Source organism: Hemiscyllium ocellatum, chromosome 2 (assembly GCF_020745735.1).
Source record: "Hemiscyllium ocellatum isolate sHemOce1 chromosome 2, sHemOce1.pat.X.cur, whole genome shotgun sequence".
NCBI classification, from domain to species: Eukaryota; Metazoa; Chordata; class Chondrichthyes; order Orectolobiformes; family Hemiscylliidae; genus Hemiscyllium; species Hemiscyllium ocellatum.
In genome coordinates this window covers 41,149,243-41,437,600 of record NC_083402.1, presented here as the reverse complement: position 1 = coordinate 41,437,600, position 288,358 = coordinate 41,149,243, and the positions used below count along the sequence as shown (strand labels likewise).

At 40.4% G+C, this 288,358-nt stretch overlaps 1 protein-coding gene and 1 pseudogene across 2 annotated transcripts; one reads left to right on the top strand and one right to left on the bottom strand.

Annotated features, from left to right (window-relative positions):
• Nucleotides 1-57,577: 57,577 nt before the first annotated feature.
• Nucleotides 57,578-57,908, bottom strand: LOC132827207 (large ribosomal subunit protein eL33-like; annotated as a pseudogene).
• Nucleotides 57,909-154,787: 96,879 nt separating this feature from the next.
• Nucleotides 154,788-286,115, top strand: tnpo1 (transportin 1). Of its 2 annotated transcripts, none has more exons than XM_060836187.1 (25): nucleotides 154,788-154,862; nucleotides 193,986-194,099; nucleotides 194,752-194,827; nucleotides 205,938-206,087; nucleotides 209,943-210,049; nucleotides 224,243-224,376; nucleotides 227,794-227,875; nucleotides 231,081-231,203; nucleotides 231,687-231,805; nucleotides 236,313-236,373; nucleotides 238,207-238,375; nucleotides 239,880-240,032; nucleotides 240,918-241,143; nucleotides 244,861-245,032; nucleotides 247,167-247,253; nucleotides 252,607-252,714; nucleotides 254,230-254,388; nucleotides 254,474-254,561; nucleotides 254,702-254,800; nucleotides 258,314-258,409; nucleotides 262,162-262,237; nucleotides 263,280-263,379; nucleotides 267,288-267,362; nucleotides 272,497-272,635; nucleotides 279,929-286,115. In XM_060836187.1, the coding sequence occupies exons 1-24, from the start codon at nucleotides 154,854-154,856 to the stop codon at nucleotides 272,602-272,604; spliced, it is 2,691 nt and encodes an 896-aa protein (XP_060692170.1). In that variant the 5' UTR covers nucleotides 154,788-154,853; the 3' UTR covers nucleotides 272,605-272,635; nucleotides 279,929-286,115. The 2 variants fall into 2 exon arrangements, with proteins under 2 accessions (XP_060692170.1, XP_060692179.1); XM_060836196.1 differs by lacking the exon at nucleotides 154,788-154,862 and adding an exon at nucleotides 193,736-193,866.
• The last annotated feature ends 2,243 nt before the right edge of the window (nucleotides 286,116-288,358 follow it).

Here is a 288,358-nt window from a genome sequence, read left to right as displayed (position 1 = left end):
AGGCTGCAGAAGGACTTAGACAGGCCTGGAGAGTATACAAAGAAGTGGTAGATGGAATATAATGTTGGAAAGTGTGAGGTTATGCACTTTGGTAGAAAAGTTAGAGGCATAGACTATTTTCTAAACAGAGAAAGGCTTCAGGTACCTGAAGTATAAAGGGTCTCAGAAGTCCGAGCTTAGGATTCTCTTAAGTTTAATATACAGGTTCAGTTGGCAGGTAGGCAAATACAATGTCAGCATTCATTTTGAGAGGGCTCACATTTGAAATATTTTCAGCAGCTTTGAGCCCCATTTCTAAAGAGGAATGTGCTAGCATTGGAGGGACAAAGAACAAATAACAAAGAACAAAGAAAATTTACAGCACAGGCACAGGCCCTTCGGCCCACCAAGCCTGAGCCCATCCAAATGTACTGTCTAAACCTGTCAGTCAATTCCTAAGCACTTGTATCCCTCTGCTCCCCACCTACTCATGCATCTGTCCAGATGCATCTTAAATGAATCTACCGTGCCTGCCTCTACCACCTCTCTGCTGGCAACACATTCCAGGCGCCCACCACCCTCTGTGTGAAGTACTTGCTGTGTGTATCCCCCTTAAACTTTCCACCTCTCACCTTGAATGCGTGACCTCTCGTTATGGAATCCTTCACCCTGGGAAAAAGTTTGTCTCTAACTACCCTGTCTATACCCTTTATCAATCTCAATCAGTTCCCCCTCCAATCTCCTTTTTTCTAATGAAAATAAACCTAACCTACTCAACCTCTCTGCATAGCTAGCACCTTCCATACCAGGCAACATCCTCGTAAACCTTCTCTGTACCCTCTCCAAAGCATCCACATCCTTTTGGTAATGTGGTGACCAGAACTGTACACAGTATTCTAAATGCGGCCAAACCAATGTCCTGTACAATTTTAACATGACCTGCCAGCTCTTATACTCAAAACCCCGTCCTATGAAGGCAAGCATACTATATGCCTTCTTGAGCACTCTATCCACCTGTGCAGCAACCTTCCGGGTACAATGGACCTGCACTCCCAGATCTCTCTGCCCATCAACTTTTCCCAAGGCTCTTCCATTCATTGTATAATTCGCTCTAGAATTAGTCTTGCCTAAATGCATCACCTCACATTTGTCTGGACTGAAATCCATCTACCACTTCTCCGCCCAACTCTCCAGTCTATGTATATCCTCCTGTATTCTCTGACAGTCCCTGATGCTTTCTGCTACTCCACCAATCCTCGTGTCATCTGCAAACTTGCTGATCATACCAACAGTGCCCTCTTCCAGATCATTTATGCATATTACAAACAACAATGGCCCCAACACTGACCCCTGTGGAACACCACTAGTCACCTTTCTCCATTTCAAGAAACTCCCTTCAACTACTATTCTCTGTCTCCTGTTGCTCAACCAGTTCTTTATCCACCTAGCTAGAACACTCTGCACACCATGTGACTTCACGAGCCTCCATTAGTCTACTATAGGGAATCTTATCAAACGCCTTACTAAAATCCATGTATATGACATCAACAGCCCTTCCTTCATCTATCAACTTGGTCACTTCCTCGAAGAACTCTATTAAGTTGGTAAGGCACGATCTCCCCCACACAAAACCATGTTGCCATTCACTGATAAGCCCATTCTTTTCTAAATATAAATAGATCCTATCCCTCAGTACCTTCTCCAGCAACTTTCCCACCACCGACGTCAGGCTCACTGGTCTGTAGTTACCTGGAATATCCCTACTACCCTCTTGTACAGGGGGAAACATGAGCAACCTTCCAGTCCTTCGGCACCTCACCTGTGTTTAAGGTTGCCACAAAGATATCTGTCAGGGCTCCAGCTGTTTCCTCACTTGCCTCCCTCAGCAACCTGGGATAGATCCCATCCAATCCTGGGGATTTGTCCATCTTAATAACCTCTAGCTTACCCAGCGCATCTTCCTTACTTTTGTCAATGTGATCCAGACTAATCAAACTTCTATCTCTAATCTCAAGATTCATGTTCCTCTTCTCAGTGAACACTGATGCAAAGTAATCATTCAGAATCTCACCCATTCTCTCAGGTTCGACACACAGCCATCCTTCATTATCCAATGGACCAATCCTTTCTCTAGTTACCCGCTTGCTTCTTATATAACAATAAAATGCATAGGGATTCTCCTTAATTCTGCTTGCTAAAGCTATTTCATGACCCCTTTTAGCCCACTTGATTCCTCGTTTAAGACTTGTCCTACTCTTCTGATATTCCTCCAGAGCCTGTTCTGTTCTCAGCTGCCTAGACCTTATGTATGCTTCCCTTTTCCTCTTGGCTAGTCATACAATTTCTCCAATCATCCATGGTTCACGAATCTTGTCCTTCCTTTCCTTTGACTTCAACAGGACATAGCTGAAAATGTGTTGCTGGTTAAAGCACAGCAGGTTGGGCAGCATCCAAGGAACAGGAAATTCGACGTTTCGGGCCAGAGCCCTTCATCAGGAATGCAGAGGAGATGACCTGGAGATGACTTTTTACTTCAACAGTACATGCCTATCCTGCACTATCTTTAACCTATCTTTGAAAACCTCCCACATCTCAAATGTGGACTTCCCTTCAAATAGCTGTGTCCAATCCACATTTCCCAGCTCCTGTCTAATTTTGATATAATTGGCCTTGGCCCAGTTTAGTACTCTTCCTTTAGGACCACTCTCTTCTTTATCTACAAGTATTCTAACAATTATGGTCTCCATTCCCAAAGGAATCCCCACCACAACTTCTACCACCTGTCCTGGCTTGTTCCCCAGTACCAGGTCCAATATGGCCCCTTCCCTCATCGGACTATTGACATCCTGCTGTAGAAAACACTTCTGGACGCTTTTTAGAAATTCTACCTCATCCAGATCTCTGACGCTAAGTGTATCCCAGTCCATGTTGGGAAAATTTAAATCTCCCATCACCACTACTGTATTGCCTCTACATCTTTCCATAATCTGTTTACTTATTTATTCTTCTACCTCACGCTCACTGTTGGGAGGCTGTAATATAGTCCCAACAGTGTAACTGCATCCTTCTTATTTCTCAGCTTCACCCATTATGTCTCACTACCCACGACCTCCATAGTGTCCTCCTTTAGCACAGCCTTGATATCATCCCTGACCAGCAATGCAACTCCACCCCCCCCGCCCCCTTTTACCTTCCTCCCTGTCCTGTCTGAAACGTCTATATCCTGGAACATTTAGTTGCCAATCATCATGCCCTTCCTTCAACCAAGTCTCTGTGATTGCAATAACGTCATACTCCCAGGCACCAATCCAAGCCCTAACTTTATCTGCCTTACACACTACTTGCATTAAAGTAGATGCATTTCAGGCCACCAGTTCTTTTGTGCTTATCTGCTCTCTGCCTACTCTTCCCTTTATTAATGCTAACTTCATGATTTTTACAGTCTCCAGCCTCCACCTCTCCCCCAGACGAGGTTCATAAAAATGATCCCAGTGATGAAGGACTTGCCATATGAGGAGTGATTGAGGACTCTGGGACTATACTTGATGGAGTTTAGAAGGATTTGGGGAAGATCTGATTGAAACTGACAAAATACTGAGAGGCCTGGATAAAGTGAACATGAAGAAGCTATTTCGAATGGCAGGAGAGACTAGGACTCAAGGGCACAGCCTCAAAGTGAAGGGTCAACCTTCTATAACATAGATGAGGAGGAATTGCTTCAGTTCTGACTTATTGCTGGAAAAGTCATTCAGTGTATTTAAGACAGATAGACAGCTTTTTGATTGGCAAGGGAATCAAGGGTTACAGAGAGAAAACAAGAGAATCATATCAGCCATGATTAATTGGTGGAGCAGACTCGATGGGCCAAATGGCTTAATTCTAGCCCACAATATCATTGGGGGGGAGTTCCAGGATTTTGACTTAATGGCAGTAAAGCATCAACAATATATTTTGAAGGCGAAAGTTGGTACTGGAGACTAGAGTCAAGATTAGAATAGTGCTGGAAAAGCACAGCAGGTCAGGCAGCATCCAAGGAGCTGGAAAATCAATGTTTCCGCCAAAAGCTCTTTATCAGGAACAAGGCTGGGAGTCTTGGGGGTGGAGAGATAAATGGGAGGGGGGTGGGGCTAGGAGGAAGGTAGCTGAGAGTGCAATAGGTGGATGGAGGTGGGGGTAAAAGTGATAGGTTAGAGAGGAGGATGGAGCGGATAGGTGGGAAGGAAGATTGACAGAAGGGGCAGGTCATGAGGGCGGTGCTGAGCTGAAAGGTTGAAACTGGGGTAAGGTAGAGAGAGGGGAAATGAGGAAACTGGTGAAGACGACATTGGTGACCTGGGGTTGAAGGGTTCAGAGGTGGAAGATGAGGCGTTCTTCCTCCAGGTGTCAGGTTCTAAGGGAGTGGCGATGGAGGAAGCCCAGGACCTGCATATCCTCAGCAGAGTGGGTGGGGGAGTTGAAATGTTCGGCCGCAGGGCGGTGGGGTTGGTTGGTGTGGGTGTCCTGGAGATGTTCTCTGAAGCACTCTGTGAGTAGGCGTCCAGTCTTCCCAATGTAGGGGAGACTGCATCGGGAACAATGGATGCAGTAAATGGCATGTGTGGAAGTGCAGGTGAAACTTTGATGGATGTGGAAGGCTCTTTTGGGGCCTTGGATGGAGGTGAGGGGGAAGGTGTGGGAGCAGGTTTTGCAATTTCTGCAGTGGCAGGGGAAGGTGCCAGGTGGGGAGGATGGGCTGTTAAGGGGGCACGGACCTGACCAGGTAGTCGCAGAGGGAACAGTCTTTACAGAAAGCGGACATTTTGAAGTCAGGATGGTGTGTGGCTTGGAGGGGAACATGGTGGAGTAGTACAGAGAAGGGCCATCCTTTTATCTGTGGGAGCGCTAGAGGATGCAGACCTTGCCAGTCTAGCCCAAAGTTGCCACCTGGCTCAGTGTGTGTCCATGGCCCGGAGAAATGCCCAACCAAACAGAAGGTCGATGGCCTTCTACATTCTGTGAAGCTTCGTGCTATCATCTTCTGTCTGCTATTTCATAATCAGACTAACTCCACCACTGCATCCACCACCTGCTAGGCTCATGGTCTCCCATAAAACTATAAAATATCAGAGCAGCAGCAGGCCATCAGCCCATCGAGTGTGTTTTCTATTTATTGTGATTATGGCGCATAATCCTCAAAACCACTTTCCTGCCTTTTCCCGAAAACCCTTAAATTAATTAAAAATCTATTTCAGTCTTGAATATTCTTAAAGACTCTCTAAGGTAAAGAATTTTTTTTTCCTTTTATATAAGAGGACTCACTAAACCCTCTGTGCAGTCTTTCTCCATTTAAATAATATTCAGCATCTCTATTCTTCCAAAAAGTCCATAACCTCACATTTTTCCACATTATATTCTATTTGCCAAGTTTTGCCCTTACGCTTAACCAGTCTATAAACTTCTACTGACATCTTGCACCATCCTGACCATTTACCTTCCCACAGATTTTTGGGTTATCAGCAAAATAAAATTTCCTTGTCCTTTCCTTGTCCAAGTCATGATATATATTGTGAATAACTGTGATCCCAGATCCCAATGGTACTCCGCTGGTTACAGATTTCCAATCTGAGAACGCAGCCCTTATCCCAATTCTCTGACATCTTTCAGTTAGTCAAAGCTCTAGCCACACAAATATACTACCTCCAACACCATAACATATTATGTTACTAAGTAACCTGATGTGTGGTACCATGTTGTTCACACCTATCTACAGTATCAGATTGTAAATGTGGCAGCAGCAATGAGGATCTCTCCCTCATCCCACAGTATATGATGAACCTAGGACCCAGGAAAGCACCAGATAGACCTTGGTGTGCATGCCCATTGCTGGATAAAGTGCTTAAGAAGACACATATGGTATCTTATTATCAGAGGCACTGGATTTTAAGAACAGAAAGATCATGCTGAAACTGTGTAACATGTTGTTTAGGCCACAGAGAGTGTCGGTGCAACTCTGGAATCCACAGTATAGGATGGGTGTGATTGCACTGGAGAATGTGCAGAAGAGATTTGACAGAGTGTTGTCTGGCTGGAGAGTTTCAGGTATGTAGAGAGATCAGATAGACTGGGGTTGTTTTCTTTCGAGCAGAGGAGATAGAATATAGGGGGTGGAGCAAAATTATTAAGATGTATAAAATTGTGAGGCACTTTGATGGGGTACTCAGGAAGAACCTTTTCTTCTTGATGGGGCAGGGTGGGGGTGAATGACTGGGGCAGAGATTTAAGGAAAGGGGAAGAAGGTTTGGGAGTATGAGGAAAAACTTTTTCAGTCTGAGGGTGATGGGAATCTGAAACTCACTGTCTGAAAGGGTGATAGAGGGGGAACATTTAAGAAGTTTTTAAATGTACACTTGGGACGCTATAGGCAAGTGCTAGAAAATGGGATTTGAATAGTTAGGAGGTTGTTTATGAAGGATATGGATGAAATGGAATGAATGGCCTTTTTCTGTGTTGTACATCCCTCGGACTCTATGAGAACCCCACTCCAGTTCACACAGTACCCAAGAAAGACAGCCTCATGGTGTGGGCATTTTTATGGTCCAATGTGTGAAGTGATCATCTCCTGCACCTTGTGTAGACTATGGAACCAGGAAGGTCATGGCAACTAGCAACTGCGATAAATCCATCCAGGCCACAAGACATTGCTTGTACCTCAAAGCCATTTGCAGTGTGATTTGTAACATGAGTGATGCAGTCAAAAAGTGTTTGTGGCATGTAATTTTAATCAATACAGAAGGGTAATGTGCAAGGTATGCACACAACATTTTGTGATCACAGAGGTTCTCCACTTGTACTGTGTAGATGTCTACTTAATGCCCTTTGAAGGCCTTCAAAATGTAGAAAAGTCAAACCCCCTTCCCCAGCGAAAAATAACACTTACTCTGTCCATTCCAGGCATCCATTTTCATTTCCATGACCCTTTTACAATTTGAACGATGATGGAAGGCTAGTCTAGTGCTTCACCTCTCAGTCTAGGTGACACCCACTCTCTCCCCCAAACCTTTATGTTCTTTTCTGCCTTGTCCACTCTGTCAAGACCATTGGCTTAATCTTTTTGCACATTCCCACCCAACTAACTTTACCCCTTAAGCTCATGTATACAGCTTAGGTTATACCAAATACGTTGTATCCACATCAAAGCAAGTTTGGTGGTGACCAACAATGATCCCAATCCTCCCTCAGTGTCCATTCCCATGCTTTAACACCTCACCCTTGTATTTATTGAATTGCTCGTTTATTCCGACAAATATTACTCCTCTCTGTATCCTGACAATTTACTTCCCCAACATCTCCATCTCAATAGTGGTCCCATTAACTTTCAGTGGACAAACTGCCTGCACTAACTATTTCCTAAACACAATTCTGTCCAACCTGGAGAGACAGCCCCAGCTGATGATTGACTGGATCCTTGACTGATCTCTATGCAGCTGAGTCCAAGGCTAACTTGGTGCAAATTCCTGTGAGGGTTGCATTGGTTGTCAGTACCACCTGCAGCCCACTGCCCAGACAGTAGAGTATGAACCTGATCCTGACTACCCCAACCAGCTGACAGGCTGTATACAAGTTCATGGACGGATATCGGTTGATGTCTTTGACTTACTGTACTGGCACCCCCTGACTGAAGACTATTTGATTTGATTGAACTGAGGACTATTCCTCTTAGATTTTGACATGGCCATTTGATTGAAGCACATGCATTGGTATGTTTTCAGCATATATTGCTTGCACTTAGTGTAGGTGTAACATTGATGCAAGGTATCCGACAGCAACAGATCCAAGCCCTTAACTGATCACTGCTGACAATCATGACAAGCTTCCTGGCTTTATGTCTGCATTAAACAGCAAGGCAAGACAGAAAGGCCCTGAGAGTTGAAGTTCTAAAAGAGGCTATAAAGCACAAAAGAAGAGGGCAAAACAGAGTTGCTATAGTTATCTAAGTAGTTGCAAAGTGAATGAGAGCTGAGACAGCAAGGAAGAGCCAGGTGTCACTGCTCTCCATCCAATTAAGAATTGTGCCCTTTTAATTCATTTGTGCTAAAATGTACAACTTTACACTTCTCTACATTAAAGTGGACATTCACTGTGTCCATTCAGTCCACCAGCCTATCCAGGTCTGCTGAAATTTTGCACTGTCCTCCTGACAATAGCTCCTTCTTATGCAATAATTGAGATGAGTTATGAACATTGGACAGAATCTTCCAAGTTCCGTGGAAGCAGGTTTAATAGCAGGACTGGGAGAGAATTTGCAGATGAGGACATCTGGTCAGTGTGCCAAGTCACCTTCCCTCTGGGCAATGTTCCTGAAGTAGGCAAAAGTGAGGACTGAAGATGCTGAGATCGGAGTCAAGATTAGAGTGGTGATGGAAAAGCACAGCAGGTCAGGCAGCATCTGAGGAGCAAGAAAACCAATAGTTTGGGCAGGAGCCTTTCATCAGGAATGAGGTTGGGAGCCTTCAGGGTGGAGAGATCTTCCTGCTCTTTGGATGCTGCCTGACCCGCTGTGCTTTTCCAGCACCACTCTAATCTTGACAATGTTCCTGAAGTGGCAAGCAACCAGCTAACTGGCTGTGGCAAAAAAACCACTTATTAGTAATTGGGAGGTTAATAAGGGGCACCGGGTGGACTCTGCCAGAGTCTTCCCAAGGTTGAAGAGGCCTCCTGTAAGACTGGGCTCCAGGTGACATGAAAAAGCGAGGCTCTATTCCCAGTATGGAAAGACCGAGGGCCCTTGGTCGGGAGTGGGTTAATAGGAAGGGGAAGCAGACAGATGAAGGAATTCCTCAGCCCCATTTCACCCACATGGTCATTCCATGTACATAGTACAAATAGTTCCTTGTTTGTCATTAAATTCCCTTCTTATTTGTGATGACTTAATGTCAGTGGAGTGGAATAAAAGTCCCTCTTTGGGCCTTCTGTGTGCTCAAATCTTATGTTAGAAAAAGTTTCAAAAAACACATTGCACAAGAGGGTAAAACAATGTTTCTTATTGACTCTTTCCGCTTTCTCTTATTGATATTTTCTCTTTGTTCTTATTTTCTCTTCTCTTTTTTTACTTGGTTCATTGTTATGTCTTATATCTTTACCTCTTTCATCTACATTTCCCTACTGTATAGTTCCTCGTGTTTTCTCTGTCACTTCCATTATCATTGTTATTTGCAATTTTTCCTTTCAATGATGTTCAAGTTCTAGTGCTTTCCTCCAGTGAACTGCTTCCCTGCAGTCCTAAACTTACACGGGTAAGTTCTGTAAGTTGAGTTGAGGGTGGGATTTTCAAAATTATGACCGTAACTTAACAAACAAGGTGACTAATGATCTCTGTCTTTGTTGTCGGTAACAAATGAGTGACAGAACCATAGAAAAGTTCGAGCACCCCTCTAATACTTCAAACAATCACCTTCTCCAATCATCTGTGCCACTGATAATCAAGCTCTTTGTCAGGAAGAAACAGGGATCTTCCATGTACCCTGCATCCAAGGCCCCACTTATTGACTGAGGGTATGATCCTTCCACAGTGTCCTCTTCCTCTGTGGTCCTGAGTCAAGTAGACCATGAAAATGGAATCGCTTCCCACATTTAGCCCATTGATGGGACCTCAGTGCAATAACAACATCCAGGCCAGTGCTGAGCAAGTACATGCTGATATTCTGAATGGGAGGCTCATGCCTCAATTTAAGTATGAAGTTTTTTTATTGTGCTTAAATGATCTTCCAAACTAAAAATATTCTAGAACTGTATTGAGCTGGAAAGTCAACAGAAAAGATTAAGGATCTTAATTCCTGAATTCTTGTCTATATTTTTCCATATGCTTAGAATTTCAAGCACAAATTGTAACCAATGACCTTGATCTAGAGTTGATCAGGTCAGTTATGATTATCCACGTGCAAGTGAATGAGGTTTTAAGTAATTTTCTTTGATGTTCTTTGAAAGAAAGAAATTTCCCAGTTAACGGGATTGACTAGTTAAGAAAATGTGAACTAGATGAATCTGTTTTGGGCCTAAAAGCAGCCTTAGCTTTGTTCAAAAGTATTGTGAGATTAGAAAAGCCAAGGAAACTCACAATATGTTTTCTTGTGATGCAATGTAGAGATTTTGAAGGTCAGTGAGAAAATTATACTCCAATTATAGACTTGCTGGTATTATAGAGAACAAAACCGTCTCACAACAGCAATAGGGAAAATCAGATTTCACATCATCGCAAGTCTTGCCTGGTGTTGGAGAACCCAGGATAATACAGGGAACTAAAGGAGATTCATGAGAAGTCCAAGACTGAACTATCTGGGCTAGTACATTTGATTTTTTTTTAAACTAATTTTCTTTGTGGAACCAAGAGGTGCAATCGCAGCCTTCCCAGCTCCATTATAGGTCCCTGGATTACTGCTGGATATGACTCATCTCAGGCTGGGGATGGCCTTGCCTCCAGCCCAGCCCTGGATTCATCTAATGATCCCCAGCCTCTGAGCCCATTGATCCTACTCCTTTCTTCTACCATGACTTGTACAGCTGCCTTTAAAACCATTTCATTATGTTCCATTTTCAGGAGTTCAGGATTTAGCCAATTTATTCTATTCCAATAGAAAGTATGGACAGGAAACCTCCTCCTATGCTGGTCTTGGAATGACCAGGAAGTGTGTGAGAGTGCCCTGTGATGATTCAGCTTTAAAGTTGCCTCCTGTTCTTAGGGAAATACTTGTCCACACCTTGGCAGTTTTCTTGACGTTCTGCCAAGATCTGGATCTTGGTTTTGAAATCATGCCCATAAATCCGAGTCATAATATTTTAGTGCATTGGGCTGGTAGACAATTTTCCTTTCCCCTGAGGTGGCAGGAGAGGTGGAGAGGAAGGGCATATAATGGGATGAGTTGGCCCTGGTGAGACACTCACGCCTTTCTCATCATCACACTAATTAATTTCTGGACGAAACTATTCGTGGATGGCCTTCATAATCCACAGTAAATTAAGGCCCGAAATGGCTAATTAATGGTCATTAATTACAATCACAATCTGCCTGATTTCCTGCCTTCCTGATGGACTGAAAAATTGTTAGCTTCCTGAGTGGGAATCCAGGACACAGATTGCCCAATTGGAGCAATCCAAGGCATAGATGTGAGCCAAGGAGGTAACCTCTGAAGGCCAACCCCTTATTCTTGTTTTCCAACCTCTAGCCTCACAACCCTGCTTCACATGAAGATGATGCAAATGAATCTCAGAAAGGATTAACAGAATCCCTACAGTGCACAAAGAGGCCAAATCTGCACCAACCCTTCAAAGAGCATCCCTCCAGACCCCTTCCACTACCTTGTCCCGTAACTCTGCATTTACCATGGCCAGTGCAACAAGCCTGCACATTACAGGGCAATGTAGCATGGCCAATCTACTTAACCTGCACATTTTTGGACTGTGGGAGGAAACCAGAGCATTCAACAGAAGTGGGGGAAACATGCAAAACCTCCACACAGTCACCCATGTCCCTGGCTGTGAAGCAGTAGTGCCAACTGTTGGACCACTATGGTATCTATTCTAAGTGCTTGAGGACCAATAAACTCTGACTAGCCTCTGATTGGCCAGCAGTAAAGGTTGAAAATGTGTTGCTGGAAAAGCGCAGCTGATCAGGCAGCATCCAAGGAGCAGAAGAATCGACATTTCAGGCATGAGCCATTCTTCAGGAATCCTGAAGAAGGGCTCATGCCCAAAACATTGATTCTCCTGCTCCTTGGATGCTGCCTGACCTGCTGCGCTTTTCCAGCAACATATTTTCAGCTCTGATCTCCAGCATCTGCAGTCCTCACTTTCTCCTTCCAGTAGTAAAGGTTGACAATTTCAACAATGTCTAAATGTGAATCTCCTGAGACATGAGTGTTTCCCTATGTCAAGAGAAATGATGGTCTGACTGTAAACCCTGTGTTGAGAATCTGTCCTCCTTCTAAGTCCATCTCTCTGTCCAATGCCCATGAACTATACAGTAATATATAGCAAAACAGTTGGTGCTGGTGCTGGTTGCTATCTGTTGATGGTTGTGGTCCTCTTGTTCCTCATTGGAGATACAAGCTGCTCCCAGGCTGACAGCAATACAGTGCAGTTCAATGTGAATGGAGCACATGAGGGGGGAGCTGACTGCCGAGATTTCCAACCTGTCAAGTATTGAAAACACGGTCTTGAAAGAAATGGCATAAAGAGCACACTTACACATAGGCACATCAGCTTTTTAATTTCATAGCTTGATTGATCCCCAGCAATCAGTTTCACTGACACTGTCTTCACTCTGAGTTAACCCTGGAAAATTACAGACAGCTTTAGAAATGGGTGCTCTTAAAATCAGATATCCAGCTAAATTGAAAGTTAATTGTCGTTATTCAAGGTAAAGTCACAGTCCTGTTCTTTCATTAGAGAGAAACAGTTGGTTTAACTTGAGGGTCACCAGGCCTCAGGCTAGGGGTAAAGGCTGAACCTTCATGGTGACCTTCAGCCAGTGCAGGAATTGAACCCATCCTATTAATACTGACTGTATCACCAACCAGTCAGCCAGCTGAGAGAACCAAGCCCCATCACTTATCTGATGGTTGCATAGGAATGCACACAGTCAGAAATGTGCATAGGATATACATTTTCTGTTTGCAATAAGGCATGATGGTGCAAGTTTTGTTTTTTTTAGGAAACTATTGAAGTGGATATTTTGGCAATTGAAAATTGCCATTGGTGCGGGGGAATTGCTAAACTATGAGATGGGATGTAAACAGATAGTGGCCCTGCATCAGAGACAAATGCAACAGGATAAATATTTAAATAGACACCATATTATAACTATATATCAGGACTGACTTTCAACCTTGATGGAATATGTTTGAGGTCCTTGCGTTGCTCAGGAATTGTGAAACTGATCAAGAAAGCAGTTTGGGTCATGGGAAAACAATCCTTAGCATAATCTTAGGACATCTCTATGGTTCGAACTAAGACCTTGATGTTCTACTAGAATGGATAGGGGATTGACTGACTGACAGAAGGCTGAGAATGTGAATAAAGCAGTCTTTTTCAGAATGAGAGCCGGTGACTAGTCTTGTTCCACAGGGACCCACGTTGGGACCACGTCGACTCACTTTTTACATTAATGATCTGAGCGAAGGAACTGAGGGCATTATTATTCAGTCTGCAAATGACACAGAGATAGATGGAGGAATAGGTAGTATTGAGGAAGTTCGGAGGCTACAGAAGGATTTGGACAGGAGAGTGAGCAGAGTGGCAGATGGAGTACAGTGTGGGAAAGTGTGAGGTTATTCCCTTTTGTAGGCAGAATAAATGCGGAAATGCTTCAGATATCTGAAGATCAAAGTGACTTGGGAATCCTAGTTCAGGATTCTCTTCAGGCTAACATGTAGGTTCAGTTGGCAGTGAGGAAGGCAAATGCAATATTAGCATTTGTTTCAAGAAAGCTAGAATATGAGAGCAGAGATATACAACTGAGGCTGTATAAAGTTCTGAACAGACCACATTTAGAATATTGTGAGAAGTTTTGGGCCCCAGATCTAAGGAAGGCCTTGGAGAGGGTCCAGAGGAGGTTCACAAGAATGATCCTGGGAATGAAGGATTGTCATATGAGGAGAGGTTGAGGACTTTGGTCTGTACTTGATGAAGTTTAGAAGGCTGAGGGGGAGATTTCGTTGAATACAGAAAGGCCTGGATAAAGTGGACGTGGAGAAGATGTTTCCATTAGCAGGAGAGAATTGGAGCCAAGGGCACAGCTTCAGTGTGAAGGGACAGCCCTTTAGAATGAGGATGGGGATCAGCCAGAGGATTCCAAACTTGTGGAATTCATTGCCACAGAGGACTGTGGAGATCAAGTCTTTTGGTGTTTTTAAGACAGAGATAAATAGGTTCTTGACAGTGAGGGGATCAAGTGTTATGGGGAGAAGGGGGAGTTGAGAAACATATCAGCTTTGATTGACTGGCAGACAGGTTCAATGAGCTGAATGGTCTAATCTGCTCCTATATCTTTTGTTGACGCCATAAAAATGCCAGGCAATGACCATCTCCAGAAGACAGAATCTTACCATTGGCCCCTGACATGCAATGCATTATCATAATTGAATCCCCAACTACCCATATCCCGGACATTATCACTGACCAGAAACCAAACTGGACTAGCCATATAAATAGGTTGGCTACAATGGCAGATCAGAGACTAAGAATCCTGCAACCAATAACTCATCTTCTGACTCCCCAAAGTCTGTCCACAAGGCACAAGTCAGAAGTGTGGTGGAACACTCCCACTTGCCTGGATGGGTGCAGCTCCAATAACACTCAAGAAGCTTGAAACCATCCAGGAAAATGCTGCTGCTTGATTGGCACCACATCCACAAACATTCACTCCTTCCAGCACTAACACTCAGTTACGGTGACATGCACCATCTGCAAGATGCACTGCAGAAATTCACCAAAGATCCTTAAACAGCACTTTCCAAACCCATGACCACTGCCATCTAGAGGACATGGAAACACCACTGCCATCAAGTTCCCCTCCTATACAGTCACCATTCTGGCTTAAAAATATATTGCTGTTCCTTCACCATCACAGAATTTTCCACTTGTTGAAAAATGTGGTGCTGGAAAAACCCAGCAGGCCAGGCAACATCTGAGGAGCAGGAGAAATTTGAAAGAAGATTTCTCCAGCTTCCTCATTTCCTCTCCCCCCACCTTATCTCAGTCCCAACCCTCGGATTCAGCACGACCCTCTTGACCTGCAATCTTCTTCCCGACCTTTCCGTCCCCACCCCCTCTCCGGCCTATCACCCTCACCCTCACCTCCTTCTACCTATTGTATTCCCAGCGCCCTTCTCCCAAATTCCCTCCCCCCTACCTTTTATCTCAGCCCGTTTGGCACACCAGCCTCATTCCTGACGAGGGGCTTATGCCCGAAACATCGATACTCCTGTTCCTCGAATGCTGACTAGCCTGCTGTGTTTTTCCAGCACCACATTTTTCAACAAGTGGAAAACCCTGATAATAAAAGCTGATATTGAGAAAGTTAACATCAACATTAACACTTTGTGCCCAAATCTCTCCCTTGAAAAAGAAAAGGGTCAGAAAATCACCATTTTTATGCAATTGACAAACAAGAGTCACACTGGACTTGAAACGTTAACTGTTTCTCCCAGTATAAATGTTGTCAGACCTGTCGAGTTTCTCCAGCACTTTCTGTTCTTATTTCAGATCTCCAGCATTTGTAGTATGTTGCTGTTATTGGAGAATCCCCACTATCTTCTCAGCTTTTTGAAATAGGGGATTAGATGCAACCATTACAGGTTACTTTAAGTAGAAAACAGGATGTAACACAGCAGTTATACAGCATAAAAAAACATGCAATTAAGCCAACGAGTGAATACCATTCTAAGTCAGGCAGAAGGTCTGAAATAGTTCATACTTTTTTCATTTCTTAATAAGATGTGGATGTTTCAGACTTGGTCAGCCTTAAGTGTCATTAATAAGGTTTTCTGATATTCACTGTGGAATGTGGGTGTCACTGACCACACCAGCATTAATTCCCCATTCCTCGTTGGCCTTGTGAAGGCTGAGCTTCCCTTTTGAACACGTGTAGAACATGTCTTGTTGATATACATAGACAATGTCATTAGTGAAAGCGTTCTGGAATTTAGGCCCAGTGATAGTGAAGGAACAGCAATATATTTTTCAACACTGGTACTCCAGCATCTGCAGTCCTCACTTTCTCCAAGGTTTTCCACTTGCCTACAATCCACTGTGATCAATCCAGAAGTGAGTTTGATCATGCCAGTTATGAGCAATGCCACTTGTGGTATTAAACTCCTGTCAACCCCAGAACCCACTGCCCTCTGGCAATTATGTGGTCGCGATAGCATATCGCTAATGTAACTAGACTAGTAATAGGAAAGTCCACTCTAATGTTCTGGGGAAATGCATTCAGATCCCACCACGGCACCTAGTGGAACTTGAGTTCAATTAATAAATTTGAAATTGAAATCTGGTAACAGTGAACATGACAACTATCTCCAACTGTTGCAAAAACCCATCCGGTTCACTATAACTTTTAAAGAATGAAATCTGCCATCCTTAGTTGACCCGGTCTAAAATGGGACTCCAAATTGATAGCAATGTGGTTAACTCTTCACTGAGCATAGCAACCCACTCAGTTCAAAGACAATTAGGGATGACCAGCAAATACTGGCCACCCCAGTGTGTACATTTGCCATGTTTAACTGACAAATGAGGCATTTTTTTGTACAGGATGCACAGTGTAAAATCCATTAATTCTAGGAAAAGTAATATCAATAACAACAGTATGGATCATTGCACTGAAAAGCCAGTGACACAATTTATAACAATTGAGGAATGGGTAACTTTATAATTTTGGGGTTTGAGGCCATTTCCTGTACTAACTGTACAATGTAAGCTGATCTGGGAGCACTTCACAAAAGATTTTGTCTTTAATGAATCCAGGCTACGCCCCAGTTTGACAATATACAAAGCTCCGTGGCATCTGAATGTTTCCAGTAGGTTGCCCACTGCGGGTATTGTTGACTGTGCATGGCTTTGGAAGATTTTTCAGCTTGAGGTCAGTGCGACAATCTCGCCTTTCCTTGTTTTGTTATAAGCAAATGAGAAGAAGAACAGATGTCTTGAAGTTCAGCCTGGTAATGGGCTGGGAGACAAGAAAGCTTTGGTGGCAGAATAAAAATGGAAAATGAAAAGCTGATCAAAACACATAATTCAGTCTAGGTCTGTGGAGAGAAAGAGCAGGACAATGTAAATATAAAATGAAAGATAAGGAAAGTTTTAACAGAATCAGAGAAAAGGAGGTGGACAAAGAAAAAGTGAACAAATAAGGAGCAATTTCAAGCACAGACAGGAAGTTAAAAATGTAATCTCTTTGAGAGGCAAAGATTATTAGATTATACAAAACATCAACTGAGCCAGAAGAAGCATTTGCAAAATTAAAGACATAAAGAAACAAAAGAACATGCAGAGAGCGAAGCCAGTAGAGGCCCACCTAGGGACCTTCAGTATTTAAACATTTCTGCTGTTTGGCAAAATACAGGCACTGGCCATCCCATAGCTCAGTGGCTTTGCACTTAATTACATACAGTTTAAAGACATGCCATAGCCAGTGCAGACTCTCACCAGGTCAATTCAACAAATGCTGGTCAAAATCTAAGGGAACAATCGTTCCAGTCTGAACTGGTAGAAAATCCCATCACCACTGAAACAGATCAGAAACATAGGCGTGTACTCCCCACCATTTTCTAACCATTAATTTTACAGTTCCCTGTGAAAGACAAATGATGCAATTACATCAACCACAAGAGAATCCCATTACCATGATAATTAGTCACTTGCATTTCTTGTGATTTGCTTTTTATATTGTATTCACATTCAGCATAAACGGCAGTTGTGAAAAAATGTTGACAGATAATATTTGACATACTTTAGTTATATTAAATTTTTTGCTTAAAACTCTAAAGGATAGACGTTTACCCTGTACTGTAGTGCAAACTGTGAGAGTTTGGATCAACTGCCCATAATACAGAAGATCTGATATATAGTTCTTTTATCACTGCAATGGAACTAAGTGTCATGCACTACACAGAGTAAATGGTCGATTCAGTACTACTCATTTTGCACCATTGCCTGAGATTTCTTTCTGACAATCAGCATTTTGGTGGTAGCCTCCTGAGTAGTTCAGCATTCCTGTTCTTAGCTGAGGTGACTATCTTTGTAATGCTCTGTGTTCTTGTATGTCTAGCAAATGCTTTCCCATTTTGTCATCTCATTCTGCTGCCCAATCCCTCCAGGGATGTGTTGTGTTAGTCAGGATGATTAAGCATGTCTTGATGTAAGGGCCTCCAGCTTGTTAAATGATATAAATGTTGAACATCACTCACTGCTTGCTGTGATAGAATATACCATTTCAAAGGCAATAGCACCACATTGAGAGCTTATGCTGTGAGAATACCTTTGAGCAAAGCAAGCATGAAAATGACCTTCCCACTTAATTTGATTCTTAAAGCCATCACTCTGAAATTTATTGCTGATATCAGTTAATAAGGAGTTATGGTAGAACTTGTAACAACAACAAATGAAATATTTATTTTCAAGAATATGGAATGTTTTTCTGTAAAGTTGCTAATAACTGTACACAAACCACATCCTGATAATGAGTTTTGAGAAGATTTGTAGCTCAGGTTGAGGTTCTGGATGTAGGTTTGCTCGCTGAGCTGAAAGTTTCATTTTCAGACATTTCGTCACCATACTAGCATCTTCAGTGAGCCTCCGGACGAAGCAATGCTGATGATTCCTGCTTTCTATTTATATGTTTGGGTTTCTTTGGGTTGGTGATGCCATTTCCTGCTGTGATGTCATTTCTTGTGGTGATGTCATCTCCTTTTCTTTTTCTCAGGGGGTGGTAGATGAGGTCTAATCAATGTGTTTGTTAATGGAGTTCCAGTTGGAATGCCATGTTTCTATGAATTCTCATGCATATCTCTGTTTGGCTTGTCCAAAGATAGTTGTGTTGTCCCAGCCGAAGTGGTGTCCTTCCTCATCTGCATGTAAGAATGCGAGTGAGAGTGGGTTATGCCTTTTTGTGGCTAGTTGATGTTCATGTATCATTGTGGCTAGTTTTCTGCCTGTTTGTCCAATGTAATGTTTGTTACAGTCCTCGCATGGTAAATGACATTAGTTTTGCTTGTCTGTATAGGGTCTTTCAAGTTCATTAGCTGCTGTTTTAGTGTGTTAGTGGGTTTGTGGGCTACCATGATGTCAAGGGGTCTGAGTAGTCTGGCAGTCATTTCCGAAATGTCTTTGATGTAGGGGAGAGTGGCCAGGGTTTCTGGACGTGTTTTGTCTGCTTGTTTGGGGTTTGTTGCTGAGAAATCTGCGGACTGTGTTCATTGGGTAGCCATTCTTTTTGAATACACTGTACAGGTGATTTTCCTCTGTTCTATATAGTCTCTCTGTGCTGCAGTGTGTGGTGGCTCATTGAAATAATGTTCTGATGCAGTTTCATTTGTGGATGTTGGGATGATTGCTTCTGTGGTTCAATATTTGGTCCGTATGTGTTGTTTTCCTGTCGATGCTGGTTTGAAGTTGTCCATTGGCTGTTCGCTCTACTGTGACATCTAGGAAAGGCAGTTTGTTTTTGTTTTCCTCCTCTTTAGTGAATTTTATGCCAGTAAGGGTATTATTGATGGTTTCCTCTAATTTGTTTCATTCAGTGGTGACAAAGGTGTCATCCACGTAGTGGACCCAAAGTTTGGATTGTTAGCAGAGCTGTTTGTTTGAGTCTCTGCATTACTGCCTTTGCTAAGACCCCTGGTATCAGAGATCCCATGTGTGTTCCATTGGTTTTGTTGTTGAAGGTGAAGTGGGTGGTAAGGCATAAGTCCACTAGTGTGATACTATTGTCCTTGCTGATGAAGTTGGTGGTGTTTGGTGTGTGTGTTTTTGGTTCTTCTAATAGTGTGGTCAGTGTTTCCTTGGCCAGGTTGATGTTGATTTATGTGAAATGGGCTGTTACATCAAAGGAGACCATTATTTCATCCTCTTTTATCTTAGTGTCTTTGATGGTCTTCAGGAGTTCTTGGGTGGAGTGGATGGAGTGGCGTGAGTCTTCTAAGTCTTTTAGTCTTTGGTGTCGCTCCTTGGCCAATCTGTAAGTTGGTGTTCCAGGTAGTGAGACGATGGGTCTGAGGGGGCTCCTGGTTTGTGAATTTTGGGTAATCCGTAGAAGCATGATGTGTTGGATCTGTCCGGTTTCATTTTTTGGAAGATTGTTTTATTTATTTCTCCAGATTTCTGAAGTTTTTTGAGTAGGGCTCTGATTTGGTTCTCTACTTGTGGGGTCGAGTCTATCGCCACTTGTTAGTAAATATTGGTAATGGCAGTAATGCGTTCACTTTTTCAATGTAGTCTCTTTGGTTTAAAATGACTGTCAAGAGTCCTTTGTCACAGGTAAGATAACAATGTTTTTATTTTTTTTAGTCTTTCTAGTGCTTTCCTTTCTTGTGTATTGAGTATGTTTCCTTCTTTTTTTCTGCTTAATGTTGGTGTGACTACCTGTCTGATAGTTTGCTGGGTTTCTTCTGTGAGTTGGTTGTATTTTTAATAATGCTAAGAAATCTTTCTTGCCCACAGCCTGGAAATTGTAATTTAATCCTCTTAATAAGACAGCTTCCCACCCTGATTTACCATCCCCTGCGAAAAAGAATAGGAAATGACATCATCACAGGAAATGACATCACCAACGCATAGAAACCCAAACATATAAATAGAAAGCAGGAATTATCAGCAGTACTTCATCTGGAGGATCGCTGAAGATGTTACCTGAAGATGGTGACAAAATGTCTGAAAATGAACCTTCCAGCTGAGCGAGCAAACCTACATCCACATTCTAATATAACAAAGATTCTGCTTTTCTGTACAATATTTTTTCTCCTCATCCCAAACATTATCTTTACTTGGCTACTATTATCAGACATATACAGTCATGTATAGCCTGCCCAAAGGTAGGACCTTGGTTTATTATCTGTTGATGTTTCATCCTAAAGCATTTTCTTCACAGATCTTTTTGTCAGTGATAGTTGGCATGACCTTCCACTCTCAGGACTGGTCGCAAGCCTAATATAGTTGAAATGCTAATCAAAAACATGGCGCTGAATCTTATGTTTTTTACGCTAAGTGCGAGTTGTGTTGCGTTTGATGGAAGGATATTGACTGCAAAGCCTTGCGAGCTTTCTCACTCTATCTTACCAAACTCACTGCATTAACTACCTACTCCACTCCTATCACATCTGTCACATTCAATTCTGGTCCCAGATTACCATGTATCTTGTTCAGACCACCAAAGCACATCCAAGAACAGGTGGCAAAAATGTTGGACCTGAGGAAGATGGCACTGTGATTCCCTAAAAGGGATCTGGAGGTCCTGATGAAACAGAGGGCTGTCCACTTCCTGGAGGACAGTCAAAGGAGGCCAAGACACCAAACTCTGGCAGCCTGGTCCAAGGTCTCCACTCTGGTCAGTACCCTATGAACCATCTAAGTGCCTTTAAAAGATCAATGACCTTCTTCACTGCACCAGGGCAAGTGGCCACACTCCTCATTCTGTCACCTCACTGCTACTGCACCAACCTCCCACCAAGGCTCATTCTTGTGACAATCTCAAGGGCAAATACTATCTTCCTTCCACTGCAACTCCCATATTAACTCCACTGTTAGTGCCATCCACTGCACCCCACTGGCTGCAACACCTTTTGTCTCTGTGCCTTTCAGATTATGGAGTCAAATCACCAGTATCTGCACCATCTGAGCCACCTATGCTTTCTCCTCATCGAATGAGAAACTGCCGCCTCAGAGGAAGCCTGAGATATTTGTATCATCGATAGTCATAGGTGAGGTGCCGGAAGACTGGAGGTTGGCAAACGTGGTGCCACTGTTTAAGAAGGACGGTAAAGACACGTCAGGGAACTATAGACCGGTGAGCCTGACCTCAGTGGTGGGCAAGTTGTTGGAGGGAATCCTGAGGGGCAGGATGTACATGTATTTGGAAAGGCAAGGACTGATTCAGGATAGTCAACATGGCTTTATGTGTGGGAAATCATGTCTCACAAACTTGATTGAGTTTTTTGAAGAAGTAACAAAGGAGGTTGATGAGGGCAGAATGGTGGACGTGATCTATATGGACTTCAGTAAGGCATTTGACAATTTCCCCAAGGAAGGTTAGCAAGGTTAAATCTCATGGAATACAGGGAGAACTAGCCATTTGGATACAGAACTGGCTCAAAGGTAGAAGGCAGAGGGTGGTGGTGGAGGATTGTTTTTCAAACTGGAGGCCTGTGACCAGTGGAGTGCAACAAGGATTGGTGTTGGGCCCTCTACTTTTTGTCATTTACATAAGTGATTTGGATGCGAGCATAGGAGGTAGAGTTAGTAAGTTTGCAGATGACACCAAAATTGGAGGTGTGGTGGACAGCGAAGAGGGTTACCTCAGATTTCAATAGGATCTGGATCAGATGGGCCAATGGTCTTGAAGTGGCAGATGGAGTTTAATTCAGATAAATGCGAGGTGCTGCATTTTGGGAAAGCAAATCTTAGCAGGACTTAATAGTAAGGTCCTTGGGAGTGTTGCTGAACAAAGAGACCGTGGAGTGTAGGTTCATAGCTCCTTGAAAGTGGAGTCGCAGGTAGATAGGGTAGTGAAGAAGGCATTTGGTATGCTTTCCTTTATTGGTCAGAGTATTGAGTACAGGGATTGGGAGGTCATGTTGAAGCTGTACAGAACATTGGTTAGGCCACTGTTGGAATGTTGCGTGCAATTCTGGTCTCCTTCCTATTGGAAAGATGTTGTGAAAATTGAAAGGGTTCAGAAAAGATTTACAAAGATGTTGCCAGGGTTGGAGGATCTGAGCTACAGGGAGAGGCTGAACAGGCTGGAGCTGTTTTCTCTGGACCATCGGAGGCTGAGGGGTGACCTTATAGAGGTTTACAAAATTATGAGCAGCATGGATAGGATAAATAGACAAAGTCTTTTCCCTAGGGTGGGGGAGTCCAGAACAAGAGGGCACAGGTTTAAAGTGAGAGGGGAAAGATATAAAAGAGACCTAAGGGGCAGCTTTTTCACACAGAGGGTGGTATGGGTATGGAATGAGCTGCCAGAGGATGTGGTGGAGGCTGGTACAATTGCAACATTTAAGAGGCATTTGCATGGATATATGAATAGGAAGGGTTTGGAGGGAGGAGATGTATCAGCAATCAGGGACTTAGGCCACATGCACAGGGAGGACCAAGAAGAGCAGACAGAATGTAGGAGGCAGTGACTCTCATTGAAGTAGTGCAGCAGTGCAGTGAGTCATACAATCATCCAGCTGCCTCCATGAACAGGTTGCAGCTGCTGTTGGAGATAGAGTCATTGAATATTTCTCCTAATTCATGTGTTTGAATGTTTGTGCAAACATTTTCTCTTCAGTTCATACCATCAGCAAACTTTAATAAGTTACAGTTGATCTCTTCATCTAAATCATTAAAATAGATTGCAAAACATTGAGAATCCAGCACTGATCTTCATGATAATCTGTGAGTGACAACCAACAAACTTAAAAATAATGTTTCTTATTCTGTTTTCTCTCCTTTAATTAATCCTTTCTTCAAACTAATACATTATCCCAACTCAATTAAACCTTATCATGTTTTACAACCTTTTGTGTGAAACTTTATCAAATGACTTTTGAAAAGTCAAATACCCTACATTAACTGGTTCCCCTTTATCTAGACTGTGTATTATATCTCAGAATACCAACTCATCATGCGTCAAGTGGAGGCCACTAAACCCAAACATCATGAAAATCAGTGATAATCAGAAACAGCCATGTCTACCAGAGTTTAAGGTAAAGTTTTAATTCAGACACATCATCTGATTTAAGATAGGGCAATCAGACTAATTATGAACTATTCTTATTCTCTGTTCCAGTTCCAGCACTGGCCTCAGCTGAAGTTGAGCATATTCAGTTGTAAACCTACCATGAATTGGCCTGAAGTTGACCCTATGTTACAAAAAGTATCCAAGACATATGTTTAAATGTCAAAAAAAAGTCTTTGTTCCTTGCATCTACTTGGCTGAATTCCTATTTGTTACCCTGAGGCCTCAGTGAATTTCTAAATGTGCAATGTGTAAAAACATTATTCTTTAGTCTTTCCAAAACTTCCCTTTGGGGTTCTGAGAACCTTCATGATTTGTTGGAGATGTTTGCGCAGGGACGGTGTAATTCAATTCATGGGTTAAGGAAACATTGGAAAATTAATTGTCCAATTAAATTTCAAAAGAAAACAAAATCAGTCATACCATTGTCACTATTGTTAAAGATTTATTGGAAGTGGAAATATTGAATAAGCACAGGAAATTTGTTCATTTAGTATCCAGGAGAAAAGTTATATAGTAGGAATGGCCAGTGAACCTAAATGAAACATAGAAAATATGAATAAGAGTAGGCCATTTGGCCCTTTGAGCCTGCTTCACATTCAGTTTGGTCATGTCTGATCATCCTCACACCATTTGATTCCTTAAGAATAGTAGGCTGGTTTTGGCAAGGGATTTTAACTTTTCAAATATGGACTGGGACTGCCATAGTGTTAAGGGCTTAGATGGAGATGAATTTGTTAAATGTGTACAAAACCATTTTCTGATTCAGTATGTGGATGTACCTACTAGAGAAGATGCAAAATGTGACCTACTCTTGGGAAATAAGGCTGGGCAGGTGACTGAGGTGGAGAACTTTGGGGCCAGCGACCATAATTCTATTAGTTTTAAAATAGCAATGTAAAATAATAGACCAAACCTAAATGTTGAAGTTCTAAATTGGAGGAAGGTCAATTTTGATGGTATTAGGCAAGAACTTTCAAATGTTGATTGAAGGCAGATTTTTGCAGGTAAAGGGACAGCTGGAAAATGGGAAGCCTTCAGAAGTGAAATAATGAGAGTCCACAGACAGTATATTCCTGTTAGGGTGAAAGGAAAGGCTGGTAGGTGTAGGAAATGCTGGATGACTAGAAAAGTTGAGGGTTTGGTTAAGGAAAAAAAGGAAAGCATATGTCAGGTATAGACAGGATAGATCGAGTGAATCCTGAGAAGAGTATAAAGGCAGTTGGAATACACTCAAGAGGGAAATCAGGAGGGCAAAAAGGGGACATGAAATAGCTATGGCAAATGGGGTTAAGGAGAATCCAAAGGGATTCTATCAATACATTAAGGACAAATGTGTAACTCAGGAGAGAATAGGGCCCCTCAAAGATCAGCAAGGCAGCCTATGGAGCCACAGGAGACGGGGAGATACTAAACGTATATTTTGCATCAGTGTTTACTGTGGATAAGGACATGGAAGATATAGAATGTGATGAAATAGATAGTGCCATCTTGAAAAATGTTCATATTACAGAGGAGGAGCTGCTGGATGTCTTAAAAAGCATAAAAGCGGCTAAATCCTCAGGACCTGATCAGGTGTACCCTAGAACTCTGTGGGAAGCTAGCAAAGTGATTGCTGGGCCTCTTGCTGAGATATTTGTATCATTGATATTCACAGGTGAGGTGCTGGAAGACTCATGCTAATGCATTTAAAAAAGGTGGTAAGGAAAAGCCAGGGAACTGGAGACCTGCCAGCCTGACATTGTTGGTGGGCAAGTGGTTGGAAGGAATCCTGAGGAACAGGATGTACATGTATTTGGAAAGACAATAACTGATTAGGGATAGTCAACATGGCTTTGTGCATGTTTCATTGAACTTGATTGAGTTTTTTGAAGAAGAAAGAAAGAAGATTGATGGGGGCAGAACAGTGGACGTGATCTATATGGACTTCAGTAAGGCATTCAACAAGGTTCCTCATGGTAGACTGATTAGCAAGGTTCGATCTCAAGGAATACAGGGGGAAGTAGCCATTTGGATACAGAACTGGCTCAAACATAGAAAACAGAGGGTCATGGTGTCGGGTTACCTTTGAGACTGGAGGCCTGTGACCAGTGATGTTCCATATGGATCAATGCTGTGTCCACTGCTTTTCATCATTTATATAAATGATTTGGATGTGAACATTTGAGGTATGGTTAGTAAGTTTGCAGATGACACCAAAATTTGAGGTGTAATCGACAACGAAGAAGTTGACCTCAGTGTATAATGGGATCTTGATCAGATGGGCCGATGGGGCTGAAGAGGGTTCAGAAAAGATTTACAAGGATATTCCAGGGTTGGAAGATTTGAGCTATAGGGAGAGGTGAAATAGGCTGGGGCTATTTTCCCTGGAGCGTTGGAGGCTGTGGGGTGACCTTAAAGGGGTTTATAAAATCACAAAGGCATGGATCAGATAAATAAACAAGGTCTTTTTCCTGGGATGGGAGTCTTGAACGAGAGGGCATAAGTTCAGGTTGGGAGGGTAAAAATTTAAAAGGGAACTAAGGGGCAACTTTTTCACACAGGATGATGCGTGTATGGAATGAGCTGCCAGAGAAAGTGGTAGAGTTTGGCACAATTACAACATTTAAAAAGCATCTGGATGGGTATATGAAGAGGAAGGGTTTAGACGGATATGGACCAAGTGCTGCAAATGGGACGAGATTAATTCAGGATATCTGGTGAGCATGGACGAATTAGACTAAAGGGTGCTGTACATCTTTATGACTGTGTAACTCTATAGCTAAAAAAAATCAATATTTTCACCTCAACTGTTTTATGTGGCAGAGAATTCCACTGGTTCACCACTCACTGGGTGAAAACATTTTTCCTATCTTAGTCCTAAATGGCCTACTTTTTATCCTTAGACTGTGACCCCTGGTTCTGGACTTGCCAGACATTGCGAACTCCTCTCTGCATCTGGGTCTGTCTCGTCCTATTAGAACTTTATAGGCTTCTACAAGGTTCTCCCCTCATTCTTCTAAACTCCAGTGACCATAGTCCGAACCAATCTAGTCTCTGTTTGTAAATCACTTGGGCCAGCCCAGGAATTAGAAAGCATCTTGAAAGAGGAAACAAAGATTATCCAATGTCCAGATTTTTATTTCTCTCTTGGAAATGGACTTGTACATCAGGACCCTGCAAAATCTCCATCTTAGGATCTGACACTCACCCTTTTGCCCAGGGACCTGACACCATTTCTGCACCAACAGACCCCCATCTCTGGAAGTGTCACCATACCTTCCACTCTGGTATTCAACAACCCATTTTCAAATTAAGCATGTTCTATTCGCTCACAAGAGTTTCGATCACAAATTTCTATACAGTAGCAGCAGTGAGCAGACCCTTAAAACTGGAGACACAGAATCACACGTGCCTACAGTGAAGCTCAGTGACAGCATAGTGTCCTAGCATCATAGAGATCTACAGCACAGAAAAAGACCCATCGGCCCATTGCATCTGCACCAGTCAAAACAATCACCTAACTGTTCTATGAGAAATAATCATTAGGCTAACCCTTCAATCTGAACCCAGAATAAGGAAATATCTGAAGAGGAACTCAGCGGAGCTTAGGCTCAGCTAGCGATGAATATTAATGCTTATCTCGGCCTTGAACTGGGGAACCAGAAAACCCAAACAGAAGCTGAAAAAAGCATGAGAGATGGCCCATGGCTCAGTGTATAGTAGGGAACAGGGCGACATCAATTCGTTACAGTGAGTAAAATATTACAGGAATTGAAATGACTCAGAGGTGAGGAAGAAAAGACATTCAGAAAGTTCACCCATGATAAATTTGCAAAGAGACAAAGTGTTGTTCAAGCAATTAAGGAACTTCACCAGATGGAAGCTAACCCAACCAGTCTTATAGGGGCTGTGAGTACATTCCACAACTGCAGTCGCACCACAAAAAATTAAACACTGCTCATGGCAGTCTGTGAGAGTCCCACTAGAAGGGGGTAACAGCTGGGAGGCTGAACTCTATCTGGGAGTGTAGCAAGTCCATAGCAAGACTTCTGACTCTGCAAGCGGATAAGGTAAATTTCTGGTATGCAGAGCTTAAGTAAATTGCCAAAGAAATATATTTAATTTGGACATAGGACGAGATGTAGCACCTTTTTGGATGCTTGATCATGATAGAAGCCAAGAATCCTCAAACCAACTTCCATTCTACTTTGGGGCTTGGGAATTAATAGAGTCAGAATGAGGGACCAGACGCAGGCCAAACTTCATTCCAATGAAAATGAGATTACAGCTGTCATGTATATTATTTCTAATTGGTAGCATTCTTTATTAAGTATATATCCATTTAGTATAGCTTTAGATATTCTTGAGTTACAAGCATTGAAGATGACAGCCTTGACTCAGTGCACCAGCAATCACCCTCCACTGCAGGCCCCTGGCATTACAAAGCAGTGAAAGAGAATTTTCATTTCTCTCAAGGCAGAAGCTAAAAATGGTGAGAAAAGAAGGCACCAAGGAACTCAGTGATCAGCTACCAGGGTGCAATAATACCATGGTTTATGTTTTCAGCTGATAGTTACGGAGAAGGAAACCAACATTCCACACATTCATTCACTGAAATTTGAGACTTTGTGCCTTCCTCTAACCCGGCTGTATCTTTTGAAGAGACTCAGTCCTTTCTTGAAAATAATTAAGGAAAGCGGTCAACTATTTTTTTCCAGGGTCTACCAAGGAGATACAGCGACTGCAGTTGCAGCCACAGTTCAATGGAGAAATTCCTACCACTACTACTGCCGCTGGAAAGCAAGAACAACCCCTTGCACTAGTTTAATTATTAAAAGCAGCAAATGAAGAACCAAACATTTCTACAGCCAGCTGAGTGACCACAGAGTCTGAGATATCTGGGGGAATTGAATTCAAAATAGATCTTCCATTATGCAAGATGAGATCTCAGAGTTTCAACATAAATTCAGAACCACTGAAGCTTCAGGCAAAATGGATGATGCTGTGCCTGCACAAACAGAAGCTAATTGTATGGACTGTCTTTCCAAGTATGGACAGAGAACATCAATCTAATAGGCTTAACACAACAGCTGAAGAAAACTCTGTTACTGTTAATGAGTGATGACCTAGTCTTTCAAGAGGAAACCTGGAAAGAGAGAGAATGAGAGACTTCACTCCCTTGTTAATGATGGAAATCACCTGCAGCATAAGGTTGGCTATTTGAGTATATCTGCAGATCAGAATGCTGGAGTATTACACAGAATTCCTGTTGATCCTGCTCTAGCAAGTTGTCCATGTTGGTAAAATCCTACTTTCTCATGGAATCCCCACTCAGCAGCCTCACGCTACAGCAAGTGTTAACTGATCACATGAGCTACAAAAAGAGAAATTCCAACATTAGGTGTACTGGTGATATATTCATATCCTCTTTTATGGCCAGTGAAATGCAAGTGAAAATGACCCCTCAACCAAAAGCAGCTTATGGTGGGAGCAGTGGTCGTGGAATAGGAGTGGGGAGGGCAGAGTGGATTGTAATGCCAAATGTTCATGGCTAAATGTTCATGGATAAAGAGGGCTTCATAAAAAGCCTCTTTTATGGTCAGAGAGGTAGAATAAAGGGAATTAAAACTTTATTCTAAGTATAGCTAATGAGCATATACAGAGAGTTAGGTTATCGTGACATTGGATCACACAGAACAGGAGCCTGGCTCTATGGATAAGATGTCCTTTCTTACATCCTCTGCAAATAGTTAGGATCAATAAAGCTTGCACTGTTCATGTACAAGGGTGTAGATCTCAAATTACTACATCAATCACGTGCAAAGAGACTGGGTTGAATGACTAGTGATCATTGACAACTGCACATTTAAGGAGCATAAACACAAGCTAATGAGGATAACAAGGGAAAATAATCAATGGGAAATGTAAATTAACTGCTTTGGGTTTACAGGGTACAATATAGGAGAATGATTTCTGAATGCTAATCTTCTTGAGATAATGTGAAGTAATTTGCTTATGATTTTATCTATTTTTTATTTTTACTTGATATAGATGACTGCTGAGACCACATTTGCAATACATGTCCAGTTTTGAGCATGCCTCCTTCAAAGGGATATCAATACGCTGGAGAACCTTAAGGGAAAACAACCAATAGGCAACTGCCTGATTGCAGAATTAAATCATAAAACAATAATCAATTTGCTTTCATGAGAAAAACTAAGTGACCATCATCTAAGTTCTTGAAATGCCAAGAGACATAAATAATGTAGATATTATTTAAACAGGTTTTTCGACATAAATCCAAACAAAAACTTAGCTTAGTAAGAGTAGCAAGGTTTCTACTAATAGCCAAACACTAATAGTGTGATACCTTTATGTTATAAAAATTAAAGAATAATAAATGGTGGAAAGTTTGCAAAGTACTACTCCTTTTGCATTAGTAATAAATCAGGGCAAAACTGGGCAGTGATTTGAAGAAAAAGTCAAAGGGAGACCTCTAGTGTTCACTTATGTACTTATTCTACATTTAATTATGGATGGATTAACTATTTTAATTATTCTATGTCTTGAAATATTGTAATCATTACTGCATTAATCATTAATTTGTCCGATAATACATTAGTGAGTAATTGCTATGGAAGTTGTAGTCATTCCCCAGAACTCTAAAACTCTGTGTCAAACTCTAAAATAAACTCTATGTTCTGTGAATAGTTACCTCAGGAGAGTTTTCATTGTCATACCATACTTAATAGGAGTATTTTGTTCTGAGATATTTTTGTTTAGCCTAAATACTCGTGGCAGTGAGGAGATTATATTTTAAGACCAGGTCCATAGACAGTGATATTGACTCAGCTCGGACAACGATTCATAATCTCTCAGTCAAGGTTTGAAACTTTTAATTAGAGGCTGACAATAAGTTTGAGTGAATAAATTTATCTTACTTGGAGGGTAAAGATTCTAGAATGTTTCTTACTATTCTTACTATTATTTCTTACTATTATTTATTTCTGGCTTGCAATCCATTATACCTTACTTCTCATTTCTAATATCACAGCTTAGTTCTCTTTTATCCTGCAAAGTTAGCTTCAACTGTCCTCAACAACATAAACAAATCTTTCCAAAAAGACTTTGATTACAGCTCTGTTTTAGGTGCAGTCCAATTCATTCTTACTGATTCTGCCTTCCAACAATTGATCTCAATATCCCAGGGACCTAAAGTCCTCCCTCCAGCATCATCCCTCCAGCTGAGCAATAATTTGCTGTATTGTCCTACTTTTATACTTAATAACATGTGGCACCATGAGTAATCCAGAGTCTTTGATCTTTGAGGTCCTGGTTATTAAATTGCTTCCTAGACCCCTGAAAGCTGCCTCACTCTCTTTACTGTACATGTTGTTGGAGTGACAATGAACCAGAGCCTCTGGCTGCTCGTGCACCACACATCTCCATCACCACGATTCCTCAAAATGCTCTACAGCCACTTACTGACGCTCCAGATGAAATAGTAGTGAGGACTATAACATTTGTGGGCGGCACGGTGGCACAGTGGTTAGTACTGCTGCCTCACAGCGCCTGAGACCTGGGTTCAATTCCCGACTCAGGCAACTGACTGTGTGGAGTTTGCACATTCTCCCGGTGTCTGCGTGGGTTTCCTCTGGGTGCTCCGGTTTCCTCCCACAGTCCAAAGATGTGTGGGTCAGGTGAATTGGCCATGCTAAATTGCCCGTAGTGTTAGGTAAGGGGTAAATGTAGGGGTATGGGTGGGTTGCGCTTCGGCGGGTCGGTGTGGACTTGTTGGGCTGAAGGGCCTGTGTCCACACTGTAAGTCTAATCTAATAGTGGATTGATATACTGTATGCAATATAATGTACTGTATTAATGAGCTGTAGAATTGCCTGCTGTTTCCTTAACTATAGAAAGTCTTATCACTATTGTTTTCCCAATCTCCTGACTGTACTCCCAGTAGAGATAAACCACCATGGTGCTCTAGACCTAGCTCCTAGATGAACTCAGAACTCAATATACATTAGAGATAAGATGCATTTAGGCAACTCTTGCACTGGACTTCCTCGACAGGCAGATGATCACCCACTTCCTTCCTGCTTGCATGATTCTGAACTACAGGGTTACCTCATACAAAAAAATGTTATCCATGTCGATCACAGCCTCGCAGTGACTCCAGCTGGTAGTCACGTTCTGAAACCTGTATTCTTTTATCTTCATTCTGTCATAGGATTTGGGCCTTGCCAGCAAGGCCAGGATTTATTGTCCACCTCTTAATTGCCTTGATCTGAATGGATTGCTCAGTCATTTCAGAAGACAGCTAAGAGTCAATTACATTGCTGGAAACCTGGAGTCACATATAGGCCAGATCCTCTGAGGAAGACATATTTCTTTCCCGAAAAGAAATGACTGAACCAAATGAGTTTTAAGACAAACTAATGATGATTTTACAGTCACCACTACTGAAGCCATTAGTGATTTTCAGTTCCAGTGTCATTTATTTACTTAACTTAAGCTCCATGTAGTCCTGTTGTGGGATTTGAACTTGTGTCCCTAGATCATTAGCCAGACTTCTGGATTAATAGTCCAGTGATATCAATATACTGCTGTCATCCCACAAGTTCTTCCAAAAACATGTGGTTGAACAGGACATGGGAACTATCCCAACTTCTCTCATGGAAAAGGATGTATCTGCCATGGACTTGAGGTGACCTACCATGCTTTGATATTTTAGGCTAACTGAACATGACAAAATTAAATAAAGATTTACATGATGAATAGTTTATCTTCTTCTTTCAGCTTCTCCTATTTTACATTGGGTGCTGTTGAGACGAGTCTTGCAGTTACTTCGGTTCCTCTTCCCATCCAGTTGCATCTTTCATCGTGCAAATTATTAGGAGAAGTAGGCTACTCAGCCCCTTGAGTTTATTCTGATGGCTACTCATGGCTCAACTGACCGCATCATATCCTGCCTATCCCAGTAATCAAGGAGATGAAAGGTTATCAAGACTTCTGAGATCTGGTGTCCCAGTACATGAATTGCACATGTTCACCAAGTAATGATAAAAGCTAATAGAATCTAATTATTTATTACGAGAGGAATTGAATACAAAGGGGAGACTGCATCTGGAGCACTGTGTACAATATTGGTCCCCTTTCTTCAGGAAAAATTTACGTGTCTAATATCATGACTGGATGAGTTGTTTTATGGGGATGGGATAGCCTTGCATATTCTGGAGTTTAAAAGAACAAGGGGCAACATAATTGAAACTTCATCCTGAAAGTTTTGACAGTGGGGATATGGAAGAAATGTATCCTTTAGTTGGGAATCTAGAAGTAGAGGTCACTGTTAAAAGTAAGGATTGTCCGTTTAAGATTGATTAAGTCCTCATCTCTGAGTTGAGAGACTTTATGACACTATCTTTCATCCTCTAAAGCAAAGTGGTGGAAGAAGAGCATTTGAATGTTTTCAAGGCAGAGGTAGATAGAATCTTGATAAAGAGGTGAAAGGTTATGACCCTTCATCAGAACCAATGGAGGGGGTTGCCAAAATGCATAGCTCCACCAAAATCGCTTTTTAACAAATCACCTGATCATGAGAAAGGGAGGCAAGAAAGGAGGGGGAGTGATGTTTTTGATAAGGCATAGCATTGCAGCTGTACTGTGGGAGGATATTCCTGGAAATACATCCAGGGACGTTATTTGGGTGGAATTGAGAAATAAGAAAAGGATGATCACGTTATTGGGATTGTATTACAGACCCCCTAATACTCAGAGAGAAATTGAGAAACAAACTTGTAAGGAGATCTCAGCTATCTGTAAGAATAATAGGGTGGTTATAGTAGGGGATTTTAATTTTCCAAACATCAACTGGGACAGCCCAGTGTTAAGGGTTTAAATGGAGAGGGATTTAAGTTTGTACAAGAAACTTTTCTGATTCAGTATGTGGATGTACCTACGAGAGAAAGTGCAAAACCTGACCTACTCTTGGGAAATAAGGCAGGGCAGGTGACTGAGGACTGACGTGTCAGTGGGGGAGTATTTTGGGGCCAGTGACCATAATTCTATTAGATTTTAAATAGTGATGGAAAAGGATAGACCAGATCTAAAAGTTGAAATTCTAAATTGGAGGAAGGCCAATTTTGACGGTATTAGGCAAGAACTTTCAAAAGTTGATTGGGGGCAGGTGTTCGCAGGTAAAGGCCGGAAAATGGGAAGCGTTCAGAAATGAGATAACGAGAGTCCAGAGAAAGTATATTCCTGTTAAGATGAAAGGAAAGGCTGTTAGGTATAGGGAATGCTGGGTGACTAAAGAAATTGAGGTTTTGGTTTAGAAAAGGAAGGAAGCATATGTCAGGTATAGACAGGATAGACCGAGTGAATCCTTAGAATAGTACAAAGGCAGTAGGAGTATACCTAAGAGGGAAATTAGGAGGGCAAAAAGGAGACATGAAATAGCTTTGGCAAATAGAATTAAGGAGAATCCAAAGGGTTTTTACAAATACATTAAGAACAAAAGGGTAACTAGGGAGAGAATAGGACCCCTCAAAGATCAGCAAGGCGGCCTTTGTGTGGAGCCGCAGGAGATGGAGGAGATTCTAAACGAGTATTTTGCATCAGTATCTACTGTAGAAAAGGACATAGAAGGTATAGAATATGAGGAAATAGATCGTGACATCTTGAAAAATGTCCATATTATAGAGGAGGAAGTGCTGGATGTCTTGAAACACATAAAAGTGGATAAATCTCCAGCACCTGATCAGGTGTACTCGAGAACTCTGTGGGAAGCTAGGGAAGTGATTGCTGCACACATTGCTGAGATATTTGTATCATCGATAATCACAGGTGAGGTGCCGGAAGTATGGAGGTTGGCTAACGTGGTGCCACTGTTTAAGAAAGGTGATAAAGACAAGCCAGGGAACTATAGAACAGTGAGCGTGACATCGGTGGTGGGCAAGTTGTTGGATGGAATCCTGAGGGACATGATGTACATGTATTTGGAAAGGCAAGGACTGATTAGGGATAGTCAACATGGTTTTGTGCATGGGAAATCATGTCTCACAAACTTGATTGAGTTTTTTGAAGAAGTAACAAAGGGGGTTGATGAGGGCAGAATGGTGGACGTGATCTATATGGACTTCAGTAAGGCATTTGACAATTTCCCCAAGGAAGGTTAGCAAGGTTAAATCTCATGGAATACAGGGAGAACTAGCCATTTGGATACAGAACTGGTTCAAAGGTAGAAGGCAGAGGGTGGTGGTGGAGGATTGTTTTTCAAACTGGAGGCCTGTGACCAGTGGAGTGCCACAAGGATTGGTGTTGGGCCCTCTATTTTTTGTCATTTACATAAATAATTTGAATGCGAGCATAAGAGGTAGAGTTAGTAAGTTTGCAGACGACACCAAAATTGGAGATGTAGTGGACAGCAAAGAGGGTTACCTCAGATTACAATAGGATCTGGACCAGATGGACCAATGGGCTGAGAAGTGGCAGATGGAGTTTAATTCAGATAAATGCGAGGTGCTGCATTTTGGGAAAGCAAATCTTAGCAGGATTTATACACTTAATGGTAAGGGACTAGGGAGTGTTGCTGAACAAAGAGACCTTGGAGTGCAGGTTCATAGTTCCTTGAAAATGGAATTGCAGGTAGATAGGATAGTGAAGAAGGCGTTTGATATGTTTTCCTTTATTGGTCAGAGTATTGAGTACTGGGGTTGAGAGGTCATGTTGCGGCTATACAGGACATTGGTTAGGCCACTGTTGGAATATTGTGTGCAATTCTGGTCCCCTTCCCATTGGAAAGATGTTGTGAAAATTGAAAGGGTTCAGAAAAGATTTACAAGGATGTGCCAGGGTTGGAGGATCTGAGCTATAGGAAGAGGCTGAACAGGTTGGGGCTGTTTTCCCTGGAGCATCGGAGGCTAAGGGGTGGCCTTATAGAGCTTTACAAAATTATAAGGGGCATAGATAGGATAAATAGACAAAGTCTTTTCCTGGGGTCGGGGAGTCCAGAACTAGAGGGCATAGGTTATGGGTGAGAGAGGAAAGATATAAAAGAGACCTAAGGAGCAGTTTTTCATGCAGAGGGTGGTACGTGTATGGAATGAGCTGCCAGAGGGTGTGGTGGAGGCTGGTACAATTGCAACATTTTAGAGGCATTTGGATGGGTATATGAATTGGAAGGTTTTGGAGGTATATAGGCCGGGTGCTGGCAGGTGGGACTAGATTGGGTTGGGATATCTGGTCGGCATGGACATCTACCTCCATGCTATACATCTCTATAACTTTATGACTCTAGTATCAAGATTTTCACATATTTCTTCCATGGTCATGGATCCGTCTCTTTTATTTTTCTTTTTCTTGCTGCATTTTATTGTCTTTGAGCTGATAATTTGTCTTGTTCATTAAGTTAGTGAGTAAGAGTGCAGATTCACAGGATTACAGATTCTTGCAGTTTGAGTTTGATACACCTCCTTAGTTTAAAGAGGAAAAGTACATTTGTAATACACATCAGCTCATCAACTGTCCTTCAGTTACTTGTTAAATATTTTGATTTTGAAGCTCTGTCTCCAGACTCCATTTCGCAGAGGATAAATCTGACCCTAGCCAGCTGTGACATGATTTTCTTACACGGTGAGATGAGCCAGGGTTGATGATAGACAAACTTACCAATGTACAAGCTCATGGGAAAACTTGATATCATTGAGGCCTTTACAAATATAACAGCAGTGGAGTATTTCAATAAGTTAAATAATATAAAAGCAAAATATTGCAGGTGCTGGAAATCTGAAATAATAACATAAGTGCTGGAGAAACTCAGCAGTCCTGTACCTTTGGAGAGAGAAACAGAGTTAACATTTTGAGTCTGGTATAACTCTTCATTGGAACTGGAATTGTGCAGTTTAAATGCCTTATTTATTCATCATTATAAGAATTAATAATATATCATAAAACAATGATACATTTATGATGAAGGCAAATTTCATTCCTGCCAATTCATTCATTGCTCTCTGAATTTGGTACTTGTCACAGTGAGTGTACCTACTGCCACAACAGCAGTTTAAAAAGGCAACTCATCACCATCTTCTTTAGGTCAGTTCGAGATGGGCAATTAATGCTGGTCCAGCGAATGACGCCACATCTCATGAAATAATTTTTTTTAAAGCTACAAATGATTGCATTATAAAACAAAGAACTACAGATGTTGGCCATCTGAAACAAACTGAAACAGAAATCACTGGAGAGAGAAACAGTGATAGGTACACTGAGTCCAGCAACGCTTCTTCATTCTGCCAGACCTGCTGAGTTTCTCCCGCATTATCTGTTTCTTTTTGTTTGAAAAGGTCACTTTGATTTAATCACAATTCATTTATCGGTGTTGTTTCAATGCTTGCTTTTGCACCATCTTTGAGATATTTCGATTATATTTATAAACCAAATAACTGACATAATTCTTAACTATTGCTTCATGGGGTTAACATTTAGTGGCATATGAATACCTATTTCTACTGGAATAAATAAAAAAAGGTCTAAACTCTTGTTCCATGACTCATGATTTCATTTTCTGCCTTGCTCATTGCGCTGTCCTTGTTGTGATGCGTTTGATTAACTATCAGGCTTCACTCTTCTTGATGATTATCCATCCACTGTCCCTCTTTTATTGACTGTTGTGATTGTGGTGTTACTTTGTAATATTGGAAGAATGAAGACTTTATAAAGAAACAGGGCATCTTGACCTCACTTGGATTCTTAGGTTAATGTGCCCTATACACCATGTGGACTGCATTAACTGTTTTCCATTGCAGCTTATTGAGTGGTGGTAATCTGCCTGCTGTTTGCTTATGGTCTGTCTGAATTATTTTGTTCTATTTTCTGTTTTGTCTGTATGACACCAGCAATAAGGACACCATGTGAATGAACAAAAAACTTAGTTCCCACATTATGCCACAATAGCTGTAAGGACAGAGACATGATACATATCAGTCTTCCACAAATTAAATCTTTGTAAATCAGTTAAATATCAAGTGGAAATAGAAGTAAGTGTTAAAATTAGAAAACTATACTGAAACAAAATGTGAGATACTAAAGGAGCCATAAAAGTCAAAGCGACCAGCAAGATGAAAGACATTGGGAGCATGCGAGTGGTATGGAGCTCAATCTCATTTTAAAGAGATTTTAAAGTGTAGAAATAATGCTGGGGGGTAAAACTGCACAGGTATTTGTCAGGGCTTGGTGGGGGTGGGGTGGTGGAGTGAGTTGAAATAATGCCTCTCAGAAATAGAGAACAAAGGAACTGGGCATTAACATGTATCTAGGGCAGGATGAGCACAAGGAGGATATTGAGCATGTGGAACATGGTGAATTAAGATCCCAGTAGATATAAGATGTGGATGGTATAGAATGGAAATCAGGGCAGGCAAAGGACAGGGAATAACAGAATAAATACAGCAGATTTAAAGAAGGCTGGCTGGGCATGCAAAGAGTTTATCAGGACGGATGAAGCATTTAGAGGCACATGAGGACAGGAGGAGTATGTAAAAGGAGTATTCACTCAAAGGGTCTGAGTCTTTGGAATGCTATAATCCAGAGGGCATTGACTGCTTCATTGTTGAATATATTTAAAATTGAGATTGACATAATTTTGAGACCTCGGAGAATAAAGTGATTTAGAAATGCAACGGGAATGTGAAGGCCACTAATCAGCCATGAGAGCAGGCCTGAGGACTGCTTTAGTCTATTCCTGCTCCTACCTGTGATGTGCCTCTGTTTTTTTTCTGGAGCAGGTGGAGTTTTTCTGGTTAGACAGAATCGGGGCAGCTGAAATCTTTAGATACAACATAAATCAACTTCAGGATTGTCTACAATTTTCACGCAAAAGTGGATCCTGTAGTTATGAAAAAAAAATCTATGGAGGCCTTTCAAAGATGATATGCTGAATTTTCAGCAGATATCCACTGAGTGTTAAGATCTTCTGGCAACAGCATATAGTAAGATGAGTCTAGAATGAGAAGGACAGCATAGGGATTCTACTGGTTGTTAATAAGGCATGTTTGTTAAGATATGATGGAAAATCTCACTAGGTCTTGAGGTGAAAACTCCTCCAAAAATCTTGAAACAACTTGGACTCAGCCAAAAAACATATTTTTCAACTCATTGTAGCAGTAATGATGACACAATGCTTCTCGATGTAAGGATCAACTTCTCTTTGCAGAGCAGATCCTGATGATGAATCAAGGCATTAAAACATTCTACACTTATAAATTTTCCCAATTCTTCAGCAGGCTTCGCATTTTCTTCGTGGACTCTAAAACCTGGCATGATTTTGGCGAGTTTTGAGGGTAAGTGTGCATTTTACTGACTAGGCATTCCTGACCTGCAATAAGGCCAGAGAACAACATTGAGATGTTAGGAATATGGATGAAAATTGGATTTTCTCCAAAACAATAGAGCTACAACTCACACATCAAAATCTCCTCAGCTAGATGGAAATTTGGCATATGTTCTCCTGCAGTAAAGTAAAACTCTGAAGTATGAGAAGAGACGGTAGTCGGCTTGGTGTAGGAATAATCTCATCCTGCACTGAAAATTCAGAAAACAACTGGCGCCAGATTTCTGAGCAAGAGCATGAACCTGGATCCAAACAGATCAAAACCATCTTAAAATAGTATAGGCCACGAGATCACAAACTGTATTCATATCGGTCCATAGTAGACTTATCCTTTGGGAGAAAGCAAGAATCAAATTGAAGAAAAGATACAGCAAAGAGAAAGAGGCAAAAGAAAGAGAGAGAAATAAAATACATATCCTTTTTAACGTCCTCAGGAATAATTAAGTTTTGAAAAATGAGACACCACAGTTAATCTAATTAATTACCAAGTTATCGTTTGCTTGGCAACAATTAAGTACTTAACGTGACTCATAACCAGAGACAGCAGGATCCAACAGATAGAGCTCTATAGCTTGATAGTGAAGGAGGGTCTGCACGACATCATTGTAGAGGCGGATGATACGTTGTATGCGGAGGTTGGTGGGGTGGTAGGTGAGAACCAGTGGGGTTCTGTCTTGGTGGCAGTTGGAGGAGCGGGGCTCAAGGTCGGAGGAGCGGGAAGTGGAGGAGACTCAAGGGCGGAGGAGCGACTGGTTCTCACCTACCACCAACTGCCACCAAGACAGAACCCCACTGGTTCTCACCTACCACCCCACCAACCTCCGCATACAACGTATCATCCGCCGCCATTTCCGCCACCTCCAAACGGACCCCACCACCAAGGATATATTTCCCTCCCCTCCCCTATCAGCGTTCCGCAAGGACCACGCCCTTTGTGACTCCCTCGTCAGATCCACACCCCCCACCAACCCAACCTCCACCCCCGGCACCTTCCCCTGCAACCGCAGGAAATGTAAAACTTGCGCCCACACCTCCACACTCACTTCCCTCCAAGGCCCCAAGGGATCCTTCCATATCCGCCACAAGTTCACCTGTACCTCCACACACATCATCTATTGCATCCGCTGCACCCGATGTGGCCTCCTCTATATTGGCGAGACAGGCCGCTTACTTGCGGAACGCTTCAGAGAACACCTCCGGGCCGCCCGAACCAACCAACCCAATCACCCCGTGGCTCAACACTTTAACTCCCCCTCCCACTCCACCGAGGACATGCAGGTCCTTGGACTCCTCCACCGGCAGAACACAACTTCACGACGGCTGGAGGAGGAGCGCCTCATCTTCCGCCTGGGAACCCTCCAACCACAAGGTATGAATTCAGATTTCTCCAGTTTCCTCATTTCCCCTCCCCCCACCTTGTCTCAGTCGGTTCCCTCAACTCAGCACCGCCCTCCTAACCTGCAATCCTCTTCCTGACCTCTCCGCCCCCACCCCACTCCGGCCTATCACCCTCACCTTGACCTCCTTCCACCTATCGCACCTCCATCGCCCCTCCCCCTAGTCCCTCCTCCCTACCTCTTATCTTAGCCTGCTTGGCTCTCTCTCTTATTCCTGATGAAGGGCTTATGCTCGAAACGTCGAATTCTCTATTCCTGAGATGCTGCCTGGCCTGCTGTGCTTTGACCAGCAACACATTTGCAGCTGTGATCTCCAGCATCTGCAGACCTCATTTTTTACTCGAAGACTATGGCCAATACCCCAGTGAATTCCATTGTCACTTCCTTCAATATACTTGGATGCATCTCATCTGGTCCATGTGCCTTGTGAACTTTGCATACAGTTAGTCTATCCAATACTTGCTTCTTATGAAATTTGAAATATTCTAGAGACTGGATGTCCTCCTCTATCAATGTGGGCTGGGGAAGCACATGTATTTTTGGTAAAGACAGATGCAAAAGTATTCATTTAATACATTAACAATGTGTCCTGCTTCAATGCGTATATCCTCTTTACCTAATTGACCTGACATGTCCTTTTACTAAACCTTTATTAATTATATGCCTGTGGAGTTTTTGGGATTTCCTGTTCTGTTAGCTGCCAAGCATCGAGTCATAGAATCATAGAGGTGTATAGCATGGAAACAGAAACATCAGCCCACCTTGTCCATGACTACCAGTTATCCTCATCAATCTAGTTCTATTTGTCGGTATTTGGTCTATATCCCTCAAAACCCTTCCTATTCATGTATCCATCCAGATGCCTTTCAAATGTTGTAATTGTACCAGGTTCCACCACTTCCTCTGGCAGTCCATTCCAGACATGCACCACCCTCTCCATGAAAGTGTTGCCCATTAGGTCCCTTGAAAATTGTTCCCTTCTCACCTTAAACCTATGCCCTCTGGTTTTGGATTCCTCTACCCACGGGAAAAGACCTTGGCTATTCACTCTATCCATGCCTCTCGTGATTTTATGAACTTCTATAAGCCCACCCCTCAGTCTCTGACTCTTTAGGGAAATTAGCCCCAGCCTAATCAGCCTCTCCCTATAGCTCAAACCTCCAACCCTGGCAACATCCTTATAAATCTTTGCTGAACTCTTTTAAGCTTCACAACATCTTTCCTATAGCAGGGATACCAGAATTGAACACAGCATTCTAAAACTGGACAAACCAATGTCCTATACAGCTGTAACATGACTTTCCAACTCCTTTACTCAATGCACTGACCAATAAAGGCAAGTGTACAAAATGCCTTCTTCTCTACCCTGTCAACCTGGGACTCCATTTTCAATGAACTATGAACCAGCACTCTATTATGAATGAGGCTAGAACCCCCCTCAAAATATCTTAAGAAGGTATCCCAGACCCTAACCTTTTCTTGTTTCAAAGGCAGATGTGAAGCAGGTATTCCACGTGGCTCTTAGCAAAATAGAATTTATTTAGATACTAAAGTTCAAACATGAACAAAAGAAAATGGAATTCAGAATAATTTAACAGTTTGCAAAGGTAAGCAACACAATACAGCAACTTAACTCAGGAGCTGGTCCAATTCCTTAACATGCCAGAAACACACCCCTTGGCAAAAGGTAAATTCAAACACAGGTTTTTACAGCCAAGAGAGTTTTCAGAGAGAAAGTCAATCAGGAACCATCTGCTGAAGCTCGGAATCTTTCTCCACTGCAGCAGCTTCTGACTGTTACAACTAAAAGAAACTAGAAACATCCTGAACTGGGAGAACTGATCACTTCCATGCCATTGTTAAACTAGGCTCAAGCCCAGACAATTCAGCAACTCTACCTTTATAAGTTCTCTTAAAAAACACCCAAGGACAAAATAGCCTTGTTAAAGGGGCAGCATCGTCACAACTCCAAGGTGTCTTTGTGCAGCAACACTCCTCAGGACTTTATCATTAAGTGCATAAGTCCTACCCTGATTTGCCTTTCCAAAATGCAGCACCTCACATTTATTTAAATTAACTTCCACGTGCCATTTCTTGACCCATTAGCCCATCTGAGCAAGATCCCATTATACTCTGAGGGAGCTCTGTCACTTTCCACTACACCTCCAATTTTGGTGTCATCTGCAAACTTACTAACCATACCTCCTACGTTCACATCCAAATCATTTATATAAGTGGCAAAAACCATTGGATCCAGCACCAAACCTTGCATCACACTGCTGGTCCCAGGCCTCCAGTCTGAAAAGCAGCTCTCTGTTTTCATCATCCCTTTTTGTTTCACTTATTTGCTTTCTTACCACCCTTCTACACCTTCAACAGCTTTTTAATTGCATTTTCTAACCAACAACTATTGTCAGCACACTTTCTTTATCATTATCTAATTTCTGCTTCCTTTTTTATCCAGGGAGTTCTGGATGTATCTGGCCTAACTTTCTTTCCCTTTTGCAGGAATATGCCCTAACCATCTCTGCATTGAAAGAAGCAAACAGTTCAGCTACAGTTTCTCTTGCAAACATTTGGCTTCAGTCTATCAGCTCAATTCCTTAATTACTCACTGAAGTCAGCTGAGTCCCAGTTAATTATTCTTACTCTGGGCTGAACATTGTCCTTTTCCATCATCATTCCAAACTTCATGATACAATTATGACTATCCCCTAAATGTTTACCCACTGACATTTGTTCTACTTTACCCACTCCAGTCCTAAGATCCAGGCTTAGAAATGCTTCCCTTCTCATTGGACTGACACATACTGATATGATTTTGCCTCCAAGAGTGTACTTTACCTGGTGTGGGAATGCTTTTCTAATTTTTTTTTGTTACTTACTTTAGTTTTGAAGGGAAGAGAGAGGAAAAATTTGTGTTTCAGGGAGACTGATTTGTAACTATTAGTTACATAAAAACACAAAAAATGGGGGAGATACTAAATGAGTATTTTGCATAAATATTTACTGTGGAAAAGGACATGGAAGATATGAGATTGTAGGGAAATCGATGGTGACATCATGAAAAATGTCCACATTACAGAGGAGGAAGTGTTGGATGTCTTGAAATCCATAAATGTGGATAAATCCCCAGGACCTGATCAGGGGTACTCTAGAACTCTGTGGGAAGTTGGAGAAGTGATTGCTGGGCCTCTCACAGAATTATTTGTATCATCGAGAGTCACAGGTGAGGTACTGGAAGACTAGAGGTTGGCTAACATGGTGCCCCTGCTTAGAAAGGTGGTAAGAATAGCAAGGGAACTATAGACCAGTGAGCCTGACCTCGGTGGTGGGCAAGTTGTTGGAGGGAATCCTGAGGGACAGGATATACATGTATTTGGAAAGGCAAGGACTGATTTGGGATAGTCAACATGGCTTTGTGCATGGGAAATCACGTCTCACAAACTTGATTAAGTTTTTTGAAGAAGTAACAAAGGGGATTGATGAGGATAGAGCAGTAGATATGATCTATATGGACTTCAGTAATGTGTTCGACAAGGTTCCCCATGGGAGGCTAGTTAGCAACTTTAGATCTCACGGAATACACGGAGAACTAGCCATTTGAATACAGAACTGGCTCAAACATAGAAGACAGAGGGCGATGGTACAGGGTTGCTTTTCAGACTGGAGGCCTGTGACCAGTGGAGTGCCACAAAGATCGGTGTTGGTCCACTACTTTTCGTCATTTATATAAATGATTTGGATGTGAGCATAAGAGATACAGTTAGTAAGTTTGCAGATGACACTAAAATTGGAGGTGTAGTGGACAGCGAAGAAGGCTCAGATTACAACGGGATCTTGATCAGCTGGGCCAATGGGCTGAGAAGTGGCAGATGGAGTTTAATTCAGATAAATGCGAGGTGCTGCGTTTTGGGAAAACAAATCTTAGCAGGATGTATACACTTAATGGTAAGGTCCTAGGGCGTGTTGCTGAACAAAGAGACCTTGGAGTGCAGGTTCATAGCTCCTTGAAAGTGGAGTTGCAGGTAGAAAGGATAGTGAAGATGACGTTTGGTATGCTTTCCTTTATTGGTCAGAGTATTGAGTACAGGAGTTGGGAGGTCATGTTACAGCTGTACAGGAGATTGGTTAGGCCACAGTTTGAATATTGTGTGCAATTCTGGTCTCCTTCCTATCGGAAAGATGTTGTGAAACTCGAAAGGGTTCAGAAAAGACTTCCAAGGATGTTGCCAGGGTTGGAGGATTTGAGCTACAGGGAGAGGCTGAACAGGCTGGCGCTGTTTTCCCTGGAGCGTCGGAGGCTGAGGGGTGACCTAATAGAGGTTTGCAAAATTATGAGGGGCATGGATAGGATAAATAAACAAAGTCTTTTCCCTGGGGTCAGGGAGTCCAGAACTAGAGGGCATAGGTTTAGGGTGAGAGGGAAAAGATATAAAGGGGCAATGTTTTCATACAGAGGGTGGTACATGTATGGAATGAGCTGCCAGAGGATGTGGTGGATGCTGGTACAATTGCAACATTTAAGAGTTGTCTGGAAGGGTATATGAATAGGAAGGGTTTGGAGGGATATGGGCCGGGTGCTGGCAGGTGGGACTAGATTGGGTTGGGATATCTGGTCAGCATGGACGGATTGGATCGAAGGGTTTGTTTCTGTGCTGTACATCTGTATGACTCTATAAGAACGAGGATCAGGTGTAAGCAATTCAGGCCCCCAAGTTTGCTCTACCATTTAATGTGATCATGGCTGATCTTATCTTGCTCTCAATCCTAGTTTCCAGCCTAGTCCCTATAACCTTTTAATTCAATATATATTTGTATCTCCAACCTTTTTTTATTTTTTTTAAATCAGATATTCCCAGACATTTCTTGCATCTTGAAATAACTCACATTCAAAGCAAAAGGAAATTATGTCTGCTTTCTTGGTGGTCAATGCTCTTTGGAACTTCATTTTCTCCAGCACATAGCTAAAAGATGCCCTTGGACCAGACCTAAGAGGTATGTCACATCTCAAAAGTTTATTTTTCATTTCTTTTTGCAGTTCTCACTGTCTCTTTTACTTTCATCTGCTGTTCTTTATGTAATTCCCAATTCCCAAATCTATATTATTTTTTCTATTTTTGTATGTCCTTTTTTTCCGATTAACATTGTCTCTCGTCTTTTGTTTTGTCAACTATAAATGACTTAGTAAGTATAAAAAGTTCTTCCCTCATTTTGAGGTGTGTATTTATGTATTAAGCTAAATTCTTCTTTGAACAGCTACCAGTATTTGCCTATATTTTTGCCCAATATTGGTTTTGAACACTGTGTAGTCTCTATCTCATCCTGTTAAAGTTTGCTTTCTTGGCTACCTGAAAATTTTCATTTCACTTCTCCAAACTTTATATTGAATTCAGTCATTTAGGTTCACAATTTGATAAATGTTTCTTTATAGCTAGACTATAAACTAAATCTATCCAAATACTCATTACTAAATTGAAAAGGTCCTGCCCTCTTGGTGATTCTAGACCTTTATCCTACAGGTACTCAAGGAACTCACCACCTTTCTGACCTGAGCCTCTCTTCTATTCCCTATCTACATGAAAGTCAAAGTCTCACATTAGAAATTATTTTTATTCTACAGGTCTCTCCTTTTGCAGAATCAATGCACTTTTACTGCCTCATTGTTGTTATCAAGGGGCCCATAGACAAGTCCTATTACATTTTTAAGAGGGCTCTCATTTTCCAATTCTAACATTCTTGGCTCTATTAATTGATTACCCTAGTAACATTGTTATGACACAACAAAGTTATGTTTGACATTATCTTCCATGAAACAATATCAAAGCCTTATTTGCTTGTTATTGATTACATTTCAAAAGGAGGTTATTAGTTACAAAGTTCTTTGGGGCATCTTTATAAAGTCCTGTATGAATGTGGTTCATTCCTTCAGGATCCTACACAGTTTGCACATTAAATGGTTGTATCATGATATTATTTTTATCAGTGAGGGAGACATAAATAATGTATGTTTGTCACAACTCGTGGTATATTCATCCTACTGTAAGTAGTAACTATATGCAGCCGTATATAAAGCTGTGGATCTGATAGCTGATAATGCTATGTTTCAGATTATCTACTCTCATCATTTGCCATGGAATTTAATCATAAGGTTAAACTGAGCACATAGACATTACTCTTAGTGGTAAAGTATATTGTATCAGCAGGCAATATAGCAAATCCTTGACATAGCGTGGCATTTAATTATCTTTTTGACGCTTTCAGGTAATTGATGAAGAAAGGAGCTGAGCTTATTTAGTAAAGATAATCAAATGAATGAACATAAATTAGAAAGGAAAGACTTATAATTATATAAAACATTTCATGACCTCAGAATGTTCTAAAGTGATTAAAGGCCAATGCAGTGCTTTGAAGTGTGCCATGATGCTATAGAAACATAACTCAATATAAAGTCTAATACAATAACAAAACAGTTCCTGAGAATACATTAAAGATGGTCGGTCAGGTGATGTGTCACAGCACGTGGGTGTTCCTAGACACCAGTATGGTCCCAAACCAACACATCTGAGGCAAGTGATGGACGTTTCAGCAGCTTTGGCTCAGAGGTTTTGAGCTGGAGGCTAAGCTATAGACACTGTAATGCATCAGGGAATGAGCATGTTACCTGGATTCTTTGTACCAGAAAGCAGTTACTCTTCATATGGTAGAATCATTTACTTTTGCCAGGGACAAAAGAGTGTGATTTCAAGTGAAGCAGGTCAAAGGACCTAGACGGCAGGAGCTCAGAAGCATCCGCTTTTGTAATTGGCCAATGGGTTTGAGATCCTTTCAGCTTGGCTGGATGAGAATGAGGATTGGGGGTAGTTGAGCTATTGGACCATGGTACTGTGGTACAGGAAACCATCCAAGAGTGGAGAGTAGGAATAAATCTAGTGGTCATGAGGGCAGCATGGTAAAGAGACTTGGCACTGTTCTCGGCAGCAAAGAGTGTGACTCCACAAGAGGCAGGACAAAGAAAGATAGTCAGTTGGCAGATGTACAGTTAGTATGAGGTGATAGGTGGAAAACTGAGAAGCAGAACCTCAAAGATCATAAAACCGTGCATTATTTCTTGAGCCAAATGGCTTATGGCAAATGAGGTTAGAGAGACGAATGTTTAGCTCAAAGACTTGTGGGAGAAGTGGGTTTCAATTTGTGTCTAACAAGAGAATTAGAGAGGATTTCAAATTGAATAGGAGGTGAAAGGATCTGAAATGGTGAGATGTGGTAAATGAAAAAGAACAGTGAAGGCCAAAGAGAAAGGTATTATTACAGAAAATAATCAACAAACTATGACAGGAAAAAATAGGAAGTATGAATCTAGAAGTCAACCAACAGCAAAGACTGGAAGTTACAAACATTGTAAAATGGTAAAACTAATGGCTGTTTCTGAATGTACATAACATTCTAAATATAACAGCAGAACCGAGACTGCAAATGGAAATGAATAAGTATGATCTGATAGCCATTACAGGGTCATGACTATAAAATGACATGGATTAGAACTGAAAAGCACAGTTTGTGCTGTCCATGTGGCACCCTCCTGTAGGAACGCTGTCTCGTTTCTACTGTATCAGTTGTATATGATAGAAATGACAAATGAAAAGCTACTCTGCTCGACCCTGCTCTGAAGGATGCAAGCATTTATGAATGAAAGGAAAGTTTGGAAAAGTAGAAAAGTGACCCTGATCATTAATAACAATATCAGCACAATAGTGCAGGATGATTTAAATTCAAGAATTCAGGATGTGGGGCTGAAATTTTCCAGCTACAGAATGACACGGGCATTGATGAGCAAGTTGGGAGAATTGTTTGAGATCAGCAGTAAGAAGATTCCCAATGTCAAGAGAAAATGGTTCCATTTTACAAACAAGTGTCGAACGGTGTGACAGGATTCTCACCAGCGAGCAGCAAGAGACCTATTTTCATGTATTAGTGTGCATTAACATCTCATTGTTATCTATAATCGCACCTCATTGATATGCAGTTTCCCATTCTCCCACCGACCAGATAAGAACTAGACAATGACAATTCCTCACATGAATGTTAGGGCAGTAACCTGATGACTCCAGTTTGCCACTTGCCCTCCTGTGCTCCTCAGGGCATACTGGATGGACAGTGAATTTATGTACCTCTTCCCCCCAGGATCTTCAGCTCCCATCAACAAAGGTAGGTGACAAAACCCCTCTGTCCAACATATCGGGGGCAATTGACAGGAACTGTCCAGGGTGGGTGTGTGCTTTCAGCATGTGCAGATAAATGTGCTTCAAAGATGGCACTAGGGCCAGGAGTCCTGGAAGGTGTCAGCAGCAATCAGTACTTCTGCCTGTGGTAGTGAATGGGAGACACCACAGGGACTTTGTGCATAAGTAAGGAGGTGCATTTGGGAAAATAATATAAGAAAACTTGCTGGGGCTCAGGGAGAGAAACCCTCCATGCAACTATGCCATTCTGGTAAAATTATTCTTTTTATTTCAAAAATATACTTTATTCATAAAAATATTTTGATGATCTGTACAATTGGTCATGCCACACATATGTAAACATTCCATTTCTTTGCATACAGAGATAGAGTAATCATTTGTACATACAGGTCTGTACATTTACTATCCATATATTTAGCTGAGGCGTCAGCGGAGCCCACCTACTGCGTCAGCCCCCTGTTCTTGGGCAGGCAGACGTTACACGGTGGTCTTTCCCCACCGTGCCTTGGCGGCAGCTGCCCCAGGCTTCAGCGCGTCCCTCAACACGTAGTCCTGGACCTTGGAATGTACCAGTCTGCAACACTCAGTCGGGGTCAACTCCTTCAACTGGATGATCAACAGGTTTCGGACAGACCAAAGAGCGTCTTTCACTGTGTTGATGATCCTCCAGGCACAGTTGATGTTCTTCTTGGTGTCATCCCGGGGAACAGATTGTAGAGCATGGAGTCCCACGTCACGAAGCTGTTTGGGATGAACCTCGACAAACACCACTGCATTCCTCTCCAGTCTTCCTTTGTGTAGGCACATTCCAGAAGGAGGTGTGTGACAGTCTTGTCCCCTCCACAACCACTTCGAGGGCAGCGTGCGGTGTGGCAGAGAGTCCGGGCGCGCATAAAGGATCTCACAGGCAGAGCCCTTCTCACCACCAGCCAATCCATGTTTTGGTGCTTGTTGGAAAGTTCTGGCGATGAGGCATTCTGCCAAATGACCTTGACAGTCTGCTCAGGGAACTACTGAACAGGATCCGCCCTCTCCTTTTCCCGAAGGGTCTCAAGGACACTACGTGCTGACCACTTCCTGATGGACTTGTGGTCAAAGGTGTTTTTCTTCATAAATTTCTCTACAAAGGACAGGTGATATGGAACGGTCCAACTACTCAGAGCGTTCCGAGGCCAGGCCCATCCTTCGCAACACCGGGGACAGGTAGAACCTCAGTACGTAGTGACACTGGTGTTTGCGTACCGGGGATCCATGCACAGCTTGATGCAGCCACACACCATCAGGGTGAGGGTTGCATTGGGTGTGTTTTTTCCCCGTTGCCCAGATCTTTATATATCGAGTCCCTTCGGACCCTGGCCATATTTGATCTCCATACAAAATGAAAGATGGCCCGAGTGCCTGCGACGGCACAGGTTCTGGGAATAGGCCAGACCTGTGCCACATATAACAACACTGACAGTACCTCACACCTGATGACCAGGTTTTTACCCGCAATGGAGAGCGACCGTAACTTCCATCTGCCCAGTTTCTGCCTCATTTTCTTGATACGCTCCCCCTAAGACTTGGTGCACAGCCCAGCCCCCCACCCCCCACCGTACCAAATACCCAGCACCTTCAGGTGGTCAGTCCTGACGGTGAAGGGGACGAAGGATTGGTCGGCCCAGTTCCTGACGAGCATAGCCTCACTCTTGCCTCAGTTGACCTTGGCCCCCGAGGCCCGTTCAAACTGGTCACATATGCACAACAGTCTGTGCACAGACAGTGGATCTGAGCAGAAAATGACGACATCATCCATGTACAGGGAGGCCTTAACCTGCAGCCCCCCGCTGCCAGGAATAGTAACCCCTCTCAGGCTCACATCCTTCCTGATGGACTCGGCAAATGGCTCTATGCAGCACTCAAACAAGGCAGGAGATCTGCCTGACTCCAGATCTGACTGGCAAACTTTCTGATTTGGGCGGCACGGTGGCACAGTGGTTAGCACTGCTGCCTCACAGCGCCTGTAGACCCGGGTTCAATTCCCGACTCAGGCGACTGACTGTGTGGAGTTTGCTCGTTCTCCCCGTGTCTGCGTGGGTTTCCTCCGGGTGCTCCGGTTTCCTCCCACAGTCCAAAGATGTGCGGGTCAGGTGAATTGGCCAAGCTAAATTGCCCATAGTGTTAGGTAAGGGGTAATATGTAGGGGTATGGGTGGGTTGCGCTTCGGCGGGTCGGTGTGGACTTGTTGGGCCGAAGGGCCTGTTTCCACACTGTAAGTCTAATCTAATCAATCTAATCACCCATTGATTGAGACTGCACCGACAACGTTGGTGTAGAGCAGTCTGATCCAATTGCAGATTCCCTTCCCAAAGCCCATTTTGGAGAGAACATCTCTCATACAAGTATGTGATATCCTGTCAAAAGTTTTCTCCTGGTCCAGGGTGATAAGGCAGGTGTCCACCCCCCACCCCAGTCCTGCACGTAGGCGATCGTATCCCTGAGGAATGCGAGACTTTCAGCGATCTTCCTGCCCGGTACACTACAGGTTTGGTCAGGGTGGATCCATTCTGGTAAAATTAAGCATATGGAAACAGCTTGGGTAAAATTGAGAAATGATAGAGGCATGGAGTCAAAGTTTGGAGTTGTGTACAGGCCTCCTAACAGTAAGATTGGGTGTAAAAGAAGAAATATGAGAGCTCATGAGAAAGGCATGGCAAAAATCTTGAGAGATTTTGATCTACATATCTCTTGGAAAATCCGATGAGCAAAGATTAGCCTAGATGAAGAGTTCATAGGGTGTTTTCATGATAATTTGTTTGTGTAGCATGGTTTGGAGCCAACCAGAAAACAGACTATACTAGATGTGGAATTGTGCAGTAAGCTGAGACCAATTACTAATCTCACAGTAAAAGTATCTCTGGGTAGCAGTGACCATTGCATGATTGAATTTTGTTTTAGTTTGTGGGAAAGAGGAGTGGTCTGAGACAATTTTTAAAAAACATTAAGGGCATGAAAGCAAAGGTGGCTGAAGTCAATTAGGTTAAAGGACAGGTCAACTGAGATGCAGTGGCAGACATTTAAAGGGATATTTCAGAAAATACTGAATAGACACATTTCAAGGTGCAAGAAAAATTGTAAGGGTCAGACCTAACATCCATGGTTAACTAGAAACATTAAATCAAATTAAAAGGGAAAAGCATATAATTGTGCAAAGACAGGTGAAATGTCAGAATATTCAAATATCAAAAGCAGCAAAAACTGACCAAATCATTAACATTGAGGACAAATTAGAAAAGGGGAGAAAACTGACTACAAATATAAAAAAGCAGTACTAAGGGCCAATTCTTACTTTTTTTGACTGAGTTGCCCATTCTTGATGCAGGCTTATGCCCGAAACATCGATTCTCCTGCTCCTCGGATGCTACGTGACCTGCTGTGCTTTTCCAGCGCCACACTTTTTGGCTCTGATCTCCAGCTTCTCAAGTCCTCACATTCTCCTAAATCTGAGTAGTGTCAGGTTTCTTGTAGGGTTTCTCACCATGAGGCCTAATGGCTTCTCTCGTATCTTGCAAAACTCACCTTGCTAATTACGTATGAGAAAAGAGAAAGTGAGGACTGCAGAGGCTGAAGACATTCCTGATGAAGAGCTTATGCCCAAAACGTCGATTCTCCTGCTCCACGGATGATGCCTGACCTGCTGTGCTTTTCCAGCACCACATTTTTTGATTGTTGCTAATTACCTATGACAGCCCTATGGTGTCTCTTACAGCTGATTTTTACCCCATCTTATCAAGCCTCATTCTGGGAACAATTCACCACAAAGAGGATGTCCCAGAATTCACTAGCATTCCACAAGTACAGCCTTCTCTAAAAACCTGTCCATACACTCAGACCAGCACTGTCAGATTGGAACTGTATGGTTGCTGACATTTGCCTTTCACATTGCAAAGAGGGGGATATCCATACAGTCCTGGGGGTCCTGTTGAATGAAGTGGTGCTGCACTTCCTGCTCTCCAGGACCAGCAGCAAACACCACATCACCAGCGCATGCCATCCTGGTCTGAGAAATGCCAATCAGTCTCACCCGTGTGGATGAATGCCCAGCACTATAGGGTAAGGTAAACGTCCTTCTCCACTCCTGCAGTGAGGTGCCACCATCTTCTCTCCAATACCTCACATTCACTCTCGCTCTGTGTCTGTACCTACCTCCCATCAAGGCTGAGGATTTACCACTCTCACTATTGGCTGCAACACTGTTGTGAATGTATGCCCTCTGGGTTGCTGACCCACTCACATGGGACACCTCCGCAGTTCAACAAAAGTAAGGTAATAGCACCCACTTTCATCTCCCTTAATAGCTGCCTCTCCCACTTGCCGAGGAAAGCTGCACACAAAAGGACAGAAACGTCAAGGTAGGTGGTGTACTGCCTGACATTCAGCTTGTTACCCTTTCATGTGGAGGGCATTCTGACATTGACTGCCTCAAATGGCTCATGTCCAAGCCTCTGAGTTAATCTCACAGGCTACACTTGACTGACTGTGTTGGGACCCCTGCCTGAAGGGGGCTATCCACCTTGATTTGGTGTTGCTGACTTTGTGTCTGTGCTAAAGGTCCAGACAAGACAGGAATAATGTGAGCCTGATATCCCTGGCTCAGGGGCAAAGCGTGAGAAGGCAATGCAAGGCAGGGATGGGATGAGCATCTTCTCGATCAGAGTGGTGCTGGAAAAGCACATCAGTTCAGGCAGCATCCGAGGAGCAGGAAGATTGATGTTTCAGGCAAAAGCCCTTCATCAGGAATTCTGATGTATTACTGATGAAGGGCTTTTGCCCGAAATGTCGATTTTCCTGTTCCTCGGATGCTGCCTGAATTACTGTGCTCTTCCAGCACCACTCTAATCTATAACCTGGTTTCCAGCATCTGCAGTCCTTGTTTTTACCGATTGGATGAGCATCACATAGGTTCAGAGTGAGTGAGTCAGGTTGGTCCTGTCCCTGAACTGGGTGTGTGTCCCTGAGTGCACAATGTCCTTGCTGCAGCATTACAATGAGAGTTGCCAGTGCAGCCCAAGAGCAACATTGAAATGCAGAAATGGATCAGAGATGTGCCACAAGCGTTCTCGGAGATTGGCACATATCAGATATCAATGCCCGTGGACACAATGTGCATGTGGCTGGTGCCCATAAAGTGTGTCCAACATGATGGCCGTTCGGAATGAGCAGGAGGTGAATTATCCAGGTACCTGCCCTAGTTTCTCTCAGTGAATATTACTGAGGTAAGTTGGACCATCAACAAGGCATTTAGCAAGAAATAATCCCTCTTAAAAGCAACTCTCGACTGTCTAAAGAGAAACTCACCATGTCACTTGTGAGAAACATCAATGCTGGTGCCAGCTGCTCCTGGTGTCGAGGTTAGCTTTGTCAGACTTCTCATCTGGTTCTGCCACAGATCAGGCTGTAATACACATTGAGTAAAAAATGAGGTCTGCAGATGCTGGAGATCACAGCTGCAAATGTGTTGCTGGTCAAAGCACAGCAGGCCAGGCAGCATCTCAGGAATAGAGAATTCGACGTTTCGAGCATAAGCCCTTCATCAGGAATCACATTGCTCAGACCTCGATATCATCCTTCCTCTAATATTGGATTTCTGAAATACAAACATTGCTGGAAATGTTCAATAGATCAATTAACATCTGTGGAAATCATAAGCAATTTCATATTTCAGGTGGAAACCCATCATCAATTCTAATTGACCTGTTGAGTGGAGAACCAGATGGCCTCCTTCTTTACAGACCACAATTTCCCTTCCAATGTGGTTAAAGATGCCCTCCAATGCATCTTATCCACATCCCGTACCTCCACCCTCAAACCCAACCCCTCCAAGCGTAACAAGGACAGAACGCCCCGGTGCTCACCTTCCACCCTACAAACGTTCTCATAAACCAAATCATCCGCCGACATTTCCGCCACCTCCAAAAAGACCCCACCACCAGGGATATATTTCCCTCCCCACCCCTTTCCGCCTTCCACAAAAACCGTTTCCTCCGTGACTGCCTGGTCAGGTCCATGCCCCCCTACAACCCACCCTCCCATCCTGGCACCTTCCCCTGCCACCGCAGGAATTGCAAAACCTGCACCTACACCTCCTCCCTCACCTCCACCCAAGGTCCTAAAGGAGCCTTCCACATCCATCAAAGTTTTACATGCACATCCACCAATATCATTTATTGTATCTGTTGCTCCCGATGCGATCTCCTCTACATTGGGGAGACTGGATGCCTCTTAGCAGAGCGCTTTAGGGAAAATCTCCGGGACACCCGCACCAATCAACCACACCGCCCCGTGGCCCAACATTTCAACTCCCCCTCCCACTCTGCCGATGACATGGAGGTCCTGGGCCTCCTTCACCACCGCTCCCTCACCACCAGACGCCTGGAGGAAGAACGCCTCATCTTCCGCCTTGGAACACTTCAAACCAGGGCATCAATGTGGACTTCAACAGTTTCCTCATTTCCCCTTCCCCCACCTCACCCTAGTTCCAAACTTCCAGCTCAACATTGTCCCCATGACTTGTCCTACCTGCCTATCTTCTTTTCCACCTATCCACTCCACCCTCCTCCTTGACTTATCACCCTCATCCCCTCTCCCACTCACCTATTGTACTCTATGCTACTTTCTCCCCACCCCACCCTCCTCTAGCTTATCTCTCCACCCTTCAGGCTCTCTGCCTTTATTCCTGATAAAGGGCTTTTGCCCGAAATGTTGATTTTACTGCTCCTTGGATGCTGCCTGAACTGCTGTGCTCTTCCAGCACCACTAATCCAGAATGTGGTTTCCAGCATCTGCAGTCATTGTTTTTACCGAGCGGTTAAGAACATCTAGTTATGAAGCACATAATGAAATATAGTCAGAAGCCTCTATTGAAATAAATGATCAAACATCATTCGGTCAAGTGAATAATTTAGATAACTCAATGTGCATTAATTCCAATGCCATATCACCTTAAGCAGTATTAATTAATTAACTAGAGAGAGTACTTTGAAGCTAATATAAAGAAAGGAAAGTCCAGTCAATTTAGTTCTGTTAACGCTTCCATTTGAATAAGTGGTGTTTGTTCATGTGACATCCTATTTAAAACAAATATAATGCCTATAGAATTGCACAGGTTACCTGTGTAGCAATCTCATAAACACACTCATGAAGATTTCCTAAGTGTTTTTTTCTAGTGATATTATAAAGCATTCACAAAAAGCTTTTGTTTTGGATTTTCCATTGTTTCCAACATTGTCCAATCTTTCAGTGGGCATTCTTAGATTGGAAATAGATATAAAATTGGTGAATTTTACTGGCATTTTTATGCATTCTATGAATAGCAGATTTGGTATTTGGCAGATTCGTGATCACTTATTAAAAGTCTTTCATGATGTGCACCTTCAAAACTGCGAATTGGACTGTGGAGATAAAGTGGGAGTTGGGAGGCATGCTGTTAAGGTCGGCAAAGACATCAGGAGTGGAGCCCGATGTCCTCCTTAAATCCATCACCATTGTAGAAATGCGAGTAACAATTGAGCCACTTAAGGACTTCCTGCCATGTAGGAAATTACCAGGTAATCCCTGGATAACAGATTCTGACCAGGATTCCCTCTGTAGCCATTGCAATAATATCCAGAGGAACTCCCTGATGGCAACAATCACCTCACAACTGCAGTTTGAACACAAACCCAACTATTCCTTTCCAGCCAATGGGTGAGACCTTCCTGCCTGGCCCAGCTCTTTAAAACAGTGCATTGTCTTTGAAGGTTCTGGCCCTGTGATTGGGCCTGTAGCTCTGGAAGGAGGATGTGGTAGTCAGTCAATCAATCCACAATTAAAGGGCCAGCCTGGAGGGCGAGTTTTCAATGATTGACTGACAAATTGTCTGTGCAGTGTGGATTGAACTCTTGTCTTGCTTCTTCAGTCCCGAAAAAATTCAGCAAATTTAATTTAATGTATAATCAATCTAACCTGCCTTGCTTTAGGTTTACTCCAATTTACTCCAGTTGGGATATTTCCTTAAAAAATTGTTTAATGCATTCTAGGTTCCAATATTTCATATTCACATCTTTGTGTCAAAACTGAGAGTTCAACATTTCTCATATGTTAATGCATTTTTATCTCCATGGAGACGTGATGGGTATTACAAATTCTTTAAAATTATGTTTAGCTCTTGTTTAAACAATTGACTTTGTTGAAATTTTAAAATAGCTGCCATAGTTTTGGAAGCTTCTAACAGGGATTGGAGAGGGACTTGACTAGACAATACACCCTTCTGGAATGTCTCACCTGTTATTCTGCCGACATACTGCAAAACATTGAAACAAAGGTTGTTCTGATACCACTCAGAGGATTCAGGCAAGGAGAAATGAAAGGATCCAGTTTCTCTCCCTTGTCTGTAACAGTGCTACTTTAAGGTATTGGTACGTTAAACTTTCCACTACAACGTGACCACGTTTAAAGGCAAATTATCATCAAATTCCTCCACATAGGGTTTCTGCTGATCTTCTGTCAAAGTGTCAATGATTGTTGTGGAGAACACCGAAGTTTCGTGATGTTTGTATTTAACGTGGTGATAACACATTAGATTACTTACTTACAGTGTGGAAACAGGCCCTTCGGCCCAACAAGTCCACACTGACCCGTCGAAGTGCAACCCACCCCCCTACATTTACCCCTTCACCTAACACTACGGGCAATTTAGCATGGCCAATTCACCTAACCTGCACACCTTTGGACTGTGGGAGGAAACCGGAGCACTGGGAGGAAACCCACGCAGGCACGGAGAGAATGTGCAAACTCCACACAGTCAGTCACCTGAGGTGGGAATTGAACCCATGTCTCTAGCGCTGAGAGGCAGCAGTGCTAACCACTGTGCCACCGTGCCGCCCATGAGGAGTTTTTGGGGTCAAATCGGTTCCTAGCTGGTATTCCAGATAATTGGACAATTTCCATTGAAGACTTGGTAACCCAGTTCAGTCTAATCAGGCAACAGAAGCCTAGTACATGGCATCATGTTCCTAAGACTTGTCCAGTCAATTGACGAGTCAAGATTGCTTTTTTAAAAATTATTTCAATACTTATTGTCAACTTATGTGTTTTAGATCCTCGATGGGTACAACATCTTACAAATCCTGTGCCCAACAACTTTCGAGGGCAGGTTATTGCTAAACTTTACATGTATCATTCCACTGCATCCATGAGCACAGGTCACTTTACTCCAATAAAACACATCTTGTTTAGTTTACCATCAGAAGTCACAGTGTTGTTCTTTGCTTTGTCAATGTTGCTCTTCCATATCTCTTACCCAGGTAAAATTCTGTTTTATTGCAGCAAGATACATCCTCAGTCCCAGGAGGACAGTGTGCTCTTTCTGATTCCAAAGGATTAATTTATATTAACACAACTTTGCACCACAATCTTCCAGCCATTGATTGGGTCTTCAAGATTAAAGCTGACAAATCACATTAACCAACCAAAGTGCTAACCTTAAAAGTTGAAAAGCGTCAATTAATTTAGTTTGGTGTAGTTTGTTGGCTTAGACTTCAGCTTGTGCCAACATGTGCCTAAAAAAGGTAGACAAGCAGAAGGTTGGAAAAACACAGCAAGCCAGGCAGCATCAGGAGGTGGAGAAGTCATGTTTTGGATATAGCCTTTCTTCAAGACTGGGGGTAGGTGTAAGGGGAGCTGCAGATAAAGGGGGAGCGGAGGATGGGGCCCAGGATGGTAAAATAGTGGTTGGTGAGCACAAGTAGATGGTATGGCCTGCTTGATCGATGGAAGGAATGAAACTGGTTAGTAGCTGGAAGGAAGGGTCGATCGGAGGATTAGAAGGGAGGGGGAGGGGCTAGGAAGGGATTTTGGGGGATGGGAAGGGAGATTATTTGAGATTGGAGAACTCAATGTTGAATTCTCTGGGCTGTAGGCTGCCAGGGGAAAAATGAGGTGTTGTTCCTCTAATTTGCAGTTAGGTTCATTGTGGCAATGGAGGAGGCCAAAGATAGGTCATGTCAGAAAGGAAGTGGGAAGGGGAATTAAAATGAACGTTGACTGGGAAGTCCAGTTATGCCCAGCTGAGATGCTCAGCGAAACGTGCCCGCAGTTTATGTTTGGTCTCTCCAATTAGAGAAGACCACATATCTGGATACAGTAAACTAGGTTGAAAGAGACTCACCTGGAAGAACTCTTTGGGGCCTGGATGGAGGTGAGGAGTTGGTGTACTGCAGGTTTCGCATCTTTTTCGGCTACAGGTGCAGGTGCCTGGGGGTTCAGGTGGATTCATAGAGTCATAGAGATGTACAGCACGGAAACAGAGCCTTTGGTCCAAATCGTACATGTCGACCAGATATCCCAACCCAATAGAGACCCATTTGTAAGTACTTGGCCCACATCCCTCTAAACCTTTCCTATTCATATACCTATCCAGATGCCTCTTAAATGTTGCAATTGTACTAGCCATTACCACTTCCTCTGGTAGCTCATTCCATACATGTACCACCCTCTGTTTGAAAAGGTTGCCCCTTAGGTCCTTTTTATATCTTTCCCCTCTCACCGTAAACATAGGCCCTCTAGTTCTGGACTCCCCCACCCCAAGAAGAAGACTTTGTCTACTTATCATACCCAGGGCCCTCATGATTTTATAAACCCTTATGAGATCACCCCCCCAACCTTCAACGCTCCAGGGAAAACAGCCCCATCCTATTCAGCCTCTCCCTAAAGCTCAAGTCCTCCAACCCTGGTAACATCCTTGTAAATCTTTCAAGTTTCACAACATCCTTCTGATAGGAAGGAGACCAGAATTGCATGCAATATTCCAAATATGGCCTAACCAACTTCACTTACAGCCGCAACATGACTTCCCAACTCCTATACTCAGTGTTCTGACCAATAAAGGAAAGCATACCAAACGCCTTCTTCACTATCCTATCTACCTGTGACTCCACTTTCAAGGAACTATGAACCTGGACTCCATGGTCACTTGGTTCAGCAACACTCCACAGGACCTTACCAGTAAGTGTTTCGATCCTGCTAAAATTTGCTTTCCCAAATGCAGCACCTCGCCTTTATCTAAATTAAACTCCATCTGCCACTTTTCAGCCCATTGGCCCATCTGGTCCAGATCCCATTGTAATCTGAGGTAACCTTCTTCGCCGTCCAATTTTGATGCCATCTGCAAACTTACGAACTTTACTTCCTACGTTTAAATCCAAATGACTTTATATAAAAGACAAAATGCCCAGCATTCACTTCTCTAGCTTCCCACAGATTTCTAGGGTACATCTGATCAGGTCCTGGAGATTTATCCACCTTTATGCATTTCAAGACATTCAGCACTTCCTCCTCTGTAATACGGACATTTTTGGCGGGGAGATTGATGCAAACCAAAGACCGTTGAATGGAATGGTCCTTACGGAGAGCAGAGAGGGGTGGGAAAGGGAAGATATTCTTGGTTTGGGATCTAATTGAAGTTGGCTGAGTGTTTATGTATGATGCGTTGGATGTGGTGATAGGTGAGGACAAGAGGGGCCCTGTCTTTATTGTGTTTAGAGGGGGGTGAAAGGGATATATCATAAGGTGAATCAAAATGGGTACCACATCAAGAAAAGAGAGATCTCTGCTTTGTAAGTGGTCTTGTGGACTCTGAATTACATCAGTAAATTTCTCAGATGTGCTGAATACCTGGTTGAGTAAAAACATGGATTTTATAATAATTTTTATAGTGGTCAAAATCAGCTGAAATCACCTGCACTAATATAGAGCTGACAATCCCTGGTTTTACAATTTGCTAATCTCTTCATTTTTTTAATATCATGTTTATTTCCTTGATTGTTTATTTGTGTTGACTATTATCGTATTATTTTATTACTTGCAACTGTCAACTGGGGGAAATAAACGAGTTACCAAAAGATATAATCGGATATTTTTGGACCATTGCATTATTAAATTATTCATTGCCATTCTGCTAGCTAATATTACTTAAAGTCATCTTTCCAATTGCTATTTCATTTATATACAACAAGTTGTATTAGAAAATATTGTTGAAGGCTATTGCACAGGTGTTCATAATCTCAGTTTCACAGCCTGAGAGGTTACTGCTCCACACTCCTTCTCAGAGAGTGCTTGACAATTAATTGCCAATTTCTTGGCAGGTATTTCACCTGTTGAGCATATTCAGAGTTAGTTATAAATGTTTTAGCTTAGCATTTCTTGCAAATTGTCCTGATGTCTGAAAGATGAAAGGTTCCACCAAAATGTGTCTTCTTTTCAGCAGTACTCTAATTTATTACTCCCAAACAACTGTTAACACAATTGTATAAATTGTTAATGAGACCATATCTCAAGTATTGTGAACAATTTTGGTTTTCTCATTGAAGAAAGATTGTAAATGTCTTGGGTACACTTTGAAGAAGGTTCACTCACTGATACCTCGTATGGGGATGGGTGGATTAACCTGATATGGAAAAGTTGAATTCATTGGAATTTAGAAGCATGAAAGGTATTCCTGAAGAGACTTGGCAGGGTAGATGCTAAAGGAATGTTTCTCTTTTGTGGAAGAGTCCAGAAGTGGGAACATAGTTTACAAAGAGAGGGCTTTCCCACTTAGGATGGAGATGAACATTTTCCTCCAATAGATTGAGTGTCTGAGGAACTCTCTTCGACAGAAAGAGGAGATGCGGTCATTGAGTATTTTTAAGGTGTTCATGACTAACAAAGGAGTCAAATGTTTTTGGAGATAGCCAGGAATGTGGAGTTGAGGCTACAATCAGAACAGCCATGATCTTATAGAACTTATGAGCAGATTAGAAGAATTTTCTCCTGCACAAAGGCATTAAGATAAGAGTGAGCATGAGTGATGTCTGCTCAGATGGGGATGAGATGTGGGCTTGGAATGAGAACAAGTAGAATTTCAAGGTGTGTTGCTTTGAGTAATATTGTGCAGGAGAATTCCGGGAAAGACTGTGTGAGGCTTAGCACCTGAAACTGTTCTTGCCACTCACTTTTTCAGCCTGTTGAGATCCTGGATTATCTTGGTCCATTGCCGCTGGGCCCCACTTCTGATGCTGACTTCCTCAGTCACTTCCATCCAAGTGTGAGATTGGCTTCTTGTGAATCCCTTCAGCCTCTGTTATGGCACAGCCAGATCTCCAGCTAAGAATGAGAAACCAATTCAGGGTGATTCTTTTTAATAGAAAATTTCTTTGAAAGCTCCAGTGTGTCATCTCATTCACTCTCTCTTGACTGGTCAGAACAATGGAGGTCGGATGCTAATTCCATGGCCTAGTTAAAGGCCCATGGTGAAGCCCACTGAAGGTTTAGCTGGTTTCACAGTTTATTAATGGTCTCACTGTTTGAACATGATATACAATAAGAGAAATTAAGTATGTCCATTAAAATTAATGACAATCACCTGATAAAGAAGTGGCGCTCTGAAAACTAATGCTTCCAATTAAACCTGTTGGACTATAACCTGGTGCTGTGAGATTTTTAACATTAAAATCAACCTTATACATTCCCACTTAGACTGCAGCCTCAATTTACTGCATGGCCTCTAAAATATAGTCAAATGATGCAGACAAGTTGCTTTGTAGAATTATTGTAACAAAATAGAAAATGATGTAAATTTCTATTTTTTACTCAAAATTCAAGAAGCTATTCAGAAATGTTTCAGAACAAGTGAAAGAATTGGAACCTTAGATATTTTTTCAATTGTATAATTTTAACATTGGAGTAAAATTGTCAAATTTTGATAGTGTCATAAAGGTGAAATAAAGAAGGATCAAATCTAACAATGAATGGAGCTGCAAGAAAAGCTAATGAAACAACGATAGAGATTTTATATATGCTGTAGACTGTTGTAAAGGGATTATTCAATTAATTCAATGATGATGAAGTGATTTCCATTATATCCTCACTCCAGCTGAAGTGTGAAAAGCTTTTGCAGAGCTTGGTTGTTATATTTAGATTAGTCGTGGCTAGCTGAAGTTTTTCTTTCCAGGAAGAATATTCATTGTAAAAGTTTTAATATATCAGTAAACAGGTTTAATTATCTGATAAGCTCCTTATTTGTAATATTGGAGATGTGCAGTACATCAATAGCATCCAGCCATGCAGGAGATTACGCACTAGCACCAACTTTTAGCTTTTCTGAAAGTCTGTATCAATTGACACCACAAAGCCAGAGGGAGCACTTCCCACACACACATATGCAGTCAGTGACATCAGTAACAAAGGCCCACATCACAACAGAAAATCACATTTCTGCCAAATATTATCGGTAGCAACAGGAATGATAGAAAAAAAGAGTGAAAAGGGACAGAATTGCAGAATGCAATCCATCAGTGAAAATTCTATGCAATAAAAGTAAAATACTACATCTTGTTGAAAATGTGTAGCTGGAAAAGCGCAGCAGGTCAGGCAGCATCCAAGGAGCAGGAGAATCGACGTTTCGGGCATGAGCCCTTCTTCAGGAATGAGGAGAGTGTGCCAAGCAGGCTAAGATAAAAGGTAGGGAGGAGGGACTTGGGAGAGGGATGTTGGAAATGCGATAGGTGGAAGAAGGTTAAGGTGAGGGTGATAGGCCGGAGTGAGGGTCCCCTCCCCCCACCTTGTCTCAGTCCCAACCCTCGAACTCAGCACCACCTTCCTAACCTGCAATCTTCTTCCTAACCTCTCCGCCCCCACCCCCACTCCGGCCCATCACCCTCACCTGAACCTCCTTCCACCTTTCGCATTTCCGACGCCCCTCCCCCAAGTCCCTGCCTTTTATCTTAGCCTGCTTGGCACACTCTCCTCATTCCTGAAGAAGGGCTCATGCCCGAAATGTCGATTCTCCTGCCCCTTAGATGCTGCCTGACTTGCTGCACTTTTCCAGCAGCACATTTTCAGCTCTGATCTCCAGCATCTGCAGTCCTCATTTTCTCCTACTACATATTGTTTGCTTACTATAGACCAGTAGCTCTGCTCTTAAGTCTCTGTGTAGCCATCTTTTCATTTTTCTCCACAGTGTCTTCACTAATTGCACGTCTCCCTCATGGCTTAGAATCTATATTGGCCACAAAGTTGTAAACTATTGACTGTTAATCCTTTGTTCTAATGCCAAATTTAATGCCTGGTGTTGAATGAGCAATTCTCACTACTGACCACCATTTGTATGAGACAGTCTGCACTACTGCTCATCGTGAGATAAGTTTTCTGCCACTACCCTCTTACAGGCAGCCTAGTCTAGTGTGATAGAGAAAAATCACTTGCTGGGCTAATAAGCAGAGGCTTTTTTTCATTAAAATGTGGTTTATTGTGTGTTAGCAGCCAGGTATGTTACATTGGTGTGATAGACATTGTTATGGAGACCATAAATTAGTAGGTGTTACTCCTTTGACATCCTCAGCCATTCTTTTCCCCCACCTCTCCATTTTGGTTGTTATTCACACTGCACCACAAAACCTTTTGGGAAGAAAATGCTGATGGCCTGATCTCTTTGACCCTGCATACTTCAGTGGAGTCAATAGTCATGACAACCTTCCCATTATCAGGATATTGTTATTTAATCTTGATTCTGCCTGACTCAAAATTGACTCAATCGCAGTCAGCCCATGTGACATTAATAGCTCAAAATGTTGGACCCCCATTAACTACTGGAATTGTAAAGCTTTCCGTTTCTAATCACCTCATCAACTTTCTAAATGAGGCTTCATTTCATGTTGGATTTTTACAATCTGCAAATAGTGAAGAAAGGTCCAAGAAGACAAAAAATGCATCCTGACCTTCTATACATAGTTATCTTCCCTTCACCCAAAATCATTTCTTAGATTTTGAGACTGAAGTTGTGATTTGTATCACCTACATTGCTCCATAACACAATATATCCAAAGATCTGTTGCAGTGTGTTTTATGACCAAAAGCAAAGGAAGCTACGAAGCAATGAACACAGTTTGAAAGAAATCTATTGCATTCTGGTCTTTATATATTAATCATTTTTCACTTGTTCCAGCAGCAACAGTTTATCATCCAGTGTGTTAGAGCTGATCCTCAACCAAATGTTAGATCATGTTACATATGCAAATTGGAAGCAGACACTGATGAGGCATTTATGAAACAGGAATAGACTTAATGAAATAAAGAGCAGCTACTGACAATGAAGGTTTTTTTTCGCATTTTCACACAATGTTCAGCTTTTAAGTCAAAATGGTGTGAAGGAGATTTTGTTCAGTCTGGATAGACTTGTCACATTTGCTGACATTGCCATTCAGTAAATCTAACCCTTGATACAAAGTCTCTGGCAAAAGGCACTTTTTCTTTTCCCAGTGCTCCTGATGAAGGGCTAATGCCCGAAACATTGATTCGCCTGTTCCTCGGATGCTGCCTGACTGTCTGTGCTTTTCCAGCACCACACTCTTTGACTCTGATCTGCAGCATCTGCAGTCCTCGCTTTCTCCCAGAATATCCGCTATAGTCAATTACCTACAGCAAGAGAATAGGGCACTCTACTTTCCTAACACTAGTGATAGTGATTGTGATAGTTTCAGAAGCAAGTGTCTACTGCACCTTGGAGACCAGGCCAGGATTGTGGCCTAGACTGATGAAATCATAAACAGTTTCAAAAAATACTGTTATTGAAATGTTGCTTCTTAAAAGCAGGCCATGTGGAACATAACTGCATTCCTTTTGGTCGATAAAGGGAAGAACAATTCTCTCAGAAATGACAGGAGTCACTGGACTTTTTCACATGATGGTGTTTGAAATGCACCATCCATTGCCATTAGCTCAAAAAACAAGAACCTTCATCTCATCAAGCACAAGATTGGCCAATTATTGGGATTATAAGGCCTTGACTAGGAGGTCTTGGGCTAGTCAAGACTAGGAGGAGTAGAGAGTAGCTAACTACCTCTGAGCCAGAAGTTCCAGATTCAATTCCAGATTCAAGTTTTGTGGCCAAGCAAAGCACATCCACAGTTTTGGTATCAGCCTTTAAAACTTTGCAATATATGCCAATGGCAGACCTTAAGAATGGGAGATATTACCACTTAGCCATGAGATGAAAAGAAATTGGAGCCTCAGCATCACTACTGCAGCCTTAGCAAAGTGGATTTCTTAAGTGGGGCTGGTTGGCTGGGATGGATGGTCGACGTGAATCAAAGTATTGCTAATAGTACAGGGCTCAATTTTCCTTAAATCTTGGGTGGAAACAGGTCCAAAAACAAAAATTGATGGGTAAATATTTCTGATTTCTAGCTTCCACAGTTCTTTCTTTATTTTTGTTTCGTGGAAGAAGATCCTGTCCCCTTGCCCAATTGTAGAATGGGGTATTTTTCAATAATTAATAACCTTGATTTGGTTAAAGAAATGAGAAGATGAATTATATTGTGTTTAACTGTGCTCAGTTGTAAAACAGTTTTTGTAGGGAAGGAAGTCATAAGTAAGGACATTGCATTCTGGTTTTATTGCCACTTTATGACTGAAGTTGATGTAAACTAAGACTGATACATGTGAGAATCCTTAGAGGTAAAAGGCTTTTAATCAAAGACACAGCTACAAATTAAAAGTGTTCAGTTTTGTGGCTTAAATTAGTACCAGGCCTTTGGGCATGTAGGAATTAAGTTCTGTTATGAGTCTTGAAATCTTTCAGCTGTTTTGATCTTTAAGGTGTATTAGTTGGGATGTTCGAGATGCTAGTTAACCACCTGAAGGTGACACTACTTACTCAAAGCAGATGCGTAAACTGATCATTGGTGCCAGCCTATCTTGGTAAAAGTCTATGGAGTTGATAAACTAAAAAGAGTTAAGCTGTCATAAAAGAATTGATCTTACAAAGGTAATTGGCATGTAAAAGAATGAGTCAGTTGACAGCAGGCAGTGATATCAGTAAGATGACCATTACTTTTAAAGAAACCAATCAAGAATTGAATTCCAATTTGTTTATCCAATACAAGATTGACCATGAACTGTTCATGCACGAATAAGCTAATTCAAGTTCAGGAAGTTTCGGAGAGTAGGAAGGATATTATTAAACTGGAGAGGGTTCAGAAACAAGTTACCAGGACGTTGCTGGAAATGAACAGTTATAAAAATAGGCTGGGACATTTTTCACTAGAGTGTAGGAGGTTGAGGAGTGACCTTATAGAAGTTTATAAGAGACATAGGATAAGGTGAATAACAAAGGCCTTTTCCCGAAGGTTGGGGGGGTGGGGGGTGGAGGTGTTAAAACTAGGGGACATATTTTTAAGGTGAGAGGAGAAAGACTTAAAAAAAGGACACGAGAGGTAACCTTTTTCACACAGAGTGATTTGTATGTGGAATGAACCACCTGAGGAAGTGATGGATGCATGTACAGTTACTATGTTTAAAAGACATTTGGATAAGAGACATTAATAGGAAAGATTTAGAGGGATATAGACCAAATGGAAACGGGTGAGACTAGTTTAACTTGGGAACATGATCACCATGGACTGGAGACTGCAATTTCCCTTCCCACATGGTTAAAGATGCCCTCCAATGCATCTTGTCCACATCACGCATCTCCGCCCTCAGACTCCACCCCTCCAACCATAACAAGGACAGAACGTCCCTGGTGCTCACCTTCCACCCTACAAACATTCGCATAAACCAAATCATCCGCCGACATTTCTGCCACCTCCAAAAAGAACCCACCACCAGGGATATATTTTCCTCCCCACCCCTTTCCGCCTTCCGCAAAGACCGTTCCCTCCGTGACTGCCTGGTCAGGTCCACACCCTCCTACAACCCACCCTCCCATCCTGGCACCTTCCCCTGCCATCGCAGGAACTGTAAAACCTGTGCCCACACTTCCTCCCTCACCTCTATCCAAGGCCGTAAAGGAGCCTTCCACATCCATCAAACTTTTACCTGCACATCCACCAATATCATTTATTGTATCCGTTGCTCCCGATGCGGTCTCCTCTGCATTGTGGAGACTGGGCGCCTCCTAGCAGAGCGCTTTAGGGAACATCTCCGGGACACCTGCAGCAATCAACCACACCTCCCATGGCCCAACATTTCAACTCCCCCTCCCCCTCTGCAGAGGACATGGAGGTCCTGGGCCTCCTTCACCGCCGCTCCCTCACCACCAGACGCCTGGAGGAAGAACACCTCATCTTCCGCCTCGGAACACTTCAACCCCAGGGCATCAATGTGGACTTAAACAATTTCCTCATTTCCCCTTCCCCCACCTCACCCTAGTTCCAAACTTCCAGCTCAGCACTTTCCCCATGACTTGTCCAGACTTGTCCTACCTGCCTATCTCCTTTTTTACCTATCCACTCCACCTTCTCCTCCCTGACCTATCACCTTCATCCCCTCCCCACTCACCTATTGTACTTTATGCTACTTTTTCCCCACCCCCACCCTCCTCTAGCTTATCTCTCCACGCTTCAGGCTCTCTGCCTTTATTCCTGATGAAGGGCTTTTGCCCGAAACGTCGATTTCACTGCTTCTTGGATGCTGCCTGAACTGCTGTACTCTTCCAGCGCCACTAATCCAGAATCTGGTTTCCAGCATCTGCAGTCATTGTTTTTACCAAAGGACCGGTTTCCCTGCTGTATGACTCTGCGAGTCTATCAGTGGGGGTAGTAGCTGGTAAGAGATAACACAGGATGATTCTTAAGGTTTGATGTACAAGAAGGAAGACTGAGGAAAGAAAAGAACTTCGGATCAAAAGAACAGAACAAGTGAGCTATGCTCAGTCAACCAGTGCCATGATCTGCTATCCCAAAGTGAAAGCTCACTGTTTGTACTTGTTACAATAAATCACATAAATTCTGTAAAACATGTGAAACATATTTCCATCTGAAACAAGTCTTATCGGGAGTGGTAAACTTTTGGATTGGTTTCTGCAAACACAATCTATAGTTGCGATTGACTTGGATCCAATTAATGTTACAGTGAACCCCCAAAACATTCAGTATTGTGGTCAAGACCAGAGAACATTGGGTCGAACCTGCCTTTCAGCATAGAATTCAAGACGAAACTTGGATTATCAGGACCATACACTATATGTATTCAATCTCACATAGTAGTGGTCCAGTGGTAATTATTTATAAGCTTTAATATATTTGAATTGTGTCCAATCAGGTTGTTATTGCTTCACATCTTTCTGGGTTGTACAGCAATTATATATTATACAAGAAAAATTGCAGAGTAATATCAGGGAATCATTAAAAAAAAGGGATCAAAACAGATCACATAACTCTATCCATGGCCTGATCAGTTTTAGCCAATCCTCCTTATTTTTACACTACAGTCCCTCTGAAATAAAGGGCAACATTCCATTTGGATGCCAGCATTTGGCGATTCACTCTACTGCGGGTGAGCACCAAGGGAATGAGCACCAAGGTAACAAGTGAGCAGCATTGAGATGCAGCCAGGTTTAGTCAATGAGTTGAATTCCTGTCCCTGCTCGCAAGACATTCCAAAGTGTCAGTCAGTTACCAATTCTCCCTGAAATGGCAATCTGTGCCTCCTGAGTAGTCTTCTATTTGATATTGTGGAGGTGCTATGAGTACTGTGAAGTATAAGCAAATGCTGGATGCCAATGTCTATGGATGCAAGGGACATGCAGCTGTTGACCATGGATCATGTTCTAAGATGCTGTTTAGTCCTAAGCAATAGAAAGGTCCTTCAGAGCAATCAAACAGCGAAGTCACAATGATTTCTGATTTCCACGTTGAGATTTCTCATGATTAAATTGTTCAATGCATTCAGTAAATAGGCAAATATATATAAATGAGGCACATTGCAACATTAGTAGTGAGTTTGCCAAGCAACAATGGTGAGAAACTTGCTTTACTGCTCAACAAAAACATAAAAGATGGCATGAGATACTCCTGATATTCTCATGGGACTCGCTGAACAACTTGTCCAATTCTGTTACAAATGTCTGCATAGACCTTAGAACTATCGAACATTAATTATGATTCTGTAACTGGTCAACATTTACTAAATAATCCTAAGTGCACTAAGTATTATGCTGGCAACCAATTTAGAATTGTCAGTCAGATTGGGCTCGTGTTGTGATGCAATTGAGTGTACTGGAAGCCTCATCTATTAATACACAGGTCCAATTTTATATAGGCTAAAAAACAAATGTACACACTTCACCTGTTTCAACAAAGTAGGTGACAGGTATTCTCTGGTTCATTTCTCAAGGCCATGCAATAATTCCTTATGCCTGGTATAATGCGTTGCAGTTAAATGTTAGTCATCTAACTGGAGCATTCTTCATGACAACACGGACTGCAGGGATTCAAGCTGACCACCATTTTCTCAAGGGTAACTGGATACCCAGCATTTTGGAAAATATTATTTGCTTCTGAAAAGCACAGGCCTGAATGTTATCAGAGTTTGCTACGCAGGCCCATGGCTGCATTTTCCGAGGATTGTGAACTGTCAGCAAAAGTCCTCCCAGCAAAACACTTTGAATACCTTTCCCACTCAAACAATATGTCCCAGTTTGTGAAACATTTTTAGGTGTCATTAAACTGCTGCCTAATAAGCTTGATTCTACCATTTTTGGAAGTGTATAGTAGTCAATATACATAAACTGTCTGGTTGCTTCATTTTCTGGCAGATTATCGTATCAATAAAGGTGAATGCTTTATTAAGTTTCTCAAAGTACCCTTAAATCAAATTAACTGTGACTGAGGTTGCTTATACTAGATCAAATAACTGCAGCAAACCATTGAGCACATAAATTAAACACAAGCTCATGATTTTTCAATTTGTCACTGACAACTGCTGCCATTTTAGAAGCAAAGAGACAGCATTAATTTTACATTTAGATGCAACATTATTTAGTGCTGCATCTTACACAAGTCCAAGGAGACAAAAAGTGCCATGGATCATAAAATGCAAGCCAATCCATTATATCGCAACTTATAAATTATTCACAAAAAGCTTTTCTTACATTTTTTTGTTTGAAAGTTAAACATGAGAGCATTAGAAACACAAGGATAAATGTCCAGGCAATCTGCTGAAGTCAGGAACAGAGTTGGGATGGCAAAGCTGGCTGGCATGGCATGACATTTCAAGATGCCATATTTGACACAAGCAATGATCACCAGGAGGTCGGATGATGGGATAGGGACTCCAACCAACAAATAATTGAAGCTAATTGAAATTCTAAAAAGATTCAGTTTGAGCTATTTTGGAAGGGCATGTTTCAATTTTGAAGGGGTTACACAGGGTTTCATGTGCCACTCTTTGCTGTGAAGCTGCGGTGTGGTTACAGGGTAGGGAGCCATGCATGGCTGCTCCATAGAATATGCTAAGCTCTGTAACAGAGTCAATGAGGTAAAGAGAGACAGCATAAGAAGGCAAGTAACAGAAGTAAGAGAACACCTTAGGACGCATTAAGTTGGTCTGCCATTTAATACAATAATGATTGATTGAATTCCATTTTCCCATCCATTCTCCATGTTGCTTGATACCTCAGACATCTGCTACTTCAGCCTTAAATAGATTCAATGATGCCATATCAGCAAACCTTTTGGGTAGAGAATTCCAAAGATTCACAACCTCTTGGGGGAAGAAACTTCTCCTGATCTCAGTCCAAAATGATTAGTCTTATCTTGGGGCTGTGTCCCCTAATTCTTGATTCCCAACTGTGGAGGAACAACCTCTTAGAGATTACTCTACAAAGTCCCTTCACAATCGTGAAAGTTTTAATGAGATCATCTTTCATTATTTGAATCTCCAGCGAATGTAGACCCAATTTACTGAATCATCTATTATAGGACAATTCTCCTCCTCAGCGACCAATCCGGTGAGCCTTTGACGTAACTCCTTCAATTCAAGTATATCCTTCCTTAAAACTACATATTGTGCAGGTAGCAGGGAAAGTGGGCATTTGGAGACTGTTGGAAAAGGAAGGCAACATGGCTGTCAGCATGGCAACTGGCCCACAAGGAAGCTGGTAACTGTGATATGACTGTTGGATGTTGGGTCCACTGGCTGATGCATTATGACTCACAGTTGCTGTGTATTACACTGTAAATACATATGTTCATCACAGTATCTTAGCATATGACCCAAGGGTATAAACAAATCAGACTTCATCTTAACTAGGGCCTATTGAAGCTTGACATGCTGATGAATGCACGCTATTGTTTGTAACCAAATAGCTTAATATTAGCACAACACTGAAGTGACTATGGCTCTAATATATGTATATGTCAAGAGTTGTAATAAATGTTCATTGAATCTTTCAATACCACATTACCCACATTATGGGAGCATCATTGCTCAAGAAGCAGGGCCACAAAAGGTAAATTCTTTGAATTATTTCCTGAGCCATGGTTAAAAATCACACAAACCAGGTTATAGTCCAACAGGTTTATTTGGAAGCACCAGCTTCCTGAGCCATGAGTAAATTGGCATGGGGCATATAACATTTGAGAAATGAATGCATGGCTCAAAGTCTGATATGGGTTCCAGTATGCAGAGCATTGGCACAATTACTGGGGAAAGTGGGAGCTGTACCATTGGGACTATAGTAAACAGTGCTAGATTTCCTGTTATAGCCAACACTTTACAAGGGGCATTGAGAAGACTTTGGGAACATGGGAAATTGTTGTCTTTGGCAAAAATAATAAAATGACTTTAATGGCTGGTACAGCAATTACTTCTCTTCTTAAAATATAAGAAACTCCTTAAAAAGGATGAAAGATGAGGCAAAGATTGAAGTCTGCTGCCCCAAATGTCTTATTAGGGTAAAAAGAATGGTTTGTTCTTAGAGTCTAACCTTATGATAGATAGTGAATAGGAGTGCATTGAGGGAGATATAGATTATCCTGACATTGTGACCAGTTATTCCTGCTCAATAACTAAAAGGATTCAGACAAATGATTGACACAGCATAGATTGCCAGGGTCAAAAGTCAGATTTATCAGAAGCTGCTCCATACCAAAGGACAGACTTTATCTGTCAGAGCTCAGCTGGCAGTTGCCTCCTTCAAATAGAGGATGGAACTGAAGAGGAGTAGAAGACTCAAGGAAGAGTTCCCTTATAAATTTGCCTTAAGAGCAGGATGCTGCCTTTCCAATTTTAATGAGATCAACACACTTTGTACCAGCTGCCTGGTATCAGTGAAACATCCTTAATTGTCACTGGTTATATCTTTCCTTTATCTAGTATCAAATATAAACTGCTTTTTCTTAACAAATGAACTACCTGAAAATTCCTTAGGAATGATTGAGTTCCTATACTGGGTAACTGTGGTCTAACAGTACAATGAACTTGAAACTGTTTTATGGAGTTGTATGCGACAACCATACAGTTTGAAAACATTCTCATAGCAAGAGGAGAAAATATACAGTGGCTGCTTTATCAAGAGCAATTAGAATTATCTTGCCCTAATCTGCTTGGATTGATTGCATTATGAGCAGCAAGTGCAGTTAAGTAGGTTGGGAGAAGCTGACATAAAATGCAGTGCCACACAGAAGAGGGTGGAACAATGCAATGGGCCAGACAAGGAAGTAGGTGCTGCATTTACCACAGTTGTATAGGAAATGGTGGAGGTCAGGGGAGTAGACAATTCCACAATAATATTCCAGAGTTAATGATCCCTTGAACTAGAGAGGTATTTGATAATTGCTACATTCAGGAGGGTTGTATTTTATTGTACATGACAGAAATGAGTTGAAAATATGACAAGTATACAGGGTAAATTAGATTCCCTACAGTGTGGAAACAGGCCCTTCGGCCCAACAAGTCCACACCAACCCTCCGAAGAGCAACCCACCCAGACCCATTCCCCTACATTTACCCCTTCACCTAACACTATGGGTAATTTAGCATGGCCAATTCACCTAACCTGCGGATTTTTGGACTGTGGGAGGAAACCAGAGCACCCAGAGGAAAGCCACACAGACACAGGGAGAATATGCAAACTCCACACAGACAGTTACCTGAGGCAGTAATTGAACCCAGGTTCCTGGCGCTGTGAGGCAGCAGTAGTGCTAAACAGTGAGCCTCCGTGCCGCCCATGCCATAACTGAATGAATCCTGCTGTTGTACAATTGTGAGATAGATTTGTTAAGGATACTGTCACAATGCTAAGGATATTCTGGGATAGAATGTGAGGTTATCACAATGGAGGTAGAGAAGTTGGGAGGAAAGGGGAGTGATGTAAATGCAAAACACAGCTCATGCTAGAGATTTAAAATTAAAAGAAAAGTTTTTAAGAAATTCATCAAGTGGAGAGAGAAATAGAATTACAATTTTGAGACCAATACAGATTCAGTGTCCTGCCTTATTGCCTGTTTACTTTATCTCTTGAATTTAAAAGAAAAGTCATTTCAATGGAGTAATGGGACTGATTCACAATTATGGCGCATTAGAATAGAAGGAGCTTAGAATAGGAGGCCACCTGAGCCAACAATGTCTAATGTCTCTCCATAAAGACTCCACCCAGAGTTTTAGTGCACAGACTGGAGCTTTTTCAAAGGTCATGTCACTGTCTGACCAAAGGAGTAGCTGTTGCTATGGCCTGAGAAAGGGAAATTTTAACAATGTTTGGAAGTAAAATTGTAAGGTAATTTCCCAACTTCGCATCTTGTGTAGATTTGGCTGTTGGAAGACCATATCATAAATTTAGAAATCCACTGCACAAAATTTTCTGAAGATAAATACATTCAACCTTTATATAGCTGTACCCAGGGGCAAAGTGTCCCTATGGAAAAGTCACATTGTAAAATCACCCTGAACAGCTCCTCCTTTCTGGAATATTGCTACGTTGTGATGTTGTTGTTGGACTAAGATTAATGCTTTTCGAACGAGGATTCAAATTCCACCTCAGCAGCTGTTAAATTAGGTAAAGAAGATTTCCTTCTAATTGATTCCTTGTCGCAACTTTCTTTCATTTCTCAGTAACCTAATTAAATTTGGCTATGGAAGTGGATATCAAGTGGCAGGAATGGTTGTTAGATGTTCCAGGGTTTAAATGTTTCAGAAGGAATAGGGAGGGGGGGATAAAAGATGTCGGGGAGTAGCATTGCTAATCAGGGATTGTATCATAACTGCAGAAAGGGAGGTTGTTGAGGAGGATTTGTCTACTGAGTCAGTATGGGTGGAAGTCAGAGATATGAAAGGAGCAGTCACTTTATTGGGAGTTTTCGACAGACCCCCCAATAGCTATAGAGACACGGAGGAGCAGATTGGGAGGCAGATTTTGGAAAGGTGCAGAAGTAACAGGGTTGTTGTCATGGCTGACTTCAACTTTCCTAATATTGATTGGAACCTCCTTAGTGCAAATAGTTTGGATGAAGCAGATTTTGTCAGATGTGTCCAGGAAGGATTCCTGACTCAATATGTAGATAGACCAACCATATGGGAGGCCATATTGGATTTGGTGCTTGACAATGAACCAGGCCAGGTGTCAGATCTCTCGGTAGGAAAGCATTTCAGTGATAGTGATTGCAACTCCCTGAACTTTACTATAGTCATGGAGAGGGATAGGAGCAGAAAGTATGAGAAAGTATTTAATTGGGGAAGGGGGAATTACAATTCTATTAGGCAAAAACTGTGGAGCATAAATTAGGAACAAATATTATCAGGGAAATGTATGACAGAAATGTGGAGGTTGTTTAGGGAGCACTTGCTGCAAGTGCTGGATAGATTTGTGCCACTGAAGCAAGGACGGGATGATAGGGTGAAGGAACCTTAGATGAGAAAAGATGTGTAACATCTAGGTTAGAGGAAGAAGGAAGCTTACATAACGTTGAGGAAGCAAGGATCAGACAAGGCTCTAGTGGGTTACAAGGTAGCCAGGTAGGAACTGAAGAATGGACTTAGGAGACAGGAGCATGAAAAAGCCTTGGCAAGTAGAATTAAGGAAAATCCTAAGGCGTTCTGCACTTATGTGAGGAATAGGAGAATGGCCAGAGTTAGGATAGGGCCAATCAGGGATAGTGGAGGGAACTTATGTCTGGAGACAGAGGAGATAAGGGAGGTCTTTAATAAATACTTTGCTCCAGTATTCACTAGTGAGAGGGAACTTGTCATTTGTGAGGATAGCATGAAACAGGCTGATTTGCTCGAATAGGTTAATGTTAAGAGGGAGAATGTGCTAGAAATTTTGAAAAACATAAGGATGGGCCAGACGGGATATACCCAAGGTTACTACGGGAAGTGAAGGAAGAGATTGCTGTACCTTTGACAATGATCTTTGTATCCTCACTAGTCACTGGATTAGGACCAGGTGATTAGAGGGTAGCAAATATTATTCCCTCGTTCAAGAAAGGGAATAGGGATAATCCTGGAAATTACAGACCAGTCAGTCTGATGTCAGTGGTGGGCAAATTACTGGAGAGGATTCTGAGAGACAGGATTTATGATTATTTGGAAAAGCATAGTTTGATTAGTCAGCGTGGCTTTGTGAGGGGCAGGTTATGCCTCACAAACCTTATTGAATGATTTGAGGATGTGATAAAACACGTTGATGAAGGTAGAGCAGGGGATGTATATGTATTTTAGCAAGACATTTGATAAGATTCCCTGTGGTAGGCTTATTCAGAAAATAGAAAGTGAGGACTGCAGATGCTGGAGATCAGAGCTGAAAATGTGTTGCTGGAAAAGCGCAGCAGGTCAGGCAGCATCCAAGGAGCAGGAGAGTCGACGTTTCGGGCATGAGCCCTTCTTCAGGATTTCCTGAAGAAGGGCTCATGCCAGAAATGTCGTCTCTCCTGCTCCTTGGATGCTGCCTGACCTGCTGCGCTTTTCCAGCAACACATTTTCAGCTCTTATTCAGAAAGTAAGGAAGCATAGGATACAGGGAAATTTGGCTGTCTGGATGCAAAATTGGCTGGCCCTTAGAAGACAGAGGGTGGTAGTCGATGAAAAGTATTCAGTCTAGACCTCAGTGATCCATGGTGTTCTGCAGGGGTCTGTTCTGGGACCTCTGCTCTTTGGGATTTTTATAAATGACTTGGATGAGGAAGTGAAAGGGTGGGTTAGTAAGTTTGTCAATGACATGAAGGTTGGTGGAATGATGGATATTGTGGAGAGCTGTTGTAGTTTGTAACAGGATATTGACAGGATGCAGAACTGGGCTGGAAAATTGTGAAGCAATTCATTTTGGAAGGTCAAATTTGAATGCAGATTACATGGTTAAAGACAGGATTCTTGGCAGTGTGGAGGAACAGAAAGATCTTGTGGTCCACGTCCATAAACCCCTCAAAGTTGCCACCCAAGTTGATAGGGTTGTTAAGAAAGCGAATGATGTGTTGGCTTTCATTAGCAGTGGGATTGAGTTTAAGAGCTGTGAGGTTATGCTGCAGCTCTATAATGCTCTCATTAGATCACATTTAGAATATTGTGTTCAGTTCTGGACGCAATTGTAGGAAGGATGCAGAAGTTTTAGAGTGGGTGCAGAGAAGACTTACTAAGATATTGCTTATACTAGATGACATGTTTTATGAAGAAAGGTTGAGGGAGCTAAAGCTTTTCTCATTGGAGTGAAGAAGGATGAGAGGGTGACTTGATAGAGGTGTTCAAGATAAAGAGAGGCATAGATAGAATAGATAGCCAGAGACCTTTCCCCAGAGCAGAAATGGCTATCACAAGGAGGCATAATTTTAATGTGATTGGAGGAAGGTTTAGGGGAGTGGTGGATATGCAGAATGCACTGCCAGCAGTGGTAGTAGACTCAGATACATTAGAGACATGTAAGCGATTCTTGGATAGGCACATGGATGAGTGAGTGAGGGTGCCAAATATAATTAGCTTTCCCCTACCTTTGGCTTTTCCCATAAGAAATTTACCCTTTCCTTTTCAGATCACCAACACAGCAATGATATCCAGTGCTAAAGATTTCTATAGGTTTTGGAAATCTTTTCTCTCATAAGCTATGAAGGCTGGGTTGTTGAATAGGTTGCTCCAGAAAAATTTATAATTGACAATGGAGTCAGTGGTTATGGTGGGGGGAAGCGTGTGGCACTGATGAAAAATGCAACTCAAACCATGATCAGAACAGCCATGATCTTCTTTAGTGGCAGAGGAAACACCTTTTACTACTTCTTATGTTTAATGTCCTCTGCAGGAGTGCATCAGAAGTACCATTATGTAGGGAAGGATCCATTTGTAACCATCTCAGGTGATCTCATGTACCTGGGCTGTGAGCAGATCAGGAGAGGTTCAGTGTAGATATATGTAGTGAGAACCACACATACAGCAAGCGTGTGGGCCTTACCTGAACAAAGTAATCAAATATGATTTTCATGGCACTGTTGCAGTGAGTTCTAAATACTTTCCAGGGTGGAGGTGAGAAGGCAACAGTATGTCATGGTACTAGCAAAGGCTTTCCTACCCTTTTCTTTTCAGGTATCAAGAATCAGAATTGCAAGCAATTATACAATTCTAGATCATACTCTCAGTCCTTTTCTCGTTTCATTTCTGTGCATCCACCTGACTGGAACAAATATGACTTACAGTTAGCTAGTGAGAGAGCTCAGGTGCTTGCTAACCAGTCTATAGTGAATTGCATGAAATGTAAGGAGCATTAAATGTTGCAGCAATATTGGCCATTTGAGAGAGGTAAAGTAAAATCTATGTTTGGAAAGTGCTTCAGCTCCAAACCATTCCTTATGGATTTCACTATTCTTATAGTTTTACAGTTATTTATCTTTGATTAATTCTATCCTGACATGTAATGTTGCATTTTATGAAAATATCCAAAAAATAAGCATCGTTTTAAAGTTGCAGAAATGATTGACAACTTGTTTTGTCAAAACCTTCTGCAGTACAGACTCCATTTTGTTTTATTCTGCATTTGCGTCTGAACCAATAGTTTAAATGATTACATTTCTCTGGCACACTTCCCAGACTATGAGCTTCCAATTTTTCCAAGTCTCATAAGCTAAGCTTGGGCACTGTTCACATTCTCTAAGTCATAAAATAAAGCCTTAGCTTAATGTTCTTCTGCTATTAATAAACAAGTTAATCTTATCTCTGATACAATGCCCCTTCTCCTGGCTCCCTCATAAATGATGTGACATGTTGTTAATTTAATAACTTTTCTGATTATTGCTTGAAATTTAGTAGGGGGTCTACTATGCTTTGTTGATTTGTACTATATATTTGAAGAAACTAATCAAGGAGCCATTTCACAAATGTAGATATCTATTCCTTTTAATTCTCTTCCATTCCTGTTCTAAAGTTCAATTGCCAATACTTCCTCATCACATTTGAGTCTAGACAGTGTGAGCAGACTATTAAATCATATAAACATCAGAATGTATCACAATCCAAATTAATCTTGTCTTTCATAATTTCCACAAATGTGAACTTTTCAACAATGATAATAATGATTTTTGTCTCTCTTTCTCAGAAAACCTAAGGGCAATATTGTGCTTCTGCCTTGACTCAGCCAAGATCAACTAACTCAGTACAGATGAAAGATTTGAATTTGGGAACTTCCTGGTGTGTGTGGCTTCTTGCCAATCCATCTGGTGTATTTACCCAGTAAGTCATCAAGAAGCCAGTGTTGGGAGTCTCATATGAGAAATTACATCTGTCTATGAATATCCCACTTATTTGTTGCTTAGCTTGTTTAAAGCAACTATGTAAAGGTTTTGATCTACTTTCTGATGACTGAACTTTTGGTTCCTCCAATACTGAGTTCTTTCACACTACCACCCTAATATAGAGACTTTAATTCAGCCTGGACACCATGTTCGATCATTGCTTCCTTCAATTGCTTCACCTTTCCACTCTACCCATTCTTTACCATCCTTTCTAAAGTCCACTTCTTTGTGCAAACCTTGGCTATCCCTCCTAATCGTTCCCTCTTTGGTTTGACGGTTCTCCCAAGCATTGCTCTCATCAGAAACAATGAATTCCTGTAAGGGCATCTTGATGTGAATAAGCTTTGTATCTTATATTCAAAAGATTAGAAAGTTTGCTACCAGCTATCATCAAGAGTACATACATCATCTTGGCAAAATGTAAGTCAACATGCTGAGGCCAGTCAGTATAGAGTTTGTCCAATTCCGTGTGGAAACTGAGGTTGGTCAGACCCTTGACCTGCCTATCATGGTTTATGGACTCTTGGATATATAGATGCCATGGAAACAGTTCCAGTGAATAATTGCACATTAATGAACTTGGCAGTGGAGATGGACAAGTAAGGGGTATTCAGAGTCATTCAAGGTATTGTAGAAAAGATTATTTTGCTTTTTTATTTCATAATAATAAATTGGATACTCTCTGCTTATCTTTCAAGCAATTAAATTTTAAATCATTATTCAAGGCTCTCCTAATTGTGTGGAACTTTATTGGTGCAAGTTTGAAAATGCTGCCATTTTGACATGTTTGATTTGAGAATAAGACTTAACAGAAATCATGTGAATCTTATTATCGTACATTTAATTACATTTTATCCCAAATTGAATTTCATGTCATCAGGCAAGGTTCTGCCCAGAGTACCTTTTTTTGACATTAGATCATAAAGTCAGAAGAACTGAACCAGTCTGGGTAAAGCAGATTGCTTAAAAATAGACTGAGAGTTGAACTCCTGTTAAAATTGCTTACTTTGGATTTTAAAATATTTTGCTATATGCTTTTGGTTTTCCTGGATAGTCTGCCATCTCTTTGTAATTTTTACATTTTTTCTCCTGTGCTTTACTTCATTAATCTTTGCTGGTGTTGCAGTTGATGTTATTATTGTGCTCAACACTTAGAATGACTAAGACAAATTCTTGAGGAACTAATAAGTGCAGGTGCACTGATACTCAAGTCTCAGTCTGGATCCAGCACAATACTGGCACATTGTAGATTTGTCTACCTATACCAGAATGTGTAAAATGGAAGCTTCCTTCTCCATCGCTGCTTTTATGGTAAAAGGTATCAGATTTTTTGCATCAGCTGCATGATGACTTCCAGGTAATATCTAAGCTTGAAACAAATTATTATTACTCTGGAACTGAAAACTATCACAGCATTATAACTTTGTACTTCTTGACATGAAACTATTTAATTAAGTGATTTGTGGTACGGACCTGTTTTGGTCAAATATTACATTTGTCAACTATTATATTTAATTAATATTCTTGTATGAAAACAAAGTGCTGGAGAAATTCAGTATCTTTGGGGAGAGAAACCGAGTTAACATTTCGAGTCCAGTGTGAAACTCTTTGAAACCAAGGAGTTCCAATACGTTTTTATTTCAGATTTCTAGCAATTGTTGTGTTTTGTTTTTATAGTATTCTTTCTCCTTACTCTGTGGAAAGCAAGCATCAATTGAAGAGAGGACAGTTTCACTGGGTTCCTTTGTTTTATCCATTCAACTTAGCTAAAGTGGTCACCCATATAAATGTATGGGCACTGTATAGGATTATGAGCAGGACTAGACATTCTGCCTCTCAAACCAGCTCCATCATTCAGTCAAATTATGGCTGATCTGTATCTTAAATTCACTTATCCTTCTTGATTCCATACCCCTTAGTATCCAATCTCCATTTAAAATGTTAATTAACTCAACCTCAAAATTTATTTAGGGGAGAGCCTTCCCAATTTGTACTTCCCTTTTGTACAAAAAAGTGCTTCCTGATTTTACCCCTAAATGACAGAGTGGCTCAGTGGGGGACATAGTAGGTCAGTGGTTAGCACTGCTGCCTTATGGGACCTGGGTTCAATTCCAGCCTTGGAGTGTGTGGAGTTTGCACATTCTCCTCATGTCTTTTGGGCTTCCTCCCAGAGTCTAAAGATGTGCAGATTAGATGTGTTAGCCATGCTAAATGCCCAAAGTGTCTAGGGATGTGTAGGCTAGGTGCATTAGTCTGGGGAAATATGGAGTAATAGGGGAATGGGCGTGATACCTTTTGGAAGGTCAGTGAGGACTTGTTGGGCCAAATGGCTTGTTTCCACACTGTAGGGATTCTATTCTATTCTCAGTTTTCTGTGCAAGGAGCTAATCTAATTTTTTTTACAAACCTGGCCTTATTTTGGGGTTCCAGGGCCATTTCTTTCATATGGACCCCTAATGAGGCCTTTTTTGCCCACTTTAGCAATCCATTGAATCGCTTCAAGCCTTGGAAGCAGAAATTCCTCAGCAACACTGTTACTCAAACCAAAGGAAATGAATGTACCCATGGCCAGCAGTAAATATTCCAGTTTAAATAACGGTTGCACACGGGGACCTTAGGAATCCCCATTGTAGTACACTCCAAAGGAATTGCCCAGGACACTGGAGCTTCCACTGGGTAATTTCCCTACATCTGGAATTCTCCAACAGTCTCCATTTAATTTGAAGAATTCAGAGCATTCTGATGCATTTATGTAACATAGTTCCTCAGAAAAGTTAGACTGTTAAATATAAGATTTAACTCCTGAGAAACAATTCAACTGACCCCATACTTACCTCACACACCCCTACTCCCTCACCTCCGCCACCTCCACCCACCCCCCCCAAAACCTTGACCTGAGATTCACTGGAGTCTGACACACCTTGCCTTGCACTAGTCCCAACATCATTGGATCTGACTCCCTTCTCCTGCCATTTGACCTGACTCTTAACCCTCTCCAGACTCACACCACCTTTAAGCTCCTTGGAACCACATCCCCAGCCCACCCTTTACCTGTACCATCTTCAAATCCCTAGCAGCTGACCACTCATCGCCCATTTGGGAACCCACCCTCTGCTCCCTCTCCCTGTTCTAGACCTGCGCCTCATATTCCATCCCACCCCTTTCCACACTACAAACCTAATCTGCCTCTCCACCCTCTCTTCTTCTGCCACTGGACCCAACACCTACCCCCTAACCCCACCACCGACAGACCCCATCCTCCCTGACCTCACTGCACCAATTTCTCCAAAACTCCCAAATTAAATATTGCCTCATTTGCTGGCCCTCTTTGCTTGCTGGCTTTCTACCCATACCTAGCTGGCATTCTACCCACCTGGCACACTAGCTCCAACTCTTTACCCTCTACCTAACTAGCACTGTACCCATCTGGTACACTACTTATCCAACTTCACCTAACCTCCTGACATTCCATCCTCTCCTGGCATACTAACCTCACACTTAACTTCTGTACTTACTTGACAGCAGTTGGTGAAGTGAGCTGATTGTGACTCTGGACCTTTGAATTTCTCAATATCGTAGCTCGCTGTTGTGAAAAGAGGCCATGGCTTACCTTCCCACAACAGTTCAGCGATACAAGACAATCATCAGAATGGAAGTACACCGCCATGTTTTTAAAACAGCTCTAATCACAGTGTGGACATCACGTTGCAGCTGTTCAGGACATTGGTGAAGGTTGTTGTTGGAGTACTGCTCTCAAATCTAGTCTCTCTGCTACAAGAAGAGTGTTAGTAAACTGGAAAGGGTGCAGAAAAGACTTGCAATGATGTTACTAAGACTGGAGGGCTTGAGTTATAAGGAGAAACTGTACAGGCTGGGACTTTTTCCCTGGAGTGTAGGAGGTTGCGGTGTGATCTTATTGAGGTTTATAAAAGATAATGACAGACATGGATAAGATGAATAGCCAAGATATTTTTCCTGGGGTTATGGAATCCAAAATAGTGGGCATAGGTTTAAGGTGAGAGGGAAAAGATTTTAAAGGGACCTGAGGGACAACTTTTTCACACAGAAGGTAGTGTATATATAGAATGAACTACCACAAAAAGTGGTAGAGGTAGGTACAATTGCAACATTTAAAACACATTTGGACAGTCAGATGAATAAAATTATGGGCGGCACGGTGGCACAGTGGTTAGCACTGCTGCCTCACAGCGCCAGAGACCTGGGTTCAATTCCCGCCTCAGGCGATTGACTGTGTGGAGTTTGCACGTTCTCCCCGTGTCTGCGTGGGTTTCCTCCGGGTGCTCCGGTTTCCTCCCACAGTCCAAAGATGTGCGGGTCAGGTGAATTGGCCAAGCTAAATTGCCCGTAGTGTTAGGTAAGAGGTAAATGTAGGGGTATGTGTGGGTTGCGCTTCGGCGGGTCGGTGTGGACTTGTTGGGCCGAAGGGCCTGTTTCCACACTGTAAGTAATCTAAAAAAAAAGCTTTGAGGAATGTGAGCCAAAGGCAGACAAATGGGATTAGTTTAATTTGGGAAACTTGGTAAGTAAGGATGCGTTGGATCAAAATGTCTGTTTCCATGCTCTCTTTTGTTGTTTAAAATAAAGTATGTCACTCCAGCCCATCTATTCGGAGTATCTATGTTGAAACTATTTTCAAAGATCAATAATTATTTTGGAATTTGTATGTTGACCAGTGTCTATACAAAAGCATGACCCAATCTGTGAGAAGCATCTTCTCTCAACTTTTCATACAGCCAAATGTTTTGCTCTAAATGCATTCTTTCTCTGAAACCACAGCTAAAATTAGGAACCTGTTGTATCCTGATCTTAAATAAATTTCCATTTCCATTCTGCAAGCCAGCAGGATAGTCAATGCCAAATATTTGTCTTAAAGGCAGCCTTCCTTTTAGCACTCCCCAAAGTAAATGTGTCTCAGGTATCATTCAATGATTAAACATGCAGCGAATGTCTGAGTACAAGGCATTGACCTGGGTGACCTCCAGAAGGTAGTAACAAGCCATTTTCCTGAACTGCTGCAGTCCTTGAAATGAGAAATCCCTGCAGTTCTGTTAGAAATGCAGTTTCAGGGCTTTTGACTCCGCAACAGTGGAGGAATGGTGCTACAGAGACAGGTCCCACCAACAGGCCAGACCCACTGCAGGTGGGAGCACAGCAGTATACAGGGGGACAAAGTTGTCTTGGAAGTCCTCAACATTGATTCTGGACCCCAGGAGGTCTCCTGACATCAAGTCAAAAATGAAAAAGTTAAACTGTTGATTACTGCTTCCTATCCTTCATCAGCTCACCTGAAGAAGCAGAACACCTCAATTTTGAACATCAGTTGGAGAAAGCATGGAGACTGGTAAGAGAACAGAATGTTCTCAGTTTGGAGGACTTCAATGAGCATACCAAGAGAGGCTGAGTTACACCAATACATTCCTTGGACTCCTCCATCGCCAGACCATAGCAACACGAAGGCTGGAGGAAGAGCGCCTCATCTTCCACCTAGGAACCCTCCAACCACAAGGGATGAACTCAGATTTCTCCAGTTTCCTCATTTCCCCTCCCCCCACCTTGTCTCAGTCTAATCCCTCGAACTCAGCACCACCCTCCTAACCTGCAATCTTCTTCCTGACCTCTCCGCCCCCACCCCCACTCTGGCCTATCACCCTCACCTTGACCTCCTTCTACCTATTGCATTTCCAACCCCCCTCCCCCAAGTCCCTCCTCCCTACCTTTTATCTTAGCCTGCTGGACACACTTTCCTCATTCCTGAAGAAGGGCTTATGCCTGAAACATCGATTCTCCTGTTCCTTGGATGCTGCCTGACCTGCAGCGCTTTTCCAGCAACACATTTTCAGCTTACACCAATACTGATCAAGCTGAGTCCTAAACTACATAACTGCTAGACTAGTTAGAGTGGAAACCAGCAAGAGCATTATATATCCTCATTCTTATGAATCTAGCTACCAAAGATGTGTCCATGACAATAGAGCTAGAAGTGAGCACAACACAGTCATTGTGGAGATGAAGGCACATATTCCCATTTGGATACTCCTTGTCACATTGTGTGGCACTATTAATGCTGTAGTGTTCAAACAGATCATCAAATCAAAATTGAGCATCCATGAGGCATTGAATACCACCACCAGCAGCAGAATCAGATTCAACCAGAATCTGTAATCCCAGCCTAACATTACCAACAAGATGAGAGATTAAACTCGGTTCAATACTGAGATTGTTTTATTCATTCACATCATAGTTCTTGAGAAGTGGTGGTGAACTTCATTTTTGAACTGTTGCAGTCCATTTTGTGTTGGTAAAATATTATTATGAAGAGAATTCTAATATTTTGATGTTGTGGCACTGAAGAAACGGCGATGTATTCACAAGTCAGGAAGCTGAGTGGCTTGTAGAGAACTAGGTGGTGGTATTCCTGTGTATCTACTACCCTTGTCCTTCTAGATGATTGTGGGTTTGGAAGATACTGTCTAATGAGCCTTGGTGAATTCTGCAGTGCGTCTTGTGTAAGACACACACTGCTGTTAGTGAGAATCAGTGGCATTATCACTAGACTATTATCTAGAAACTCACACTAATGTTCTGGGGAGCTGGGTTCGAATCCCACCACAGTAGATGGTGGAATTTAAATTCTACAAAACAAATCTGGAATTAAGAATCTATTGATGAGCAGGAAACCATTGCTGATTATCAGAAAAGCCTATCTGATTCATTAATATCCTACAGGGAAGGAAATCTGTCATGCTCACCTGGTCTGGCCTACATTTGACACCAAAGTCGCGAGTGTGGTGTTGGAAAAGCACAGCCGGTCAGGCAGCATAGGAACAGCAGAAAAATCGACATTTCAGGCAAGAGCCTTTCATCAGCAATGAGGCAGAAAACATCAGGGGTGGAGAAACAACTGGGAGGGGGTTGGGGTTGGGGGGAAGGTAACAGAGAATGCGATAAGTGAATGGAGGTGGGGATAGAGGTGATAGGTCAGAGAGGAGGGTAGATCGGATAGGTGTAATGTAATTGACTCTGAACTGCCCTCTGAAATGACTTAACAAACTAAGTTCGAGGGCAGATAGAGCCTGGCAATAAATGCTGGCCCACCAGCAATGTCCTCGTTCCATGAGTGAATTTAAAAAAAAGTAATTATGCTGCTTTGGTCTTGATAGACTTGAGCTCCTTGAGTATTGTTATTGCTGCTCTCATCTAGGCAAATGTGAACCATCACATTCCTGCTTTGTTCCAGCTACGTAGGGGACAGGCTTTGGGGAGTCAGGAATTGCGTTACGTATTGCAGAATAAGACCATAATTCCTCACCTTTGACCTGCTGTAGTACCACAGTATTTCTGTGGCAGAAGTGGGAACTGCACGTGCTGGAGAGTCAGAGTCAAAAAGTGTGGCCCTGCAAAAGTACAGCAGGTCAGGCAGAATCCCTGGAACAAAAGAGTCAAATCTCCTGCTCCTCAGATGCTGCCTGACCTGCTATGTTTTTCCACACTTCTTGACTCTCACGGTGTGGTGAGTCCAGTTCAGTTTATGGTCACAGACGACCCCCAGGATGTAAATAGTGAAGTATTTACAATTGATTGCAATTGATTGTTGATTAGATTGTTACCTTTTCTCTTGTTGGAAATTGTCATTGCCTAACATTTGTATGATGTGAATATCGCTTACCACTTGTTAGCCCAGGTCTGGACATTATGCAGGCCTTGTTGAATTTGGTCATGTACTGCTTTCGTATCTGAGGAGTTTCTAATGGTGCTTAATATCGTTCAATCATTAGCAGTCATCACTACTTATTACTTTGTGATGAAAGGAAGGTCATTGATGAAAATGGTTGTGCACAAAGCATGGCCCTGAGGAACTCTTGCAGAGATGTCTTGAAATTTAGATGACTGATCTTCAACAACCACAACCATCTTCCTATGTGCAAACTATAACTGGAACCAGCAGCAGATTTTACCTCAATTCCCATTGACACTAATTTTAGAGGATTCCTTGAAGCCACACTTTGTTAGGGCAGTCACTCTCACCTCATCTCTCAAGTTCAACCCTCTTGTCCATGCTTGAACGAAGGCTGCAATGAGAGCCTGGCACAGCCCTAACTAAGCATTAATGAGTAGCTGAGCAGCTGCTGCTTCATACCATTGTTGATGACCTCTTCCATCACTTTACCGCTGATCAAGAGAAGACTGATGAGGTTGTAATTAGCCAGGTTGGATTTGTCCGCCTTTGTATGTACAGGACATACCTGGGCAATTTTCCATATTGTTAGACAGGTGCTAATGTTGTAACTATACTGGAACAGCTTGGCTAGGAGTGTAGCACAAGTCTTCAGTTCTATTGTGGGAATGTTGGCAGGGCCCCATAGACTTTAACATATCCAATGTCTTCAGCCATTTCTTGATATCAAGTGCATTGAATTGGTTGAAGACTGGTATCTGAGTGGTGGGGTACTTTGGAAAATGCCACGAAAGGTCATCTGTCTAACACACTTTTGACTCGAGATTGTTGCTAACACTTCTGCCTCATCTTTTTCTCTGATGCACTGGGCTCTCACATTATTGAAGCTGGGGATATTTATGGAGCTTCCTCCCCCAGTGAGTTGTTTTATTGTGCACTACCATTCACGACTGCAGAGCTTAGATTTTATCTGTTTGTTGTGGGATCACTTAGCTTTGTCTATCACTTGCTGCCAAAGCTGTTTAGCATGCAAATAGTCTGTTTGGTAGCTTCACCAGATTGATACCTAATTTTTAAGAATGCCTACTGTTGCTGATCCTGGCATGGCATCCTGTGCTCTTCATTGACTGAGGGTTGATCTCGTGGCTTGATGGCAATAGTAGATAAGAATATATACCAGGTCATGTGGTGGTAGATTATATTTAAGTATGATTCTGCTGCTGCTAGTCACCCATAGCACCCTCATGAATGCTAGGACTCGAGTTGTTAAATCTATTTGAAACCTATTCTATATAGCGTGGTGGTGGTGGTGCCACCCAAAAGGCTGTGCAGTGGTTGTCCACGTTATTCATCGCAATAGTGACTGAGGTTTTGAAGTGTGCTGTCAAAGGAGCTTTGGTGAGTTGCTGCAGTATATTTTATAGATGATACACATTACTACTACTCTGCATCAGTTGTGAGAGGAATGAATGTTGAAGGTGGTCGATGGCTTGCCCATCAAATGGGCTGCATTGTCCTGAATAGTGTTGCTCTTCTTGAGTGTTGGAGCTGCACCCATCCAGGCAAGTGAGGAACATTCCATCTCACTCCTGATTTGTGCCTTCTAGATAGCATATAGGCTCTGGTTCGTTAGGAAGTGAGCTACTTGTCATAGAATTCCTAGCCTCTGACTTGATTTTGGATGTGCATTTGTGTTCCCTCTTTATTAGACTTTTTTGCATTTAATCTCCACATGAACATAAAAGACTGCTGTTTTAAAATGGGAATAGAATAGCTAACTTCAAGACAAAATAATTACAAATGGTCTGCTGATTCAGTCAACATGCTTCCTTCATGTTTTACTGTCTGTCTACCAACCAAATCAAATTATCACTTCTCAAAGGGATTACTTAAGTCAGGCTCCATGATGAATTTTTTAAAGGCACAGAGAGGCTCTTTTAATATCTTTGAATGAAAGCTGTCTTGGCCCAGCAATGCAGAAACAGTGCAGTCAGCTGATTACAATGCAGCAATTATAGGCTTTGCCAGTTAGAATGTCCCAGCCCAGTAGAGTCATAGAGTCACAGAGATGTACAGCACGGAAACAGACCCTTCGGTCCAACTCGTCCATAACGACCAGATATCTCAGCCTAATCTAGTCCCACCTGCCAGCACCTGGTCCACAACCCTCCAAACTCTTCCTATTCATATGCCCATCCAGATGCATCTTAAATGCTGTCATTGTACTAGTCTCCACCAATTCCTCTGGCAGCTCATTCCATACATGCACCATCCTCTGCATGAAAAAGTTGCCTCTTAGGTCTCTTTTATATCTTTCCCCTTTCACCCTAATCCCAATCCCTCTAGTTCTGGACTCCCCCACCCTAGGGAAAAGACCTTGTCTATTTATTCTATCCACGCTCCTCATGATTTTATAAACCCCTATGAGGGCACACCTCAACCTCCAACACTCCAGAGAAAACAACCACAGCCTATTCAGCTTCTCCCTTTAGCTCAAATCCTTCAACCCTGGCAATGTCCTTGTAAATCTTTTCTGAATTCTTTCAAGTTTCACAATATCATTCCAATAGGAAGGGGACCAGAAATGCATGCAATATTCCAAAAGTGGCCTAACCAATATCCTGTACAGCTGCAACATGACTTCCCAACTCCTATACTCAATGCTTTGACTGATAAAGGAAAGCATACCAACTGCCTTCTTCATTATCCTATCTGCCCACAACTCTACTTTCAAGGAACTATGAACTTGCACTCCAAGGCCTCTTTGTTTAACAACACTCCCCAGAACCTTATTATTAAGAGTATAAATCTTGCTCCAATATACTTTCCCAAAATGCAGCACCTCACATTTATCGAACTTAAACTCCATCTGCCACTCCTCAGCCCATTGGCCCATCTGATCAAGATCCCGTTGTAGCCTGAGGTAACCTTCTTTGCTATTCACTACACCTCCAATTTTGGTGTCATCTGCAAACTTACTAACTGTATCTCCGATGATCACATCCGAATCATTTCTATAAAAAAACAAAAAGTAGTGGACCCAGCACCGATCATTATGGCACAATACTGGTCACAGGCCTCCAGTCTGAAAAGCAACCCTCCATACCACCCTTTGTCTTCTGCCATCGAGTCACATCCAACTCAGTAGCTCACGTGTTTTCGACCAGGTCAAAGTAAATTTCCTAAATTCGAGGATTGTGGAAGTGCATTAAAAATAGTATTCAGCCATATTTAGGCATCTGCTTGGTTCAGTAATAAATTCTTACATTTGAACCAAAAGAAGATGGGATCCAGATCCATTTCAAGACAATAGCACATGGTGCAGACTAGGATCTGGTACGTAACTCAGCTGGTGGAGAAGAAGACAGCAGTGGACCACAAAGCCAATATCTTTAAGTCACTAGCTCATTTCCAGCTCAAAGGAACTCAAGTGCTTTGGTTGTTCTCACAGTGAAGTGGTTGTGCCTCTACCTCTAAGCCAGGAGGTCTAGGTTCAAGTCCCACCTGCCATGGATTTATATCATAACATATTTGAATGAGGTGATACAAAATTCATAGATACACTGTATTGGAGATGTATCATTCTCCCCCACAATAATTTGCGGCTTTTGTAGAGTAGTAGCAGTGTCCAATCTCTAGTTCAGAAGGTCACATCTACTTGGAGGTGTGTCATAACACACAAAAATATATGTGTAGTACAGGCTGATATTTTAAGTTCAGCACATAGAGAACACTGCTTTTTAAATAAGATGTGAAACTGAGGCAAAATGCACTTGCTCTTAAGTATAAAAGCTGAGCAGTGGCATTTCCATGGAGTGGACACAATTCCTCTCTCAATGAACAATAGTTAAAGGAGATTGACTTGAAGAAAAGATCAGGGGAATTGCCCTGGTAAACATTCATCCAGATAAACTAGTTATACACCTTAAAGTTGGCATGCACAAACTTGTGGATTTATCTACAAAACAATTGTGTTCCACTTAATTAATGAATTAACTATCTGCAATGTATTTTGACATACCCTGAGGACATGAAACTCAAGATTTGGGATCTTATGGGCATGTAAGCTCATTTTTCTTCACATCACTTTCACTTCAAGCCTCATTCAAGTGTGAAAAGTTGAAACATTTAATAATATGGTCTTGACACCATGTGCAATTACAGACTGTCTCAATCCTAACGTAATACCAATGTAGTTTAACACTACTTTAATACATTCTGGATGTGATCAATAAATTAACTAATTTAAGTACAATATTTTGAGAAGATTATTTAATAAATAAAGAAATTAATTTTGTAATTTGAAAAATTACTACAATTGCCCAAATATATCTTTCAATGTGAATCTCATTATTCTGATAAATAGGAAAATTGGGCAGAATTCTGATAGTCTAATAATTTAACAATATTTAATAGAAAAATAATAATGTACATATTGATCACTTTAATTTAAATACTGCTTAATGTTTCTTCACTTGTGTTTTAAATTTAATTTTATTTCCGATGTTTAATCTAACAGGAGAAATTCAAAATAAATCCCCTATACAGGAAATTGACAAGTACTGACTCAAAAGAGTTAATGATGTATATTGATAGGACAAGAAAGTTAATGTCTTCAGGTTTTCTCATAAGAGTGATGTTTTCTGTCAACTGAAGAACAAAAGGAATCAATGGACTTTTATCAAGTAACTTGAATTTGTTTGGAGCTGCAAATGTGTTGCTGGTCAAAGCACAGCAGGCCAGGCAGCATCTCAGGAATAGAGAATTCGATGTTTCGAGCATAAGCCCTTCATCAGGAATAAGAGAGAGAGAGCCAAGCAGGCTAAGATAAAAGGTAGGGAGGAGGGACTAGGGGGAGGGGCGATGGAGGTGGGATAGGTGGAAGGAGGTCAAGGTGAGGGTGATAGGCCGGAGTGGGGTGGGGGCGGAGAGGTCAGGAGGAGGATTGCAGGTTAGGAGGGCGGTGCTGAGTTGAGGGAACCGACTGAGACAAGGTGGGGGGAGGGGAAATGAGGAAACTGGAGAAATCTGAATTCATACCTTGTGGTTGGAGGGTTCCCAGGCGGAAGATGAGGCGCTCCTCCTCCAGCCGTCGTGTAGTTGTGTTCTGCCGGTGGAGGAGTCCAAGGACCTGCATGTCCTCGGTGGAGTGGGAGGGGGAGTTAAAGTGTTGAGCCACGGGGTGATTGGGTTGGTTGGTTCGGGCGGCCCGGAGGTGTTCTCTGAAGCGTTCCGCAAGTAAGCGGCCTGTCTCACTCTATATTGGTGAGACAGGCCGCTTACTTGCGGAACGCTTCAGAGAACACCTCCGGGCCGCCCGAACCAACCAACCCAATCACCCCGTGGCTCAACACTTTAACTCCCCCTCCCACTCCACCGAGGACATGCAGGTCCTTGGACTCCTCCACCGGCAGAACACAACTACACGACGGCTGGAGGAGGAGCGCCTCATCTTCCGCCTGGGAACCCTCCAACCACAAGGTATGAATTCAGATTTCTCCAGTTTCCTCATTTCCCTCCCCCCACCTTGTCTCAGTCGGTTCCCTCAACTCAGCACCGCCCTCCTAACCTGCAATCCTCCTCCTGACCTCTCCGCCCCCACCCCACTCCGGCCTATCACCCTCACCTTGACCTCCTTCCACCTATCCCACCTCCATCGCCCCTCCCCCTAGTCCCTCCTCCCTACCTTTTATCTTAGCCTGCTTGGCTCTCTCTCTCTTATTCCTGATGAAGGGCTTATGCTCGAAACGTCGAATTCTCTATTCCTGAGATGCTGCCTGGCCTGCTGTGCTTTGACCAGCAACACATTTGCAGCTGTGATCTCCAGCATCTGCAGACCTCATTTTTTACTTGAATTTGTTTGGAGACCAGTTCCGCAGGAATCTTGTGGAGATGTCTGCCCTTGTGGCATTGTGGGCCACCTATTAGTATCTGTAGTACATTGCAGATGACACAGGGCAGCACAGTGGCTTGGTGTTGGCACTGCTGCCTCTCAGTGCCAGGGACCTGGTCTTATTTGCAGTCTTGAATGACTGTCTGTGTGGAGTATGTACATTAGGTGGATTGCCCATTCTAAATTGCCCCGTTGTGTACAAACTAGCTTAATTCGGTGTGGTAAATGTGGTGTTATGAGGATAGGGTGGGATGCTCTTCAAAAAGTTGGTGCAGACTCAATGTGTCAAATGGTCACCATCTGTACTGTAAAGATTCTACAAACATTTTGTGTGTGTTCCCCATGTGTTAAATGATTTGGGAAGGGTGTAGACTGAGGCCACTAGTATGAAATATCTTAATTATCAAGATGGGTCAAAAGAATTGGGACTGCAGATACATAGGATGATCAAATCGAGGTGCATAAACTGACAGATACGCCGTACTCCACAGAACATCACTGTTGTACTGTCTGCACACTTAGCTCTGTAAACAATAGAGAAAAGCACATTAGCTTTGAAATCAACTGTATCTATCAGTGAATAATTGCAAGATAATGTTGTGACTTTAGACTGTGCGAGTGAAATGCAACTTTATCAGGAGTACAAGTGAGCGGTAGGAGTGGTCAGTCCTCTACACAGGTAATGTGATGTCCCTTTGCAGTGAGTTCCAGTGGCTGGTGGGGTTGGTTTGAATTGTTAGGAAAGCTGATTGAGGGAATGAGGTAGTACAGTATCACCAGAAACCATTCTGGCAGCAGAGAGCAACACCACTTGGTCTCCGGGCTTCACTCAAACCAAACCAGAGGCCAATGATGTTCCGACAGTGTGGGATGAAATCAGAAAAATTACTCTCAAAAGTTGTTTTCCTGGATCTCCTCAAAACAACTCCTAGTTGCTATTGTGGCTTAGATAGTGTGGAGAAAATGCCACTCTCGTGCATTTGAGGTTTTAGTTCCAAGATAAATACAATTTCAAAGCAGGAAAGCTCAGAGGAAATTTCCCCAACATGTGTACTGAGTGAGAATTATACATTCTCTGGCATTGTTCGAGTCTGATGACAGTTTCGATGAATTTAATGAAACTGGTGAACATGACCAAAACTGGCAACCAGAATTATATGTAAACATCCCAGGGCTTGTCTAAAAGAATACAACAACAAAAGTAACAAATCAAAAAAAGGAACAAAGAGAAATATTGAAAGATTCACTATTTTGAAATGTTCTATTGTGTTTAACATTAATGAGTTTTGAATGGATCAATCAGCCAGTTTATTGATGTGTGCGCAGTTTATGCAGCTGATTATATAAAAGCCAAACGTTACAATTGAATGAATAGATGCAGTAAATGTTACAGGCCTGTGTTTTATGGGCTTGGTGACTCATCACAGCCCCAGCTGTATGAAGAATGATAGAAAGGAAGCCTATTCCTTTGATTCTCACTTAGTCCCGACAGGGCCTGGTTCATGCAAAAATCTCTCTTTATCCATGCGGGAGTGAATTTCATTGGGATTTCTTCCAGTTCATTACTGGATCTTTGGCAACAGTTGAACTGTAACCTCACTAATATGGGTACCAGAGATTTTGTTGCACTCCTGCCTACATTATAACCTGAGGAAATGTTGCCTGTTGCAATAAATGTCATTCCCTCTTAGCAAGGAACCTTGTTTATTCTGTTGAGGAATAAATTAACTGCACAAGTTATAACAGGGTAGGTGCATTCCTGTTCGTAGAATACATGAATTATTGGGAATATTATTTGCAGATACTTCCACCACAATGCTTGCAGGCTGTCATACTGGAAACAAAACTCTGTATCAAATAAAATCCGTTTTCATGTCCAGGTTCTGCACATGTATGTGAGTTAATAGAACACTAGCTGGATTTCCTCATGGAAAACATCACATTTGGGCAGTTAACATTCAAAAGACTTGCAATAAACAGTGACTAGCAACATAATTGAAGAGCCAGTGTTAACCTTGCCAGAGCTATCATTGGCTTGCTTCAGGCTTTAGAACAAATTTCATGTTTTGACAGTGCAGTGGCACTGTGCCAGCAGGGCCTTGCAGTTTGGAGGTCTTGGAATGTATCCCTTGGGCAATTGCACAGCCATGAGCAAATACGGTTACATCTCTGCAATAACTGCTTCATTACTGATTTGTTTGGTCCAGAGTTGCTGCGTGTTCTTATTACATACAATTTCATTTGACTTGCTTTAACTATTTCCACACTGGTTACACATGATGGGAATTTTATATTGCTTTGTTATAAGTACTGTTTTCTTGAAACTAACGTCCTATGGAACTTCCTTTACTTCTGTCAGTAGTGTCCCTGGCCACTATCTCAGGCTGAGGAAAAGGCCACTGTCTCAGACTTTAACATGAGGAGAGGTTTCCACTGACTCCCATTAACTCCAGTTTTGTGAGAGCTTCTCAATGCCATACCTGGTTAAATCCTGCCTCATTATTAATGGCAATCACTCTCACCTCACCTCTAGAGTTCAGCTTTATCATCCATGTTTGGAGCAAGGCTACAATGAGTTCAGGAACTGATGGGCTCCAAACTGAGCATCAGTTTGTTGAATGTGTTGCTTGATAGTACTATTGACAGAACCTCCTGTCACTTTCTGATCAATAGTTGACCAATGGGATGGTATTTGACTGCATTGAATTTGTCTTGCTTTTTTCTGGACAGGACATACCTGAAATTTTTCAAATCGTTGGGTAGATGCCAGCATACTGAGAGATCTTGGCTTGGGGCATGGTTACTTTTGAAGTACAAATCTTCAGTATGCTTCTCAGAATGTCATCAGAGCACATAGTTTTTGCAGTATCAGGGCTTTCATCTTTTCTTGCCATCACATTGAGCGAATTGCATTGGCAGAATCTGCCTAAAATCTTTTCTATCTTTGAAATATTATCAAAAACAAGGTCTTTGCTTTATGTAAGCTTTGCTGTGAAGCTCTTTTAAGTGTTTTTTAAAACCCAAACCAGAGGAGATAGCTTAAAAATATGGGAACTGAGATAAGGAAAAACTTCTTCACCCAGAGAGTGGTGGCTCTGCCCCAGAGGGCACTGGAGGCCCAGTCTCTGGAATCATTTAAGAAAGAGTTGGATAGAGCTCTCAAGAATAGTGGAATCAAGGGTTATGGAGATAAGGCAGGAACAGGATACTGATTAAGGATGATCAGCCATGATCATATTTAATGGTGGCGCAGGCTCGAAAGGCAGAATAGCCTACTCCTGCACCTACTGTCTATTGTCTATTGTCAGTGACAGTTTAGAAATGGAAGTTGTTAAACTATGATCTAAGTAAAAAACATATTTCAAAATCCAAAATTTAGTTTTGACCTCGATAAGACAAATGCAGTCATACAGGAAGTTGGTAGGACGTATCACTTATAATAATTTAACGATATGTTTGAACAGCATTGCCAATAAAACTTACATAAATGTTTGCAGTGCTAGCTGGTACAGCCTCAGTCACTAATTAAGGATAACAGTGCACTGAAGATTTACTGAACCAGATTCAAGCACTGACCAAGTACAAAATATTTAAGCTCTGAGTAACTAGTGTCACAACTCATTAAGGTAGAACACTGGAAGCTAAGTTCCACTATTTCTGGAGTTGTCATAAATGTGACAAACATTTGATTAAACCACCAAATTGCCCAATTTTACGTATCTAATTCAGATTAAATCCATTCAGATTCAGAGATGTACACTCGAATTTTATCAAATACGAAAATAACTTTATTGCAATCATACAGTTTTTAATCAATAGCACCAAACAGAGTGTTGAATTGCTAATCCACAGCTCTATAACAACCTCCAACCCTTGACATTCCCATACACAGAACATACACGTAGAGAGACAAGACACAAACATGATGTGTGGGGAAGAAATAAGAAAACCTGTGAAGCACTGTTCTGGCACCAAACTGGATTCCAGACATCAATGAGTTGTTTTCCTTCCACTTCCTTTCAAACGTTTTAAGGCTGTGGCCACACACATTCTCAATTTTTCATTCATTGGTTGAAGTCTCTGAAGATGGTTTTTAGCCTTTTCCTTTGAGAATGGAATTTGCAGAGCAGGAGTAGCAAACTTCTCAGAGTTTTCTTTGTGCATCTGTACTTAGAAGAGAGAGAAAGAGAGATTTAGTTGCTTCCTCTTTCACAGATTGGATGTTTCTGCTACATCGGCCAAAAACAAAGCTGTCACCATTCACCCAGAAACAAAAACTTGTTACAATGCTGTGCACTTCTGAACACACAACTGATCATATACAAATAATGCTGTGACTATATTTCCATAATTCATGTGAGGTATAATTTAGTTTTAGGAATGTAATGTTTTGGTTTGAGATTAAACTGCTTGAAGTAAGATGAATGGAAAATCTAGTTCAGAACCTAGCAAACAACCCTAAACCCCAAATAAAACAAGAATCACTTAATTATAATTAAAAGGTAACTCCCATTTGTCTTGTTGAGAAATTGTGAACAATGAATGAAGTATTTCTAAGGTTTTAATAAAATCAGACGGTCCATACTTCATTAAAATAATGTTTGTCATTCCCTGATGAGAAATATACTAGAGGCAGTTTGTAAACATTTGGTTTCTTGCTAGACCCAGTGAGTCCTCCCACTGCAGATAGTGCAGGAGACCAGGGACGAAAAGGATCCCCAAAACCCTGGTAAGTGCACATTCTTGCCAGGATCAAGTGGCAAACCCTGATGATGGAGTAGGCATCATTTTGGACAGGGTAGGATGGAAGGATGTAGGGAATGAAAACAGTGAGGGATGAAGGGAATACCTTTAATTGGAACAAGGGACTCTAAAAGAGACAGTCCCTCTATCCAGCAGTCACAGGATTAAACCTACATCATATGCTAATTTGTGGAACAAAGCCCTTGTTGAACTGTTTAAGGGCCTCAATTCATCCACAGGTAAGTGTCTCACTTGACATCTCCTCATTGCTTATAAAATCATAGTAGTGGGAGGGAAGTGCTAAGGCTTATATTCACCAATGGCACACATTTTAAATCACACCCACACCCACACCCACACCCACACCCTATAAAATTCAACCTGAAGTCTTTTAGTAATATCTAAGTATCCATCACACAGATACTGCAGAAAATACAAATGAACACCTTTTTGTAGGAGGTAGCGAAAAGGAGAGAGGTCCTCCCACCGCAGGTGACTCAGAGGGTTGAAACAGATAGTAAAGGTGGGAAAAGCAATTTGACCAAGATGGCTATGTCAGCTGTATAGGACGTGAATGCAGTGCAGCAACAGGTTTAGTGATTTGAAATGACTAGTCAAGGTCATTGGATGTCCCTTCAAATGTCATATCTTTACACTTTCTTAATTTCCCTGCTTCACTATCTCTATCAAATGTGACTTACATTTCACATTCACAGACCCCCGTGCCCTCATAGAGGTGATAGATATTAAACTAGAAAGACATATCTGCCAATGCATCACACAATATTTATTGACACAGATCCCTTTCTTACATAACAAGGTGACACAACCAGCACAATCACAACAAAAGTTTTTGAGGGACAAGCACATTTACACCCCAGTGGAGGTACGGGTAGAGGTCATCACTGAGGCAATGACTGAGGTCCTGGCCAGTGATGGGGCTCAAAATATAGAAAATGGTGCTGCTTTCAAAGTTAATAATTTCTTTTGATCTCGCTGTTTCTTGTCATTCACTTCCTTTTGATGTAAGAGCAGTACAGTAACTAGTTTAAACTTGCAACTCTTAGACTTCACTCTCACCGGCAGCCACCATCTCCCTCCACCAACGCTAACCTTGTGTGTTTCTCATTTCAGGTTCTGAAGAACGACAACCTGGATACACAATTGTGCAGGATCAATAAGGTTATCTCAATGTGTTTGTTTCTAGTAGAGCTAAAATTTATCGCCACTCCCAATGTGTTAATGAAGATGGTGGTGAGCTTGTTCTCTTGAGCTACTGCCATCAATGCAGTTTTGATATACTCAACAGATCTATTCTCCAACAAATTACTACAAGTTGATATGATTTCTGCTGAATTATGAATTCACACTCACCATCTGTCTCAATATGTTGGTTGCTGTGGGATTAGCACATACAGAATTAAATAGCTTTCAGTACTGCTGAACAGAGATATATAATGAAGCTGTTAATGTGAGGACGAGAAACTGAATGAATGGAAAAGTCACAAATCCGTATTTTATGGGACTGAGACACGTCACCTAGACCCTTTTTTTGAATGAGGAGTTTAAATGGACCATAAAACAACAGTTATTGAAGTGTTGTGAGAGATTGACATAAATATAAGTATCATGGCTCCATATTATCTGAAGTATGTCTTGTGTGCTTTATTAATATATTGCAATTTTGTGTAAGTATGTATGGAATCTAGAAATTAAAAAGTAGAGTTCATAAAAGTTTGAACACATCACTGTTTTGTCATACTGGACTTGTACAAGGTATCCCTGAGTTGATATCTCTCATGAATTGAGAGGTCAATAATAAAGAATTATATATTCAAATTGATTCACATTGTATGATTTGATTGAGTACTCCAGTTCCATTGTGTAACATGAGCCTATTGAAGACAAGAACCTGATTCTGTGATTGTTAAACTGATGTCTGTCTCTATTTTACCAAATTAAAATAGAACATGAAAACAGTCTGGCACTGTCTTGGTTGCCTTGAGGTACTGATCCTCCTGAACTGTTTGCCAATTACCTGTGCCCTCATAAGTGGTGAGATTGTGTAGGATAAAGCAGACTACGATAAATCATGACACATGCTCCAAGGCTCTTTCAGAGTGGTCCAAACAGCAAGTTAATTTATTAAATGCTTCAGTGATCTGCTGCCGTATAACTTTTGCAATTAGCGTGCTGCTCAAATATAAGACCATAAAACATAGGAGCAGAAGTAGACTATTCAACCCATCTAGTCTATTCTGCCATTCAATGAGATCATGGCTGATGACAATTCTCAACTCCACTGTCCTGCCTTTTTCCTACAAACCTTCATTTCCTTGTGATGCAAACATTGTCTATCTCAAAGTTAAAAATCACACAACACCAGGTTATAGTCCAACAGGTTTATTTGGAAGCTCTAGCTTTTGGAGCATTGCTCCTACATCGGATGATTGTCCCCACGCTAAAGGAGCAGCACTCCAAAAGCTAATGCTTCCAAATAAACCTGTTGGATTATAACCTGATGTTGTGTGATTTTTAACTTTATACACCCCAGTCCAACAATGACACCTCCAAATCCTGTGTGTCTCAGCCTTTAATATACTTAATGACCCAGCCTCTACAGGCCTTCGCAGTAAATAATTCCACAGATCCCATTCATTCTTCATCTTTGTTTTAAATGGCCAAAGTCTTAGTCTAGGATTATGCTCTCTGGTCCTAGATTCTCCGACAAGGGGAAACGACCTTTCCAAATCCAAACTGGCAAGTCCACAATATACGTACATGGCTTGAACACTAGGGTAATGAAGGAAACTTAATTAAACCTGAGTAATTCACGCCTCATTCTCTACAATGTAATTGCTACCAGATATGTCAGTTTTACAGCCAACACAAATTGTATCTGGGTCACATCAACAACTGCTAATTCTTTAGAGACACAAAACCATCAAAATGAATATTTAGCCCTTGGGATCTTTCAGTAGTAAAGTGTGCAACAAGAAGAAAAGCACAAATAATTTGCACAAAGTAAGTCAAGTTTATTGATTTTTTGAATATTAACAATTTTTGTTCTCTTTCAATGCTTTTCCACTGATAAAACTAGGGCGCAAATTATGGAATTTGAGCTGATGTGGTTAGTTAACAAGGTGAACTCAATTAAGGTATGTGAATTGTGTGTTGGCAGATTGCTTTCATATTTAATCCATTTTTGCAGCTATCAGTCTGAATAAACTTTGACAGCAGCTTGGAAGATATAAAATTTTCAATAAGAATGAATCTGTTGAATTCTGTGTGTGTAGCTTGCTTACGAAAAAAGGTAGGAGAAGTTGAGAACTGCAGATGGAGAGATCAGAGTCAAGAGTGTGGTGCTGGAAAAGCACAGCAGGTCAGGCAGCATCCGAGGAGTAGGACAATCAATGTTTTGGGCATAAGCCCTTCATTCCTGAGGTTGATGGCTCGAAACCATCCTCTGCTATCCACCCAATGTTGTCTTTAGCAGCTTTCCCCCTATATTGGTCTTGGTCTGCAGGTTTCTGGCCCAACAAGCAAGGAAATATTAACCTGGCTCTGGTTAATGAGTTGGGTCAGGTGGATCATGTACCCTGAAACTTCTAGGAAGCTTTCATCATAACCTCCTGAAATTTGGGTTAGCAACTCACCATTAAGGAGGCACTGCTTTTGGTTGTGAAGATTATTATATTATTTATATTCTGTATTACTGGATCCTTTTGTATCATGGAGGTCCAGAGCCATTTTGAAAATTTAAATCCATGTATCCATTAATGTTCATAACTTTCCTGTCGATGATACTGACAAAACTTGCTGTTATGATTTGGGATTTATCCATGAACAAGCAACAGTATCAGAACAGCCTTTTCTCAAACATCCATATTCATAAAATTCGACAAGACAGACTAGAAAATAATAAATATTTAAACTCAGTTGTCGTATAGAATCATCATAGATACAAAGTGTCAGGAAGAAAAGGAAATGATGAAAAGGGACAGGGTTGTGGTATTGACAAGGGAGAATTTTGCTCTGCTGGAGAAAGAGGATATACAAGATGGGTTAAGGGCAGATTGCTTTGCTAATAAGCAAGTAGTGCAATTACATTGTTTGGTGTAATCCATATGCCACTAACTTGTAGGAACAATGCAAGGGAACAAATCTACAAGGAAATTAGAGAACTTGAAAAGCATAGTTTTGTTATCACAGGGACTTTAAATATCCAAATATAAGTGGGGATAATAGCAATGCACAGGGCAGACAGTGTGCGTTCAGCAAAACCTTTACACGAATATGTTTTCAGTCCAGTTAGAAAGGAAGCACTGCTAGACCTGGTTCTTGGGATTGGGGTGGATCAAGTAGTCAGTGGGGGAGGAGCATTTTGGGCGATAGAGATCATTGCATAATAAAGTTTATGGTTACATAGGAAGACAAGAATGAACAATCCAGAATAAGAATAGTTCACTGAGGGAAAACCATCTTCAAAGGGGTAAGAATGGATCTGATTTAAATAAATTGGTGTCAAAGGTTGGCAGGAAAAATGGTATCTGAATAGTGGACAACCTCCAAAAACAAGATGGTTCAGGCACAATCAAGGTATGTTCCCTATAACTTGAAAGATAGGACATACAAATCTAAAGCTCCCTGGATGACAAAGGAGTGGAAATTATTATAAAGAAGAAAAAATATGCTTATAACAGATGTCAAGTAGAAAACAAATTGAGAAAGAGGCTGAATATAGAAGATACAATGGAGTGGTGGACAAATTAATAAGGAAAATGAAAAGAGACTGGCAGTTATTATAAAAAGATTTTCCAAAGTCTTCCGTAGGCATATATTTATTAAAAGTGTGGGTAATAGAAAGAGTGGGACTGATCAAAAACCAAAAAGAAGGTTTACATATGCAGGCATGGTTGAAGTACTAAGTACCAAAGATAAATATGCTGTTCAGGCCATGATGAAAGGAGAGGAAACACAGTCACTAGAAATGTTTAAAATTGGTAAGGAGGTGGGATCGGATAGGCTGTCTGCACTTCATGTTGGCTAGGCACCAGGACTGGATAGGTTACAATCAAGAATACTGAGGTAAGAGAGAATGGAAATTGCAGAGGCTATCAATAACTTTTATATCTTAGATTTAGTAGCAGAGCTAGAGATTGGGAAAATTGCAAATGTTACATGGTTGTTTAAAAAGATTGTTAGGATAAGCCAAGTAACCACAGATCTTTGGTGGTTGGAAACAATTTTCTGTGCCAAAATCAGTAGTCATATGGACAAATTCTAAATCCTATTCTTAATTAAAGGTTAGCTATAATAGATTTCTTAAAGAAAAATTGTTTAACCAACTTACTGAAGTTTTGTGAGAACATAACAGGCAGGGTTAATTAGAGCAATCATGTTAATGCATTGTACAGAGGAACCTCAATTATCTGAATGACACGGGCAGGGAGTATTTTGTTCAGATAATCAGATGCTGAATAATTGATAACACAGTTTAGCCAAGCATCGGGACGTTGCAATCTTGTTCAAATAATCCAAAATTTGGATAATTGCATGTTGGATATTCGAGGATTCTCTCACATGGATTTCCAGAAGACATTTGAAACAGTGCCTCACAACAGACTTGTGAACAAAGTTAGGGTTAATAGTGTAATAAAGACAATAGGAAAATTTATACAGGATTAACTAAGTGATACGAATCAGAGAGCAATGATTTATTAATATTTTTCAAATTGATGGAATGTTTATAGTGAAGCTCCACAACAATTTATGTTTATGGTATTAGATTTTCATAATATAAGTATTAATTACTTAGACTTTGGTGTACAGGGCACTACTTCAAAATTTGTGGATAATATGAAGCTTGGAAGCATTATTGCAAACTGTGAGCAGGATGGTGTAGCACTTCAAAAGAACATAGAATTTTGGAGGCTGGGTGAATGGGTGACAGATGGAGTTCAGTGTGGAAAAATGTAAGGTAATACATTTTGATAGGAAGGATATAGAGAGATAATGTAAAAGGTACAACTCTAAAGTTGTAGTTAATCATTCAAAGTGACAGGACAGCAGAATATACAATATCCTGGGTTTGATTAGCAGTGACATTGAGTACAGGAGTGAAGAGATTATATTGAATTTATGTAAGGTGCCAGTTTGTCCTCAGCAAGAGTATTGTGCTCAGTTCTGGGCTCAGCACTTAAAGTCATAGAGTCATAGAGATGTACAGCACAGAAACAGACCCTTCGGTCCAACCTGTCCATGTCGACCAGATATCCCAACCCAATCTAGTCCCACCTGCCAGCACTGGCCCATATCCCTCCAAACAATTCCGATTCATATACCCATCCAAATGCCTCTTAAATGTTGCAATTGTACCAGAATCCACCACATCCTCTGGCAGCTCATTCCATACACGTACCACCCTCTGCGTGAAAAGGTTGCCCCTTAGGTCTCTCTTATATCTTTTCCCTCTCACCCTAAACCTATGCCCTCCAGTTCTGGACTCCCCGACCCCAGGGAAAAGACTTTGTCTATTTATCCTATCCATGCCCCTCATAATTTTGTAAACATCTATAAGGTCACCCCTCAGCCTCCGATGCTCCAGGGAAAACAGCCCCAGCCTGTTCAACCTCTCCCTGTGGCTCAGATCCACCAACCCTGGCAACATCCTTGTAAATCTTTTCTGAACCCTTTCAAGTTTCTCCACATGTTTCTGATAGGAAGGAGACCAGAATTGCACGCAATATTCCAACGGTGGCCTAACCAATGTCCTGTAAAGCTGCAACATGACCTCCCAACTCCTGTACTCAATACTCTGACCAATAAAGGAAAGCATACCAAATGCCTTCTTCACTATCCTATCTAGCTGCGACTCCACTTTCAAGGAGCTATGAACCATCTCTCCAAGGTCTCTTTGTTCAGCAACACTCCCTCGGACCCTACCATTAAGTGTATAAGTCCTGCTAAGATTTTCTTTCCCAAAATACAGCACCTCGCATGTATCTGAATTAAACTCCATCTGCCACTTCTCAGACCATTGGCCCATCTGGTCAAGATCCTGTTGTAATCTGAGGTAACCCTCTTCGCCATTCACTACACCTCCCATTTTGGTGTCATTTGCAAACTTCTAACTATACCTCTTATGCTTGCATCCAAATCATTTATGTAGATGACAAAAAGTAGAGGATCCAGCACTGATCCTTGTGGCACTCCACTGGTCACAGGCCTCCAGTCTGAAAAACAACCCTCCACCACCACACTCTGTCTTCTACCTTTGAGCCAGTTCTGTATCCAAATGGCTAGTTCTCCCTGTATTCCATGAGATCTAACCTTGCAAATCAGTCTCCCATGGGGAACCTTGTCGCACGCCTTACTGAAGTTCATATAGATCACATCTACTGCTCTGCCCTCATCAATCTTCTTTGTTACTTCTTCAAAAAACTCAATCAAGTTTGTGAGACATGATTTCCCACGCAGAAAACCATGTTGACTATCCCGAATCAGTCCTTGCCTTTCCAAAAGCATGTACATCCTGTCCCTCAGGATTCCCTCCAACAACTTGCCCACCACCGCGGTCAGGCTCACTGGTCTATAGTTCCCTGGCTTGTCTTTACTGCCCTTCTTAAACAGTGGCACCACGTTTGCCAACCTCCAGTCCTCCGGCACCTCACCTGTGACTATCGATGATACAAATATCTCAGCAAGAGAGCCAGCAATCACTTCTCTAGCTTCCCACAGAGTTCTCGGGTACACCTGATCAGGTCCTGGGGATTTATCCACCTTTAACCATTTCAAGACATCCAGCACTTCCTCCTCTGTAATATGGACATTTTGCAAGATGTCACCATCTATTTCCCTCCAATCTATATCTTCCATATCCTTTCCACAGTAAATACTGATGCAAAATATTCATTTGGTATCTCCCCCATTTTCCAAGGCTCCACACAAAAGCCGCCTTACTGATCTTTGAGGGGCCCTATTCTCTCCCTAGTTACCCTTTTGTCCTTAATATATTTGTAAAAACCCTTTGGATTCTCCTTAATTCTATTTGCCAAAGCTATCTCATATCCCCATTTTGCCCTCCTGATTTCCCTCTTAAGTATACTCCTACTTTCTTTGTATTCTTCTAAGGATTCACTTGATCTAAGGATCCTGTCTGTACTTGACATATGCTTCCTTCGTTTTCTTAACGAAACCCTCAATTTCCTTAGTCATCCAGCATTCCCTATACCTACCAGCCTTCCCTTTCACCCTGACAGGAATATATTTTCTCTGGATTCTTGTTATCTCATTTCTGAAGGCTTCCCATTTTCCAGCCATCCCTTTACCTGCGAACATCTGCCTCCAATCAGCTTTCGAAAGTTCTTTCCTTAAACCATCAAAATTGGCCTTTCTCCAATTTAGAATTTTAACTTTTAGATCTGGTCTATCTTTTTCCATCACTATTTTAAAACTAATAGAATTATGGTCGCTGGCCCCAAAGTGCTCCCCCACTGACACCTCAGTCACCTGCCCTGCCTTATTTCCCAAGTAGGTCAAGTTTTGTACCTTCTCTAGTAGGTACCTCCACATACTGAATCAGAAAATTGTCTTGTACACACTTAAGAAATTCCTTTTCATCTAACCTTTAGCACTATGGCAGTCCCAGTCGATGTTTGGAAAGTTAAAATCCCCTACCATAACTACCCTATTATTCTTACAGATAGCTGAGATCTCCTTACAAATTTGTTTCTCAATTTCCCTCTGATTGTTTGGGGGGGGGGGGGGGGGGGGGGGATGGAGGGGCTCTATAATACAATCCCAATAAGGTGATCATCTGTTTCTTATTTCTCAGTTCCACCCAAATAACTTCCCTGGATATATTTCCGGGAATATCCTTCCTCAGGCCCAACTGTAATGCTATCCCTTATCAAAAATGCCACTCCCTCTCCTCTCTTGCCTCCCTTTCTATCCTTCCTGTAGCATTTGTATCCTGGAACATTAAGCTGCCAGTCCTGTCCATCCCTGAGTCATGTTTCTGTAATTGCTATGCTATCCCAGTCCCATGTTCCTAACCATGCCCTGAGTTCATCTGCTTTCCCTGTTAGGCCCTTTGCATTGAAATAAATGCAGTTTAATTTATTAGTCCTACCTTGTCCCTGCCTGCCCTGACTGTTTGACCCACTTCTGTTCTCAGCTGTAACCGTCTCAGATCAATCTCTTTCCTCACTATCTCCCTGGGTCCCACCCACCCACCTCTCCCACCTCCCCCACCTCCCACCCCCCCCACCTTACTAGTTTAAATCCTCCCAAGCAGTTCTAGCAAATTTCCCTGCCAGTATATTAGTCCCCTTCCAATTTAGGTGCAATCCATCTTTCTTGTACAGGTCACTTCTACCCCAAAAAAGATTCGAATGTTCCAAAAATGTGAATCCTTCTCCCATACACCAACCCCTCAGCCATGCATTCATCTGCTGTATCCCCCTATTCCTGCCCTCACTAGCTCGTAGCACTGGCAGTAATCCAGATATTACTACCCGTGAGGACCTCCTTTTTAAATTTCTGCCTAACTCTCTGTAATCTCCCTTCAGAATCTCAACCTTTTCCCTTCCAATGTCGTTGGTTCCAATGTGGAAATGACCTCCTGCTGGCCCCTCTCTCTCATGAGAACATTCTGCACCTTCTCTGAGACATCCTTGATCCTAGCACCAGGAAAACAACACACCATTCTGCTTTTTCTCTGCTGGCCACAGAAACGTCTGTCTGTACCTCTGACTACAGAATCCCCTAACACAATTGATCTCTTGTAAGCTGACGTATCCCTCATTGCATTAGAGCCAGTCTCAATACCAGAAATTTGGCTGTTCATGCTAAGTTCCCCTGAGAATCCATCACCCCCTACATTTTCCAAAACAGCATACCTGTTTGAAATGGGCACATCCACAAAAGACTCCTGCACTAGCTGCCTACCTCTCTTATCCTTCCTGGAGTTAACCCATCTATGTGACTGTATCTGAGACTTCCCCCCTTCCTTCAGGAAACACTGTGAAGGCATTGGAGCCAGTGCAGAAGAGGTTTTCAAGAATGGGTCTGGCGATAAGCAATTTCAGTTATGGAGATCGATTGGAGAAAGAACTGTTCCGCTTGGAGAAGAGAAGGCTGAGAAAAGAATTATTAAAATATTCAAAATCAGAAACACATAGATAGAGTAAATAGGAAGAAAATATTCCCATTCATGAAAGGATCAAGAATGAAAGGACACAGATTTAAAGTAACTTATAAAAGAAACAAAAGTAATATGAGAAAAAGCTTTCCCATGCAGCAACTGTTTAGGGTCTGGAATGCAATGTCTGAGAGTATGGTGGAGGCAGGTTCAATGAAGATATTGAAAAGGAATTGGATGGTCATCTGAAAAGAAATAATGTGTAGGTTTACAGTGAGAAGTCAAGATATTGACACGAGATAAGATGCTCATTTGACCATTTTTTATGCTGTAACAAAGTTGTGATTCTGTGATCATGAAATAGTTACATGAGGCCATTTGGTCTGCCTTGAGTGTGCTTGCTCTTCAAAGGGAAATTAAGCAATGCCACTCCTACACCATCTCCCTGAAGGCCTGCCCATTCTTCCTTATTAGATTATAATCAGAGTTAATCTTCCTGAACAATTCGATCTCAGACAGCAAATTCCATTTAATTTCATTGTTTAAATTTATTTGATAACTATTTGTAGTAACTTTGTATTATCAGTCATCATATTATCTTTTTATCTATCTATCAAAAGCATTAATAATCTCACATACACTTCCTTTGCACAAAACCTTTACCTCCTGTTGTCAAGTTTTTATCCAATATCTTGTAAACTAATTTTCTATTATAAATTTTTCTCTCACTTATAATAGAATTTAATCAACACACATTGTTACTATTTATTGCGGCTTGTAGTGGTGGGTTGTAACTCTACTTATTGCCTCCCATTTCCTCAGCGTACTACAGGTAAACTTTTATAATCTAACCAAGTTGACTTTTCTGCTTCCTGAGTTGCTATATTTTGTCAATTTACAACAAATAATGATGTAAAATCAAAGCATATTATAAAACTAAGGGCGACTGCATATCGACATGATTTACAAATAATATTGTCCACTTAATCAGAAATTTGAAATTTCATTGTCTCCCTATCTGCATTGTTCCAGTGCGTCAATATAAATTATAAAATTATTTGACTAGAAATTCTTGACATTTGGGAACATAATGTAACCAGTACCTGTGAAGGCAGGAAATGGGAGAAAGAGGATTAGTCACTCTTAAGGTAATAGATAGGATTTTAAATTGGTGTGGTGAGGAAAGAGTACTCATAAAAATAACAAGAACCTGAAGATAACAGGGAAGCAATTAATATGCCCAAGGTAAAGAATTATGGCAATATAATCATTGAGAGAACAGATGAGTGTTAGGACAATTCAATAAAAATGCTATTAACAATTACATGATGGGAGCAATTAAGAAAATTAAATTGCTTGCAGCAATCTAAATAGCATCCAAAACAAAAAAGGAGTACTGAAGGCATTAGTCTATCGTGAAGAGTCAAGTAAAGTTGAAATAATTGAAACTTTGTTTAGTAAAGAACAGGTTTGGAATTGAAATAGTTTAAAACAGTTAGCGGGGGAAGGTTTTCTGGCACAGTGGTTGCATTCTTATCTATGAACCGGGTGCTATGGGTTCATTTCCCATCTGGTTATCAGCTTAAGGGCCATCTCCCACCTGGGCACAAACGCTGTCCACCCTTTTGTAGTGTGTGCAGATTCAACAGGAAATGGGATGGGCAACTTCTTGCAGTCAACTCATTCTGTGATGACATAACTGAAAGAGGAAAATCTGATCCAACCCAACTGCTTCCCATTGCAAAGAGCAGATGCTGTAACTGCTGAGACAATATTCTGATGGAAGTGGGATCCAGCAGCTTTTTCAATCTTGGTAGCTAGAAATTTATATTCTGTTATTTCAGTTCCTTCTATTTTCAGTTATTTGTTCTTGCTGGCTTAGTTACATTTTTGACAAAACTAATTTTGTCAGTTTGTCTCCAACAAGGTGAGGGACGTTGGCAGTGAGCAGGCAGATATTCTACCTATGTCAATGATAATAAAGGAGAGAGGCTGTAGGGCCAGATTCTGTTGGCAGGCATTCTTGAGAATTGGGATAAGCAGACTATGAATCATCGAGTACAGTAAGCTGACAGCCAACTGAGTGATCCAAGCACTTTGCTCTTTACCAGCTGCCTCAATATGCAGCCAGAACAATCTCTTTTTAAGAAACAGAAGGAAGCCTATGTCAGGTATAGATAGGATAGATCGAGTGAATCCTTAGAAGAGAATGAAGGAAATAGGAGTACACTTAAGAGGGAAATCAGGACATGAGATAGCTTTGGCAAATAGAATTAAGGAGAATCCAAAGGGATTTTACAAATATATTAAAGACAAAAGGGTAACTAGGGAGAGAACAGGGCCCCTCACAGATCAGTAAGGCGGCCTTTGTGTGGAGTCTTGGAAAATGGGGGAGATACCAAATGAATATTTTGCATCAGTATTTACTGTGGAAAAGGATATAGAAGATATAGACTGTACGGAAATAGATGGTGACATCTTGCAAAACATCCAGATTACAGAGGAGGAAGTGCTGGATGTCTTGAAATGGTTAAAGGTGGATAAATCCCCAGGACCTGATCAGGTAAACCTGAGAATTCTGTGGGAAGCTAGAGAAGTGATTGTTGGGCCTCTTGCTGAGGTTGGCAAACGTGGTGCCACTGTTTAAGAAGGGTGGTAAGGATAAGCCAGGGAACTATAGACTAGTGAGCCTGACTTGGTGGTAGGCAAGTTGTTGGAGGGAATCGGACAGGATGTACATGTATTTGGAAAGGCCAACGACTAATTCGGGATAGTCAGCATGGCTTTCTGCGTGGGAAATCATGTTTCACAAACTTGATTGATTTTTTTGAAGAAGTAACAAAGAAGATTGATGAGGGCAGAGCAATAGATGTGATCTATATGGACTTCAGAAAGGCGTTCGGCAAATTTCGCCATGGGAGATTGATTAGCAAGGTTAGATTTCATGGAATACAGAGAGAACTAGCCATTTGGATACAGAACTGGCTCAAAGGTAGAAGACAGAGGGTGTTGGTGGAGGGTTGTTTTTCAGACTGGAGGCCTGTGACCAGTGGAGTTCCACAAGGATCAGTGCTGGATCCTCTACTTTTTGTCATTTACATAAAGATTTGGATGCAAGCATAAGAGGTAGAGTTAGTAAGTTTGCAGATGACACCAAAATTGGAGGTGTAGTGGACAGCAGAGAGGGTTACCTCAGATTACAACAGGATCTGGACCAGATGGGCCAATGGGCTGAAAAGTAGCAGATAGAATTTAATTCAGATAAATGCGAGGTGCTGCATTTTGGGAAAAAAAGTCTTAGCAGGACTTATACACTTAATGGTAGGGTCCGAGGGAGTGTTGCTGAACAAAGAGATCTTGGAATGCAGGTTCATAGCTCCTTGAAAGTGGAGTCGCAGCTAGATAGGATAGTGAAGAAGGAGTTTGGTATGCTTTCCTTTATTGGTCAGAGCATTGAGCACAGGAGTTGGGAGGTCATGTTGCGGCTGTACAGGATATTGGTTAGGCCACTGTTGGAATATTGCGTGCAATTCTGGTCTCCTTCCTATCAGAAAGATGTTGTGAAACTTGAAAGAGTTCAGAAAAGATTTACAAGAATGTTGCCAGGGTTTGAGCTATAGGGAGAGGCTGAACAGGCTGGGGCTGTTTTCCCTGGAGCGTCAGAGACTGAGGGGTGACCTTATAGAGGTTTACAAAATTATCAGGGGCATGGATAGGATAAATATGCAAAGTCTTTTCCCTGGGGTCAGAGAGTCCAGAACTAGAGGGCATTGGTTTAGAATGAGAGCAGAAAGATATAAAAGAGACCTCAGGGGCAACCTTTTCACACAGAGGGTGGTACGTGTATGGAATGAGCTGCCAGAGGAAGTGGTGGAGGCTGGTACAATTGCAACATTTAAGAGGCATCTGGATGGATATATGAATAGGAAGGGTTTGGAGGGATATGGGCCAGTGCTGGCAGGTGGGAGTAGATTGGCTTGGGATATCTGGTCGACATGGACAGGTTGGATCAAAGGGTCTGTTTCTATGCTGTACATCTCTATGACTCTATGACTCTAAACAGAGAAATGACTGGAAAAACTCAACTGGTCTCATATCATTTGTGGAGAGAAAGCAGAGTTGAGGTTGAAGGGCTTTCATCCGAAAGATCAACTTTGCTGCTCCTCAGATGCTGCCTGACTGGCTGTGCTTTTCCAGCACCACACATTAAGGCTTCAAGTGTGGTCTTCCCTCAGGATGGATCATAGCTAGGAAAGAATTGGTATACAGAGGAAGCTCGATTATCCAAATATCAGATTATCTGAAGGAGATCTCGAGATTCCTACAGAAACATTACATCAAACTCGTGTTTCCAACACTGATCATATCTTTTGTTTACACTGATTAAAAATGAACAGCTTACTGAAATGTTGTCGAGAACAGTCCTGAACATCTCTCTCTCTCTCGCCCTTTTCACCGAATCCCCCACCCAACCAAACTTTCCCTGGAGTTCTCCACATGTATGTATCCTAAACCCCCCCCCCCACTTCTCCAGATAATCTCTCCAACATTGTCCTGTACAGGGCAAAGGTGGAACCTGTCAAAATGCTGTGTGTGTGTGTGTGTGTGTGTGTGTGTGTGTGTGTGTGCGCGCGCTATTTGGAGACTCACCCCGCCAAAAGGCAGCAGCAGCAGTCTTGTTGTTGTCATTGGACAGGGTTGGGCGCAGGGGTGGGGTGGACAGGGCGCAGATTTGGGACGGGGTTAGGGGGCTGGGTGGGCAGTGTTGGATGGGGTTTGGCGGAGCGGGTGGGGAGGGCAGTATTGGACAGAGTTGGGGCATGGATGGAGGCTGGTGTTGGATGGGGTTGGGCAGACAGGGGGCAAGTGGTGGGGGCCAGTATTTGACAGAGTTGGGGTGCAGGTGAGGGCAGGGTTGGGGTGGGTGGGAGGCAGATGGCGGGCATGGGTAGGAGCAGTAATGGACAGGGGTGGGAATGGGTAGTGGGTGGGGTTGGGCACCAGGCAGGAGGTGGGGGTAGGGGCGGGCAGAGAGCTAGTGTTGAATGGGGTTGGGGTGTGGGCTGGGGGGGCAGGGTTGGGAAGGTGGGCAAGGGGGCCGATGTTAGATGGAGTTGGGGTGTGGGCAGAGGACAGGGGTAGAGGGACCGGGCGGGTGTGTGGGAGTGGGGTCAGATGGGGGCCATGGTTGGGCAAGGTTGGGGTACAGGTGGGGGTTTGGGGTGCAGGTGGGGGGGTGGGGTTGGGGGCGGGTTGGAGGTGTGGGGTGGGAGTGGTGTTGAACTAGGTTGCTGGTGAGGGGGGCGGAGTTGGATGGTTATGTGGGGCGGCCAGGGGTTAAGGTTGGATAGAGTTGGGCAGCAGGTGGGGGTGCGGGGCTCGTGCGCAGTGCGCTGCTGCTGCCCCGCCTCCTGAATGTGAAGCAACTTAACAGAAAGCTCCGAGCCCCAGAGGAAAGGCATTGAATCAATTAATGGAATAATCACTTATCCGAACAAAATAGTGCCCGCCATCTCATTCGGAAAATTGAGGTTCCTCTTGCATAGATTAAAGATGGAGTGGAGGGAGGGGTGAGGAGCAAACAAAAGGTGAATGTCGGAGAATCTAGCCCAATTAATCAGAGATCAGAAACACACAGATCGGACTGAGAACTGACAAGGATTTATTTAACAAATAGCAATATCGCTGAACAGTCTTTACCCACTGAAACAGTCACTGATAGGCTATTCAGAAGGAGCCACAGCTTCTTCTCCAAACAGAATACAGTGGAGTTTTATCCCCTTAAAATAATGAAGTGTGAGTTATGAGACAATGGTGTGAGTTATACAAAGAGAAATAAAGTTCATTCGTTGTAAAGTTTCAAGTTCTGGATTAGCGGTTCTGGAAGAGCACAGCAGTTCAGTCAAGTGTCTGTTGTCTGACAATGAGTTTTTTAATTGACTCAGGAGATTCTGATCCTTCGCTGGAGTAGGTGTTAGTGGGTTTCATCCTGGTATTAATGTGTTTGTATTCTTGAGGGGGCAAGCGAAGTACCTCTGGTGCCTCCTTGTCTGGGTACCCTTTGTGAAGGCTTGACTCCTAATGGAAGCAGCTGTGCCCTAAGGAGATCAGAGATGCTGGACTATTGTGGAGTGGGAGGCTCATTATCAGTTAATCTGAAGAAGCATATTCTCTTGGTCTGGGGCTGGAAGAGTCATGTCCTGGGGTATGTGTGATGTCTGGAGCGGCTGGTTTGGCCAATTTGAGGTAATATGGGTAGGGTCTGTGGCTGAGTGTAGATATTTTGTGTTGTCTGTTTTGTGGCTATGTCATGGGGAGGCCGGGACCCATATTTTCTCCCACAGTGGAGATGAAACCCAGAGAGAGAACAGCAGATGGGCACACAAAGGAATGGGTAGAGGTCACCCTGGGGAATGAATAGCTGCTACTGAGTGACATTAGAATCATAGCAGGCCATTCAGCCCATTACATCCACACTGACTCTCTGAAGAACATTGCACCCAGACACACCCCCCTGCCCTACAAGCCTGCATTTCCCAGGCCTAATCCAGCTGGTCTGCACATCACTGGACACCATGGGCAATTTATTGTAGCCAATCCACCTAACCTACAAATCCTAGAGCTGTGGAAGCAGACTAGAACACCTGGAGGACACCCACACAGATATCATGGGAGAATGTGTAAACTCCACACAGAAAATCGCCATGGTGGAATTGAACCCAAGGTCCCTGGTGCTGTGAGACAGCTGTGCTAACCACTATGTCACCCTCAGTAGCTGACAATGCAGCCCATGTGATGGCAAGGTCTGGTGTGTGGGGGTTGAGGTAAGGACATGGGAGAAGGTGTTCTGGTCCTAAACTTGTTGAACTCAATATTGACTCCTGAAAGCTGCTGGATCCCCATGGAGAAATGAGGTGCTGTTCTTCCAGCTTTCACTGAGCTTCGCTAGTCCACAGCAACAAGCCTGAGACAGAGTTGTTGTTTAGGGAACATGGTGGTGTGTTCAAATGGCAAGTAACCGGAGTTTCAGGGTCATTTTTGAAGAGAGAATGTAGGTGCTCTGCAACGCGGTTGCTTCATCTCCTCAATGCAGAGGAAATTGAGTTTTGAATTTGATTTATTGTTGTCACAGGTACTGAGATACAATGAAAAGTGTTGTTTTGTGTGATTTATAGGCAGATTATACCATGCAACGAGTGGCAGAACAAAGTGCAGAATGCAGTGTTACAGCCACAGAGAAGGTGCAGAGAGAAAGTGAAATCAGAATTATCATTTGAGAGGTCCGTTCAAAAGATCACATTATGAGGAGTGAATAAAATAGATCAGTTTGAGCGATCTTCATCTGGAAGATGTGCCTGAGGCCTTGGATGATGGAATAGAGGTGTTACATCTTCTGTGATTGCATGGGATGGTGCTGTGGGGATGTAGGGGGTTGTTGGGAGTGTAGGAGGAGCAGATCAAGGTGTTCCAGAAGGAACAGCCTCTGCGAAAGACTGACAAGGTAGGCAAGGGGAACATGTGTCTGGAGGTGGCAGAAATGGAGGTTTATGATCCTTTGGATGTGATTGCTGGTGGAATGGAAGGTGTAACTCCTTTAAAGGTTGCACTTTAATTTCCAAGAACCAGTTCAACACGTTACTCCTCTCTCACAGAGAAGTTGTGTTTATGAATCCTCCCATAGATAAAAACTAAATCAGCTCCTATAACAGTCAACTCTGCAGAGTAGCAGTAAGGACAGTTCATACAGGATTATCAGCACAAACCCAGTGCAATTTACCCTTTGGATTATACAACTGAATCAAAAACTATCCAGAGTGTTTTTTTCAGAACTCTTGATTTTGCAAAGAAAATAAAATCTCATGAATATATAATATCTTGAAAAACAAAGTAAAATGTCTTGGTTATACTGTATATTAGCACCCCATCTTTCATCTCTGCAATCTGATTCCCAATTCAGCATAGACTGGCTCTTTTTCTCTCTGTTGGTTTTAAATATTTTACATGAAATGAGTTCAAGCATTGGTGTAGAGAGATTGGGGTATATCTTAAGCTGGTTGACATTGTGGAAGCCAGGTGATAAGGTGCTGGAAGAGCATAGCAGTTCAGGCAGCATCCAAAGTGCAGCGAAATCGACTTTGCCCAAAACGTCGATTTCACTGCACTTTGGATGCTGCCTGAACTGCTGTGCTCTTCCAGCACCACTGATCCAGAATCTGGTTTCCAGCATCTGCAGTCATTGTTTTTCCCTCTATAAGGTGCTGGTAGCCCATTTTATGTCTTATTTTTAATTCTGCATTGTGGACTTGAAGTATTCATAAAGTTGAGGTCTAGTGCAGCAATGGTATCATCCCTAGCTTTACTTTCAAGTCCGAATCCAGAACCTTTGCTTATATAGTCATTTCAAAGGGCTGATAATCATCCTGGAATTCTTCTAATGATTCTCCACTGCATTCCAAACAAAAGAGAGAAAGTGTTTGTGCAAATGTTTTTTAATACAAAAATATGTGATTGCTTACATAAAGTGAAGAATTTCTGCCAAAGATCACATTCAAAGTACCAGTGCCAAGAAGGAAAATTTTAGGACAGCAATAAAAGAACATTACTCAATCTAGCACAGTGAAGAGTGTCAGTCAGATGATGCTTTGATGATAAGGTATTTGAAAAGATATATCAGGAAGTACACATGACCTGCTTTCTGTCATGGAAGGAAGTTCATAATCATTGTTTCATGCTGAACCTGGCAGGAGGTGGCTGAAAACATCAAAATAAACAGTTCAGTGCCAACTAAAAACAGAAAATACTGGAAAAATTCAGCAGGTCTGGCAATGGCTGTACAGATGGAAACAGAGTTAATGTTCAAGTCCAGAATGACTGTTCTTCAGAAGACTCTTCTTCTAGTTCCAAGATGAGTCAGACCAGACTCAAATCATTAACTCTATTTCTCTCTCCACAGATGCTGGCAGATCTGTTGAGTTTGTACAGCCCTTCCATTCTGTTTTATTTCAAACTTCCAGCATCTGCAATATTTTACTTTGATTTGCTCATGCCAAAGCGTGGAGGGGAAATAAAGTATAAATCTTTCCCCAAATCCTCAGACCATCATGTCATGGGACCAACCAGGGAGCAGACTTTATTAGACCTGTTTACTAATGTGATAGGATTAATATGACAGGACCACATAGTGAAATTGCTCCTGTAGCAGCAACCATAACATAATTGAACTTTACATACAGTTTAAGGGAGAGAAGTTTTGAATTAAAATAGAAGCAGTTATGAGGGCATAAAGCAGAATCAGCAAAGTGAACTGGTAATTTAGGGTGAGGGATGGGCCATTAGAGATGTAATGGGAAATATTTATGGTGATATTCCAAAAAGTGCAGGATAGTTATATTCCAACAAATAAGAAAAATTCTAAGGAATTGACCTGCCATCTACAGTTTAACTAAAATGTCTAAGGTAGTATCAAACACAAAGAAAAGAGATATAATTCTGCAAAGATACACGGCAGGTCAGAAGATTGGACAGAGTATTAAAAAAAAGCAAATTGTTCCGAAAGATTAATAAGGAGGGAAAAAATACAGTACAAGAGAAACATAACCAAAAATATAAAAATAGATGGGAAAAATATCTTCAAATGCTTAAAAAAGAGTTAACAAATTGAGCATTGGTTCTACAGAAAATGTGTCTGCGGAATTAGTAGTGGAGGGTAAAGTCACCCCAGGAATAGCTGTAAACCAGGAATTGAAAAATTGATGGAGGAACTAAAGAAAATTACAACTACCAGTACAATTTAATTTTATAGCTCCATTCTGCCTTCTTTATTGTTTTTTTTTGCTTCTGTTCTCATCTCTTTGTTTTCTTTTTTCTCGTGCAACTTCTGCTATCTGTGTTCTTTCTTCACTGTGAAAAATGTTATCCTTTATGTAATAAATTTTCCATAGTCTCCCAATTGAGTTTATTTTGTTCTACCCTTTTTGGGAAGTATTGTTATTCATATTCTGTTCTCTTATGCACTTTCTATGAAACCTTCATGTCAATTCTAAAGTGTGATGTTCAGAATTAAATACAAAACTCCATCCAGGGTCTAACTAGTGATTTATATAGGCTTAGCATGACTTCCTGGATTTTGTATTCTCAGGAGTAACTTTACCATTCCCACAGAGCCTGGTCTGAAGGTGACCACAATTTCAGCAAAGAGGCTGGAAAGTAAGAATGTGCTGGGTGTACTTGTGGAAAATAAAACTCATGGCATAAGAGTAACATTGGCATAGATTAAAGATTGGCTAGTTCGCAGTAAACAGACAGCAGAAGTAAACAGGTCATTTTTCTGGTTGGCCGAATGTAACAAGTTGTGTCTCACAGGGGTCAGTGCTGAAACCTCAACCTTTTACAATTTATTCAAATAGCTTGGCTGAAGAGACCAAAGTATAATTGTCAAACTTGATGGTGAAGACACAAAAACAGGTAGGAAAATAAGTTATTAAGAGAACATATAAAAATAACAAAGGGAATAGATTAAGTGAGTAGACCTGAAAATGGGATATAATGTGAAATCATCCATTTTGGCAAGAAAAATAACAAAGAAACTTATCATTTTAATGGTAGGAGATTGCAGAGCTCTGTGATGCAGAGGGACCTGGATGTCTGATTGTACAAATCTCAAAAGTTTACAATGCAAGTGTACCAAATAATTAGGAAATCTAACAGAATGTTATAGTCTATTGCAGGGGAATTGAATACAAAAGGCGATTATGCGTCTTTTGAAAGTCGACATGTGAGTCGACATTTGGAGTACTGTGCACAAGACACACTGCAAGACTCCTCAGACAGGATCTCCCAAATCCAGAACTATTACCATGTAGAAGGAGAACAGAAGCAGTTACATGGGAACACCACTACATGCAAGGTCCCCCCCCCCCCCCCCCACCCCCCCCCAAGCAGCGCACCATCAGCTAACCTCTACCAATTATCTATCTAATGGGAAAAAACAACCCTATGGTCTGGTAAAACTACGGTGACTCCATCTTTTTATCTTTCTCTTCCTTTTCCTTTTCATTCTCTTCTTCGCCTTCCTACCCTCATGATGAAGCTCCTCCATGTTTACTGTATGGTTGGGTTTGAGAGTTTGCCATCCTGATGGTGAGGTTGTGCAGCATCAAAAAGACTATCTTTACACCAGTCTTTAAGAATCTCAGGGCTTCTTCTGTGCAGCGCATAGGGCAAGTGTTGCTTTCACATCTCAATGGTCTATCTGTGTGACAGCAATGTAATTATGTTGTTGATATATCCATGTTATATGACTCTACGTGGGAGGTTTGTGCAATACAGACAATAGCCCCATCATTAGCAGATAGCTTATGACATCCAGCAGCCACCTATTGACTTGTCGTGATAATTCAAGTTAAGACAGCATACTGAACTGCTACAAAATGTAGTCATCATGGCTATTGCCAGTGTACCCTCATTGACCTGTATGCTTTGCTGTCTACAGCTAAACTTAGAGGGAGTGGAATATCCTTCAAGTGTGGTATATATCAGAGCTGACAAGCTGCAAACGCAAAGCCACATGTGTGTAGTCAGTAACACCCTGCACAATGAGCAGGAATCCACTAAGCCGCAACTCCTTGAGAATGAGATATAGTCAACTTGCTTGGGATAAAGAGCCTCAGTGAAATTTATTTTGTGCAACAGTGGCAGCAAACTGCAACGTTGCAAAGATCCCCTGCTCCAGTTTGGAAGAAACCCAACAAATTCAATGCTCGCTATCATTCTCATAGCCATTGTTCTAAACTATTTGTGTATTCATTCATGAGATGTAAACATTGCTGGCAAGATGAATGTTTATTCCCCATACCCGGTTGACTTTGAAAAGGTCATGGTGAATTGCTTTTTTGAAGTGCTATAAATCATTGTACCATTTGGTATTATTTTGAGAGTCTGACCAAGCAACAATGAGGGAGCAATGACATATCCAAGTGAGGGTAGTGTGTGACCTGAAAGGGAGCCTACAGGTAGTGGTTTTCCATGCATCTCTTCTGTTTGTTCTTCTGAGAATCATTTATTTCGAATGTGCTATCAAAGGGACCCTGCCAATGTGTGCTGGTAGTGAAGGAACAGAATGTTTAAGGTTGTGGATTGGGTGCCAGTCAAGAGTGTTGATTTGTTCTAGATGATGGCAAGCTTATGTGCTATTGGAGTTTTATTCGTCCAGTCAAGTGAATGTATTCCATTACTCCTTGACTTCAACCTTGCAGATGGTACATTGGCTTTGGGGAATCAAGAGAAAGCTAAATCTTGCAAAATTTCTAGGCTCTGATATATATCATTTTACTCAAGATTAGGACAGACTGCAGTGGGTGTAATTTGTTCTGCTTTTTCGTGAGCAGGAGAAAATTTAACAATTTTCTATATTGTTGGATATTTGCCAATATTGCAGCTGTACTGGAACAACTTGGAATGCAGCTAGTTCTGGAGCACAAGCCTTTTGTACCACAGCCAAAATGTTGTCAAGGCCTTGTGGTTGCAACAAGTGGCAAGTTTTATTCAGAGCATCCTTGCTAAAACACAGATATCCCTGACTTACCAAGGTTCAGCAAGATCCCTTACTCATTGAGGTTCCCTGAATTTCCCAAATTGATTTGGTCACCTGCTACATCTCCCCCATTATCCTTCTCCCATATCTGGCAGGTTGCCCTGCACTTTGCTCACTTTCCCAGTCATACTTTCTATTTCAAGGGATTTATTACTGCATTCATCTCTGTGAGAAACCGGTTTTTTTTTAAGAAAGGTTAATTATGGGATGCAAGCATCGCTGGCTAGGCCAACATTGATAGCACATCCCTTATTGACTTAAAACTAAGTAACTGGCTAGGCCACTTTAGATAGTAGTTAATCGACAACCACATTGTTGTAGGCCTGAAGATACATGAAGGGCAGACCAGGTAATGATGACAGATTTCTTTTCCTTAAGGGCATTCATAAATCAGATGTATGTTTATAACTTCACCAATGTCATATAACATGGTCATGTTACACTAACTATGCTTTTTGAATCCCAGTTTTTTGCACTGAACTGAAATTTTGCAATTGATCATGATGGGATTTGAAGCCATGTCTCCATAACATTAATCAAGGATGCCGGATTACTCTTCTAGCAGCATTACCAATATGCCATCACCTCTTCAGAAGGTTTGAAATTATGACAAATTCATTCAACAAATGCTTATTGTGTATGACTCTTAAAGGGTTTTAGAGAGTTTTACTGAGGAGTGTCATGTTAAGTAAGTGGACAAATGCAAATGATTCAATTATATCATTTGGAATTGTGGACAGAACAGCTTAGAATCCCAAAAGAGTAAGAGCTAGCATCCAGGTCCTTTTCAGTGTCTGCAGCAACATCTATTTATCTAGCAACTAATGGTTAACATATATTATTCCTCTTTCAATACAAGAATCCTAAATTGCTCAACTGAAAGAAGTAGGTGATAGCAAATATACCACATGGTGAAGTGCAAACTCACTTTAACTGCATGTATAACAATGCTCACCACTCCCTGTATTTTAATAGTTTTAATGAACTCTAGAAAACTGAAAACACTCGTACAATCATAGCAACAGCTAGTGGAAGTCAATAAACCACTACCTTTGAAGTATTTGAAGATCTATTTACAGAGCAGTGGTGCCGAGGTACCATCCTGCTTCTGTATACTGTATTGGTTCATAATGCACAGTTAAGAGAGGGTGTAACCTGGACCATTATCGTGACTGCCAGCCTCAAATTATTGTGAAACTCTGATTGACATCACAACTTGCCTGCTCTGTATGGAGCCAACAAACTTCACCATCACCAGTATTGTTGTTTTGTGTCTCACAGTTAGTATGTTGTTATGCCTTTAAGGGACATGTTCGTGATAACATCACTACATCGTAGTATAACATCTGAGGGTACAAAGTTCTCATCCTCCATCTCTTATCTTGGATCACTTGAACCATGTAACTGCACTGGAAGCATGTTCCTCAATTGTAAACCAATAGCTTAATACTAAACAGAAACTTCTGTGCTTGAGGAATGTAATGGTTGTACATAATGGTTAGTTATAATAAACAGCTATTGGATTCTTCAATACATAATATTCACTTAAAATTTCTTATGTTATGAGAGATAATATCAGAATCACCGCGTCATATAAAATTCCCTGTTGATTCGAACTCATATAGTGATGGCTGGCCAGAAAAGACTCCAACTGTTTGAGGGAAGATATTTCAAAATCTTTGAAAAACAGCATTGGACAATAGACAATTCGATAATAGTAGAATTCCTCACCATTAAAGTGCACAGTTTGTTTGTTGTGTACAGACAACTGTACAGATCTGTAGATACTGGGTCAACCACCGAGAAAGCAGATCACGTTTCTATTTGAATATGAACGTCAGCATTCTGCAACTGGCAATTGATACATAAGTAACAATTAATCAGAACAACACCTTAAAAGACTTTATTCTCAAAAAAAGAAACAGTACTTAATATACTGAGACCAAGTCGGGGACACTCCGCCTACGGTGATACAATCTTCAAGGGCAGAATCTTGGATAGCATAATATTAATTATGGATTATGCATCCACAGACACCTTTACATAACTACAACTGTTCAAGAACCATATTCCTTTCTATTTTACAGAACAAGCAATAAATGATCCCAAGAAAACAGACATTAAAATCTTGCTTGCCAATGATAGGGTGGCACTTTGCAGAAGAAAACACATTTGGTCTTTTAATGGCCAATCAGAAAGATCCAGAAAAGATCTGCAAGGCTTTTGAAAACCAGATCAAGCTAACAATTCACTTCAGAATTAATAGATTCTAAGTTATGTCTTATAGGCAACAATTCCAAGATTGTCAAGGTTGTCTTTATCAGAAGATGCTGCAACAAAGGATATGAATGTGACTTTTCCAGTCTAGTGGTATAACTGCAAAACTATTCATTCAGGCACCTAGGTGATGTTCTTGACCTGGTTTCAAATCTCTTCATGGAAGATGAAGGAATTTGAATCCAATTCTAAAAATCTGGAATTAACAGTTTAATGATGACCATGAAACCATTGTCGATTTCTGACAATCCTTATCTGGTTTACTAATGACCTTTAGGGAAGGAAATTGTAGTCCTTACCTGGTCTGGCCTACATGTGACTCCAGGTACACAGCAACGTGATTGACGCCTAACTGTCCACTTAGGGATGGTGAATAAATGCTGGCCCAGCCAGTGATGCCCACATCCCATGAATAATTTTTTTTAGAAGACCCAAATCAACACTGCTGCTTCTTTACAAGCTTCGTAAACTATCTGAAAATGGGTGACTGCCAATATTAGATAACTGTAGTTCCTAACTCTCGGATTGTAAATGTTGATGCCCATCTAACAACTTGGCAGTGCACTCTTTAGCAATTTGTGATGTATACTTCTAATAGCTCGAGATCTGTTTCAACAGTGAATTTCATGCCAGATAAGAATACAATGGGATGGTGATCAGATAGACCAATAAGCTAAGGAGTGGAGTTGAATTTAGATAAATGTGAGATGCTGCATTTTGGAAAGGCAGATCAGAGCAGGACTTATACACTTCATGGTAAGGTCCTGGGGAGTGTTGCTGAACAAAGAGATCTTAGGGTGCAGGAAATTCCTTGAAAGTGGAGTCTCAGATAGAAAAGATAGTGAAGAAGGCAGTTAGTATGCTTCCCTTTATTGGTGAGAGCATTGAGTATAGGGATTGGGAGGTCATGTTGTGAATGTCGAGGTCATTGGTTAGGCCATTTTTGGAATATTGTGTACAAGTCTGTTGTCCCTCTAATAGGAAGGATGTTGTGAAACTTGAAAGGGTTAAGAAATTTACAAGGATATTGCCACGGTTGGAGGATTTGAGCTATAAGGAAAGGCTGAATAGGCTGGAGCTGTTTCCCCTGGAGAGTCGGAAGCTGAGAGGTGACCTTGTAAAGGTTTATAAAATCATGAGGGGCATGGATAGAATAAATAGACAAAGTCTTTTCCCTGAGGTGGGGGAGTCCAGAACTAGAGGGCATAGGTTTAGAGCGAGAAGGGAAAGATTTAAAAAGGACCTAAGGGGCAATATTTTCACGGAACGAATGGTGCGTTTATGGAATGAGCTGCCAGAGGAAGTGGTAGAGGCTGGTTATTACACCACTTAAAAGGTATCTGGTTGGGTACAGGAATAGGAGGGATATGGGCCAAGTGCTGGCAAATGGACTAGATTAGTTTTGGATATCTAGTCGGCATGGACAAGTTGAGCTGAAGGGTCTGTTTTCAAACTGTCCATCCCTATGACTCCATGACTCTAAGTACGTGTTAAACCACATGATGCTAAATACCAAGGCTAATGGCTCATGCTCTATATTGGAGTACTTGGCTTGTGCACATGATAGGATGTTGAAACAAAAGGCAATAGGTTTTTGGTCAAGCGAAAGACATGTGCCTCAGCTGTTTTTCGATGCATTCACCTTGAGAATCGTGACTTTCCTCTGGTGCGGCCTCATCTGGAGTATTGTGTGCAGTTTTGGTCGCCATACTATAGGAAGGATGTGGAGGCATTGGAACGAGTGCAGAGGAGGTTTACCAGGATGTTGCCTGGAATGGTAGGAAAATCTTATGAGGAAAGGCTGAGGCACTTGGGGCTGTTCTCATTGGAGAAGAGAGGGTTTAGGGGAGATTTGATAGAGGTGTATAAGATGATTAGGGGTTTAGATAGGGTCGACACTGAGAACCTTTTACCGCTAATGGAGTCAGGTGTTACTAGGGGACACAGCTTTAAATTAAGGGGTGGTAGGATTAGGACAGATGTTAGGGGTAGATTCTTTACACAGCGGGTTGTGAGTTCATGGAATGCCCTGCCAGTAGCAGTGGTGAACTCTCCTTCTTTATGGTCATTTAAGCGGGCATTGGATAGGCATTTGGAAGTTATTGGGCTAGTGTAGGTTAGGTAGGATTCGGTCGGCGCAACATCGAGGGCCGAAGGGCCTGTACTGCGCTGTATCTTTCTATGTTCTATGTTCTATGTTCCTTAGGTTGTGGTATGCAGTATGTGAAACTTTCTAACAGAAACTGCTTGAGAGAATTGAAAACATATTAGTAATGATCTGCATGGAGACAGAGAACATATTTTTTGAGCAAATCTCTAAGTGAATTAATTTATCTGCAAAATTAGGAATATGTAACATTGGATGTGACTCACACTGGAACTGCGTGCCATGGATACCATTTTGGACTTCCAAGAGCACTCTTACTGCCCATTAAACAGTATTTAAAGATCTGTAGTTTGCCACAAGGTATTTAAATTTAAAGCAAATTCTCAACATATTGCTTTCTGCACGCAATCACATGACTTGATATATTCAATTGTTTGTTGTCAAATTTTAAAATCTCCAAGGCAAAGTCAACAATGTATATGCGAGCACAACATCAAACCTTTAGATGATGTTTCGGCCACTATCTAACAGTAAAAGTGATGGAAAAATGCAAATTATCATAGCTCATAGGTCAAGTAATTCATGTCTTTGTGATTATTCTAATAAACTTTATGGAATATAGTCTCAAATATAGCTTTGACATTTCCTTGAAGAGCTCTCTGTTATTTTTATTACAAAAGAAAGGACTGGGAGAAAATGATCATCCTCTGCAGTGGTAACCTTGAACATCTAATTGCTTTATTACTTTGTATCATGGCAACAGGATTGTTAAAAGCACAATAGCCTTTATTTGTTACTACCGCTGAGTGGCAATTTGTGCTGATCAAATATCAACTGTGCTCAACATGGCTATTCAAGATTCATTTCAGTATTATGAAATAATTGACAACTACAATCAGTTACAAAAATATGCTAATTACATTTACAGCCTTCCTGTGTCCATGTGTTCCCCACATTACTTTTACTTCAGCTTCACTCAATCCAAATGTTGAGGTTACCAAAACTTCAGGTGGCCTTTTTTTAAAAACATAAACAAAACAAATCCAGATTTGATTCCATCACATTTGACCAACTACAGTCCTTGAGCTGAAAATATAATAATAATGACATCCAGGATAATAGGCAGCAAGTGAACATTCAGCCTCTGATCCCTTCCTGGGTTATGGCACAACACCCCTGTTCCCATTCACTGAAAATTCTACCTTTAAAATTAATTTCACCAGGACAGGATATGTAACACATGACAAAAAGTTGTCCATAGGTTTTCATAGGTGAAAGGATACAACAGATTTTCTTTGTAGGTTGAAAATTAAACGTACAGAATGGCATAAGGAATGTGATGAAATGGATCTCAAATTGGAGAAACTGTATGGCAGACCCAAGTGGGAAACTGCATACAAGAAGCAGATGGACAAAAATGATGATGCTATGCACATGGTTGTGGGATTGTTTGCCAAGCTGGGAAGTTGATTTGCAAATGTTTTGTCCCTGTCTGGGTGACATCTTCAGTACAGAGCCAAATAAATTCCAGAAGACACAGCACAGCAGCGCTTCACAGGAAGCTTCACAGCACTGAAGATGTCACCTAGACAGGGGATGAAACATCTGCAAATCAACATCCCATCTCGGCGAACATACCCATAACCACAGCAACTGGCATCTAAGCTATAAATCTTTATGCAAACCTTGAATGCCAAGTACATGTTACATTCTGTATCCTGAAGTGATTTAGATGGTCAGGTTGGTCTTTCTGAATTTGTGAATAAACATAAAAGGTTTTTCTTCCAAAGACATTTTTATTAAGGCATTGTACTTTTAAAGCAATAGTTGAATGGAAATAAAAATATTCAATGAAATATTGAAGAAACCATTAACCTCATGTAGAACCTAGATTAGAAAATTTATTAATGCCAAGCTACATATTTCACTACAGGAAAAAAAGTTCTGATTATGTCTCAGGATGTATGAGAAGTGGTAGGGCTTGCCAGCCAAGCACCTTGTTCATTGAGACTTGCCAACATTTTGCTTTCTTATTCAGTTTTGCACTGTTTCTTGAATTATTTGCTACAGTTTCTGTCATGCCACCGATGTTTGACTGATTCCATGTGTAAGATTGAGTAAAACAATTTTGACGTGATTAATTAAACTGTATTCTGTTTGACTGTGGTTAGTTAGGAAACATTTTCTATAAGGAAGAATAGCCTTATCGCCTAGGTCAAACGTACTGTTTATAGTTTTATGGTTGCTTTTAGGCTAAGCTAATGTAAACTCAGGCTAACAAATGTGAAAATGTGTTGAGGTAGTTTTGATTTACACAAGGTCATTGCTATCTTTTGGTTTAGTAACTATCAGCTTTTCATGGTTATTTTTAGCTTTATGTGTACAGTATTTATCTTGCAATGGTTCTAAAACAACGGTTATTGTGGAGTTACACATGGTCCTTGTAGGTAAAAGATATCGATAAGCTTTATAAAATATGAATGCATCAGTTGGGATATTTGGGATGATATTAAATGACTAGGGGTTGAAGCAACATACTCTAAATTTATGAATTTACTAAATCAAGAGGCATAAACGGCAATGAAAAAGATGTAATTGTTATTTCTAGGAACACATTAGGAATGTAACCATCATTTTTAACAAAGTCAATTGAAAATATTCTGTTAAACCAATCTGAGAACAGATCATGTACTATCCATGTATTGGCAAGTCTATTAGATTACAGGATGCCTTTGATCAAGTAAATGGAGTTGTGACTTTCAAGGGTTAAGAGCAGTGATTAGATTAGATTCCCTACAGTGTGGAAACAGGCCCTTCAGCCCAACGAGTCCACACTGACCCACCAAAGAGTAACCCACCCAGACCCATTTACCTCTGACTAATGCACCTAGCACTATAGGCAATTAACATGTCCAATTTACCTGACCTGCACATCTTGGACTGTGGAGGTAACCAGAGAACACGGAGGAAATCCATACAGACACAGGAAGAATGTGCAATCTCCACACAGACATTGACCGAGGCTGGAATCAAAAAGATAGACGAACAACTTCAGTCAACAGAAGTAACAAGAGAAGTGTTACTTCTTAGTTAGTGAGAAAATATGAGCTGATGTCCTAAAGTGAATCAACTGAAAACCATTACTATAATTAAGTATAATTATTTTAACTGGTTTTGATTAACTTAATTAATGTTTAAGTGAAGTGAAAAACATACTTGAACTTGGAACAATTAAATTTTCGGCACACAGAGAGGTTCATAGACTCCGTAATTACCTCAATTGTGAAAAAAAACCTTCAGGAAAGATATTCTGGGTCAGAAAATGAGTCATACAATTGAGGCCTTGCTAAAAGATGGACCAACATGAAGCCATTATTGTAGTCAACATCAATTATATATTTAATGGAGACAATATGATTGCTATGATAAGCAAATTGCACCAAACCAGCAAGAATTGTCATAGATATGATTTGTCATACTTACCCAGAATTTGGTTGACATTTCTTCACATGTGCAAAGAATATGGCACCAAAGAATATTGAGCATGCATGTGCAGAAAGTCTGATTTCAAAATCCAAACAAGACCCTGGTACAAGACCCAGTGTGTAACTCCTTAAAATTGGCAGCATGAAAGTCATTCACAAACATATTACTGAAAGAACAGCCAGTAATCTGAAAGCTATCTTTGGAAGACAATCTCACATACCATAGTAATGGTATAAGACAATCAGAAGTTTGTTTCACCATCAAAATCATATGTTTCCAAAAGACAGGTCATAAGAATGTAAGAAATAGCTGCAGAAGTAGCCCGTTCAGTCCCCCAAGACAGCCCTGTTATAAAACAAGATTAGATCTGATGTTCCCCAGGCTTGCAATTCCTCTTTTTGTGCTTTTTGTTTACTGTCCTCAACCCTCAGTATTTCAAATATCTATCTAGCTTCTTTTTAAATACTTTCAGTGATTTAGCCTCCACAATTCTCTCAGGTAGCAATTTCCAGACATTCACTATCCTCTGGCAGAAGAAATTCTTTTGTAAATTTTGAATGGATATCCCCTTGTACTGCAGCTATATTACTGAGTTTGAAATTCCCTAATTGGTGGAGACGTCTTCTCAATATCACCCTCTTGAAGGGTCCTCAGAATCTTGTGTTTTCCATAAGGTCATCCATCATTCTTCTAAACTCTAATGAATAAGGCTCTAAACTGCTTTGCAATCCTTTCAAGGTCAAGGACTCCAGAATATTCCTTCAGTTGTTCCTCAGAGTAGTCTCCTCGACCCAACCACCATCAGCTGCTTCATCAAAACTTTCTCTCCACCATAAACTTCGAAGTGGGAAAGATTGCACAATATTTAGTGCCCTTTGTGAATCCTGTTACTGAAGCAGTCAAAGTACAAATGTAGCAAGATCTGGACAGTGTCCAAAGTTGGGCTGATAAATGGCAAATAACATTTGCGCCACACAAATGTTAGGCAGTGACTACCACCAATAAGAGAAAATCTAATTATTGTCTCTTGACATTCAATGATGTTATCATTACTGAATCCCCACCACTATCAACATCCTTTGGGGTAGAGGGGATGTTACACCATTCACCAGAAACTGAACTGGACCAGTGATATAAATACAGTGGGTACAAGAGCATGTCTGAGGCTTTAAAATACTGCAGCAAGTAACTCACCTCCTCACTTCCCAAAGCCCTCCATATCTACAAGGCATAAGTCAGGATTGTGATGAAATACTCTTGCCTGTTACATTATTGTTGCAATTTCAAAAACACTCAAAAATCTTGACAACTGCCCACTTGATTGGCACCATACAGCACATGGACTGCAGTAACTCAAGAAAGCAGCTCACCACCAGCTCTTAAAGGCAACAGGGGACAGGCAATAAATGCTGGCCTAGTCAGTGATGCCCACTTCCTATAAGTGAGTTAAAAAGAAGTTGGATCATTATCCAGCAAAAATGAGATTATAAATGTAAATTAATATTCAAATCATCTTTCACGTCCTCAGGATGTTCCAAAGCATTTCACAGCAAATGAAATGTAGTTACTTTTGTTTTAATAGACAAATGAAATAAGGTTTTCACACTGCACTAAGGAAAATGACCTGTCAATTGTTAGTAATTTGCTATAATTTTGGCACCAAGTGACAGAATTTCTATTTATGTGACTTATCAGGGGATTGCAATGATTTTCAATGCAAATTATATCAAATCATGAGGAAATACTCAAAGAAGCATTTTTCAAGTATATTTAGATAATTAAAACCAAAAAAAACTGCAGATGCTATAAATCAGAAAAAAAAGACAGAAATCTGGCAGCATCTGTGAAGAGAAATCAGAAGTAACGTTTCGGGTCTGGTGACCCTTCCTCAGAGCATTCTTCTTTTTGTGTAAGTTTATATAATGTTGATTGAGGGATATTATCTTGATTGGGTCATTTAGGGTCGACTTTCATGAAAGACTTGAATATAATGAGAATTTCTCTGAAGTGGAATATACTAAAAACCTGAACAGAACAAAGTAAACAGTAAATTTCAAACAAAATTTGATATATACTTAAAAAGAGAGAATTCACAGACCCATGGAAAAAGAGTTTTTCTAGCAAACAGTTGACATATCATAATTGACCAAATGGCCTTCTTATTGGACAGTATGATTCTATAATTCTATGTTAATGGTAATGTTAGTGCAAAATAGGTTAATGTTGTGTAAATTAATCAACATTCCAGGTGGGAGGACAATCTCAAACTGCATCAAAGTAGAATAGCATTTGACTAGCTTTATAGTCAGTTGGGACATAATTTCACAGCAGCATTCCTCGAAAGTGGAAATCAATTTGAACTGATGCTAAACTTGAATGGGAAATAGGCAATACGGGACATCTCAGTATTCAGGACAGAAGAACATCCATTGGAAGTTAAGTTTTGATTGATTGGAAACCTTTTTATTTTTGATCGCCATGTTTGGAATATTCAAATAAGCTTAAAGTCACTGAGAATAGAAACACAGGAACGTAAGAACATAGGAACAGAAGCAAGCCGTCAGCCCCTTGAGCCTATTCTGCCACTCAACGAGATCATGGCTGATCTGTGGCCTAATTCCATATACCTGCTTTTGGCCCATATCCCTTAATAACTTTGCTTAACAAAAGTTTATCTGTCTCAGATTTTTACTTAACATCTGATCTAGCATGAACTACCATTTGTGGAAGCATTCCAAACCTCTTCCACTCTTTGTATGGACAATGAAAATTATTTGTATTTCAATGAAGCAAATATGGACTTAGAAGCTAAGCTATTCACCGCAGTAATCCTAGCCTTTGCCCTGCACTTGCAGAAACTGTATTTATACAGTGAGTCTAATTCAGTTTCTGGTCAATTGTGGCCTCCAAGATATTGTGTGTAGGGGATTCAGTGATAATAACATCATTGAAAGTCAAGAGTTGGTGGTTAGATTTTCTCTTATTGGAGATGCCTTTGGAGATAGACATTACCTGGCATTTGTGTGGCATGAATTTTAATGTCAGTTTTCAGTCCAAGGCGAAAAATTGTTTCAGTTTTGTTGCATTTGAATGTGAACTGCTTCAATATCTGAGGAGACGGAATTGGCAATCATCGAATCATCAGCAAGCAACCCCACTTCTGACCTTGTGATGGAGGGAAGGTCATTGATGAAGAAACTGAAAACGGTTGGACCTCGGACACTACCCTGAGGAACTCCCACAGAGATGTCCTGGAGCTGGGATAACTGAATTCCAACAACCACAACTATCTTGCTACGTGCCAGGTATGGCGACAACCAGCAGAGAGTTTGCCCCCGATACCAATTAATTCCAGTTTTATTCGGGCTCTTTGATGCTACACTCAGTCAAATGCAGCCTTAATGTCAAGAGCTATCAATCTCACCTCACCTCTGGAATTCAGCACTTTTGTCCATGTTTGAACTAACGCTGTAATGAGGGTCAGGAGCTATGGGCCTTAACTTTGCAATAATGCATGGGCTTTTCCATCATTGATGACGGGGATATTTGTGGTTTTCATAATTCCAGCAAGTTGTTTTTAATTAATTACATTGCCATTATTATTATCAGCATTATTATCACATCTCCTAACTCCCTCATCTGAAAGTTTGAATCACACTTAGCAAGATGATATGGAGCTAAGATAGATGTCACTTAATTTTCATATATGGGTAATAATTCTCTATCATTCCTGGAATTGTTGTAACCTTTTGGGTAGTTTTTAATGTAATATAATAGCTCTGCCCCACTTCCTATAATAATCATACTCAGTCTCACTTGATACCTTTCCTTGGCTCAGGGAAGATCAACTGTTTTCATGGATTTCTGCAGATGCTCTGCTCATGTAAGATCTCAGTTTATCTGGTCCTCTAATGACTGCAGCATCTGATATTCTGTCTCTTAAGTGGACTTTCTGACCTGGTTTTATAGTTGATTGTGTTTTTGTCCAATGCGTAGAATTATACAACTTCTGCTGCTCTTTGCTTCGGTGTTCCTCGATTAAATTTACCTTCCCCTGGCTGTCAGAAGTTATGTTTGGCCCGAGATTGCAAGTTAACATCACTCCATCTTTTATCTATCTCGTTCTGAGTAATAATGCTATTGGTGAATACACATTATTTAGTGACAGTGCTCCATAACTGAGTGGTGATAATTCCCAGTGTTTTAATTGTTTTAATTAGTTTAAAGGATCAACTACGAGGCTGAGTATAGGTTTTTATGATCATTTTATTCAAGCATACAAGGAGCTCTTTGCCTCAGTTACTAGATTCAAGCAAAACTCTGAAACATACAGAAAAGTTGATTATCTCTACAGTATACTATTACCATCTCGTTATCTACATTCCAGTCATTGTACAGATGTTCCTTCTATGTCATTGAGACCTTTTAGGTCTCCTTCACACAACCAGGGAGTTAATAATCAATCTCCCCCTAGATTTGCTGTCTCTTCTTTCATCAATGTCTCCTCCCAAGACAATCTTAAAATACTTTTATTAACATTGTCTCCTGGTTACATAAATACCTACAGAGATCTTACAGATACTAGTCTCTAACTTGCTTTTCTTATTGAGGTATAATTTATCCCTTACAATCTAAAGTCTAAATTTCCCCCAAGAAAACTCCTTTGGCTTCTTGGCCTAAACCCAAAGTAGCCAATAAAGCAGTGTCATCTTTGTCCTTTACACTCTGCTAACCATCAATACTAGCCAAGCATCCATCTTAGCTGAAAATGTGTTGCTGGAAAAGCGCAGCAGGTCAGGCAGCATCCAAGGAACAGGAAATTCGACGTTTCGGGCATAAGCCCTTCATCAGGAATGACCGATTCGGGCTTATGCCCGAAACGTCGAATTTCCTGTTCCTTGGATGCTGCCTGACCGGCTGCGCTTTTCCAGCAACACATTTTCAGCTCTGATACTCCAGCATCTGCAGACCTCACTTTCTCCTTGAAGCATCCAACTTAGGTTTGTAAAGGCGACGGATTAAACAATCTGTATTATTTGGTTCTTCAATTAAGGTGTTGATCTCATTTCCTATTGTCCTGATTTCTGAAGCTCCATCACCATCTTCTGTACAATCTGCTGGTATGAAAAATCAGGCGTATTATATGTAAAATCTGTGACAGTTCGATGACAATCAAGGCATAGGAGACCATCATAATCCATGGATGAATCTGTACATTTGTTTTCCGATTCCATAGTTCTTCCCATCAGGTGATGATATCTATGTGTTCAATGTCACTGTCTAAAGCCTTAGCCTGCTGTTGGAGTGTATAGCATGTCTTATACACTTGCTGGACATCATCCTAGATCAAGGTGAAGTATTCAGGCAAATGTGGGATAACAGGTTTGGTTAGGTTGAATTTCATGTTTCCCTCAGCTTTATTAGTAACTGCTTTCCTTTTATTTACTTCAACCAGTTCTGCCTTTTGCCTTTCCCACTCGTGCTGGTGCCACTGGGTGGAAGCACACTGTGTGGATGTAAATGAGCCATGATAGATTGCTCCTGTAAAAAAACTCTTGCTGCCATCAACCATATAAGCAATATGGCTCTTTTGCTGCCCATATAGTTTCATTTGTAACATTGAACCCACACCTTACTTTTTCTGTTAGATATAGCGGGTGAGAACATGTGACTGAAATAGCTTCTATACTCCACCCCTACAGTGTACTACTAACTATATTACCCTCTATCTCGAATGCACTTGATGGTATCAATGAGGTAATCTATGTGTGGAAACACTGGACATGGGTGAGATAATAAACAAATATTTTGCATCAGTTCTTACTGTGGAGAAAGACATGGAGGCTAGGGAACTTAGAGAAATAAGTATTGATGTCTAGAAAACAGTCCAAATTACAGAAGAGAAGATATTAGAGTTCTTAAAAAACATAAAGATGGATAAATCTCTGGGACCTAATCAAGTATATTTCCCAGGCTTCTTCTCACAGCCTTTTCTTACATAAAGGCACAACATCAACCACCTTCCAGCCCTGTGGCACCTCAACCATGGCTGTAGATGATGTAAATGTCTCTGCTAGGGTCTATGACACTAAATATATCCCAGAACACTGTGGGAGGTTCGGGAAAAAATTGCAGGACCCTAAGTAGAGGTATTTGAGTCATCTACAGCCATGGGTGAGGTTCTGGAGGACTAGAGGACGGGTTATGTTGTGCCCTTATTTAAGAAATGCTGTAAGAAGAAACCTGGGAACTATTGACCAGTGAGTCTGACATCAATGGTGGGTAAATTGTTGGAGATGATTCTGAGAGATAGGATTTACATGCATTTGGAGAGGCAGGGTCTGATTAGAGATAGGCAGAAGTGGGTACTGCAGATGCTGGAGATTAGAGTCAAGATTAGAGTGGTGCTGGAAAAGCACAGCAGGTCAGGCAACATCTGAGGAGCAGGAAAATCAACATTTTGGGCAAAAGCCCTTTCCTGATTAGGGATAGTCAGCATTGCTTTGTGCATGTCTCACAAATTTGATTGAGTTTTTTGAAGACTTAACCAAAAAGATTGATAAGAGCAGAGCAGTAGACATTGTCTAAATGGACTATAGTAAAGCCTTTGACAAGATTCTGCATAGTAGGCAGATTAATAAAGTTAAATCACATGGGATTCAGGGAGAGCTTGCCAATTGGATACAAGACTGGCTTGACGGGAGGAGACAGAGGATGGTGGAGGAGGGTTGTTTTTCACAGTGAAGGCCTGTGGCCAGCAATGTTCCGCAGGAATCAGTGTTTGTTCCATGTTGTTTGTATTTATATAAATGATTTCAATGAGAATTTAGGAGTTAGTAGTTTTGCAGATGCCACCAAAATTAATGTAATTGACAGTGAAGAAGGTTATCTAAGATTATAAAGGAATCTTAATCAATTGGGCTAATGAGCTGAGGAGTGGTAGATGAAGTTTAATTTAAATAAAAGCAATGTATTGCATGTTGGTAAAACAAACAAATGCAGGACATATACTGTTAGTGATCGGGCCCTGGATAAAGTTGTCAAACAGAGAGACTTAGGAGTTCAGGTACATTGAAAGTTGCATCACAGGTACACAGGTTGGTTAAGAATACATTTAACACACTTGCCTTCGTTGCTCAGAACATTGAGTATAGGAGTTAGGATATCATGTTTATGTTGTACAGGACATTGGTGAGGCTACTTTTGAAGTACAGGTGTGTACAATTCTGGTCAACCTGCTACATTAAATTGTATTAGGATATTACTAAACTGGAGACTGTTCAGAAAAGATTCACCAGGAAGTTTCCAGGACTGGAGGGTTTGAGTTGTAGGGAGAGGCTGGATAGGCCTGGACTTCTTTCACTGGAGCATAGGAGATTGAGGAGTGACCTCAGAGAGGTTTATAAAATCATGAGGGACATAGATAAGGTGAATAGCAAAGGTCTTTTCCTTCGGTTAGGGACTCCAAAACTATGGAGCTTATTTTTAAGGGGAGAGGAGAAAGATTTAAAAGGGATCTGAAGGGCAATTTTTTCACACAGAGGAGTGTGGAGTGAACTGCTAGAGGAAGTCATAGATGCAGGTACAGTTACAACCTTTAAAAGACATTTGGGCAGGTACATAAATAGGAAAGGTTTAGAGAGATATTGACCAAACAAAGGCAAGTGGGACTCGTTTAGTGTGGGAAACTTGGTCAGCATGGATTGGTTGGACCGAAGCTGTTTTGTGCTGATTGACTCCATGACTATGTATATTATGGTATCTTATATAATGGTTTCTGCTAATTACCCCTATATTTTCTACTTTAAATAAAGCCCTGCTGGGTGTCCCATTAGGTAATGGCAGGTATTAATCAGACAACACTTATTAGGATATGATTACCTGCTATACATTCAGCATAAGTTCTATATACACGTATAAGATCTCTGAACTGGCAAACCATGATTGTGCTGTGAAAAGTTAACAAGATGTGCATCTGTTATCCATAAAGGAAACTTGCTTGTATCATCTGAAATGTGTTTACCCACCCCAATCAGTTTATTGATAGTGCCCACATGACTTTCCATTACAATGGTTAGGCTCTGAACTATGTACATCAGGTCTTGGTCTGTGCCTAATTGGGTATCTTGAATCCCTTGCCTGTTACTACAAATTTCCCTGAGATGAGAGTTTAGGTTTGCACTTTTCAGTCCACAGTAACTAAATCAATGGTGTTAAAAATCACACAACACCAGGTTATAGTCCAACAGGTTTAATTGGAAGCACACTAGCTTTTGGAGCGACGCTCCTTCATCAGGTGATCCTGGTGTTGTGTGATTTTTAACTTTGTACACCCCAGTCCAACACCGGCATCTCCAAATGATAAATCAATGGAATTAATTATTGATGTTCCTGCACTTTATACTATAGAGACATCATTTATCAGGTCATGTTTCAGTCTGTTCTTTCTCCCAAACCACTGGCTCTGCTCCACTGTTCAGCTGGGCTACATCTGTCATTAACTGACCCATAAAGCTAATATACAGCGCTCAATTATGGTTGAGGCAGAGTTGTGTCAGATTATGTTAGGACTTTGGGTACCATTTCACTTGTGCTTAAGACCGTATCATCATTAATGTCAACTTTCAGTAATCAAAAGCATAGTCTAGTTAGAATTGAGAACTTAACAAACAAACTAGCGTCTCCAAAGAGTCCCCAAAAATCATCCATATTTGTCAAATGCATGATTATTTGCTCTTCTACTGTTACATTTAGTGACCTATGTTGGGTATTGCACTCTGCATTGCTATGGTTTAGTCTGCTCCATTTATAGTGTGGATGTTTGTTGGGCAGTATTCATTCTCATTGCTAAGAATACCAATCTTACGAGTATTGGTGTGATAAACAACATTCTGTAAATTAAACAAATAATTGTTCCAGTCAACACTGGACTGATGGGATTAGTTCTGTAAGACAAAATGAAAATTAATTAGTTAAATGCTTTAGTGGTTCTAGTGCTTGTATCATAATGACCTCATATGGTCTTGCCCACCTAAACCTTCTCTCTCACATTGGCACCTCAGCCTGTTTTGCTTTTGTCTCTGCCTCCCCATCACACAGAAATTGCTGACTTCTAATCCCCTATTGCAGCTGTTTGCACAGTTCTGGCACTAATTGCTTCACACTCTTCTCTCAACAGTCCTACCTCCTCACTCTAATTGCCAGTGCCTGGTTACCGCATTCTCCTTGATTTTCCAGTTCAATGAGGTCTGCCTCGAATTGTAGCCTTATAGCCTCCATTAAATCCTTAATATAAAACAAAGAACTATGGATTCTGAAGATCTGAAATAAAAGCAGAAATTTTTGGAAAAGCTCAGCAGGTCTGGAAGCATCTGTGGAGCAAAATCAAAGTTAACATTTCGGGACCAGTGTCTTTTCTTCAGTTCTGAGAAAGGGTCATGGACTGAAAATGTTAACTCTAAATGCTGCTAGACTTGCTGAGCTTTCCCAATAATTTCTGTTTCATCTGTCTGACTTAAAGCATTTGCAGTCGTTTCAGTTTTTACTTAGTTAATATTTCAAAGTTAGTGACTCTTCATTAGTTCTGAAATGTTAACTCTCTTTTCTCCCTGCGAATGCTGCTAAACCTGTACAGCAATTTCTGTTTTTGTTGTGTTAAATCCTTGGTCATTGCTTCATGCTGTACCCCTTCCATTCCATACTACCATATAATGGGATATTAACTCAAAAGTGTACCTCATCTCTATATAAAGATTAACTATTAAAACACAGAAGTCTTGCAGTACAGAAAGAGACCATGTCTCGTCCATGCTGACCAGATTTCCTAAATTAATATAGTTGTCTTTGCCAGTATTTGGCCCACATCCCTCTAAACCCTTCCTATTCGTGTACTTATCCAGATGCCTTTTAAACTTTGTAATAGTACCAGCTTCCTACACTTCCTTTGGCAGCTCGTCCCATACATGTACACCCACTGCATGAATAATTTGCCCCCTTTTTTAAATTTTTCCCGTCACCTTAAACCTATGCATTTTGGACTTCCATACCCTCGCAAAGAAAAACATAGCTGTTCACCCTATCCATGCCCCTCAACCTATAAACCTCAATCTCCGACACTCCAGGAAATAAAGCTCCAGCCTATTCAGCCTCTCCCTATTGCTCAAATCCTCCAATCCTGGAAACATCCTTGTATACCTTTTCTGAACCTTTTCAAGTTTAACAACATCCTTCCTATAGCAGGTAGACCAGAACTGAATGCAATATTCTTTAAAAATGGCTTCACCAATGTCCTGTACACTCACAACATTTCTTTCCAACTTCTATATTCAACGCACTGACCAATGAAGGCAAATGCCTTCTTCACCAACCTGTCTACTGTGACTCCATTTTCAAGAAAATATGCAACTGTACACCTAGGTCCCTGTTCAGTAACTCCCCTCAAGGTCCTACCATTAGCTGTGTAAGTCCTGCCCTGGTTTGTCTTACTAAAAGACAACACCTCACATTTATCCATCTGCTATTCCTTGGCCCATTGGCCCATCTGATCAAGGTCTCCCTTTTGTACTCTGAGTGAACATTCTTCACTGTCCACTACACCACCAATTTTAGTGTCATCTGCAAACTTACTAACCATACTTCCTATGTTCATATCCAAATCATTTATATAAATGACAAAAAGCAAAAAAGCAATAGACTCAGCACCAATCCTTGTGACAAACTGCTGGTCATAAGCTTCCAGTCTGAAAAGCAACCCACAATCATCACCCTCTATCTTCTACCTTTAAGCCAATTTGTATCCAATTGGCTAGCTCCCCATTCCATGTGAACCTAACCTTGCTAACCAGTCTGTCATGCAGAACCTTGTCAACCAACTTGCTGAAGTCTACATAGACAATGTGTACTTCTCTTCCTTCATCAATGTTCTTTGTCACCTCTTCCAAAAGCTCAATCAAGTTTGTGAGACCCAATTTTCCACACACAAAGCCATGCTGACTATCCCTAATCCATCCTTGCCTTTCCAAATGCATGTAAATTCTGTCCAGTGTCTTTAATTCTGTGATTTGGATACTTTAAAGACATCACTATTTCTCAAGTTCGTTAGCTTTCATGTTCTTCTCCATAATAAATAATGACATGAAATATTTGTTTAGTAACTCACCCAACTTTTGTGGTTCCACATGAATAGCCTCATTGATCTTTAAGGGGCCATTCTCTCTCAATTTATTTTTTGCCCTTAATGTATTTGTAGAAACTGTTTGGATTCTCCTTAACCCTATTTGTCAAAGCTATGTCAAGTCCCTCTTTTGCCTTCCTGATTTACCTTTTAAGTATACTCCTACTGCCCTTATACTCCTCTAGGGATTCACGCAATCCCAGTTTTCTATAGCTGGCATATGTCTTGCTCTTTTTCTTGTCCAAAGCCTCAATTTTTCTCATCATACAGTATACCCTACACCTACCAGCCTTGCCCTTCGCACTAACAGGAACATATTGTCTCTGAACTCGCGTTACCTCATTTTTGAAGGCTTTCAATTTTCCAACTGTCTCTTTACCTGCAAACATCCTCCACCAGTCAACTTTTGAAAGTTCATGTCTAATGCATCAAAATTGGCCTTACTCCAATTTAGAATTTTAACTTTTGGATCAGGTCCACACTTTTCCAATAACTATTTTAAAACTAATAGAGTTATGATCAACGTATGGTGAAATCAAAAGAAAGCAATCAGCAGAAAGAATTAATCCTCTGCTGGTCAGAGAAAGGTGGGCCCAAATCACCAAGTAATGTCACGTAATGTCAAGTAATTCTACTTCTAAAAGATTGAAGTATTCTGCTAATTTCAAACTGACCTTTTCAATAGTCCTTTCTTTGACTTTTTAAAACCCTTTTATTACTGTTAAGATCACCTTCACATATTTCTTGTACTTTCACATTTAATATATTTTCTCTTAAACATTTTTCTTAAAAGCTGAGTTCAAATGGGATGTTTGCCAAACTACAGTTTATCTGTATTTCGGGTAGTTGTATAACATGAAAAACTTGTTTCAAATTAAAATTAAAAAATGAAGCTCTCATATCCAAACTTTTGAAATTCTTTATCCAACCAATTTTGAATTTATGATGTTTCACAAACAACATCCTAAATTTCATTGAGGCTTCTTTAAGTGTATAGTGAGTTACTGGCTCGTTGCAATGTAGTGCAGAGGGCAGTTGTGATTTGTTATATGGGGATGGCCCTGTCATTTCCCCATTTTTCAGCTGCTTCAACCTGATACTCATTGAAGCCTGCTGCTGCATTTACTCACAGTCCTTTTTACTTTAGCAGTAAGTCATCTGCATTATTGCAAAAAAAAAGCAATGATGATCATTTCCCCATTCTGTCCCTACCTTTCTTCTGAACCATCCACCAACTTTTTTAACTTCTGGTGTGTCCTGTGAATTCAATAAATCTCTCAGCATTCCCTTGATTATTTCTGACCATTCTTCTGCTATTAATCGAATAATGGAACTCTCTGAATCCCAATCAAAGTTTACAGCATTTTCCTTCTTCACCTCACATGACTGCATTTTCAAAGGTTTGTTTTGTAATCAGCACAGATACCACCAGTGCAGTCCTTCTTCATGGATTCATCCGGTATGGATTCGGCTCATTCACGGACTCTGCTTGAATACTGCAAGCACAAAAATTGCTGGAAAAGCTCAGCAGATCTGGCAGCATCTGTGTAGAAAAATCAGAGTTAATGTTTCCAGACCAGTGATCCTTCCTCAGAACTGAAGATGCTGCCAGACCTGCTGAGCTTTTCCAACAATTTCCAGCATCTACTGTTCCTTTGATTTTTCTGCCAGTGCAGATTCAGCTGATATCCAGCTTCTGCAAATTCTGTCAATAGTGGAGCCCTCGCTAGCAATTTCTCTCTTTTCAGTGCCACGTATATTCAGCAGGCCTTTAAATTCTTCGATACCCACTCAAACCATCTTGGGTCAGCTTATTGCACTGATTATGATGGTAAATGAAATGTACTCACTGGTTTCATATTGCTGTTCCGATAGTTTGAGCTGAATATCCTGTTTGGGAAGCCATGTGTTATCTTGATTTGCAAATAACCAACTGCTGGAGTTGGTTTTATATGTTTTTCAATTGTTTTATTCAAGCGATGCAAGGGGATATCTGTCCCAGTTACTAGGCCAGAGCATAACTCTAAAGCATATAGAAAAGTTGATTGTCTTTATGCTGTTAGCATATCATTATCCACATTCCAAACTTCCTTCATACACAACAAATAAAACAGTTGACCGTTCTATGTTGTAGGTTAATGTGTTACAGTCTCCTTCACACAGCTAACCTGTTGTCCCTTCCTTTATCTGTTCTACTCTGTCACCTCCCTGAGAGAACAGGATTTACATGTATATGAAAAAAAAGACTAATTAGGGAAAATCAACATTGCTTTGATTGTGGGAAATCATATCTCACTAGCGATTGAGTGTATTGAAGAAGTAATAAAGAGGATCGTGATCTGTGTGGACTTCAGTAAGGAATTTGACAAGGTTCCACATGGTTGACTGGTTACCAAAGTTTGATCACGTGGAATACAGAGAGAACTAACCATTTGGATATAGAACTGGCTTGAAGATGGTTGAGAGTTGCTTTTCAGACTGGAGACCTATGACGAATGGTGTACCAGTAGAATTGGTGCTGGGTCCACTGCATTTCATCATTTATACAAATGATTTGGATGTGAACATAGGAGGTATGATTAGTAAATTTGTAGATGACATCAAAATTGGAGGTGTAGTGGATAGCAAAGAAAGTTACCTCTGAATACAATGGGATCTTGATCAGATAGGTCAATGAGCAGAAAGTGGTAGAACGAGTTTAATTTAGGTAAATATGAGATGCTTCAGTTTGGAAAGGAAAATTAGGGCAGGATTTATACTTAAGGTCCTGGGGAGTATTGCTGAACAAAGAGGTCTTGGAGTGCAAGTTCATTGTTCCTTGAAAGTAGACAGGATAGGGAAGAAGACATTTGGTATGGTTGCCTTTATTGGTCAGTGCATTGAGTATAGGAGTTGGGAGATCATATTGCGGCTGTACAGGACATTGGTTAAGCCACTTTTGGAATGCTGTATGCAATTCTGGTCTCCCTGCTACAGAAAAGATATTGTGAAACTTGAAATGGTTCGGAAAAGATTTACAAGGATGTTGCCAGGTTTTGAGCTATTGAGGCTGAATTGGCTGGGGATATTTTCCCCAGAGCATCAGAGACTGAGGGATGATCTTATAGAGGTTTATGGATAGGATAAATAGCCCTGAGTCCAAAACAAGATATAGGTTTAAGGTGAGAGAGGGATGATTTAAAAGGGATCTAAATGGCAACTTTTTTATGCAGAGGATGGTGCTGTATGGAATGAGCTGCCAGAGGAAGTGATGGAAGCTGATATAATTACAACATGTAAAAGGCATCTGGATGGGTATATAAATAGAAAGGGTTCAGAGGGACATTTAGCAAAGGCTTGCAAATGGGGCTAGATTACTTTGGGATATCTGGGCAGCATGGACGGGTTGGACTGAGGTAGGAGAATTGACATTTCTGGCATAAGCCCTTCATCAGGAAAGGGCTTCCTGATAGAGGGCTTATGCCTGAAACTCCTGATCTGCTGTGCTTTTCCAGCAGCACACTCTCGACTCTGATCTTCAGCATCTGCAGTCCTCGCTTTCTCCGAGTTGGACCGAAGGTTCACTTTCCATGCCATACAGCTCCATGGCTGTATGAATCAATTCAGTAGAGCAGGAATATCTAGGTCCAACAGGATGGTTTGTTCAATGGATTATAGAGAGGAGGTACCAATGACCAGATTAGAATTGGAACTGGGAAGAGGGAAGATAATTGATGAAGTCATTGTTCTAGAAATGATGGCTGGTTGTTTGTTGGGATCATGGTCTGGGAAAACAGAAGGAATTATCAGATATGGCATTCTGCTGCTGCATTAGTTTGCTACCAGACAATAGCAGTATATCTTGCCTGTCATCAGGTTTGATGACAATGTTAAGATTAGATCTGTGAGGAAGAGTTCAGAAGGAGTCTGGTTAGGGTGAGTGAGAGGAACATAGAAATTGAAATGGCTGATACTGTGGTTAAAGCTCTTAATGAAAAGCTGAAGAGAGATTAATAGACAGTGTGAGAATTCTAGGCAGAGGGAGAACATGAGTCAGGTAAAAAGATCTGTTGAGTGAGCAAGCACTCTTGGACAAATAATTTTTTTGAATGAATGATTTTATTATCATGTGCAGTTACAGTGAGGAAAAACAACTTTTCCACATCACCACAATCTGCTGCCATTTTGATTAGTTTTAAAAATAAAAAAAATACAGCTTAAAGAAAGTGCGTCATTTCTGAGCCAGTTCATCAACAGCGACACCTGCACCACCATCCCTCCTTCACAGCCTTGCTGCATTCTACACCAGACTAGAAAAAACATTGAAAATTGGAATGGAGGTCAAAGAATTCCATATCGTACCAAGTTCAATTTGTAAAAGTCCATGTAAGTGGATAAAGTTGAGTCCTTTGCGAAGGACAGATCGTTCAATGTCCAAGGAGGGTGGTTGGAGACATTGTATAAATTTGACAAGGGATAGAAGTCAGAAGAAAATATAAAGGAAAGGAAATTGAAAGGATGTTGAAACCTATGAGTTATTGAAGCTTTAGATGCTTAATCCCAATAGAAAGAATATGTTTCTTATCAAAGGATAAAATGAAACTGCAGTTTTCAGATCATGTCACTACTGCTGAAGAGTGAGGGAAAGATTATTTATGTGGTACTGTGTGTGGACTTTAGGATGTAGTGAGAAAAGAAGTTTGAGGCATCGAATATCCAGAGGACACAAATAGAAATATCCCTTAGACTTTCAATTGTCATTTCCATGACCAGTTTCAGGCATTTAAGTGGAATCCATCCCAACTGAATATCTTCCTTCCCTGGTACTAGTGCCAATGCTCCATGAATTGAAACCCTGCCTCCCATGCCATTCTTTGAGCCATGCATTTAATCTTCTGATCTGATTGTTGACATACAGTAATCCTCCATTTCTCAGTGTTGGCGGTCTGTCAGTGCTATGTGTGTCAATGGCAACTGTAGGAGCCAGCAATGTTCCCAAACATTGCTGCTTGGGATGCAGCATTGACCTCACTGGGAAACTAAATAAACCATTGTGATCTTGCAAAAATGGCACAGCCATTGTCCTTTGCATTTGTGGGTGCACAACTGAGCAATCCCAAGCAGGGTACCCAAAACTCCATGGAAGAAGCTATTTGCATAGAAGATCAAAGCAGTTGTCATCCTTACAGCCTGAAGAAAGTGGAGTCGCAGGTAGAAAAGATAGTGAAGAAGGCATGTGGTATGCTTTCCTTTATAGGTCAGAGTATTGAGTATGGGAGTTGGGAGGTCATGTTGAGGCTGTACAGGACTTTGGATAGGCCACTTTTGAAATATTGCATGCAATCCTGGTCTCCTTCCAATCCAAAGGATGTTGTGAAACTTGAAAGGGTTTAGAAAAGATTTACAAGGATGTTGGCAGGATTGGAGGATCTGAGCTAGAGGGAGACGTTGAATAGGCTAGGACTCTTTTCCCTGGAGCATTGGAGGCTGAGAGGTGACCTTACAGAGGTTTATAAAATCAGGAGGGGCATGGATAGCGTAAATAGACAAAGTCTCTTCTCTGGTTGGGGGAGGGCATAAGTTTAGGGTGAGAAGGGAAAGATATAAAAGAGACCTAAGAGGCAACTTTTTCACGCAGATGGTCGTACATGTATGGAATGAGCTATCAGAGGAAGTGGTGGAGGCTAGTATGATTGTGCCAATTAAAAGGCATCTGGATGGGTATATGAATATGAAGGGTTTAGAGGGATATGGGCAGGGTGCTGGCAGGTGGGACTAGATTGGGTTGGAATATCTGGTCCTGGATTAGAGGTGCTGGAAGAGCATAGCAGATCGGGCAGCATCTGAGGAGATATCTGGTCGGCATGGACGAGTTGGGCCGTATGGTCTGTTTTCGTGCTGTACAATTCTATGACTCTATGACTCTAAGCTCCTCACTCTAAACTACTTATCTTTCCAATCCTCCCACTTCCTCCAAACCAAAGGAGTAGCCATGGGCACCCGCACGGGTCCCAGCTATGCCTGTCTCTTCGTAGGATATGTGGAACCGTCCATCTTCCGCAGCTACACTGGCACCCCCCCCCACCTTTTCCTCCGCTACATCGATGACTGTATCGGCGCTGCCTTGTGCTCCCACGAGGAGGTTGAACAGTTCATCCACTCTACTAAAACCTTCCACCCCGACCTCAAATTTACCTGTACCATCTCAGACTCCTCCCTCCCCTCTCCCCTTCCTAGTCCTCTCCATTTCTATCTCGGGTGACCGAATCAACACGGACATTTACTATAAACCGACCGACTCCCACAGCTACCTAGACTACACCTCCTCCCACACTGCCCCCTGTAAAAACGCCATCCCATATTCCCAATTCCTTCGTCTCTGCCGCATCTGCTCCCAGGAAGACCAGTTCCATTAGCGAACAACTCAGATGGCCTCCTTCTTCAAAGACCTCAATTTCCCCCCAGATGTGGTCGACGATGCTCTCCACCACATCTCCTCCATGTCCCGCTCCTCAGCCCTTGAGCCCCGCCCCTCCAATCACCACCATGTCAGAACCCCACTGGTCCTCACCTACCACCCAACCAACCTCCATATACATCGTATCATCCGTCATCATTTCCGCCACTTCCAAATGGACCCCACCACCAGGGATACATTTCCCTTCACTCCCCTATCAGTGTTCCAAAAAGACCACTCCCTCTGTGACTCCCTTGTCAGGTCCACATCCCCCACCAACCCAACCTCCACTCCCAGCACCTTCCCCTGCAACCACAAGAAATGCAAAACTTGAGCCCACACCTCCCCCCTTACTCCCCTCCAAGGTCCCAGGGGATCCTTCCATATCTGCCACAAATTCACCTGCACCTCCCCACACATCATTTACTACATCTGCTGCACCCGATGTGGCCTCCTCTATATTCGGGAGACAGGCCGCTTACTTGCGGAACATTTCAGAAAACACTCCTGGAACACCCGGACCAACCAACCCCGTGGCTCAACACTTCAACTCCCCCTCCAACTCCACCAAGGACATGCAGGTCCTTGGACTCCTCCATCGCCAGACCATAGCAACATGACGGCTGGAGGAAGAGCACCTCATCTTCCACCTAGGAACCCTCCAACCACAAGGGATGAACTCAGATTTCTCCAGTTTCCTCATTTCCCCTCCCCCCACCTTGTCTCAGTCCCAACCCTCGAACTCAGCACCACCTTCCTAACCTGCAATCTTCTTCCTGACCTCTCTGCCCCCACCCCCACTCCAGCCTATCACCCTCACCTTAACCTCCTTCCGCCTATCGCATTTCCAACATCCCTCCCCCAAGTCCCTCCTCCCTACCTTTTATCTTAGCCTGCTTGGCACACTTTCCTCATTCCTGAAGAAGGGCTCATGACCGAAGCGTCGATTCACCTGCTCCTTGGATGCTGCCTGACCTGCTGCGCTTTTCCAGCAACACATTTTCAGCTCATTATGAGAAAAGCAGCCAGTCTTACACAAATGTAAGAACTGATGAGGTCAAGACAAATAGACAACTACAAGGAACAATGGGCTAACCAGGACAAAAACAGAAATTCCTGGAAAATCTTAGCAGGTCTGGCAGCATCTGTGGAGATAACTTAGAGTTAACTTTTTGGATCCAATTACCTTATTTAGAACAGGGATTAACTAGAACCTGATCAATCAGATGATGAGCTCAAGTCTCAACGAGACAATGGACCTTGGGCCAGTTATGCATGTCTATCATGATTCGGCATCAGCAGATCCATAAAAGAAGGAACATCAGAGACATTGACAAGGATAACCCACAGTGACAACCATCAAAACTGACTGTGAGTCAAGGGCCTACAAGAGGACAGCGAGAATCTATGAACAAGGGCCAATCAAGGATAGTAGTGGGAAGTTGTGTGTGGAGTCAGAGGAGATAAGGGAAGCACTAAATGAATATCTTTCGACAATATTCACTGTAGAAAACGACAATGTTGTCGAGGAGAATACTGAGATACAGACTACTAGACTAGGTGGGATTGAGGTTCACAAGAAAGAGGTATTAGAAATCCTGCAGAGTGTTAAAATAGATAAGTCCCCTGGGCCAGATGTGATTTATCCTATGATCCTCTGGGAAGCTAGAGAGGAGACTGCCAAGCCTTTGCCATTGATCTTTAAATCGTCATTGTCTACAGGAATAGTGCCAGAAGACTGGAGGATAGCAAATGTGGTTCTCCTGTTCAAGAAGGGGAGGAGAGACAACCCTGGTAATTATAGACCAGTGAGCATTGCTTCAGCTGTTGGCAAAGTGTTGGAAAAGATTATAAGAGATAGGATTTATAGTCACCTAGAAAAGAATAAGTTGATTAGGGATAATCAGCATGGCTTTGTGAAGGATAGGTCATGCCTCACAAACTTTACTCAGCTCTTTGAGAAGGTGACCAAACAGGTAGATGAGAGTAAACTGGTTGATGTGGGTGTATGTGGATTTCAGCAAAACCGTTCGATAAGGTTCCCCACAGTAGGCTATTGTACAAAATGTGGAGTAATGAGATTGTGGGAGATATAGCAGTTTGGATCAGTAATTGGCTTGCTGAAAGAAGACAGAGGGTGGTGGTTGATGGGAAATGTTCATCCTTGAGTCCAGTTACTAGTGGTGTGCCGCAGGGGTCGGTGTTGGGTCCACTGCTGTTCGTCATTTTTATAAATGACCTGGATGAGGGCGTAGAAGGGTGGGTTAGTGGATTCGCAGACGACACTAAGGTCGGTGGAGTTGTGGATAGCGACGAAGGATGTTTAGGTTACAGAGAGACATAGATAAGCTGCAAAGCTGGGCTGAGAGGTTTAATGCAGACAAGTGTGAGGTGATTCACTTTGGTTGGAGTAACTGGAATGCAAAGTATTGGGCTAATGGTAAGATTCTTGGTAGATGAGCAGAGAGATCTCACTGTCCAGGTACACAGGTCCTTGAAAGTTGCCACCCAGGTTGACAGGGTGGTTAAGAAGGCATACAGTGTTTTAGCTTTTATTAATAGAGGGATCGAGTTCCAGAACTATGAGGTTATGCTACAGCTGTACAAAGCTCTGGTGCGGCCGCACTTGGAGTATTGTGTACGGTTCTCGTCACATTATACGAAGGATGTGGAAGCTTTGGAAAGAGTGCAGAGGAGATTTACTACAATGTTGCCTGGTATGGAGAGGAGGTCTTCTGAGGAAAGGCTGAGGGACTTGAGGCTGTTTTCGTTGGAGAGAAGAAGGTTGAGAGGTGACTTAATAGAGACATATAAGATAATCAGAGGTTTAGATAGAGTGGACAGGGAGAGCCTTTTTTCCAAGTATGGTGACAGTGAGCACGAGGGGGCATAGCTTTAAATTGAGGGGTGAGATATAGGACAGATATCAGAGGTAGTTTCTTTACTCAGAGAGTAGTAAGGGTATGGGATGCTTTGCCTGCAATGGTAGTAGATTCGTCAACTTTAAGTACATTTAAGTCTTATTGGACAAACATATGGACATACATGGAATAGCGTACGTTAGATGGGCTTCAGATTGGTATGACTGGTCGGCGCAACATCGAGGGCCGAAAGGCCTGTACTGTGCTGTAATGTTCTATGTTCTACGCTCTTAACATTTGTATGAAGGGCGGCCTTGAGTTTGGGGACTCAAAAAGGATCACATCAACCCTCACAAACAATCAATGCATGAAGGAAGTTACCCTGAGACTAGAAGTTAGAGTAGAAGACAATCATACTGGGAGCAAACCTAATCATCACACCTCACCTTGCAATGCATAGAATTTGCATTCAAACTATGAGTGTTGTGCTTAGTTTTAGCAAATAATCAGAATTTTATTGAGTGTTGAGTAAAACAGAAGTTGTAGTATTTATTGAGTGTTTTAAAACTAATTGACATCCCAGCAAGTTAAGGAAAGAATAGTTCATGTCTGTTGAATACTTTTATTAACTTTAATAAAAATTGAGTTATACTAAATATGCTGTGTAAGTGCTATTCATCTGCCACATCAGTTGATATCCTATTCTAAGGGTCAATAGTCTAAGATCCAGTCCTCCACCTGAACTCAATACTTGGGGCATCTCAATGAAACTTATGGAATACGAACAGCTTGGATAGAGTGAATGTGAAGATGTTCCCACTTCTACAGAAGACTAGGACCTGAGGGTATATTGTCAAAGTGAAAGAATGTCCATTTAAAATTAAAGAATCCCTCTAGTACAGATAGAGGCATTCAGCCAATCTATTCTACACAACCCCCTGAAGACCCATCCTATGCCTGCGACCCTGGATTTACCATGGCCAGGAGAAAGTGAGGACTGCAGATGCTGGAGGTGAGAGTCGATGCTGGGGCTGGAAAAGCACAGCAGGTCAGGAAACATCTGAGGAGCAGGTGAATCAATGTTAACGGGCAGAAGGCCTTCAGAAGGATTCCTCAGATGTTGTCTGACCAGCTGTGCTTTTCCAGCGCCACACATTCAACACTTAACATGGCCAACGCATGTAGCCTGCACATCACTGGAAACTATGGGGGAATTTAACATGGCTAATTCCCCCAACACTACACATTTTTGGACTATGGGAGGAAACCAGAGAACCTGGCAGAAACCCACAGAGACATGGGAAAGTGGGAAAACTCCATACAGACAGTCACCTAAGGCTGGAATCAAACCCGGATCCCTGGCGCTGTACAGTAGAAGTGGAAACTGCTGTGCCACTATGCCACCTATTTAGAACTGAGATGAGGAGGAATTTCTTCAACCAGAGGTGGTGGATCTGTGGACCTCATTGCGCAAAAGGCTGTGGAGGACAAATCATTCAGTGTCTTTAAGGCAGGGATAGATAGGTTCTTGATTAGTAAATGAATCAAAGCTTGCTGGGAGACGTTAGGAGACCAAGGTTGAGAAACATATCAGCCATGATTGAATGGTGGAGTAGACTTGATGGGCTGAATGGCCTAATTCTGTTCCTACATCTTTTGGTTTTAATAAGCTAGAAAATGAGGAAAAATTGAATTTGAAACAGGTAGAGTTGTTTCTAATATGCTGTTTAATGGTTTCAAGCAGAGAAACATTATGCTGACACATATTTGAACAGTGTTTCACAAAGTGATGTCTTATACTTAATTTCCTTTTCACATCAAATATATGTAAAACATATTGATTTGTTTAAAGATTAGTGTGAAACAACTTAAACATCTTCACAACTCAATTAACAATAAAAGAGTAAACTTTGTATTCGAACAGCAACTTATCTGAATATGTTAAATCTGTTAAATTTTCTTTACATTTTTAAAAAAGAGAATGCTACAAATTATTGTAGCTTTATTCTTAGCAAATAAGTAAAACATAAACCCTGACAAAAGCACAGAGCCGATCCCACCTGAATAGTGCACAAAAAGCACTGCCCACACAGAGCACTGATGACAGCTCGAAGTATTCATGCTCAAAAGGCATACTTTTGTTTATTGACCTTAGCTGCCAGCAACCATTTTAGAGATTAAAAAGAGATGGTGAGATAGTGATACAATAGTTTGTATTTTCAAAGCAGAAGCTTGTCTTTTTAGTAGACTGTATCCAATTACTCTTACAAGGCTGCCAATGAACATTACTATTCATACATCTCTTCTATGTGGTTTCACCATCTTTCAGTAATGCAATTACTTGCACAAGCCAAAACTAAACAAATGCTTTCACTTCTTTAAGAATGATCAGCTTTTCTATGTTTCTGTTTGAAATTCAGTGGGTTTCTCAAACAGACACATACCTGTACACCACCAGAATTCCCTTTAACTAGCTCTAATAATGTTGATGAAATATCTGTGGGACATCTGCCAGGAAATTCAGGCATTCCATGACCTAACTCTCGAGTTGGAGAGCTGCCACGGTGTTTCAGCTTGAGATCCCATTTTACCAATGCGATTAGAACAAGAAGCCAACGAAATGTGGCATGTGCTGAATAAATAATATGTCCAAACTACCTGCTCCCTCCTCAGGCTGTATATACCTGTTAACATGTAAAATCCTTCTGTCCTTGTGAAATGGTGTACCTTCTATAAATCTCTATATTGATATTTGTGAATAGAAAATTCTCTAAAACAGCCTGAGTCTAAATAATTTCCACATTTTAGACAAATTATTTATTACACTAAATATTTCCCACCAATGTTCCGTTGAAATATAATGCATTATGAGGCAGTGACTAATATTTAAAATCATCTCAATATATAAAATCATCCTAAATGTGCTTAACATTACCTTCGCCACAACAAATAAGAGAATTAGTGGAGGAGAATACGTCCATTTATTTATGCCATATCAAATGTAATTTTGTGTCTGAAATGTGATACAAAGATATTTTTATCATAATCAATTTGAAATAACATCTTGTCAGTGACAGCTGGATTTTGTCCAGCCCAAGACTTGGCAAGAGTGCTCCTTCTGTCTGCATCAGTTGAAGACTACTGTCCATTCTAGCTGACACAAGCATTTTTATCTCGCCCATTCCCAGAAGGCCATAAGATCACAAGACATAGGAGCAGAAGTAGACTATTCGGCCAGTCGAGTCTGCTCTGCCACTCAGTGGCTGATTTGATCATTCCCAACTCCATTTTCCTACCCTTTCCTCATAATCCTTGATTCCCTGACTGATTCAAAATCCGTCTGTCTCAGCATTGAAATTCTTAGTGACCCAATCTTGACAGTTTTTTGCAGTAACAAATTCCAAAGATTCACTACTGTCTGAGAGAAGAAATTCCTCCTCATCTCTGTCTTAAATGGGCAACCCCTTACAATAAGATTATGCTCACTGGTCCAGATTCTCCCACAATGGAAACAATCTCTCCACATATACCATGACAAGCCCACAAAATTCTTACATGTTTAGTAAGCTCATCCTTTCAGTGTTGATGACTTTTCTATGATTTTCCAGATAATTGAAAGTAGACTGATATGGTGGTACTTGATCTTGTTGAATTTGGTCTGTACTTGTTAGAACAGCATGTTCTAGGGCACAGGTCTTCGGCATAATTGATGAAATATTGTCACGTCCCGTAAACTTTGCAGTACACAGTGCCTTCAGCTATATCTTGATATCAGCAAGTTCCCTTGCTTGTGATTGTCCTGATGCCATGAGACTTCATGGGTTCCATCGATGGCAGCAATCAGCCATGAGTATGATTGTCTACCGAGGAAATTCCATGTCACTAATCATGACGAGGTCCAAAAGGGCAACACCTTCCCAGCTGTACACAGAAATGCTATCTCCACTGCTGATAGTGATGTCTATAAGGTACAATTATGTGGAGAGTGGCACGAACCAAGGATTGGCGAAGGGAAAGTCCTTGCAGAAGGCAGAGATGGATGGGGAGGGGAAGATGTTATTGGTGGTAGGGTCTAGTTGAAGTTGGTAGGTGTTTAAGGATGTTGCATTGGATACAGAGACTTTTGGGGTTGGAGGTGAGGACATGGTTGCCCATGGCTACCCCCTGGATTTGGAGGATATGGGAAGAATTGAAGAAAATGTTATTGAGTGGAGGAGGGCAAGGGTGGAGGAGGACTGGATGAGTCTATTGGAGATAAAGAAGCTGTGAGACAGCTCTCCACATTTGATACTAGCTTCCAGATGTTAGTAAGGATGACTTTGCGGGGTCGACCAGGTTGAGTTTACCATTGTCATTTCTTGTGCAGGTGTTCTATCTGGTTTTATTTCTTTGAAACATTTCAGTGGTTTCAAACTTAGTTTCCCAGAACATTTCTTGGATTTTTGGATTACTAGTCGAATGACAATTCCATTACACCAGGGTGACCAATTTACCATCTGATTTGCACAAAGTTAAAATACAGGTACAGCAAGCAATCAAGCAGGCAAAGGCTATATTAACCATTATGAACATTTACTACAATGGTATAATGGCTATTGTGAGGCCACATCTGAAGTATTGCACACAGTTTTGATTTCTTCGCTGAAGGAAGGATTTAATGTAGTGTACAGAAGATTCACTAGATTGGTTTCTGCCTGATTCCTGGGATGGGACGAGTATCTTATGAGGAGAGATTTGGGAGTTTATGATAAGGAGAGGGTTACCTCAGTTGGCTAGATAACTGGCATGTGGTTCAGAATAATGTCAACAGCACAGAGTTTGATCCCAATTCCAGAGGAGGTGTACTTGGGATTTACCTTCTGATTCACTGTAGTAAAAACACATAAATTGTGGTTCAGCTATCCACACATAATTGAGGATATTAATAGCAGAATATGCAGATATGGATTATATATACTTGAATTTAGAAAAATTACAGGTGATCCCATTGAAATATACCAAATTCTTAAACAGGTTGGTAGTGCAAGTTACCATTGGCTACAAGGCTAGAACTAGGGGTCACTATCTTTGAAATTAGGAGAAATGTCTTCACGGAGAGGGTTGGTCTCCAGTGAGCTGTGGGTGCTCATCTGTTTAACATATTCAGGTCATCATTAGGTTTTTGGATACTAAAGTAATAAGGGACATGGTAATAGCAGTGCAATGAGGTATGTATATCTTAATGATGTTTTAAATGACAATGGTACTCTATCAGCTGAGCAGGAAGGTATATGTGATCAAGACTCAGAGAGAAGACAGTCTGGAGAGAGAGATTAATGTCTGGAGACCTGTGTTCAGTATAGTTTATTCCTTAGTGTAAATACAGAGTTTAAAGTATCACATATAAAGCCTTGTTTTGCTAAGAATAAATTAAAGATTTATTGCAGGGGACTCAGCAATAGCAATTTAGCACGATATTGCAGCTTTTAAGACTGCAAGTGTGGATACCCACCAGCACCCCAAGCAATCCATGAAGGGAGAACTCAACAGGCTATCCCCATGACCAGACACTCAATCGAAGATGTAGCAATCTAAAGCAGTTCCGAGGGAGGTCCATAAGACCATAAGACATAGGAGTGGAAGTAAGGCCATTTGGCCCATCGAGTCCACTCCGCCATTCAATCATGGCTGATGGGCAACTCCACTTACCTGCATTCTCCCCGTAGCCCTTAATTCCTTGTGACATCAAGAATCTATCAATCTCTGCCTTGAAGACATTTAGTGTCCCGGCCTCTACTGCACTCTGCGGGATAATGATCACATTGAATAGCTCGAAGGGTTGAATATTTTGACCCATGCTCCACTTAATTAATTATGCTCTTCAATATTATTAGTGGGCGGCATGGTGGCACAGTGGTTAGCACTGCTGCCTCACATTGCCAAAGATCTGGGTTCAATTCCTGACTCAGGTGACTGATTGTGTGGAGTTTGCACATTCTCCCTGTGTCTGTGTGGGTTTCCTCCCACAATCCAAAGATGTGCAGGTCAGGTGAATTGGTCATGCTAAATTGCCTGTAGTCTTAGGTAAAAGGGGGAATTGGTGGGTTGTGCTTTAGTGGGCCGAAGGGCCTGTTTCCACACTGTAAGTTATCTAATCTAATTATATCTTTAAAGACTTGGCAAAAATGTTGCTGCCAAACCTGGTCAAAGAGCCTCTACGATTGAGTAGGTCCGCAGTGAGGGAACAATCGTGCCCACGATATTGGATTTCTCGTAGATACAATTCTCAAGGTCCATTACCTGCGGTTGCCATGGAGACTTTTTTAAAGGTGCTGGACATGGTTGTCACGGTTACTGCCCGACCAATCAGATCTCTGACTGGATGCACGTGATCTGGTCGTCGTTGGGCGCCATTTGAGGAGCGCGGGTGTGTTTTGTACAGTTACACCGGACACTGTGATGGTTTGGGTAGGTCGATGTGTGTTTGCGGATGGATGTTCGCTGTTTGTCGCAGGTTTATCTTTTCTTTTAATCTGTTGTAACAAATGGTGGATGGTTAGAATAGGTCATAAATGTTGCAGTGGTTTCCGTTAAAAAAAAATGTTGTAGTGTGACTAGCAGGTTATTGCGAGTTGTTTTTAGGCCGCTTCTCCTATCCCGCTCTATTTAAAAAAATGATCAGTGAGGACCAGCTGGAAGCCGGGCATGATGATGGAAGGCATTTATCAGTTATATCTATCAGTTTTGTTTCACGCATTTAGCCATTGACAGTTTAGACGCATCGACAGTTATGTGTTCGAGACCTTATCCCGGTATTTGAGTATTTTACGTTTTGGAAACTGCCTTCCAGGTGAGAGATGCAGATACAGAATTATCTGTGTAGGAAGGGGATTGTTGTATAGTTAAGGATTATGTGCATCTAGTCATCTATTCATCTGGGGAGGAACACTATCTGGCTTCTCGTGGATTCGGAAAGCTTTAATGGATAGCTTTCGCTCTCTAACTTCTATAGCAATTATGAAATGGCGGAGTCGTTTGGGTTGGTTGCTTCCAATGGTTAAATTAATTATCATACTTTGGAGTGTGTAAATTCCACAGTTGTGACTACAAAGGATTATTTAAATACGGAAACCTCAAGATTGTTCTCGCCATCTACAGTTAAGGCTAACGTAAAATGCTAGATGGTCGTACGCTTGGTTGTTTTGTCTATAGACCTTTGACTGTGCGCATATTCCTTGATACCTATAAATCTGCTAAACTCCTTCATGAATGTGACCAATGATAGGATTGAGAATGTAAAACATTCACACCACTTTGAAATATGACATTTGTCTTCCCCATCGTCTTAAATGGCTGACGTCATTCTGAGACTATAATCCCTGATTATATATTCTTCAACCAAGACATACATCCTTGTGGCAATTGATCTGTCAAGCCTTGGCAGAATTTATTTTAATGAGAATAACCTCTAGTATTAAAATTCTCAAATATAGAACTAGTCTATGTACTTTTTTTCTCTCTCTCAGAAAAGACGATCGTACCACTTTCGGAATCAGTTTAGTGAATATTTACTGAATACCTATACCTCTTTACTCGTTTGGATAAGGAGACCAAGAGTCAAGACATTAGTCAAGATGTGGTTTCATCAAGTCCTTATGTTACTGTAGTAAGATTTCTTATCCAATCCCTTTGTAGTAATAAAATATTATATCATTTGCTTTCCTAATTACTTGCTGTGTTTGCAAGGTATTTTTGTGAACTGAATACAGATACACCTAGGTCCAGCTGATTACTGATATTTGCATCTCCCATCATTTAAGAAATGAAACTCTTTTTATGTTTTCTCCCAAAAAGCATAACTTCACAATACTCCACGTTATATCATCTGTCACTTACTGGCCCACACACCTAATCCATCTATATCTCTTTGTAACCTCTTTGCTTCTTGATCAATTTTATATTTTCACTGAATTATGTGTAATCAGTGAACTTGTATATGTTACACTAACACGACTCATTTTGATAGATTATAAATGGTGAGGCCCAAGACTCCTTGTAGTAGCTTAGTCGTTACAACCTAGCAATCTGAAAATGACCCATTCATTCCTTTTCTGTTTTCAATTTGTTAACCAAACTTAAATGCATGTCGTTATGTTATCCCTAACTACATGAACGGAGTTGTATGTAGCAATTCCTGGTGTGACTTCTTATCAAATGCTTTTTGAAAATACAAACATGGAACATAAGGACTATGAACAGAAGTGGGCAATTCGGCCCCTCGAGCCTGCTCCACCATTCAATATGATCATGGCTGATCTCGTCTCTGCCTCAACTTTTATTTTCCTGCTCGCTGTCAATGACTCTTCGACCTGTACTAATTAAAAATCTGTCTGATTCCTACTTAAAATTATTCACTGTCCTGCCATCCACCACGTTCTGGGATAGTGAATTCAACAGATTCGCAACCTTTTGAGAAGTAATTCCTTCTCATCTCTGTGTACCACTTATCCTGAAACTATGACTTCTTGTTCCAGATTGACCCAGAAAGGGAAACGTCTGCTCTACTTTGTCGGTATGTGTAAATAGGTATTGACTGTATCTGGTAGCACTGTCTTGTCATTGATATTTCCTTTAAGCTGCGCAACTATGTAGAGATCTTGTGCAAGCTTATTGGCTTCTGCCTGCTCAAGTCGCTGCTGCACATGGGCTTCAGAAGTCCATGCATCCACTTAAAAATTAGTTGGAACATTGCCTATTACAGCATTCCTGATAATAGATTTTTGTATTTTCTTTACTGTTGGAGACTAGATAGGCTGGGGATGTTTTCCAGAGATCAGAGATGGAGATGGTTGAGTGGGAATTTAAGTGAGTGTGCAAAGTTCTGAGGGGCATAGACAAGGTTGACTTTCTATCTTGGGGTCAATAACCATGAGGCACAGTTTTAAGGTAAGGTGTTGGAGGTTTAGAGAGGAATTAAGGATTTTTTTTCTGTCCACAAGATTGTCAGTATATGCAACTCACTGCCTTAAAAGATGATAGAGTAACAACATTTAAGACATCGAAGAATTATTTAGATACATGCCATAGCATATAAAACTACGACATAATGTTGGGAAATGAGATAAGAATATATAGGTGTTTTCTGAAATTTGCAAATAGAGGCTCACTGAGGGACCTTTTTCTGTGCTGTTAAAAACTTTGCTTGGAAAGCTGATAGAGCCAGAAAACCTCATAATGTTTAAGAAATGTTTAGGTCTGTGATGCCAAGGCATGCAATGTTATGGCCAAGTCCTGGAAAATGGAATCAAAAAACTTAGGTGCTTGCGTTTGACAGGTGAGATTCAGTGGATCAGAGGGCCTTTTTCAGTGCTATATTCAGTGCTCTGACTTATATGACTCTTTCAGGTTAACTGGCCTTTAAGTCCTGTATTATTTTTATACCTCCACCAGCATTTCTTGCCCACACCTAACTGCCTAGAAGACAGTTAAGAGTCTCCGCATTGCTGAGAGTCTGGTGTCATATATTGGCCAGACCAGGTTAGGATGTCCCTAGACTTGAGTGAATCAGGTTGGGTTTTATGACATTTAACAGTGGTTACATGGTCAGCATTAGGGCAACTACTTCTTTTAAAATTTTATTGATTTCAGACTCACCATCTGACATGGATTCAAAGCCTTCAAGTCCTTGTTTTAGATGATTAGTGTAATGCCATTCCTGGTGTACTACCACCTCGTGTTGACATTATTATTTCCTCCCTTTAATTGAATACAATCTGTAAGTCAATCGAAAAGCAAAATACTATGAAAAATGGAAATCTGAAATAGCAACAAAATATGATGGCAGTATTTACCATGTAATGCACCTGGTGAGAGAAACAGATTTAATGGGTTAAGTCCATGACTTTTTATGAGAACTAACAAACATTAGTGATGTAATAGTTTTTGAGCAAGAGGTAGAGAGGACAATGACAAAAGGAACGTCTGTGAAAGACAGGCAGGATTGAATGAGAAGAATTAGCCTCAAAATCCTAAGGGGAAAATACATTGCAAGAAAGAAACAAAAGATGTGACTGGGGCAGGTATTGCTGTTCGAAAGTGAAAGTCTGAGATAAAATGCCCAAACAAAATAAGGTGGAGTTCATTGATGAATCCAGAAGCTGTAAAGTGCCGAATTAAAAAGTGAGATGCTCAAGCTTGTATTAAGCTTTACTGGAACAATGCAGCAAACAAAGAGAGAGAGCTCTGAGAGAGTATGGTGAAGAATTACAATGAAAGGCCTCTAGAAGTCAGATTCATTCTTGTTGACGAAATGGAGGTTTTCCCCAACAGTCTCTCAGTCTGCACTTTGTCTCCCTTGTGTAGGAGAGAGCAATTTGCAAACAGCAAGTACACTAGACTAAATTGAGAGGTGTGTATGCCTGTGTGTGGGATTGTGCAAAAATCAATTTCATGCAAATTTTATCAAAGAAGGCTCAATGAAAGGACTTAAATATATGTTTTAAAGGACATTTCTGGGAGTCACATGACTTCAACTAATTAGATTAGATTACTTAGTGTGGAAACAGGCCCTTCAGCCCAACAAATCCACATCAACCTGCAGAAGTGCAACCCACCCAGACCCATTCCCCTACATTTACCCCTTCACCTAACACTACGGGCAATTTAGCATGGCCAATTCACCTAACCTGCACGTTTTTGGACTGTGGGAGGAAACCAGAGCACCCGGAGGAAACCCACACAGACACGGGGAGAATGTGCAAATTCCACACAGTCAGTCGCCTGAGGCAGGAATTGAACCAGGGTCTCTGGCGCTGTGAGGCAGCAGTGCTAACCACTGTGCCGCCCACTACTTGGACTGCTGCTTATAGATAACCTTCCTTGGTTTTATGGCTGTTCTGTTTGAATAGTTTTGCATGCAGTAGAGATTATTTTAGTTTTCATTTGGGAGTAAGTGCAATTACTGTGTGGGCCTCCAAGGTCTCTGCTTGATATTGAACTCTGAAATTGAAGAATGCATCGGCATGCTGATTGGCTTGGAGTGGTTGCACAGCTTAGAGGGGGCATTGAATTATTGTTCAACCTGCTGAAGATAAACTTCTCAGCTGAGTTGTCTAGTCTCTGGAGAGGCAAACAAAAGGATCTAAGGAAAGATAATGCACACCCATTTCAGGCACAACAATGTAAATTGCTGCTTCAGCTGGAGGGAGTATTTGGGCACTTGAACAGTGCGGTGAAAGGAGGTAGAAGGGGGTAGACGTTACAGCTCCTGTGTTTACATGCTAAGGTGTCATGGTTATATGGGGTTTTTGAGAACTGGATCAGGATATCACTAAGCTAATGTGTTTGGTAGCAGAAAATAATCTGTTAAGGATAGATAAATTCCCTAGGCCAGACAAGGTATACCCAAGGTTAGTACAGGAAGTGAGGGAAGAAATTGCTGCGCCTTTAGCGATGATCTTTGCATCCTCATTGACCACTGGAGTAGTACCAGTTGATTGAGGGTGGCAAATGTTCTTCTCCTGTTCAAGAAAGGAAATAGGGATAATCCTGGGAATTACAGAACAATCTGTCTTGCGGTGGGCAAATTATTGGAGAGAATTGAGAGTCCATGGTAGTGTGGAGGGCTGTTGTAGGTTGCAATGGGACATTGACAGGATATAGAACTGGGCTGATAAAGTGGTAGATGGAGATAGTCATAGAGATGTACAGCATGGAATTGGACCCTTCAACTCATTTATGCTGACCAGATATCCTAACCAAATCTAATCCCATTTGCCAATACTTGGCCCATATCCCTCTAAATCCTTCCGATTCATGTACCTATCCAGATGCCTTTAAATGTTGTCGTTTGTACTAGCCTCCACCTCTTCCTCTGGCAGTTCATTCCATACATGTGCTCTGTGTGAATAAATTGCCCCTTAGGTCCATTTTAAATTTATCCCCTCTCTCCTTAAACCTATGCCCTCTGGTTCTGAACTGTCCCCACCCAAGGAAAAGACCTTGTCTGTTTACTGTATCCATGCCCCTCATTTTATAAACCTCTAGAAGGTCACCCCTTAACCTGCTCAATGATACCCAGTTTGAGTTCTAAAAGTTCCTGATCTCATTACAGGCTTGATTCAACCATGGACAAAAGAGCTGAATTTCATAGGTGAGATGAGCATGACAATCCTTGACATCAAGGCTGCATTTGACTCAGTGTGGCATCACAGAGCCCAAGCAAAAACTTGTATCAATGGGTATCAGGAGTAATTAACATCCTGGACTCCCAAAGCCTATCCACCATCAACAAGGCACAATTATGATGGAATACTCTGCACTTATCTGCATGGGTGCAGCTCCAGCAACACTCAAGAAGCTTGACACCATTCAGGGCAAAGCAGCCTGCTTGACTGGCACTACATCTACAAGCATCCACTTCCTCCACCATCAACACTCAGTAGCAGCAATGTATACTATCAATAAGATGCGCTGCAGAAATACACCAAAGATTCTTAGATAGCACCTAACAAACCCATGACTTCTTCCATCTAAAAGTACAATTGTAGCAGATACACGGGAACACCACCTCCAAACCACTCACTGCCCTGACTTGAAAAATATCACTGTTCCTTCATTCAAAATCCTGGAATTCCTCCCAAAGGACATTGTGGGCAAGGTATAGCACATAGTCTGCAGTTCACAAAGACAGCTCATCACCTTCTGATGGGCAGTAAATGCTGGCCAGCCACTGATGCCCATGTCCCATGAGTGAATATATAAAGAAAGAAAACTGGCAGGGCATGAGAATTAAGAACCTTTGAAGTGATGGGGGCAGGTGCATAGCTCCTTGAAAGTGAAGTCACAGGTAGATAAGATAGTGAAGAAGGCATTTGGTATACTTTCCTTGAGAGTGTAGGTTTGCTTGCTGAGCTGTAGGTTTGATATCCAGACGTTTCATTACCTGGCTAGGTAACATCATCAGTGGTGACCTCCCAAGTGAAGCTTTCTAGGAGACAACAGCTTTGCTTCACTTGGAGGTCGTCACTGATGATGTTATCTTGCCAGGTAATGAAACATCTGGATATCAAATCTACAGCTCAGCAAGCAAACCTACACCCTAAACCTCAACCTGATCTACAAACCTTGTGAATACTTTCCTTTATTGGTCAGAGTATTCAGTACCGGAGTTTGAAGGTCACATTGTGGCCGTACAGGACATAGGTTTGGCCACTGGTCTCCTTCCTATTGGAAAGATGTTGTGAAATATGAAAGGGTTCAGAAAAGATTTACAAGGATGTTGTCAGGGTTGGAGGATTTGAGCTACAGGGAGAGGCTGAACAGGCTGGAGCTGTTTTCCCTGGAGCGTCGGAGGCTGAGGGGTGACCTTTATAGAGGTTTACAAAGTTATGAGGGGCCTGGACAGGATAAATAGACAAAGTCTTTTCCCTGGGGTCGGGGAGTCCAGAACTAGAGGGCATAGGTTATGGGTGAGAGGGGAAAGATATAAAAGAGACCTAAGGGGCAGCTTTTTCATGCAGAGAGTGGTACGTGTATGGAATGAGCTGCCAGAGGACGTGGTGCTGGTTGGTTCAAATTGCAACATTGAAGAGGCATTTGGATGGGTATATGAATAGGAATGGTTTGGAGGGATATGGGCCGGTGCTGACAGGTGGGAATGGATTGGGTTGGGATATCTGGTCGGTATGGACAGGTTGGACCAAAGGATCTGCTTCCTTGCTGTACATCTCTATGACTCTATTTGAAGAGATTCTGATGTACCCGGACACGGACTGGATAATGGTAGCAAAGCTAGAGCAAAGTTAGAAAGAAAATGATGTGCTGAAAGACTGGAGGTTGGCTAATGTGCCACTATTTAGGAAAAGCTAAGAAACTATAGACCAGTGAGCCTAGCATCAGTGGTTGGCATGTAGTTGCAGGCAATCCTGAGGGACAGGATTTACATATATATGAAAAAAAAAGACTAATTAGTGAAAATCAACATTGCTTTGATTGTGGGAAATCATATCTCGCTAGCGATTGAGTGTATTGAAGAAGTAATAAAGAGGATCGTGATCTGTGTGGACTTCAGTAAGGAATTTGACAAGGTTCCTCATGGTTGACTGGTTACCAACGTTTGATCACGTGGAATACAGAGAGAACTAACCATTTGGATATAGAACTGGCTTGAAGATGGTTGGGGGTTGCTTTTCAGACTGGAAGCCTATGATGAATGGTATACCAGTAGAATTGGTGCTGGGTCCACTGCTTTTCATCATTTATACAAATGATTTGGATGTGAACATAAGAGGTATGGTTAGTAAATTTGTAGATGGCATCAAAATTGGAGGTGTCGTGGATAGTGAAGAAGGTTACCTCTGATTACAACGGCATCTTGATCAGATGGGTCAATAGGCGGAGAAGTGGTAGAAGGAGTTTAATTTAGGTAAATATGAGCTGCTTCATTTTGGAAAGGGAAATTAGGGCAGGATTTATACTTAAGGTCCTGTGAAGTGTTGCTGAACAAAGAGGTCTTGGAGTGCAAGTTTATTGTTCCTTGAAAGTAGACAGGATAGGGAAGAAGACATTTGGTATGCTTTCCTTTATTGGTCAGTGCATTGAGTATAGGAGTTGGGAGATCATGTTGCGGCTGTACAGGACATTGGTTAAGCCACTTTTGGAATGCTGTATGCAATTCTGGTCTCCCTGCTACAGAAAAGGTATTGTGAAACTTGAAATGGTTCAGAAAAGATTTACAAGGATGTTGCCAGGTTTTGAGCTATTGAGGCTGAATTGGCTGGGGATATTTTCCCTAGAGCATCAGAGGCTGAGGGATAATCTTATAGAGGATTGTGTATAGGATAAATAACCAACGTCTTTTCCCTGAGTCCAAAACCGTGCCGTTTGAAGCGGCACGGTGGCATAGCAGTTAGTACTGCTGCCTCACAGCGGCAGAGACCTGGGTTCAATTCCCGTCTCAGGCGACTCTATGTGGAGTTTGCACGTTCTCCCCGTGTCTGCGTGGGTTTTCTCCGGGTGCTCCGGTTTCCTCCCACAATCCAAAAATGTGCAGGTTAGGTGAATTGGCCATGCTTAATTGCATGTAGTGTTAGGTGAAGGGGTAAACGTGGGTGAATGGATCTGGGTGGGTTACGCTTCGGCAGGTCAGTATGGACTTGTTGGGCCAAAGGGCCTGTATCCACACTGTAAGTAATCTAATCTGGAAAAAAAAAACAAGATATAGGTTTAAGGTGAGAGGGGGATGATTTAAAAGGGACCTAAAGGCAACTTTTTTTATGCAGAGGGTGGTGCTGTATGGAATGAGTTGACAGAGGAAATGTTGGAAGCTGGTATAATTACAACATGTAAAAGGCATCTGGATGGGTATATAAATAGAAAGGGTTTAGTGGGACATTTAGCAAATGCTTGCAAATGGGGCTAGATTACTTTAGGATATCTGGGCAGCATGGACGGGTTGGACTGAAGGCAGGAGAATTGACATTTCTGGCATAAGCCCTTCATCAGGAAAGGGCTTCCTGATAAAGGGCTTACGCCTGAAACTCCTGATCTGCTGTGCTTTTCCAGCAGCACACTCTCGACTCTGATCTTCAGCATCTGCAGTCCTCGCTTTCTCCGAGTTGGACCGAAGGTTCACTTTCCATGCCATACAGCTCCATGGCTGTATGAATCCATTCAGTAGAGCAGGAATATCTAGGTCCAACAGGATGGTTTGTTCAATGGATTATAGAGAGGAGGTACAAATGACCAGACTGGAATTGGAACTGGGAAGAGGGAAGATAATTGATGAAGTCATTGTTCTAGAAATGATGGCTGGTTGTTTGTTGGGATCATGGTCTGGGAAAACAGAAGGAATTATCAGATATGGCATTCTGCTGCTGCATTAGTTTGCTACCAGACAATAGCAGTATATCTTTCATGTCATCAAACCTGATGACATGAATGTTAAGATTAGATCTGTGGGGAGGAGTTCAGAAGGAGTCTGGTTAGGGTGAGTGAGAGGAACAGAGAAATTGAAATGGCTGATACTATGGTTAAAGCTCTTAATGAAAAGCTGCAGAGAGATTAATAGACCAGAGTGAGAATTCTAGGCAGAGGGAGAACATGAGTCAGGTAAAAAGATCTGTTGAGTGAGCAAGCACTCTTGGACAAATAATTTTTTTGAATGAATGATTTTATTATCATGTGCAGTTCCAGTGAGGAAAAACAACTTTTCCACATCACCACAATCTGCTGCCATTTTGATTAGTTGTAAAAAAAAAATACAGCTTAAAGAAAGTGCGTCATTTCTGAGCCAGTTCATCAACAGCGACACCTGCACCACCATCCCTCCTTCACAGCCTTGCTGTATTCTACACCAGACTAGAAAAAACATTGAAAATTGGAATGGAGGTCAAAGAATTCCATATCGTACCAAGTTCAATTTGTAAAAGTCCATGTAAGTGGATAAAGTTGAGTCCTTTGCGAAGGGCAGATCGTTCAATGTCCAAGGAGGGTGGTTGGAGACATTGTATAAATTTGACAAGGGATAGAAGTCAGAAGAAAATATAAAGGCATTGAAATTGAAAGGATGTTGAAACCTATGAGTTATTGAAGCTTTAGATGCTTAATCCCAATAGAAAGAATATGTTTCTTATCAAAGGATAAAATGAAACTGCAGTTTTCAGATCATGTCACTACTGCTGAAGAGTGAGGGAAAGATTATTTATGTGGTACTGTGTGTGGACTTTAGGATGTAGTGAGAAAAGAAGTTTGAGGCATCGAATATCCAGAGGACACAAATAGAAATATCCCTTAGACTTTCAATTGTCATTTCCATGACCAGTTTCAGGCATTTAAGTGGAATCCATCCCAACTGAATATCTTCCTTCCCTGGTACTAGTGCCAATGCTCCATGAATTGAAACCCTGCCTCCCATGCCATTCTTTGAGCCATGCATTTAATCTTCTGATCTGATTGTTGACACACAGTAATCCTCCATTTCTCAGTGTTGGCGGTCTGTCAGTGCTATGTGTGTCAATGGCAACTGTAGGAGCCAGCAATGTTCCCAAACATTGCTGCTTGGGATGCAGCATTGACCTCACTGGGAAACTAAATAAACCATTGTGATCTTGCAAAAATGGCACAGCCATTGTCCTTTGCATTTGTGGGTGCACAACTGAGCAATCCCAAGCAGGGTACCCAAAACTCCATGGAAGAAGCTATTTGCATAGAAGATCAAAGCAGTTGTCATCCTTACAGCCTGAAGAAAGTGGAGTCACCGGTAGACAAGATAGTGAAGAAGGCATGTGGTATGCTTTCCTTTATAGGTCGGAGTATTGAGTATGGGAGTTGGGAGGTCATGTTGAGGGTGTACAGGACTTTGGATCGGCCACTTTTGAAATATTGCATGCAATCCTGGTCTCCTTCTATCCAAAGGATGTTGTGAAACTTGAAAGGGTTTAGAAAAGATTTACAAGGATGTTGGCAGGATTGGAGGATCTGAGCTATAGGGAGACGTTGTATAGGCTAGGGCTGTTTTCCCTGGAGCATTGAAGGCTGAGAGGTGACCTTACAAAGGTTTATAAAATCAGGAGGGGCATGGATAGCGTAAATAGACAAAGTCTCTTCTCTGGTTGGGGGAGGGCATAAGTTTAGGGTGAGAAGGGAAAGATAATAAAAGAGACCTAAGAGGCAACTTTTTCACGCAGATGGTGGTACATGTATGGAATGAGCTATCAGAGGAAGTGGTGGAGGCTAGTATGATTGCGCCAATTAAAAGGCATCCGGATGGGTATATGAATATGAAGGGTTTAGAGGGATATGGGCAGGGTGCTGGCAGGTGGGACTAGATTGGGTTGGGATATCTGGTCTTGGATTAGTGGTGCTGGAAGAGCACAGCAGTTCAGGCAGCACCCAAGGACATATCTGGTCGGCAAGGACGAGCTGGACCGTATGGTCTGTTTCCGTGCTGCAAGATTCTATGCCTCTGACACTAAGAGGATGGCCTCCCTGCAGCCTTCACGTGTCTCTGCCTTAGTTCATCATGTTGTCCTGGGACATATTGAAGCTTAGATTGCCACTCCACCTTGCTTCTATCCAGGAACTGGAGTTGGGGCTGAAAAGTCCTGGTTGTTCTGTGGATTCTATGGATCCTGATGGGCCTTGTGACTGCAACCTTTTCCTGACGTGGTCCTTGTCCTTCATGTTGGCCTCCGGCTACTCCTGAACTTGCTGGTCCTCCCCTATCTGCCTGTGCTTTTGGAGGGCACCTACATCCCCTTAGTGGTAGGATGCAGGACTCTTGGCAGAAATGACTTGTGTTGGAACATCAGTGAAAGATTCTCTTGATCCTCTGCATCATTGGTGACATACCCCACAGACATACATATTACTCTGTGCAGTGAGAGACATGTTTTAACCACACAATGACAGGCATGTCGCCATCATTTATTCAGCCTCAGCATCGACATGTGCTTTAAGATGTTGTGTGAATTTAGTGACCAGCATCTTGCATGGAAAGAGTATCTAGTGCATACTTCATCCCTCCCATCCCAGAACCCCACAATTCACCAACTTTTCATTGTATTCAGTACAGACCATCATTAAGCTTGCAAATGATGAAGCAATCTTTTGTGTATCCCACGTAATTCTTGGAAGTTGTATAATTCTGGCCAGCATTGGCATCTCTTTTAGTGATCGGTGAAGTCAACAGCAATGAGATGCCAATGTTCAATTTGCAAGGATCAATGGCATGGTACAAGTTGCCTTTGAACCCTAAGCATATTTATCCCCAATGCATTGCAAATTAATAATTAAATTATTGCAATTTAAATAGAGCTGGAGTTTGCAAATGTCCGCTTTATGTATTTGCCCCTTCAATGTTCTATCGCCTGACAAAAGTGGATCTTGCACATTCACCCATCCAAATGTCTCTGCTACTCTGGGCTTTGTCCCAGCCATTTTTCAGTAGCCAGAGAATGGCAAGTGAGTTTATGGAATGCAGCTTGTGGCAGACACCATCAGTACTGGGCTCTGCCTGGTTATCACACCCCTAGAACTTGCCCTCTGTTGTTGTTCCAATAACCACCCATAACCCAGCAAAAGGGAATTGTGCTGATAACTTAGCTTAGTTACGAGTAATTTTTTTTAAAAAAAATCTGAGCAAGTGTAGGCCTTCTGGCCCTTTTGAGCCTGCTCTGCATTTAATGTGAGCATGGGTCATCAGCCAACTCAGTACACGGTTACTGCTTTCTCCTCTTACCTTTTGATCCCTTTAGCCCAAAGAACTATATCTAATTTTTAGTTTTAGTCACAGATCCATTACATTGTGGGCAGTGTTCAATGTATGGAGTGGATTGGTTAAAATGTTGCTTTGCTTCTTTAAATAATAAGGACTGAAGTAAGATTAAGGAATTTGAGAATTCTACCTGTTTCTGATTTGGCATTGACAACACACTGAAGATACTCAAGTGGTGACATAGATGGGGAAACCACTCTGTCGGCACTGAAATAATGTCAAGTGGAAAACCCTTTTATAGGTAAAAACAGCTTGAATGAAATTTCACATTGAACACAACAAGACAGTTTTTTTTGGCGGCAATAAAACAAAAATTGCTGGAAAATCTCAGCGACTCTGACAGTATCTGTGGAGAGAAAGCAAAGTTGATGTTTCAGGTCTATGTGACCTTTTAGAACTCTTTTCCTGAAGAAGGGTCATTGGACCTGAAATGTGAACTCTTTCTCTCCAAAGATCCTGTCAAACTTGCAGAGTTTTTCCAGCAATTTCTAATTTTTCTCTTTAGAATTAAGACAAGTGCTTGTACACTTAATGGTAAGGTCCTAGGGAGTGTTGCTGAACAAAGAGACCTTGGATGCAGGTTCACAGCTCCTTGAAAGTGGAGTCGCAGGTAGATAGGATAGTGTAGAAGGTGTTTGGTATGCTTTCCTTTGTTGGTCAGAGTATTGAGTACAGGAGTTGGGAGGTCATGTTGTGGCTTTACAGGACATTGGTTAGGCCACTGTTGGAATATTGCATGCAATTCTGGTCTCCTTCCTATTGGAAAGATGTTGTGAAACTTGAAAGGGTTCAGAAAAGACTTACAAGGATGTTGCCAGGGTTGGAGGATCTGAGCTATAGGGAGAGGCTGAACAGGCTGGGGCTGTTTTCCCTAGAGCGTTGGAGGCTGAGGGGGTGACCTTTTATAGATGTTTACAAAATTATAAGGAGCATGGATAGGATAAATAGGCAAAGTCTTTTCCCTGGGGTTAGGGAGTCCAGAACTAGAGGACATTGGTTTAGGGTGAGAGGGGAAAGATATAAAAGAGACCTAAGGGCAGCTTTTTCACACAGAGGGTGGTACGTGTATGGAATGAGCTGCCAGAGGATGTGGTGGAGGCTGGTACAAATGCAACATTTAAGAGGTATCTGGATGGGTATATGAATAGGAAGGGTTTGGAGGGATATGGGCCAGGTGCTGGCAGGTGGGATTAGATTGGGTTGGGATATCTGGTCGGCATGGACAGGTTGAACGGATTGGATCGAAGGATCTGTTTCTGTGCTGTACATCTCTGATTCGAAGTAGACCATTTTCAGGATGGCAACCTGTAACTAGTGAAGTGCCACAGGGAGCAATGCTGGGGCCATAATTATTTATGGTGGGAAGGCAAGTGGTGAGGATTATATCAGTCCACACTGGGTAGGTTGGCAAATTAAGGAGTTGGCAAAAACGTGGCAGCTGAAAGAACATGTGATAATTTTGTCTGCAAGAATTAAAGTGCTATATATTATTTAAATAGAGAAAACTGCAGCCCGGACTGATTTGGACGCCATCATGTATAAATCTCAGAAAGCTGGAGTACATGTTTAGTAGCGTTTAGGGAAGGGAAATGGAATGTTGGCTTTTATTTTAGAGGGTGTAGGGTATGAAAACATGAAAAAATTGTACTAGGCACAGGTTAGACCACATCTCGAAGACTGTGATCAGATTTTGTCACTTTGTCTAAGCAAAGATATACTGGCATTACAAACAGTCTAGAGAAGGTTCCCTCAGTTGATCCTAGCTATGGATGGATTTTTTATACATGAAGAGTTTTGATTAATTGGACCTGTCCTTACTGGAGTCATGAGTGAGTTGCAACCTTATTGAAAAATGTAATATGTTTGCAGTCTTGACAGGGTAGATGGAGGGGTTGTTTACTCTTGGGGAAAGTCTACAGCCAGTGGGCACAGTCAGGGATTGCCCACTTAAGACACAGATGAAGAAGAATTTCTTCTGAGGTTCATGAGTCTGTGAAATTCTTTATTGAAGGGTGTTGAAACTGGGACTTTGCATGTATTCAAAGCTGAGATGGGCAAATTTATAATCAGTGAGGGAACAGAACTGTGGGGATAAGGCTGGAGTTGAGGATTTTCAGGTGAGCCATAATTTCATGAATGGCAGAGCAGACTCCATAAGCTGAATCTACTTCTAGTATGTCTTGTGGTCTTATCAGTTGAGAATTTTCAAAAGTGTCCAGTTTTCATAAGGTGCAAAGCGATAGTGAATAAGTAAATTACAGCAAGTTGAAATTTAAAAGGATGACAAATCTGGCAGTGACCATTCTGAAGAAAATTACCAGAAGTGACAAAGAAGATTGAGGGCAGAGCAGTAGATGTGATCTATATGGACTTCAATAAGGTGTTCGACAAGGTTTCCCATGGGGAACTGATTAGCAGATGTCATGGAGTACAGGGAGAACTAGCCATTTGGATATGGAACTGGCTTAAAGGTAGAAGACAGAGGGTGTTGGTGAGGGTTGTTTTTCAGACTGGAGGCCTGTGACCAGTGGAGTGCCACAAGGATTGGTGCTGGGTCCTCTACTTTTTGTCATTGATATAAATGATTTGGATGCGAGTATAAGCGGTACAGTTAGTAAGTTTGCAGATGACACCAAAATTGGAGGTGTAGTGGACAGCGAAGAGGGTTACCTCAGATTACAACAGGATCTTGACCAGATGGGCCAATGGGCTGAGAAGTGGCAGATGGAGTTTAATTCAGATAAATGCGAGGTGCTGCATTTTGGGAAAGCAAATCTTAGCAGGACTTATACACTTAATGGTAAGGTCCTAGGGAGTGTTGCTGAAAAAAAAGAGACCTTGGGAGTGCAGGTTCATAGCTCCTTGAAAGTGGAGTCTCAGGTAGATAGGATAGAGAAGAAGGCGTTTGATGTGCTTTCCTTTATTGGTCAGAGTATTGAGTACAGGAGTTGGGAGGTCATGTTGCGGATCTACAGGACATTGGTTAGGCCACTGTTGGAATATTGCATGCAATTCTGGTCTCCTTCCTATGGGAAAGATGTTGTGAAACTTGAAAGGATTCAGAAAATATTTACAAGGATGTTGCCAGGGTTGGAGGATTTGAACTATAGGGAGAGGCTGAATAGGCTGGGGCTGTTTTCCCTAGAGCGTTGGAGACTGAGGGGTGACCTTGTAGAGTTTTACAAAATTGAGGGACATGGATAGGATAAATAGACAAAGTCTCTTTCCTGGGGTGGGGGAGTCCAGAACTAGAGGGCATTGGTTTAGGGTGAGAGGGGAAAGATATGAGAGACCTAAGGGGCAACGTTTTCACGCAGAGGGTGGTACGTGTATGGAATGAGCTGCCAGAGGAAGTGGTGGAGGTTGGTGCAATTGCAACATTTAAGAGGCATCTGGATGGGTATCTGAATAGGAAGGGTTTGGAGGGATATGGGCCAGGTGCTGGCAGGTGGGATTAGATTGGGTTGGGATATCTGGTCGGCATGGACAGGTTGAACCGAAGGGTCTGTTCCATGCTATACATCTCTATGACTAAATGTATTGGGTGGGTTAAAAGATTTTAATGCTTATAAGCGCATATGAAAACAAACAGTGGCCTTTAACACCAAGTACTCTACTCATGTTGCATAACTCAACTCCCACTAGCTCTATAAAAGATGGTGGGTCAGGAGGTGATGAACATCTCTGCCTCTGGACACTGCTGAGGCAAACCTTCAGGGGTGATGTCCTAATTCCAATTTTCTTTGCTTCAACAACCTTTTTGCATCATAACATCACGCATGGGAGTGTTTGATTAGTGTTCAGTTTGTTTGAGAAATCTTTAGATAATTAAATATTTTCTGTCCAACAGTTGCAAATCTGCACCGGGTTCAAGCTATCATTGATCAGTAACAGGTAACATTGGCATCAAAGTAATGTCAGGCAATGTCTGTCTACAACAGAATTTCAAATCATCTTTTCCTGACATTCAATAGTATTACCATTGCTCCATTTCCTACATTTTGAGGGTCATCGTTGACCAGAAAGTTAGCCTGACCAACCATATAAACACTGGCTACGTGAGCAGTACAAAAATTGGAAATTCTGCAGGAAGTAACTAAACCTCCTGTCTAACCAAAGCCTGTCCACCATATAAAAAGCATAATTCAGTAGTGTGGTAGAATGCTCTTCAATGCCTAGGAGAGGCAATGGTGAACTGGGAATATCACTGAACCAGTAACTCTGAGGCCCAGACTGAAGTTTGGGGGAATGAGTTTGAATTCCACCATGGCAAATGGTGTAATTTGAAATTCAATAAAATCTGGAGTTAGAAGAAAACCTCTGAGCCAGATGGGTTTTGAAACTAATGTTTTGAGCTGGAAATCTGCTAACCTTTAGCCTATAGCATAGTGTTCGATTCTCAGCTGCCCTCCAAAATGACCTAACACCCACTCATCAGGGGCAGTTTGAGATGTGTAGTTAACGTCACCTTTACAATCAATACCTCCTGAAAGAAAAAAGTGCTAAAACTAAAATGGAAGCCATTGATAGTTCAGTGCAGCTGAGAATGAGTGAGTTTGAGGAAGTCACAATTTGTATTTGTTTAGAGCAACAGCTTAAGATAGAGCTTAGAAGGTCAGTGATATTGGCTTAATTGCCAGTTCAAAAAACTTAAATTGTGCCAGTATTTTGGCACTTCTGAGCAGACTGTTGAACCCTGGTTAATATGATCTTTAGAGAAGCGATTAAAGTACTCGAGTGCGCATAGCTATTGAGGCAGTTTATGATGGAATACTGAGGCTAAATTCCTTGTAAGTAGGGTTAGGTTTAAATAAATTTTGTTGAGCCATAGTGTCACTAATATCTGAGAACTTGAGAAATCTATTGAATCAGTCATGATTGCATCTGCTTTTAATGAGGTCTGTGGTCATTTGACTATAGTTTGTCTATGAACCCAGTCAGAATGAACATGGGGTAAATGTTAGGTCATAGGGCCAGGAATTGAGTGGTCACTATCACAGCACTAGATCAAACATAAACTAAAAGAGCTGAATTCCAGAGGTGAGAGTGACTGCAAACAAAAACCGAAATTGCAGCAAGTCTAGCAGCATCTGTGGAGAGAAGCAGAGTTAATATTTCAGGTCTAGAGATCCTTCATCAGAACTATATTGTCTTTCCTTCACTGCCAGCTGGTCACTGGTCTACATAACCTCCAGTGTTTTCAACAAGACAACTAACCACAACCTTCTCAAGTGCAATCAATATTAACTTAACCAGGAATATCTGCATCTCCTGGAATAAAGGTAAAGGTTGGTACTGATCAACTTTATAAATCTGGTTTTGGCAAGGAATGACAGGATTAGTTGTATCATCACTATAAAGCCAACAAATCTGGCGTAGACTTAAGAGTGAAGATAAAAGCTTGTAAAGATACTTTAGTGAAGTGTGTTCCCAGAACAAAGAATCACTGTTGTAAAATGAGATAGATGAGAATTTTTTCGAGAGTTTTGATTTTAGAGCTACCTGCTTCAGAACGCAGTGTACTTTAAAGAGATTCTTGTTAAGTCAGAGAATCAAAGGTTATTGGGGATAGAGGGGAATATGGAATTCAAGACATGAACAGATTTAACTAGTTGAATGGCAAACCAGGATCAAGGGTCAAATGGCTTGTGTCTACTCCTAATTCATATGTTCCTATTAGCAGTGCTTAAAACTATTCAAAAATTAAGTCATATAAACTTCTGTCACAATATGTAAAGAATATTGAATAGCTTTGGTTTTTGACTTGGTAACTTCTTTGCATTTGGAACAGAATACTTGATATTTAACATGATGGATACTGTTATTTTGGTTTAAAGGAGATTTAAAAATGCCAGAATTTTGTTATTAAAATTCCAGATATGTACTTCATTTGACAATTTAGCCATTCACTAATTTTGTAGTTATAATCGTTGCTCTGCTTCTAAACTCATATACAGTACATTGTTTATATATATCGCAAACAATAAGGGACACAGCACTGATCTCTGTGGTATGCCACTGGACACCAGTCTTCAGTTACACAAACAGCCTTCTATCACTATGCCAATTGTGGATCCACCCTGCCAAATTATCCTGGATCCCATGTGCTTTTAACTTCGTTATTAGTCTCATGAATTAAACTGTTTCAGTAATGTTTCACGATTCTTGAATATTACAGTAGCTTCAATGATGATTCCTGTAACCTCCAAATTAGATTATTATGGTTTTTAGTCCCTCCAAAGCTTTAAAATACTCTCCTTGTATTGTTTGGAAGCCAAGCAGCCAGGCTGTGCTGTGATCACATCACTATGCTGTCTTAATCTTAAATTGATTCTTAAGTGTCATCAGCACACTTCACTGTTAAATGATTATTTGTAAAAACAGATTGTACTGGGTGAACGTAAAGTATGAAGAGGTAAAATACATCATGCCTGACCCGATTGAAATGGAAAAAATAAAACTATCTTGTATAATCTTTAATAAGCCTTTCACCCATTCATAATTTTACTGCTAGTTAATGCACACAAGTCATTCTATCTTCTGGTAGTAATTATAACTAATAAAGCCAGTCACTTCAATGAGAAATAGATTAATGCTCGATTGCAATTTCCATGGAAAAGCTTGGAGGCTGAATTGAATTAAGATTAAATATTGCAATGCATATATGCAATCCTCAGTGGGAGAAAGTGAGGATTGTATTCGGATGCTGCCTGGCCTGCTGTGTTTTTCCAGCATCACATTTTTCAACTCAAGGAATCTTCAGTGGCTGCATCAAGCACTACAAAAGAGAGTTTTGTGACGCATTGGTAGTTTCTCTCTGGGCGAGAATCTGATCTTCCTTAACTCCACTTTCCTGCCTTTTCCCTACAACCCTTAATTTGCTTACTGATTTAAAAATTTGTATATTTCAACAATATCCAGGTTTGGGTAAGTAGCATTCACACCACACATACCAGATTATGGCCATCACCAATAAGAGACAATCTAACCACAACCCCTTGACATTCATAGGTGTTGCCATCACTGAATTCCCCCACTATAAAAAACACTCAAACTTGACATAATCCAGGACAAAGCAATCCACTTGATTGGCTCTACATCCAAAGCGTCTGCTTCCTCCACCAATGATGCTGTATAGCAGCAATGTATACTATCTACAAGATGCACTGCAATAATTCACCAAAGATCCTCAGACAGCACCTTCCAAATCCATGACCAAGTCTATTTAGAAAGACAAAGGCAGCAGATACCTGGGAACACCTTCAAATTTCCCTCCAAGCCACTCACCCTCCTGACGTGGAAATATATTGCCATTCCTTCACTGTCGCTGGGTCAAAATCCTGGAATTCCCTCACTAATGTTATTGTGGGTCAACCCACAGCCGGTGGACTGCAACAGTTCAAGAATGCAGTTCAATGCCACTTCCTCAAGGGTAGGTAGGGATTGGCAATAAATGTTTGCCAGCCAGTGACACCCACATCCTACAAATTCAATTTTTTAAAAACCCTGAATGTATTTAAATACGCAGTCTCAATAACCCTCTGCGATAAGGAATTCCACAGATTCAATAACCTTCAAGAGGGGAAACAAAAAGATTCCACCTCATTTCTGTCTGAAATATGTGATCCCTTGTCTAAGATTATATCATCTGGTCCTACACTGTCTCCCATAAGGGAAACAACCTGTCCGCATCTACCTTGTCAAGCCTGTTAATAATCTAATAAGGTTGTCTCTAACTCTTCCAAATTCCAATGAGTACAGGCCCAACCTACTCAGTTTCTCCATGTAAGACAGTCCCTCCCTACCCAGGATCGATTTAATGTACCTTTGGACTGTCTCTAATGCCAGTATATCTAGACTGGTATAATGGGGCTGACTTGGTCACAGTAACCCAGCTGTGGTCTGATTTATATAGTTTAGCAAAACCATCCGATTTTTATATTCATTCCCTTTGAAGTAAGGCCAACATTCGAATTGTCTTCTCTATTACCTGCTGAAATTCGACACTAGCTTTTTATGATTCATGGCTGAGGTCTCCTAAATTCTTTTCTCAAGATGGCGCAAGCACATAGGTAGTGTTTGGGCACCTCTGAGCCTGTATGCTCCAGGTCAGCGGCATAGTTTTTTCTATGTACTTTTCGTCTTTTTCTTTATCATCCTTTTCTTCTTCATCTTCAAGGCCAGAATGAGGTGGGCTGTATGGTGGCTGCAATTTTGGCGGCGTAGATTGGGATTCCTAGTGAAGATGGTGCCCAGATCTGGGGCACCTGTTAGGGTGGAAGGCTAGGTGTCTGGGCTCCTGACAGCAGTGGTAGGCCCAGAGTTAGGGTCTTCTGAGGCATCGGCGTCGTCGTTGCTGTTCCTGGAATGGGAATCCTTGAGGACCGGAGCACCTTCCAGACACCTTGCAGAAGTCTGGAGCAGTGTTTGAGAACAGAAGATGAACTCTTATTTAAGTAATTTCTTTTTATCCTTTCTGTAACTTAAAATGGTGCCTGATTGTGACGATGAAACATTTTTCACTACCTTCAAGATATGTGACAATAAATCATTCATTGGATCCAGCTGTTCTGCAGCTTTGTCATTTTTCTCCATTTGAATCATATTCAGTTTCTTTCTTCCTCACAAAGTACATAATCTCACTTTTTGTACTTATATTTCATCTGACAAATTTTTGTCCACTTAGTTAACCTGTCTGTGTCCCTCTGCAGACTCTGTCACCTTGCCACTTGTGATGACACGCAGTTCAGCCAGCAAATACCGAGAGTTGAGCTAAGAGCAGGAGTTTAGGCAATTGGGGGAAGAGAGGCATTGCTGTTCAGGCCACTTTTGCAAATGGCTGCTTTGTGGTTGGAGTGCTGCTGATTAGATCTAAGAACGGGCTTAAATGAATACGAAGGTTTGGGGAGAGTGAGCAGCAACAAGGTAAAGGTAGGGTAAGACCTTTTATCTTTCCCCCAAGTCTACTTGTTAAAGAGGCAGTGGTGGCAGTCAGTAGAGTGGTTTGCACTTCTGTCTTGGGAGATCAGGAAGTCGTCAGCTGTCCCTTGCAACTGTGTGCAGGATCTGTTAAGGTGTCTGTTGGAAGCACTAAGTAGCATCCAGGAGTCAGAGAGTGAGATAAATAATAGCTTTGGGGAAGTGACCACTGCAGGATGGAGACTGCCAGGAGAAGCAGGTAGGTAGAGCAGGAGTCTCCTGTGGCTGTCCCCCTCTCAAACAAGGATACCATTTTGGATACTGTTGCAGGGGGATAGACTGTCTGAAAAATAGCAGCATCAGCCAGGTCATCAACACCACGACTGGCTCTGCTGCAGTGCAGAGTATTGCAAAATCCAGTGAGCAATTGTGATATGGGACTCTCTAGTCAAGGGCACAGACAGACGTTTCTATGGCTGTGAGAGAGATTCCAGGATGATGTGTTGCCTTCCTGGTGCTAAGAATGTCTTGGAGTAGTTACAGCAAATTCTGAAAGGAGAGCATTAGTAGCTGGAGATCGTTGTACACATTGGTTCAAATGGCATAAATAGAAAACAACGTGGTGGTTCATTGATTAGCACACAGCAGTACTTGGGAAGGATGTTCCTGAGGGATCGTCCAGTGATGCAATATGGTGGAACTGAGAAATAAGAAGGGGGTGATCACTTTGATGCAATTGTACTTTAGGCCCTCCAATAGGCAGTGGGAAACTGAGGAGCAAATATTTAGGGAGATCGCAGGTAGCTGTAAGAATAATAGTGTTAGTAGTGGATTTTACTTTCTGTTTAGAAACAATATGCTAAGGATTTGGATGGAGAGAAATTTGTGAAGTGTCTCCACGAAAACTTTCTCATCAATATGTGGATGGCTCTACTAGAGATAGGGAATAACTCGACCTCCCCTTGGAAAATAAGACCGTATTAGTGAGGGTAGCACTTTGCAACCAGTGAGCATAATGTTATTAGTTTTAAAATTGTTCTGGAAAAGGATAGGCCTAGTCCACAATTTAGTGCTAAATTGGGCAAGGCCAACTTTGTTGGTATTAGACAGGAACTTTCAAAAGTTGGTTTGAAGGATGCTGTTCACATGTAAAGGCACGTCTGGCAAATGGGGGACTTTCAAAAGTGAGATAATGAGCGTTCAATCTAGCACACGCCAGTTAGTGTGAAGGGTAAGGCTGGCAGGAGTAGGGAATACTTGATAACTAAAGATATTGAGGCTGTGGTCAAAAAAAGCATATGTCAGGTATAGACAACTGGGATTGAGTGAATTGCTTAAGGACTATCTGGGTGTTGGAGTAAACTTAAGAGGGAAATCAAGAGGACAAACAGGGGACATAGTTTTGGCAGATTGGATTCTCCCTAACTTTAAGAGATTGTACAAGTATATTAAAGTTAAAGAATAACTAGGGATGCTTAAAGATCAACAAGGCCACCAGTGTGTGGGACCACCACATGAGATAAGAGGTCTTCATGAATATCTCGTCAATATTTACAGTACAGAAAGACATGGAAACTACAGAACTTGGGGAAATAAATAGTCATATCTTGAAAAGTGTCCATCTTACAAAAGAGGAGGGGCTGGAGGTCTTTTTTAAAAAAAAAATCCATAAAAATGGATAAATCCCTGGGAACTGATGAAATGTACCACAGGATATTGTGGGAAGCGAGGGAAGAAATTACGGATCTCCTAGCAGAGGTATTTATATCATCGACAGCCACAGGTGAGGTGTCGGAAGAATGGAGATTGACTAATGTGCCATTATTTAAGAAAGTTGGGGAAGAAAGGCCGAGGAACTACAGACTAGTGAGCCTGACGTCAGTGGTAGGTAAGCTGTTGGACAGGATACTGAGAAACAGGATCTACATGCATTTGGAAAGCCAAGGCCTGACCTAGAGGTAGTCAACATGGCTTTGTGTAAAGGATGTTGTGCCTCCCTAAGTCTATTTTTGATTTTGATTTTATTGGCATGTGTATTTTACAATAAGCATACAATAAAATACAGCAGAAAAAAATTCATTTGTTGCCTCATGGATGCCATTTTGAATAATTTAAGAATAAGCCTGAAAAAGGAAAGACTTAGCTTGAGTCCATCAGTCCTGAGACAGCTCATCACTATCAACAATGCTTCTGCTACTGCTTTGCCGCCATCTATGCCAGACCTAATTAACATCGAAGCTGCCGATCTTCAGACGCCAGCTTTGCCACAGGACCAATACTCTTCTGCCACCACCTGCACTGGACCAACTGACATCAATGTTGTGTCTTTCGTTGCTGGGTCCAAACAATCGCTGTTGCTGTGATGCTCTCTCCTGCTTTAACGCCAGCACTGGACCTAACCAGCAACAATCTTCAGGTGTTATCTTTTGCCACTGGGCCCACCTTGCGAACGTTGCTTCTAACGATTGTAGCAGTCCTGATTCCAGGTCCCATACTTGGTCCAGTAAAGTAAGTAGGGGCCCACTCTCCTCCATGCTGAGGATCTAAAACCTGAATACAGGCTGAGGTCACTAGTTATTGTCAGGAACAACCGCTTAACAGATGTCCTTAATAACTTAGGTGGTTGTAAAATGGCTTCTCAATGAAAATAATATGACAAAATGGCTTCTTGGATGCAAATAATATGACAAAATGGATTCTAGGTTGCAAATTGACAATTCTGCCAAAGCTGCATAATTGACTAACCACAATTTGCTTCAATCGAGATTAGCAGACAATGCTCCCTTTTACAGCATAGAAATAACTTTACTAGATAGACATTACTGGCCATCCTAACTGACTTTCAGATGCAGGTGCAAAGACTTGGCTAGTGAGATAAGGGTGGCCCGAGTGTTGGAAAAAAAAGTTAGTTCCCAGGAAATGTCATTGGACCAAGTAATTGTCAAGTAAAGCAGAATTGTGTATTGATTAGTAATTGTTGAATGTTCTATGCGATCATGGCCCTTCTTTAAGAAAAGTATAAAAATGTCTTTGTTTTAAGTTATGTGTGTAGTGCTTCAGAGGAATATGGATGTACACAACCTCTGTGTTTCTGGATTGCTCTGTACTCAGCTGTATGAAGAAATAAAGAATGAAGTCTTTAAATGATTGTGAGTGCTTATTGACAGATCTTCAGTGCTGGGTCCAATGTCCACGCCCTGGGCCAGGTTCAAAACAACTCAAAATCCACGCTCTGAGCCCAATCAAGTTCTTCGTGCTGGGGTCCCGCTGCCCCCATGCCATCTAAGCTCAACAAGTGAAGGGAAAAAAAGACAAAACTGATCAGAGCAGATAGGGTTGGGCACAGGAGCCCTACCCTGCCACTAGCTTTGACCGCATTGAGGTTTTTTCCGAGTTGACCAATAAGACGGATCTCTGGAATGTAGGAGGCTGAGAAGTGACCTTAGACCTTTATAAAATGAATCTCTAGAACATCTCCAGGACACCCACAACAACCAACCCCACTGCCCCATGGCTGAACACTTCAACTCCCCCCTCCCACTCCGCCGAGGACGTGCAGGTCCTGGGCTGCCTTTATCGCCACTCCATTATCACGCGACATTTGGAGGAAGAACGCCTCATCTTCTGTCTCAGGACCCTCCAACACCTTGGCATTTCATCAGTTTCCTCATTTCACCTCCCCTGACCTTTTTATCCCAGTTCTGACCATCTAGCTCAGCACTGCCCTCATGACCTGTCCTTTTCCCCCCCCCTCCGCCCCCCCATCTTCCTTCCCACCTATCTGCAGTTCCATGATCGCGGCTGATCTTTTTGTGGTCTCAGCTCCACTTATCTGTCCGCCCACCAAATTCAGTTTTCAGAAACCTGGTTGGCATATACAAGTTGTGCCAAATACTGTATGACTCTATGACTTGTCTCCCGACCTATTTTTGTCATTTGCAAACTTGCCCACTGTATAATTCACTTTTCTCATCCAAGTCATTATTTTATATTGTAAATAATCTGGCCCCGGCCATGTAGCACTTCTCTAGTTATGCATTGTCATCTTGAAATTGCTTCCCACTCCTTTTTCCAATTCTGTCATCATTGAGCTAGCAAGTTCTCTATCTGTGCTAATATACTACCTCCAATAGCACGGGCTTGCGTCTTATTAAGTAGCTTAATATGTGCTACTCTGCCAAGTAGCTTCTAAAAATCCAAATATATTCCATCCACTGCTTCCCTTTTGTCTACCATGCTTTTATATCCTCAAAGAACTCTCTGGTACGTTTGTCAGGCAAGATTCCCCTTCATGAAGCCATGCTGACTGTGTGTGATCCTATTGTGTATTTCTAAATGTTCTGTCATTCCATCCTTTAGAATAGATTCTAACATTTTCTCAATAACAGACATTAAGCTATCTGGCCTATAGTTATCTGACTTTTACCTCCCTCCATTCTAAATTAAAAGGTATTACATGGGCAGTTTATTAATCCTGTGGGACTTGTCCAAAATCTTGGGATTCTTGGAAGATCATACTAGTGCATCCACTATCTCTGTAGCTACTTCCTTTTAATATCTTAGGATGCATTCCATCAGGTCGGGGGCCTCATTGGTCTTTAGCTGCTTTAGTTTCCCGAGCACGTTTTTTCTAGTGACCGTTGTTTTATTCATTTCATCAGCTTTCTTTGTTTCTGGATTATTTAGTAATTTAGGAATGCTATCAGTGTCTTCTACTGTGAAGATTAGTGCACTTATTCAATTCCTATGCCATTTCCTGATTTAAAAGTTTTTTTTGTTTTCTATCATTAGATATGTATGTGAAAAATGTAGGCTCGTGTGAGAGTGATTAGGGGCTGCTTTTTGTAAATACTCCCTTTTGATCCAATTTTATCATTTTTTGTGAAATAGATTGTTTCAAATACTTTTCGCTTTGTAGACGTTTTACAATCAAGCAGATTCATTGAAATGTGAACTCCATATTCTTTCATTAAAAATATGTTTAATAATGGGGGTGAAATTGGCAACTATCTTTGATTATTGTATAAATCCATCTGGTTCACTAATGTCCTCTTAGGAATAGAAATTCACCATCTTCACTAGGTCTGGCCTACCTTTGACTCCAGACACACAGCAAAATGGTTGACTCTTGTTTTTCCCTGAAGAGGCCCAGTAAGCCACTCTTTAAGGACAGTTACGAATAGCAATAAGTGCTGGACTTTGCAACAAGGCCATTATCACATAAAATAATAAAAGATCTATCTAAATATAGTAGCATTTAGAACTTTCATATACTTAATTTTAAAGGCATTATGCACAAAATTACAGGCAATTGGGAATAAACAATGTTGACATTTCACAAAATCATTATCTCTTTTAAATGGTTTATTCAGTGTAAATTACACCTTTAGGATTGTTCTGATCAGAGATTATTGTTGATTCGATCACTCAGTGAGCCTTGATAAGCAAAGAATCCAGTGCAGGTGATCATGACTTCGAATAAGATGCAAAGCTGTAGTTTGCATGTGCAAGTTGATGAGAAATGTTCTAGCTTTGTGTATTTCAACTGAAATTAAAATACTGTTTCTGAGACACTAAACAAAATACTGATTTTAAAATCATATTCAGTTAATGATAGCTGAAGGCCCTGGAAGTAACAACTAAAATGTGAATAAATTGTGACATGATTTCAAGGTACTAAAGTAATGTTTTTTGGTACATTTGAGTTATACTGTATACAGTGTTATTATAAGTGGTTCGAAGTCCTGGAAAAGTGATAAGGCATAGGTGTGTATGTTTGAAAGCATAAGTGTGCTATGCTTTAATGGCACTCCACCTCAAGTAACTTACTGAGATATAAATAGGACTGAATATCCAAAATTGGTGCCTCACCCCTCCCCCAAGAATATAAACTGAATTTCACTGAACTCTGGTGGAAGTTTTTGATATATAATGGCAGAAGATGTACGAAATCAGCATTTGCAGTTGGTTATACAAAAGGGAGCATTGAGAAGGTTTGTAGCTCAGGTTGAGGTTCTGGATGTAAGTTTGCTCATCATTTTCAGGTGTTTCCTCAGCGTACTAGGTAACATCATCATTGAAAACCTTGCAAGAACTGTAACAAACACTACGTTGACAAGCAGGCAGAAAACTAGCCACCAGGATACATGAACATCAGCTAGCCACAAAAAGACATGACCCACTCTCACTAGTATCCTTACATACAGATGAGGAAGGACACAACTTCGACTAGGACAACACATTCATCCTAGGACAAGCCAAACAGAGACATGCACGAGAATTCCTAGAAGTATGGCACTCCAACAGCAAACACATCGACTTGGACCCCATTTACCACCCTCTGAGCAAAGAACTGAAAATGACATCACCAACCCAAGGAAACCTGAACGCATAAATAGAATGTGGATCACTAACATCAGTGCTTCACCGGAGGCTCACTCGTGATTTTACCTAGTATGGTGACGAAATCTCTGCAAAAGAAACCTTCTAGCTCAGCGAGCAAACTTGCATCCAGAATAGGGAGCATGTTTATTTGCAAAGAGAACTATAAACTACTTCAAGAGGATAAATTATCAGAAATTATTAGAGAACCTCAAAAATAATTATCATATACATATGAAAAAGAGAGTCATTTATGGGTCTAAAATAAGATTCATTCGTGAAGCAGGGATTATTTTGATCAGCAAGGCTGATTTACTCAAGACAGGTAAATGGGAATTTCATAATAAAAGAGGAGGAAGTAGATAAATTGGATGAGAGAAAAATAGAGGAGCTACCTTAAAAATGTGCAGCGATCGAACTGGAGAAGTCAGCCAGTCTGAAAGGCAGACACCCTAATTTGTGGAAGAGTGAAATTTTGGAAACTTTGGCCACCAGGCCCTCGTCTTCCATCAAAAAGTGAGGAGGGGCGTAAATCCAGTACTTGATGCCAATCTGCCTGATGTCAGTGATGAGAAAATATTGAGAAGTATTAATCCAGAAAAATTGAATTGTCACTTGGAAAACTATGGGTGAATCGATGAAAGTGAGCACAGCTTTGTTGAAGGTAAATAGTGATTCACATATTTGAACTCCTTGAAGGAATGGAGAAGACTGTTGAGTTGCTTGGTTGAGTATATGGATGTCTAGCAGTAGTTTGATTTTGCGGTGCTTTATTAAATCTATTAGCAAGATTGAAGCCCCTGGAATTTAAGTGGCTGTGTGAATATAGAATAAAAGCAGAAAATAGTGGTGAATGGTTATTTTTCAGAATTGAGGAGAACGTGCATTAGAGTCCCCTGGAATAAGTTTTGAGAATGCTGCACTTTTCAATACTATATATTAAAAACCAAAGCTTGTATCTATAGGCATAGTTTGAAGGTTTGTGGATAACAAACTGAAATAAATTTAAAATGTGGAGGACAGTAAGACTTTAGAATGACCCAAAGTGAAATGTGAAGATACGTGGGCAACAAAATTTAACTCAAAAATGTAAGCCGATTAGTTCTGGCTGGGAGCATATAAACTGGTATAAGTTTGTAAATGAATTCAGGAGCATTCCTGGAGTCTATATGCAGAAGTCATTGTTGTGGAATTTTGAAGGATATTTAAAGAGGTATACAGTCAGTTCTGCTTTGACACAAATTAGCTATAATGCGATTGAAGAATTTCTACAAAAATGGTATAACATGAACTTTGCTTACCTGTATTGGCTATAACGTGAATTCAGTCCCATTGGTTTAATTGGTGCTGCTATTGCAGGATTTTCTTATAATGTGGGATCGCTTGGAAATAGAACTATCGTGTTTTATCAGAACATACTGTACAGTGCTAGATCCTAGGCTTTTAAAGAGAGAGTGGGTTTAAGAATATCAAATAAAGGAGTTGTTATTAAATTAGCTTACTTAGTGTGGAAACAGGTCCCCACCCCCCAACAAGTCCACACCGACCCTCCGAAGAGCAACCCACCCAGACCCGTTCCCCTACATTTACCTCTTCAGCTAACACTACAGGCAATTTAGCATGGCAAATTCACCTAACCTGCACACTTTTGGACTGTGGGAGGCAACCGGAGCGCCCGGAGGAAACCCCCACAGACACTGAGAGGATGTGCAAACACCACACAGAAAGTTGCCTGAGGTGGGGTTTGAACCTGGGTCTCTGGCGCTGTGAGGCAGCAGTGCTAACCATTGTGCCGCCCCCAATATGCTAAGCATTTACTCAGTTGGGACCAAACCGATTTTATAATGTGTCCAATTCTTGATTTAGGGAAGTTGTAGATGAGATTTGCTATGATTGTACCAGGCATGAAACAATTCAGTTGTGTGGAGATACTGGAGAAACAGTATTTTTCTTTTCCTTGGGCAGAAAAGGTTTTAGGGAGATTTGACTGGGACTGTCAGGGAGCTTTAATAGTATAAACAAAAACAACCTGTTTCTAGAGGCAGAAGGATTAAAGACAAGATGACAACAGGGTGACTAATTTTGTACATTGAATTTTGAGAGATTGAGTAAGCTGAGAAGTGTTACACAAGGTGACAAAATTACAAAAGGAAAAGAGACAGCTTCAGATATACAAATCTTTTAAATGGAAAACTGATGTAAAACCCATAAAAGAGTAGGGGATTACATGTTTTATGTATGATGGCAGACAGCAAAGTAATACTAAATCTATTTAAATCATTGACCATGCCACAGTGAGAATGCTACATTGAGTTATGAATATCCTTGTTTATAAAAGATACCAAGGTAGTGGAGAACATGTAGAACTGATTTCAAAGATAAGTTGAAGCGATGCAATAGTCATAACGTCATACATAATAGAAACAGACCCTTCAGTCCAACTCATCCATGCCAATCAGGTTTCCCAAACTAAACTAGTCCCATGGCCTATATCCCTTTAAACCTTTTCCTATTGTTATGGACCAGACCAGATTCCCTCAAAGCATTTCAAGAAAGTAGCCCAGACCCTAACTTTGTTAGTTGTTTTAAACAGGTGTGCAGTGAATATTTTAGGAGAGATGCAGCTGGTCAAACCACTTAATTTTAAACTAAACAGGATTTATTTACAAGATTATTGAACAAAACAGGAACAAAAAATAGAATACCGAATAACTTAACATATCCAAAAATCCAACAGATTATCCCAATTTAATGATGCTGTTACAAATACTTGCAACAATCCTTATAAACACACCTTGGCACAAAGGGTAAAGTCAAACACAAGTTCTTACAGGAATGAAGTCAGAAAGAGATCAGCATGGACTTGCTTCTTTGGGGTCTGGAAGCTTTTTTTTAAACTCTACTGTGCTAAAACAAAAACCAAATCAGAGAAAAACTGGGCTGCCCGTACTAGTCACGCCCCTTTCATTGTACAAGTTTTTTTTAACTTGAAAGCCTTTTGCCTGACTCAGTAGCTGTTATCTATAATCAAATTGGCCCTGAAATCTTCAACCCCAAACTTTTCAGAGTCTGTCTTTTAGATCCCTCTGGGGAAAAACACCAAGGACGGTCTAACCTGTTTAAAGGAGCAGCATCGTCACACCTCCCCTCTTAAAAAAACCATCAATATTCAAAGATAACTTCATTTTAAAACCCCTCAATGTTAAACTGTTAGTACTCTACAATGCATATATGCATTACATAGACAATAATCATGCAAACATGCACTTCTACCATTTGCCTGTTTTTCTCCTATCACCGAATATCTCCATTTCTCATTCAAGCCTCGACAATGCATCAGCAATTATGTTTTCTCGTCCTGTCACATGCTCAATTTTCAAATTGAATGGTGTAGCAACATACTCCACCTAAACAGTCTGGTATTTTTGTCCTTAAATTTCTTCACAAACTTCAAAGAGTTATGATCAATGTATATATCGGAGACAATCTTATTACTGGTAATATAAACATTGAAATCTTGTAACTCCAACATCAAACTCAAAGTCTCCTTCTCAGCTGTCAAATATTTCTGCTGATGAATGTTCAGTTTTCTGGAGAAATACCCGACAGGTCTTTCTATCTTCTTATCGTCTTGTAAGAGCACAGCACATCACTTGCATCGATAGCCATTTTGAATGGCTTTGCACAGTGAGTTGTGGCTAATACTGGGACAGTGGTTAACACCGCATTCAGGCTGTCAAATGCCTTCTGACAATTCACTGATCACTGAAACTTTTTGCCTTGCTTTTAGCAGTTCAGCGAGTGGAGCTGCCAAACTGCTAAAATTTGTTACCAATGTCGATAAAATGCACTCAGTCCCAGGAATCGTGGTACTGCTCTCTTTGACGATGGCATGGAAAACTCCCCAATTAACTTTCTTTTGGCATTCCATGCGGCCATTTTTCCATGTCCAATAACATGGCCCTGGAAGGTGACTTGGCCTTTGGCAAATTCACTTTTAGCCAGGTTTAACACCAAGCCTGCCATCCAAAGTCAATCGAACAAATCTGAAAAATGTTGCAAATGTTCCTTCCATGTGCAACTAAAAATCATCAGGTCATCTATGTATTCGACACAGTTGGGTAGTCTGGCAGTGACCTCATTGGTTAGTCTCTGAAATGTGGCTGGCTCATTTTTCATACCAAATGGCATAACCTCAAACTGATACAGTTCATTTGGCATTATGAAAGCTGAAATTGCCTTCGCCCTTTCTGACAAAGATACCAGTCAGTACCCTGTGAGCAACTCCAACTTAGAAATATAAGTTGCTTGTCCCATCTTCTCAGCACAGTCTTCCAAATGCAGAATCAGTCTTTATAACTGGATTGATTTTTACGGTGGTCCATATTTAACCATTGGGTACCATCTGGTTTTGGCACTATTACTATGGATGAGTAAGCATGCATTCAATCTCCTTTTGAACCTGTGCCAACTTCGGAGGGTTATGTCTACAAGAATGTTGCTTAATCGAAACAGCATCTCCTCAATTTACATCATGCATAATTAGGTTAGTATTTCTACATATCTCCCCACGTGATAATAATAACTCTTTCAGGTCATTTTGATTTTCCTCTGGAAGGTAACTCCGTAATCTATTCCAATTTTTGACAACTTTCTCATTGTTCAATTTAATTTGAGGAAGGTCCAATTCAGAATCCTCAGACCTTTGAACTTCACTCTGTATTGTAATCAATGACACAGTCTCTTGTGGCTTTCCTTCCCTGTCAAAATACCTTTTGAACATATTCACATGACATACTTTTGTGAGATTTCTTTCTGGAGTCCTTATCAAATAGTTCACCTCACTCAATTTCCTTTTGACTTGATAAGGTCCACTCAACCTTACTTTTAAAGGTTCACCTATCACTGGAAATAATACTAAAATCTTATCCCTGATAGCAAAATTGCAAATTTTTGATTTCTTGTCTGCTTCCTGTTTCATTTTATACTGTGATACTTTTAAATGCTGTTTAGCTAACTCTATTTAATCGTTCCTGAAAATTTGGCCATAGTCCAAATATGTGGTTTCTGAATTCTGACTTACCTATTTGTCTTTAATCAATTTTAGCAGTCCTCTTACTTCATGCCTGAAAACTAATTCAAAGGGACTGAATTTGGTCGAGTCCTTTGGTGCATCTCTGGCAAAAGACACAGACGGGACTCCGTTAATCCAATCATCTGGTTAGTCTTGACTATAAGCCCTCAACATGGTCTTTAATCTCTGATGCCACCTTCCTAACTCTCCCTGTGACTCTGGATAGTACACAGTAGATTTGAATTGTTTTATTCCTCAGCTATCCATAACTTGAATAATTTGGTGTGAAGTTTGACCCTTGATCTGATTGTATCTTTGTGGGTAGTCCGTAGTTGGTGAAAAATTTAAGTAATTCATCTATAATCCTTTTAGCTGTGATATTGCGTAGTGGAACAGTCTCTGGGAATCTAGTGGACGTATTATTTATTGTTAACAAATACTGATTGCCACATTTTTGTTTTAGGTAATTACATCCTTTTAGGTAACTACATCCTTGTGCAGTCCAGGTCAGTAAAAATGTATTTGCATTTTAGCTTGAGTTTTTATCACTCCGCCTGAATTTCCACTGACTTTTCAACTACAGTAGACAGCACTCCTACCTGTGAACCAGCTATATCATTATCAAGGGCAAATTGTATTGCTGGAGCTGGGAGTTTGTCCAGTACTCCTACCATGGCTTCTCCAGTCCTCACTGGATACTCTAATGTCATTTTACATAATTGAGTGTTTCTTGTCTCACCATAGATTCCTGTTACTATACCTTTTCTGGCAATAGTTCTTCAGACTACATATCTCCTCATCTTTCAACATCATAGATTGAGAGAATCCTGTATTTCTTAATAATTGTAATCTCTTTATCTGCTGCTCCTGGACTATGTGAGTAAAGTTTACCTCTGGCCAGCTTGTACATTTTGGTGCAGCTTTCTATCCTCCACTCTGCTTTCTGTTACCATTCCAACAAAATTCACTGGCTTATCCTTTTTTCCTACATCTGACTTCCCAGTGCTTTTCCTTATCCACCATCATTATGATTTCATGTGGCCTACTTTATTGCAGTGAAAGCACTAGAGCTTTTTACCTTATCTTTTTTTCCCTGTAGTAAGTTATCCTGATGACCTTCACTGAGATCTACCTTTCCCTTCCCGAGTGAGGATTTCTCTTTTCCCCAATTTTTATCTCTCATGGATTGGAATAAATTTTGGAAGCCAAACTTTGATTTATAGACTAACTCAATCATCAGCCATTTCAGCTGCTAATCCTGCAGTTTTAACACTCTGCTCTTTCATGTGAGTTCTCACTACTTCAGAAAGTGAAATTTTGAACTCCTGTGCCAATTTCTAAGTTCAAACTATTTTTCTCTCTCTTCTGCTTTTAATCATAATTCCTTTTCTTTTTGCCTCTAACTCAAGGTGCTTCATTTTCAATTTAATTGTAGCCATCTCTAAAGATTCTTATAGCCTTTCCAATAAATTTAAATGTTGAACTATTGCTGTAATTATCTCTCCTGCTCCAACCCCAGCTTGTCTGCTAATTCCAGTAGCTTGGCCTTTGTCACCTTTTGTAAAACCACCCCCCCAAGTCACTTATTCCACTCCCAGAAAGAGTGACTGAAAGAGCCATTGCTATCCCAAGTACAATTTTAAACCAAATGAATTCAACACCCGGAACAAAAAGCACCAATACCTATCACTCTCTGCCTTTAAGTCCCAACAGCCCTAATCCCAATTTGGAAGTTTAGAATAAATCCTGGACGAGCCCCCATGTTATGGACCAGGCCAGACTCCCCTCAAAACATTTCAAGAAAGTAGTACAGATCCTAACTTTGCTAGATGTTTTAAGCAAGTGTACAGTGGATGTTCCAGGAGAGATGCCACTGGTCAAACCACTTGATTTTAAACAAATCAGAATTTATTTACGGGATTGCTGAATGAAGCATGAGCAAAAGAGAGTAGGATACCGAATAACAACCTATCCAAAAACCCAAGAGATCATCTTAATGTAATAATGATGTTTCAAATACTTGCAACTATCCCTATAAGCACCCCTTGGCACAAAAAGTAAAATCAAACACAGGTTCTTACAGGAGAGATTAGCAGGGACCTGCTGCTTTAGGGTCCAGCAGTTTTTTGTAACTCTACTGTGCTAAAAGCAAAGAAAAACAGATGGGATAACTGGCCATTCCCCTTTTATTGTACAAGTGTTTTTTTTAAACTTGTAACCCTTTTGCTGAGACAGTATCTGTTAGCTGCAATCAAATTGGTCCCGAAACCCTTCAACCTCAGACATTTCCAAGTCTGTCTTTTAGACCTGTGGGGGCGGGCGCGGAGCAGAGTCCAAGATATCATAACCTTTTAAAAGGAGCAACATTGCCACGCTATTCATGTACTTGTACAAGTGCCTTTTAAATGTCGTAACTGTACCTGCATTTACCACTTCCTCTGGCAGTTTATTCCACATGCTAACTACTCTTTGTGTAAAAAGGTTACCCCTCAGGTCCCTTTTAAATATTTCTCCCCTCACCTTCCAAAATAAGCCCCCTGGTTTTGAACTCCCCTACCCGAGGGAAAAAGCCTTTGCTATTCACCTTATCTATGCTCCTCGTGAGTTTATAAACTTCCTCCGCTCCAATGAAAAACTCCCAGCCTATCTGCTCTCCTTATAACTCAAATCCTTGAACATCCATGTAAATCCTTTCTACGCCCGTTTCAATTTAATAATATCCTTCCTATAGCAGGGTGACCATAACTATACACAGTACTCCCAAATTGGCTGAACTAATGTCTTGTACAACTTCAATATGATGCCTCAACTCCTATACTCAGTGATCTAAATAATGAAGATAAGCATGTTAAATGCCACTTTAACCACCCTGCTTACCTGTGATGCAAATTTCAAGGAACTATGGTTTTCAACAACAATCCCCAGAGACATACCATAACGTATAATTCCTGCAACACCTTGCATTTATCAAAATTAAATTCCATCTGCCATTGTTTGGCCCATTGGCCCAATTGAGCAAAATCCCTTTATAATCTTAGATAATGTTCTTCACTGTCTACTGGTCTAACTCTCCTAAAGGATATGGGCCACAAGCAGATATATAATTTGCTTTACAAAAATTTATTTGTCCCAGATTTAAAATTCACAACTGATCTAGCCTCAACTGCTGTTTGTGGAAGAGAGTGCTAAACATCTATCACCCTGTGTGTAGAAGTGCTTCATAATGTCTTTCCTGAATGGTCTGGTCCTAATTCTCTAAATGCCCCACCAATGAAAATAATTCATTTTTATCAATGCTGTCTTTTCCTGTTCATATTTTGAAGACTTCAATCATATTATCACCCACTTTCCTAACCTTCTACATTCTAGAAAAAAACAGGCCTAATTTGTATAAACTCTCCTCATTCTTGTAAACCAGTGTAGTACTCCTGGCAAGGTCAATATATCCTTCCTAAAGTATGGATCCCAGAATTTAGCACAAGATTCTAGTTGAGGCTGAGAGTGTTTTGTAAAGGACTGTTAAATTCACTGAAGTAGTTGTATTCTGTGCCCCCTGCCGACCTGTCTCATCTTGCACCCCTTTGAGAATAGGAGCTCTCATTTTATCGTGTTCCTTTGCCTTAGTCCCACCAAAGTTAAACACTTCACATTTCTCCATGTTAAGTTTATCTCCCCATTCCATGCTGATCCTCTTCAAGTCCATGACTGCCCTTCTCACAGTTCACAATATTTTGAACTTTTTTGTTTCATCCAAACATTTTGAAAGTTACCGCCTGGCCAACCCAAGCATAGCTCAGCTTCCCTAACGTGGAATTGCCCAACTAGGATTTAAACTCGTGTCTCGAGCTGAAACCACCAGGCACTTGGGTTTAAACTCCTCCAGCAACGTAACAATAAAGTTGTCATGCTGTTGCAATGTGGCTTTCGGTGTGTATGCATAGCTTACAAAGAACATGGGCAGTGTATGCTGGACTGAGATTGATATCGACTGTCAGCGATTCTGCGATTGATCAGTCGATTGCAGTCTCCTTGTAGAGATCACAGCCCGAGCAGCGTGAGGCATAAAAAGGAAAGCTTATGACGAAACATGATGTGGTGGACTCATCTGAAAACTATTAGAAAAAGATAACTGAGTTTTTAATGGAACTACTGTCTAAAAAGATGGTAAAGGTTGGAACCCTCAAGGGATTTAGGGAGTATTTAGGTGAGCACTTACATTGCACTTACATAGAAGGTGACAGGATTGATCCTGTAAAATGGAATTAAGGGTATATAGATACTTGATATAGAAGTGCTGGTGTTGGACTAGGGTGGACAAAGTTAAAAAAATCTCACAACACCAGGCTGTATTCCAATAGGTTTATTTGCAAGTACAAGCTTTCAGAGCGTTGCTCCTTTTGTCAGGTACCTGATAAAGGAACAGCGCTCTGAAACCTTGGGTACTTCCAAATAAACCCGTTGGACTATAACCTGGTGTTGAGTGATTCTTAACTAGGTACTTGATGACCAGCATGAACATGATAGGCTGAAGGGCCTCTTTCCACCCTATAAAACTTTTTTCCAGCGCTAACACTCAATGTTTTTGAATGCCTTTGATGTATAAGGTCAGGTGAGGTGTGAACAACTTAAAAATAAAGGCTCTGTAAAAGTATTTTCTACATCACAATTTTCATTTGGCTTTCCTTGATTTCGAGCTTGTTTGCAGACAAACTATGTTACAAGTGGACTTCCTCAAATGTTTATGAAACAAATTTGCATGTATGAACTGGATCTTTTATCCAGAAAATGTTCATTATGGAGTGTTCATTACTGAATGGTTTGAAGTCCAATTTGATTGTTCTACTCATCAGTGTATATGATATTTTAAAAAATGTAAGGTATTTACCAAAAGAGTAGAGGCTAGTAGGAAATGTAGGATTGTTGACATATGAAATATTAAACCAGAAGCAATGATTTGAATCTGTCTAATAATTCGAAGTGGATAAGCATTATTTTTACAAATATGTTAGGGAAATGGAGATGGATAGAATATGAAAGATCAGTGGATGTAGGTTTGCTCGCTGAGCTGCAAGTTTCATTTTCAGACGTTTCATCACCATATTAGGTAATGTCTTCAGTGAATCTCTGAATGAAGCCACTGAAGATGTTACCTAGTATGGTGATGAAACGTCTGAAAACTAACCTTCCAGCTCAGCAAGCAACCTCCATCCAGAACCTCAACCGGAGCTATAAATCTTCTCAAAACTTGCTAATGAAAGAACAGTAATGTGGTGGTGTAAAAATTCTGTGAATGGAGAAGATATTGGAAAATGTATGCGTAGTTTATACCGAAACATGCAAAAGGAAGTACAATCGGAGAAATAATGTAAAAGGAATTGATTAAACTAATTAATGGAAAGGCTGTTAATGGGTACATATAATAATGAAGGATCAGAACAGCTGAGTTAGTTTAAACTTTTGTACCTTTGCTGTTTACACAGTAATGTTAAATAACTGATTTCGTTCTTCTGTGAACAGTGTTACCAAAGTAGTTTTATAAAATTAATTTTTCTCTTCCTGATTTATTACGTATTTTCAGTCCTGTGCCTACTGAGGTTTCTTTAGGACCCAGCGAAGGAGATTGGTAGATTTGTGGTTAGACGTATGACCGGTTGCGCATTAGGACCCGGGGAGGGAGCAAGCTTTCAGTTCTGTTGTCTGACTGGATTGAAAATTCGCCATGAGTCTGTCGTTTTAGGCCTTGGTGGTGCGGTGTCGGTAGAATTTCTTATCACGTTTGATTTGAGAGCAAAGAAAACGCGTAGCTTGTAAAGTACAATTAGGTGTGTAGAGAATTGAGTTGAGTTTCAATTTTGCATTGCGGGTAAAGGGCAGGCGATAATACCGAGGTGAATGTGTTTGTAGTGTGTATGGTGTTTGACCCGACTCTGTCTCATTGCAGCAAACCAAGATGGAGTACGAGTGGAAACCCGATGAGCAAGGGCTCCAACAGATTCTGCAGCTACTGAAGGAATCGCAGTCTCCAGACACAGCCATACAGAGATCCGTTCAGCAAGTATCCTTTGCAAAGCGGCCAGGCCTGACTTGTTTATCTTAAAATTGTTCGTTCTAACATGCTCGAGGAATGCTCCGTATTGTCGTATTCGAGACGGGCGAATTCAGAATGAAGTAGTTTAAGGTTGTGCCTAAGTCGAAGAGGCTGAAGAAGACGCTTCCTCTTTCCCCCCCCCCCCACCCCTTGGAAATGTCTCTTTTAATTTAAAATTTTGGAATACTTTAAAAAAAATTTTTAAGTGGTTTGACATTTCCATGTTGTGGTTACAAGGTGCCACCACCAGATTGAGCTTGAAGTCTATGGCGTATACAGTTTTACAGAACCTTTTTAAACTGGTGCTTTAACACGAATGGCATGCTTAACACACAATCGCCATGCGCCTCACGTTGTATAAATTGAGTGATGGGGGAGGTGAATATTGTAATACGCTGTTTTAATTACTGCGGATACCTTTATTCCTTCCATTAGAACGATGCATTTTCGTCCGTTTTGCAGATTCAATTATTTGATAAACTATTAAAATAACCTGTAATAAATCAGACTGTTTGAACATCATCTCAATTTTATCTGGACTGTGCTGTATTTTGACTTCAGATATGCTTTGTTTTTCTGATTGCTTCATTATAAAATATTTCCTTAGCTGCCGCTTAAGAAACTGGAGCAACTTAATCAATATCCTGACTTCAATAACTATCTAATTTTTGTTCTAACAAAGTTAAAATCAGAAGGTACGTGCATTTGGTAGTTTTGGGTTACATTTATTGACCCATTCCAGTTTGCTTTTAAACACCATTATCTGACTGAAAAATTTGAGCAGTTCATGTATAATAAATCTTGACAAAAAATGTAAACATTGAAAAATTTTGCAAGTGTTTACTTTCTAAAAACGCTTTGCAGCTTTTTTTTATTTTATAATCTCAAATGTTTGAGATACGTCTGTGATGATTTTAGTACTGCCTAATCATTTAGCTCATCATATATCCTCCCTTGGTGGTCATCTGGACTATGGATCATTAATTAAAGCATCTTAATTTTAAAAAAAGTTTGCATATTCAAATTTATTGAGCCTTATTTGGTTCATAAATGCATTTTATGTTCGTAGTCTATAGGAGCTATCGTCTACTGAAATCGAGCATCAAAATTTTTGGCATTAAATCTCTCCCATTGTGTCAGAAGTAATTTATGTGCAGGCTTTTTTTTCTAATTGAACATGGGAAGTACAGTAAAGAAGGCCAGTGGCTTAAATTAACTTCAGATTTCGGCATACATTTCATGGGGAGTCTGTCCATCAATTACATTTTTGCATTCTAGTCTTGTAATTACTGTATCATTTGATTTAACCTTTATTTCTAATCTGATAAATGACAGAGACAATGCAACTTCAAACATATTACAAGTTCACTTTTGTAAGAAAGCATTTTCAGCTTAGGAAAGCATAAGATAAAGGAGTGGAATGATGCCATTTCGGCCCATTGAGTCCACTCCGCCATTTAATCATGGCTCTTGGGCATGCCAGCTCCACTTAGCCACACTCTCCCCATAGCCCTTAACTCCTTGCGAGGTCAAGAACTTATCAGTCTCTGCCTTGAAGACATTTCACGTCCTGGCCTCCACTGCGCTCCGGCGCAATGAATTCCACAGGCCCACCACTCTCTGGCTGAAGAAATGTCTCATCATTTCTTAACTCATGTTAAATGTTGTAGACAGTTATACACTGCATGATGACCAAATTTGTGTTTCATATATTAAAACTAGAGGAAAAAGTTTAGAGGTAGACATTTTGTATAACTGTAAATCCCTGATGTGTTTTGAAAAGTGTTCAGTGCTCACCTTTTGATCTGTAGAGTGAAATTGCATTACCTGACATTTGAATTAGTGAAACACAAATTCAGTTTGTTCTGGCATTGTGAATAGTGGCACTGTTGCACAGGTGACCTTTTTAAGACGTTCGGTGAAGAACTTGTATTTATACAATACCTTTCTTCTCCTTTATATGTTCCAAAGTGGTTTATGGATAGCAGGTTGCTTTTGATGTGAAGTCTCTGTTTTGTGGCAATTAATTCTATCTGCACAGATGATGGAGGAAGTCAATTAATAAAAGTAAGATACTGTGAATTCTGGAAATAAAAACTAAAAATGCTTCAGCATCAGGTAGTATTTAAGGAGAAATATACTTTGCGTCAGTGATCTTTTATCTGAACTGGCTTATAATCAGTCATTTTGTTTCGGTAGTGTGGAGCCAACAGCATTGGCCAGGATATTTCAAAAACCTCTAGGGTTGTTTTCCCAATCTTTTGTTGCATGGCAATGTATGGAACATATTTTCTTCAGCTCTCATGACTAATATTGATTGTGTGTCACTTGCACAGATTTTAAATTTACCCCATTGGTAGCAGTCTATTCTATTCATATTACTAAAGGCTAACCATTGTAAATTTGCTTTACGTGAGATTTGTACCTTTAGAAAAGCTGAAATAGGCATTTCATTTTCTCATGTTTGTGTGCTTTTTTATTTTATCAAAAGAAAGTATCTGATTTCATCTTTTAAAATTTATTCTGGTTATAGAAATGGATCTAGCTTCAATTTTAAACATGTTTATGACTTGGGTTGTGAGGTATATCATGTTTTCATAGCCTTGGCCATGAGCTAAAAGAATGTTTATCATTTAGGTTTTGTCATTTTGTTTTCAGTGCAGATGTGGTTTGTTTTCCTATACAGTCTCAAAGGTTTCAAGTCATCACTGCGTACATTTCCACTGGTCATTCCACGTATGTTGAATGCAGTGACCATTATCCCTATATTAGCCATAAGGAGTGGCATACAGCTTGACCATTGGCATTCCCATTCGTCCTTGACTGTGTTATGAAATCCGAAGGGAATTTCCTGACATCTATTTTGAATTGGTTGCAAAGTTTCTCCTGTTTTCTTTGCTTGTCTCAGGAGGTGGGAGTGGATGAACAGTATGAGAACGTATAAAGAATAGAGTCATAGAGATCTGTACAGCATGGATACAGACCCTTCGATCCAACTCGTCCATGCTGACCAGGTCTCCCACCTGCCAGCACCCGGTCCATATACCTTCAAGCCCATTCTCTTCAAATACCCATTCAGATGCCTTTTAAATGTTGCAATTGTACCAGCCTCCACCACTTTCTCTGGCAGCTGATTCCATGCACACACTACCCTCTGCATGAAAGAGTTGCCCATTAGGTCTCTTTTATTTCTTTCCCCTCTCACCCTAAACCTATCCCCTCTGGTTCTGGACTCCCCCACCAAGGAAAACGCATTGTCTATTTAACCTATCTATACCCCTCATGATTTTATAAACCTCTATCAGGTCACCCCTCAGCCTCCGATGCTCCAGGGAAAACAGCCCCAGCCTACTCAACCTTTTCCTATAGCTCAAATCCTCCAATCCTGGCAATGACCTTGCAAATCTTTTCTGAATCCTTTCAAGTTTCACAGCATCTTTCCAATAGGAAGGAGGCCAGAATTGCACGCAAAATTCCAAAAGTGGCCTAACCAATGTCCTGGACAGCTGCAATATGACCTCCCAACTCCTGTACTCAATGCTGTGACCAATAAAGGAAAGCATATCAAACTCCTCCTTCACTAGCCTATCTACCTGTGACTCTCTCTTTTCAAGGAGCTATGAACCTGCACTCCAAGATCTTTTTGTTCAGCAACACTCCCTAGGACCTTACCATTAAGTGTATAAGTCCTGCTAAGATTTGTTTTCTCAAAATGCAGCACCTCACGTTTATCTAAAGCAAACTCTATTTGCCACTCCTCAGCCTATTTACCCATTTGATCAAGATCCTGTTGTAATCTGAGAGAACCTTCTTCGCTGTCCGCTATACCTCCAATTTTGGTGTCATCTGCAAACTAACTACAGCGGAATCTTGGTTATCTGAATATGAATTATCCGAATTTTGGATTATCCAAAGAAACGTGACATCAAAAAGGTGTTTCCAACACTGATTGCGATTTTGGTTTACAATGATTAAAAATGAACTCTTCTCAGCAGCATTTCAGTAAGCACAGTCCTGGACATTGGAGACAATGCCTCGGCTCCCAAATGACTGATCGCTCATTTGCTCTAGCTCTCTTGCTCACGCTCTCCCGCCACAGACATCAGACTCGTTGGTCTGTAGTTCCCTGGCTTGTCCTTACCAACTTTCTGTAACAGGTTTGATTTGATGGTCCTTTTTTGTTCTTCCCCCTCACTTATAATTGTATTCACATGATGCTGCCAACTGGGGTTTCTGTCAGCTGATAACTGAGGGGTATGGGATCTTATACACCTCAAGGTACTGAAATTAAATGTAGCATTCCGTTTGACTCTGCTACCCTGGAAGATCAGACATCAAACCACTGACCTTTCCGAAATGCTCAATTAATGAATCAGTAAGGTTGCCACAGTTCAGTTCAAGCATATTCTGAATTCAATTTTGAGAGCAGTTCAGTTTCTAAAATAGTCCTTAGACCAATGTGAATAGTTTCTAGTCATGTGATTAATTCACTTATTCGACTTGAGGGATATTTGTCTGCTAAGGTTGGATTTTCTTGAGTATAGCTTCATACTGAATGTAAAGAAAAATACTGTTAAAGAAAATAAATTACTAATTTAGCATGTCACTTGTCAGTGATTTAAATGTGGTTCAGTAACAGGGAGGTGACATGCATTAATATTCATTATCGCATGGCTCAATTATGTTGCTCGTGGCTCAACTTTCTCATTGTTTACTTTATGATCTATTTGAACTTATTATTAGCTGCAAATGTCAAAAAATGGACAGTAATGGAGGAAGTAAAATTAAAATTTTGCGTAGTTTTAGTTTTTGATGCAAATGTGCTGATGTTAAGATTATGTTTTGAAGGTAATGTTGAGGGTATTTGTAAGAATTGAGACATGCTTAATGTGTGCTGATTAGGAACTTTGAAAGTTTTGTTGTTGGCTGACAAACAAACTTGCAATAAAAATGTCGGAGATGTAAAACATTTAATTCTGTTTCTCTCTTCACAGATGAGCTATGCATGCTGAGTGTTTCCGATATTTTTTGACTTGATTTCTGGCTTCTATAGTATTTTACTTTTGATTTTCAACTGGGTTACAGCTTTGACTCCAGAAATAAATTTAGTTTCACTCTTGAGTTGTCACTAGCATCTGAAGTACTCTCAATTTATATATTTTTTTCAAAGTATTCAGAGAGAGAATTTTCCTTAATTGGAAATTAATTGGGATGATTGCTCTTCAAAGAAAAAGTTCCTAGAATATGGCATTAACGGATAGACAGTGGCTACATAAAAGGTGCATTAAGGCTGTCTTCATCCTTGTACCAATCTCTAATTATTTTCTCCCAGATAAAGTGCAATTTTTAAAATAATTGTCAATTAGTTTTCTAAAGCACAAATTGCACAAAAAGAAATGACTTCGAAGTTCAGGAAGAAGCCACCATTGTACTTTGGGAGACTAGTGGCTGTCCCTGCAGTTTGCAATCACTTGAGTTCCAGACTTTCTTCTTGATAAAAAGTCATTTGACAGAAATTATTTCAGTCCAAATACTATTTGAGAACAAAGTGATGGTACTATTTTTTCAAATTAAAAGTTGGCAAAAATTGAGCTGAAACTTATAGGTAATTTCTTCTTTGCTAACTGGTTTGAATTTGCATTTTCATATTAGCATCTAGAGTGAATGCCATCAACTCACTATGCACATTAATGCACAGTCTGTAGTGTGGGCATAAATGAATTAACTACAGTAATGTCTGATTAGCAGAAGTAATATTCACCATACTTAGCTCACTTTCTGTGTGGGACATGCTGATTCATATTAGATTAAACAGGACATTTGTTTGCTTTTTTGAAGCCAATAATAAATATGCACGTGGTAAGTGCATAGAAAGTTTATTAGCATCTGAAGGGAAGCTTGATTCATATTTTGATTACAGATAGTTAGGATTAAAGCTATTAGTAAGGAGTGAACGTGTTACACCTTACAGTTTGTACTGGCACAGGATATTTGCTATATTATGAAGAATTCATGACTGTCACAATTAATTCAAGAATTTATATTGTTGAATGAATTCACAGTAAGTTGAAAATATAAAATACAATTATGCAAAGTTGAACATAATTCTTTTGGTTTTTTTTGTATTATACCTTGTTATTTCATTAGTAAAAAAGTAAGACATAAAGAATTCCCTGAGTTGCATTGACAGAAGCATGTAAATACAAAATCATCTATTACCTGTTAGGCCATGGACAATTCTGAAGACGCATCAGACCTTTTTAACTGCCTGTTTGAGATCTTTGGTAAGATTTTTGAAGAACTTCTAATTTTCTTTGAGCAGGTGATTATAACTATACATAGGCTACCACTTCACAAAGAATAGTAAATCAATTGAAACCCTACTCCATGCACAAATTGGTTTGCAGCTTGTCTGTCTGTATACTGACCAGATGACTTGAACCTAAAATATTCTAACATGCACGCTGCATCTGATTAGAATTTTGAATTTTTAGTGCACCTTGGTATGGTTGGAACACTACATACATCATTTAATCCTTTGGAGTGGGGGTTTGCCAGTGTGCAACCCAATTAATATGGCGTAGGTAAGAATTAGCCACGCCGTTTGAAAAACATCTGATGAGAAGTGTAGTTGAAGTGGATTAGATCTGATTTTGCTGTTTTAATAATACTGGAAAATGTATAGTGGACATATACCACAAAGGTTTTCAAAGCTGTATTCTCTGAATCACTTTGATTTTAGTTTTCCTTTTTGTCAAACCTTTAGGAACTGAAAGGACCTGTTTTGTGTTTTTAGCTGACTTTTCTCACATCTCATTCCTCGATGCAAACGTTGGCATTAAAATGAATATGCAGAGGTGTTATTTAATGCTTTGTTCCATTTAAAAAATGTTTAGCATATAGTTAAATATGGAAAAGCTATTTTAATACATTCATATACAAATGGTCATTTGAAACACTATTCTATTTGACTTGAAACATAGTGCTTGCTTGGTTCCAGAGTGCAATGGAATGGTTACCTTTTGCTTTCTTTCAGTAGTTGATAGTGTCAAAAAGAGAGCAATGTTAGCTAAATTTTGAATGCTGAATGGAAAGATTGATATTTAAATTAGTCTGATAATTTATGACATGAAAATATGGTGTTTTTTTTTTCAAAGCAAGGCAAAATGATCAGTGGGTGGGGTCAGGTTCTCACAGACCCAAAAGATTTTGGTTTAGCCTCCAGTTAGTTGGTTTTTGCTGGCAGCTAGAACTGAACGCTTGAGTTCTCTGCTGCTAGAATGAAGTCTTACACAGAGAGGCTTCCTCTTTAAAAAAATCAAAAAGGGTGGATTGTTTCTTTTGGTGTTTCCTTCTGCTGAATTGGAGAGAGGTAGCATGTGAGAATAACAACTATATGGCTGAATTGCCTTTGCCAAGAGTGTGTTTATAGGATGCTGCTTATATTGGAACAGTTGATGACTAGTTATTAAATCTGTTAAGATATGCCTGTTCTTGTATTTTAACTGTTGTAAGAATAAAATGTGCTTTGATTAAAGCTCAGTGATGGACCAAATGAATCCTATCTGGAACACAAATGAATCCTATCTTAAACTTAAATAAAAGTTAGGGTATAGATTATCACCATATTATACATTCCGAGTGTGCAAGAGTCTGGTCTGATATATAACGTCAGAGCTAAACACACCACGTAATAGCCAGTTCCACTTTTCCCCAATATCTATTGATCACTTTAACCCCAAGTGTTATATCCAACTCTTCCTGAAATCATACAATGTTTTGGCCTCATCTGCTTTCTATGGTAATGAATTTCTCAGGCTCCCACATTAAATTTCTCCTCTTTTCAGTCCTAAATGGTTTTACCCCATATCTTCAGACATGTGACCCCTGTTTCTGGATTTCCTTCATCGATCCTGCATTTACTCTGTCTAGTTCTGTTAGAATTTTGTAGGTTTCTATGACATCACACCTTTTTCTTCTGAGCTCCAGTGAATTAATCCTAACAGATTCAACCTCTCCTTACACATCAGTCCTACCATCCCAGACATCAGTTTGGTAAGCCTTTGCTGCACTTCATCTATTACAAGAACATTGTTCATCAGATAAGGAGACCAGGACTGTACATAATATCCAAGGGCATGTTCTTACTATAGCTCTGTATAATTGCACTAAGACTTCCTTGTTCCTGTATCCAAATCCTCTCATTATGAAAGCCAACATTCCATTTGTCACCTTGATTGCCTACTGTATCTGCATGCTGACTTTCAGTGACGTGTACGCAGGCATGTTGCAAATTCCCTTTCTCAATTTATGGGCATTCAGATGACAATCCACCGTTCTGCTTTTGCTTCCAAAGTGAATAACCTCGTACATATCCAGGCTATACTGCATCTGCCATGCCTTTGCCTACTCACTCAGCCTATCCAAATCAGACTAAAGCATCTCTGCATCATTCTCACATCTCACCCTCTGACCCACGAGCAGGACGTGCAATGTATCCTACTTATTCAAATTCTCGCTACCTGTGTTAGCTTTTATCCCTTTGACTTAAGATTTCCATTCTCATATGTGGTGCTCCTGGCCTTGCCATTCCTTATTTGCATGGCTTCCTCCAACTCTTCGTCTTTAACTGCCTCAGCTCTTCGTTTCAGGACTTTACTTTCTTAAACTTGCTATCTCTCTGCTTCTGTCAGAGGCATGGAATGTTTCATCGAGAGCTGCAGTTTCTCAACAGGATTAACGCCAATGTGTGACAGTGTTTTAATGTTACATTATCGATTAACTTTGTATTCCAGTAAGTATAACATGTAGGCTTTGAAGTGAAATTTGCCATAGTCCTTGTGGGCCAGACTTTTCTCCCCCAAGAAAGGGATGATTGGCAGTGAATTTAATCTGAGGGCTGCTGCACTTGAAACAAGAGGCAAGATTGAGAAGACAAACCTTTATGGTCACCTTAACTGGAGTCTGCACTGTTGGTATCAATCTGTACTGCAAGCTATTTGACCACCATGGAGCTGATATTCTCTCAGAAGTTAGATTGTTTGGGACTGTTGGGACCTAACCATTGTGAATACTCAATAAATAGCTATAAAGATGTTGATATGAACAGAGATCTCAAAAAATTATTCTAAGGCTAGAAATGAGATATTTCAGGAGACAATTTTAATTAGTCATGGGTAACTACAATATGTGGTAATCTCACATCTAACCTGATTAGATGATGTCAGAATAGACTTTAATTTCATGATGTAAATAAAGACTTCAAACCATACATTGGTAACGTATGGTTGCAAAGGACTTTTGCTGAATGGTGAGGTCTTGTCTAATTATAGTCATCGAGATGTACAGCATGGAAACAGACAGTTCGGTCCGACCCGTCCATCCCTACCAGATATCCCAACCCATTGAGAAAATACTGTGTATAAAACAATTGCTACCACCAAAATGTGGTAGTCTCAGTCCAGTTGTCCCATAGGAGAACCTTAAAGGATTGATTTTATTTTTGTAGAATATGGTTTTTGTTGGCAAGGCCAACATTTGTTGTCCTTGACCATGCCCTTATTAGGTCATTTCAAAAGACAGTTACGACACCACTCCATTATTGTGGATCCTGAATCCCACATAGGTCAGACCAAGAAAATTATAGCAGATTTCTTCTCCTGAAGGACATTAATAAGCCAGATTTTTAGAACAATCAGTGATCGTTCCAATGGTCACCTTTACTGAGCTTCAATTTCATGCCGAATTTAAGTTCTACCAGTGCAGTGGTTGGATTTGAACCTATTTCTCTTGAGCCTTAGCCAAAGGCCCTGGCTTACTACCAATGGCATTACCTCTACACCACTGCCCCTCATGGACTCCACAGCAAATTCCCTTCTAATCAGAAAAACACTCCTTTCCAGCCATCTGCTGGAAATTTCATAGCTCAATTTTGAAAGCTAGCCTCCACTCGGAAGGTATATATAATCGTCTTAAAAAAGGATTCTCAAACCTCTTGTCTGAAGATTCCCAGAGAACTCATGCAAAATTTTAATGTTTAAGAATGTTTTTGAGTTATTTTCTGGTCTCTTTGTAATGTAATCTCATTCCATGGAGAATTTTGATGGCTGGGGTGTTGGATAAGTAGATTGCCCTATCTTCAGTTTGTGAAGTTAGTTATAGTACAGCTGTGCCATTTCGAGTAAGTTTTCAGTACTGTTCTCACTTTGTCTCTTGTGGGTGATGAAGTTGATTTTGCGTAATTACACCAGTTTTTCATGACAGTGTAGTTTAATCTTTATCTCGGTCTGTTGTTGATTTTAACTAATCCAGTTATATTTCTAGTCGTTGGTAACCTTTCCAAACTGATGTTGGTCAGAAACCTGGCAGTGGTGCTGCCTTGAATACTGGAGTGACTGGTTGACATTGAAGTTGTCGCAAATAAGCCACAAGAAATGAGAGAGAAGAGGAGAATTAGGTCATTTAGTTCATTGAATCTGCCGTCATTTAACCACAACTCTATTCTCCTGCTTTTTCCCCATACCCTTGATTCCTTTACTAAAAAAGAACCTGTCTTATCTATGCCTTAAATACACTCAATGACTTGGCCTCCACACTGTGTCAATGAGTTCCACAGATTCAGGTACCAGGTAACATGGGGCAAACGCTTGGTAACATTGCTTCATTATTGAATGTTTCAGATTGGTACTGAATTCTAATAGTCATCAAACATGCTGTCTATTGACCTTGCAAAAGAGGAAGCTTCTTCGATGTGACACTGCTAAGTGTTTGGATCAGAGACTTCCATGATGAAAATATAAACCAGTGTTGTGTGATTACACTGCTCCAGTGTTATCTTGCCTTTTTGTAAGGTATCACTCCAATTGTTGGACGGTTTCATCCACTTCCAATGACTTCCAATTTGATGGGCTCCTTTGTTGTATTTATTATGATATGAAAAACATTTATTCAGATTTTCCCCTCACTTTCATCTCTTGTATCTCTGTCTGGATCAATACTGAAGGGATTTGGAACTGTGTACTTGGGGTTGAATCCAAATTTAGCATTGGCCAGCAGTTTGTTAATCTGTCTGTATGTGCATGATGATTCAGTCCATTACTAATTGCATGTCTGTTTGTAGGTGAAGTCTGAACTGCATTTAATTACTTTAAAATAAGACATGTAATGTGCTTGGTTTTTATTAGTTTTTTTAAATCAGTGTGACACTTGTTTTTGAATCAGACGGATTCAGACTTTTCAAAAATATGAATACTTAATTGAAATAGGCTACCGGACCATAAAACTACTTCCACAATTGAAAGAGACTAGTGCTGGTTTAAACTGAGGGTCAACGTACCTCCGGAGAGAGGAGAGGTTGAAAAGTAGAGTCCTACATGGTGATCCCAGATAGTACAGGAGTTGAACTCATACTGTTGGCATCACGAAGTATGACAAACGAACTGCTGAGCCAACTGAACTAACCAAACTCTGTCATATCAATGGCCCCACCTTTTGAATTAGATGCAGAAGTAAAAGATTGCATTGGACTATTTGAAGAGAAGCAACATATTCCCACTCCCTAAGCATCATATTCTTTGAACAATAAAAATGTAATAAACTTTTGTGTATTTATTGTGCTTAAATTAGCTTACAGAAAAATAGTGACTGCATTTATTCATTAAACAGCTTTCGGTTATCATGAAGATGTGAAAGGCATGATATGAATGTAATTCCATTTTTGTATGCATCTGTTCGTACCAGTATTGCGATGGCTTTAAAAACAATGCACTGTGTAAAAGTGCTGACCTTTTTATTGTGCCATTGCAGATGAACCCACGCGATCCTTAAGTGGTCTGATTTTGAAGAACAATGTGAAAGCACATTTACACAATTTCCCGAATGGGGTAACAGATTTCATTAAAAATGAGTGCCTGAAAAACATTGGTGATTCCTCACCCTTAATAAGAGCTACTGTTGGTAAGATGTTTGTGAATTCATGTTTTGGTTCTTGATACTTTCATAATCTTCACTTGTATATTTTAAAATAACTTATTGCAGATAATACCTTATTTTTCTTTCAGGAGAATCATCCAAGTATAGTAGATTTAATTGTACCTTCCTTTGTAAGAGCATTTAAATAGGTGCAGTTAGGTTGTACAGTTGTTCAAGCCTGCTCCACAATTCACCAGAATTACTTAACATCATCTTACGTACCATCCCCATATGCCTTACCATCAGTATCCACAGGTAGGTCAGTCACTGCATTCAATAAATTTAATGACTGTGTATCCACAGCCCTCCCTAAGATTGCGAATTCTGAAAGTCCGAAACCTTTTGAATGAAGAAAATTCTCCTTTCAGCCTTAAATGACTGACCCCTAGTTCCGAGTTTCCCAGCTGGGCAAAATGTTCCCTCAGCATCTACCCTATAACATCCCTTAAAAAGTCTAATGTTTCAATTAGATGTAATCTTTTTTTGTGGCATATAGGCATGGTTTCTTTGATCTCTTCTCACCCCAGGAATGTATTTCTAAGTTTTGTTGCACTTCCTTGAAGACTGGTGGATACTCCTCCCTTGGGTCAGGAGACTAAAATTATGTCTGGGGCAATGACTTTGTAGTGTTTTCGTATCAAGAATGATTTGCTTCAGCTTTGGTTCAATTAGTTCAAGATGGGTTGCATAGGCTATGAACTGGGCCACATGTAAGTCCATGATGCTTGGAGAGTTAGTAGGTGGGATTGTATTCTTTTTCTGAAGTCTCAACTTGGCCTCTGTGTTACCAACCAAATCTCTTGATGCTTGGCATCTTCCTGAAAAACCACAAGTCGTGGACTTCCCATGAGTCAATGGGGATGCTTGACTTTCTCAAGTATGATTTGAACACTGCCCAAAAATGTTGCAGTCTGCCCATTCCCAGCCATGACTGCATTCCAAATAAGCCTCTTGCATAAGGAGTCGTGTCAAGTATAAACATGGCCAGCCCAATGGAGCTGGTTTACAGTGATTAACCACACTCTGTTATTAACACTTCCGTACCTTTATTTCTATATTATCCTGTTATTAAAGATTAACATACATTTTTCTTTCATACATACTTGCTATGCCTGTACATTAACTTGGTATTTCATGTGCAAATGCACCCACTCCCTCCAAATATCTAACTTAACAAATATTCCATTCTTGAATAATTTTCTTTCCAGTGTGCGTTTCATCTAACATGTCTTTGCCTAGCTGGTACAGATCTTTAATATCACCCTCTTTCAAGGTCTCTCCAATCTTACTAACTTTGTGTCATTAGTAACCTTGGATGCATTCTGACCACATTACTTGTCCAGATCTTTTCTAAACTTATTATTATATACCCTTAGAGCAGTTGGGACTTGAACCTGGGCCTCATGACTCAGAGGTCATATCACTCTTCTAAGTCAGTGTTGAAAATTGCAAATATCAGAAATCTATTCTTTGTCCGTTTGTGGTTTTGTACATTCTGTGCAACACTTTCATCCTTTTATTGTTGCTGTTTGCTCTGTGACAGGTGCTGTTCAAGTCCTTCACTATTTAAACTTGTCTTTATTATTGAATTTAGTTGATAGGTTTGCATGAGGTAATAAACAACTGTTTTAGATAGCTTTAGCAATTGATTCAATCCTGTACCTACACTGAGGTATGATGATTGCATAAGACCAAATTTTAGGTTTGAATTCCCAAAAGATTTATTAATCAGCGAGTTTTTAAGTCACTTAACTGCAAAAATCTGATTTTCGAGGTTGTTTTTCTAACTCCTCATACAACAGAAAATAGAAAACAATATAACTCTTGTGAAAGCAATTGCAGTTATTCCTCTTGCAAATCAAGTTTTTTTCCCCTTAACATCAATCAAGGGATCATTTATCATAATTCATGCACTTTGAATCCTAAATAGCTTCAGCTGTAATTCTTCCACACAGCCACAGATTATACTGCAGAAGGAGATGATTTTCCCTATATATCTACTAGCTCTTTAGTACAGTAACCTGGAGCTAATTCAGCAGAACTTCATTCTCTTCGTAATGCTGAGTCTTTTGTTTCAATTATTTATCCAAACGTCCCGAAAAAATGCTTTCGTGTCTGATTCGGCAAGTCCCTTGGAATGCATTATCAAAGTCCCTAACATGTTTATGTCACAAAATTTCCTTTAACTCCGTTCCTCCTAAAGTAGTTAACAATGTAACTTCATTTTAACACTTAAAAATTAGTGTGACACCATATGCCAACAAAATTAATGCCTCAACAAAGCTGCATCGTAGTACAGGTTGTTCTGTTATAATGCAAGTTTTGACAACACAAATTTGTTGTAATCCAATTGACGAATTGGGAGTGCAGGTTCTAAAGCACGAACTTGTAAAACGTGTTGGCTGTAACACCATTACAACACCAAATCTTTTAACGCTTTTTCTAAAACATGATTTTTTCTATATCGGGTTGCACAAGAATGCAACCATCATGTTATAACAGAACTGACTCTGGTATTTATTAAAGTTTGCATATTGCAGATCAACATATAATGCATCATAAAATTATGAAAGTTTGTTTAAAGTGCTTTGTTATTTTGTTCAATGTTATTTTATGTCTTCACTATTCCATTATATTCTATGACCACCTTCACCCCATAAACCTTGACCGGAAATACTGGACAGGATAGATCTGCATAATTGCATTCAGCATTACTGATCTTTAACAACATGGACAAGGTTCCCTAAAACTGTCTTGATATTGGTATTGTGTGAGACTAGTTAAATAAACTTGATATTTTGAACTGAGAATTTTAATTTTCTTTCCCTCCCTTTTCCTCTATCCCTCAGCATGCACAAAAGCATATGCTTGCAATAATCCATCCCTTTGGTGCCCCTTCCCACCCCCTTTCTCTCCCCGCCCACAGATCAATGAGTGGGAAAATGTGGCAGCTGTGACACCCTCAGCCTGTGCTGGTGTATAGCTGCGAACCTGTAGGCAATGTTTTTAAATGCTCTTGAGATGAAGGCTGCTGGTGCCAATATTGGGTCCAGGTGCAAAGTTCATTGAGAGAAGGCTGAAGTATGCTGCTTTTGTTTTGGGTGATTGAGGTTGAACATTTGGGCATTTCTCTTGGAAACAATCTTGGTGAATTACTGCTTTTCATTATGTAGATGTGGGAATTTATTAGCTTTAAAGCTATGTGTGGTGCATGTAGTTATATCTGTTATCATCTATAAAGCTCAAATGAAACCTGATTGAATAGTCACCTGGAAGGAAGGTATCATGAGAAACATGGTCGCTTACTAGAAAATTAGCCGATCTCTGCCATTGAATTCAATATCTACTATGTCTACTCCCAATGCAATGCAGCAACTCACCCACCTTAATTGAACAACATCTCCCTTCTTCACAACCACAATCACCAAGATGAGTAGTGTTAATGTAGGAAAGCTGACAAATTGGAGTTTCCTTGGTTGTTTACTGTTCTGATTTGTCTTGTGTATAGCTGGGTCCACCATAACCATGGAGTCAGTGTCCTAGAATTCAGTAATTGCCACAAGCAGTGGACTAGTCAAAGGAAAAGATGTATCATAATTTTTGGGTAACCCGTGAGGGGCAGAAAGTGTACTCTTGACAAGATCACTAATATCTCAAGAATAAATATATTTTGTAATGCAAGTACATGAACTTCTTATAAATTAAATGATGTATTCCAGATTTAGTTAATTTATGCAGAATATGTGATAGAGTTTTGATTACTCTCGCCCCACTTATCTAGCTTTTTGTATTTCTGATGCGGAAGCTTGAGACAGAAATGTTGCTAATCTTATGTTCCAGGAATTTTAATTACAACAATAGCATCAAAGGGTGAACTGCAAAACTGGCCAGACCTCTTGCCTAAGTTGTGCGCACTGTTGGATTCAGAAGATTACAACACATGTGAGGTAAGTTTGTTCTGTAGATTTTTAGTAATTTTAGATCTTCAATTTGTTTAGGTGCCAAGACAATTTTTGACTCCCAAATCTTCCTTTGGGCAGCAGAATACTTTGAATATCGTAAACTTAGAAAAGAAGGATAGTCTTATCTGAAGGCCAGTCTAGAAAATAATATTTTGCATTTTTTATTACCTCTTTGCTACATTTCTGGCAACTTGAGTAACTAGAAGTAGAAAATAAGGTATTGACATGCATTGCGATGACCTTATCTTTAATAATGCATTTAAGATATTTCCAGCAGAAGTGACGTCAGGTGTTACAAGTGACCACAAAAGTCTCAGTGATAATACACAAGTTATATTTTAAAAAGTACTGTGGTGTAAGTTTTAACTTTTCTCAATGTCGCCACCTATAGTCTATCTGTTGCTGCAAATGCATTTGTGAGCGGTGCAGCATTACTACTTGATTTCTGACAGGTACAAGTGTATTTAGAGGATTTTAACTTGGAGTCAATTTGATACCTAATTAATTGCTTTTTTAAATTGTTTATTTTCATCAAAACCTCAGCTTAGTATTTAAGCTGAGCTTTTAGTGCCTTCTCTTCAACTCATCATGCATTCCACAAACAAGGTATTAGTATATCCATTATAGTTTCCCTTGCATTTTTGTTTTTCAGGCACTTGAAAAGAAGATGAATTGAAAGCATCAATTTCTCCTTTTAAACAAATGTTTAGAAAATCTGTTTCATTTTGTGAGGTTGTACTGAAGTTATACTCACCCTGTACTTGCAGCCATCTTCAGCAGAAATGCAATGTTGTCAGTGTCAGCAATGCTTAACTTTTATACCACAGGATAATTTCAAACTGCACTGGAGACATACATAACATGAGCCTTCAGCCTGCACCAATGCACAACACAATTCAGTGTGCATTGGTTAGTACATATTATATACCTCTGGACTCTATCAGTGTAACAAGGCTTTTTTTTAATGTGTTTAGAGACAAAAAAAACCTGCAGATGCTGGAATCCAAAATAGACAGGAGGCTGGAAGAACATAGCAAGCCAGATAGCATCAGGTGGTGGAGAGGTCGATGAAGGGTTACATCCAAACTGCTGACTCCTCCACCTCCTGGCTGGCTGGTTTGCTGTGTTCTTCCAGCCTCCTGTCTGTCTATCTTTTTAAAATGTGGCAGGATTCCCAAAGTTGTATGTTTTTATTAATTCCACATATCTCTCTTGCAGAGTGCAGTTGTCTTTTGTGGCAGAAAAGAATTTCACTTGGTGAATGTCCTGTTGCTCAGTCATTGTAAACACCAAAAAGGAATAGCAGACTTGCAATAATGTCTAGGTTTTCATGACCATTCATTGCTTTGTAGTAAATGAAATACTATTTGAAGCATAGATACTGTTGTAATGCAAGAAACATGGCAGCCAATTTTGTGCACAAACAGCTCCCAAAGTGAAGTAAATTGGAGCTACCCTAATTCTTTGAGCAGGTGAGCACCAGAGAGTAGTCCTGTTCATGGCATCACTAGAATCATTACCAAGTGTTTTGAAAGCATCCATAAAATATCTTTTATCATGTTCAGTACCGTCCAGTTAGGTTGTCGAGAACATAGTGTGCAGTACCTTTTCAAATCAAGCTGTTCAAGCATGGAGAAATGAACGACCAGAACTTTGAACAGCAATTAAAGAACTGCTGTCAGAAGGTGTTGTATAGAAGACTCTTTCTCTGGCTATATGATATCTAAAAGAGGAGCTAAGAAGATACATGATTTTCCAACTTGCTGTTGCTATAGTTGTTGTCACAACCCTTTTCTCCTCCTCGCCATAAACACTAAACTTTCATATATATCTGTGTGACATTTGTGTCCACGTTTGTAGTAATAGTATGTTCTCCTGTGTCACCAGAAAAATACAATGTTGATTTGTTTAGTAACATTAATTATCCTATTTTTCTAGTTTTAATCCATTGTGACTTGCATGGTATTTGAATTTGGACTCCCTTTCAGTTCTGTTATCTCATTTGTAGGGAGTGGTGATACAGTGGTAATGTCACTGGATTAGTTATCAAGAAGCATAGTCCGATACCACACAATCATCAATTTGTTGCATTGTGACAGTGACAATTAGTACAATCTATAATTGAAACCTAGTGCTACTAATAATGACAAGCTGTCTTTAGTTGTCATAGCACCCATATGATTCATTGATTTTTGTTTTAGTGAAGGAAATCAACCCCTTGTTGCATGGTCTGACTACATATGACTCTAGGTCCCTGGTAATGTGATTGACACACTTACCCTTTGAAAATGTGTTGCTGGTTAAAGCACAGCAGGTCAGGCAGCATCCAAGGAACAGGAAATTCGACGTTTCGGGCATAAGCCCTTCATCAGGAATGAGGAGAGGGTGCCAGGCAGGCTAAGATAAAAGGTAGGGAGGAGGGACTTGGGGGAGGGGCGATGGAGATGTGATAGGTGGAAGGAGGTCAAGGTGAGGGTGATAGGCCGGAGTGGGGTGGGGACGGAGAGGTTAGGAAGAAGATTGCAGGTTAGGAGGGCGGTGCGGAGTTGAGGGAACCGACTGAGACAAGGTGGGGGGAGGGGAAATGAGGAAACTGGAGAAATCTGAGTTCATCCCTTGTGGTTGGAGGGTTCCCAGGCGGAAGATGAGGCGTTCTTCCTCCAACCGTCGTGTTGTTATGTTTTGCTGGTGGAGGAGTCCAAGGACCTGCATGTCCTCGGTGGAGTGGGAGGGAGAGTTAAAGTGTTGAGCCACGGGGTGGTTGGGTTGGTTGGTCCGGGCGTCCCTGAGGTGTTCTCTGAAGCGTTCCGCAAATAAGCGGCCCGTCTCCCCAATATAGAGGAGGCCACATCGGGTGCAGCGGATGCAATAGATGATGTACATTGGGGAGACGGGCCGCTTACTTGCAGAACGCTTCAGAGAACACCTCAGGGACGCCCGGACCAACCAACCCAACCACCCCGTGGCTCACCACTTTAACTCTCCCTCCCACTCCACCGAGGACATGCAGGTCCTTGGACTCCTCCACCGGCAAAACATAACAACACGACGGTTGGAGGAAGAACGCCTCATCTTCCGCCTGGGAACCCTCCAACCACAAGGGATGAACTCAGATTTCTCCAGTTTCCTCATTTCCCCTCCCCCCACCTTGTCTCAGTCGGTTCCCTCAACTCAGCACCGCCCTTCTAACCTGCAATCTTCTTCCTAACCTCTCCGCCCCCACCCCACTCCAGCCTATCACCCTCACCTTGACCTCCTTCCACCTATCACATCTCCATCGCCCCCTCCCCCAAGTCCCTCCTCCCTACCTTTTATCTTAGCCTGCCTGGCACCCTCTCCTCATTCCTGATGAAGGGCTTATGCCTGAAACGTCGAATTTCCTGTTCCTTGGATGCTGCCTGACCTGCTGTGCTTTAACCAGCAACACATTTTCAACTGTGATCTCCAGCATCTGCAGACCTCATTTTTAACACTTACCCTTTGAAATGACCTAGCAAGCCACTCAGTTCTCAAAGGCAAGTAATGATGGGCATTAGATGTGAGCCATGTCAGTAATGCTTGCATCCCATGACAGAATTTTTAAAAATTCTCCTCCGTCCTCCTTCAGCGACAGTAAGACTTAAAATTGTTGCTTTGCTTTCTCATCACAGGCCATCTCCAACCCTCTTGGGACCTGCTGCGAGTTGTTTTCTGTCATGTTATGAGGCTTCTAAAATAGCTGGTGAAAGACTTATTAGTACACTGTGTAGACAGAATTGGGGAATTTGAGGAAATTTGACAGTGGCATCTGAGTTGTTCTAGCATTTTATTTTTATTCTAGATTTCCAGCATTTGCAATATTTTGCTTGTAACCACTTAGTATTTTGAAGTTGTAAGCGAACCTGCTGTCCCATTTTAGGCACCAAAAGTGTCTGTCGCAGCAGTATCTTCTAATGAGTGCAGCACACTTGGTAGCCATTTGGCCTACTAAGACTGCACCAACCAATGCTTTTCTAAAGTAAAAACTTTTGGCCCCTGCACAACCCTTATCCCTTTATTCCTTGACTATTAATATATCTATAGAGATGTCGGACGGGTTGCACCTAAATTGGAAGGGAACTAATATACTGGCAGGGAAATTTGCTAAAACTGCTTGGGAGGATTTAAACTAGTAAGGTTGGGGGGTGGGGGGGGGGGGAAGAGGGGGGAGCGCAGGGAGATAGTGAGGAAAGAAATCGATCTGAGATGGGTACAACTGACAACAGAAGTGAGTCAAACAGTCGGGGCAGGCAGGGACAAGATAGGACTAATAAATTAAACTTCAATGCAAGGGGCCTAACAGGGAAGGCAGATGAACTCAGGGCCTGGTTAGGAACATGGGACTGGGATATCATAGCAATTATGGAAACATGGCTCAGGGATGGGCAGGACTGGCAGCTGAATGTTCCAGGATACAAATGCTACACGAAGAATAGAAAGGGAGGCAAAAGAGGGGGAGTGGCATTTTTGATAAGGTATAGCATTACAGCTGTGCTGAGGGAGAATATTCCCGGAAATACATCCAGGGAAGTTAGATTAGATTACTAGATTAAATTAGATTACTTAGTGTGGAAACAAGCCCTTCGGCCCAACAAGTCCACACTGACCCGCCGAAGCATAACGAACCCAGACCTGTTCTCCTACATTTACCCCTTCACCTAACACTATGGGCAATTTAGCATGGCCAATTCACTTAACCTGCACATTTTTGGATTGTGAGAAGAAACCGGAGCAGCCGGAGGAAACTCACGCAGACATGGGGAGAATGTGCAAACTCCACACTGACAGTCGCCTGAGAGTCAAGTTATTTGGGTGGAACTGAGAAATAAGAAACGGATGATCACCTTATTCGGATTATAGACCCCCCAATAGTCAGAGGGAAATTGAGAAACAAACTTGTAAGGAGATCTTTGCTATCTGTAAGAATAATAGGGTAGTTATGGTAGGGGATGTTAACTTTCCAAATATCGACTGGAACTGCCATAGTGTTAAAGGTTTAGATGGAGAGAAATTTCTTCAGTGTGTACAAGACAACTTTCTGATTCAGTATGTAGATGTACTGGAGAAGGTGCAAAACTTGACCTACTTGGGAAATAAGGCAGGGCAGGTGACTGAGGTGTCAGTGGGGGAGCACTTTGGGCCAGCAACCATAATTCTATTCGTTTTAAAATAGTGATGGAAAAGGATAGACCAGATCTAAAAGTTGAAGTTCTAATTTGGAGAAAGGCCAAATTTGACGGTATTAGGCAAGAACTTTTGAAAGCTGATTGGAGGCAGATGTTCGCAGGTAAAGGGATGGCTGGAAAATGGGAAGCCTTCAGAAATGAGATAACAAGAATCTAGAGAAAGTATATTCCTGTCAGGGTGAAAGGGAAGGCTGGTAGGTATAGGGAATACTGGATGACTAAAGAAATTGAGGGTTTGGTTAAGAAAAAGAAGGAAGCATATGTCCGGTATAGACAGGATAGATCAAGTGAATCCTTAGAGTATAAAGGAAGTAGGAATATACTTAAGAGGGAAATCAGGAGGGCAAAATCAGGAGGAGATAGCTTTGGCAAATAGAATTAAGGAGAATCCAATGGGTTTTTACAAATATATTAAGGACAAAAGGGTTACTAGGGAAAGAACAGGGCCCCTCAAAGATCAGCAAGGCAGCCTTTGTGTGGAGCCACAGAAAATGGGGGAGATATTAAATGAATAATTTGCATCAGTATTTACTGTGGAAAAGGATATGGAAGATATAGACTGCAGGGAAATAGATGGTGACATCTTGCAAAATGTCCAGATTACAGAAGAGGAAGTGCTGGATGTCTTGAAATGGTTAAAAGTGGATAAATCCCCAGGACCTGATCAGGTGTACCCTAGAACTCTGTGGGAAGCTAGAGAAGTGATTGCTGGGCCTCTTGCTCAGATATTTGTATCATCGATAGTCACAGGTGCGGTGCCGGAAGACTGGAGGTTGGCAAACGTGGTGCCACTGTTGAAGAAGGGTGGTAAGGACAAGCCAGGGAACTATAGACCAGTGAGCCTGACATCGGTAGTGGATAAATTGTTGGTGGGATTCCTGAGGGACAGGATGTACATGTATTTGGAAAAGCAGGGACTAATTGGGGTGGTCAACATGGCATTGTGCGTGGGAAATCATGTCTCACAAACTTGATTGAGTTTTTTGATGAAATAAAGAGGATTGATGAGGGCAGAGCAGTAGATGTGATCTATATGGACTTCAGTAAGGTGTTCAACAAGGTTCCCCTTGGAAGACTGATTAGCAAGGTTAGATCTCATGGAATACAGGGAGAACTAGCCATTTGGATACAGAACTGGCTCAAAGGTAGAAGACAGAGGGTGGTGGTGGAGAGTTGTTTTTCAGACTGGAGGCCTGTGACCAATGGAGTGCCACAAGGATCTACTTTTTGTCATTTACATAAATGATTTGGATGCGAACATAAGTTTGCAGATGACACCAAAGTTGGAGGTGTCGTGGACAGCGAAGAGGGTTACCTCTGATTACAACAGGATCCTGACCAGGTGGGCCAATGGGCTGAGAAGTGGCAGATGGAGTTTAATTCAGATAATGCGAGGTGCTGCATTTTGGGAAAGCAAATCTTAGCAGGACTTATACACTTAATGGTAAGGTCCTAGGGAGTGTTGCTGAACAAAGAGACCTTGGAGTGCAGGTTCATAGCTCCTTGAAAGTGGAGTCACAGGTAGATAGGATAGTGAAGAAGGCGTTTGGTATGCTTTCCTTTATTGGTCAGCGTATTGAGTACAGGAGTTGGGAGGTCATGTTGCGGCTGTGCAGGACATTGGTTAGGCCACTGTTGGAACATTGTGTGCAATTCTGGTCTCCTTCCTATCGGAAAGATGTTGTGAAACTTGAAAGGGTTCAGAAAAGATTTACAAGGTTGTTGCCAGGGTTGGAGAATCTGAGCTACAGGGAGAGGCTGAACAGGCTGGGGCTGTTTTCCCTGGAACGTCGGCGGCTGAGTGTGACCTGAGAGAGGTTTACAAAATTATGAGCAGCATGGATAGGATAAATAGGCAAAGTCTTTTCCCTGGGGTTAGGGAGTCCAGAACTAGAGGGCATAGGTTTAGGGTGAGAGGGAAAAGATATAAAAGAGACCTAAGGGGCAACGTTTTCACGCAGAGGGTGGTACGTGTACGGAATGAGCTGCCAGAGGATGTGGTGGAGGCTGGTAGAATTGCAACATTTAAGAGGCATTTGGATAGGTATATGAATAGGAAGGGTTTGGAGGGATATGGGCTGGATACTGGCAGGTGGGACTAGATTGGGTTGGGATATCTGGTCGGCATGGACAGGTTGGACCGAAGGGTCTATTTCCATGCTGTACCTCTCTGACTCTATGATTTGGACATACTGGTGTTGGGCTGGTGTGGACAAAGTTAAAATTCACACAACACCAGGTTATAGCCCAACAAGTTTATTTGGAGGCTGTACATGTCTGTGACTCTCAGACATTGCTATTGTATCCACCTCCATCGTCTCTGGTAGTCCAACCCAGTCACATACCACGATCTGTGTTTTTTAAAAAAAATATTAACATGCTTCTCTCTTTTTATTATCCCCTTTTATCTGAAACCTATGTCCTCTGTAATCAATGTTACTACTCTCTGAAAAAAAACTGTTGATGCCACGCATAAGTTTGTAAATTTCTATCAGGTCACCCCTTAATGTTCAGTCAAAAGCAAACCAAGTTTGTACAATCTCTTGTAGCTAATACACTCCAAACCAGGCTACATCTGGTAAACAGTTTCTGTACCCTGTCCAAAGCCTCCACGTCCTTCTGGTAGTGTGGCAACCAGAACAGCACACGATATTCCTAATATGGCCTCTCAAATATTTTTTGTGTATGGCCCCAGCAATTTCATCACCTGTCTCCTTGGCATTCTGAAATAGATTGAGCCCAATCTTTACCTTAATGCTTTTCAAAACACCCAAGTTAACCTCTTTTCTTCACATGAACATGCTCTAGAATATCAACATACCCTCCCAATTCACATCATCCACCATGCCCTTCTTCTTTGTGAATACTGATGCAAAGGTTTTGTTAAGGACATCACCCATTTTCTCCAGCTCTATACATAAATTCCCTCCTTTGTCCATGAATAGATCTATCCCTTCCCTAGCTATCCTCTTGCTCATCATAAATGTATAAAATGCCCTGGAATTTTCCTTAATCCTGTCAGCCAAAGATATTTCATGGTGAGTCCCAGTCACTTCTGGCTCAACTGTTATGTCTCTTCTGTACCCTGTTGGGTAGATTATTGGCACTTTTTGGGAAATACACAATTAATTTTCTAGTGTATAGAGGTAGCACTTGCAGAGTCTGAAAATACATGAAAATTAATTTTAGTTGTAAAGTCATACAGCACAGAAATAGATCTTTTGGTCCAACTAGTCCATGCTGACCATTAACCCAAATTAAACTATTCCCACCTGCCCCCTGTGCTTGTGAATGTACTCTCATCCACCACTTCCTCTGGTAGCTCATTACACACACAAATCATTTTGTGTAAAACGAAAAGAAATACCCTCACGTCTTTTTAAAATCTTATCTCCTCTCACCTGAAAAATTTCCCCCCTGTATTGAAATCACCAATCTTAGGGCAAAGACACCTACCAATCACCTTAGCTATAGCCCTCATAATTTAAAAACCTTTGTCACCTTTTATGCTCCAGTGAAAAATGTTCCAGCCTGTATAGCCTCTCATTATTAAACTGTCTCTCCATTCCTGGCAACATCCTGGTAAATCCTTTCTGAACCCCCTTCAGCTTAATAATATCTTTTCTATAGCAGGTTGACCAGAACTGTACGCAGTACTCTAGAAGAGACCTCACCAACATCTTGTACAATCTCAACATGATGTCCCGACTCCTATACTCAGGTCTGAACAATGAAGCCAAGCATGCTAAATGCCACCTTAACCACCCTGTATGTGATGCAAACTTCAAAGAATTATGTACCTGAGCTCCTCGATCTCTCTATTCTATAATAATACCCAAGGCCCTAGTTTTAATTGTATAAGTTTTGCCTTTTATTTGTTTTACCAAATGCAATATCTCATATTTATCCAAATTAAACTCTTCATCTGCCACTCTTCAGCCCATTGATTTAATTGATCAGGACTCTTTGTAATCTTAGATGACCTCCTTCATTGTTCACTGTGCCACCAATCTTGGTTAGTATGTTTGCAGATAATACCTTGCTTTCTATTTTCTCATCTAAATGATTTGTATAGATGACAAACCAAAGTGAACCATCACAGGTCCCTATGGAACATGGCTGGTCACAGGCCACCAGTCCAAAAAACACTCCACCATCACACTGTCTCCTACCATTAAACCAATTTTGTATCGAGTTGGCAAGCTGTTGACATAAAACTGGGACTTGCTTGGCTGTTTTCATGTCTTTCCTTGTATGTTTTATTTTACAAGAATTCTTCCAGTAGGTTGAGAATCAGAGGCTGGGAATTCCAACACAAACAGATCAACTATGACCTAGTAGAATGGTGGAGCTCTGGGAGCTCAATGGTCTGCTCCTTGTCCTAATTTGTACATTTGTCTATGTTCATGGTTAACCAGCTGCATTGGGCAAATAATGCTACCTATTTACATTAAAATTGATTGCAAAAGTGGCAGCTATTTTGAGTAGTATGGATCAGATTGTCATATCACACACCTATATTTTCATATACACAATCCGTGTCAATAACGTAGTGTGCAATTGCTTTCCAAATCAAGCTCTTCATTCATGGAGAAGTGAAAAAGCAGAACTTTGAACAACCATCAAAGAACCATTAGAGGAGATATTGCATGGAATCTTTCTTGAGCTGCATAATATCCAAGGGAGCTAAAAAGGGGCATAGTTTTCCAACTTACCATTGATATCCTTTCCAAAGGCATTAAACAGAAATGGAATAATATTAAGTTATTTCTCCAACTGTGAGCAGTAGAGGTCCCAGGAGCATTGGGTTTGTCTTACCACAGATGTCCAATTTGAATTGGCAGTTTGAAATCTCTCATTTTCGCAGATAATTTTGTTTAGACTGGCAGATATTTCCCAAGCTCAGTTATATTTCATATTTTGAATCTAATATTTTTCAGGTTTGTTAGATTCATTGCATCATGACACCAATTAACTCAGTACTCAACATTCTAAGGCTTGTTTTAAACTCGCTGACAAATGCAAAATTGCATTCACTGAAAAAGGGGATTTTTAAATATGAGGGAACCAAAGCAATGGATATTGTATCCAAAAGTGTCGAAATTAGTAGCAAGATCTAAAAATGCCATTCTTAAACATCATCACACAAGAATTATACATGCTACTAATAATGTACTTGCAGTGGACAATATGGATTAATACCAATATGACTGTTTACACTTACAGATATACAATCGTTAATTATCATGTATCAGTAATAAAAATGATATCAGAATCATGGAATTGTTCAGCACTGAAGAGTGACCATTTGGCACATATCTTGGTCTCCTGAAAGAACTGCCACTCTCCTTTTTTCTCATGGCTCTGCAGCTTTTCCTTTTCAGATAATGATCCCCCAATTTCCTCTCGAATGCCTATACCGTACTCTGGCAGTGCCATTTTTGTTTCCTCATCACAATTGCTGCTTTTGTCAATTATTTTAATTCTGTGCCTTTTGGCTCTAGATGTTTCCAGCAAGAAGGAACTGTTTCCTTTGTCCAGATCCTGTTTTTTCAATGACTTAATTTAGTTACCCCTCAAATTGCTCCTTCCCAAGGAGAGCAGTCCCAACTTCTTCACTTTTTCCATATACAGGTAACTGGTTCCACGGATGAACTTTGTTCCTGTGAGTGTTTCCTGCACTGGATCTAATGCCTTTAAATTCTTCAAATATGGTGCACAGGACTGGATACTGGAATCTGAAATGCACTACCTGGGAGAGAGTAGGTGAGATGGGAAATCTCGCATCCTTTAAAAGGTACTTGGATGAACACTTGAAATGTCATACATTTCAAGACTATGGACCAAGTGCTGGAAAGTGGGACTGGTGTAGATAAAGTTGTTTTTGTCATTAGACTTGATGGGTTCAAGAGCCTCTTCTGCAGTGTATGTTTCCAGATACAGGACTCCAGTTGAAGCCAGCAAATGTTTTACACCGATTTATAAGTTACTTGTTTTTGTTCGCTGCCAGGATGCCAAATGATTGATTAAATCCCCTCTCAACTTGTCCTTCGATCACCACTGACCTATGCAAGTATACCCTAAAGTTGCTTTGTTCTTGCACCCCCACCTCCTTGGAATTTGACTTTAATTTTACATTGTCCAACAAAATTAATCATTCTACGCTTCCTACTTTAACTTGCATCTGTCTCTTGTCCAGCTCTTCAACCAACCTGTATATGTCCTTTTGAAGTTCTATGCATTTAACCTCCTCATAACTCAGTACCTCAATTTCATGGCATCCTCAATTTTTGAGAATAATATGTGCTGTAAAAAAAATAAAATTTCATTCTGTTTCCTGTCAAGCTCTGATTTTCTGCACCAATGAATAATGCAAAGTTTTTCTGAGGAGTTCTTATATGGAATACTTAAAAAGTCACTACTTTGAAAATGCATGCATAAAAGTGTTTTATATAGATCCTTTGTGATGTTTCCATTTTAAGGGTTTTGACATCATTAGCATATGAATACAGGAGAAGTAGCATTATAAAACATTTTATAGTTGAATTTATAGTTATCTAGCCTATGTACAAGTCAACAAAGTTAGTTCAGTTGTAAATGGTTTCTCTGTAACCTTGGGTTACTTTCAGTACTTTCAAACCAAATCTGCCTGCTGAACCAAAGCTTTTGTGCAAGTTTAAGCCACTTTTGAAATTGAAGTCTTTATTGTAAGTTGAAGTCAATGAATCTTTAATCAATTTGTTTCAAAGTGTTCAACCTTTAACACTGTAAAAGTAATTGTGCAACAAAAAGTGTTATTTGATAACTTGTTTCTAAGTGCTCTTCAAAATTAAGATTCTATTCATTAATACTGACAAAATTCTTAAGAAATTTGTTAGGAATAGATGTTTCGAATGTTAAAAATTTCTTCCGTCAGTATCAGTTCAAAAGTTTCAATAGATCTGGTGTGACTAGATCTTGGGGTTGAGATTTTTATCTTTACAGTTTTTAAATAGTTAATATTATTTGAATACATTAATTACTGTGTGAGATAAAATCAAATCCAGTGTTTGTTACTGCTGTGTGGCCTTATTTGCTTTCTGCTTTGTTTCTAAATACACACACAACATTGCTCAGGGTGTTGTTGCGGATCATGAAGGCCTGCTTGTAGTGGTGGAAATTATATCAGACAGAGATGCAGTGCCATATGGCATGTGATGCAGAATCATAGAGTTACAGAGATGTACAGCAAGATTAACAGACCCATGCTGACCAGATATCCTAAATTAATCTAGTCCCTTTGCCAGCACTTGGCCCATATCTCTCAAAATCCTTTCTATTCATCTACCCATCCAGTTGTCTTTTAAATGTTGTCATTGTACCAGCCTCCTCCACTTCCTCTGGCAGCTCGATCCATATACACCATCCTGTATGTGAAAAAGTTGCCTCTCAAGTCCCTTGTAAATCTTACTCCTCTGACCTTAAACATATAGTCTTGGACTCCCCCACCTCAGGGTAAAGATCTTGTCTATTTTATCCTATCTATGCCCTTCATGATTATATAAACCTCTACGGTCACCTCCAAGGTTCAAGGGAAAACAGCCCCAGCCTATTCAGTCTCTCTCCATAGCTCAAATCGTCCAACCCTGGCAACGTGCTTGTAAATCTTTTCTGAACCCTTTCAAGTTTCACAACATCCTTCCAATAGGAAGGAGACCAGAATTGTATAAATCCTGTCCTGATTTGCCTTTCCAAAATGCAGTACTTTGCATTTATCGAAATTAAACTCCCATCTGCCACTCCTCTGCCTGTTGGCCTATCTGATCAAAATTCCGTTGTAATTTGAGGTAACCTTCTTCACTGTCCACTATACCTCCAATTCTGCAAACTTACCAACTGTACCTCTTATTCTTGCATCCAAATCATTTATATAAAATGATGAAAGGCAATGGACCCAGCACCAATCTTTGTAGCACACCACTGGTCACAAGACTCCAGTCTGAAAAGCAACCTCTGCCACCACCCCCTGTCTTCTACCTTCGAGCCAGTTCTATATCCAAATGGCTAGTTCTCCTAGGATTCCATTTGATTTAACCTTGCTAACCAGTCTCCCATGAGGAACCATGTCAAATGCCTTACTGAAATCCATATAGATCGCATCCACCACTCTGCTGTCATCCATTCTCTTCGTTCCTACTTCAGAAAATTCTATCAAGTTAGTGAGACGTGGTTTCTCACGCACTGGTAGAGTGTGTTATAAAATAGATCTCTGGTGGCGATTTTAAAATGCATGGTTTGACTTCCTTGATGCCAGTTTTTTTTTAAAAAGCATTAGTAGGGTTAATTAAAAACAGGAAATTCAAACTGGCATTGTAGCTGTAAGGCTGCTTCCTCACTATATATGAATATACCTTCATGTTTGTCCTAACAGCTGTACCTCCTTCAGTCATATGCTATATCAATGTTCCCTTAGCAACCACAATTCTACTAGTGAACATAAAATCCAAACAGTTAGAATGCCGTCTTGGTACACAGCTTTCATAATTACACAACTCATGATTTTCTTTCCATCACTTTGAAAGGAATTTGTGCTTGCATTGCATTGTTAGGTGAGCATCGCTTAAAGTCTACCTGCTTGAACTGCTAAATAACATGGTAACACTGTTGTAGAGTTTAAAATGATTAGAGGATAGAAGTTGGAGGCATATCTAATTTTTAATCTAACAGGTAGACATTACAGTGCAGGTGTATGTTCACTTTTGGGTATTATGCTTTCTTAGCTTTTATGTAGTGAGTCATCAGTTCTTATTCTTTGTATCCTTATACAGCTAGTGCAGCTGCTAGCATTATACATTGTTATTAGTAGATTATATTGTATGGATGTCATTAAATTATCACAATCAAAAATGCTGTCGAAGTTGATTGACTAATAGAGCCTAATTAATATTTGTGTTGAATTTTGGAATTGATTTGTTGTATTTTCTCCATTTATCAGGGTGCCTTTGGTGCTCTTCAGAAGATATGTGAAGACTCTGCTGAGATTTTAGACAGTGACATTTTGGATAGACCTCTCAATGTCATGATTCCGAAATTTCTGCAATTTTTTAAACACAGCAGTTCTAAGATTAGGCAAGTTCAATTTCTGTTCATTTTCATATGATTTTGATATTCGAGCTGCTTATAATTCGTGTAATTCAAATAATCTGATCTTTGTGTTTATTTAAACATTTTCATGTATTTCAATTAACATTCCTACTTTCATTGCAGCCGCTTATTAATTTTTCCTGGCACTTTTATAAGCATACCTTCTTTCCGGTGAAATTTCTCTGCTAATCTTGAAAGATTGTCCTATTCTTAAATGGCAATTAGGCTAAGTCTAGGCATATCACATAAAGGTGAGAAGCATAATTGGAGGAAGTATTGGGACAGTTGGCCAAGAAGCTAAAACGAGTGTTTTGAGATGAACATGTCCCTAGTAGGTCAAGGCTTCTGACGACTACTACCACATAATTAGGACCTCAAAAAATCCAATAACTTGTTTCTTAAATACATAGTATGTGTGTTTTTGTGGGCATTTCTTTAAGGAAAAGTGATTATGAATGCTTATTAAATAACAGGAAAAAATTGGATTTATTTAGTCAAGATTTAGGTGCACATGACACTGTGCAGCAGTCATTTTACATCCAAAATGTTTGTGCATGCAGCAACATTCAAGTTTGACCATACCCTTCAAAAAATGTTGTGATCAAATGTATCTTCTGAAATCCAGATTTTTATTTTCTTGCTTGAGATTCCCTTGAATATGTAACTGAATGTGTTTTAACCTCTTTCTCGGCTTTCAGTTTTGATTGAATGCTCTCTTGACCCCCTTTTTTTTTTAAACTAAAGGAGGTCATCTTTCTTAGTCTTTTAACTTGAATAAAAGTTTGAGCATGAAATATCTGGCACAGCTCATCTGCTGATCTTCCCCTTGGCCTGTTCCCCCAGTCTGCTTTGGGGGGCTTGGGAGAAGGAAGAATTAACTAGAGAATAATTACTGGGGAATCTGCTGGGGATAAATGCTGCTAAATCTTCTAGACCTGATGGATTGCATTCTAGAACTTTAAAGGAAGTAGCTGCAGATATCATGGGTGTATTGATGATTTTTGATGAAACCCTATATTTTGGCAAAGTCCCAGAGGATTGGAAATATAACGCCCTTCTTCAAAAGGGGAGGACGACCAATAAAGCAAACTATATATCACTTAGCTTAAGTCTGACATTGGAAATATTCTTCTAATCAATTAAAAAGGGTGTAATAATAGAGCATTTAGAAACATGTAATCTAGCAGTGTCAGAATGGCTTCCTGAAGGAAAATCAGGCCTGACAGATCTGTTGCCATTCTTTTGAGAGGTAACAAGCAAGGTAGCTAATGGGGATACAAGCAGATGTAATATATTTAAATTTTCTAAAGTAATTTAATAAAGCACTACACTCAAGACTACTCAGTAAGATAAGAGCCCAGTAATACATTTCCATGGATAGAGGATTGGCTTTCTAATAGAAGACAGTGTTGGGATAAAGGGGGCACTTTAAGATAACCTGTAACTCATGAGTGCCACAGGGATCAGTACTCAGGCTACAATTATTTGCAATGTATAAATATAACATGGACAAGGGGAGTGAATGTACTATTGCCTGATGAATATACAATTAATCAGGGATTGCTTCCTGAGAGCAGTACACAAATAGTTGAGAAGGCAAGTAGTCAGGATGACTTTCAATCTGTAGAAACGTGTAGACTAGTTAAGCACATGGGCAAACCTTGACAAATGGAATATAATGTGTGAAAATATGCACTTTGGCAGGAAGAATAGGGAAGCTGAATATTATTCAAATTGAGAAAGCTGCAAAGTGGAGTGATTTGGGTGTTCTAATGCATGAATCACAAAAAGCTCCCATCAGGTTCAACAGATAACCGAAGGCAAATGGGATATTGGCCCTTTATTTCAAAGGAAGCGGACTATAAAAGTAGAGGGGACTTGCTAAAACTATTCAGACCACAACTGGAGTGAACAGTTTAGCTTATCTTATTGTAGGAAAGTGTACTGGCATTGGAGGCAATCCAGAGAAAGTTTGGGCTTGTACTCTTTGAAGTTTAGAAGAATAAAAGGTGACCTTATTGAAACATACAAGTTTCTTCAGTGACTTAACAGGGTCGATGTAAACAGGTTGTTTCCGCTTGTGGGATGTTTAGTACCAGAGGGTATAATTCGGACCAAAGGGGTCGCACATTTAAGACAGCTGAGGAGGAATACTTTTCTTGGAGATTAGTGAATCTGTGCAATTTCTTTACAATGTCAGGTTATTGAGGTTGGATCATTAAGTATATTCAAGGCTGAGGTAGAAAGATGTTCTAATCATCAAGGGAATCGTGGTTTATGGGGATAAAGCTGGAAAGAGGAGTTGAGGCTTATCACATCAGCCATGAATGGCAAAACAGACTCTTTGGACGTTATGGTCGGCAATTCTTTTTTCATACCTCTGCAATTGCCCTGATATAAACTGAGGACACCGGTTTGAGACCTGGTTTGCTCTATCAAACTGTTTGAAATTCTACCTTGGTATTATCACAACTTCCTAGGGGATCCTTAACTAGATATCTTATTAAATCCACCTTCTTGCACAATACAAGATCTAAACCAGCCTGATCCTGGGTAGGGTGTGCAATGTACTGCTCTTAGGAAGCAATTCCTGATTAATTGTATAGTCATCTTGCATGTTACCAGTGCTCATCCAATTTAAACTACATATTTACTGGACAAAATCACTCATGATAATTTTACGAGCCCTTCTTATGCACCTCCATTATTTCCCAATTTAAATTTTGTCCTACAGTGGCACGATTCTTCAGGGATCCACAGATGACTCTCACCCATGACTTTTTTTTCTTTTGCTATTCCTTATTTCATCCCAAACTGATTTCGCATCAGAATATACAAAATATGGTTGTCTTGCAGACTTGAGTGTTGAATTCAATTCTGCACATTTTAGTCTGCTGTGATTCCAGACCAGCAAGGGTATGGGAGTTCAATATAGTTTTAAGGTGACAGAGGAAATATTTAAGTGACCTGATGGGACAACTTTTTCACAGAGGAAGAGGTAGATAGAGGTACATTTACAACATTTAACAGATATTTAGACAGGTACATGAATAAGAAAAGTTTAGAGGGATTTGGGCCAAATGAAGACAAATGGGGCTAGTTTGGTTTGGGAAATCTGGTTGGCATGGACGAGTTGAAACGAAAGGTCCATTTCCGTGTTCAATGGCTGTAGGACTGTTGATGTCTGAGGGAAGTGCTACATTTGAAGACAGTTGAATTTTTACTTTTTGCAACAATCTGTATTTCAGTTTGAAAATGTAAAGGATTTTGTTTGAAGAATGATTGGTTCAAAATAATTTTGCAAATCATTCACATTAGATTACAACAGGAAAGTTGAATGTGATAGACATAACTGATTTTGAAATAATGTTTTCTCATAGAAACATATTGTAATGCTTTTAGGTCTCATGCTGTTGCTTGTGTGAACCAGTTCATCATCAGTCGAACTCAAGCTTTGATGTTGCATATTGATTCTTTTATTGAGGTATGTTTACTTGTGTATTTTAGTAAATGACTTTTAAGACTTAAATCATCACAGTTATTAACTTCTCAATACATCATATTTTTATTTCTGAACTGCAGTGATATTATAGAATTACTGACCAGAAAACTTTTCAAATTAACAGTGCAAGGAATGTTGATCAAACCACTGATGGAACCATCATTAACAGTTGAAATTGAATGTGTCATTTTTCCTTAAAACAGTTGATTTGGTACTCCATGTTCAAGTTGTAATATTTACAATTAACCTTTTATTATTTGAATAGTGTTTTTATAACCTAGGACATGTGGTGTTTTAATGGAAGTCTTGTAGCTATGTAATATAATTAGACTAAACTTAAGTTAAGACAAAGCTTAAAAATTACAGAATTCAATCCTGTGATTTTCTGTAGTAAAAAGTGAACTATACTTATTCATTCAGCATAAACTTGAGACATGGTGCCTCACAATTACTGTAAATCTTGGTTGTTGAAAGTATAAGACTCCATGTTTCTAGCTCAAATTATGTTTTTAGACATATTTCATGTATAAATTGACGTATTCTCTTAGCCAAGGTACTATAAATGCATTAATAAGACAGCTTCAGTTTTCCATGTTTTACGAACCTGTATTTTTATAAGTGGCTGCATGGGCTCAAGATTGTGATTCAAGTTCTGTTGAAAAGATGTGTGAGATTAAGACTTGCCCATTCTTCGCAACCCATGGTGATAAGTTTTCAAAATGCTAATCTCTTACCAACACTGACTGTTAGTTATTATACTCAACATATAATTTGTTCATCTCTTTGAGGGAATTTTTTTGCAATTTGAAATATTGACTTGCAGTCCCTTGCAGTGTCTCTGAGATGTCTCGTTGATCATTAATAATAGAGTTGTACTTGTGGTCACCTGTTGGTGTTAGAGTACACTTGTCTGCTGTATAAGTCATTCCTCCTCCTCTGTCCTCTACTTCTGTCTCCCCTTTTTAAATTTTTTTTTGCATTTGTACGATCCAGGTGTTGCTGGCTGGCTCGCATTTATTGCCCATCCCTATTTGCACTTGAGAAGCTACCTTCTTGAACCGCTGCAGTCCACCTGTTGTGGGTTGATCCATAACGTCGTTAGGGAGGGAATTCCAGAATTTTTGACCCAGTGACAGTGAAGGAACGGCGATATAGTTCCAAGGCAGGACAGTAGGGGTTTGGAGGAGTCTACCCCCCCCCCCAATATCCTGAGACTGTGATCCTAATTTTAGACATTTCTGGCATAAGCGCTTCATTAGAAATGAGGCTTGTGGACCAAGGGGGCTGAGAAATAAATGGGGGGCTGGGGGGCAAGATAGCTAAGAATGTGATGGGAGGTGAAGGTGATAGCTCGGATAGGAGGCTGGAATGGATAGATGGGAAGGAAGATGGACAGGTCAAGAGGGTGCTACAGAGTTTTGAGAGGTTGGATCTGTGTTAAGATTGGTGGGGAGGAGAACTTATGAAACTGGTGAAATTCACATTGACCCCATGTGGTTGGAGGGTCCCAAAGTAGAAGATGAGGCGTTAGGTTTGGTGATCGAGGAGGCCCAGGACCTGCAAGTCCTTGGGTGAGTGAGAGCGGGAATTGGTGTTCGGCCATGGGGCAGTGGGGTTCTTTTGAGCGTTTCCAGGAGATGTTCTCTGAAGCGTTCCGCAAGCAGGCATCCAGTTTCTCCGATGTAGAGGAGACCGTATCAGGAGCAATGGATACAATAAATGACGTGTGTGGAAGTGCAGGTAAATCTGTTGGGTGTGGACAGCTCCTTTGGGACCTTGGGAGGAGGTAAGGTTGCATGTATTGCAATTCTTGCTGTGGCAGGGGAAGGTGCCAGGAGTGGAAGGTGGATTGGTGGCGGTATTGGAGGAGGTGGGGAGTGGAGGAAATGCACTGGAGGGTGTCATCCACCACTTGGGTGGGGAAATTGCAGTTGTCGAAGGAGGATCCCATCTGGTAAGTTATGTGGTGGAATTGGTCTTCCCAGGAGCAGATGCAGTGGAGGTTGGACTGGGAATAAGAGACCGTGATTTTACAGGAAGGAGGGTGGGAGAAGGTGGAGTCCAGGTAGCTGTGAGAGTCTGAGTTTGGAATAGATGTCCATATTGAGTCGGTCACCGTTAACGGAGATGGAGAAGTCCAGGTTGGAGAGCGAGGTTTACGAGATGGCCAGGTGAACTTAAGGTCAGGGTGGAACCTGTTAGTGAAGTTCATGAACTGTTCAACCTCCTCATCGGATCATAAGGTGGCTCCGATACAATCATGATGTAGCAGAGGAAAAGGTGGGGAATAGTGCCAATGTGGCTGCGGAAGATGGACTGTTCCACGTACCCGACAGAGACACGCACAGCTGGGGCCCATGCGGGTGCTTGTTGGTGAGACAGGACACCTACTTGCGGAATGCTTCAGATAACATCTCTGAGACACCTGCGTGAAACAACCCCACTGCCCCATGGCTGAACACTTTACCTCCTCCTCCCACTCGCTCAAGAATATGCAGGTCCTGGGCCACCTGCATCGCCAAACCCTTGCCACCTGGCGCCTGGAGGAAGAACACCTCCTGTTCCCCCTTGGGACCCTCCAATCACCAAAGGATCAATATTGTTTTCACCAGTTTCCTCATTTCCCTTGCCGCCACTTTATCCCAAATCCAATCTTCCAACTTGGCACCACCATTTTGACCTGTACTACCTATGCACCTTCCTTCCTAACTATCTGCCATCACCTCTTCCCCCATCTGCATCTACCTATCGCATTCTCAGGCCACACCCCCCCCCCAAATTGATCTCAAAAGCAATTTCGTGGCCTGCCATTGAGAAGGCACAAAATTTCAAAGCTCTTATTCTTTGAAAAGGCAACATTGTAAGTTACCCATGTCAGTTATTGTATGAACATTTAGGAACTTGTATGCTGGATATTCATCAAATAATGAAACTTTAAATTCAGGTTGTACTGCTTACCAGTGTAATATGTGCTGTTGGTTTATGGCACATACTGGCAGTATTTGCAGTCTATATGTATTCATCAGGTGTATTGAATTCTGACCGTTGAATGCAGTTTCACTCTTGATCCTGACATCTGGACTCTTAAATTCATTGCACATAAATCTCATACAGAAAAATGGGCAGTGCCTTGCAGTAATGCAGTGTCTAAATTTATACAATTCTAAATACTCAATTTTTCTCTCAGAACTTGTTTGCATTGGCTGGAGATGAGGAATCTGAAGTACGGAAAAATGTATGTCGTGCACTTGTTATGCTGCTTGAAGTTAGAATGGATCGCTTGCTCCCTCAGATGCACAACATTGTTGAGGTGAAAACTATACTAAAGTGCTCTCAGCTTGGTTTTTTTTTCACAACTGCCTCTTTTCTGAATTAAATGTTATGAATTCTCATTTCCATATGTCATATGGTTTTGTAATGTGCTTTATAAGTAGAAATTTTTCTTGGGATTGCACAGACTTTTGAAAAAACTTTCTCAAATCAGTGACAAACTTTGTTTTCCCATGTTACTTTTGCTTTAAATTTAATCTTGTTCTGATGTCGTTCCACCAACTGATTTCTGGTTTGTTTTAGCAATATTTTCAACTTTAAAATGGAAACATACTGTTAGGGTATAAGCACTGATGCTCAATTAGTCAATTACCTGGAGGTATCTTGACAATTCTGTTTATTTTAATTTGTGCTAGGTAGAATTGTTCCTTTCAAAGGCATATGCTATTTTATGTAATTCATATTTTAAACAATTAAATGTGAACAGCTGCTGATTACTCATCATGACGTTACTCTGCTGTAGTACATGTTGCAGAGGACACAGGATCAAGATGAAAATGTAGCACTGGAAGCTTGCGAGTTTTGGCTAACATTGGCTGAACAGCCCATTTGCAAGGATGTACTTTCTGGACACATGTCTCTGTGAGTAACTATCTTTCACTGTAAGAAGATTAATTTTAAATGTGGTAATTTTAACAAAGCATTTTCTGTTGCCACTCAGCATCTAAAATGTAACTTTTTTTTTAGTAAAGTTGGCAATCTGGTAGCTGAAATTACTGACTACTTGGGCAATTATCTCTTCAAACAAATAGGAAATATTAAAACGTTCAATTGAAATGGGAACTTTATTGTAGTAATCTTTTATGTAGTTTTTAAAAACAATGAGAATTGGACATTATAGCCAAGTTTCTACGGGCAACAAATTACTTTTAAACTGACTAAGCACACTGACCAAATTTTTCTTTTCAGTAAAATATTGTAAATGAACCTACTTATTGGCTGTTGAGAATGATATTTTATCCCTTTGCTGCACGTACCTGCTCTGAATTAATACCAGATAGAGTTTGGGAAGGTCATTTAGTATGCGATATCCTTTTATTTAGTTCAGCATGCTTCACATTCAGCAAGTCTGTTGTAATGTCATAATTTAAATGCCAAGTGATTAATAAGCTAACAAGAATTAGAGGTTAGCTGACACTGGTAGCATTTATGTAATTGTTCTTCAACAGGGCAACTATTTTGAGGATAGAGTGAAGAAAAAGAAGAAAAAGTCTAGGCTGGTCTGTGACTTTAGAATTGTAAGGTATCAGAAATCCTGTCACATAATACCTGTCAGCAATATGTGGGCAGCACTTACACTGTAATATGCTAATTCCTACAGCTGTGTAAAAGGTGATTTTGCTGTAGACTGCATAACTAAGTGACATGCCAGCTGCAGCTCATCTGAAACTGCAGTCGATATTGAACATGATGGATTTGGCTGCTAGTCATATCCGAAACATTCAGTTATGAAACCCAGATGGAAATCACTTATTCCTTTGGAATTATTAATTTAATATCCTCCATTTATTAAAACACTTTCTTCAAAAGGTCCAATTTTGCTTAGAAATTGGCGCGCTCACAGTTTGCAGTGAAAAAAAATATGGTGGTGAGATTCTGTATGAATATAGGATTGCTGCAAAATACAAATTACACGACATGGCTATCAGTTTCAGAATGAACTGATAAACTACTTATATTTCCAGTAGACCAAAGGCAGTGGTGAGAAAAAAAATTAAAAGGTTAGAAAATGTGAACCAGTGTATTGGAGGTGTGCTGAGAAGGCTATTTCTAAAAATTTGAGTGTGGAAATGACAAATGCTGTGAAATGCAGACAGGTGGATTTGTGGTTTCTTCCATCTTTGTTTCCTTCTATCCTTTGTCTTTTTCTCTTCCAAATTCATTTCATCTTGTCCATTCTCTTCTGTTAGTTGTGATTTACTTGCTATGCAGCAGCACTGCTCATGATTGTTGCACCAACCGTGCTGCTGTTATCCATATTCAGGACAGTAGGTTCTGCTATAACGCGTGTTTCGAGAATCGGCTTTAAAGTGATTGAAGAATTTGGACTGTTATTCACAGGATGCGAACTTTCCTTAACTGAATTGGCTATAACATGATTCCAGGTGCATTAGTTTAAATGGCATGGCTATTGCGCGATTTTCTTAACACGAGATCACATTAGAATTGATCTGTTGTGTTATATCAGAACCAACTATACTGAGTATCCATTAATCCATGTTCTTGTGCAATCTCTGAAATACGTTTTGATTCCTTACAGCCTGGTGTATGGCTTCCTTCATGAATTGCCTTTTCTTGATGATCACTATCTGGATTTTTAAACCTTAATGACTTGAGGGCAGAGTTGCTCCTTAAAGAAAAGCTTTAAGTGTGAAATACAGCAGTCAAGTTGCTGTTTATATAATGGTGTCAGAATCCTGAATTATCTAAAGCCTTCCATCCTGTATAGGTACTTTGTGTGACTAGCTTAATTATTTTCGTCAATAAAATTAGTTAAGAAAAAATGGTATGTAATATATTCAAACTCTCAACACCCTGATTTTTAAAATGCATTTAATTTTAGGTCCTTAGAACTTCAAGGTTATCCATACTAAGGCTAGACACTACATACTTTTGGTTTTTATTTTGTACTTGTCTCTTGTGGCTCAACATATAGTTTTTAAACATACTCTCTGCACAGTTTGTTAATACTCTTAAAGTACTTTGGAGGTTCTGTTTGTTCTTCATGACACATCATCTTTAAACTTGGCTTGCTTTGATGCTTTTCCAAAATCTTTTTCAATGCTATTACATAGTTTTGTGTAGTTAAATGCTGCTTCAAAGCTGACCATATCTGTTCATTGTCCATCTGTCCGTTGGTCAGTTTTTGCATCACCTCCAGAGTTACAAGTCTAGATTTATGGCTGACTTTGTAAGAATGTGGAGGTTGAGGTATTTCTCTCTTGACTTGACACAGAGATACAGACTTCACAAACGTTTCAGCAACTTGCTTTAGCTTTACTTGCAACCACAGGCACTGTACTGCCAATGAACAGAAATTCCAGGATTCTCTTAAGAGTTCAAGAAGCCATATTTCTCTTATAAATAACATTTGTTCTTTTTTGGTAGCTGTCCGATTCTCATTGTTTAATACTGGAATTATTAATACTGACTTTTCTGAGTGGAACAATGAAAATTTTGATGTTCAGGCAAAGCTATTGAGACCTGTCCAGTTTGTCAGGCCATTGCTAAAATAATGGTGAACTCTACCACCCAAAGAAATCAAATCTGCATGCAGTTACAATGTTGAAAGCATGCTTCAGGTGCCTGACCAGTCTGGATGCCATGCCATGCCATGCAATTTATTTGGGGTTGATGGTACCCTGACTGCCTTACAACATTTGGAGCCTGGGAAGAGACAGCATGCAAGTATTGTGTGGTGGGTTACTAAAGAGCAGGAAAAAGCCTTTTTTATGCATACAGAAACCGTTTTTTTTAATGTGTATTGACTAGTCAGTTTCTAGCTGCATCTTGTTAAAGTACAACATTATTGTTTCTCGTGACAATAACCTATTGTGTTATAATGTTTTTGCTACTTTCTGTGTGCATTTCACACTGCTCCCTTTTCTTCCTGACAATTAATCTTGACCAGGTCAATACATGTCACAATTTTTGTCCAACCTATTCATTCTATGTTGCTCTATTTATGTCTCTCTCTCATATTCTTAGTATTTGGGAGTTCAGGGCTACAGTTGCCCAGGCAGTCAGTCATTTTGTTTAGATATGCTGACCAGTTAATTAGATAGAACATATAAATATTGTCACAATTGAGGATGTTTCACTGATACCAGAAGTTGAACAGGAAGTTGTCAAACTCAACAAAGATGTGAAGGCAGCATCCTGCTCTCTAGCTGACATATCAGGGAATTATTCCCTGGGTCTTCCCCCAATCTCTTCTGCCATCTTTCATTTGAAGAAGACACCTTTCCAAAAGAGAACTGCCCTCTGACTGAGAATTCATTGGTGTTCCTTATTTTTAAGGCTGGCAGTTTACATGTTGTCAATAACTTATCCAAATCCTTTCATCAGTGAACATGGGGTAGCTACTCACGTTGTTAGAAAAACATTCGTTGCTTTGCTCACTTTCATCTGGATGATGGTTTTCATTCTTTATGGAATAAAGCTTTATTTTCTTAAACACTATTGATACTAGGGTAGTTTTGGCACCAAACAATTATTTGATGTCAGCTTATGGAATATAGTGGCATGGGTGGAATTTTTGTCACCTCCCTTTTGTACTCGTTGATTAGAAATTGTTTGGAAGAAGGAAGTAACTGCTGTAGCAGTTATTACATGGGATCTTGTGCAACTACAGAAAGCAGTAGAAAAGTTTGTTTTAAATAGACTCCAAATTCCAACAGTATGCTTAGTGATATTTGTCACAATGTTTACTGCTGGTGCAAATTTTATTTGACTCTAGGTACCTGATAGATGCTGTAGATATGCATAAGATGGCTGACTACATTTTATTTTGGTAAGCTGTTTAAATTGAGATGGCTTCTCTCTTTGGTTTGTTAGCTGTTAGGCGTGCTACTGTTTGGAGAGAGTCACAGATAAAAGTTTATCTCTAGATAAGTGAGTCCATCATGCCAGCAATATTTGCCAAATAGAACTCATCAAATCTCATGAAAACAGAGTGGGTTTTTCACAGTTATTCAACAAGTTATGTCTTTGCTGTTGACTATCAGTTTTACAAAATAATACACAAAATATCTGGGGCATTATTACTGTGCTAGAGGAATTCGTAATCTTTCAATTTAGTTGTTATTCAAGGCATCCAATTTTGAAGGTCAGTGAATCGTGTTCATGTGAGCAAAACTAATAGTGTAGGAACAGAGTTTGCGTACTTATCAGTAGTAGAAAAGCTTTGTTAGACTTGAATAACTAACTTATCCATCCTGGTACACAGGTTTCAAATATCTGTTATTGTGTGCTACAAAATTTATAGCAACTTGATATCATTTGAATGAATAATTGCAGTAAATATTTAATCATGCTTAACTGCATACATTTTTTAAAAAAACCTTGACTTGAGAAAATTTTATTTCAGATTAATACCTGTCCTTGTGAATGGGATGAAATATTCAGAGATTGATATTATTCTTCTTAAGGTGAGTTATATTGTTTATATCTAAGCTCAGTAATTTTGAAGCTCAGCAAAATGTATTCATATGAAGTAATCCACTTCCATTAGCAGCAAAACCTGGACAGCGTTCAGACTTAGGCTGATAAGTGGTGAATAACACTCATGCCATGCAATTTCCAGAAAATGTCAGTTTCCAACAGGAAGGAATCAAACTATATCTTGACATTCAATTGCATAACTGACAGTGAACCCACTTTCAAAATCCTGAAGGTAACTGACCATAAACTGAATTTGGCTGGTCACATAAATATAGTAGCTACAAGACAAATTTGAGGTCAGAGGTAACTCACCTCCTGACAAATCAAAACCTATTTGCCAAGTTCAAGGAACAAGCCGAAACTTTCACTTCCATGGCATCTACTCCCAAGAGGACCAATTCTACCATAGAACATCCCAGGTAGCATCCTTCGTCAAAAACCCCAATTTCTCGTCCCACATGGTCAAAGATGCTCTCCTGCGCATCTCCTCCACTTCCCGCACCTCCACGCTTGAACCCCACCCCTCTGATTGTACCAAGGACAAAACCGTTTCCCCCCACCCCCCCCAAAGTCCTTACCTTCCACCCACCAATCTCTGGATTCAACACATCACCCTCCGCCACTTACAAATGGATTCCACCACCAGAGATATATTTCCATCTCTACTCCTCTCTGCATTCCACAAAGATCATTTCCTCTGCAACTCCCTTATTAGATCCATGCACCCCACTGGCATCTTCTGTGCCCACACCTCCCTGCTCACTTCCATCCAAGGCCCCAAAGGATCCTTCCACATCCAACAGATTTTCCTGCACCTCCACACACATCCTCTACTGTGTCCATTACTCCCAATGTGGTCTCCTGTATATTGGAGAGACAGAACAACAACTTGTGGAACATTTCAGAGAACATCTCTGGCACACACTCACGGAACAAACCCACTGCCCTGTGGCCAAACACTTCAACTCCCTCTCCCACTCCGCCAAGGACATGCAAATCCTGGACCACCTCCAGCACCAGATTCTAGGCTGGAGGAAGAACGTCTCATCGTCTGCCTTGGGTCCCTACAACCACATGGGATCAATGTTGACTTCGCCAGTTTGCTCCTCTGTCTCTGTCCCTCTTCTCCCCCCCCCCTCCCCCCAATGCCAGATCCAACCCTCCAACTCTGCACTGCTCTCTTGAACTGTCAACTGTTCTGCCAATCCATCTTCTTTCCTACTTATCTGCTCCACCCACTGCTCCAATCTATCACCATCACCCCCCCTCCCCCCCTCATCTACCTATCACATTGCCAACTACCTTCCTCCCAGCCCCCTTCCATTTATCTCTCTTGGACCACCCCACATACCTGATGAAGAGGCTATGCTCAAAATGCCGACTCTCCAGCTCCTTGGGTGCTGCCTGACCGGCTGTGCTTTTCCACTTGCCTGGATGCGTTCTGTTCTAACAACACCAACCAACTCCATTACTGATGCAGAGTGGCAGTATCTCTGAGATGCACTGCAACAACTCAATTGGACTTGACTGACTACTTTTCAAATCTGTTACCTCTACCACAAGGCTACACAAACTGTGTGCCGTTATCAGCCAAACATTGGGGCTTGTGTGTATCCGTGCAGTTTCTGCTACCATGTGCCTTTATCCATCCTCCACTCACAGCATTTCTCCCTCACTTCCCCTCTCAGACATCTCTGTCCCCCATGATGCCCACATCCTGTGAATAAATAAAACCATTTTGCAAGCAGCCTGGTGCTGTGAGAAAATTATGTTTTTAATGGTTAAAAGTAAAGAACAATGATCTACTAAATTTTCTTCAGGGTGATGTTGAGGAAGACGAAGCTGTTCCTGATAATGAACAAGACATTAAACCTCGCTTTCACCGATCCCGAACTGTTGCTCAGCAGCATGAAGAAGATGGAATCGGTGAAGAAGAGGAGGACGATGATGATCTCGATGATGATGATACGATTTCTGATTGGAATTTAAGTATGTTCAAATGAAAAATGTTACTTATTAAATTGATTTGCTTTCCTGTTCGGCATCCCTTATGAATATCAAATTTAACCCTGCTTTTTAAATAAAAAGTGTAATTTCCAAGACCATTTTTAATTCAGGGATGTAATGTCAATTATCTGTGTGCACTCATTTGCCGTGGCAAATGTTTGCAAGGAATGGTTGAAGCTGGGGCGGTACTATAAGCACCTTACCATTGCAGTATACTGATCACTGATGTGGAATATTAAATGAAAACACTATCTCCAACAAAGTGCCCCAGCCTTATTCTGTTCAAGTAATTTTAAAAACAAGTAGAATTTGATGCACTTTATAAATTAATTGTACATCACGTGTCCAATGAGCTGGAATTTAGGTTTTGGAAAATTTTGTTTTTGTCTAGTTTAACATTAATACTTATTTTGAACTGAGTCTTTGTTACAGAAAGCATCTGTACAACGCTTTGGGAATAAAATCAATGGCTGCTTTGTGAACAAAATTTAATGTCGTCATACTATCTGCATCAAAGAGCTGGCCATTAAAATTCCACAGAGTCTGTCAACTTAGGAATTTTAATAGTGTTTCTTAAAGGGGAGTTCATGACAGAACAGGACATGAGGATTATAGGGGAGCCAGACGAAAGCATGCTTCTGGGAATAGGACTGCAAAACTGGATAGCAGTGTTGAAGCTTTGCTGAAAGGAAACTTGTGAAGCAATGTATCAAAATTTCTAATAATAGTACTGTGTTACAGCATATGTTTGTAAGGCATGATATGAAAAGTTCAATTTTAATAGACCTCAGTTCCTGAACAGTGTTTGCGTAATTTTTCTCTTTTTCAAAGGTGGTTGAATAATATCCAGAAGATATGCTGTCATCTCCATTATGTAGTAGTAATTGACATAACTATTCTCTTGAGTCCAAAAAAGAACTAATATTATCCATTGAATATTTTTCTTTTATGATCACATATTCTATCAGTTTCACGAAATCAGTAAAATTCTTGAAACATTAAACTCAAACTTCCATCCATTAAGCTTTTGGTCTGTATAATTAAAAAGTAACACTCATAGTTGTGTCTGATCAAACTCTTCAAATCCTTATTAAAGTTTTTCACATTTTATATATTTCTCTTATGGCTTGACCTCATATCACATCATTACATCCAAAGAAGTCCCTTCTTAACAGCACTAAGGGCATACTTACACTCCAAGAGCTGAAACAATTCAAGGAGACAACCTTCCCCTGGGTAGTTTGGAATGTACAGGCAATGCTGGCCCAGCCAGTGATACTCACATCCCATAAGGAAGGTTCTGTTCATCCTTTGTCGGGTTTAAATGGCGAGCTAGCTTGATTGACTCTGCTTGTAAAGACACTGCACTGTTCCTACAATAATTTTTATTTGTCTGTAGAAGTTGAGGTCCAATTTAAGGGTCTACTTTTACATACTCTTAAGTTCTAAATAAGGCATAATAAATGTAGCATAAATTATTCTTTAGGAAAGTGTTCTGCTGCTGCATTGGATGTGCTAGCTAATGTTTTCCGGGATGAATTGTTGCCTCACGTGCTGCCGCTCCTGAAAGAGCTGCTGTTTCACCCAGATTGGGTGGTGAAGGAATCTGGAATTCTAGTGCTTGGAGCTATTGCTGAAGGTGGGTTCAAGATTGTATTCTGGAAATATTAATTTACATTTGGTTTTTAAAAAAAAAATCATCCATAACATTGAAACATGGAATCTTATTATTGATTTAATGTATGTAAATTTAATTGGGTGCATACATTTTTAGTAAAAGCCCATTAACGTTGCAGTCATAACTTTGAATACATCGATTATGAACAGCTGCTTCTACATAGGCATGAATTTTAGATGGATTTTGAGATACCTTTCCATGAATAAAGAGAAATTAGTGTGTGAGAGTAACCCTCACCACTTCTGGGGGAAATATTATTTCCTTGCTGTATTTTCGATTTGAGATTGAGCTGCAGTTAAGCTATTTTGTTGTTTGTTTGATGTAACGTAAAAAAAATCATAATGAAGGGAAGAAAAGTTGTGTTATTTGCTAGCTTTAGTTTGATGAGCAAGAACTAAAATTGGTGCATGCATCGCTTCGTGACTCATCCTGCAATTAAAATTGAGCCCTTGCCTTGGAATAATTAATGTTTCAGTCAAATTATAGCATCCCCATCTTGCTAGAGAAGTATTAATTCAGCTGATGAATTTTTAAAATTAGAATGTGATGCAGTCATTTTATATAAGATTAAAATTTGATTGATAGGAGTCCAGGTTTTCTGCTGCAATTCTTGATTGTTTCTGAATTCTTGTTTGCTGAGTGAAGATTAAGCTTGTTCTGCACCAAGGGACAGTATTCAAAGGAAAATAACTGCTGCGATGTTGCATAATATGGTGTATTGTAGGTTGGGAGCACTAGAGATGGTTAACATATTGGCAAGAAAATACAGTACTTTTCTTCACACTTATTGAACGTGGATTTTAATTTGGTAAAATGATCAATGAATTTTCCCCAATTTTCTTATAGGCTGTATGCAGGGTATGATCCCTTTCTTGCCTGAGCTTATCCCTCATCTTATTCAGTGCCTCTCTGATAAAAAAGCACTTGTGCGTTCTATAACCTGTTGGACACTCAGCCGCTATGCACATTGGGTAGTAAGTCAGCCCCCAGATACTTATTTGAAGCCATTAATGACTGAGCTGCTGAAGCGTATCTTGGACAGCAATAAACGAGTACAAGAGGCTGCCTGCAGGTATGTTACTGGACAATATTTTGAGAAGTCATTAAAGTTTTCTGGATAGAATTATAAATTTTACATGTTTGTATTGCTGTGTAATGGACAAGTAAATAAGATTCAAGCACCATGTGAATTGCCTTTGAACCTAATTCCCAACTGCTTGGCTTCTGAAGCTGAACTCGACTTTTTGTTTGCAATCTGGGTATTGTACTTGGCCCTGAAAATAACTACTTCTCTCGTTTATCTATGATGTCTTATTTTTACTTCCATGACCTCACCTAACTGCCTTGATCTCAGCTCATCTGCTAAAATCTCATCTGTTTTTCTTAGCTTCAGACTTGTCTATTCTAATTCTCTCCTGGTTAGCCCCTCACATCCTTTCCTCTATCACCTTAAGGTCATCTAATGCTGTGACCAATACCACCAAGCCACTTCGCACTTTCTCCTCTGCTTGTGGACATATATTAGCTTCCATTTAGGCAATGCTTTGATTTTTGAATCTCATCTTTGCTTTCAGATTCCTTCCTTGGCCTTGAACTTCCTTATCGTTGAAACATTATAGAAAATCTGTAATATATGTGCTGATATAATTGTGGCTTCTTGAGCATTCCAGGTTTTAATTGCTCTGACTTAACGGCCATACTTTCAGTTGTTTAGGTCTTGAACTTTGGGATTCCTACTCTTCCTAATCACCTCCACTTCTGTTTCCGATTTTAAAGCGCTTCTTAAAATGCACATCCTTGACAAAGTTTTAGCCACTTGCTCTAATGTTGCCTGATGTGGCTTATTCAAATTTTGTGAAGCACCAAAGGACATTTTATACATTATTGGTGATATAAATACAAGTTTTAATTTTGCTAACTGTGTTCAGGATGAATGTGCTATGCCAGTATTGTGTAAAACAACTGCATTTGCATTCTGCAAATGTTTCCTCAAGTAAATTTCAGTCATTGCTTCAATGGTTTATATTTTTGCTGTTGCCATTTTTCATTGTTACTTACTTTGAAATACAACATTGTACAGCATAGAAGGAAGTGGCTAACTCTCACGTTTTGAAAGGATTGTCCAATTTATCTGAAAATGGAGCATTTCCCCTATGATTCTGCAAATTAGTACTATTGCGTTTTTAAAAGTGAAATTTAATTCTGCCACTATTTTAGATAATGTGCTTTAGATTCTAATAAACCTTAAATAATTTGCTACTTTTCAAACAAAAAACTAATTTTCAGTTAACAGACCAAACTATATTGGCTGTTTAAAGCCCCTTTGTGCAATTTTGTTAGCATAACCCTCAGCCGGTGCTATAATGACCAGAAGCAAGCTTCATAATTGATTTGAAGTTTGTTCAGCTAGTGTCCCTACAATTTGAGTATTTGTAGATTTTTGGGGTGCACTTAACTTATAGTTGACATAGGTCTTTAATTAGTCTGAGTTTGGAAGAGCCAATCTAAAGTTTGGTTTAGTTTCAAGACCTATTTATTCCATCCGCAAATATTTTTCACTAGTTTGTCTGAATTCATTAAGTTTAAAAAAAGTGCCAAAGGAAGGTGTTTAATGAATTAGTGGTTTTACAAGCAGTTCACTTCAGAATGTCTAATTGTGACACTGATTAACTGGGTACCAGTGTTGTGTTCTGTTCTATTGACTGAACGTCTGTCGTAAATAGTCTTGTGCATCAACTCACTAAAACCCAGGCTATCCCTTGGCCACTATTTCCTGTGCATGATCAAGCACATCATGTACTCTAGTTGGACAGTTAATGCATGAACTGTCGTGGACAATTCATTGTCAAACTTTGATTGGCTAGGTAGTGTCTGAAAAATGTGTAGCTGGAAAAGCGCAGCAGGTCAGGCAGCATCAAAGGAGCAGGAGACTCGACGTTTCTGGCATAAGCCCTTCTTCAGGAATGAGGAGGGTGTGCCAAGCAGGCTAAGATAAAAGGTAGGGAGGAGGCACTTGGGGGGAGGGGCGTTGGGAATGCGATAGGTGGAAGGAGGTTAAGGTGAGGGTGATAGGTCGGAGAGGGGTTGGAGGGTCCCTAGGCAGAAGATGGCTCTTTCTCTAGGCGTCGTATTGCCGTGGTCTGGCGATGGAGGAGGCCGAGACTTGCAACCCCCCGGCTGAACACTTTAACTCCCCCTTCCACTCCGCCTAGGAACCCTCCAACCACAAGGGATGAATGCAGATTTCTCCAGCTTCCTCATTTCCCCTCCCCCACCTTTTCTCAGTCCCAACCCTCGGACTCAGCACCACCTTCTTGACCTGCAATCTTCTTCCCGACCCCTCCGGTCTATCACCCTCACTTTAACCTCCTTCCACCTATCGTATTCCCAACGGCCCTCCCCCAAGTCCCTCCTCCCTACCTTTTATCTTAGCCTGCTTGGCGCACCCTCCTCCTTCCTGAAGAAGGGCTTATGTCTGAAACGTCGATTCTCCTCCTTGGATGCTGCCTGACCTGCTGCGCTTTTCCAGCAACACATTTTTCAGCTCTGATCTCCAGCGTCTGCAGTCCTCACTTTCTCCTAGGTAGTGTCTGCCCTGTTGCCGATTAGTTTATTAAAATTAGTGGTCATTCATCCTTGAATGTGTTTGTCATTTTATAAGATTGTCCCTCTTGTAACAGCTTGTCCCTCTAAACATAGTAATTCCATAGATATTTACCATGGTAAAATGACACCAGTGAACAATTAGTGTCTACTTAGAGCATGTAATGTCATTTCCTAGTGATTAACTATTATTCCAGCTGTCTTAATTGATGCATCGAAGAATTCTCCAAAATCTATGAAAATTCTTTAACTAAATAACCATGTGTGATGTCATAATAACTGTTTAAACTGAAATGCACAGCTTTGAGTAACAGTTAAGTCCACTTTAAAGTGTTCACTGTTGTTAACCTAAATTTGCATTGATCTGAGCGACAAAGCAGCAGTGAAACCATACATAATCCTTATTTTTGACCTTGCCATATGACCTCTTCCCCACAGAAAATATTGAACATGCCACATTTAAATAAAATGTAATTTAATTTCTCTTTTGCTTAGTTAAGTGAAATTTATTAATTATTGAAAAATAATTCAATCCTATATTTTATTCATAGTGTTGTCAGAACTGCCCCCAAACTATACTTGTGTCGCTGAAAAGCCCAATAATAGATTTCATTAATGAGGATATTGTCTCTGTGATGACAGCCAACTTTGTCATTCCCAACCACTACTTCAACTGAATCTGTTCATCGTTGATCTCTCATGCAATATCAGTTTATATCCACTAAACTTAGGGTAGTCTTCAGCTCTAGCTTTTAAAAAGTAATTTTGTTGCTGCTGGTGAGAATAAAGATGCATTTAGTAAGATGCGTGGTCTTTCTGAAATACACATGGAAATTGAAACAAATATAAGACAAAACATTTTCCAAGACCATGCAAGTCCATTACTTAGCGTTGAGGCAGAGTAATTAAAATGACAACACTACAGTATTTGAACTCTAAAGAAAAGTGCTGATTTGATGTGCCTAATTCTCATTAGTATGTACTTATGTATAAATTATGATTTTATAAATTTGTTATTGATATGTTTGTAGCAAATTCCATTATTTTGGCCATGGGCAGTTTTGAAGAATTAGTTCAGTGGCTGCAATTGTCCTGACTTATAGGGGTCTCCTATATAAAATATCAAGTGTGTTTAAGTCAAAAATATAAACTGTATATGTTACAATTTTTTTTATTTGCTTTCCAGTGCTTTTGCTACCCTAGAGGAAGAAGCTTGCACAGAGTTGGTGCCATACCTTGGTTACATACTTGATACACTTGTCTTTGCTTTTAACAAATATCAACATAAGAATCTTCTAATTCTGTATGATGCTATTGGAACCCTTGCTGACTCAGTAGGGCACCATTTAAATAAGCAGGTGAGGGAAAGAAAATGCTGCAGTATAATCAATATCTTGAGTTATTAGAACTGAGGAAGTAAAAACTGAACAGGGTGTGCTGTAATTCAGTGGATGCCTTTTAAGATTGTGAAAAGGTTTGATAGACTGGAGGTGGTGACAGTACTTCCACTTGTAGGTATTGCAATCTAGGAGTGATTAAATACAAGATAGTTACTAATGAATGGTTAAAAGATGGAGCAAGGAGTAATTGAGATAAAGATTATAGGTATGTTAATGAGGAAGTTAGGTGCAATCAAGAAGGACAAGAGATTGAATCATTGAGCAGATTATGTTAGTGGAAGAGGGATGTGAAGTATTGTTACCTGTGGACTGTATGGCCTGTTGCTGTACTCTAAATTATATGCAATATACCTGTTAAGTTAGCTGTGTTCAAGTACAACGTCGTGGCAGTGTACTGTTTTAGTACTCGTTTAGATACTGTGCAAAGTTTTGCTTTACTGCTTAATTTAAAACTCATCACTTGTTAGTTTATTAGTAACCTTGGAAAATATTGGGTTTGCTGTAGCTACTGCTATGATTTTCTGTTACGTCAATCATTTGTCACTTACAATCAGGAGTTTACTACTTAATGTTCCCATCTCTGGCTCTTTATGTTTCAACAGCAACAGTTTTGTTTCAGTACTCATTGTAAAATGTTTTCCAGAACCAGCAGTTTCAATCCAAATGTCACATTGATTAGGTATAGAGAAAAGCTTCGATAACTCTTCCTGTTTTTAGTTATAATTCCAAATTTCAAAAGCTTTCAAATTATGATATGTAACATAAGGAATGGGAGTAGGCTAGGCTATTTGGCCCTCGAAACTGCTCTGCCATTTAATAAGGTAAAGATTGATCAGACTATAACCTCAATTTAACTGCATCTCCCATCCCCATACTGCACCCACCAAATAATCCTTTCATACCTTGCAGATGATACTTCTCCCCCCTCCCCCTCCCCAAAAAAAACCACTTCCTAACAACCCCGTAGCAGTACAAGCACACTTTTTTAGATTACTTGCAGTGTGGAAACAGGCTCTTCGGCCCAACAAGTCCACACCAACCCGCCAAAGCGCAACCCACCCATTCCCTACATTTACCCCTTTACCTAACACTACGGGCAATTTAGCATGACCAATTCACCTGACCCGCACATCTTTGGACTGTGGGAGGAAACCGGAGCACCCGGAGGAAACCCATGTAGACACGGGGAGAACGTGCAAACTCCACACAGTCAGTCGCCTGAGTCGGGAATTGAACCCGGGTCTCAGGCGCTGTGAGACAGCAGTGCTTGCCACCGTGCCGCCCATCCACTGTGCCACCATGCCGCCCATATGATCTTTCTATGATCCTATACAGAAAAGTCAAGGAATTCTTAACCCCAAGAATGTAAGGTAGTTTTCTTGAGTAGGTTTTCAAAGCATTTCTAAATATGATATGGAATTTGCAGAATTTATTTCTGAGGTGGCAAATGAACATATTCAGTTAAGATAAACTTTATTTCAGAACATTGAACTGGATTTTGATGTCTTATTATGACTGGATGGCCTTGTCGGTTTATTGTTTTTTTCCAACAGATTTTCTAAGGCTTTTTGCATTAGGACTTCAGACAATGAAATTATAGGAGAATAAAAAAATTAAACTCTGAAGGAATAAGACTCCATATTTAGAACAGTTTATTTTCAGTGCCAGTGTAGTTTGAGAGCGATAAAGATGTATTGTAATATTGTAAATTATTTATCTTCTAGCGCATTTATCTAAATTTGTAAGAGAGTATGTCTCATGTACCCCAGCTTTATGCCTTTCCACATATTTGACTGTCTAGTCTTGATGCATTACTGTTGTAGCAAAACTTCTGGAAGAATGAGGCTTCTTTGGCACATGATCACAAGAGGTTACAGTCTGATTTAATCATTAGTAATAATGGTCTTTGAAAGCCTCATCACTATATTGCAAAGTTTGGACCATAATGTTGCAAGGATAGATTTTTTCAGGTCATTCCTGCTACTTTTCTGATTTGGTTAAGTGTTTCTAAATTAAGGTGCTATGTCTTGTTGACAAATTTACAATATTTTAGCAGAGCCATAAAATTAACCCACTTTGTGTCTCTCACAAGGAATATATACAAATGTTGATGCCTCCTCTCATTCAGAAGTGGAACATGTTACAAGATGAAGACAAAGATCTTTTTCCCTTACTTGAGGTATTGTAGAGCATCATGTGTTATTTGCAAAGGATATTTCATGTTAGTAGATTCATTGAAAAAGAGTTTTGGGGATTAGCAAACTCCTTTGGTCAGAGACCACTTCTCCATTTCTTTTCAAACAGAATTCCGCCAGGTTCACCACTGTCTGATTAAAGAATATTCTCCTTATTTCAGTCCTAAATGGCTACCCCATCTCCTTAGAGGGTGACCCCTGCTTCTGAACTTCTTTGTCATCCTTTTTGCAGTTATCCTGTCAAGTCTTGTAAGAAATTTATAGATTTCTGACATGCCCCCTCATTCTTCTACATTTCAGTGCATTTGGTCCTAACTGATCTATGCCTCTTTACATATCAGTACTGTCATCCCAGGAATCCATTTGTTAACATTTCTTGCACTCCCTCCCTAGCCAGAACATCCTCAGGTAAGATGATCAAAATGTGTATGATACTGGAAGTGTGGTCTCATCAAGACACTGTGCAATTGCAGCAAGGTGTTCCTGCTGCTGTACACAAATCCTTTCACTATGAAGGCCAACATACCATTTGCCGTCTTGACTGCCTCTTGCATCTGCATGCTTACTTTCAGTGACTAGTGTGTATGGACATCAGGTCTTGTTGCATCTCCCTCTTTCTCAGTCTCTCACCATTCAGATAATCTGCTGTTTTGTCTTTGCTACCTAAGTGGATGATCTCCTATTTATTCATATTTTGTTATATATCCATCTGTTATGCCAAAGCTCACTTGTCCAAATTCACTGAAGCATCTCTGCACCATCCTCACAGTTTAACCTTCTACCCAGCTTTGTATCATCTACAAACTTGGAGATATTGCACTTAGTTCCCTCCATTGATACATTGTGAACAGCTGGGGTCATTATGCTGATCCCCACATATTAAACTGATCACTAGCTGCCACTCAGAAAATGGGTTCCTATTCTTTGTTTTCTATCTGCAAACCAGTTCTGTCTATTTCAATGCACTACCCCAATCCCATGTGCTTTAATTTTGCATGCTGATTTCTTGTGTGCAACATTATCAAAGGTCCAAGTAAACCACATCCACCCTTTTATCAACTTTACTAAATACATTGTCAAAACAATTCCAGTAGATTTGTCAAACATGATTTCCTTTTTATAAATCCATGCTGACTCTATCCAATCCTGTCACTGTTTTCCAAATGCTCTACTATTAAGTCTTTTGTAACGAACTCTAGCCTTTTTCCTACTACTGATGTCAGTTTAACTGGTCTATAATTCCTTGTTTTCTTTTTACCTTTTTTTAAAATAAGGAGCTTACATTAGCTATTCTCCTAATCCAGAGGAGCTGTTACAGACTCTATGAAATCTTAAAAGCTGACCATCAATGCATCCACTATTTTTAGGGCCATGTTCTTGAATAGTGTTAAGTATACCCAGGTTTTAATGCACCTCCCCTTTACTCAGTCTATCTTCTTGATTTTACTGCTCCTCGGATGCTGCCTGAACTGCTGTGGTTTTTCCAGCACCACTCTAATCTAGACTCTGGTTTCCAGCATCTGCAGTCATTGCTTTTACCTTTTCAGATAGTCCGCCTTCCTGTTTTTAATTATGGTAGTGGATAATGTCACATTATTCGCGTCATATTTCATCTGTCATACATTGACTTTTTCTTGCTGGTTGTGCCCTAACTGAATTAATACAGATAACACTCGATGAAGAATTTCACTAAGCTCTACCAATCTCCATGGCAATGTGATGTAAATGACTTATTGCCAGATAAAAATTAAAATTAATTCCAGCACATTCCTTAATTCTGGCAAACCATGTGAGTTACTTCCTTTGTTGGAATAACTGCAAACATCATGTTATCAATTTTTCAGCTAATTAAGCTTTCTTCTAGTTGAATAATGTTGCCTTTCTAGCTGTTACCCTTGTAATTTAACGTGATCCTGACCTTTATACATGTTCTGAAGTCCAGGCTTGTTTCAATTATGTTTTCTTTGTGGTTATTACCAGTTTCTCAATCAAGACTTCCCATTTAACACCTAGACTACGTTGTAAATAATATGAATCACAATGTGGATATTTGTGAGAATGAGCATAGCTGGTCAGATTAGATTAGATTACTTACAGCGTGGAAACAGGCCCTTAGGCCCACCAAGTCCACACCGACCCGCCGAAGCGCACCCATCCAGACCCATTCCCCTACATTTACCCCTAACACTATGGGCAATTTAACATGGCCATCTTTGGACTGTGGGAGGAAACCGGAGCACCCGGAGGAAAGCCACGCAGACACGGGGAGAATGTGCAAACTCCACACAGTCAATCGCCTGAGTTGGGAACTGAACCCGGGTCTCAGGCGCTGTGAGGCAGCAGTGCTAACCACTGTGCCACCGTGCCGTCCAGCACTTGCAGTCTATCCTGAGTTTCCCTTGAAATTATTGAACTAAAATAATTTGTATGGAAAAATAATAGGCAAAGCTTTGATCCAGTTTTAACATGAACCATTTTATTGATATTGCTAATATCTGTCTTCCACCCAATTTACTTTATCCATGCTGACACGGATCGTCCTATTTCAAGAGCCTCCATTTTATTATCCAGCCTTTCTCATAGTACTTTGTCAAAGGATATATTGAAATCTAAGGGCCTTGACTGCCATAGTGATTGTGCCCCTATTTGAGCCAGGAAGACCAATTTCAAGTCCCATATGCCACAGAAATGTTTGTCATAAGGTTAATTTAAAATAATTAACTTAAAATCTGTGGTGAGACCATCCATAGTGTTCTCCTCATCAACCTACTTTCTTACTACCTCAAGAAATGTACTGTAATTAGTAAATAATTGTTTTGTATTACAGAACCTGCGAATTGCTTAAAAATGACTGTTCAAGCTTTTAATGTTGCTGTCGTCAGGCCAAGTTGCACGAATACCAATTCAAGGAAAAAAATTGCATGCTTCATGAGAAAGAAATGCTGACTGATGGTTGTGTTCACCACGGCAGTGCCTCTTAATGTTGATTGGCAGTTAACTGTGCTGCCAAGTATATAGGCTTTATGCCCCAAAGACACAATCCACCCACCCCACCCCAGATTATATCAAGCAATATCAATTCAGCTGTTCTCAAAATAGCAAGGCAATAACTGTACCCAAGCAGTCAATGATTGCAGAAGTCTTAGCAAAGACTAACATTAAATTATTCTGCAATTTGGCATTATTTGCTTAATAATCCTGAGTGTATGAAGAATTACACTAACAACAAATTTAGGATTGTCTGCCAGACTCAGAATAGCACATTTGCATGTACTGGAGGCTAGCCATAATGTTACACAGGCCCTGTTCTTTGCAGACTGAAAGATAACATACAAACACTGTGTCTGCTTCACTCAACAGAATATGTGATAGCTGTTCTCTGGTTCATTTTGCAAAGCAATGCTTTGACCAATCACAATGTCCATGCCCTCTTGCTTTAGGAATCTCGGGTGCAACACATTCCGACAAGGCAGTTTATCTGTTCTAAACAGCTTTTATCTTAAATTCTATTGGTCAGTTTTCACCCTATATCTGCAGTCTCCATTCAGAACAATATTCTGTTAGCATCCATGCAAGTTGTAGTTAATAATCTCAGCCATGATCCTGCCTCCATCTGTAAATCCCTTTTTTGGTCTCTGATCAGCTGTACTCCACCTTTAACCACTACTGTTTATATACCCATAGAAAATATGTTGTTGATGGTCTTTTCTCATCATTCCCCTAGCCCTCCTCATTTAGTTTTTCATCTCCCCCATAACCTTTTGGTATTGCTGTTGAACCTCATTTATATTTTCTCCCTAACACCTGTCATAGCAACACCTCTAATATTAGTTTCTACCTCCTTTACCTTGACGGCATTGTAATTGCACCCTTTTTATTCCATAGTTCTAAACAAATTGCCTCTGTCTTGAACCCTCTGAGACATCCTCCTTCTGTGGCACTGCAATATCCTTAACCAATACAGCTACCCCTTCTCCTTTTCCTTTTTCTGTCTTTCATAACCAACTTATACCTAGGGGTATTTAATAACCAGTTTTGCCCTTCGTTGAGTAAGGCAGTTACAACAGCATGATTCCAAATTACAATCTCTGCCTTTAAATGCCCAACCTTCTCTATTGAACTGACTATACTCTATACATTCACATATATGTGCATTTAACTCTTGTTTTGACATTTTTTCTCCTTCAATCCAGCTTCACCTATTATCTTTCTACTTGCTATGCAGGTGCTAGTTGTATCCTTGAGCATTTTGAGAGCCCATGCTATATTTGTTTCTAATGTTGTCTCGATTCCCACACCCCTGCTAAGTTAACTTAAAGCCTTAAGGCATGAGCACAGTGCCCTGAAGGGCTTCATTCCCAGCTCTGTTTAAGTGCAACCCATCTGGTTTATATAGGTGCTATCTCCCCCAGAATCAATCCTAATGTCCAAGGAGTTTGAAGTACCCCTCCAGCATCATCTTTCCAGCTGTGCATCCATCTGCCTGAACTGCACTCAACTAATGGAACAATTACAGCTGTGTACTTTAGAGATCAGAATAAGAGAAGTGCAGTTATCACAGAGTTTTCTGCCAACTAAAAGTAGAGACTGTTCCCTCTGTAACTAAGAACTGTGCCATTTGGAGGGAACGTTGCAAGGAGGCATTTATTTGATTCATATTTCATATGTATGAAATCAAAATGCTCTTATCCGGCTGCTGTGCTTTGAAACATTTCTGTAGTGCAGGTTTCTCATTGGATTTCTAAATATTAAGGCAGAAAAGTGACCTGGCATATGCAGTCTATCCAGATGAACATCACTTTTTTTCTACATTAGTCTTTGATTAGTTTTATGTTGGTTAAATTCTGAAATAAATGACTAGTGTAGGTCTGAGCACATGTTGCTTAGATACCAGTAATCTACACTTGTATTTTACCTAATTTAAATAATAAATGGTCAACTGGTGTTGGAGTAAGGAGGAGAATAAAATTAACATCAGTAGATGGAGCTTGGCATTAAGCAACTGATTGTGGGTTTTTTAAAAAAATTGTTATCCACATTAAAAACTGTTCCTGTTGTTTACAATTACAAGTGATACGTAAGTACAAATGAATGGGCAGTTTCTGAAGCTAAGCCTTCCTTAATATACTGGTGTCATTAACATGTATTCACGGTCCCTCTACTTTTAAAGCTGTCTCCTGCTTTCAAAATTTAAATTGCAACAAATCGATAATCTGTTGATATAAGAGCAGTTTTAGATATGTCATAAATTTTGCAGTAATGTAATAAAAGCTTCATTTTCTCAATTGAGTTTTCAGATGTAACATTCTACTAAATCTAATACGTTGTATATTACAGTGCCTGTCTTCTGTTGCCACTGCCTTGCAGTCTGGCTTTCTTCCATACTGTGAACCCGTATACCAGCGTTGTGTAAATCTAGTCCAAAAGACACTTTCCCAAGCTATGGCAAGTATTTTATTACTACATCTAAATTGTCCTAAAGAGCAGTGATTTGCTATATGTTAATATGTATGATGATTGCAATAAGTCCAATCAAGGAGTTATAAGCAGTCTCTTTATCCAATGATGTTAGAATGTTAAATATGACACGACAAGGAGTTGTTAAGAACAGTGTTCACCTTGAAGTTGAATTCAGATTTTCTAGTTTGTGTGTTTTAAGATGGAGGGCAGACATGGTTCAGTTTTATTTGAATGCTTTTGTGGATTAGTGTTTATTTACCTTTTTGATAAGATTTTAAACCCTTCATATAGACAGTTGCGTACATTAAATACAGGGAAAGGACTGGGCTGTTACTTAGCAACAAGGGTCCAATAATATAAAGGCAGAATGATCAATGAAGTCAATAAATGTGATATATGCCAGAAAATGAAATTATACACTGAGTTTGGGGAACATGAGCCGTTGCTCTGAAATTAAAGTGGTGGTTTAGTTTGAAGCTTGTCTTCAGTGTCTTGCAGGAGACATAAGAGGAAAAGCTCTTACCAACTGTAGAGCAATTTACTGAAAGGAAGCAGTTGACACTGTACCAGCCTAGACCTGCTTTTTCATGTGAAAATAGTGGTGGCTCTTCACCAGCTTGGGATACTTATAAACAGCGTTCCTTCTAAGCTGCACGATGCACAGCTGCTCCAGTGTTCAGCGCATGTTGATTGGTATAACGACACAGATAAAAGGAATAGTGTGAATTTGAACTCGTTTCTGATGTCTGCAATATATTTCCAGTCTTTCACTTTGTTTTTCTTGTTTGATAAATGTTTATTTTTCGTGTAAAGGTATACTAAAAGTACACTGGAAGCCTCTGAATGTATTCAGTAACTGACATGCAGATTTAAAAAAGTTAGGATCTAACAAGCCAGTTTTCGCCATGGGATCTGACTTGGACTATACTAACATTAGTTAGAACAGTAACAGGTTGAACAGTGCAAAATTGATTTAAGAGAAATTTAGATAATAGGTGACAGAGAATGCTCTGTTAATAGGGTTAGACAAAGATGGGTGGGAAGAGGCCAAACCAATTGGATACACTAGTCGTCTTTGGCATGAATTCTACAGACTTTAGTTTCGCATACTTAGTTGTCAGTTTATCAATCCATGAACTGTTTATTTTATCCAGTGTTCACTAATATTAATTTTGAATGAATATTGTTTACCATACATAGTTGATTCATGGTCACAATCAGGAAATATCCATCTATCAGCTCAAATTTGTTTTTATTTCCTTTTTGAATTTAACAAACCCCCATGAAGGCCCATGGATCATTTCACAGCACAACACCAAGATTGCAAGGAGTAGAAGAGCGGATTAGATCAATGGAATAATGATTTCATCATTATTTAGAGATACATTCAGACTTCATCTACAAATCATCTGAGAGCACCTAGTTTCAGGCAGATAAAATCAATACAATATTATTTGATTAAAATTGGTCTTTGCTTATGTCATTGGTCTTGTATCACAGTTGCATGGTTCCCAGCCTGATCAGTGCGAGGCCCCGGATAAAGATTTTATGATTGTGGCACTTGATTTACTAAGTGGGCTGGCTGAAGGCCTTGGAGGAAGTATTGAACAGCTTGTTGCACGGAGCAATATTTTGTCATTAATGTACCAGTGTATGCAGGTAAGCAAATGTTCTATTAAAATTGAATATATTTTATTTCTTAATCCAAAAAGAAATCAAACAATTTTTTTTCTTTTAATTATAGGATAAGATGCCCGAAGTACGACAGAGTTCATTTGCCTTATTGGGTGATTTAACAAAAGCGTGCTTTCAACATGTGAAGCCTTGCATTGGTATGCAATGTTGTCTTTATTCACATCTTTCTCTCACTATCTCACAGCTAAGAAAATAAAATAGAGGATGTATATTTTGTTCTTTGTATATATTTTTAATTGGGCGTTGATTAGAACTTCAACTTTGTTTCTTATTGCAGCTGATTTCATGCCAGTTCTTGGAACTAATCTGAACCCAGAATTTATTTCTGTCTGTAATAATGCTACATGGGCAATTGGAGAGATCTCAATTCAGATGGGTTAGTATTTGATGGATGTACATCAAACCGTGAACTTGGTAAGAAATGTATGTTTAGAACCAGAGATGTTTTCAACACCTGATAAATGACTAGTTTATCATAAAAGGCACTTTCTATGTGTGAAGCATCTTAGTTTGAAGATTCCAAAATAAATTCCTCCTTGTCCTGTCCTTTTCATTTCATCATGTATTCACCTGTGCATATGTTTATTTTTTGCTTAAGAATTCGGTAAGGCGTTCGACAAGGTTCCTCTTGGTAGACTGGTTAGTGAAGTTGGACCTCATTGGAATACAGGGGAAACTAGCCATTTGGATACAGAACTGGCTCGAAGGTAGAAGGCAGGGGCTGGTGGTGGACGGTTGCTTTGTAGATGAAGGCCTGTGGCCAGTGGTGTGCCACAAGCTGGTAGGGTCTACTGCTTTTGTCATTTATATAAATGATTTGGGTGTGAACTTAGAAGGTAAAGTTAGTAAGTTTGCGGATGACACCAAACTTGGAGGTGTAGTGGACAGCGAAGAAGGTTACCTCAAAACAGTAGGATCTTGATCAAATGCGCCAGTGGGCCGGGAAGCAACAGATTGAGTTTGATTTAGATAAATGTGAGAAGTTGCATTTTTGAAAGGCATATCTTAGCAGGGCTTAAGGTCCTCTGGAGTGTTGCTGAACAAAGAGATCTTGGAGTGCCGATTCATAGCTCCTTGAAAGTGGACTTGCAGGTAGATAGGATAGTGGAGAAGGCGTTTGATATGTTTTCCTTTATTGGTCAGAGCACTGATATAGAAATTGGGAGGTCATATTGCAGCTGGACATTGGTTCGGCCACTTTTGGAATATTTTGTGCAATTCTGGTCTCCCTCCTGTCGGAAGGATGCTGTAAAACTTGAAAAGGTTCAGAAAAGATTTACATGGATGTTGCCAGGGCTGGAGAATTTGTGGTAGCTTTTTCCTTTGCTGCAATAAACAAATCTGCAAAATATTGGCAAGCACCTCGACAAGTAGATTATTCTCCTGATTTAGTTTTTACCACCTTCCAGAAGCCCAGTCTTGCAGCTACTTCCTTCTTTACTGAGGACCCCTGATGTTTGAACCAAGAGTCCCACGCAACTGAATGACTGAAAGGGCTCGTTGCTATGGACAGAACCAAACGATCCCATGTACAATAGAACAGATTAAAGTTCTGCCAGTTGTTGATTGTGGTGAATAGTTAAGAACATGAGGAGCATGCTCCATGAAGTTTCCCAGCTCCGCAAAACCTGAGTTCATGTTGTGGATACAAATGGCTTAACTGAAGCCTTTGTAGCTATCTTCAGAGAATTGCCAGATGGCTGATTTCTTGGTATCTGCACATTGTTTACCTGTTTTAACCAGTTCCGTTTGTAACGGGTGATTGCTGAGTGTATGGGATGTAATGTCTGTGCCCAGCAATAGCTGTCCTTTGGTAAAAACAGTTGGGCTCCATAACTAGCAGTACTCATAGTTAAATTGTTCCACTACAGCTATAACTATTTGCATTCTGAAGTTATGGGGTATTCCGCTTTATACACTGTGCAAGAATGCTAATCCAGTGCAAGAACAAATTGATGAGTTGTGAACAACGTTATCAAGTAACCCTTACTGCAAATAATGCAACTGGAACACTCATACCAATACAGTATCTAATAAAACAGGTCACAGCCTAGCTATCTTATAGTACTCATCTTAGCATCTGATGTCTTAGTTTCTTCACCATGTTGATCAGATATATGATGGTACAGTGATTTGAGGATATGTTACCATTCCCTCAATTTTGCTGAGTCATTGTCTTGAAACTCCCTAACTAATGGCACTATTATACTTTCAGTGTGTATTGGAGAGTTCAACAAGACCCACTGCTGTCACCTTGAGGCCAGCTAGGAGTAGGCAATAAATATCGGGCTTGTCGGCTTCCATATTCCAAAGAATGATTTAAATATACCTTTCCACTTCTGTGTTTTATATCCTGGCATATCCAAAACTGAACGCTGTACTTTTTTCTAACTCTGACCAAAGCCACTTCCAAATTAGAATAAACAGATCAGTGAAATGAATGAATGGAGGAGACTGTTTGTTTGCCTGGGAAGTAGGTTTTGATTCTTGGGTACTGGAACAATTTTCTGGTCAATGACTTTTCATCAAATCTGAGATATGTTGGAAACATAACTGGTTTGATGAAAGTGACGTGCGATAAAGAACAAATCAAAAGGTTTGTGTTGAGATGAACAGAATTACAGGATGGTTGCAGCACAGAGGAAAGCATTTCTCTATTATGTCTGTGACAGGGTTTCTGCCAGGGCACTTCAGTTGGCCCCACTTCTGCACCCTTTATTAAGGGGAACCCTAACTTTATTAATAAAGAGTAAAACTAAATCCACTTAATTACTGAATTCTTAAGGACATTTGTTCCGTCTTGGTCTAGACAGGGTTCAAGCATAAAAAAGATTGCGTGAAGGGTCAAGAGAGAAAAGTCATAGAGTGGTGTGATGATTTATATAAAGGTGAGCGGAGTATTACAGATTGGGACACAGTTTAGTGGTAATAATACATCAGCTTATGAGAATTTGAGGGAAACCGTTAAAAAAAATTTAAAGACACTGTATGTGATTGCATGAAGCATCTGTGATTCTTTGCCACCATCTTGAATAAAAGCAGAGGGAGTAAAATTTGTGCCTTCCTTTTAGAAGGCTCAAATCAGAAATGTGAAACCAGAATCTAATCAGAGTGAGGAACTGAAGGTATTGAAAGTTACTGAAATTAAAGAAATTCATGCCAATAATTTTCATGCATCTAATGGCTGAATAAGAGAGAGAAGATATATCTTAGATAGTAGGTGCATTGATTGTGACTGTCTAAAGTTTCCTACATTCTGAAAGGCCCCTGTACATTTGAAGGTAGTAAACGTGCCAATGCTATTCAAGAAAGGGAGAAGAAAATTGGCTAACTGGTTTCAAATTCCCAATCTTCAAGAAAATGTTGGAATCTGTTGTTTTTCAAAAACAAAATCAGTGTATTTACAAAAATATATAATTAGACAGATTCACAATGGTTGACAGTGTTTCTGAAGACGGAACCAGCAGGAAGGACAAAGGGTGTCTGGGTAGAGGCAAAAATCAATGGATGTAATCAAGATCCTACAAAATGTTATTGCATAACATACTGTTTTAGAATTGGAGTAAAAATATTACCATGCCCTTTGCAAAGCATCAATTTGCATGCATACCATTGCCCAGTGAGGAATTTGGGTGGTTTTCGTTCTCTGCTGTATGTGATTACCGATTTGATTCAAGAAATTGATGTTAACCGAAGACATTTGGAAAAGTGTGCACTATGTATTCTACTCTGAAGGTCTCTGACAGTGCTTGCAGTTAGTCACGTTCAAGGAAATAGTTGCATTTGCATCTAAATTTGCTGAAAAAGTGTAGAATTTTAAAATTTAATGGGTGAAGATCTGCCTTTAGCTGGTAACCTCTTCACTCCACTAATTTTACTTTTCCATTAGGCATTGAAATGCAGCCTTATGTGCCAATGGTCTTGCCCCGGCTGGTGGATATCATTAATAGACCTAACACACCCAAAACATTACTGGAAAATACAGGTAATTTAAATACTGGTTTTGTAGAATGTTTAATTTGTTGTGTTGTGCTTAAGAGTGTATGAAATAAATATTTAAACTGCTTAAGTAGTATATTTGGACGTTGACTGAAAAATTATAGGCCTGTTTGAAAAACATTTTATTACTTGATTTAAGCTTAGATCAGGGTGCTGGCCCCCGTCAAGGATAGTGGTTCCACCCATCATGTTGCCCTCTTGAGGGAGTCTGATTAGTATGAGATGATGTTTAGTTTGTGCTGTTTGCTGTATTCGTTGCATAGTGGAATGAGTCTTTATGAGCCTCAAATTTAGAAATGCTGAACAAACTTATGATATTGGGTTTCTAAAGTTACAAAACTTCAAAATCACAAAAGGATATTTTGTCTAAATATTTGATTTATGAAGTTCAGTCTTAAAAGTGAAATTCAGTAAAATAAAAATATTTATCTAGTTATTAGTTTGCATGATTTTGAGTCTTGTAAGTGATAATTGGAACAAGCTTGTCAATTCACTGTCAAATGCACGGTCTGTTGAATTACCTTGAGAAACTATTACTAGCAACAAATCAGTTTAAGAATGCTGAATTAATTAAGAATTTATTGTTAAAAATGAACCTATTTGACACAGCAAAAATAGACTACTCAGCCCATCAGTCTTCTCTACATTCAATGAGTTCATGACTAATCTAATAATCCTCAACTCCACTTTCCTGCAGAATAAGTAATACAGGTCAAGGATTTAATGGAAAATCATCCACTTGCCTGTATGAGTGTGGTTCCAACAAAATTCTCATAGCTCAACACACTCCAGGACAAAGTAGCCCGTGTGATCAACCAATCCACTAGCTTAAATTTTCAGCCCCTCTGTCGCCAGCACATAGTGTTAGTAAAAACCAAAAATTGAGTGTCTATCATCCATTTCTCCTTCAACAGTACCTTTCAAAGTGCAGTCTCACCACAGAAAGACAAGGACAGCAGATCCATGAGTACACCACAACCTCCTTTACTGTTACTGATCAGAATCCTGGAATCCCTATCTAAAACAGTGTATCTCCACCATGTGGACTGTAGCAGCTCACTGCTGCCTTCTGGGCAGTTAGGAATGGGCAACAACTGTTGGGACTTCAAGGGATGTTTGCATCTTATGATTGAATAAAAATATAATTGTTAGCTATAATATTTTTTCTGACAAAGACATGATATTTATTTCATTCATAGAATCCTGTGGATTGTTCAGTACTTACGAACGAATCTTTTTTTAAAACATGTACAGACCTTGCAACTGACATGGAGTTAAGTTGACTCCCTTTAGCATATCTTTTGATGGCTTTAGTTAATGAGTGCCTAAAATGAGGAGATTTATATTTTATAAGCTTGTTCCTCTTTCTCAGCATTTCAGTAATATTTAGATTCTTCAAATGTAGATGCAGATATGCAGCAAGATGCTGCACAGCAACAGTAAATGTGAACAAATGTTGCATGTTTAATGAAGGATAACTGATCAACTGTATCTTCTAAATATGCTGTATTTAGATTTAGGGTTGAAGAATTACATTTTGTGTCAACCTGCTGTCTTAGAATACGAAAAGAAACTTGCTGGTTTTCTGCAATGCAGGGACACTTGTGCATTGAGTATCATGTATAGAAGCTGCTAGTGCTTTCTTAATTCAGTCTTAAACTTCCAAAATATTTCAAGTATACATTTTAGATGGCCTTAATGCAGTTCCAAAGGTGGTTTTAAAGTCTTACTTTGTGCTTTGGCAACCTAATTGCTTAGCTGTTTCTTTCTCTGCCTGATATCAAACAATAGACCTCTGAGGCTGGAAATATGAAATAAAAAGAGAAAATGCTGGAACTGCCCAACAGACTCAGGCAGGATTTGGAAGTGGAAACAGGCAAATGTTTCAGGTCAATGTGTTCTATTTCAACTTTTTCTACTTCTGACATATAGTCACCAGCCTGAAGTATTAGCTGTTTTCATTTCCACAAATGCTCCTGACCTGCTGAAATTTGTTCCAGCATTTGTTTCTGCCATTTTCAGATCTATGCTTTGTGAACAGAATAAAATTCAAGCTGTTTTTCAAATTTGAAATTTTGTAATCTTATTTATTTTCCCATGACTCTGGTCTTGAACGAAGTGTTTAAAGAAAATAGTCTATAAATATAAAGGGCAGTTTCCATAGTTAATGGATTTTTGGACAATGATTAGAAATTTTATGTAAATATTTATAATTTAAGCAATTTGGTTACAAAGTGGAAAGTTTTGTGCTAGTTCACTATTCAAAATGAAAAATTATTTTGTGTGCAACTTACATGTTACACAACTTGCAAGAAATATCATGTTAATTGGCCTACATCGTACAGTTTAATCAGTATATCCTACACTGAACTTTATTTTTGAATGAACATTCATCTGCTTTTCTGCATGTCTCATCAGATTGTTCATGAATGCTTGTTTTAATGAGAATGTTGCATAGTTTGTGTCTCTTGAACATAGGTTTCCCTCCTCTGCTTTATATGAATCTGCTGGATTTTTGTAACGTCCTTGTAGTTAGCTTGGAGTAATCCTTAAGCCATTACTTTTTCTTTCTGAATGATAACCTTTTGTGAGTTTAAAGAGGAACACTTCTAAAACACTTGTTCACTTCCACGTTTTTTTACATTACCTGATTTTCTGAAATATCTAAGAGGATATTGCAAGATATTTTGAAAAGAAAACTAGCTGATTTAAATTAAGGGAAGAATTTCTGTTATAGAGTCATATAGATGACCAGCACGGAAACAGACCCTTCGGCCCAACCCGTCCATGTCGACCAGATATCCCAACCCAATCTAGTCCCACTTGCCACTGTTCTTGAAAGTTTCTGCTGCTTTGAGGGAAGCTGTTAGTTTTCTTTCTGCTATTAGTAACTAACAGTAACTAAAGTGAGAATAATGCTTATTTTGAAGGCATTAATAATGTATTCATTTCCCACTCATATTTTTACGAATGCATTGAGAATCATCCTTAGTAATTACTAACTCAGTGTAGAAATCTCAATGACTTTGATTTCTTGTGATGGATAAATTGGCATTTTGCATTGTAGGAAATTCTCAAATATACTACATGATAAGCATCAGGAGGTGCTTCTGTATTTTCTGTACTTGGCTCAAATTAATTAGGTTTATTAGTATACAAAGTGAGGGGTGAGCACAGCTATATTGTCACTTTCACATTAACAGTGATTTTGCCTGTGTTTGGTCATTTTAGAGAAACAATATGATGCAAAAGACTGCTGAGTACTCAGATGCCCTTTCTTGGAATATGCTTCATAATTTGAGTTTGAACATGTAGTTATACTGCACTATGCATAGGGAAGAGAACTTAACATTTAGCACTAACATTAAGAAATCCTGAATGGTAAAAGTTGTTTGCTACAGTGTAGGAATTGGAAGGGCTGTTAAGTTTGATGCATTTTTGTTCAGCTGGAAGGATTAGTTTAAAATGTAGGTGTGTTTTGGGAGTGTTCCTTCTTTTAACGTACTTTTTTTATTTTTTTTTAAAGATTGCACCATAACTTCTGCCTCCCTTCAGTGGGTGGTAGTTAATCTAATAATCAACATAAAAAGATGATCTTAATTTTGTTATCATACACAGATTCTGTTGATTTCTGTTTCTGAGTTATTTGTTGTTTTTTCTTTATTTTTCTCCTCCCCCTCATTTGCTCATGTCTTGGTTGGCGTTTGGTGGTGTATAACCGTGATTGCGTTACCGTAGCAATAACAATTGGTCGTCTTGGTTACGTTTGTCCTCAAGAGGTGGCCCCCATGCTACAGCAGTTTATAAGACCCTGGTGTGTATTATTCAATCTTTATTTAATTCATTTTCCTCTTCACTCTTTCTCTATCTCTTTCTCACTTATAGCAATAGTTTTCAGTTGATTGCAAATTCACAATCCTTAACCATTGCCAACCATGTGACTAATCTTGTCCTATCAGGTTTGTGATTTTTCAGTAGCACTGTTATGTGTGTATTTTTATTTTATGTTGTGGCTAACAACTAACAGATGCATGGGATAAGATTGTCACATGCTTGCTGTGTTGAGAGGCTTGGTTATGAACGTAAAAGCATTAAAGAAATCTTCATCAGAATTGCATGCAGAAATCTTCTTTTGAAAAATATGGAAATACAGAACTTTAAGCTTCTATTGATTGAGAAACATTCTGAAATTTTTAACTTTTAAGGTCAAACACTTTGCTTGCAAACCGTGGAAGTCTTTTGTTGTATTCAGCTTGTATGAATACCGGCTTGTGTTCCACCTTGTCTTATATTCAGTCATTTGTCTTTCACATGCTGCTTCTTTAAAATTGAATGCCTAAAGTAAATCTTATATAACTGAAAATCTTGTACTTCAAAGGAGGCATTGTTGCAATGATGGGTTAATTGAGGTACTTTCTAAAATGAACTTAAAAGTGTTTGATGGAATAATTAAGTCACAAAGAATACATGTATACACTTTTCAATTTTTATTTTGGCAGTGCGTATTAATTGATTTTAAATAATACTTGATCATGCATAGATTTCATGAAAATAAAGCACCTGTAATATAAAATTGAAAACATTAATATATTGTTTATAACAAAGCTTATCAGAAACCGTATTGATGTATGTGGAATACATTAAACTGTCCAGTTTACGTTCAAAGCTTGAATATTAATTGTATTACTGCTGTCAGATTTGCCAAGAGGGCAAAAACAAACCTAAATTAACTGTGGTGTATACATTCCATTAAATACTATTTATAGATTTGTTGTGTGTAGTGCATAGTGCATTAAAATCCAGTTCTGCACGTAACCTCCGTTTATACATGACCTTTTTTAAACACTATTGAACAGGTGTACTTCCCTGCGAAACATAAGGGATAATGAAGAAAAAGATTCTGCTTTCCGTGGCATTTGCAGTATGATTGGTGTCAATCCAGGAGGAGTTGTACAGGTGATAAGCTGAGACTAGTTAATGTGCTAACCTTTTAGTAATAATGATTACAGCGAGATTAAAAATGGGAGTCAAGATACTGCTATTACATTTGATTTGCTGAACTACGGCTTTTTTTATTGAACAAAAAGGAGTGGAATGCTTTCTAAAATCTTCAGAATAATTAAAAGCATTATAGCACTTCTCAATATATTTTACCAGCAGGTTTTTTGAATGTTAGTTGAGAACTGAATTATATGATTGTGGTCTTGCTTAAAGGAGTATTTCTGTTTTGGTTTCTGTGTGAAGGTCTGTTCTGTATTTGTGAAGAAAGTACTTGTTTCTTGCACATGCCAAGCTATTAATCGTCACTGTGCCTGAAATGTTGGGGTACCTACTGGCTTAATACTCAACAGGTTTATTCTTTTCTTTTGAGATTTTTCAATGAAAATGTTAAAGGGGCGGGGAGAGGAAATTCAAATATTTTAAATTTTTTTTAGGTCATTACTGCTTAGAATTATAACCATGTCAATTTTTTTACTGAATTATTTTTGGCTTTTCTTTCTTCATTCACGGGATGTGGGTGTTGCTGGCTAGGCCAGCATTTATTGCCCATCTTGAATTACTAAGCAGGCAGTTCAGAGTTAGCCATATTGCTGAGAGTCTGGAATCACATGGAGGCGAGACCAAATGAGGATGGTCATTTTCTTCCCTAAAGGACATCAGTAAACCAAATAGGTTATTCCTTATGATTGGCAATGTTTCATGTCATTAGGCTTTCAATTTCAGAATTTTATTGACTTCAAAATGGGAGTCATCTGCCATGGTGGGTTCCAACCCAGAATATTACCCGGATCTCTGGCTTAATAGTCCAGTGCTAATACCACTTGGTCACCTACTCTCCTAATGCAGGTTGTCATTAATCCAACCAATCCAAGATAAGTGAATATCCAGCATGTCACTCTAATTAACCAGGAATGAGTACATGATCTGTTCAGATTAAGTGCTTTGCTTTAGTCGTGTTGGGGCAATGGTTGGAACCTCTGACAAACCAGAAAAGAAGACAATACCTCGAAGATGGAATTTTACTGGTTGCATGATGCATAAAATGACGTAATGATTCCAAGACACTTCAGCATTGTTTATAACAGACATAAGCCAAACCAACATTATCAAGCAGGTTAATAAGTAGAAGTGTACAGAAAAAGAAAAAAAATTCCATGGAAAGAATGGCAAAACCTTCAACATAACAATAAATTCACCTACACCGCACACCAGAATATCCAAATGCCTTGCAGTCTGAAATTATGGTGCAACTGGAATCCAGCTGAAAGATGAGGGCCATACAACTCCTAGTGATCTAATGATAAGTCTGGTAAGTGGTCTAAATTATGTTGTCTTCTGCTTTTATGGTTACAACATGTGCATGACAGTAATATTTGGCAAGACTTTTCAGCTGCTAAAATATTATACATCTCTTATCTTTACAATAAATGTGAAAAGTACCTTATTGCTTAAACAGATGTAGCTCATACAATTCTGTTTCTCCAGGTAACACCCATTGGAATTTCCAAGAAAGGTGCATTTGAAGTTGACATCATTTTGGCCACTTCTGACCTGCAGAACCAGAGTTGAACCTGTAGCTATGACTGCTGCTGAAGATTAAGATCAGAAGCCACTGTTTATTTTAATTACTGAATTGCAACCTGTAAAAGCTTGACCCGTTACCATCAGAGGCAGTGATACTGTTCGTGGATAGTGATGCTGCATTTTTTCCATTTCTATTCCAAGATCAAATATGCCATTTATTTACTTCACAAGCAGTGTAAAATATTGACACCACAATCTAGCTACATCAAAATGGATGTCTGTTATGCACAGTGTCATATTGAAATATTGGGCCTAGTTGATTTTTCAGATATCTGGAGCTGGGACTCAAGACAGGCATTTGGCTCCTTTCATGTGCTAATCGAAGGCTGAATGCTTATCTTGGGTTTCCCAAAAATGAGCTTAAATGTTTTTGCCAAAATAATGTGGAACTACAAGTAGGAGTAGCACCTCCCAGATCCACAATGCTTCTGACTGGTGTAATTGCTTGCAATCCTGGAGAGATGATTGTCCCAAACTTCAGTGGCCTCAGTAGGCACGAGGCAGGCAGCATGTGAAGGCTTGACAGGGCACCACTCCTTGGTTGTTTAAATAAGCCCTGATTCTTCATTTTGTACTGGCCTCAAACCAGAAATGGGCCCAGGTGAATTTCTGCTCCATTAAGGTTTGTTGCTAGTTGTGATGTTCTATTCACAAAATAACATTTTGTTCTAGGCATGGTCAGAACTGTGTGTGTGTGTGTGTGTGTGTGTGTGTGTGTGTGTGTGTGTGTGTGTGTGTGTGTGTGTGTGTGTGTGTGCGCGCGCGCGCGGAATGTATCAGAAAGCTTTTAATTCTTGAATTGTAGGTTTCAAGGATAAGACAGAGCATATATTGCTCAAGTTTGTTGGCAGTGAGTAGTTGTTGGCAAGCTACCTCAAACTGCTTAATCCATGTGGTGAAGATGCTCCCATAATACTATCCAGTGCAGTCAGTCAGGTAGATACGTAGTTCAATGATTTTTGCCCTATGAATAAAGGAACAATCATAGGAGGCTGTGGTGTTTCCATGCAGCTGTTGCTTTTGTTTCTCTAGGTGTTGGAGCTTACTGGAAAGGAGTTCTAACAGCAAAGATTAATTGGTAACTTGCTGTAGTCAACCCATGTAGATTGTGTGTCTGTTATGGAGGGAGTGGGTGTTTCGATTGATGGTGTGCTGATCAAATGGGCTGGTTTATCCTAGATCTTGTGTTTCTTGAATCATGTTGCAGTTGCACTGATCCTGACCGGAGTGTCGTCATTGTATTTGTAAACACTGCTGTGTTTTTTTGGATGATTCTACCAAGGTATATCAAAAATGAGAAAGGGGCAAGGATTGTAATCCATTTTTCCTCAATTCAAGGATTATAACTACTCAGTCAGGAGTTTCTGTCTTGGTCTTCATGTGACTGAACTGGCTGATTCTGAACCTGCAGATCTTTGGACATATTGTGAGGTAGTGGGATCTGGAATACTGGTTCTGCTTTTCTCTTCTGCTCTGCTTCATCACTCAGATATTATGATTCAAAGCATAATTCAGCTTGATGGACGAGTTGTCACTATTTTGAACATTTGGAGCACGTCTCTATCAAGTCGTTCATGTCACTGCTGCCATACTTCAGGATGACCTTACAGCATGCCTTTTAAGCATTTTCTCTCTGTGTACATTCTGCATTCCCTTTCATTTTTTTTCTCTTATTACTTAGGTCTCCTATCAATGGCCATCATTCTTTATCTGAGACATTATTGTGTGGTTGCTGCTGTCTGAATGTTCACTTGAAAGTCTCTTGTGTGGCTACTTGAGTAAAACTGAAAGTTGCATGAAATTAGAATAAAGCAGTAATATTTTCATTTCAGTTGTGCTTTATCATTATTGACCTATTTTCATCTGGGAAAATGAACAGGAAAGCTAAAACTGAAAAGAAGGGCATCACATGCTTTTATTCATATGCATCACTACTTTAGTTTCTTAAGTTTTATGTTGAGAAATAAGGTTAATTGGTAACTTATACTGTGGGTCTACAGCCCCATTTAGATTCCTGATTTTGTTTCTGATATGGTTATCAAACTAGCCTGTTTCAGATGTTCTTTAACTTGTTACTAAAAGAACTGAGCTTCATTGTTGTTTAACACTGCTCTGAACTCTGTGATCGGTAACTTTTTTTTAAATGTGTAAAAACTTCAAGACAGAACTACTTTCCAGATGATGAATTGATTTTTATTTGCATCTCTTTAGGGAGCTTTTGCAAGTCTGATTGCTATATTTTAAAAAACATGTTTATATCAGAGATTTTCTTTTTACAGGACTTCATTTTTTTCTGTGATGCAGTAGCATCTTGGATTAGTCCAAAGGATGACCTTCGAGATATGTTCTACAAGGTATGAGATTTCTTCCTTCTTAAATTGATTGTTTTGGTGTATTTAGCAAGAAAATGAAGTCAGGAATAAGGAAAATCACATTTTTCATAATGTTTCATTTAGGTGTATAAGAATGCTGAAGTTCACCATGGAGAAATGGCATATTTTTGAAGTGCTTTTTCATTAGTATAAAAATCTGGATTAAGTTTGCTCGCTAAACTGGAAGGTTCATTTCCAGATGTTTTGTCACCATATTAGGTAATATCATCAGTGAGCCTCCGGTAAAGCATTGATGTTATGCATCTTGTTGTTTGTGTTTAGGTTTCCTTGGGTTGGTGATGACATTTCCTGTGTTGATGTCATTTCCTGTTCTTTTTCTCAGAGGGTGGTGAATGGGGTCCAAATTGATGTGTGTGTTGATAGAGTTCCAGTTGGAATGCCATGCTTCTAGGAATTTTCATGCATGTCTCTGTTTTGCTTACTCTGAGATGAATATGTTGTCCCAGTCAAAATGGTGTCCTTCCTCATCTGAATGTAAGGATACTAGCGATTGTGGGTCATGTCTTTTTGAGGCTAGTTGGTGTTCATGTATTCTGGTAGCTTGTATTCTGCCTGCTTGTCCAGTGTAGTGTTTGTTACAGTTCTTGCAAGGTATTTTGTAAATGACGTTCATCTTGTCTGTATAGGGTTTTTTGAGTTCATTAGCTGGTGTTTTAGTGTGTTGATGGGTTTGTGAGCTTCATGATGCCATACCATATGTCTGAAAACAAACCTTTCAGCTGAGCGAGCAAACTTACATCCAGAACCTCAACCTGAACTACACATCTTAAAACTTGCTAGTTTAAAAATGTTTTAAGTGCAAATTTTCTTAACAAGGGAAGTTTACCCTAGACACACAGAATCAAGGCAGTCTTGACAAAATCATATGTAAACAAATTGAAACAGGCATAGCTTGTAGTGTCCAATTGAGTAATCTCATTTGCACCTCTTAATAGGTTAGTAAATATTTTGTGACGTCACAGCCCTTGAATAATATCACTTTCCACCCAACAATTTCCACAGGACAGCTCGTGTGTTTTTTAAAATTTTATCATAGGATATGGGATTTTCTAGCAAAGAAAAAGAACTGTCATGTTCCTTTTAAGCCCAGTATGGTCTGTAGAGTATTGTGAAAGAGCATTCATTGATTTCTTGATATTTATATTATTTGTTTCTGAGAAATGCTCATGTGACCATATATTGCTATGAGGGATGAATGACCTGGAAACAAAGTTAGATGGGAAGCTAATTTTGGTGGGATGGGATCTGCTTTTTAAAAAAATTTTTGGCAGTTCATGTAAACAACACAAAATAGGATCAGAAGTAGACCACACAAATAAAAGCAAAATATGCAGATGCTGAAAATCAGAAATAAAAACAGAGAAACTCAACAGGTCTGGCACCATTCATGGAGAGAGAAACAGAATTAATGTGAATCTTCAGATGAAGGTCTAAAAGGGTGACCCATAATTTTAAACTGTACACCCTAATTCTGGACTAATCCACAAGAGGAAATGATTAATGTGTGTCAACCTTGTCAAGACCATTCAGGATATTATACACATGAATCAAGTCACCTCAATTTTCCAAACTCTAGTGAAAACAAGCCCAGTCTATCCAATATGTTTTCATAGGACAACTCAGATATTCCAGATTATCAATCTAGTATCATCACTTATGTATTTATATCCTTCTTTAAATAAGGAGGCTGCACACAATTTGAGATGTGGTTACATCATTCCCTCCATAACTGAACCATAACATTCTTACCATTATTCAGTTCCTAACATAATGAAGGATAGCAGCATCCCATTAACTGTCAGTTTATTCTGCTAACTTTTGATGACCTATGCGGTAAACCAGTTCAATCTCCCTGCACCTTGGAATTCCACGTTTGTTCTCCATCTGAGTAATTTCATTCTTCCTTCTAAAGTGAACAATTTCACACTTTTCCCACATTATACTCCATCTGTCCAAATTATGCCCTTGCAGTCAACCCTGCATTCATTTACAACCTGTTCATGCTGTCTTCAGAATGTAATTTCCTGCCTAACTTGGTGTCATTTGAGAAATTAGCAACTGTCTCTTCACCTTCCTTATCTAGATCATTGGTGCAAATCCTCAAAAATTGAGGCCTGAGCACAGACCCTTGCGATACTCTGCTCACCTTGCCAATTAGACAAAAACTCATTTATGCATATTCTTGGCCAGCAGAAAACGATCTTCTGTCCATGCTAATGTATTACTTTCTATATCATATGATTTATGTTCCACAGAACTGTTAATATGGCACCTTATCAAATGACTTCAGGGAAACAAAGAATAATGCATTTATCCACAGGAACTGTTACTACTTTAAAGACCTCATTGCTCTTTGACATAACCTGATTACCTTGAGTTTTTGTACATGCCTAGCTGTAATCTCTTTTAATTGATTCTCACACCTTCCCGTCAATGGATGTCATGCTAACTAGCTTATCATTTCCTGTTTCTGCCTCCCTACCTCGAATGGAGGGGTTTATTTGTGTGCAAGTTCACTTTAGCTGGTTCACCTTATATTGTTGCCCTTATTTCTATTTAGAACATTATTCTTAGATCAAGTCTTCTCCCTTTTCAAACTGAATTTAATATTCAATCACATTGTGCTTACTGCTAACTAGGGATGCCTTCACTCTGAGTGTATTAGTTGATCCTTTCACATTCCCGAATTGAAGTCTTGACATAATTTGCTCTCTGGTTAATTCCAAAACCTGCTGTGAACTTGTCATTCCGGGACTCTACTTAGTAAGGAAGTAGAGGGTCTGGGTTTAAGGTAGGAAAGTGAAATTGGCCGATTCAGATCAGCCCACAATTTCATTGTGAATGGCAGAGCAAACTCAATGAACCAAGTAGGCTACTTCTGAGTCATAATATCTAATACTGTTTTTTCAAGTTCCTGTGTAGATTAAAGTTACCTATGATTATTACTGTCCTTTATTACAAGCTTCTTGTATTGTTTGTTCCAGTTAAAGAGCCTGTAAACCACTCTTTCACTAGAGATTTCTTGTCCCTTCTATTCCTCATCACCACCCAAACTGATGATATATCCTGATGTCCTGAATTAAGGACATCTCTAGCTATTGCACATATGTCACCCTTAATTAACTGTACTACACTTCCACCTTTATCTAGTTTCCTTTTTTAATGTCATACAGTCACTCAGTATTCAAGATCCAGTCCCTGCCACCCAGAAGCCATGCATCTGTAATGGCTATCAAATTACATTTATTTACTTCAGTGAGCTTTATCAATTTGTTATGAATGCCATGTACATTCAGATACAGAGTATTTAGATTTAGCTTTGTTATTTTTCTAGTGGTTCTCTTAATGGTTGATATATTGAGTCATCAGGATATTGTCTGGACTGGCATGTTTCAATTATGAAGAGAAATAAGATAGGTTGAGGTTGTTTTTCTTAAAGCAGAGAAGGCCGAGAGGAGTCCTGATTGTGGGACACAAAATTGAGGAGCATAGACAGGAGGTTTAAAGAGAATTGGTAGACAAAATATTTTTCACCCAGAGGGTGTTAGTATCAGGAAGTCACTACCTGAAAGGGAGGTAAAGGTGAGAAATATCACAACATTTAAGAAATATTTAGATGAATGCTGGAAACACCATAGCTCACAAGACTTCAGATCAGTTGCTGGAAAATGGAATTAGAGTAGATAGCTGCACCAGTCATCAAGCACCTATGATGGATCAGTAGCCTCTTTACATGCTCTGAAACTCTGATTCCATTTCAGACGATGGTTAAGAGTGAACTGTGTTGCTGTGATTCTGGGGTCACGTGTAGACCAGACTAAATAAGAATGGCAAATTTCATTCACTAAATCGCATAAGTGAAGCACATGGTTTTGTATGACAATAGACAATGTTTACATGGTCAACTTCAGACTAGCTTTTAATTCCAGATTTTTGTTAAATTCAAATTTCACCATTTGCCATCATGGGTGGAGTTTTAACCCACATCCCCAGAACATTAGTCTGAACCTCTGGATTACCATGCACTGGTATTACTGCTCCATTACTGCTTCCCCATTATTGGTGGAATAATGTCATTTTGCGCCTTATTACTGTCAAGCATTTTCATACTAAATTCTGTTGCTTTGCATCTGGGGCCAGTTGTACCTTTGTTGTTTGAGGTGCCCAATCAATGCTGGGTAGTCTGTTTAATTTTGTTTGGTACAGCTATGCCGATATTTCTTCTTTAAAATGGGTGCATTCATGTGTTATAGAAAAATTGTGCTTTAGATATTTGCTAAAAGCATTGTTGATGCAATCATGTTACAGCTAACGCATGTTTTAAAAGTTCACTCTTTAGAAACAGTGTCCCCAATTCATTGATTGATTGCATTGTAGTGAATTTATGTTAATGAAATGAGCATTCTAGCAGAATGACCTCTAGCTTTTCCCTTGCTCTGGATTTCAGAGGATTGTAAGTGTACAGAATTTGGAATCGCATAAAGACCAGACCAGCTAAGAATGCCAAATGTCCTTTTTGAAGGAACGTTAATTAATCAGCTGGGTTTTTAAAAACCATGTAGGCAGTTTGGTCACTGTTTATGATGCCAGCTTTCTGTTCTCCAGCTGCTGTCGTGGAATTTGATCATGTGTCTCTAGTTAATTTAATAAAACTGGAGACTCATTTCGTAATTCTATAAAGTTACTGCAATTTTATCATACCAACTACATGTTGAAAATGGAAATGAAAACCATTATTTTGTAATTTCTGTACCCTGAAATGATTGGAAATTTGGGAGAATAATTGAAGCTATAGAGAGGATGGTTATGAAAAACAAAACTCTATCGATTTAATTGTTACTGTGGAAGAATAGATTATTCTTAGATTATTTTAAAGTTTAAGCTTATCACTGCAAATATGTTTGTGAAGTATTTTTATAAACTTCTGACAAAAAATGCTTTGACTGCTTTTAACTAGTCCTTAGCAAATGTCAATTCGACAATTTAATTCGATTGAAATGCTTATTAAAATTCTTGATGATATAGTGCATATTTTTTGAAATTAATCATGTATGTTTTAGACATGTTCAAAATGCATTTTTTAATTTAATTTCAGATCCTTCATGGTTTTAAAAATCAGATTGGGGATGAGAATTGGACCCGTTTTTCAGACCAGTTCCCACCTCCCTTGAAAGAACGCCTTGCAGCGTATTATGGAGTCTAGCTGTGTATGCTGTTGTCAACCCATACTCGTGGTAATTTCTAAAGTGCTTAGCTTCAGCTGAGAGATGAGCATCAATTCCCATGAACATGTTGTTTCACTCTTAATATTGTCCAGCTTCATTACTTCCTCAACTTTGGCTGTTGCTGAGGTCTCATTCCAAGCTTTTGAAATTATGAAGAATAGAGACAACCATGTAACTCAGTTGGCCTTTCATGGTCTACCCTTTGTAAATTTTAGATAATTCAAAACTACATGGATTGTACCATAGAACTTGAAACAGGGAGGAGACCTTTTGGTTCTTCAGATCTGTTCTGTCATTAGATAAAATCAAGCTAATCTAGTTGTGGCGTGAACTGCATTTCCCTATACCTTTTTTAGCTTCATGCATGCTAATATATTGTTCTCTGCAAAATGTTCTTTTGTTTAATAACATTGGAGATAGCTCCTTAGCAAATGTTTTCTTTTTGAAATCGGAACAGCTTATCCACAGGAATGTTTTTATCCTTCTTACTTGATCCTTCCTCAGTAACCTCTAATAAGTTGAGAAGCATGATTACCCTTAACAAAACCAAGTCTACTCCACTGATTTTCTAAATATCCAGCTTTAACTATGGCAAATAAGCTTTCTGTGTCCCTTTTTACTTAAACAAGGGTGTTAAATTTGTTACTTTCAAACTCACTGGGGTTGTTCTAGAATCTAAGGAATTTGAAAGTTTACAAGTAATACTTCAGCTGCATGTGCCACCAATTGTTTTCATACTGTAGGATGCAGACCATTTTGTTCTGTGGACATGATCTAATGATTTTCTTGCACCTTTTCCCTGATAATGGTGATTCTTTTTAAGTTGATCCCTTCCTTTCACTTGTTGACTTTAATGATAGATGGAAAATACCTGTTATACACCTCTATCATTTCACAGAAAAAGAAATCGAAGAACTGCAGATGCTGGAAATCTGAAACAAAAACAGAAATTGCTTGGAGAATTCAACAGGTCTGGCAGCATCTGTGGAGAGAAAGCAGACACTTAATTCTGAAGAAGTGTCACTGGACCCAAAACGTCAACTGAGCTTCTCTCTCCCTATATGCTGCCAGACCTGCTGAGTTTTTCCAGCCATTTCTGTTTTTATCTCTTCATCATTTTCCATTACTAGTTCTGTGAACTCGCTCGCTAAAGAACTAACACTAGCTTTAGTTACTCTTTTCATAATTGAATACTTGTAGAAACTCTTACGATCTGCTATTACATTAGTGGCTAACTTTCTCTCATTCTTTACTTATTCCCTCTTTGATTTTAGTTATTCTTCACTGGTTCTTAAAATCTGACTAGTTTTCTGACCTATCACTAACCTTCACAGAATAATGCATCCTTCTGAAAGAGCCTTTCTTTCTCACTGTGTTAAGTCTTTGCTGGAAGTTATTAATCATTTCTTTAAAGTTCTGTCACTGCATCTTTATTGACCTAAGTCATATGAAGTCCCATTTATCACGTGAACATGCATTAACCTGTAGTTACTTCTGGTTAACCACCATCCTCTTTTTCTAAAAGTTCTGAGTCCTCCATGGCCTTTCACCACAGTAGCTCTGTACTGCACTTGTCCCAGAATCTACTGAGATGTGTTCCTCATTTCTGATTTTAACTGTTCTGTCATAGTCATCAGCTCTGAAATTCCTTCCTTCTCTACTACCCCAACTCTTTTAACACATTCCATAGAATGTTTGCAGCATTGAAGTAGCCATCTGGCTTGCAAATCTATGCCAATTTCCTGCAAGAACATGTGTGGTTAGTCCTACACCACCACCCTTTCCCTGTAATAGAAACATAGATGTAGCCATTGATCTCAGGGCCATAGTTTGAGATCTGAATCTTCAGCAAGTGGAAATAGTTACTTTGGCTTTGTCTGTTAATATCTTGGAAGACTTTAATCGGGTCACCTGTTGATCTGCTAAATTCTAGAGAAAACAGGCCTAATTTGTATGAGCTCTCCCCAACCTCTGAAGTCTAGGTATCATACTTATAAACATACATTATACTCCTTCCAAGGCCGATATAGTCTTTTAAGGTGTAATGTCCAGATTTGTTTACAGTACTCCCAAGTAACAGGGCTGTAACAGGGTTTTGTAACGATGCAGCACATGTTGTGTTTCCTTTAGAGGACTCCAGTCCTCTAAATAAAAAGACCAGCATTCCATTTGCCACCTCGATCATTTTTTGTACCTGTTAATGGCATTTTAAAGATTTAGGCACCCCAGCCCTAAGTCTCTCTGAGCATCTACTTTATTTAACTTTTATCATCTAGAAGAAAGTACCTGGACCTTTTTTGGTCAAGCACTGCTAACTTTCTACTTGCTTATGTTGAACTCCATTTGCTACAGTTTTGCTGAGTCCTTCAATATTCCTTTGTAATTTTGTGCTATCATCCACACTGTCTACAATGCCACCCAACTTTGGATGTGTGATTTGCTATACAAATTTTTATCCAAATCGTTAATGAATATTGTGAATACTTGAGCTACTAACACATCCTGCCGATTTGAGTACCTAGCTATTAGCTTTTCCCTTTCTGGTATTATCCAATTCCCTTTTTGAAAGCTATAGTTGAGTCAGTCCTTTAGAACCCTTTGAGGTTGTGATTTTCATGTCACTTGTGATTATCTTTGCAGTGACTTGTACTCTTTGTCAGCCTTTCTGCCAGTAAATTTTACCCCACCCCCCCCCCAATGTTGTTCTTAGATCCTTTGTTATTTGTTGATGCAAAGTTGATGTTGCTAGTTAGGCCAGCATTTATTACACATCCTTAATGAGAAGATGGTGGTGAGCTGCTTTGTTGAACTGCTGCAGCCCTTACAGTCCAGGTACACCTACAGTGCTGATAGGAGGTTGCAAGATTCTGACCCAGCAACAGTAAAGACATGGCAGTTATGCTTCTAAGTTGGGATAGTATGTTGCCTGGAGGGGAGCTTGTGGTGGGTGGTGTTCTAATGCATCTACTCCCGTTGTTCTCCTGGGGTGGTAGAGGTTGAATGTTTGGAATGTGATTTTGAGGAGCCTGGGTGAGTTGCTACTTTGCATTTTTAGATGATGCACACTCATGGCATTGTGGCCATGATGAAGAACGTGAGTATTTGTGGATCTAGTGGAAATCAATTAGAATGTCTTGTTCGGGGTGGACCTTTAATGACCTTTTATTAATGTTAATATAGCTGCATTCATCCAGGCACGTGGGGACTATTCCACTGCATTTCTGATATTTGCCTTGTTCATATTGGATAAGGTTCAGGGAGTCAGGAAATGATTATAGTCACAGTATTTGCATGGCTTATTTAGTTCCATTTCTAGTCAGTTATAAACCTCAGAATGAATAATTGGGAATTCCATTATCATAGTGCTGTTGAACATTAACAGATTATGTTTAATTCACTCTAACTTAAGATTGTCATTGCCTGACACTTGTGGGCATGAATATTGGCAGAATATTAGATTAGATTACTTAGTGTGGAAACAGGCCCTTCGGCCCAACAAGTCCACACCGACCCGCCGAAGCGCAACCCACCCATGCCCCTACATTTACCCCTTACCTAACACTACGGGCAATTTAGCATGGCCAATTCACCTGACCCCGCACATCTTTGTGACTGTGGGAGGAAACCGGAGCACCCGGAGGAAACCCACGCAGACACGGGGAGAATGTGCAAACTCCACACAGTCAGTCACCTGAGGCGGGAATTGAACCCAGGTCCCTGGTGCTGTGAGGCAGCAGTGCTAACCACTGTGCCACCGTGCCGCCCATGAATATTGTCCAGGTCTTGCTGCAGTTGAACATAGATTGCTTTATACTTGAGTTGTGAATGATACTGAACATTATGCAGTCATCGTAGAGCATCCCCACTTCTAATCTTATGATGGAGGGAACGTCATTGATGAGGCAGCTGAAGATGGTTCGGCATAGGCCACTACCCTGAGGAACTCAGTGATGATATTGGACTAAGGTGATTGACCTCCAACAATCACAACCATTTTCCTATGTGCATGCCCACTTTCAACCTTTTCTGAAGGAGAACAACTCCAGGTTTCTCAAATTATGCACACTAGTGACTTAATTCCTGATGGCATTTACATTTATTTTTCCCACTGTAAAGCCTTTACATCCTTTCAAAGTGCCAGAATAGATTTAGGGACAGTGCATCTGGTGAGAGAGAATCAGTGTTTGAGAAGGGTTGATCTTGAATTTCTTGCTGTTATGCTCCAAACCTCTCTTGACAATACTCTCACCCTCAACAATTTCTCCTTCAAACCCTCCCATTTCCTCCTGACGAAATGGGTAGTCATGGGCTGCAGCTATGCCTGTCTCTTTGTCAGCTATGTGGAACAGTCTATCTTCCGCTGTTGCACTGGCACCACTCTCCACCTTTTCCTCCGCTACATTGATGACTGCATTGGCATCTCTTTGTGCTCCCATGAGGCGGTTGAACATTTCATCAACTTCAACATTCCACCCCAACCTCAAATTCACCTGGACCAACTCTGGCACCTCTCTCCTCTTCCTGGACCTGTCAATCTCCATCAACGACTCAACACTGACATTTTCTCCAAGCCCACTGACTCCCACAGCTACTTGGATTACATCTCCCACCTTGCCTCCTGCGAAAATGCTATCCCTCATTCCCAATTCCTCCACTTCCATCGCATCTGCTCCCAGGAGGACCAGTTCCACCACAGAACACACAAGTCCACACCGACCCACTGAAGCATATAACACCCAGAAGGGCTTGTTGGGCCGAAGGTCCTGTTTCCACACTGTAAGTAATCTAATCTAATCTAACCAGATGGCCTCCACCTTTTAAAGACTGCAATTTCCCCTCTCACGTGGTTGATGCCTTTCAGTACATCTCATCTGTGTCCTGCACCCCTGCATTCGAACCCCACCCCTCCAACCACAATAAAGACAGAATGCTCTCTTTTCTTCCCCCCCCCCCCCCCCAACCAAGTCCTCACCTTCCACCCACCTTCCTCCATATACATCGCGTCATCCTCTGCCATTTCCACCATCTAAAAACGGATCCTACCACCAGAAATATATTTCCCTCCCCACCCCTATCTGCTTTCCATAAAGACCGTTCCCTCGTCAGTTCCACATCTGTTATCAACCTACCTTCCCCTCCTGGCACCTTTCCCTGCCACCGCAAGAATTGTAAAGCCTGTTCCCAAACCTCCCCCCTCACCTCTGTCCAAGGCCCCGAAGGAGCCTTCCACTTCCGCCAAAATGTCACCAGCACTTTCACACGTCATTTACTGTATCCGTTATTCCTGATGCAGTCTCCTGTACATTGAGGAGACAGGACATCGATTGCAGAGCACTACAGAGAACGTCTCCGGGACACCCACACCAATCAACACCACCCGTGGCCGAACATTTCAACTCCCACTCCCACACTGCCGAGGACATGCAGGTCCTGGGCTGCCTCCATCATCGCTCCCTTACCACCTGTCGCCTGGAGGAAAAATGCCAGAATGCCTCATCTTCTGCCTTGGGACCTTCCAACCCCATGGCATCAATGTAGATTTCATCAGTTTCCTCATTTCCCCTCCCTCCCACCTCCCCCCAGTTCCAGCACTGCTTTCGTGACCTGTCCCACCTGTCCATCTTCCTTCCCACCTATCCACTCCATCCTCATCTCTGATTTATCACCATTATCCCACCTCCATCCACTTATCGCACTCTCAGCTACCTTCTCCCCAGCCCCACCCCCCTCACATGTACCCCCGAAGCTCCCAGCTTCATTACTGATGAAGGGCTTTTGCCCGAAATGGCGATATTCCTGCTCCTTTCTTGCTGCCTGACCTGCTGTGCTTTTCCAGCAGCACACACTTTCCAGCATCTGCAGTACTCCCTTTCGCCTAGGATTGTTAACACCTTTTTCAACTATGTTTTCGCCCTGTCCAGCCATCTCTTACCATTTATTCAACTGTATTCCCAGGTCTGATTATCTGCACTCCTTTTAGAACTGTGTCCTTTATACTGATTTTCATTCTTCCCACCAAATTAAATGATTGTATCTTGAAATTTCATCTGCATCATCTTTGGAAGTCTACCACAATTCTCAGTTTACTGTTTGTTGAAGTTTTGTCATATGCAAATTTTGAAATTATGCCTGTATACACATGTCTAATTGATTATAAAATATTGAGGAAAAACTGTCATCCTAATCCAGACCCCTAGCCCTCTTCCTTTTCTTCACTTTGTGAAAGAATAAGCCCACAAATTTGTTTCCTGGGTCTCCAACAAATTTCTACATACATTACCACAATCCCTTTTAAACCTTGGGCTTCAACTTTGCTTTCAAACCTATTTTATTAAGCACCTTCTATAAGTGTTCCTTAACAATTCATGCAGTTCAATCAAATCTTAAAGGTGAACCATGCTTACTTATTATATATTGACTTTCCTTAATCTATATTTTTTCAAATAATTAATTCGGCCCACATTATCATTTATGGAGCTTTCTTACCTGTGAGGTTAAGCATGTTTACTTATTTGGTTTATGCTTGATCGTTTTTGAACAGAAGTGTAATATTTATAATTCTCAAGTCCTCTGACACTTGTACCCTGTCTAAGGAATATTGTAAGAATATGAACAGTATCTCCATTATTTTCCATCCTTATTTCCCTCCATATTCTCACTTGCATACCATCTGGTCCTAGTGGTTTAGCTTTTACAGACAGCCTTTCTATAGCCACCTTATCAATTTTAACCAATTTGATATCTCAATTACCTCCCTTTAGTATTTGTTATTTTTCATTTCTCCTCTGAACCATTTTATTCAGCATTATTGACTGTATTTTTTCCCCGTCATGAGAACGTATCAAGGACTGTACCCGAACAGTCTCTTATCTGAACAATCTCATCTTTTAAAGGCATCCATTTTTCAATTGCAGTTCTCCCTGTGAATCTTTGCTTCCAATTTACCCAGAACAGATCAACCAGCGAAATTGGCCCTTCTCTAATTGTCTTTCTAGTAGATTGCTTCTTGTTCACGTGAATGATACTGTGATCACTTTCATAAATGCTTACCTTTTGACATTGATCCACATGACTCACCTCATTCTCTCTAGAATTAAGTCCAACAATATCTCTTTCCTTATTGGGCTAGAAACTACTGATCTCTTCTGCTTCTCAGCATCGTAACAATTAAAGTCTGTCTCTGGTCTGATATATTGTCTGATGTGGCACGGTGAGATTTGTTTCATAACGCTCTTGTGAAGTGCCTTGTGATTATTTTATTTTGGTCAAACATGTAAAACAGATTTTTTTTTGTCTCTACAGGTCTTTCAAGCTGGGAAGTCCATAGGGAGACTCTGCACCCAGGGAAAACGTTACCCTTTACGGGGGGGGAAGGGTAAACCAGTGGGGCATATAGTACAATCCCAACCCTACTGGGACGGGTGGGAGGGAGGTGTTTAGTCGTCGCACTGTTCAGTCGACATTGGGGAAAGTTGAACCCTGAAGTCTTTTTCGATGGACATTTGTCTCTTCTTTTTAGAGCTTCACACCAGAAGAGAAGAAACAAAGGAAGACATCTGACCCAAAAACATCATGTTTCTGACTAAGGGATAATGCAACAAATGCAGGAATATAGGCTTCAAAAGTGGGTTTAAGTGCAGAGAGAAAATCATAATCATTAGGTTAAAAGTTGGCAGCCAGAGACATGGGGGTTTTACATACAGACTAAGGCTGAAGGTAAGAATTAAGAAAACACTCGGGGATTAATAGGCATTTGCATGAATTTAGGAGAGCTACAAAAATGACAATGTTATTGCAATTCTAAAGTGCAGCTTGTTTCCAAAATTAATAGCAAACACCTAAATAAAATCATAGAAGTTAAAATGTAAGTTTCTGATGAAGTAATATTGGTCAAAATGAATGGCTAATGATTGGTAACAAGGCTAAATGGCTCAAGAAACCCTAAATAGCTTATATTTTCACTGAGTGCGTATCAGTTAAAAGTTTGACATATCTTTAGTTTTGCATTTAAAACACAAGATAGTATAAGTATTTGGGTTGTAATGCCAGTGTTCAGATTCTTTTTCTAAATGAAAAACTACAGTAAATCTTTGTAATGTACATGTTCGATTTAAGGTACAGGCATGTATTTGGTTCACTGTGGTTAACAGTAAGGTTGCTTTGTTTAGTGGGGCATTGGTCTAGCATGTGTGCATCATAGAAAGTGGAAATGGTAAGGTTTCTTTCCCACTAGAATTTTTTTTCAAGTATTGCAGCTCAACATATTACTAAGTAGACTTTGTGTAAACTACCCCGAGGTTTTTCATATAGGATTTTAATTTCTGTTAAGGTTATTCATAGGTATAACAGTTTGTAAGGATTTGAAATATCTTTAGGATCCAATAGGGTTAAGATTGTTATTGTATTGTGTGTAACCTGCACAATGTGGAAAGCTGAAATCTCCATGCAAATCTGTTGCCTCTGTGCTGTCAATGTGATGTGCTTTCTGCATGGTTATATACTATTGAAATTAATAGAACCTCCAGAGTTAAAAGAATTATGTAGTAGGACAATTGAGGGCTGCATAATTAGATGGCATGTAAGGACAATTGTACACGTGTTAAGAGACAGGTTTGCTTTATTTAGTGTTTTTTAATCTGACTTGATTGGTAATATTTTTGTTCAAAGCATGATCTCGTGAGATGCTTATTGTCCTGTACTGAGTCTTAAGCAGGATAGATCAAAATTTCAATCTGGAATATATGGTTTAAAAAAAATTGGCACATTGGTGGCCCTTTGTGCCATAAAAGCTGCAGGAGTACAAAATGAAATGGATCCGTTTTCTTTAATTTGTTCCACTTTATGTTGCTTTCTATACTCCTTTGTGTAAATAAATCCTTTTACATTAAATTCTGCCCCTTCCCCGTAATGTGTATTTTGTTGTAAATCTTTTTTTTATTTTTATTAGTATGTACTGTGAATGTGGAAAACAAAAGCTGGTACACTTGACCTTTGTTATGCGTGAGTCTTTTATAATGCATTGACTGCCTGATAATTATCCCATGATGGTTAGATTTTTTTCAGATGGGACATAACCTCCCCCAGGGAAATCAGCAACTCTGCTGGTCAGAGTGCAGAGCGCAGCACAACTTTGGAGGCTGCAAGGCTAGAGTAAAGGATAACAAATAATTTTAAGTACTTTAAAAGCCATGACAGCTTTTGTATTTCTAATTTTCCCTACATTACATATTTTGCTACACAAAAAAGGGAGAAAAAGCTGAATGTTTGGCTGACTTTTGCTGCTTGCTTTTAAAGTTGTATGAGATGAATGAAATAATTAATGCACTGAAAAGGATGGGCTTTGTGTGCGTGTGCATGACTGAAATTGTGGCATGAAATTCAGTAGCTATGGTTTGCTTTGCAACGCTTTTGACTTTTTAAAATTTGCATGACAATGCAGTTTATACATTCCTTAATTTTGCACAACTTGGTAAGTGTGATTAGACAGGAGTTTGTTATTTAGTTTTGCCTAACAACTGCATATTATATACAAATCATGTAATATGCTAGTTGATTAAGCTTTTTACTAAATAAAGGTCCTCTCAGCTTGCATGGTCTTTTTCAATATGTGCAACATTCATAAACTTTCCTGCAATATACCTTCTTTAATTGCTAATACACACATGATTAGAAGAAGACAGTTTGCTCAGGTTTTTAGAAAACAAGTCCATGGCTGCTTAATGAAGTTACCAGTGTTTGTATTGTGAAGAGAAATTTATTTGCATGTTCTTCATGGGTTTAAACCAAAAGAAGTTTCTGTGCTCAGTACCTGCAGTTGATTCCAAAATGTGCTTAATGTGCTTCTGATCTAAAAGAGCATTTTCTTCATGTCAGATACTGCCTAACCAGAAATACAATATTTCAGACTAAGTTCTTTTTCACTTTGAAAATGTCTAACAAAATTCCCTCAGTCGTCTGGATTTAAATCTCTACAGTGTTCAGGTGTGAAGAATAAAAGTTACAGTATTACAGCTGGTTGGACAGAATTATAAATGTACTTCCCTGGGTTGGAGGGCTTTTTAGGAAAGGAGAATGGGTGAAGATTATATTCTGTAAAACAAAAATAGAAAGCTTACATGAATAAATTTCTTGAGTTTAATTTTAGGCTTTCTAGTTCGTCAGTTGCTGAAGAAAACACTAATTTTACAGTAATTCAGTTGAAAAATTCAGTAGCTTTATTACTGTAATATTAATTGTACCTGCTAAAACAAAGTGCTAAATACTTCACTTTTATCCCTGTTTTCAGCTTTATTGTACTTATTGCTACCCCATATACCCTATTCTGCGTTTTTAGTGCAAACATTGCTTTTACATTGCTTTCCCATCATCTATTTTAGAAATTGGAGAAGCATTTAAAAGTTAATTCCAAAGACTTAAAAGTGTAGAAATGTGAAGTTACCAGGTCAGTCCTGCATATCACATTAAGTTAGTAACCCACCAGCAGCAAGATGAATTCTCATCCAGGAATGTGCTTTGATGAGATAAACCGTCCTTTGGTAGAAATTTTGCTTGGATGGCCAAACGAAATGCTCACTTGTCACCTTTTTACGTCTAGTCTTCTTGCGATGTTCAGGTTTAAACTGCTATAACTTTATCAAATCTATATGCAGTATTTTAAAGTCTGATTGTAGTATAGTTTATTATGGTTAGTGCTAACCCAGAATTGGGATAATGTGGGATTGGAATTCTAGTAGTCTGGTTTAATCCCAAAAATTAATAATAACATTTTTTCTTTATTAATGTCATCCATTTCTCCATTAAATAACTTTGAATGGTCAGACTCGACGGTTTGAAGTTTGATCATTTATTTGTAAAGATTTATTTGATCTTTATCTGCATCCACGTATGCCACAATATTGCATTTACATAACTGATTCTAACTGTGAAATTATAATTATTTCCAGTGCATTCACTGAAAAGTTTGTGTGGAATAACCCAAGGTTCGCTGTTCCAAAGAAAAATAACAGTAACTCCTTATGCCCAGTGTCTTCATTTTCAGTTTGCAGTTTTTTTTAACTTAAAATTCAGTGTTGCTAATTATATAAGTTTTCAAGTGAAAATTTACATAATTGGGATTTGGGCTCATTCTGGTTGAGATAGCAAATACTGATAATTTTTCTGTAGTCTCCAGTCTTGTACACCATTTCTTTGAAATGCCATGAAATTCACTTGAGTAAATGGGCAGTTTGCCAGCAGTGGATTGTCTGGGCTAATCTAAATAATTTTCCATTTCTTGAACAAGAAGTATTTAATATTAAAGATGGCTCTCTTTCTCTGAAATTAGACTGTTCTAAACTCTAGACTTTTTCATGTTGCATTTGGTCTGCCAGTGCTTCCTACTGAAGCACAAAGCTGGTTATATCATCATAACCTAATTATCTGAAATACCAGTGTGAACAGATCATCGCAACCGACTTGCTGTTTGGTAATCCATCTTTAATAATGCAGAATTTTAAAATAGCGACTGTGGAATAATACCGCAATTTAACAACATGTTTTATTTAATTTTGAGCAATGGCAATAGAATATTGTTAACTAATTGGAAAATATTGCAACTATAGATGGCAGAATTTTAATTTGCTTTTGCAATCAGGTTAAATGGAAAGGTTTTTGTGCAGTAAAATTGAATTCAGTTAAGTGTGAGATTCATTTGCATTGATTTTACGGAGTTCATAAAGACTATGTTATAAATTAAAATATTATGTACCTAGTAATGGAGACTGTCAATGAGTGAGTATGCTTTTTTTAAGACAACTTGCAATTACCATTTCCCTGATTCTGAGTCCAGAAAATGGAGCAATTATTAATTCCCCTTTCTTAGATTTTATCTAGCTTATTTTCAACCATTTGTGAAATTCCTGGAAAGCTTAAAAACTGAAAATGAGGAACCTGAGTTACCTTTAAATTTGCATGCACAATGCATTGCAGATGCATGGTTTATCGAATGATCCCTACATCCTATTCAAAGCCCAGGGTTAAATTCAAGATTTATTGATCCTCATATTGCTGAGGGTGTAGAAAGGCACAAACATACATTGTCAAAAAATGTTGCCCACACCCCTTTCACCCCCCCCCCCCCCCCCCCAATCAAAAAGATATGAACCTGAATATCAACACTCCTAAATTTTTGCACAAAGTAAATGCATCATGGGATATACAGAGCATTTTACTCGTTCGTTGTACAAATGTACCTTTATTGTTTTTGAATGTTGGGAGAATGTTGATGGAGTCATGCAAATTAGTCTCATCACATTCCAGTGTTTTCTGCCTTTTTGTCATGCTCAAGCACGGCTTGATTTGTCTGCTCCTCACACTGAATGGAGTGCTGTCCTTGCAGAAATGGCCGCTGCTGCTAATGTAGCTTTTCTACTTGAATATTTTTATGTTGTAGAGATCTCAGGTCAGCATTTACTGTTTTTATATATGCCTTTTACCTTCCCTTCCTGTTTGAGCTTCCCTCTTTCGAAGGGTTCTAACTGCATTATTTAGCAATTAGATACGTCAAGTTATTCACCATTGACACCATAGAATTTATTCATGTTTCTTTGTTGTCTTAGTCAATTAGACATGATCTGAAATAAAATTTTATGTAGATGTTATCTCAGACATTTTCCACATGATTTTTTCTGCTCTTTAGGAGTGGAAGAGTGCAGAAGCTTCTGTCTTGATTATCTACTAAGTAGAAGTCTACAGTGATAGATCATTTTTTTTTTGTTTTGTTTAAAAACTGCATATAGATTCAGTTTTAATTTGCAGCTTTAGCATTAGACATTTGTTTGTCAATATTTCATGATCAGGATAATCATAATTAGGCCGGATGTGAAATGGTATTTGTCCACCCTCCTTTGGATAACCTGTCATTTATTAGACATGATGGTCATAAAATATAAAACTGTTATTTCTTGTAATATTTTAAAATCTTTATTAAAGTGACATCTCCAATTTTTAAAATACAAATAACGTTAGCTTGATAGCATTTCTTGACTCCACTCCTGTGGGAAAAATATATATTAACAGCCTGAGATAACAGCGGCTTCAGTTTCAGTGGTCCTGGGGTACTTAGCTATTGACAGGCTTGTAGCGTGGCTACTTGTAGAATTGTGGAAGGTGGTATCTGCATTTGTGCATGGGTTTTTTCCCTGATTTTAATGACCAAAGGATTCTTCAAAAGGAGCTTCACATGAGTAATGTGGTGTTAGAATTTACCCTTCAAAACCTCTCCTGCAACCTCTCAAGCTGTATGAACATAAGCAACATTTCTTGGAAGTATGCTTCTATGTAAACTTGACAAAACTTCATTTTAAATAGAAACATGGTTTTAATTTTTGATAAGCTGCTGAATTTTGAAGAAAGTTTTTGGGGCCACCAAATATTTTGGATCATGCAGAGAATATATATTGTATTGATCTTATATGTAGTAATTTTTGTATTGATAAATGTTAGTTTGTATCTTGTAGTGAACTAGTAGATGTTAATGTTAACCACTGCTAGGAAATGTATGTTTAAAATAAATCATTTAAAGATAATGATGGAGTACAGTTTTTTTTCCTAAAATGCAAAATACTGTGAAATCTGATTCAGTCTTAGAAAAATGTGCATTTATCTGTCTTCTCTGTACCATCCTGACCTACCCGCTTGTCCAAATATATACCACCACCACAAAAGGAAAATATTGTACTTTTAGCTAAATGGACTGATACAGTCCATTTATGGTCTTGCTATGTGACTATGTAAATTAACTTGCAGCATTGAAATTAGTATCCATATTCTGCTCATTCTTTTGACAGCTTGATGGAAATGGGAAAGTAGGCTTAGTAGGCTGAAAAATACATAATTGTTATTCGTAACTCAGCAGATGTTCACTCAGTAACCAGACTACCATGTAAAGGTCGATAAAGTGTGGAACCTTCCATCAGGACTGGGGTGGGGAAAGGGAGCTCAAAAATAATTAGATGGGAAGGTGAGGCTGGAGAAAATGGATGGCAGTAGGTGGCTGCAAGTAGAAGATGATTGTGTTTGGTCAGTGGGAAGGGTGAAGTGGATAAGTGGGATGGAAGATGGACAGGTTAGGTCAGGTAAGGGGATGGGGTGGAGAGGGAGGACTGGACCCAGGATCGGGTGAGGAATGGGGAAATTTGAAAACTGGTGAATTCTACATTAAAGCTGTATGGCTGAAAGTTTCCAAGGTGGAAGATGAGGTGTTCTTCCTCCAACGTTGATGGTGGAGGAGGCCCAGGATGGACATGTCGGGACAGTGGGAGGGGGTATTGAAATGGTTGGCAACTGGAAAGTTGGGTTGATTGCAGTGTATGGACCATAGATGTTCTCTGCTTCGGTACGCAGGTTTACACTCAGTCTTTCTGATGTAGAGGATATCACATCGGGCACAACAGATGCAAAAAATCAGATTAGAGGAAATGCAGATGAATCTCTGCCAGCCTTGGATGGGACTAAGAAGGGAGTTGTGAGGGCAGGTTTTGCACTTCCTGCGGCCATAGGGAAAGATGCCAGGTGTGGAGGAGAGGTTAGTGGGGAGTGTGTACCTAACGAGGGAGTTGCAGAGGGAACAGTCCCTGCGGAATGCAGATAGAGGTGGAGAGGGAAATAGTTTGATGGTGGGGTCAGAGTGTAGGTGGTGGAAATGACAGGATGATACACTGGATTGGAGATTAGTGGGTGTAATGTGACTGGTAGACTCCATCCTTGTGAGTTGGGGAGGTTTTATTTTGTGGGGTGAGAGGAGGTATTGTTGAGGTAGCTGCGGGAGTTGGTGAGTTTGAAACAGATGTTGGTGCTGAGGTGGTTGTCGGAGATGGGTTGACAAAAGTGGGGAACTGGAAAAAGCATAGCAGGCCAGGCAGCATCAGGAAGGGAGTCAACATTCCAGGTCAGAACCTTTCATTAAGACTCCCACTTTCTACAAACCAGAGAAATGGCTGTGGTTACCTGAAAGGGTCCGGATTGCGCCTCTGTATCAGAAATAAGGTGGGTGAACTTAAGGCGTGGATTGGTACCTGGCACTACGATGTTGTGGCCATCACGGAAAAGTGGATAGATGAGGGACAGGAATGGTTGTTGGACGTTCCTGGTTACAGATGTTTCAGTAAGATTAGGGAGGGTGGTAAAAAAGGAGGGGGGGTGGCATTGCTAATTAGAAATTAACGGCTGCAGAAAGGAAGTTTGAGGGGATCTGCCTTTGGAGGTAGTATGGGCTGAAGTCAGAAATAGGAAAGGAGCAGTCACCTTGTTGGGTGTTTACTATAGCCCCCCCCCCCCAATAGCAGCAGAGATGTAGAGAAACAGATTGGGAAACAGATTTTGGAAAGGTGCAGAAGCCACAGGGTCGTAGTCATGGGTGACTTCAACTTCCCAAATATTGATTGGAAGCTCTTTAGATCAAGTAGATTGGATGGGGCGGTGTTTGTGCAGTGTGTCCAGGAAGCTTTTCTAACTCCGTATGTAGATTGTCCAACCAGAGGGGAAGCCATATTGGATTTGGTACTCGGTAATGAACCGGGACAAGTGATGGGCTTGTTAGTGGGTGATCATTTTGGTGATGGTGACCACAATTCTGTGACTTTCACCTTGGTTATGGAGAGAGATAGGTGCGCACAACAGGGTAGATTTTACAATTGGGGGGAAGGGAAATTACGATGCTGTAAGACAGGATTTGAGGAGCATAAGTTGGTAGCA

Bases quoted from the DNA above. Each gene is read 5' to 3' on its own strand.
- tnpo1 (XM_060836187.1), top strand. The intron at 206,088-209,942 runs GTAAGATGTTTG...CTTATGTTCCAG, and splicing joins CTTAATAAGAGCTACTGTTG to GAATTTTAATTACAACAATA. The intron at 236,374-238,206 runs GTGAGTTATATT...AATTTTCTTCAG, and splicing joins TTGATATTATTCTTCTTAAG to GGTGATGTTGAGGAAGACGA.